General features: G+C 40.0%; 15 protein-coding genes and 1 non-coding gene across 32 annotated transcripts; 11 read left to right on the top strand and 5 right to left on the bottom strand.

Moving 5' to 3' along the window:
* The first annotated feature begins 2,641 nt into the window (after nucleotides 1-2,641).
* LOC109629784 (leukocyte elastase inhibitor-like) lies at nucleotides 2,642-11,395 on the top strand. Of its 2 annotated transcripts, XM_069512491.1 has the most exons (10): nucleotides 2,642-2,765; nucleotides 3,528-3,709; nucleotides 6,644-6,757; nucleotides 7,700-7,840; nucleotides 8,074-8,191; nucleotides 9,289-9,431; nucleotides 9,940-10,017; nucleotides 10,234-10,323; nucleotides 10,406-10,586; nucleotides 10,780-11,395. In XM_069512491.1, the coding sequence occupies exons 2-10, from the start codon at nucleotides 3,533-3,535 to the stop codon at nucleotides 11,007-11,009; spliced, it is 1,272 nt and encodes a 423-aa protein (XP_069368592.1). In that variant the 5' UTR covers nucleotides 2,642-2,765; nucleotides 3,528-3,532; the 3' UTR covers nucleotides 11,010-11,395. The 2 variants fall into 2 exon arrangements, with proteins under 2 accessions (XP_069368592.1, XP_069368593.1); XM_069512492.1 differs by lacking the exon at nucleotides 6,644-6,757.
* Nucleotides 11,396-13,249: 1,854 nt separating this feature from the next.
* pigm (phosphatidylinositol glycan anchor biosynthesis, class M) lies at nucleotides 13,250-18,380 on the top strand. 3 transcript variants are annotated; one of them, XM_020087238.2, is made up of 8 exons: nucleotides 13,250-13,619; nucleotides 14,674-14,847; nucleotides 14,991-15,111; nucleotides 15,214-15,454; nucleotides 15,672-15,775; nucleotides 16,313-16,467; nucleotides 16,850-16,951; nucleotides 17,095-18,380. In XM_020087238.2, the coding sequence occupies exons 1-8, from the start codon at nucleotides 13,449-13,451 to the stop codon at nucleotides 17,260-17,262; spliced, it is 1,236 nt and encodes a 411-aa protein (XP_019942797.2). In that variant the 5' UTR covers nucleotides 13,250-13,448; the 3' UTR covers nucleotides 17,263-18,380. The 3 variants fall into 3 exon arrangements, 2 of the variants coding, with proteins under 2 accessions (XP_019942797.2, XP_019942798.2); XR_011239030.1 differs by having other exon boundaries at nucleotides 13,256-13,619; nucleotides 16,609-16,951; XM_020087239.2 differs by having other exon boundaries at nucleotides 13,265-13,619; nucleotides 15,214-15,361.
* Nucleotides 18,381-25,920: 7,540 nt separating this feature from the next.
* ahrra (aryl-hydrocarbon receptor repressor a) lies at nucleotides 25,921-88,706 on the bottom strand. The gene is made up of 9 exons (XM_020087389.2): nucleotides 88,366-88,706; nucleotides 87,917-88,009; nucleotides 85,913-86,094; nucleotides 41,866-41,981; nucleotides 36,836-36,925; nucleotides 34,002-34,146; nucleotides 33,503-33,636; nucleotides 31,814-32,016; nucleotides 25,921-29,532 (listed from the first exon to the last, which is right to left on the bottom strand). The coding sequence occupies exons 2-9, from the start codon at nucleotides 87,982-87,984 to the stop codon at nucleotides 28,386-28,388; spliced, it is 2,085 nt and encodes a 694-aa protein (XP_019942948.2). The 5' UTR covers nucleotides 87,985-88,009; nucleotides 88,366-88,706; the 3' UTR covers nucleotides 25,921-28,385.
* A 7,760-nt stretch (nucleotides 88,707-96,466) lies between these two features.
* LOC109629804 (ankyrin repeat and SAM domain-containing protein 6) lies at nucleotides 96,467-108,572 on the bottom strand. Of its 2 annotated transcripts, none has more exons than XM_020087727.2 (19): nucleotides 108,437-108,572; nucleotides 105,186-105,846; nucleotides 104,370-104,582; nucleotides 104,072-104,273; nucleotides 103,718-103,868; nucleotides 102,843-102,887; nucleotides 102,379-102,583; nucleotides 102,111-102,217; nucleotides 101,435-101,586; nucleotides 101,064-101,301; nucleotides 100,861-100,910; nucleotides 99,973-100,167; nucleotides 99,713-99,875; nucleotides 99,398-99,618; nucleotides 99,099-99,291; nucleotides 98,469-98,536; nucleotides 98,105-98,221; nucleotides 97,757-97,853; nucleotides 96,467-97,645 (listed from the first exon to the last, which is right to left on the bottom strand). In XM_020087727.2, exons 2-19 carry the CDS (start codon nucleotides 105,515-105,517, stop codon nucleotides 97,596-97,598), a joined length of 2,799 nt encoding a protein of 932 aa, XP_019943286.1. In that variant the 5' UTR covers nucleotides 105,518-105,846; nucleotides 108,437-108,572; the 3' UTR covers nucleotides 96,467-97,595. The 2 variants fall into 2 exon arrangements, with proteins under 2 accessions (XP_019943286.1, XP_019943285.1); XM_020087726.2 differs by having other exon boundaries at nucleotides 97,769-97,853.
* rps20 (ribosomal protein S20) lies at nucleotides 106,520-108,716 on the top strand. The gene is made up of 4 exons (XM_020087729.2): nucleotides 106,520-106,680; nucleotides 107,521-107,620; nucleotides 107,809-107,882; nucleotides 108,497-108,716. Exons 1-4 carry the CDS (start codon nucleotides 106,678-106,680, stop codon nucleotides 108,677-108,679), a joined length of 360 nt encoding a protein of 119 aa, XP_019943288.1. The 5' UTR covers nucleotides 106,520-106,677; the 3' UTR covers nucleotides 108,680-108,716.
* Nucleotides 107,667-107,734, top strand: LOC138405349 (small nucleolar RNA U54). The gene has a single exon (XR_011239063.1). It is a non-coding gene; the product is annotated as a small nucleolar RNA U54 (small nucleolar RNA).
* Nucleotides 108,717-109,976: 1,260 nt separating the features above from the next.
* Nucleotides 109,977-117,697, top strand: LOC109629495 (kinesin-like protein KIF20A). 2 transcript variants are annotated; one of them, XM_020087234.2, is made up of 18 exons: nucleotides 109,977-110,315; nucleotides 110,464-110,559; nucleotides 111,324-111,443; nucleotides 112,031-112,169; nucleotides 112,566-112,750; nucleotides 112,866-112,959; nucleotides 113,101-113,277; nucleotides 113,418-113,529; nucleotides 113,607-113,669; nucleotides 114,267-114,413; nucleotides 115,013-115,178; nucleotides 115,285-115,464; nucleotides 115,609-115,748; nucleotides 115,899-116,064; nucleotides 116,322-116,418; nucleotides 116,855-116,925; nucleotides 117,029-117,148; nucleotides 117,335-117,697. In XM_020087234.2, the coding sequence occupies exons 1-18, from the start codon at nucleotides 110,226-110,228 to the stop codon at nucleotides 117,548-117,550; spliced, it is 2,379 nt and encodes a 792-aa protein (XP_019942793.1). In that variant the 5' UTR covers nucleotides 109,977-110,225; the 3' UTR covers nucleotides 117,551-117,697. The 2 variants fall into 2 exon arrangements, with proteins under 2 accessions (XP_019942793.1, XP_019942794.1); XM_020087235.2 differs by lacking the exons at nucleotides 109,977-110,315; nucleotides 110,464-110,559 and adding an exon at nucleotides 111,039-111,060.
* A 501-nt stretch (nucleotides 117,698-118,198) lies between these two features.
* rgs9bp (regulator of G protein signaling 9 binding protein) lies at nucleotides 118,199-122,696 on the top strand. The gene is made up of 3 exons (XM_020087411.2): nucleotides 118,199-118,732; nucleotides 119,941-120,247; nucleotides 121,744-122,696. Exons 1-3 carry the CDS (start codon nucleotides 118,637-118,639, stop codon nucleotides 122,118-122,120), a joined length of 780 nt encoding a protein of 259 aa, XP_019942970.2. The 5' UTR covers nucleotides 118,199-118,636; the 3' UTR covers nucleotides 122,121-122,696.
* A 325-nt stretch (nucleotides 122,697-123,021) lies between these two features.
* Nucleotides 123,022-128,929, top strand: mcur1 (mitochondrial calcium uniporter regulator 1). Of its 5 annotated transcripts, none has more exons than XM_069513078.1 (9): nucleotides 123,022-123,377; nucleotides 125,226-125,342; nucleotides 125,438-125,541; nucleotides 126,599-126,700; nucleotides 127,090-127,131; nucleotides 127,226-127,297; nucleotides 127,496-127,549; nucleotides 127,703-127,817; nucleotides 128,129-128,929. In XM_069513078.1, the coding sequence occupies exons 1-9, from the start codon at nucleotides 123,107-123,109 to the stop codon at nucleotides 128,182-128,184; spliced, it is 933 nt and encodes a 310-aa protein (XP_069369179.1). In that variant the 5' UTR covers nucleotides 123,022-123,106; the 3' UTR covers nucleotides 128,185-128,929. The 5 variants fall into 5 exon arrangements, with proteins under 5 accessions (XP_069369179.1, XP_069369180.1, XP_069369181.1 ...); XM_069513079.1 differs by having other exon boundaries at nucleotides 123,023-123,377; nucleotides 126,629-126,700; XM_069513080.1 differs by lacking the exon at nucleotides 127,496-127,549 and having other exon boundaries at nucleotides 123,023-123,377.
* A 148-nt stretch (nucleotides 128,930-129,077) lies between these two features.
* On the top strand, nucleotides 129,078-134,341 carry dph2 (diphthamide biosynthesis 2). The gene is made up of 7 exons (XM_020087840.2): nucleotides 129,078-129,350; nucleotides 129,927-130,103; nucleotides 130,732-130,844; nucleotides 131,808-132,028; nucleotides 132,116-132,805; nucleotides 133,245-133,427; nucleotides 133,574-134,341. The coding sequence occupies exons 2-7, from the start codon at nucleotides 129,954-129,956 to the stop codon at nucleotides 133,699-133,701; spliced, it is 1,485 nt and encodes a 494-aa protein (XP_019943399.2). The 5' UTR covers nucleotides 129,078-129,350; nucleotides 129,927-129,953; the 3' UTR covers nucleotides 133,702-134,341.
* A 2-nt stretch (nucleotides 134,342-134,343) lies between these two features.
* On the bottom strand, nucleotides 134,344-139,461 carry ncf2 (neutrophil cytosolic factor 2). 2 transcript variants are annotated; one of them, XR_002202744.2, is made up of 15 exons: nucleotides 139,195-139,443; nucleotides 138,895-138,977; nucleotides 138,619-138,727; nucleotides 138,251-138,385; nucleotides 137,852-137,959; nucleotides 137,637-137,696; nucleotides 137,301-137,344; nucleotides 136,760-136,901; nucleotides 136,569-136,634; nucleotides 136,107-136,161; nucleotides 135,879-135,922; nucleotides 135,604-135,752; nucleotides 135,393-135,514; nucleotides 134,615-134,738; nucleotides 134,344-134,503 (listed from the first exon to the last, which is right to left on the bottom strand). XR_002202744.2 is itself a non-coding variant. In XM_020087839.2 (15 exons), the coding sequence occupies exons 1-15, from the start codon at nucleotides 139,366-139,368 to the stop codon at nucleotides 134,412-134,414; spliced, it is 1,497 nt and encodes a 498-aa protein (XP_019943398.2). In that variant the 5' UTR covers nucleotides 139,369-139,461; the 3' UTR covers nucleotides 134,344-134,411. The 2 variants fall into 2 exon arrangements, 1 of the variants encoding a protein (XP_019943398.2); XM_020087839.2 differs by having other exon boundaries at nucleotides 135,403-135,514; nucleotides 139,195-139,461.
* Nucleotides 139,462-140,441: 980 nt separating this feature from the next.
* garem (GRB2 associated, regulator of MAPK1) lies at nucleotides 140,442-149,383 on the top strand. The gene is made up of 6 exons (XM_020087174.2): nucleotides 140,442-140,967; nucleotides 142,145-142,285; nucleotides 142,607-142,737; nucleotides 143,009-144,211; nucleotides 144,969-145,123; nucleotides 145,447-149,383. The coding sequence occupies exons 1-6, from the start codon at nucleotides 140,847-140,849 to the stop codon at nucleotides 146,306-146,308; spliced, it is 2,613 nt and encodes an 870-aa protein (XP_019942733.1). The 5' UTR covers nucleotides 140,442-140,846; the 3' UTR covers nucleotides 146,309-149,383.
* An 861-nt stretch (nucleotides 149,384-150,244) lies between these two features.
* On the bottom strand, nucleotides 150,245-187,991 carry prkdc (protein kinase, DNA-activated, catalytic subunit). Of its 3 annotated transcripts, none has more exons than XM_020087657.2 (86): nucleotides 186,805-187,948; nucleotides 184,977-185,053; nucleotides 184,787-184,891; nucleotides 184,221-184,295; nucleotides 183,949-184,057; nucleotides 183,743-183,855; nucleotides 183,190-183,289; nucleotides 182,924-182,979; nucleotides 182,700-182,730; nucleotides 182,458-182,615; nucleotides 181,459-181,605; nucleotides 181,083-181,247; nucleotides 180,784-180,952; nucleotides 180,497-180,546; nucleotides 180,259-180,381; nucleotides 179,926-180,075; nucleotides 179,530-179,639; nucleotides 178,900-179,059; nucleotides 178,481-178,567; nucleotides 178,257-178,376; nucleotides 177,991-178,150; nucleotides 177,806-177,906; nucleotides 177,322-177,409; nucleotides 177,019-177,182; nucleotides 176,720-176,872; nucleotides 176,247-176,354; nucleotides 175,498-175,724; nucleotides 175,246-175,340; nucleotides 174,835-174,937; nucleotides 174,520-174,653; nucleotides 174,154-174,384; nucleotides 173,453-173,679; nucleotides 173,166-173,374; nucleotides 172,852-172,984; nucleotides 172,478-172,636; nucleotides 171,531-171,734; nucleotides 171,202-171,390; nucleotides 170,909-171,013; nucleotides 170,632-170,799; nucleotides 170,324-170,451; nucleotides 169,931-170,138; nucleotides 169,520-169,698; nucleotides 169,262-169,430; nucleotides 169,034-169,099; nucleotides 168,890-168,953; nucleotides 168,497-168,645; nucleotides 168,197-168,337; nucleotides 167,910-168,029; nucleotides 167,662-167,805; nucleotides 167,302-167,453; nucleotides 166,604-166,735; nucleotides 166,245-166,356; nucleotides 165,871-165,995; nucleotides 165,621-165,770; nucleotides 165,001-165,174; nucleotides 164,656-164,754; nucleotides 164,276-164,486; nucleotides 163,999-164,173; nucleotides 163,618-163,821; nucleotides 162,418-162,533; nucleotides 162,169-162,300; nucleotides 161,893-162,069; nucleotides 161,042-161,250; nucleotides 160,396-160,534; nucleotides 160,098-160,286; nucleotides 159,179-159,403; nucleotides 158,920-159,028; nucleotides 158,655-158,757; nucleotides 158,393-158,555; nucleotides 158,130-158,304; nucleotides 157,613-157,806; nucleotides 157,228-157,411; nucleotides 156,326-156,486; nucleotides 155,709-155,920; nucleotides 155,532-155,619; nucleotides 155,302-155,445; nucleotides 154,132-154,339; nucleotides 153,951-154,018; nucleotides 153,639-153,859; nucleotides 152,948-153,040; nucleotides 152,503-152,583; nucleotides 152,262-152,333; nucleotides 151,971-152,172; nucleotides 151,374-151,562; nucleotides 150,943-151,082; nucleotides 150,245-150,699 (listed from the first exon to the last, which is right to left on the bottom strand). In XM_020087657.2, the coding sequence occupies exons 1-86, from the start codon at nucleotides 186,965-186,967 to the stop codon at nucleotides 150,495-150,497; spliced, it is 12,327 nt and encodes a 4,108-aa protein (XP_019943216.2). In that variant the 5' UTR covers nucleotides 186,968-187,948; the 3' UTR covers nucleotides 150,245-150,494. The 3 variants fall into 3 exon arrangements, 2 of the variants coding, with proteins under 2 accessions (XP_019943216.2, XP_069369172.1); XM_069513071.1 differs by lacking the exon at nucleotides 186,805-187,948 and adding an exon at nucleotides 186,702-186,748; XR_011239055.1 differs by lacking the exons at nucleotides 150,245-150,699; nucleotides 150,943-151,082; nucleotides 151,374-151,562; nucleotides 151,971-152,172; nucleotides 152,262-152,333 and having other exon boundaries at nucleotides 152,498-152,583; nucleotides 154,132-154,361; nucleotides 186,805-187,991.
* Nucleotides 187,992-189,300: 1,309 nt separating this feature from the next.
* On the top strand, nucleotides 189,301-222,438 carry arhgap29a (Rho GTPase activating protein 29a). Of its 4 annotated transcripts, XM_020087752.2 has the most exons (23): nucleotides 189,301-189,922; nucleotides 191,546-191,910; nucleotides 205,449-205,592; nucleotides 208,241-208,337; nucleotides 208,963-209,035; nucleotides 209,481-209,541; nucleotides 210,029-210,175; nucleotides 211,596-211,660; nucleotides 211,739-211,849; nucleotides 211,973-212,053; nucleotides 212,636-212,818; nucleotides 213,483-213,620; nucleotides 213,725-213,915; nucleotides 215,281-215,450; nucleotides 215,665-215,793; nucleotides 217,127-217,225; nucleotides 217,410-217,573; nucleotides 218,398-218,586; nucleotides 219,113-219,250; nucleotides 219,519-219,754; nucleotides 219,877-220,165; nucleotides 220,264-220,372; nucleotides 220,543-222,438. In XM_020087752.2, exons 2-23 carry the CDS (start codon nucleotides 191,646-191,648, stop codon nucleotides 221,493-221,495), a joined length of 4,032 nt encoding a protein of 1,343 aa, XP_019943311.2. In that variant the 5' UTR covers nucleotides 189,301-189,922; nucleotides 191,546-191,645; the 3' UTR covers nucleotides 221,496-222,438. The 4 variants fall into 4 exon arrangements, with proteins under 4 accessions (XP_019943311.2, XP_069369175.1, XP_069369177.1 ...); XM_069513074.1 differs by lacking the exons at nucleotides 189,301-189,922; nucleotides 191,546-191,910 and adding an exon at nucleotides 194,160-194,315; XM_069513076.1 differs by lacking the exons at nucleotides 189,301-189,922; nucleotides 191,546-191,910; nucleotides 205,449-205,592 and adding an exon at nucleotides 207,163-207,403.
* Nucleotides 222,439-223,281: 843 nt separating this feature from the next.
* LOC109629826 (retinal-specific phospholipid-transporting ATPase ABCA4-like) lies at nucleotides 223,282-254,807 on the top strand. 2 transcript variants are annotated; one of them, XM_020087780.2, is made up of 51 exons: nucleotides 223,282-223,436; nucleotides 223,876-223,987; nucleotides 224,568-224,661; nucleotides 224,773-224,914; nucleotides 225,185-225,324; nucleotides 228,122-228,249; nucleotides 228,680-228,877; nucleotides 231,174-231,263; nucleotides 232,048-232,282; nucleotides 232,434-232,573; nucleotides 235,353-235,469; nucleotides 236,139-236,336; nucleotides 238,014-238,219; nucleotides 238,305-238,481; nucleotides 238,657-238,879; nucleotides 240,444-240,665; nucleotides 240,793-240,997; nucleotides 241,147-241,224; nucleotides 241,354-241,551; nucleotides 242,405-242,582; nucleotides 242,701-242,832; nucleotides 243,014-243,153; nucleotides 243,273-243,410; nucleotides 243,724-243,902; nucleotides 244,438-244,540; nucleotides 244,968-245,173; nucleotides 245,345-245,399; nucleotides 245,505-245,585; nucleotides 245,967-246,142; nucleotides 246,278-246,402; nucleotides 246,575-246,673; nucleotides 246,771-246,960; nucleotides 247,098-247,192; nucleotides 247,453-247,485; nucleotides 247,672-247,777; nucleotides 247,879-247,953; nucleotides 248,072-248,241; nucleotides 248,487-248,664; nucleotides 248,766-248,881; nucleotides 249,357-249,504; nucleotides 249,603-249,726; nucleotides 250,332-250,461; nucleotides 250,983-251,103; nucleotides 251,199-251,261; nucleotides 251,353-251,459; nucleotides 251,566-251,707; nucleotides 251,960-252,094; nucleotides 252,263-252,366; nucleotides 253,101-253,193; nucleotides 253,331-253,580; nucleotides 253,926-254,807. In XM_020087780.2, exons 2-51 carry the CDS (start codon nucleotides 223,922-223,924, stop codon nucleotides 254,043-254,045), a joined length of 6,969 nt encoding a protein of 2,322 aa, XP_019943339.2. In that variant the 5' UTR covers nucleotides 223,282-223,436; nucleotides 223,876-223,921; the 3' UTR covers nucleotides 254,046-254,807. The 2 variants fall into 2 exon arrangements, with proteins under 2 accessions (XP_019943339.2, XP_069369174.1); XM_069513073.1 differs by lacking the exon at nucleotides 245,505-245,585.
* Nucleotides 254,792-263,769, bottom strand: tecrl2a (trans-2,3-enoyl-CoA reductase-like 2a). The gene is made up of 13 exons (XM_020087781.2): nucleotides 263,341-263,769; nucleotides 260,288-260,338; nucleotides 259,952-260,003; nucleotides 259,454-259,498; nucleotides 257,954-258,057; nucleotides 257,292-257,407; nucleotides 256,734-256,839; nucleotides 256,471-256,543; nucleotides 256,341-256,384; nucleotides 256,190-256,247; nucleotides 255,954-256,042; nucleotides 255,817-255,862; nucleotides 254,792-255,651 (listed from the first exon to the last, which is right to left on the bottom strand). Exons 1-13 carry the CDS (start codon nucleotides 263,362-263,364, stop codon nucleotides 255,524-255,526), a joined length of 936 nt encoding a protein of 311 aa, XP_019943340.1. The 5' UTR covers nucleotides 263,365-263,769; the 3' UTR covers nucleotides 254,792-255,523.
* Nucleotides 263,770-275,988: the final 12,219 nt, after the last annotated feature.

Below are 275,988 nucleotides of genomic sequence, written 5' to 3'. Positions count from 1 at the left end.
TTTAAGCATTTTAAGGCCATTTTTTCATGACAAACCTTTTGAAAATGTAATGTTAAGGACCAAAGAAGTCAGTGTGCAGGTCCATGGGGGTTTTCATTTCCTTGTTGGGCACAATAGAAAATTACTGCAGGTTCATTGACACAAAATTTTGACATGTGTTACTTTTCTGAGGCAATAATCCTGCCAGGGCAATCATGTGTTGCAGTAATAAAACTGTGTGTGCATTCTTATTGTGTAATTGCATGAGAAAAAAAAAACAGATATAATATTCTCATGTTTGTGCATGTTGCTGTGAAGATGAAAAAACAGCAGTTAGGCAATGTAATCTTGTGCTGGCAACATCTGCTCTATAATTACTGAAGTTGTTTGATGGGAATAAGAAATTAGAGCCAGGAGTGTGGTTACCTGAGTTAATTTAATATATTTGCATATGGCTGATCGCCCTCTGGCTGTTGCAATGGAGGGTGGAGGGCCAAATAAATGTCAAGATAGAAACTTTGATTACTGTTTTGTCAACTTACGTTTACTAGTTGACCCTTCCAACTACTAAGATGTGAGCTCATATCCAGTGACCTGATTTATCATAATTAACAAAACCCCTGCATATGTAATTCTATCATAAATAAATCTTACAGTACTTTTTTCTATGAGTGTTTGTTTCTGACTGGCTCAACATTTTTAAAGACCATCTCTTTGGCCAATGTTCAGTCGGGGGTCTGGCCTTGTTGCTCTGAGTTAGAAGCACTTAGTCAGAGTGTCTGCACACCCAGACACAAGCACCTCCACTCACCACCACACAGGAGGACATAGAGCCACAATAAATCCATGACTGAGGATGCCAATGTGATTTCTCTCACCAGTTTTCCAGTTAATACAATTTATCTCTGATCAGCTGTTTGAGCTGGCTCCATTTTTGATCCACCAACCCAGTCTAAATGTGTGTGGGCCCACAAAATACGACACAACCCAAACATCCCTATACTGCGATGTTATTGTAACTTCCAGTACACGACATCTGATGTCTCACTGAACAGTGAACATTACTAATTGTACCACTAGGTCCTCGGGTTGTGTGAGGCAAAGAAGCTGCAGCCTGAAGAAGCACAGCAGCAACAGCAACAACAGCAGCAACAGCGACAACAGCAGCAGGTGAAGTTCACAGTGCCACAGCAGAAACTAACAAACATACGCTCTGTGTGGTGTCTGCTAGTCTCCAAAATTTGATGTCTTGATATGAATTTTAGAAAAAACACAGACACACAAAGCAATGTGGGGCGTAGCTAGACTGAGGGGGGATAATGACCTAGGGTATATTCATTGAAGTTAGTGGATATGATCTGAAATACTCACAAAATCAAACACTTGATTATTGGTCATTACCTGTGCAAATGTTTTGGAGGGGTGGCATTTTGTGGCAGTTTGGAATGAAATAAAAGCTCAAAATCCCACAGAATTTATGGAAGCTCCGGGTTGCAGCGGGGGTGTATGTGCACTTGCAAGTTCTTACACGCAACAGATTCTGACAGGTGCATATGTAGCGGGCCCCAGCTTGGTCCCCGCTGAAAGATATATAGATAATCCTCTGGAAATATAAAACAGAAATTATAGAAGCAGGACAACTGTTGCTCATTCTCCATTCATCTGGATTATGTTTTATTCTCACATTCATTTTAACCTTTTCACTGCAACCATGAATTATTTCTGTTATTTTGTCTGCATTACAGCACCAGGATTAACCATTTTACGATAACATTCACATTAAATGTCTATTTTTACATATTTTCAAGAAATAAACTTAACCAAATTTGTATTTAACCAAAGATAAACATTTTCCCTTTTAATCATGTCATCTTTCTATCATCAATCATGTACTTCACCCTTACACACATCATCTTTATTCTCTCATTGAAAGAGTATTCTCTTTATATAACTGTACATAAAATACGTACATTAAGTGCTCACTTAAATTAACAGAATAAATCTACCTTGCAGTTAAACTATTTTACATTTACACCATATGAACACAGACTGCACATTAGCATTAGCTCCAACATTTCAAGCAATGCACTACACACACACAACTGATTTTCACACATACAGTAATAACGCCCAAATGCCCAGGAGCCCGAAAGAAACAAATGAAAGTAAACAATTGGCTACGGCGTTGGAGGACATTTTGTCCACTACAATCATCACTTTACTTTATTCACACACTTAACAAACTTTTAGTTTATGGAGCACAAATCACCAGGGATTCATATTAGCTTATAAACATCTTAGGTCACAGAAAAGGTGAGTAACTGAGCAGGAAATATGAGACAGAAATCAGAGAAGCAGGACAACTGTTGCTCATTCTCCATTCATCTGTATCATGAGCTCCACTTTTGCGATGCATTGCAAAGAGTCCCTGTGGCGCTGCCGGTAAGTGCTTCCACCCAGTGTCCATTTCACGCAACAGCATGTCATTGTGTATTTCTCTGCGTGACATCTTATTCTGAATTAGACAGAGATAAATTGGTTTAAATTCTTCTTTATGAGCAGAGATTAACAAACACTTGAAAACAAACTAACGGCAGAACTTTTACAGATCTGAGGTAGATAGGCTGTATTTGTGTCTCAGAAAAAAGCGAAGCAAAGCCGCTTTCGGCTTCCATACACAGACATGTGACATGTGAGAACGCGGAAGTACTTTGGTGTTTTCGGGGTGTGTCAGCTGAGGCTGTAAATAAAGAACCTGCCTGTTCACACCGAGAGACTCCTGAACTGTAAGTAGAGACCGAGATCATTGTAGACACATGATCTCTCTTCTAACTGGTTTTAAACCTTTCATGTTTTATTATTTTATTTTATTCTATTGTATTGTTTTTTATTCTATTCAAATATACCAGCTGCTATGACGACTTAATTTCCCTTCGGGATGAATAAAGTAATCTATCTATCTATTTATGTTAGAAATCAGGTCAATTCACGATCTGGCGTCATGGGCAGAATATAGTTTATACAAATGTTGTAAGTTATTGCAAGTGTAATGTCACATATAGCTGCATAAATAACAAGTCGTTTTCATTGCGATATTAACTTTAATTGTTTTCCACCATACTCCATTAGAAAATCTGTAGATAATACTGTCAGGATGTATTGTATGTATATTTACAGTAGAATCATAATTATCTAGTGGCAACACTCACCACTTCACTTAAATAAAAATCTTACTAACAACAGCTCTATTACAAGGTGCTTTACATGATTGTCAAAAGGATTATAATGAAGAAGTAGAAATTACACATCTAAAATAAAATATAATGTAACTCTGCTTGGAGTGTTTTATGTTTGCTGACTAAGTCTTAACAGTTAAGAAATTATTTTAATATATTGTCAATCTATTTATAATCAGAGACAATCCATGGAATTTCAAATGAACTTAACTTTCAGTGGAGTTTGGCACCACGACAGTGAGATAGAGAGATAATAGTATGATTTAAAATGAATCAGGTTATAAATATTGCTATGCTCTGCTTTCTTTGTAGAAACAATGGCATCATCAGCCCCTCTGTCCAAGGCCAACACCAGCTTCTGTCTGGATCTGTTCAAACAGCTGAGTGACAACGACAAGACTGCAAATGTCTTCTTCTCTCCTTTTAGCATCTCCTCAGCCCTGGCTATGGTGATGCTGGGGGCCAGAGGCAACACACATGCACAGATGTCAGAGGTACAGCACGCACACACACACACACTTGGTTTCTTTTCTTGTTGGCAAAATGATTTAAAATGCACCTCCACAACTTGCAGCTTCAGATGTTCTAATGATTTTAACTCAACACCTCACTGAGACAATTCTGAACCGAAATGAACTTTGACACTACAGAAACACTGTGTCAGAATAGATAGAGCAGAACACTGCAGCTGTGTCAGCCCACGTCCAACATGAATCACCAGCTCTGTCTTCCAGAGTCACTAACAATGACAAAGATCTTCTCTGTTCAGACTCTGACCAGGTTTTATGGTGGCAGCTCTATGATATGTTACTATAGAAACATGCTACATAATATGGAAGTGTAAAGGCAATAAAGTTCGAGGTTCAGTAAAGCAATATTTACACCTTCTCTGGTAGACCACTTCCTCACCAGCCCCTGAATTGAGACACAGCGTTTGTGTGCATACGTGCCATACATCAATATGTAGGGCGAACTGGATGGATCACATATTTTACAGTAGAATGAATTCCCTGATTATTAAAAAGTGAGAGATCTTTAGGGAAAAAGCCTTTTAAAAGCTTAATTTATTTTTATTGCTTAGTTTTGGGACATGAAAATAATCATTTATATACAGTAGTAATATAAAAAAAACTCTGTAATCCAGAATAAAAGACAGAAAATCTGGGTGATCCAGTAAAGGAGGCATTCAGCAGAGGTGATTAATTTGTATGTGGAAGTTCACACATTGCTAAACAGGAACATTTTGTGACATCATCATGATTGCTGAAGCATTGCGAAATTATAATTTGTTTGAGGGCGAGTCCCTCACCCTTAATCCATCACATCTCTGAGGTTACGCAACTTCACTCACTCAAAGGCTCAGTGTCTTTGAGAATAATGGATAAGTTAAAGATGGTGATAACAAGCGTATTCACAGAATGTGCCAATTTATTTTAAATACATCATGCAATATAATAGCTAGTAAATCCTTTCTGTATTTTGTCCCTTTCATGACCTTCTGTCGTCTGACACGGTAGCAGTAGGCTGTTAAACAGAATCAGGCCTTCTGTGCCAGAGTTCACTTTTCAAACCTGGTTGGAATTTATCTTGTGAAAAGGCTGGACTGCTTCAACTTTCATTCCAAAGTGATGACAGCAGTCTAACTTCTCCAGAGCTGCACCCAGGATCAATGGTGGGTGGGTCGAGAGTGGGAGAATATCAGTGTTGAGGTTTTAAAGCTGAATGTTCGTTTGAAAACATGTAGGTTGGGTAAACTACCTGTCAGCAGAAATGTGGTATACTTTATTTTTATGAAGTGGCTCTGATTGTGAGGCAGTGTGTGTATGCAGGACAGAGTGGGCGTGTGCTAGTGTAGTGGTTATACTTTATCCTATATAACCACTATGGTGGCCGATTAAAAATTATGTTTGACTCGACACATACCAAAAAAAATCCAATGTCCAAAGAAAAATGTTCAAACAATGAAAAAGTATTTATTATAAACAAAGAAGTATCACAACGATCAGAAGGCACATCTTTGTTCTAAATATGGATTCTGAAGATAAACTAAGGGTTCTAAAGTAGGGCCAGTCTCTGCAGCCTCGAGGTTGTGAGGTCGGAGACTTTACTTCCTGCTCTGGCCACACCCTCCACGCAGCTTCCTCTGGTTTTTATACCCATCGAGCCACAGACACTAAGTGAAAGAACAGAAATGAGTGCATGCTAACAATAATTATAAGTATAAGCATGGAATGAAGCAAACTTAACGGTAATATGTTTGAGCTGCTGCAGTGTTGATGTTTTAACAGTCAGTGACCAGAAATTCCAGAGTATGAACTGTTCTAATTTTGTAACTTGTTAATTAGCTAGCTGGCCAACAACAACTCTAGAATTATTGCAATCAGTTGATGGAAATAAGACATTTGTGTGTCAGCTTTTGTGTGTCAGCCAAACACCAACCAGTTTTGTTCATACAATTGTGCAACACTGGTACCTGTAGAAACACATTTAAATCAGTCAGTTTGATTCAGTAAACCAGCTTCTGTAATTGCGACACACAATAAGGTGAGATTATAAGACGGAAAACCAATGAAATTGTGTTTTAGGCAAACTAAGTCATGTGTTGGATGTTATTTAACTGTTTTAAACAGTTTTAAAGCCATGAAGTGCAGCAACAAAAATCCTTCATTAATAATTCTGTTGCATAAATCTGCAACTTGCAATACTTTTTATATGTCATCTTAAATAAAAAATTGAGCAATGCATTTGAGAAAACATTCCTAGTTTGAAAGTCACGCTTTGCTGCACTTACTTAGAAACTGTCAGGGTGCGGTCAGTACACCCTGAGACAACATTGAAGGGTGGTGTCACTTTTCAGCATCTTTTCTCACCATCACACAAGAAGACAGTGAAGCAATGACTGAAGTTGACAATGCAATTTATCTCAACAATTTTCCAGTTGAGTTCATTCAGGAAATTGATGTGAATAGTTTCCTTCACCAAGTAGTAGTATGTTTTCATCTGCATTTGTTTTGCAGGATTATGCAATAATTATGCAACTGATTTCCATGGAATTTTGTAAAGGGATGGGGCATGACCCAATGAAGAACCCGTTTTCCCATTTTTCTCTTTTTTTTTTTAACCTTTTAGAAATGGGAAATTTTTCAAAATTCTATTGGCATCTTTAGAGTAAGGATATTTATGAGTGTGTGCAAATTGGTTTAGATCCCAGTAAAATCAAGATCTAGTGAATTTTACCCAACAGCTGCATCAAAGTGTTTTTATTTTCCTCACTTCTCTCTATTGGACCTGGCTTATTTGTGATTCTCCTTCCTGGTCTAAATGTAGGTTCACAGAATGTGGCTCAACATACACATCATGATAATAATGTAGCTTCCTGTGCACAGCCATAGCTATTTGATGTCTTAATTTAACTACAATTCCACCAGGTCCTCAGCTTCACTGAGGCAGAGAAGCCGCGGCTTGCAGGAACACAGCAGGACCAGATGCAGATGCAGATGCAGCAGCACGTCCAGAACACATTGCCACTGCATTTGCAGAAGGTGGTAACAAAGCCAAGAGCAAAAGAACAATGAACTAACTGCCGGGTGTTTTACTAATAGATGGTCTGGTGATGAGGGGTCATGTGGTGAGGGGATTCTTGTTTCTCTACTAATCTCCTAATCTAATGAATTTAGAAAAACATAGCATGCAGGGAGTAGCTGTGCCTTGAATGGCAGATCAAAACCTCATAGTGTTGCATAACTCACTGGAATATATTACTGGCTTCTCTGTTAAAAGGCTTGTTTCTGATGTGGTATTTAACCCAGCTGCAGGAAACCACACAACTTTAGCTGTGTCCTCCTTACTCTGATATTGTTCTTGCAAATCGATACATTCAAATGTAGCAGGCATCACTATGAGAGTCTATGGAAGATCATATACCATGCTATATTTTTATGAAAAGGAAACTGGCTAAATAAAAACTCAATGGTGCATGGAGGGGTGTGTGTTGGTTCTGGGCACGCATTTCCATGGGTTTTCTTTTCTATGTTACCTCTTTATTGTATTTTTATGTCAGTGTTGACATGTTGTGCATCAATATTCACATGGAGATAGTTCTGAGGTTTTCACATACAGATACTCAAACAGATCAGGTTAAACCACTCAATAAAACCTTATCCATTAAGTCTTTATCATGGACCAGTCTATACATGGTGATGGTGCATTTCATAGATCTGACATTTTTCATTATGACCAATTGATTCATAAGAGAGAGATTTACAACCACCTACACCAGGTTTATTCTTGGAATCACAGTCTATAAATACAAACATAACTTATTGTGGATCAACAAGAAAAAATCAGTCAGGAAGAGTTTATGATTTGTCAATATTCTCATCACTCAACAGGCGAGTTGACCAGCAGACCAGATAGACTGTATATTAGGTCATTTACTGGCTCAGAGTGTCTCTCTAACATGCCTTTGTCTACTGTCTCAACAGAGTCTGAAGACCAAGAATTGTCAGGATGACGTCCATGCTGACTTCAGTAAACTGCTGAACGCACTCAACAAGGCAGATGCTCCGTACTCCCTCAGTGTTGCCAACAGACTGTACGGGGAGCAGTCCTACCAGTTTGTAGAGGTGTGTGTTCATGATGGGGAGTGGAGTGTTGTGAGAGGATCAGATAAGAATCTTTCCGCTTAAGTAGAAAGGAATAAAGACTGAGGGAGTGGACAGAAGGTCAGCAAACAAGCGAGCAGGGAAGTGATTGTGCAAATGTTCTCCTGGCTGTTACAACTTTAAATTCTACTAAGTCAAGTTAAGAAACAATTTTTTGATCTCTGAATCAGTACATTTGTTGCCTATGGTTTCAGGATTTTTTGGGAGAAACCAGGAAGCATTACAATGCAGAGCTGGAGTCTGTGGACTTCCAAACCAGCCATGAGGAGGCAAGACTTAACATCAACACCTGGGTGGAGAAGCAGACTCAAGGTGGGTCACACACATACGCCAGTATTTTAATAGACCTGCATGATCCCTCCATGTGATGCAATCCAATTAATGAACAAAATAATTGAGATGGACTTGAATGGGTGAATAATTACATTAGTGTTGCTAAATCACAGTTCTGCATCAGCCCTGTCTTCATGTGTAGAAGTAACTGAATTTCCAGACTGACAAAACTGCGCATGGCCTTATCATGCCATGAGTTTGAAAGTTGATGATCTAGAAGGGGCAGCCAGTGGACAGAATCATCATTGTTTTCACATTGTTTGGCCGTTTGTACATAGGTTGGTATGTCTGTCCATCTGTCCTTTCCATTCTTGTGAATATGAACTGGTTAGACTTTAGCAGTCGAAGGGCGAGGTCATTGTGACCTTACAAAACCTGTTTTTGGTCTTGTGAACACAACCACTCCAAATCTGATACAATCAGATGTGATTTTGATGGTTGAAGGTCAAATCTCAATGTGACCTTGTGTTTTTGTGAAAATGCTACATCAGGAACCTGAATAGGGTGTGTCAGTACACATGGCACAAACATTCACTTGGACTCCAGGATGAACTGATTTGATTTTAGTGGTCAAAGGTCAAGGGCACAGATGCTTTATTTTAAGAACACCTCAAGAGAATCGTTTCACATTTGGCACACATGTTCACTTGGATTCACAGGTCTTAGTGGTCAAAGGTCTGTGGCCTCACAAAACATGTTTTTGTCCTCTTGAGTAAGATATCTCAAGTTTGCTTCAGGGAATTTCTTTAAGAGTTTGACCAGTTGTCACTCGGACTCAAATATTAACTGATTAGATTTAATTCTAAGGTGAAGATCAAGATGACCTCATTATTGTGAACACCTGGAGGCACTAATACTGCACAAGTTGGTTGAGGCGTACAATCGCAGGGCAGTAATGCTGGTATTAATTAAGAGAAATTCTATATTAATGCAGAAATAATTGAATGTGGTAACCAGTCCTTTAAGATTGTTCTTTTGTTCAAATGAATATAATTTACCTTATTTCTCTATTGAGGGAACACAGTGACTGAGCTTGCATTTCTTCATCATTTCAAATGTGTCCTTCAAATTCCTAGGTAAAATTCAGGATGTGCTGGCCCAGGGTGTAGTGGACAACATGACCAGACTGGTGCTGGTGAATGCCATCTACTTTAAGGGCAACTGGAACAAGCAGTTTAAGGAGAGTGACACAAAAGATGCTCAGTTCAGACTCAACAAGGTAAAAAAAGATGGAGAATTAGACATTTTAGCAATTTAAGGAGAAAGATCTGCACAAATGTTTTGCAATCCAGTGCCTCAATAATGGTATTTTCCATTTTAGTAGCAGCAGTACCCTCTGAAACATGTTTCAGGGGGTGGCTTTGGCTCAGGAGTTAGAGTGGTTCATACATTAGAAGGTGGGCAGATTCCCATTCCACGTGCCCAAGTGTCCTTCAGCAAGATAGGCCAACTATTTCAGCAGTGATCTATGATAGAGAAAGTGTTGCACAAAGATGAAATGTTTGTGTGAATTTGAATCTGTAAAGCGCTTTGAGTGGTCATCAAGACTAGAAAAGCTCTATATAAATAAAAACATTTAACATATGACAGATGATAGATTATCCAGAACCCATGTTTTGTTCTCTCAGTAATGATGTCACAGTGTCATCACTATAGCTTGCTTTTCTGCATGACATGATAACAAAGTGATGTGAACAAGCTTTCAGCTACTTTTTTGTTGTTTTTAGAATGAGAGTAAGCCAGTGAAGATGATGCATCAGAAAACCAAGTTCCCTTTGACCTTTATCTCTGAAGTCAACTGTCAGGTAATCAAGACATTTAATGAGTCAGTGAAAACATTGTGTCATGTCAACCACCTGTAAATTGACCAGGCATCTAAATGGATGGCATTTTGGTCTGGAGTTTTTTGTGTTTGTTTTACTAACTAACTATGAAACTAACTACTGATTATTGTTTTTGATTTTTGCACATCAACTCTATTCAGTATTTATTTATCATTATGGAAACACACTGTTCTTCAGGTCTTGGAGATCCCTTACAAAGGGGAGGAGCTCAGCATGCTCATCTTTCTCCCCATGGATATAGACGATAGTTCAACTGGTCTGGAGAAGGTAGGACATGCACAAATAGGCACTTCCCCACATACAGAAACTCACAAGACAAACTAATAATTGATTTTGTTTACACCCCCAGCTGGACAAGGAGCTGACCTATGAGAAGTTTGTGGAGTGGACTCGTCCAGACATGATGGATAAAGTAGAGGTTCAACTGGGCCTGCCTCGGTTCAAGATGGAGGAGAGTTATGACCTGAAGAATGTCCTAATCAGCATGGGCATGGTGGATGCCTTCGATATAGCAATGAGTGACTTCTCAGGTAGGACATGCACCGTATATCAGATATGTTCATAATCATTTAGACTTCAGGAAACAGTAAAACTGTTCTGGCTACTGTCGACTAAAATAATTCTTAGTTTCTCCCAAATCAGCATGTCCTTCATTCTTGTCATGTAAGGTGAGATCATGCATTGTTTGTTTGAAATATACTCCATCCCTCTTTTCTGTCACAGGCATGTCTCCTTCCAATGACCTAGTACTGTCAAAGGTCGTCCACAAGGCTTTTGTTGAGGTCAATGAGGAGGGAACCGAGGCTGCTGCTGCCACTGCTGCCGTCATGATGCTGCGCTGTTTTCCAAGTCCTCCAGTCAGATTCTTTGCAGACCATCCCTTCCTCTTCTTTATTCGACATAACACCACAATGAGCGTTCTGTTTGCTGGCCGCTACTGCTCCCCTCAGTGAGCACTATCACTTCAATCACATCCCAAGTTCCCGTCCTATATTCTAGCTTCAGGATGATGAGGAGAAACTATTATTTTGGATTTTTTTGAACTGTTGTTATCCTGCACCTTACACTCTTTGGAGGAATGTGCCTTGATCACATATGATGGTTGAAAGAAAGTTGCACTTTCTATATAGAACATGCTATTTCATTATTTTTATTTTATATATTCAGCAAACCAAAGGAATATTGTGATGAAAGTATATTTGAAGATAGATGTGTGCCTTGGTTATTCCTAATTGCACTTCCATGCATATAATGACTTATGACCATATGCAGTTCTGACCAGTTAATTTTCTGTATCCTGATGCTTTTACACATGGAATAAAATCGTGTGATTCCAAAATATGGCATGTCACCTTTTTTTCTAAGAAATTAAATAACCCTTTTATTGACATTTTGTCAAGTTCAGTGTATAGTGTGTATAAGAAGGATATCATGCAGTTTAACCTTTTATTATAAAAAAGCTGAGAGACAATTCTGTAATATAATAAGCAGATCAGATAAAACAGCAATAACAAAGACAAGGCAGAAATAAGACCTTTGCGGAAATTCACAGTTCTGACAATCTGACACAGGAAAGGAAGCGAGGGAGGGAAGAAAGTAGACAAGCAAATTGAGGGATTATACAGAGAAGGGAAAGTAAAAATGGTGTGATGGATGCACCTTTTGCTTGACAGGAGATCAGCAGAGCCATAGGAAAAACTGGGTTAACATCTCCAAGGAAAGCCCAAATCTGTTATATACGTAATGTCAAAACATTGGGAAAGCAGATAGAAACCAAACTTTTAGGGATATGTAATTAAATATGGGAAGAGGGAAAATTACCCACTTGCTGGAAAGAAGCAGTCATCTTACCTATAATAAAACCACGAAAGGACCCGACAAATCCAACGAGCTACAGATCAATTGCACCTACATTGCAGCAAGAACTTTTAATTGGATAAAAAAAAATGTTTGATAGATATATCCAGGTGAAGAGACCATTTTGGGAAAGTGGGAAAGCAAAGACAGATAACACTCAGTCTTTGCTTTCCCAGCAAGTGAAACGGCAAAAATGTTAAGGTTGCATGGAAAAAGATACATCCTGTGACTCCGACATGATTATTTTCTCCAGTAACACTAAATTTCACATTCAAGAGGAAATGAAGAGAGGCAAATGAAAAGGAAATTGGGCAGACATAGAGGGAAGGTTAAGGAATACACACAATACTCCGTTCCCAATAAATCCAGATGGATCAAATGAGTCAAAGAATGGAAGGACTGGGTTTGCTTTTGTTGTCCCAGAGATAAATATAAATATAAAGGAAAGCAAACCAGATCACCTTACAGTTTATACAGTTGAGATGTAAGCAATAACAATGGCTTTACATTGGACAGAGCAAAACGAGATTAAAGTTTTTGTATGTTCAGACTTACTATCAGCATCAGTATCATTCCAGTCCATGTCATCCCAAGGCAGACCAGATTTGTGAATGAAATATAAGAAACATTATTCAGATTAAATCACACACAAACAGATGTCAGATTCAAGTGGATCCCACCTCGCTCGCTAAACAATCATTAATACATGAAAGAATTAAGGAGGTAGCTTTCAGTAAAACCGAAGCCAAAACAGTAATTATGGGTAACATCATGACTGACAAAAACAATGGGATGAGGGAGGTTAAGGACACCATCTATACCAAATTAAGCATTACTGACAAGAACTCCTCAATCCATTTACTTTCCACCATGCTACAAACTGTTTATTCTAATCAATGTTGTAAATGTTCTGATGTTCTCCTTTACACGTGGCATCTATTGCACTTCTGTTCGTGGCTCTCTCTGAGATCTCTACATTCTTTCTCCCTGTTAACAGGGTTTTTAAGTAGTTTTTTCTTACTGTTGTTGAGGGTTAAGAACAGATGATGTCCCACCTTGTTAAGCCCTAATTGTGATTTGGGAATATGGGCTATACAAATAAAATTTGATTGATTGATTGAAAAGAAACTGGATAGTGAAGAGGATTTAATTTTAAGTTATTTTTGTTTAGTTTTTTTATTTTCTATTATAATTATTTTTGATGTATTTTCGCACATAAACCACTCTGACCCACACTCCAGCATAGTAGGTGGCGCTAATGCAGCTTTGACGTTAGGTGCCACCCGCCATTAAACAAAAAGAAGAAGAATCTGTTCTCATCCACTTCAGACCTGCCGCTGGTCGCTTCCTCAACCCACGTGACACAAATACAGGAAGTGTGTTTGGAGTGTGTTCAGTGGAGCCTCTCGGTGATAATAATAATAATAATTACTATATTTCCACTCGTGTCTGGGACTTGAATGTGACCACGGAGGAAGGGACACTTTTGTTCTCTAGTTAGCTAGAGTTAGCTGATAACCTGGTTCCCCTGTGTGATGGAGCGGCTGATCTCCAGGCTCACCGACAAACACGTCCTGTTCTCGGTTTCCCTCGCTGTGCGACTGGCTTTGGTCGCCTATGGAGACCACCAGGACCGGACTATGGCGGTGAAGTACACGGACATTGACTACAATGTGTTCACGGATGCTGCAAGGTTCATCACTGAGGTGACAGCACCATGACTTCCCATGTAACAGCACATATCTACTGTATCTATTTGGAACGTTTGACATGTCAGAGTACAGCAGGTGTTGTGCTTGCATCTGCTCTGGTGTAAAAACAGTGATGATTGTGTTTTCACAAATACAATGAAGGTTTTGCAAATCTCAAGTCAGTAAGTAAGTAGTTAGATAAAGTGTATCCATAATAGGATCTTTCTCAGACCAAAGTCGCAATGTGCTGCACAGAAATGACACCAGAAAGTAGTAATACACTATATGCAATAGAAAACAGTGAAAACACGCCGAACAACAATACATTGTAACAGTTTTGAAACACTTTTACATCTTGTATCTTATATTTATAGATTTATATTTTACATTGTATAGACATGGTATTAGACCTAAATTCTCCCCCATGAACTGCTGAATTATAGGCTAACTTCTAACTTAAAGAAATAATTTAAAAAAGTGTTTTAAGTTAGTCCATCATGTGAAGCACATAAATTAAATTGAATATTTAATGTGCCACTTCCACGCTAGCTGCCTTTTTCAAATTCACTCTTATTTCACAGAGGGAACATTTCCTCCTCTGCACTTCATCAGCTAAAGTCAGGAGTTGCCTTTCAGATTAGGATTTTACAGACAAAACATGTGGGATTAGTATATAAAACAAGATCCTTATTATAGATAGTCCTTAAGAAGTTATGTGATGCATATAAAATGTGCCCCTTTTCACCAGACATCAATAATAATTATCATCAATAATAAAACCCAAATAACAATGATCAGATGATATTAACAAGACAGAGGCCATTTTGCATGACGAGATCTATTACTCTTGATACACTTTGCTGCTTTTGTACTCTACCTTTTATATCGATACGCATCTATTGCTCTTGTTGAAACATATTATATGTTGATGTTTAAAGATGTGCAGCTTAATCAAAATCAACATGTGATGTTGTCAATCAGATGAAAAACTCCAGAATTTGACTCAATCAGCAATTGTATCAGAAGAGGTACAGTACATGTTTTTAATTTTAACTTAACATATCTTCAGGGCGAGTCCCCATACAACAGATCAACCTACCGCTACACCCCTCTGCTGGCCTGGCTTCTCACCCCCAACATCTATCTCAGCATGGTGTTTGGCAAGATCCTGTTCATTGTGTGTGACGTGCTGTCGGGACTGCTCATCTACAGAATCCTCCGCCTGCGAGGTCTGACCTCTGAGGTTTGTCACTCCGATCTTTTTTGTCTTGAAATCTTTTGATCAGAAACACATTTTGTTTTGTGAAGATCACGTAGGGGGAGCCCAGAGGCTGTTTGCAAAGTGCAGTTAAAGCTGTGTGTTTTTTTTATGTGCTTTATATTCAGACTGCACGTCGTGTGTCTTATCTGTGGCTCCTCAACCCACTGCCCATGGGAGTGTCCACCCGAGGGAACGCTGAGTCCATCCTGGCAGCCTTGGTGCTGGGGACATTACTCTGTATGGAAAGTAAGTGGGTGGATGTTGTGTGTGTGTGCGTGCTGTCCTGCAAAATAATGCCAATAATGCTAATCAGCTCCTGTGCTGATACTTTTATCTTTTTTCTTTAAGGCCGACATCTCATATGCGCAGCCATCTTGTACGGCCTGTCGGTCCATATGAAGATCTACCCCGTGACATATGCTCTGCCCATCGCTCTGACCCTGCGCACACCAGAGAGCCGAGCAAAGGACAAACAGAAGTGGAGGAGAATTATCAGGTTCACTGGAAGCTTCCTCAATACTGAGCTGTTCCTCTTTGCAACTGTGGCCGGAGGAGTTTTCTGTTCACTCACAGCACTCTTCTATTACACGTGAGACGAACAAGATGCACACAAACACACAGGAGTTGATTTCCATAGTACTGTACAGAGTACAGTAAAGTATTAAGTGCTAAATACTTTATGTATTTATTGCTATTTCATGGTAAAAATATATGGATTTAACTTTCCTATCTGAACAAGTATACAAACTTTTCATAGGTTTGAATAGAGATGCTCAGACCATGTGACTCCTTTCCTGTCTCTTCAGGTATGGCTGGGAGTTCCTTCATCAGACCTACTTGTACCACCTGACCAGAAGAGACATCAGACACAACTTCTCTCCATACTTCTACATGCTCTACCTCACTGCAGGTATTCATCCATCCAACCTTTTTTATAGCTTCCTAGTGTGACACAGTGCATCATAAGGTGTTTTCAGATATATACACTATGGAGAATGTCCTCAGAATGTGGTCTGGACATTCTCTGGAGCTTGCCTTTTACATATGAAGAATGCAGCAGATTAACAACAGACACAACAGGTCATGTTTGAATACCGCTGCTGAAATCACCCTTTTTTGTTTACAGTACATCAACACTGGTGTCGGCCCTTATCAACAACAATTCTTTTGATTTTAATTGGTTTGCACTTATAACTTATACAAATTTATAAAGACAAAAATGTGATAGAGAAGTGCAAAAACCCTCGGAGTGGCTTGATCACAGCACTCTCCAAAGGAACTGCTTGTTTAGATCATTAAAATGAAAAACAAAAGAGGCTACACAGCGGCAGATGTATGCCAGTACACAAAATATATAAATACAAAGAGTCACTAGATAACATATAATGTGTGTTTGTAATGCAGCTTTTTAAGACTGGTCTGTTTTTTTTGTCTTATGTCTGAGCAGACAGCAGGTGGAGCCAGTGGATTGGCCTGGCCGCATTTCTCCCTCAGCTCATCCTGCTGCTGGCAGCATCGTGGGCATTTCGCGGCGACCTGGCTTTTTCCTGTTTCCTTCACACGGCCATCTTCGTCTCCTTCAACAAAGTCTGCACTTCACAGGTACATGAACCACCATCAACAAACAGAGTTTAGGCAGAGATCATATAGTGCCGATGTCCAGGTTACTTTCAGGGTTAACTTTTAAAAAAAATTATTTTAAAGTAGAAGTTTGTTGTTTTCATGTCTCCATGTTGGTGACAGAAGCAGCCCAAGGCATCGTGTTACCAGTCTGTCCATCCCACTCTTGTGAATGTCATATGTCAGGAACACCGGGAGGGAATTTCTTCAAATACCATCCAAACATCCACTTAGTCTCAAGGATGATCTGACTAGAATTTGGTCACTGTATCTTTTTGGCATGGATACTCTGTATTGGAGTTGTTTACATTGTTGATATATCTTCACACATACTTTAATAAAGCTCTGTGTTATCCTTTCGCAGTACTTCCTGTGGTACCTGTGCCTACTTCCTCTGGTTATCCCTCACCTGAGTCTGTCTCTGAAACAGGGGTCAGGACTGCTTCTCCTCTGGTTCGCTGGACAGGTAAAATTCACCTTGGCACATTTCCAGACCATCCATTGCTGCCTTCCAGATATTGCATAAATTAATTATTGAATTTGTGAGTGAAACAGCTAAAATTGATCTTAATATGAAAGAAAACCAAATTTTCTCCAATTTTCCACCAGGGTATTTGGTTGGGGCCGGCCTACTTCCTGGAGTTTGAAGGCCACAACACCTTCCTGTTGATCTGGCTCGCCGGACTGCTCTTCTTGATCATCAACTGTTTTGTTTTGAGTCAGATCATAGCCCACTATAAACCAGCACAAACTCCTCAGAGACTAAAGGTTGAATGATCTGAATGTGGAAGGAATTTTCACTCTGATCGCAGCTTAAATATGAAGATTCAAAGGATGTTCCACCTTTCAGTGGTTAAACCTGGAGTTGATGGACTATAGTTGGTTCAAGCTCAGTCTCCTCAGTGTTTTACTGGTAACTACTTTAGTTAGCCATTGATTAAATTCTTACTGCAGGTCAAAACCTTTGTGACCTCATGACAAAGCAGATGTTATCCATTCGCTGAAGTGGCCAAAATACCTGATGTAGATCAGAGATCACACACAGTTACTTCACAGTCTAAACAAAAAATACTTATGTTCATTGCTTCACCAGAACAAACACGTGTTGTTAGGGCTCTTTTAAACCAACCTTTACTGATACAAAGACATAAGAGGTGCTCTGTGGTGTGAATGGAGACACTAACACTCAGGGTAAAATAATGCACTATGCATATGATGTGAAATTGAAATGCTTACCTCTGTTACAAGGGGATGTTTTCTTGGCTGTTTGTTTGTCTGTTAGCAGGATTATGCAAAATAATACAATTGTAATACATATTATTAATATAATACAACCATAATATTTTATTGAAAGTTAGTGAAAGGGAGAGGTATAGGCCGAGGAAGAACCCATGAATTTTTGGAACTGATTTGAGCGATGGATCCAGGATTTAAGCAATGGATCCAGGATTTTTTTCCCTCCGCTTTCTTTAATATTGCAGATAGAACATTTCTGTAAAATTTTCAAGCAATATGGCAAAGATCTTTATGAAAAATTTTTCAATCTGACATGTGTAGAATGCTAATCTCTATGATACGGTATATCATTAAGTGCCGATCTGGATAATGATCTAGATTTTGTGATTTGTATTTTTAGAGGGGTGATCTTTATTCAGTTACTGTAGGGCAGGCCTATTTAAATGAATGTGATGACAGATTACACTGCAAGGTGGGAAGAGAATTTTGCTGCATGATGGATGGACTTGCTCTGCCCACAGAGGTGATGGGTTTTTTCACAAAAACTACAAAAAATGTATTTTATTTATTGGTAAGACAAAGTGGAGAGGGCACGGTGTCTCTTTGTGAATATGAAAATAATGTACATGTTGTAAATAAATAAAATACGTAGAATAATATCTACCTCTATTTCTTTCTGATTATAGATCATAGATTCATTGTTTAATCAATCATCATTACAATCTAATATATTATCATCTCTAAAATGTTGACTTTATGTTTCAATTAAACTTCTACATCTCTGTATTACAACAGAGTTCATATTACAATTATTTAGGGCTGGGGCGACACAGCGACGTAACCGATAACATTTAGAATAGGTGGCTTCTAAACAAAGCATAGATTCAACAGAGGAGCAAAGCTGATGCGACAAAAATTGCTTGCGATCACCTAGCACAGGTCGCCAATATGTGGACCCATGGCTGTTATTAGATTTTGAAGGAGCGACTTTTTAAACCCTGACAGCACACGGTAGACTAGGGTAACAAATATTCCTTTCAACTGTATTAGAGAATGGACATCTTGCCTGCATTTAATGTTCTATTGTTTACAGAACATTTCTTCGTACATGGTATATGTATCTCATCTTAATACATGTAAATGCAATATGGTGACAGAGTCGCCTTCTAGTTAATGTGAGTATACAGGAATATAATCTGAAATATTTTTTCATTGTCAAAAATTTAGCAAATGTGTTAAACACCAAATCATCAATATAAAGTTCAAAAGCCTGTAATGAGTTAAGAGTTTGGATTAAAATATGTTTTATTTTTTATACTTGTGATTCATCCCTCTGATCCAGTAATGAACTGTGAAATAAAAACTGAATTAGTGTGGAACCAATGAACCCAGGTGATCAAATGTGAACAGAGTCCACGTTTCTTTTTATCATAGATTTAATTTCAACTGATGTGACTGATTTGAATGAAGTGTTATCTTAAAAACACTCAGTGACCTGTAACAGAACTTGTTCTCGATGTAAATTTGAGCCACTGGTTTGAATGTCCACACGATAATGTGATATGCGTCAAAGGTTTCTCTTCACCTGCGGTTTGACATTGTGACCAGTAGGTGGGAGCACTTCCCAGCAGTAGAGGGACAGCGTCAGCGTCTATCCTTGTGTAACCTTCACAGATTAATCTGTCAACTAGAGCATGAACACAACCAAAACAAACACTGCTGGCAGTGGCTCTATAATCTCACTGTACATTCTCCCCCTAATCTCACATGGAGGTTATTGGAGCATTCATGTTTGCTGGCCCTGCCCCACAGGACTGATGGTGGAAGTGTGTAACAATAAGAAATATCCTGTGTGTGTGTGTGTGTGTGTGTTTGTGTGTGTGTGTGTGTGTGTGTGTGTGTGTGTGTGTATGTAAGAAAATTTGAGATGCTCCACAGTAGTAAGGCTTGAATTTGTGGTGTTCAGGGGACATTTTTGTGAAGCACTCTGGGTATCTGAGTGGAGGAGTTTGCCTTCCTGTGTGTTGCATATGTGCGTGCATGAGGATGACTCAGAGTCAGCTGCTGCCTGCATATCTAGTTTATGAATCACCAGGTTGCACTCGGTAACCTTTCAACCGGCCAGTCGTCCCTGGGCACATACTGTACATGAAGATTTCAATTTCACACAAAACACTGTCACATTCAGCAGATTATTTTTTTTCTAATCCTTAGGCCTCAGAATGGCTTTTTCTTTGTAGAATATTTTAGGGTTTTCAGAATCACACTGTGGGCATCCCCTCAGTAAAATGCACACCATTTTATTTATTCAGCATCACCAAATGTCTGGAAGCCTGTGTGATCATAATTATGTAATTTGATCACAGAGACATTAAACAATAGAAAGCCTACGATATTGCTGTTTAACATAACTTCACTCTGAACTAAATACATAAAAATATCTCTCCTGAGGCATCTATCAGTGTCTGACTGTAGGAAAGTAAGAAAGAAAATGCAAAATGACCCCCAAACTAGTGTTTTGGAATTTCTAACCAGATCACACACATTTAGGCAGTTCTACATAATCTATATGTTGTATTTAACCAAGAAGGTCCCATTCAAATACAATACCTCTTCTGACAGGAGTCCTATGGTCTAGATGTGCAGCAAGGAAATATGAAATAAAATTTTAAAAAAACAGGGACACACACACGAACGTATCCTTATTAGGACTCTGCATTGACTTCCAGTCATTGTGGATGGCTTAACCAAAACCTTATTCTTAACTTTAACCAGGAGGAGAAATATTGTTTTGCCTCATTAGGACCAGGCTTTAGTCCCCATGAGGTTGACTGGTCCTGACAAGGTCAGTGTTTATGCTGGAAAAGATAACGGAAGAGGCAACGAAAACAGGTACACACACAAACAATGGATATACATCGGATCATACCCAAAATAATTATGGAAAATAAAAAGCAATGACATTGTTCCATGAAAACCGATGTTAAAGGATATTAACTGCAAAAATCCTAAATTTAGGACATCTTGCAGTTCATTCAAAACATGTGGAGCATGAAATCAGAAGGCTGATTTATGCAGCTCTGTTCAGGTAGTTGGGACCTTGTGATATGAAACATGTTAAAACTGATATGTTTTTTTTTTTCACTTTAATTCAGAGAATGTCACTTTAAAAATGTTTGGGGCCCCTTGGAGCTGGGGAGGCCCCCTCTCCCACTTTGAAAGCCTTTGCTTTAGAGCACTGATTTCCAACCATGGGGTAAGAACAATTCTCAAAATGTTCTGTATACCAACATTTATAATCACGTCAAAGTCGGATGTATCATGTCTGAACATGTAGCATTGCTTGAAAGCTGTTAATCTCAACAGAGACGGCCGAACAGTAAACTGAAAGTAATTGTTAAAAAAGTCAATTTTTACATAATTTAAAATCATGTTCCAGTTTAAAATACAAGTTAGGCAAGGGGTCCTGTTTATTGTTTATCGGTTTATTGTTGTCAAGGCGTGACAAGGTTGTGGGGGTTATGGGGGGGGGGGGGTTTGCGTGACTGTCTCCCATATGCTTAGTAGGGTATGATGATGTGCATGCATATGTGTATGTACATGCGTGTTTGTGACATACCCTCAAGGAGTCCCCTTATTGTCACCGTGATATGGGGCAGAGGAGATGTGGACCTTGTTGTTTCTATATATGCATTGGTGCATCTGCCTGTATGAGTGTGTATTAACGTGTGTGTGTGTGTGTGTGTGCGAGAAAGACACCAAGAGTCGGCGTGACCAATTAGGGCAAATGGTGTGTGGAGCAGCAAAGAGTGGGGTATGAACGGTCACGCAACCTTGCATGGTATAGGATTATAGGTCTTGGTTCACACACACACACACACACACACACACACACACACAGATACAGCTGTCAACAAGAATCAAACACTTTGCTTACACTACAGTTGCCCTAAGCAGCCATTCCTCTCTCTTGATTGGATGTTTCATTTCATTGTTTTCACCCTCTTCCTGAGCCAACTTCTTTTCTCACCTCGCTGCTATTTCCCCATCTCTAACCCTCTCCCTCTCTTTTTTTATTTATCATTCCCACCCTCTCTCCTCCCCGTGCAGAACAAGTGTCATACAGATGGCGTGATGCAAGTTGCGTGCGTGCTGAAGAATATTAAACATTTAAAGTTCATTGTCATGTCATCAGCCATGAGACAAAGGAGGAGAGCACTCCTTTGGGGATGGAGAGAGGAAAACACTACACAGTGTTTCACACAAGTGAGATGTTAGTCACTTAGGATGAGAGCGACGTGTGAAAGAGAGACGCATGTTTGTAATTTATGTTAAAGACCTGGAACCATTTAAAGTCACAGGGAAGCTCCTGCTTAGCTCTGATAACTACATGGTTAGTTTAGCTGGTATGTTGCATTAACCTTTTTCATATCCATTGACCACAGCATGAGTCTAGTCTGGTTAAAAACTGCAATTCTTCCAATCAAAAAGTTATAAAGATCTTAAAATTACAAATAAATACATTTCTTTTCATTTGTAAATCTCTTTCTGTATGAAACGGAATACAATTTATCTACTTGGGGGCCATGAAGGGGCCACAATTTACACCGAGGGGCCAATTATATTTCCAACATCCATGCACAGTCCCTGAATTAGTAAAATGTACATTTAAGTCTTTCCTTGTTGTCTCTATAGCCTTTAGCAAATCCACACGTCGACAACATTTTGAAAATTGGTCCTTGTTTAAACACATTGTGTTATATTTGTTATAAGTATTGTGAATGAGGACACAACATTTTTTTAAAGACGACTGACCGGACAGGGGCACTTCAAGGGCCAATCAGTCTTATGCCCCCTGGCCCCACCTCTTGATCTTCCCCTGCCAGGCAAAATATGTATGTTTTAACACAAATCACAGTTTCAAAAATACTGTCACACTATTACAACAAACACATTGGATCCACATTTGAGGATCAACTCAGAACCTTTATTTGTAGTTGACTTGTATCATTCTTACACCATTATTCATATTGATATCCTGAGTGACTTATGTGGTTTGTATTATATAAAGCTAGAGACGCTATATGTCACTTTCCAGCAAGGAGAAACCAAATGCAGAGGATGCAGCAAAGGCAGATGAAGTTGGATTTAAAGAAAAATATAAACCAGTTGATGAAGGAAGGCAAAAAAATCACAAGGTTCAAAACTCAAACTAACATAATGGCATAGTAAAAACTGAAGCAACAAAACGCAGGTGGAGCAAACATGGCAATAACAAACAGGTCAGAACTGAACCAAACAGCCTGAAGGGAAACACAGAGACTATATAGACAAAGACGGAGGCTGGGATAATGAAACGCAGGTGAAACACATGAGGACAGGTGCAGGTGATCATGGGAAACGAGACAAAGACAGGAAGCAAAGCAAGAGAGACGCCAAATCAAAGAAATTTCAAAATAAAACAAGTAAATGAAGAAGAACTTCACGTGCAAACTAAATATATTTCCCAGACATAACATAAGTCAACAAGTCAAAAGTCTATACTTCAATAAGTTCATAACTGGGGCAGAATCACACACATTGTATTAAATCCAGTGACAGTCAAGGCTACTTCAGGCACAGACGCCTTATTCTGAGCTCTACAATCTTCTTTATTCAACAGTATAATACATTTGTTCTTTCACTGTATGAACCTGGTGCCATTTAAACACTGAGTGGTTCCTGCTGATGTTTGAGTGCAATTGGAACAGTAGTTAAGAACAGTGGAGGAAGTGGACATGGACATTTGAGAAAACTTTGTTCTCAGGGTTAAATACATATATAATCACATTCATATAATAAGAAGATTTCAATAAGATTGTTTTCGAAATATTAATTTGTATTCCTGTTGCAAACAGACACAAGATGCAAGCACACACAAACGCACACACACACACACACACACACATGCATGTACACACTGACAATCATCCGAATCAGGAAAATCCTTCCACTAACTCATTAGGTGTATCCTGTAATTCCCTGTAAGCTGCACTCTGACAATAGCTGAAGAATCAGTGGATAGGCTTGTTCCCTCACAGCAGAACATACCATTTACCTGCAGGTATATGCAGGTATATATATACATACAGTATGTATGTATATATATATATGCACTGCCCCTCATGTACCAATCACTGTAAAGTCAGAATTAGAGAAAAAAAAAGGTATTCACAGTTTCCATGTTGCACAGTTTTACATATTTCTCCTGTATAATCTAGGTCACTGCATTTCCTGTTTGTATCTCCATTATGTCTCCTAAACCATGAACCTGGGAGTTTTGTTTTTATCCACTTTACATAGATATAGGACTTCACATTCAGGTCATGTGAGTGGACCTATAATCACAAGGAGGGGACCGTGGTGTCATGCAATAAGATGTCAAACTACAATTTTATTACTGTATAGAAAGCGACAGTTATGAACTGTGATCATGTCCCCAGAGTATCTATAGTCCATATAGAAATTGTATCATAATCTCTTTAATAAAAGTTGTATTGCAACAGAGATTTGAATCTCTCTGTCACAATGCAAATTTTATTTAACACCCAAAATGTACAATTTAGAAATAGCCTGTTCAAGGAGAAGAACAATGGATAAATACTACAATGAATGTTCAGGATCAGCATCACAGGATTTGACGACAGCTTTTAGGGGGTTACATCCTTTTCTCTATCTGCCCCCTGCCTCAATGTCTCTGTGGGTGCAGGCGGTCCCCTGGCTCGAGCCCTTGTCCCAGACAGCAGCGAGAGACAAGTGTTAAGTTTCCCCAGATCGTGTGAAGGAGCTGTCACGCCAGCTTTACAGCACATTAATCATACAGGCAATGTGGCCAGAGATACTCTGTATCCTGTTCTGCTGAGTTATTAATTATTAATAGAGACACAAATCTGAAGGATGAAACCACATTTGCTGTACGTGAAAAATTTAGAAGCTACTTAAGAGACAAGCATGTTGAGTGAACAAAATAATTTGGCCATTTTTCAATTTATGAGAGAAGGAAATTATTTTATATTATTTGGTTTGATCTCTTTGGTGCTACTGTTAAATCCCTATACAATCAGCACATCCGCTTCAGTCAGGTGGTCCCTGTTCTGTTTCTTACATGTTACTCCCAAATTTATTACACATTTTAAATCATTAATAGAAAAGCTTGACATTTACAGCAGTGTAATATTTATGTTCTAAATAACTCATCATCTGTGATCTGTTCACATATGTTTTTTATACTAGTCCATCACATGTTCACATGTTACTCGCTTTGCATATCATTGACCTACTAATTTCACAAAGCTCTGCCTGTCTATGTGTATATATGAAACATATATCTTGTATATCGTTCATCAGCTTCACACCTGGCATGTGTGTTCTTAGTGGTCGATGGAAGTGCAGTGTCAAATGTTGCTTGATTTGGACATATGATACATTTAATATTAATAAAAACTGAATAAACAGGCGATAAGCGCTCTGTAGTGGGGGTGGGACAGTGGTCGCAGGACAGCGTGGTAACGGTCAGTTTGTGCAAAGAATTGAACAGTCTTCTTCTACGTCCAATAAAAATTACAGCAGTGGTTGACAACTAGGTCAAACCGCGGGTCACAGCCACGGGTCACGCCATATCATTTTGATTATCTAATTATCTAATTTAACCATATTGGACTAAGACACAGACATTCACAGATGTTGCAGGTTCCTCTTCAGCAATTTGTCTATTAAGCAAAATCACAATACTTGTTTTATCGTGGTAATGCTACACATAAAGTTGAATTGCAGCGCTTTTATTTTCAAAAGGGTTTGAAGATTCTGTTGACCTCTGAAATAGCCGACATGTAATGTGAATCATTCAAACTTATGTATAAACAACACACGTGAACAGTAATGAAGCAAATTCAATTTCATTTTATGAAAAACATTTACTATAAAATATTTACTGCAGATTAACAAACACAACGTTTTTAACTACACTCTGCACCATAGACTGTTTAAGAAACAGCTTCTTCACACAACGTCCGACACAAAAACAATAAAAAGTGACAGTATTGTAGAACTGTTTGAGGAGCATTACCACATGCCAAGAGAGGAGGCCACTCCAAACAGGGAGATTTAAAATGGGCACTGCACTCGTCTGATTAATGGCAAAAGAAAAACACTTCACCCAGATTTTCCATGTAAAGAAAAAGTATTTTAATCGATAAGTCCCATTTGCAAAAACACATAGAAACACTGGAAGACACTGAATATGTACACTGTGTTCGCTACCTTGCAGCTACCTCCTCCATGAGACAAGTCATTTTTTAACAAATATCAAAAAGAGGGCGAGAAAAAAAAGCCATTTCATTTACCTTATTGAAACAGAAAAAGTCTTCAAAACTGTAGTTTTCTTTTTAAAATTATACACATCTGCCTCTTACAATAAATACGAATTATCAAACACTTATTGAAATGAACACACACAAAGAGAAAAAAAGACAAATTCAAAACAGTCACACCACGACTGTGTGCGTTGACTCAAAAACCTGTCTGGGTCGGCTTGACCTTCAGCTGAACGGGTAGTGCAATTTAGAAACCACTACAGTAGCGTCACAGGAGCAAGACTCTCGACACTGAATCAATTTGGTGCTTTTCATTTAATTTGTGCAAAAAACACTGATTGTGAAGACGACGTCTGTGTATATTCATCTCAAAGGAAAACGTGTCTGTAGTGAGACAGCTTGTACAGAGACAAGATGCAGCCCCACACTGTACAATGTTAGCACATGACATAAAAATGACATAAATTAATATTAATTTGTACATTCAACTGGAGTTTGAAAAATGATGAAGAAATGAAATATTGTGCGCATTGAAAGAAATTTGAACCCTATAAAGACAGACTCTTTTCCTTCAATTCAGTCCAACACTTGTGCAAACAAACCTTTGACTGATATTTAATGAAGTCAATGAACTGGTGCAGAAGATTCTTGGGTCCACGTTGGATTTAAAGGTCAATTATAGCGTGATTTGATTTCTCGTTTCAAGTCAGTTTACTCCTGTTTAACGTTAAATGCGACTGACTTCAAATCAGTTTTGTCGTCAATTACCTTCCACAAGGAGATCAGAGTCATGGAGCAAGTACAGAGCGATTGGTTACCTGTGGGAATTTCAGTGCCTTGCTCTACAGCACTATAGCAGTACTCTCACTGAGCCCCCCTGCTGCTATTAGGTATGTATTCAGGTTGTTACTACTTTGGCCACACCAATAGTTTTAGATGTTTTGGTCCACTAACTACAAATTGCATACACTGCACCTTACGTCACTGTCGAGGATTCTGCAGCAAACCGTTTCAAAACTAAACTTAATGGTGCATTCAAACTCTCTGATAAAAGCAATGTTCTGTAAAGTGTGCTCTTGGAAAATTGGTTTCAGAACACTAACAGTTATTAAATATACAATGTGAATTTGGTTGTCATGCATTAAAAAATGCTTTTCAGCAGACACTCAATAATCTCATGGATGGTGGAAACGGACCCTAGATGCAGATGTATTGTTAACTCCATCAAGGAATTAATGTTTTCTTTTTCTTTTTTATATTTGTTTGATTGTTAGCAGGCTTACACAAAAACTACTCAATCGATTTCCATGAAAGGGGTGGACATTGCGAGATACAGCGTTATGCATCATGTTCCTTGATTTATCAGAGAATCATTCATGGTTGTTAACGGAAAAAAAAATCAATCATGTTTAGGGGACTGATATTTATGAGTGTGTGCTGTTTGGTGCAAATCCCAAAAAATAAAAATGTACCTAGTGAATGTAAATGCAGTCTCATAAGGGAACTGTTGGGCTGTCTTGGTTTGAAAATGAGCATAATTATGCAATTATTTCGTAACTAACCAAAATTTGTACTGCAGTGGATTTCAAGTAAGTTTCAAGTATTTGCATGTTTATAATAAAAATTTGTAAAATGTATTGAAACAAGTTGTTTCTGGCCATAATAATGAAAGTAGGTGTTGTATAGTTAAAGCACTAAAACATGCAAAACCACCAGTAAGCTCCTTTAAATCTTCAAGGCAGATGATGCTTCACGTTGTCAGAACTGACTCCTATGTGAGTTCTCATGATCAGCCTTGTCTCTTGCATAAGCCCAGTAGCAGGTGTTAAATCATCGCCTGTGTACAAAGTTTTAAAAAGTCTTTTTACAGCAAAAAATGTGTTCCTCCCACAAAAGCAAGGTGTGCACAACACATAAAACAAAAAATTAAACGGTGTTTCTCAACATAATCTGTCTCATTGTCACTAACTCCAAAAGTGCTTGGAACCAACTACAAAATGTATTCTTTAAAAACAAAAAGCATCTATCCATACACTGGATTTATTTTATTAAATTTCAGTTCTGATTGTCACGACACTAACACTGGAAACCTGAGCCTTGTTTCTGACCTCTTCATCAAACTGAAGAAGTACATGACATCCTGGGAATCCTCAAAACCAAAGATTGTCCAGTAATGCTGGTGCATGTGTATGAAAACAACAATAATACAAAGTACTATAACGCACACTGATTGTTTGTGTGTGTGAGAGTGTACTTGTGTGAGTGTGAGTGTGTCCATGTTGGGTTTTTGCATCGGTCATCCTCTACACACTCTTACGGCATGTAAATGTAAGGACTGGACTTGTGGTGCCCTGCGCTCATCACACATGGCATAACGTTCCTTGGACCGACCATCATGGACTGGTTCATATCATGGCCGCCGTCAGACCACGGCGGGGAGTCCATGGGTTCCCGCTTGATGGAGTGGATCAGGCCATGACCTTTGAACTCGTAGGAACCGTGCTTGTTGTAGTCTGGGTGCATGTAGGCTTTGTGCTGGTCCTGCGGGTAGACGTGCGAGTCCATGAGGTTGACAGACTGGTTGCTGCATAGAGAGTCAGAATGAGAGAGTCTCTGAGGACTAAACTGGTTGTTGTCATTGTTGCTTCCCAAGTCTTTGTCGCACTTCAGCAGACGTGCGTTGGTGTTCCCACCGTTGTTAACTGCATAGTTTTGATAGTTGCCGTTGTTGTATGGCGGGCTGATTCCTGCCTTCCCTCGCTGACAGGGCGAGAACTGTGGATCATAATAATCAGCCTCTGATTTGAGTGGCAGCCCAGAGCTCTGGTCGTACATCCCGTTACCATAGCGACGATCAATGGCCTCTGGGTCGCGGCAGGCCCAGGGTCGGCCATAGGCGTCACAGCCGTTTTCAGAGTCTGAGTCGTGCTCCACCTTGATGGGAGGCATCTCGGTCATCAGATGGCCATCGTAGCATTCTCCGTAGCCATTCTCGCTCTTCACCAGGTCCACGCAGTAAGCATCTGGGTCTGTCGGAATCTGGATGTTCCCATAGAGCTTGGACACGAAAACCTCACCACCTCTGTTGCTGTGGAAACTTGGGGAAAGGCGGTACGGCTTCCCGTAATGACCGGCTTTGTTTAAGCGGTTAGATGGGACATAGCCAACACCCTGGCCCCCTCTGATGGGGCCAGAGTTTGGCCGCAGGGGCCAGCCGGCACCCAGGCCCGGGCTGAGACCTTTGTGGGAGGCCATGGAGGACTTGCAGTAGTTGAGGGGCTCCTCCTGGTTGTAGTAGCCATCGGGGCGGTACTTGACATTGTCTTTGGAGAGCGGGGTCCAGGGAGTTTGGTGACCTCGCTGGGTGCCACCAGGAGTGGGACACGAGAGGAGGAGAGGGTCTGCAATGTCGCCCATCCCTCCACTGAAGGAGTGTCTGCGGAGGTGTTCCCCTCGCTCGCTGTTATGAGGGATGGCATGAAAAGAGGGGTGGGGTGGGATGAGAGGGGGGTCGTAAAAAAGAGAATGAAATGATTATTCACAGATCTTATGGACAAATCTGAAAGTTTTTCTGTTCTTTGAATACATTCAAAAAGAGGCAGTCTATTCAATGATTGTAGGTCCACACAGGAATTCACACAGGAACACCCACAAAGTTTTCAGGGTTTTTTTCTCTTTTCTACTGATTGATGAATGACTCAAAGCATAAATATCTTGGTTTGGTTCACTTCAGTTCAGGAGATATTTGTTCCAAAAGTGACTCATCTTTTCCATGATCTGTCTCATCCTTCCTGAGAACAGAGTCAACATCAGATCAATGACGACCAGATCTCCAGATTGATCTTTGTGTTTTCTTAAAACACTGCAGCAGGAAATGTTTCAGCTTTTTAAACTGTTTTTTCTCAACTCCCGCCATTGAATTGTTGCAGTGTGAACGTCACAATAAAACTGCACAAAATGACAAATTTAATTTTCCAGTCAGACTGATTAATATGTAAGTGGAAGCTTAAATAAGACTAACACCCGAGAAACTAGACATTGTTATATATTCAAAATATACTTTAAAAAAAAGATTTGTGTCCATTCTCACCTATTTGTCTTGAATTAAATAATTTGACTTTCACTGAAAAATGCAGAATATTTCATATTTTTATAGTAAGAGGAAAATTTCAACTACCTCAAAACAATTCTTTTCTAAAATGCATCTGAACCTTCTGCTTCAGTAATCAAGCTTCCCTCATGTTATTTATTCACAAATGCATTTTCATGGTACATTGTTTAACATCGTAAATATGATTTAAGGTGCTATTTCTAACTTTTACTTTAAAGCCTCTGCACACCTGTATATTTCATGCACAAAGGTCTTTTTTGATTTGACCTCTGGGTGGAGACAAATTGTTTGGACGGGGTGACTTGTTGACCTGTTGTCTTTCTTATTGGTACTTAAAGCTTTTTCACATCATAAATTATGACAAGATAATAACAAGAAATGTGGAGTTGTACTGCTCATGAGTTTATGTAAAGTAGTGTATGTTGTGTGGTTGTATGGTTATCCTCACTAACGTCATTTTTTAAAAAGATCTAAAGAGCTTCTATCATGTCACATTTTATCCAGGCAAAGACGGAGAAAGTAAGCAATAATATTTTTCCAGTGATCCTGACTCATGGGAGTTAATTTTTGTCTTTTCAACATCACATATGAAAATAAGCAACAAGTGCATTATAGAAAATATATGACTCCGTGTTAGATAATGTGTGACCCAACTAATGGGTTTAAATAATTTCTGATTGCCTTGCTCATTTTCATATCCCATGTATATGATGTGAGTCTGTCTGCTGGTGCTGAATCAAATTTCAGAATTCCCTGTGTTGACTCTGCTCTTTATTTAGCCGAAATTGCCACCATAATAGTCTTTATATAAGCAGATACCATGTATAGGCTTAGACTCACTCAAGAAAAAGCTTTTTTAATGATGCATGAAGCACAGACATGTATTTGCTCCTAATTGGCTGCAGGTAAGGCGGCCAGTGCTCGTTTGGGTTTGGAGCCTATAGGGTGAGGACAGGAGTCATGTTTGTGTTGGTGACCGGCTCTGACTGGGTAAACACTTGTGTGTTCATGGAGGTGTTGCAGGGTAATAAGCTCGTAACTAGAATATATATATATATAACTCAAATATGAATAAATAATATAATATAATATATAATAACACACAGGAACTGATGCACATGTTTTTTTAGAAGTCTCACACTATGTTGAATGTGTGTCCTTTACTGTTTGTCTCATTCATATTCGTCAGTCAGTAAGATTTTACATGCACATCATAGAAAACATTTCATCCTGTATGAATTATCGAAGCATCTCCAGGCTGACTGGTGACAAAGTGCATTACAACTTTACGCTTCAACAAAATATAAACTGATGATGTAGCAGCAGTGGCCTTTCGGGGTCTAAAATGTTGACCTTTAGTTCTAGCTCCCCCAATAGACCAATAATGTAATTTTCTACAGGCCATAACACGGTGCCAAAATGCATCAAACGCATCAACTCTGGACCAGCATGACCTGAGACATCAAGTTTGTGCTAAAAAGCTTGACCTTTAATGACAGTATAGCACCCCCATCATAACAAAATGAGCAGTATTACACTATAGGAAAAAGTGTGAATATACATCATCCCTCCAGTTTTGTTTTACAAAGTTTAAAGGTTGTTGGTCAATCAAGGCTTCTTTCCATCTTACCCATGCTCCATTGCAGAGATACCTCCTCCTCCCTTGTTCTTTCCCCGCATTAACATGTTCTTCATTTTCATCTCGGTGATGGAGGGCAGTAGCAGTGGTACACCAATGCAGAACAGAGCCAGCTGGGGAGGCATCAGGGCCCCGGAGGCTGACTTCTTTTTCTGCCCATGGAGAAACTTCAGTCGACCCTGGAACTGCATTGTCTGGGAGAGAAGAGGGGAAGAATTTATTGGATTGGAAGCAGCCAATGCTTCTCACTCCCAAACTGGTCTTTTCATCTTCCTTCATTCCATTTTTTCTTTTTAATTCAAACTGGTCTTCAATTCAAGAGAGAGTCAACTTTTCTTTAATAGACCATATTCACATGGTGGCCATTTTCCTCTGTACAGCTGTGATCCAGGTTTATAAGTCACATTAACACAGGGAATCTCTAACTGATCAGCAACTGAAGAGATAATGAATATGTTTCAAGATTAAACAACATAATTGATAGCTCATTGGCTAACATTAGACAATGGCTAATGTCAGCGCCCCAAACGTGTAGCCAAAGCATCTCGATCGTCACCTGATGGCTGGCTGCAATATAGGGCAGAAATCATGCCTTCTCCATGTTAGTGGATGGGACATGGACCAAACTAAAAAGTCAAAGTTAAATTAATTATTCTCAAAGATGGTTTCTGTTTATGTAGTTCTCATAATACTGTTGTATGTTCAAGTGTTCATTTTTCCAGTAAGTTAGGTTTTAATCAGTTATTTGATGCTATAAAAACAAGCTGAAACATCATGATTGACAGCTGAGATTGACTTGTGATTGGTCAAGCATGTGTATTAGCGGGACCACACTACCCCAGCTCCATCCCTGATCACTATTGCACATACTTTGGCTCCAAATATGCAAGAGGGATGCATTCGTATTAGGAGTATTTCAGTTTCTTTCCTGGTAAGTGGGAGGAATTGGAGACGTATCGGTCATCTTTATATACAGTCGATGATCTGGACCAAGTGGTGGACAAACTTGACTGACTTTTCCTATGCACAAGGCCGGGTTGCAACTCCATCTAAGTAGTTCATTTTAGTTTTCTAACAGGGAATGAAGATCCTTTGGTCTTTTTATTTGTTTCAGAGTGTGTACTGCATATTACACAACAATTTGTGTGTGTTGGCTGCAATTATGTTGACTGATGAGGAAAACATCTTACTTACTGCTCGGCTACAAAGTGCTTCCAGTTGACGTATGTCAGGAAATTACCATCTAGAGTTTCTGTCAAATGGCCAGCATGAGTGCAACCAGATCGGACTTGGTGACAGTGAACTCCACTCACCCTGACCAAATGGTTCAAACCCATATTCTCATTGCTCTGTCATCAGGGCCTCTTGCTTTTCCGCTGTTGGTCTCCAAACCGCCCTAGTCACAGCCACGAGGGACAAATCGTGCCCCTATCCTACTGCTGTCCAGGCACCCAATTATATTATAATGTCTTGCAATACAACTATGAAAAACCCTGCACATTAGGACAAAATATGAAGCTTTGCTGCACCACACATAATCTTTTTTATAGGCCTGGGTCTTCTCCCAGAGGGCAGGCAGCTTTTTCTTCATTGTATTCCAATTAATGTTTAATAACGTTAACTCACTGAAAACTCAAGTCACTGTTCAGCTTAGGTTTCAGTTTGGTCCAGACCACTTACCAAGAATCCAGAGGTGCTGTCCAAGAGGCATCGGACTCTGGCAATGAAACATCTGTTTAGGAAGCAGGAGAGCTCAGGAGGAATTCCCCCGGCCTCCAGAGAGTTAAACTGACTGCTGACCACAAAGTCCTCACCTAGAGATGAAAGGAAGAGGAGAAGAATATGTTAACCTGTAATGGCCTGCAGTCTACTCATACAGGACAATTGAATGCAAAAATACTCTTTATAGGTTAACCCAAGTAACCCAATGATATGAGTTTGTAGATGATGAAACTGATTGTACCACTGAATTTTAGAGATGGAAGTAATGTATATAGCTTTAATGAAATCCCTTCAATACACTATATAGAGAAGGGATTTCAGTGTGACCGTCATACTGTTGACATGCTGCAGATGTGGCTCAGAAATAACCAGCAGAAAACATAAAAAAAGGGAGATGACAATGAAAGTCACCACAACATCCCCAATTTGCCCCCACCCTTTGTAGTGAGCTACCCACCAGTCCCTGCACCCAGTTGGGTGTCCTGGTGTGCTGATGTCCCCTGGTGCTGCGGAGGACACATGGCCCAGTGGAGCTGGCGTCTAAACTCCTGACGGTCGTCAATGTGGATGTAGTCAAACACATTCTGGTGCATCACATCAGTCTGTGGGGGAAAACAAGTAGAACTTGAGTAGTTTTTTAAAACATGTGCAGTCACCGACAGCTTTACTTTTAGACTCGGATGTGTAATTTCCTCAAAGTCGTTATGCACATGAGATAGCGTGTTCACAGCACCATCTACTCAGTGACTTTGGACTAGCGTGCTCTGCTGCTCAGTGCCATCAGTGCAGCTGGTAGCTGTTGTTTGGAGGGAGGGGGTGTCCTGTCTGTGCTGCTCAGAAACAGTCAGTCTGCCTCAGGATTCCCCCCCACACACACAAGGACCATACTGTAAATACAAAGTCACTGGAAGACACATACATGCACACTTACTGTACATGCATACATATGGTTACACATGCACACAGGCAGTAAATTTAGCCAGTACAGTAAGAGTCTACGGACAGCTGCAGGCCAGTGAGGGCAGCTGTGTTTGTCAAACATCGCGTGACACCGGCTCCCGAACAGCAGTCCAGCCCAGCTTACCCTCCCCATCCACACACACTCACACACAGTGAGTCGGGTTCCAGCCTACTCTCATCATGCTTCTCTCTCTCTCTCTTTTCCAGCTCTAGCTGTACTTTCTGTCATTCCATGACAGATTCCTCACTAAAATGTTTAACCTTCTCCTCTTCCCCCTCTCCCCCCTCCCCGTGCTCTCTCCATAATTTCCACACTGGTGGCACGCGAGGGTTTTTGATCGCCTGCCTCTGAAAACACAATCTGTTCCCACCGTCTTCGCCGAGCGCCTCGTCCTGTGGTTTGGTTCCCTACCGGCAGTCAGGCAGACAGACGGATCAAGTGACTATTGTTTATGTTTCTCGTAAAAAACACATGGGAGGAAAAGAAGAGGAGAAAATGGAGAATAAGTGATATTTTCGCTGACCTTCAAAGGCTAACTGCCCCAGTAACAAACAGGATCAAAGGCCAGTGGAGGTTTTCTGCTCTTCTCTGGGGCTTTCTTGTGGTGCTACTTAGTGAGGCTCTCTCTTCTATTTTCTTTTCCTGCGGTATATTAGGGATAAGTGTCCTTCTGACTACAATTGTGGGTTTAAAATTACGTGACATGTTGTCAGGGCCTTAGTGGCAAACTATGCAACTTAAAAACAACCAATAGCTGCTTCGCCGAAACTGAACATGTGGGAAAGTCTAAGATTGTTTTGGTGACTCTGATCTCTGTGAAACACAACATGATGATCTGAGGCTATTTAAACTCTTTTTTTTTCATTCTGTGGGTTTAACATATAGATCTACGTGTAATGGATGGATAGCAGAAATAAACTGCCAGTTTGCAACATTTTAAAAGTTATTTTCACTAGAAACATATGGAAACATCAGACATGCAAAATTAAAAAGTGTTGATTGAGCCACAGATATATACACGTATCTTACAGAACACGCCTTACAGTTTTAATTTCCTTTGTTTGTCTGTACTGGCCTCCATGTCAACCTGCACACACACAGGCAGGATCTTTCAGACCACTTTGGTTTTCATGTAGATTTCATGGCGGTGGGTTAGTGCCCCGGTCTGCTTGTAAGCCAAGTGGGAGCGTTGTAACAGGAAAATTTCTACCTCAAAGTGTTGGTCTGTTGTAGGTGTGTGTGTAGCATGTGTGTGTGTCTGAGTCAACATGAGGGCAAAGGAGGAATTTTAACACCGAAAAGCACTTTATTCATGGTTTTGAAGCAAAGGGACGATTTCAGCATTGCAGGACAGGCGAGTCCGTGTTGATATCATCCATAATTAATGACTGGCTGGGCCTTGCCGCCGGAGAGGAAGGAAGCTAAATCGCCGTCGACTTATCAGTGCCCACACACATACACACACACGCATAGAGAGACACGTGTAGACACCTAAACAGTAATATCTCAGGGTGAAAGGGAGGGCTTCACCTTTCTGTGGCCTCTTGGCTCACTCTGCCCTCTAGACATAGTTATCAGGCGGCTGGGAGGTGGACTGAGAGATACTTTATTATAGCTCTTTAGACGTGGGGTGCACAGGAGAAGAAAGTGCACGGGATGGATTGAGAAGACCAGAAGGGATCAAGGATGATGGTGAATCACGGCAGAGCTCAGATCTCTGACACTTGTTGAGTCAAAACCTTGTGAGGGGACATGTGAGGGCTGCTTGGTTGGATTTACAAACTTACATGCAAAAAAGGGGCATCTATACATACGCATTGTTCACCTCCACGTTTTTATTTGTGAAGCCATTTTATGGTATAATTTGATGCTGGGTATCCACATGGGACCAAGTGCAAGATTTGGACTTTGACTTTGAGATAATAGCAGGTAAGGTATAGTGCGGAGCTTTGCAGGTGCAAGACTCAGGCTAGCAGTTTTGCAGTGTTTCCAGTATTAATGCTAAGCTAACTAGCTGTAGCCTACTGCATATTTAGGTATCATCCTATCTAGCTCTCAGCGAGAAAGCAAACATGAATATTTTCCAAGATTCAAATCTTATTCTTATTAGAATAAGTGAGCAGCAACAGAACAGAGATGGTGAAAAGACAACAGCAATGAAAAACACTGGAAACTGAATATTCACGAACAAATAAATAAATGTAAGAATATTTTTTCCCTTTCATATTGGCTCTGTTCGCTGTCAGGTCCATTTTACGGATTAAGGTTACCTCAGAGAGGATCATTTAAAGCATTGCACATTTTATGTATACTAACTCATATCAACTCACCTGATGAAATCCCAGATAATCCACAATGGTTGAGGAGGCGTAAAAGACCATCCCATCACTGCTCACCACCAAGGCGAACCCTGTCAGAGACTACACACACACACACGCGCGCACACACACACACACACACACATGCACACACACAGGCACACAGAGCGTGAGAGAGAGGGACAGAAATAAGCTGTGAGTCAGGGCAGCTCATGCAGATAATAAACTCAAGTGAAACAAATACATAATTGACAAACACAAACAACAAAATTTTACCTGAGCCATCTTTGAAAGCTAACTTCAGATTGTATGCTCCATATGTAACCGAGCAGTAACATGGGGCAACAGACTCCAGATGAATTTGTGACCCAACTAATTCTTTTCTTTTAAGCCCCCAACAATATGCAGCCAGAGCCGGACGTCTTTATAGCTCAATGTTCGATTTATATCATTCTTTCCACAATTCTCAGAACAGAAAATAACAATAAAAAAATGAAAGCAGAGATGGAATAATACAACACTGGAGAAGGAATGAAAGACAGATGGTTATGGGACTGATTGGGCCAAATAAAACTTTCTGATTTGTAATCCAAAGTATTGCCTTTGAAAGACTTTTCAGAGTGTTTTCTGGGGAAATTTACATTCATGGTATTTTGAAAGAGGTTAACTTAAAAATGACACACACACCAATTTGCTCCTCTTTAAACTAATATATTTCATAAGTTAGATACTTTGATAATTAAGTCTGTTTGACTGGTAACAGGCTTTGATTTGTGACGCTAAACACGCTGATTAAAAGCAGGGAAACTCCAGACACACACAGCACACAAGTGGGAATAATGTGTTTAGCCAGCACAGCTTACGCAGACAAGTGTTGATTAAAAAGAAAATTTTAAATAAACACATGACTGGCTTCGGTCAAATGAGGAGGGATGGATAGATGGAGAAGGAAGGAAGAGGGTGAGAGGAAAAAAATACAGCAGAGGAGGGAGATGTGGAAGAGGGAGAAAGGTCTTTCAATGTGTGTGTGTGCATGTGTGTGTGTGCACAGCTGCGATAGCGTGACAACTGCAAGGCTACTTGACTTGCGTGACTGCGGCTGCCAGAGTCTGTCACCTCTATTTTACTGCGAGACTATGCAGGTCTTCCCTGGTGAGCGTGTGTGTGTGTTGTGTGCGTATTTTTACATGGTGTATACCCCTGCGGCCTCTAAATTCACACTCATATTCTCTTTTCTTCTACGTCTCCCTCTCTCAGTTTCTCCCAGCAGTGATCTGATTGCCGTAGCAAATGGTGCAGCGGTCTGCTCACTGCACACGTTCCCCCTGACCACATGATGTGCTCTGATATCTGCAGCCGTGTGATGTCCTAAAACTCAAAACCTGGAGGTTATCTGAGTCATACTGTGACAATGCAACACTGTGACAGAAACATGTCTCGACTTAAATACAATATCTGAATAACATAATGCATGATGGGGGAGGGCAGAGTTTGGGCTGTGGGTGGCGTGGGAGCAGATTGTGTTTGACAAGTTTAACTGGCACATATTCGCCATGTCCAGGGGGAGAGTGAGACCCCCCAAAAGACATGCCCTCGACAAATACACACACACAAACACACACACACACACACACACACACACACAGAGTTGGGTCTCCATGATTTCAGAGGACATAACGGGTTAACCCCTAACCCTAACCCTGGAGACTTACTCTCACTTTAACCATTACTACTTGTATAATTTTAACTTTAACTGAACCTTTACCTAAACAAAATGTAATGAAGGAAGACAAGTCCCCATAATGTGACTGTGTGAACAGATTTATATCACCACACTATGAGTAATACCTGGACCACACACATACTCACGCACGCAAGTACACATGCGCGCATGCACACCTGATTGTGCACAGCTATCCTTATTAGGACTTTGAATTGACTTTCATTCATTGTGGACAGCTTGAACAAAACCTTATCCCTAACCTTAACCATGACCAAGTCCAGCCTAACAGGAACCTTAACCTAACTACAATTCACATTGTAACCCTGAACATTGAACGTCTTGCAGATTTTTTTTGTAATTCATTCATATCTATATGTGCTTCTACTGCCACAAATTGTGGGTAATTCAAACCTCCAATGAATCAGTGATTGGATATTTGTAGTCCAAACCCCCAGGCACAACAATGTCCTGAATATACTGGAGTGTGACGTTGGAATTATGAGGTCCTACGAGGCCATAAAAAGGCCACGATTTGCATGGTGAATTCATGTAGGTTCATTTAACCGCTTCACCTTTCTCTATTCTACTTCCTAGTCAGTAAAATGCCACAGAAATCTCCTGCAACACTTTGTCTTTTAAAGGGACTTTGACATTTTTATTCTCCTGGAACAAATAGGCTCTGGACCTCTGACCTGAAAGAGTATGTGCAGGCAAAAACAGTGTAGTTTGTATTTGCTTTCCAAAATGGAATACCAACTATACATTACAGATGAATACAGATGTCCATGATGGAATAGGACCATTTATTTTACAGATTAAGAGCTGCAATAGCAACTGCCAAAAAAAATTTATTCAGCTATAATACTTACTATTCTACTATATATATTTTTTTAAAAACAAGCAGGCCCATGTGAACAGCCCTTGTTCTTTTAAGTAGGAAACGAGTTCCAGACATACAGAAGGAGAGTGAGAACAAACTGATACTGGCTGCACTGTGCTGCATGCTGTTTTTGTATGTTTTCTCCATTCACATTTCCCTCAGTTCCGCACATACTGAAGCCTTTAGGTAATGGAAACAGGCACCTGCTGCTGGCCAGCTCTGCCACATATCTGCAACTACAACGCCCCCGGCTCTCATAACCACCCCTGGGAGACTAAAGGCTTTGACTTACAAATCTTAAGAGGCGCTTTGCACGCAGAGCCCAAAATAAAATATATGTTCACTGGATTTGGAAGCAGTGGAGATGGAGGGGGCGGGGGCGTAGAGGAGTGATGGCGGTGGGGCAGCCCTGTCTCGTGTTTCGACAGGGTTCCTTTGGTCTTCCTGCCGTCTCGCTGTCAGTGTAAGATGAAAGCAGCGTTGATGAGGTCATGACAAACACGACGGCCTGCTACCACCAGAGACACACCCACATCCTACACACATGTACTTGTAGGTTATAAGAGCATGGGATTCTGTTATATTGAGAGATGTTTTTTTAAATACATGTTGGATATCAGCCAGTGAGTTTCAGCATGCTTAGAATATGAATCCTACATGATATTGTTGATCCCTGACTTTTCCTCTAGCGCTACCATGGAATGCACAGTTTTTTTCTTGAGTTAACTGTCTCAGGTTATTGCTGTGAGTATTCATATACAACAATGCTAACATCCTGCTTAACATTGCCTTGTTATCTTTACCCAAGTTTTCATCCAGCTAATTGACAAAAGAGAATGAAATGGGAGTTGAAGGAAAATAGTGTCATATATTATTTTGTGCCTTCTTTTCAGTCCTAATCACTAATTTCCCCTTATTCGATATTTTAATACATGTTTTGACTTTCTTTAGTTTCTACTATTGTTTCTTTTACAGAAAATTGGAAATTTGCAAAACAGGTGCATTGGAATAGTCATAATGTCATTTTGAGCACCTCAGTGTTCTGTATTTTACACACTATTCTTTACATTTATTTTTATTATTTTATTAAATATATATTTTACTTATATAATATAATATAACATCAGTACAATATATGTTTATATATATGAATGTGTATGTATATATACACCTATAATGTACATATATAATAAAGATGCTATTATAATAATATGAATGTTAATATTATCTTTATATTAAATCATATTTAATAGATTGTACAAAATCAAATCATCTCAATAACATAGCAGTGCTTTGAGGTGCTCAATATGTACATACAACTACATACACAATAGAATATGCAATATGTACATATTGTGCATTGACGTATCGGTTAAACGTTTTTACTCAGACACGCACAAGCAGAAGCACCTGTCACAAGCAGACAGACAGGATACCCAAGCAAACACACAAAGACATGCAATGCTACCAAACACACGCACACAGATATCCGTCTCTTCCCTCTCTTAGGATCCCATCACCATAACAACTATAATGCACAGTTTGCTATGAGGCCCCAGCGCAGGTTGAGTCACGCAATGGGAGGCATCACATCACTACGGTCAATCTAGCCTTTTGTTTACCGTCCCATTGAGACAACCTGACACGTTAAGAGAAGCATCAGTGCATCAGCTCTGCCCTGCTCTCTGTGTGTGTGCACTCACAGTCATTGGTCAATGGTCAGTGTCATAATTTGTTGTTTGACAAATAGCCATTAGGGATATTGAGCGTGATACAATGATCTGATGCTTGAGCAATCCCCGTGTATCCTGATTATGACAACCTGTCTGTTCATATGCCTTCGGCAGAAACAAAGGCCTCTCGAAGAATGTAACTACAACTTAATATTGTTGTATGTTAAATATTTTCAAAACATTTTTTCATGCACATGTGTGTGTTCGTGTCCTGATATCAAGTCAAAGTATCAAGACGCAATATGTGCTTCAGAATGATGGGAAATATATGCACGTATAATTAAGATGCAGTTGCACTGATTACTTTTGACAGGCTTGGTGTGTTCTTCTCACTCTCTTCTGTTCACTTTCACACACGACCGCATGCATTCAGACAATGATTCACACACGCACATACGCACACCACTCATACACACTTCACGGGCTGCAAGTCCCCACCTCCTTCATCAGCTCTGACACTCCTGTCTCACCCCTATGTCACGCAACACCGCGGCTCCACAAAGGGGGTCAGGGCAGAGGGCGAAGGGCACACACACACACACACACACACACACACACACACACAAATGGCAACCTGACTGGCATGTTTGCAAGCCAGCGAGCGTTTTATTGTTTCATTCACAGTGACTTAATAATAAAAAACTGTTATTTAAGCACCTTTTGGACATATTTGCAAACACATGATACACACACACAGTGCACTTACTTCCAGGAGGAGGCTGCTTTCATTGATGTTGCCCAATGGAAGACTATCTTTCCTGGGTTCAGGGTTAGAGGATGCTGGGCTGATGATGTGCTTCCTGGAGGGCTTCTCTTGGTTTGCTATAAAAAAAAAAGAAGTAGAACATAAATAGACTGACAAAAGGGACTCAGAGATGGCAACCAGTGGGCTTAAGGATCCAAAATGATTACAAAAGTTTCCGTTATAAAACAAATACATCCCAAATGTTTGTATACAAGCTGGGATATGTGCAGGTATTTGCTGTGTAGTTCACTGCAAAGTAAAACCAGGCACACCTCATACAGGTCAAATTGAATATATTGCACTGCTGCACCCACAATACAAAGCACACATCAGTGTCAACACAGGAAACATTGAGAACGACAACAATAACCATTCTGTTTTCCAAAGCGTGCTCGCCAGTTCCTTCACAACCTCAAACAGCGATACAGCAGCAAGAGAGCTGGACCGACACTCAGACATGTGGCGGACACATTAACTGTATCAGTCTCCTTTTGCGCAGCACTAATTCCAGGTATTAGTCTGTGTGGTGGGCCTGTCTACAAGACCAAACATTGGAGGATTTCACGACTTTACAGGATTGCTCTCACACGATACAACCACATGGATGGCCCTGAGGTTCACAGTGAGGTAGAGGACAGCATCTAGTGTCAATGGGATGTTTCTGTTAGGTTTCAATTAAGTTTCAAGTTTTATTGCCATATGTGAGCTAACACAAGGTTGACGCTACAAAGAAAAGTGCTACATTTTAGTTTTATTCTAAAATCAATAAATTGTCCATATAAGACAAATACCATTAACAAAGTGAGAAGTGTATACTAGTAAACAAAGAGTGCTGTGCACTGTGAAAGTTGAGTAGTGAGAAGTGGTTGAACGAACATAGAAACATGTAGATGCTTATGCAGGATGGGCCTGTGCGCCTTGCAAGAAATTCTGTCTAATTAAATCTATCAATAGCTGTCTATCAAGCCTATAAATCCAATTTAATTTACAGACAAAACCAATTTATCTATAGATCCTAAATGAGGTGTCCTACAAGCAAAACTGTTTTACAACAAAATAAAAAAATATATTTTTTGTTGTTCTATTTGTTAAAACCTTATTAATTATGAATATTATTATTATGTTTAATACAACTTAATTTATTAAACATAATAATTTAAAAAACTTCCTAGATGGAGAGACATGTAATTATGAAAAAAATAAATGCTAATGTTGTTTATAGTGAAAACTGACAGGTTTCCAGTTCCGTGTTCCGTGTGACTCGATGTGATCGCGACTTGATCTCTTCAAACACTCAACTCCAATTTTGTCCTGCTCCTCAAAAGTAAGAATTTCAACCCAAGTCTTACAAATATCCCACCTAATTCGCTCAACAACCTCACCATATGCTGTTTGCCCCCTTGCTCCTTCTGAGAAGACGGCCTGCTTACTACCATGCCAGTGTGTGTATGCAATTAGCCTATAAAACTGTGGCGTGCAGAACTGTCACATGTGCATCGGTGATGTGTGTGTTGCGTGTTGGAGGCATGTTTGCGTGTTTCTCTTATGGGTGTGCTGTCAGGGGGCATGTGGCTCACTCCAAGAGATCAGCCCTTCGCTCCGTCACTCATTGTAGCAGGCACAGATTAGTCACGCAACGCACACACACACACACTCACATACATATATATTCACACACCATAGCCTCATTATAAAAAACCTAAGTATATATGTATGTATGAATCTTCCGATGCTTCATATAGACCCCACCCCCACCAAATAACCCCATTACGGCTTCCCTTCCTCCCCCTTTAACCTTCTACCATGTCCTGTCCTCTATCCCTCCATCCCCCCATCTACCCTTCCTCTACCCTCCTCCTCATCTCTCCAGCCTTTCTTTGTTCAACTCGGCATCGCAGGCGATCGGAAACCGATTTCGTGATGCTGGAAGAGTTTCCTCTACTCTTAACTCCACTCCGAGGCACGCAAAGCTAATGCGCCTATTTCTTTTCCCTTTCATCCATACATTTTGTTTGGATTAATTTTTTTCAAATTTAATCATTTATTTCCCCTGCAACAGCAATTTTATTCACGCTATAATATGTGGACGTAAAGGCTGCAATAATAAATCTGGTCAGTGGTTGATGAAAACACTGACAGGCAGCTTAATAAACTCATAAATGCCAGTAATAATGTTAAGTATTGTGTCATCACCTCTGCTAGGTGCATACACACACAAACAAACACACTCAGACAGCCATACACAAAGACACACATACACACAAAACCATTCTCTTCAATCACCGCAATATCATCACAGCAGTGGAAACCATTGCGGAGGGAAATTAATCTAATAAGCTTCTTTATTTTTCTTCTTCAACGCCTCGTGTATTTTTGTTTTCTCTCTTACGGCAGATTTTGGAGAGGATGCGGCGTCAGGAAAGACAAACACACGGCATGATTAATTATCGGCACCAGCACTTCCTCCGCCAACAATGCAGGCTTTATTCATCACTGCTCGCGTCTCGCACTTTGCTTTTCTATGCCTGTATTTTCTCCCTCTCTGGTCTAACAAGGAAAACAGAGTAGGTAATGGCGAGGCGTTTATGTGCTGTGTGTGAGGACGGGGTGTTAAGTAAAAAGTGAAAAGGAGAAGGATGTGGATGCTGCCAAAGGGCGAGGCTCAAAAGAGTCTAGCTCCGTTGGTCGGCCAGGTCTGTCTTTCCACTTCCACTGAGTACACAGAATATTAGGGACCACCCAGTAAATATACAGTTTGCCTCAATTTGCACAGGTTGAGTCATGAGTGTCTCAGGACTTCATCCTGCTCAAAGAACACCTGGGATCAGCTACGAGATGAGTCTGATTTGTTTGTGGAAAGAGATGAAGATTGAGGGCCAGGTCCTCTACTATGAAGCAAGTTCAATGTATCCAGGATAACTTCATTATCAGGCTTCACTTGACCGAACATAAACTATCCTGATATTCTGAAACTGGTTAACAAATGTCTCCGATAACCGGGTGTTCTGTCTATGAGTGTGTTCACGTAGAAAAGGCTGAACCTGCGATTACAAGCAACATCATAAAGTTCTTAGAATGATTAAGTAACACTGATATCTAAAGGAAAATGTTCTCATAGCGACAGACAAAAGTGACGTTCGTCTGCATGGGATTTCTTTGGGTTCTCAGGATTCCCCCCACAGTCCAAAAACATGCATGCAATGGGAGACTTTACATTGTCCGTAGTTGTGAATGTGGAGTGTGAGGTCTGTTGGCCGCATGCACTGGTGACCCGTCCAGGGTGCACCCTGCCTCTAGCCCAGTCAGCTGGGACTGGCTCCAGCTCCCCCGCTACCCTCAAAGGATGAGCAGTAATGGAGGGATGATCACACTCAGAATAATTTGGGATATTGGAAGTAATCTTAAGATACACTCTAAATAAGTGAGTGAAAATGTTTGCTTTTTTATCTGATGATAAACAAACTGTTTTGGCTAGAAGCTTAAGATGTCAGAGGGTTTCTGTTGCCATAGCAGCAAGAAGAGAAGTAATTAATGTGTAATGCAGTCAATCAAATGAAATGTTTATTTGTAATCATCACAAATGGGGATCATTTAATAGGCTTCAATTTTATTTTGTCCTCATGTTGTTCTGAGCTTATGAAATAAGAGAAAAACACTTTAAGGAATCCTGTAAAATTGAAAGAATCTTTTACGTTCACTTATAATTAGGTTGTGATAAAGTATTATAATCATAAATATACACTTAAAGTTTTAAACAGCAACACAAATATCGGCTGTTCTTTACTATTTCTCACTTTACTTTAAACTTCTGTCAGGCAACATGTCCTGTGGATCCATGAATCTGGTTATCCAGTGATTTGATTGGTCAGAACTTGGGCCACTGACAGGTTTTGATCTGTTATCTTGACCTTAACCTGCTCTGGGACAGGTTAGAGGTACAGCTCAAGTTACCATGGTGATGTGGTTACAGAGTGAACCAGCTTCGTAACACTGATAACCCAGTGTTAAATCTGAAGTTACCTTAATAACCAATAATCCTTCCTAGTTGTACAGGATCTGTAAAGACTGGTTATAAAATGTGATGAGATTTGTGAGTGATTGTTTCAGACTGCTGCGTGCTACAAGAATGATCTGTGCTGCTCCTGTTCAGGTGAAAAAGCAGGTGGTGTCCACAAATCTTTTACTCCAGTTTCTATGTGTGTGTGTGTGTGTGAGTGAATTGGGTACACAGTCCTTATTAATGACGCATTCATTTCTGCGGCCTCTAGGGGGTGAAGTGAGTTTTTCTATGAGGCCTATGGATGTGTACAGCACAGTCTGGGCGTGTTTGTCTGTTTTCAACACCCTCTCTTGAATCCACTTCCTCCCACACTATCAATAACAGCCCGAAAAAGAGACAACATACAAGGAGAAAACAGAGACCCTCCGTAAGAAGAGAGAGCGGGTGCTGAAAGAGGGAGTGAGGGGGCAGTTGTCCCTGCAGGCCTGTAGTGTCACTGACATGCTTTTATTCTGGGGATAATGGGCATAAAACACAAAGAGATGTCTCACAAAATGATGGGAGAAGCAGGGATGAATATTTCAATGCCATCCTGTACATTAGAGCATTAGGTTGCATGATGGTATGGCATGACATTATGTTGAAGCGTGCTCCTGAGGAGAGTCACATGACTCTAACCATTTTAAAAACTGCAAGTACAAGAGTATAGCATGCATACTGAGCTGAAGGAGTGGATAATACTCCAGGTCCATTCTTGAGCATTTGCAACTTGTCCAGTGTAAATGTGCAGTGAGGAGCAGGTTAAGTGCTCATACACGGCTGCGGCTCATCGACACAGCAGGAGCTGCAGCACAGTTTAAAGCAGGTCGGCACACAAACAGGTGGTCACTGTCGAAAGATTTATACTTGAAGCTGAAATTATTCCATATATATCTGAGGTCAACAAGTGAAAATCAAAAGATTACACAATTGATAACTTTAATTTGACTTAAATCAACTCTAAAACTATTTATTTTATTTTATTTACATTAGCAAAAAAATTTCAGTGAACATACTAGTTTTTATTCTAGAAAACAATGAGTCTGATACACTGATGTAGATTAAACTAAAAAACACTATATAAAATATACTGTGACTACTACAACAGTCATATGCTACATACACATCAATGGATAAATAATGATAATCCAATACTATAGTATAGATCAGTTAAATAAAACTTATAGGGGCCATTGCTATGTGCCTCTCATCCGACGTCTGCTCCTCTTACAAGGAGTACAGATTATTGGATGGATGGGGTCATTGTTCTGCCTTATGAGTGCTTTTGCTTCTCATACTTAAAGTTACTTAATATTTGTTTTCTAATACTAATACTATTTTGCATTGAATTTCTTCCTCTACTATCAAAAAAGCCCTGAGTTATTTTGTCCAAATTCATGTCCATAATATCTGATTTCACATGACTTCAGCAGTGTGGGTGCCATCTCTTGGCAGCTGATCCTCTGTTGTGTGTTTGCTTTTTTTAAAGAGGAGCTGCAGACCTGAACACGGCAGCACTGTGCAGCACAGCAGTCCTCCCTCCCTCCCCACCTCTCCCACAAGGCTTGCGTGAGTAGAGAAAACTGTGTGTGTGTGCATATGTGTGTGTTTGAGGTTGGGTTGGCTTACAGCCACCTCCTTTGCCTATTCCCGCCCCCTTCCCTCAGCTCCTCTTCTCTCTCTCTCCGCAGGCACAGGAAATCCACAGTGGAGAGAGAGCAACACCAACAGAGAGAGAGAGAGAGAGAGAGAGAGAAGCTGGCTGATCAAGGGCTGGTTGTCACGCGAGCGAGCCGTCTGTCAATCCTCCCCCCCTTCCTCCTGACATGCTGCTGGCGGACGGCCAAGGCCTTGCGTGCAAGCCGGCGAGCCACATTAGCCCATAAAGAATTTCATAATAGCAACAGCTGTTAAATATTGATGACTGCTGGCAAGAGCTCAATGGTGCTCCGCAAAAAGGTTAAGCCTGCACTGTAATGGAAGCTAATACTTCATTATGCCACCGATCAAAAATGTCCGGATCTCGCCCCGTCCAAATCCACGCCTCACTAGTTCTTCTTTTTCTCTTGTTTTTGAAATGTGGCAAACAGAACGCAAGAGTCCCTGAGAGAAAGTTTTTTTCATCTTCTGAAGACAAACAGGGGCAGGGGAGTTTTTTTTCCCACCGCACTGATTCGATCATCCATCATCCTTGATCACAATATTAACGTAGGATTGAGGGTTATAATCTTTCTGACATTGTTTTTGGTTGTGAATGTTTTTCTTTCCACTGTGACATATAAGATTACTTTTGAGGGGATGGACTGCCAGGATTTAGAGCAATTCCCTTTGTCTGTTAACAAACAAAAAGGGACTTTTCTTGGAATCACAAATATTCATTTTTCAGAGGAGATTATATGAGCAGAACATAAACAAAAGCTTTGTTTGTGCACCTCGACACTGGTGAGAAGAGGAAGTGATATTATGACAAAGCAAGTGGGATCACACAGACTGGAGGTCGAGATGTAAACTCGATTGTTTCCACTTCTCTGTTTTGGTTGGCAGGCAGACGCACTCGTCACCATGTTGTGCAGGAGGAACGTGTCTTCACACATGAAGCCCTGGGCAAAACAGACTTGTATGGCAACTTCTCACTGCTACTGTATGTGGCTCAACTACACGGTGCATCATAAAACCGGCGCCATACACTCTCCACATGCACACACACACACACACACACACACACACTGTTTTTTGTGTATTGGATGCTATTATAGCAATCATAATGTGAAAGTAATTTCGATGCTACTATAAATAGACAACATGACTGACTGCGGAGCACATGTTTTATGCGCAGCCTGATGTTTTGTCTTCTGGGAAAATGAACCCCGGAGAAGGAGCGACGCACAAGCGGAGCGAGCTAAAGAGCTGTCTAAACACTCCTAAATTCAGCTTGTCAAGCCTACGGAGAATTAACCCCAACATAAGGCCAACGTGGTGCAATATTTACACAGACAATTACAAAAACTAACAGAATGCAAATGGATGGAGGCCCAAGGAGAATGTGCTCTACACATGCACACAAACACACACACTCTCACACACACCCAGGCAGCATTCAGGCTTGTGTTGCGTGACATGAGCCAGTTATGCTGGGAATAATTTTTATTTCACTGTACCCAAATTAATGCAATAGTGTACTTTCTAACTGAAGACGATCCAGTTTTGTTTAGTTGCCAGAGATCTGTAATGTTTCACCAGACAAACATCGACGTTGGTCCTTAGTCAGCTCAGCTTGGGGGGGCACTATGCTACAAAATCCCTCATGACTCATATATCAACATATAATGTTGCCTGTAGGCAAAAAGAAAAACACACATGTACACACGCTGGTGCAGAAACAAACATACATGGGAATTTGATTTGTAGGAGTTCTACCACTTGTATCGTTCAAATAGTAAAATGATCCATGCAGGGGAACCTCAGTGTCCAGATGAGTTGTGGGAGAGAAAAAACTGTCAAATTGAATCAATTATAAAACCCGATCAATAAGAAAATAAATGCAGAGGTTCATATCTGAGATCCACTGCTTTACTTTCAGAAGCATTTGCTCCTGCATGTGTGTGCTTCTGTGTGTGTGTTTGCGTGGTAATGCCATAAATAACTTTTCCTTGTTTTGATGAGGTTGACTGTGGCCTGTTGCTTTCTTGAGGAGCTGGTGGTTAATAAAAGTCACATTCAGGATCCCCACCTGGCCACAATAAAGCATAAAGACTGCTATTTCTGCACTCGCACAATCTCTTTTTACACGAGCAGTCTGAGATTTAGACGCTGAAACTTAAAATAGCAAACTTTATGTGTGCATCGGCCAGTTGCTGTAAAAGCTCATCACGCTCATCTACTGTTTAATCAGAGATTAATTTAAAATGAAATGTATCGCGATTTAAAAAACAGACAGCAGGCTTGGACAAAGGCAGGGCTATGAGAGGTGTAAGTTTGGATAAATTATTTATGACAAATTCTAGAAATTCATGTGGAAATAAACAGATGAAAAGAACAAAAAGGCCTCAGACAATGTACAAGTCTTTTAACATTAAGCTCACAACAGGTTTTTCATCAAAGAAAAGCACCAGCTATACAGTATTTCTCACTCCCCTGCTCATTCACGCAGAAAAAAGAAACAAGTTCAACAACTCAGCTAACTAATTATTTGTTTTCTCCCCCTTTAGACTTGCGGCGGTGCTGCTCGAGAGCGGATGAGGGCAGAGGAAACACAGAGAGGAGAGCAGAGGGGTTATACAGTCCCACATGTTGCGTGACAACTAGTGTCACTCACATTATTCAAAATAACAGGGAGAGAGAGAAGTACAACAAGCCTCAGATTATCCCTCTCACATCCTCCTCCCCTGTCACAAGCAATCGTCACTTGTTTTGTGGTCACTCTAAACAGCACACTGCAAAAGTTTTTTCTGGAAAAGAACCACACCTATTAATGAAAGAATTTTTTTTTTAACCATTTTTCGTCATGCGTACAGCCTCTCCATAACAAGGAGGTAATCTGTTAAAAAGATTATGGTGCCGTTTCGGCCCATTGACGCAAATAATAATGGGCAGATGGTCCCTGAGGCTGAATCCATATGGGAGGGTAACTACACTAATGCCACTGTAGCACGCAATGCTAAACAAATGCTAACCACTGAGACGGCTATGGAAAGAGTTCTTTAGAACTTCAACAAGTGGGGCTGATTTGCTGAACTTTTACTCAGGAAAGCATCATATTCGTGGACGAAGAGGACTTAATGGTCTAATGAGTTAAGTTGTACTAGGGTGAAATGACCACAGCATGCAAGGCCAAGCAGAGAAGGGTGGAAAAAGCACAGAAATACTTTTATAAATCTGAAGTCCTGTGAAAACCAGTATTCAACTTTGTGACAATATATTTATTCTAATGGGGATTAAAATGCTTTATTTTCCCTAAGAAGAAGGAAACCACACTTAAACCATAACCTTTTAAATTACAGTCTGTTTACTGTACATTCTCACACACACAGGCACATAAATACACAAACATGTGCACACGGACACAAAAAGGCCCCACCAATGTGTAATTAAATGGGGGTGAGGTGGTAATGTGTCCAGGGTCGAGCAGGATCAAGTGATAGCCATGATGCTGCTCATGCTTTATGCATGAAAGCCATTAACTTGTCAGTCAGAACACACTGTAAGAGGTGTTACGTATCTATTGTGCTTGTGTGTGTGTGTGTGTGTGTGTGTGTGTGTCCAAGAGCAACCTGTGAAGCCAGTAACCTAGAGCAATAGCACAATGCAGTATTTAGGATCTCTGTCTGTATAGGCCTTCAGAATAATAGCATATTTTTGTCAAATCTATCCATTTATTATCTCATATTTTAAAATAATTAACTCCATCATGGTTACAATAAATAAAGTAATGTGTTCTCATTCTATACAGGTTTATTAAAAAGCAGGATCTCTGCACTGAACAAAAGAATGAATGACAGTTTTTTTGTTGTGTGCAGCCAAACAGCCCCAACCTGATTTTATTTTATTTAACGTTACCTGCCAGTTTTACTTTAACCTGAGTGACTCATCTCCCGCACTCCTCACCAACAATATGACACAACAATTTGGCCTCTGACAGAGCTAATTCATTAAGCGACACGCCAACCCAACAGTAATCTGATTATCTTGCTCCTAACACCTCCACCCTGTGCTGCAGGGTATTAGGAACCGGGGGTGGTGGATGTTTGCAGAAACATCACACAGGGAACTCATCTGCCTTGACATGAGGAATGCAAAAATTAGGTAGAATACAAATTCACGACCATGCGTGGCAAAAATGCATCATTGTTTTTAAAGCTATTTCACCGTAATAACATCAAAACTAGTAGAACTAGTATGGTTGTCAGCTGCCAGCATCAATCCAGCAACACTAGCTCAAGCTCTTGGAAACCTCTGGTATTTTCTCTGTGGGCAGGTGAAAATAAACGAGGTGAGTCCAGCCTGATAACTTCTGTCACTTCTGGACGTATCGTGACTGTCCACTTCACATTCTCCCATCTGTGCCCATTGCATGTCATCACAGTGCTGTAATCCAAGCCTGTTTATACTAACAGTATTTGCACCAATCATTTCATTTGGCACAGGGAGGGAGGACATGTACCCCCTGTGTTATCGCCCAGCAGGCGATATGTGTGTGTGTGTGTGTGTGTGTGTGTGAGTGAAGGATATAGGCGGGCGGATGGGCTTGATAGGGAGTGATGGTGGGATCACGCAAGCTTGCTAAAAGAGGCAAAGTCAGGGGAGAGTCACGCATGGTAGGGCTTTGCTGTAGATGCCACTCAGTCGCCACTCGACTTCCTGGCATCTGGTGTTAGCGTGATGCTACGAGTGTATATATGTATGTGTGTGTTTAATTCCCAACCAACTGAGGAGATTTTCAGAGTGTAAACAAACACTGACTTGTCTGCCCACTCCAAACAGGCTGTCACTCCGAACAGGAAGACTATTTTTTTACTCACAGAACATGCAAAGCCGCCAACTGTGGCGCACTCTACCATGATCCCTCTCGAGGAAATATTGAATTGACTGCATGGAGGGAAGTTTGATTGTTGATGTGGATGTGCACAAGGAAGATGAAAGATTAAAGTTTTAAAACAGAAAGTGTTGAAATATTTAAAACACCTGACTTTTGAGCCTGGCTTTGGAGTGTGGTTTTATTTGATTGCATCTATGTTTTAAAATGTATTTATTTATCTCTCTGTTAATATTTTAAGTATGTTTTTTTTTACACTTATTTCTTCTTTATTTAACTTTTTATTGTTTTTAATTTGTTTTTTATAACTTTTAAAATCAATTTTATGGTATGTAATTCTCAATATTTTAATATCTTTTTGCTATATTTGGATCACCAGTCAATTGTGAAGTACTTTGAACTGATATAACCTGGACAAGGGCTAATATAAAAATGAAGTTGGATTGATTGATTAATTAATTGATTCACCTGTTTTTCTTTAAATATATTTCCTGTAAGTTTTCCATTGATCACTGTAATGCCTGTGGATATTTCAAATTTCCATTAAAATAAAATATTTCCAGTACTGATTCCCTTTGAGCTGCAGATTGTCTTTACTTTACTAGACAACTTAATATAAATGTATCATATGTGTAAGTAAGCTATCTGAGAACTGTAGAGAGGTAAGATATTTAATAGAGGAGGCTAGTAAATGACTTGTTTCTTACAAAAATCCATCTACAAAAAACACAAATGTATCTGTGTGTGCATATTTGGATGTAGTTATTGTGTATTTGGATCAGAGAAGAGCAGGGGTTGTTTTGGACAGCAAGGCCCAGTGCAGCGAGGCACAGCAGGGTCAGCAGACACAGCTGAGCATCCCCATCCACTGACCCAAAAGCCTTTGTGCTGCTGAATCACACAGACACAAACACAGACCCTGAGCTGTATGTTGCACTACATAGAGCTTCATAATGGCCTCTAAACCATAGTGGTTCTTTGTGGTTAATTGCTGCAGAATGATGGCAGGTGACAAAAAACATCATCCAGTCCTTTTCACAGAGCCAACCCATATATTGATCAATTCAATATTAAAATTGTCATTTAGCAAACAGATTAATAAATTAATTTTGTTTTTTATTTGACTTTTGAAAAGAAAACCATAGATCTAAAATATTCAGTTGCTAAATCGTGCCCTGTACGAAGTAGGCATCTCCAGATGCTAAAGACAAGCACTGTCTTGCAGAGGCGGAGGAAAAATGTGGAAAAAGTTACAGAGAAAATATTGCAAGCTAATTTGATTTATGTAAAAAGTAGGTAACATCCAGTCATTACATAATTAGATTTGCGGAGATTTAAGTTACTTATGAAGGCAGCGGCTGGATGAAATGCAAGATGAGATTATGTGCATCTGATATTTGTTTTCAAGATGGATATAGAAATGTAATCAAACAGAAATGGATGCACGTTTCCATCAGTCTTCAAAAACCACCAGTGGTTGGAGCACGGAGTCCTCACATGACTTCTGGAAGTGTTGTATTTTTCTAAAATAGAGAGTGCCACTGATCCAAAGGTTCAGACGGAGAAAGCTGAAGCAGAAATCGTCACGTATACTGTATGTGTAACATCAGTATCTTAATGTGCGACACGCTTCTCAAACAACCCCTGCAATTATCGCCTGCACACTAATGATGCTCACATCTCTCTCTCTGTCAGTTAACCACCACTTGGCCTCAGCAGCTGGTAAACCTCCGCTCCGACTCTTTGGTGTTGCCCCACAGCTGGAACCTGTGGGCAACGCCGCTGGACCAGCGCCCGCATCCACTTATCTGTAACTGCAGTTTGGCTCTTTACATGATGGTTAGTGTACATAAGTCTCTGCTGCTCTATGGGTTTGAGGAATTCTCTTGAACCTCCTCGGCTGCTAAACTAAAACCAAGCTTTCTGCTCCTGATATGGTAAGATATGTTATAAATGTTTATTTAACAGTGCTACTCAACCCCATCTATTCATAGACATAATCAAAATGTGTTTTATGAGAAGCTGCACCTCATCAAGTCAATCTTCAAATTCTCTATTATTCTCATCTCAATGTTTCAAAAACCCAATTTTGTTGAGTTCAGGATTCTACATCATCATCTAATCAAATCTATTTGTGGCCCTGAGTGAGCTGTAAGACAGCAACATTTACAACTTTACAAACAATTTTGATCTTATTTGAAATCCTCTCTACGTAACAATAAATAAAAATAAAAAAGCCGGCATCTATTGCCCTCAGAGAACTGAAATAAACATGACCAATGATTGGCCTGAGTGATCTGAGGATCAAGAATATTTATTTGCTTCGGTACCAGACCTCTAACCACATAAGGTAGAAGTGACGAAATACAGCAGTTTATCTGGAGCTGCTGCGCTGCACTGTACCATGCACCGTCACACTGCAGGCCAGTCCTCCAGTGTTTTCACCCTGCAGGCTGAAGTCTGATTTATGAGCGGGACCGCAGAAATTCCTCTACAATAGCTTCAGGATGTCTCCGGAGCGAGAGCGATATCTCTGATTTGGGGAAAGTATTAGCAGTTCAAAACACTGTGGTGTCACTATGAGCGACTCACGCGATGCAGTGCAGTGCCAATGTGATTTTTTCTGCTTTTTAACTTGTTAAATTGTTTTCATGAAAACATCTGATTGGGCTGATTTCCACCAGTGTCAGCTGAATAAACCAGACAATAACCAGGAATTGAGAGATATTTACTGATTCTGATGTACAGTTCTGAACTAAAGGTTTAGTGTCCTGTGATCTCAGTGCTTTTTTTTCTTTCTTGTGAGGCTACAAATAATAGTTTTGCATACTCTCAAAAACCTCCAATATTATGTCTTATTCTGCAGTTGCTAAGGGGGCACATGAAAAAAAGAGTCTGATAATATTAACTTATTTTGAAAGGGCAAAGACCAATGGGGAAACTCAGTCACTCATGAACTATCTGTGTTTATATAAAGCTTTTCTTTACTACCAATTTCATTCACACACACAACTATACAGTCTTTTCTATACATTACACTTCCCTTTGACAATCTGACTCACTTTTTCAGGGGCAGAGTTGAGAAAATGGTTGATAGTTGACTTAACGTTATGGAGTTAAAATGGATCTATTAATAGCTGCAATGCTGTATACATCTCAAGTCACTTATTTTAACAAAGTGATGATAAATTAAAAAAGTTGTTTCTGGAAAAGACAGATTCTTGATTTCATCTGCTTTTTATCCCTTTCACACTGGAAGTACAGAGACAAAGCCAGAGAGAGAAAGTTATCGCACTGTCACATAACAGAAATGTTGTCACTCATTGCACACACACACATCACACACTCATACAAGTACACAAGCACACACACACAATAACATGGACATTTTACTGATGTGGTGTCTTGCTCACGGGTTCAACAGCTGCTACAGGGTTTGAAACATAGAGTTAGGGGCTAGTCTCCCATAACACACACACAATATAAACACACCAAATACCCACATCCTCCTCTCCCAATAACAGTGCTGCAACTGTTCCTCATGTGACAGAAGAAGGGAGAGCTGTTGAACTGAGGGAGTGACGGTGAATAGCGTGCGAAGAACTAATGCAAAGTTTCAGCCCAGATGGGTCACATCAGTGGCCTGCAATCAACAAATTTGGCCTTGCCAAGTTTTCACGCTTTACATGTCAAAAGGGAAAAAGAGAGAAACCTGTTTCTTCGCTCTTTTCCTTTTTTTTTTACCCCAATCCCTCCGAAGAGAAGAGAAGAGAAGAGAAGGTTGCAGACTACAAAGACAGTAAAATTAGAGTGGAGTTCAATAGGATGAATGTAGTAAATAACAGAGTGCTGGTTCCTGACATAAAAGCATTTAATAGAATAGATTAAATGCAACAGTTGCTCTGAGGTCAAGCTCCGCCTGCCCCCACCCTCCAACCCCCTACGATGCATTTTAGTCGAGCGGGAAGTGCTCAGCCCTGCGGTCGCCCGATCTCCAGCTGATTTCCCCACTAACACCAGTGATTATAACCAGCACCACAAAGCCATTTACGGCTGGCAAAACACCTTTCTGTCTGTCTAGAGCAGTTAGGATGAGACGAGAGGACACCTGGTGTGTAACTCTAGTTGGAACGCTGCCTAATGTGCTCACTGTAGGGATGTTTGGTGATATCATTGTGTCTAGAGACATAAAGGTCAAGATAAGAAAGAAAAATCAACAAGTGGCACCAAATTATCAGTGACGAATCCCATATACACACGCTGACATTTACACAAATACAAACAGGACTAGGCATACCATTTCATAAAAGGTTTTTGCCTCTCTCTCTCTCTTACACACACACAGAGAGACATCGCTCTACCATTCTCTTACCAGTGCAGTGTGTGGTCTTGTCATTCAAGCTTTGTCTCCACTGTGGCCTCTAATCTTTAAATAGCCTGCTATAATCTGTGCATTCAAGCACAGACACAACCAGTTTCAGACCAAACGGTCTAACGCCCTGTGCACTTTGAAATCCACCAAAGATGTGAGGCTAGATCTGTTCTCCTGGCTGACACACACACGATGACGGACACTCAGCATCAGTGGAAAAGGTGCACACTCCTGGAAAACATTTAATGAGCTTTGATTAAATAAAGTTTGATTATTGAGAGTGAAAGTCATTTAAATGTTCTTGCAAGTTTAAATGTTGCTTCCCTAAAACACAATCACAATGTTCCTCCTCCCGCTCTTCATTACATCGATGTCTTATCAATGCATGTTTGCTTTATCGTTGCAGAACCAGGATCGCAGCTGTGGCGATGGATCATGATCATAGAGAGTAGTGGCAGCTGATCATGGATTATTACAACTAGATTGCTTTGAATTACAATATGCTAGCTCACATGGCAATACCTCTATCATTACAATTGTCATAACTGGGCCCTTCATCTCAGTCAGTCATTTTCCTTTATATAAATAATGTTAATATGGGCTTGAGAATATGGGCTATACAAATAACATTTGATTGATTGATTGATTGACTGCTTGATTGGCAATTTACTCAAAGATCACAAAGTAATGGTAAAGGAAAACTGCCTGATGGCTTCCTGTTTTAAGCACAAAACAAAACGTGTTTAATTGACAACACTGAGTGAATGATTGGACAAACTGCTCAGGCGTTGGCTAATAATCATCACAAACTTGTTTATGGAAAAACAATTGAACTCAAAGGGGTGGTTCGATATTATGTGGCGATTCAGGCATCCATTCCCGTGCTACTGACTAAAACTCTGACTAACACACAAAAAGAAGGAAGAAGGGGAAAAAGAAAGAATTTAAAGAGGAAAAGATAAAAAGAATCTAGGGTGGGAACTGTCATAAAAATGAACACTGAATGAGATTCAAATTCTTTTCCCCACCAGACAATAAAACGTGAAGAAGTATGTGTTAGAGATGAAGTAGAAATCCTCCGTGGTTCCACTGCATTATGAAGGAGAGCTCCAGATGTGTCTCAAACATGCTTCGAGTTTCATTGTGCTACTTAGTAAGTCTTAGCGAGGCAGACCCAGGGTTTGTGTTAAACCCGATGCAGTCTGGCCCATGTTCACACAGAACCAGATGGTTGACATGTGAGAGATAGAGAGCGATCGTCTTTCTTTTTTACCCTAATTGTACAGTTATCTTTTTAAGGGTAATTGGACACACCACCAACCAAATGACTTGGTCGTTTTGATTCATTACATAGCCACCAACAAGATGATGAACCCATTTATTACATTTAACCGCCATCCCTGTCTAGACTGATCTATTTGCAACTTCAGATGCTCTGAGTCCTCATCATTACTGCTAATTTAGAGGTAGTAATTACATGCATTTTGTGCTATTTGTGTGAGCTTCATGTGTTCACTTTTTTGGGCTGGATGATGCATTCGCCTTTCAAATTACCTGTGCTTTTCAGGAAAGACACAGCTCCATTGTTTTACATTATGCTTTTTTAGAAAGAGTTTTATCTACTTTTTTTCAAATAAAACTGCCTTGCCTTGCCTTTCTCATATCAACACCTCTCTGATGTCAAAGTCAACACCTGACATCACCTCTTCTTTTACCTTCCATCTGTCCTCTTCACTCAGTGTCTACCTGTCTAAACATTTAGCCTCATTATATTTCAGTATAGTGAAATTCACCTCAAATCGCCAGTGGTGAACCACTGAGGCGGGAGAGAGGTCAAGACAGGATGGATACGAAAGAGCGACAACATGATTTTAATAGGCTAAATAACCTTAGCAATACATGTTGAGTTTAATTTCTGCAAATTTTTTCCTCCATTGCTCTGGTGAAAATCTAACCCACATAAAAGCAGAAAATACAATGATGCTGAAGAATTTAAACATGGTTTTGGATTTAAATGAAAGACAGAGAGTCCTGTCACGGAATGTCCATTTTTTTCCCATCTTTCTACAGCGTGCCCAAAATTTGGAGAAAAACATAATAACTTTCCCAGTACAAAGCAGGACTTTTTCTCTAATGTGTCGAAAGTTTGCTTAGAGGAGCTTGACAGCTGGATGGAAACACTGTTATAGTTAAGATGCCATAGTTGCCCTTTTTTCTTGACTCTAAGCTAAATGAGTTGGTTGACATGCCGCCAATTGGAACATACACTGTTGTGCTTCTGGAGCCTTTTTTTTAAACTCTTAATTAAATCACATCTGAGCCGAGTGTAAACTTTTCATCTGGCACAAAATCACACTGCATCATCAGCGTCAGTGTTTGTGTGTGGGTGTGTGTGATGACTGTGTTGTTATGTGTGATCTCATCTGATCGGTGTCAGGTATGACAGCCGAAGGCGTTTGGGACTGAGCGAGTGTGCACGAGTGCAGCATGTCAGGGTTTTGTATCCGAGTGGTGTGTTTGTATACAAGTGTCATCTTTGTGTGTGATTCCACCTGATCAGTGTTAACTATGTCAGCCCCAGATCTTAAAGGTGTGTGTGTGCATGTGTGTGTGTGTGTGTGTGTGTGTGTCTGTGGGGGGGGGGATTCCCTAAAGCGTGTTCAGTAAATCCTCAACCGGCACGGATTCCCAGGCATTGCGTGCAGCAGGGTGGGAATCTTGAGCTAAACCACGCCTACCCACACATACAAAAACAAACACATGCACACACATACACATACAGTAGACAACAGCTTGTAACAGAGGCCAGTGTAATGGCTAGGTGCAAGGTTTAAGCTGGTGTCGTGGGAGGGTTAATGGATTCCAACCATTTATTCACCTGTCATCCCCATTAAATCCATAGCTGGTCCTTCCGTGACCAAACGCGACCTCTTATCTCCATAACAGCCCTGATCTGGTTAACCTCAACCCTTGTCTCTCTCCATACTGTGTGTCAGTGGAAATGCATATCCCCTGTAAGCTTGCGGCGGCATTCCACGAAACACAGAACAACACTTACCTGAATCGCATGTAAATGTATAGGCAGTGATCCAATGAACCTGCCTTTAGAGAGAAATGCCTCTGAATTCTTCCTCGGCCTCTTTGTAATTTTGCCATGGGTGAGACACCTTAAGCCAAATGTGGTTTAGGAGTTAAAGAGCAGGTTGATGAATCTCATATGCTGGGGAGGTTTTTTGGTTGCAGTGTGGGTGGTCAGTCCACAATAGATCAGAGCACTGACAAGAAAATACCAGTCCAACTGTTTGGGTGTGTGTGTGCAAGATTGTGTCGTGGTGCTGGATGTGTTTGAGGGTGAGAGTCCAGCCTATTATGGTCGACTACGCCAAAACATGTCATTGCTGAGAAATGGTTGGTTCTCCACCTCCGAGCTATTTCCAGTGAAATGCTTGAACTGCATACCATAAAGGCATGGGTAAAGACAGACTGTCTTGTGCTTGGATTGTTGATTTTTTTATCTGCAAAAAAAGTTCCCAGTTTGAAAGTGCTGAAAACTAAATCCCAGTTGAGATTCAGTTTTTGGAAGATGATGATGCAGCTTTATGACAGGTAAATCATGGCAATGTAGTTTCCACATTAGTGTCCATTTGGCATTAAGGTGGCCTAAAGACCCCATGTTGTCCAAGTTAAATTTCAGACCAAGTTATATATTGGACCTTTTAATACCAATCCTGGCAGTAGTATAGATGATATAATAAATAATTGCATATTTATATTTGCCAAGTCTGAAATGGTATGGTTGAGTATTTTAAACACAGATAAACAAACATTGCATTTTCTGTTGATGGTGGTTCGGTCCTTATTTCACTAATGTGAGACAGCTTGTTAATCAATTTTGTGAAAACCTCCAGAAAATGCTCTCAGTATGTAAACAGCTCCATAATCTGGAAAAAAAACCTTTTAAACTACTAAGTAACAGGTAGTGTAGCTAAGGACAATTTTATAGCCCCCATCTCAGATCTGTTCAGTTACCAGGCTGATTCATTTGTTAAATGCTTTGTGTGCATGAGTGGAAATTAACTTAATTGAGCCATAATAAATGATGCCATTGAAAGAATACATCTAGCCAAGTGAAAGGTGCATGAGTGCTAATGCATGTCCATGTGTGCAGCCTTGATGTGTAAATCTGACACCGCTGAAACATGTGATGCATGCCACCTGTGTCAACAGCACAACAAAGACATCCCTGTTTTCAACGGACTGGCCCTTTAATTAGCCTTTAATTGAGCCATAGCTCCCACAGTGAGGACAGTGAGACCAGAGAGGAGAGGAGGACAGGGGAGGAGGGACCTTAACTATCTGAATGACTGGAAAATTACAATTCATTACATAAAACAGTCTTGTAAAATGGTGTGATCTGCATTTATGAGAATTACCTGCAAAGAAGGAATGAAAAAATATTTCCATGAAGATAAATAAACTAAAGCTGTTAGGTAAGGTGGCTGTCACACACACACACACACACCTCCATACCCCAAAACACTTCATGATTTACAAACCACATCTGAGAAGTTATGCAATCCTCAAACATGTGGCCAGTATTGAAAACAAACCGTGGCACGCAACGGCAGAGAGGTCATTCCAAACGGCTCTGCTCTCTCCGCTCTCTCTCCCTGAATCTCTCTCTACCTTCTCTCTTTCCCTCTTATTCCCCAGAGGAGCACATGAGCAGCTAACAGGGAAAGCGGTCAGACATTATTAGGTCAGCAACATGCCACCAAGTTTTTTTCCTGACATAAGTCCACGCCTTAAATAGACTTAACACTGCAGCAGGGACACGCAATGTTTTCTACTTTTAGAGCCATTGATGAAAATAGGAGGAAATCTTGGAAGTTGGACTGAATGGGGGGAACAGATGATAATGACAATGCAACAAAATGAAATGGCTCTGATCCGAATAATGAGGTGATGATCTGGAACCATGGGAGAGACCTGAGCTGAATGAAAGCATGTACTTAACGGTTGATAGGAAACATGTGACAGCTTCTTTGAGGTAACTTTCATGGAATCACTTCCACACTAGGGGCAGGAAGCCAGACACAACGCTTGTCTTGCAGATTCATAACCAATTTACTACACATCACTTTCAAATAGAGACAACAATTTCTCCTTATTCAAAGAATTCCTCTTTACAGTATGCTTAGATACCTCAAATTGCACAAAATGTGGCATAATGGAGAAATACGTTGCCAAACTTTTGCTCACTTCAGCTTATTTAGGCAGCGGTCAGCTTGTGTAAGGGTGGTGTGTGAGGAACCTGGCACAAAGAGATGTTTATAGTGGAAGTGTGTTCTCATTATTTGATTATACTAGAGTCAGTACTGCAGCATTATAATGCAATTGAGATTTTACAGGTATTGCGTCGTGAATTTGGCAGCACTGAATACTAAAATACATACAGTATTAAAATACCCAAAAGGTGGTAACCAAAAGAAATCACACATGACATTTGGGCCTAATTAGGAAGTAGAGGGGAAACACAACAGAAAGTCTTTTTACAGAGTTTAGTCCCCTTCATGGGCTGACATAAATCTTTATTGTATAAAATTCCAGAATTGCAATAAAGGAAAAATGATAATTCTATAAATGGTCTTCTAACTGCAGGGAGAGTAAAAATCTTTAGCAATAACATTGTTAAAACTATTGTAGATAATAATATTATACATAGCTGTGGACACGAGAGGAGTGAAGGCACAGTAAAAATGTAAGTGTCTTCCGTTTCCTTCTCCACATCCTCTTCTGTCTTTTAAGATGCATTTGATGGGAAACCTTAGAAGCGATTTCAGCAGGTGATCTGAATCTATGAACTAAATGTGAGGGGTTGTTTTATGAGAGAAGAGCGTGCAGCATCAGATTAAATAAAAGCAACATGTCTAGATCCATTGTTCTGACTTTGTGCATGCAGGTGCATGCATGTGTGTGTGTCTGTGTGTGTGTGTGTGTGTGTGTGTGTGTGTGTGTGTGTGTGTGTGTGTGTGTGTGTGTGTGTGTGTGTGTGTGTGCAAGCAGGCAGCTTCCTGTGGAGAAGCAGAGGGAAACCATAGCATTGTGTTGGTACATGTCCACATAAAGTATCCTTCCTACCTCCTGCCCAACCAACGATTCGAGTGAAACGGACGCAAAACAATAGAAAGTGTTTTCTTTTGAAGATCTGCGCCTTGTAGTGCTCCTAAGTTTGTGTTACTGTGTCACCAAAAAAGCTTCAGGGACACAAAAATAAGATGATTCCTTTCAGCAAACATTAAGGGGGGAGGGGCCTCTTTATTGCATTTCTAAACAGTTGAAAATTGAGAGAAATGCAGTGAAAAGTAAGTTAAAGAATAATGCAAAAACATCAACTTGCGTTAAATAAGATCAGTTAAAAAAAACTGTTGAAATAACGATGACGAGACATTATGCTCATTTGCTGAAATTAATAATATGTGTTGTTGCCTACGTTTACATTTTTGTCTTGTGAAATCTCGATTTTACACCACGCAGACCCATAAAACTGCAAGCTGCAACACTTTCACAACAGTGCAGGGATCCAAAAGCCAGGTGTTCCTCATGTTAAATCGGAAATATTTGACTTTGAACCCAAAATTTCCTCCTTCCTTTGATTTCAAGTGTGTTTTTCTGCAGCGTCCAATGAGTAAATCTACAAAAGGTCCCATTTTTTAGGTCTGGTCACCAGATCCACATGATACTGTGCAAGACACAGAACGCCTGGAATCCTCATTGGCAATGCATAAGTGGGGGTATCAAACATCCTCATAGTGCCCCGGGACAAGAGCGAAATGCTTTTATGACACACCATTAAATTCACATTTACCCACATTCCTACTGGATGCAGCAGCTGTGTGAAGAATGAATTACAACATGTAGTACTATAGCACGAGATGGATGGAAGGATATACACATATGGAGCAATGGATGGATTGGCATGAATTGCCAGTAATGTATTGCTTCCACAGGATGCCCCGCATGCTCAAAACAAGCCGTAATTGGCCTTGATCACGCTCAGCCATTGAGACGTACAGTAAATGTGACAAGCAGTGGTGAGAGAGGGAGAGAGAGGGGGAGAGGGGGAGAGGGGGAGGGATATTGAGGGAGAGAGAGACGGTAAGGCAGTGTGACAGAGTGATTTTGCAGGAGAGGATGAACTGTAAATATTGACCCTGCAGAGGAGGGCAAAACAGTCATGCCGCACCAGTGGGGGAAATTATATCACACACACACACACACGCACGCACACACCAATAAAGTTCTTCATGCATCTGTTGTAGAAGCCCTGAATCTTACTCAGAAATACGAAATAAAAATTACACTGGTTTGAGAATCATCTGAAGATTTTTCTCTGAACTTTTACAACACACAGGAGAGGAGTGTCATGAAAGCCCTAGTGATACCTCAACTGTCTGGTCTATAAAGCTGCTTTCAGACATGCACTAAACCTCGGATAATCTTCTGACATTTTCTAGAGAACAAAAATGTCCAAGCGAGAGGTTTCGGACTTTCTCCAGAGTTCCTGAAATAAAGTCTGGATAAGCTCATGGGAGAAAACAGCAGGGGATCTATGTAGGATTCACAGCGAGTGTTGATGACGTTTTAACACAACAAAGACACAAAAATGAAAATGAAAAAAGGGAATATAAATATCTCAGGATGAGAAAGCCATACACATAGACGACATCGACGAAGATGTCAAGAGAACTTTTTGTGATAAGAGCAACACGTTTACTCGTGATATCTGCAGCTGAATTGAAATGTAATCTCCTGCCTCCTGCATGCTATGCCATCCCTCACCTTAATGCTCTGGAGATTCAATGTTGTGAACATATCTGAGTGGAGAATCTCCTACTGCGTCGTGGAGAAAGTCCAGACACCTTTGTGCGAACATTCTCCGTAGTTCATGTTTGAAAACGGCTAAACTGATGCTATTCGTTACAAGGCAAAGGCCCTACTGTGTACTCCTGTTTGGATCTCAACCAGGAATCTCCACAAGCTCCAATATTTTATGATTTTTTTCTTTTTTTAAATCTTCCCCTGACGCATTAATGTCCACTATTTACAGAAACAGAAGCTCACAGCCAAAACTCGCAGACACCATGGGGCTTAAATCAGATGACTCCTTGACCCTTTGCGCCCCATGAATAATCCTAACACTTTGGACCGGGCCTTCGGCTCAGCTCATCCCCCAGCTCTGGAATGCACTCCCTCACCATCAACGACCATCACACAAAAAACACACCTCAGTATGTTTTAGTTAAGAATGCTACTTTTTAAATGTTCCCGCTGTTGCTTCATCATCATGACTGACCTTGATGTGTGTTTTCAATGGCTGCTGTCTTTTTTGCCTTTTTAAATAAAAAAGTGTAAAAAAACAAAATTCAGGATTATTAGTATACGCTGGAACAACTACTCTTAAACGCTAATCTTTTATCAGATTTTACTTTTTTATTTTGCCAAGATACTCACAGCTGCCCAGGATTTAACAAGTGTTAAGCTACTTTTCCTCTGCTCCCACCTCATTACTGAGCAATTTCTACACTATTAGTGTTTAATGAGAGGGTTCAAAAACAGGGTTTCCAATTTCAATAGATGGCTGGAGTGTGACTGTGGGCAAGAGTGACATTCTGGGTATATCTGTTTTTATTTATGCTTCTTTATATTTCCTGTTATGTCAGTTAAGCCATTATTGCCTTATTTCCACATTGTAGTAAGCTGGTTTTGATTGCTATCATTTCAAACTTTCACTGTAATCGTTACATATTATAATGTAATCCTTAGATCATTATAATACTATAGTATGTTAGCCCCATGGAGAAACTGAAGTTAACTCACAGTTAAGAGCTGATGTTGTCGCTGCTTTTTTTCCTGTATTCAACAAAATACTCAACAAGGTTTCTACTATAACAAAGTAACTACAAGGTATGCACTGTAAAATTTATGTTTTTATATTTTATACCAGCTTTGTTTTTGAGATAACTCTCCTTGGTGCAAGTCGTGGACCACGAGAGTGTGGGACTGAGCATTAAAGCGTGAGAGCTGGCAATCCCGCTTACAAAGATCACAATTGTCATGACACAGCCTTGTTCACCCGTCTTCCCTGTCCTCTCCAACTCTCTCTCAGCCCCTTGTCCTGGTATGCCCTCCCTCTCTCCGTCATGCCACTGTCCCTGTGGAGCGACTCATGCATGGATACAATGTGCTCCACTGTGCTCTCTGAAATCTAGCATTACTGTTCACACGCGATCCGCACTGAGCAGTGATATGCACCCCCCTTTCCCATTTTTTTCCTTTCCTCCATCTTTCGTCCCTTTTTAATTTTTTTTTCAAGACTGAGCTGCTCTACTTTTAGTAATATTGAAACTTCTCACCATATGCAACTTTTACACCAACAAATAAAAAGGAAATCCTTTGAAATTACATCCACCCTCTGTTGCACTTTTTTTGTATTAAGTTACTAAAATGGCTTTGTGGTAATAAAGAAATTTAACGCTATTCACAGATGCACATTTAAACTCCTCTGTCCTGAAAGCTTAATTAGACAAATATGCAGTATCTGTTGTGATAATGAAAATGAACAACACATTTTATATGATGACACAGTACCGGTCAACAGCCTGCCAGTCATACCACAATCACATAGAAGCCAACCTGATCTTCTTTAACTGTTTCAGAAGAAACAAAAAAGGCTGAACCTTTCATGTAATTGAAGGTAAAATCACTGTGGTCTTAAAGGAATTAGTCAAATGTATTTATTCATTAAATAGAATTTTATGAATTCCAGCATTAAACACTATATGCAAATATAGCCATATGCAATTTAGCACTATAGTGTGAGTCCTTCCTGTCCTCTATCCATCTGCAATTGTTTCCATGTGGTCAGCCTCAGGAATCTCTCCTGGATATTCAGAGCATGCCACTGCCACAGTAGGAATATGATACCTGACTTTCTTTCTCCATCTCCCTCCTGTTTTTTTTCTCCTCTGAGTCTAAGTGACGAAAATATTCCCTTCCTCTTTTTCTTTTTTTATATCACTGACTTTCTGCATCGCCTCCGTCAAAGCACGCTATCTACTCCCCTGTGTGAAGTGGCCTTCACTGTCGATCAAGCTGCTTCTAAAGTAAGGAGAAGACCTGAAAGTGTGTTTGCGTTTATGTGTGACAGTTAGTGTATGTACATATGCATTGAATACCTTAAGGAATGCCTGGTTGTGTGTGTGTGTGGAAGATCTCCAGTGTCATTCAGTGACAGTGCTCTAAGCTGCAAATTAATTTGTTAAGCTGCTCTCTCCCTCTCTCTCTCTCCCTCTCTCTCTCTCCCTTTCTCTCTCTCTCTCTCTACATTGCTTGCTCCATCGTTTCGTTTTCATTCACCCACTCTCTCACTCACTGTCTCTCCGCTCGGTTCGACAGATCGTTTTCATAACCACTTTTCTGAGGTCACAGCCTCGTCTGCAGTAGTCACGCAACCCCTCGCCTGCTCAGTCAGCTTTACATGCACATATGCACATACACACACACACACACACAATGACACACACAAGCACTCACTCATACCACAGCAATACTACACCACACAAAACCCTGTCTTAAAGAGACAGTGCGCGACTCTTTTCCCAGCAGCCACAACATGCTTACAGACTCCGCTTTTAAAGGGTCAGCATGTCTATTTTTGGCTCTCTGTGCTCAAAGCATTCCAATGCTGCTGGCAACACATGTGCAACCTGTGGATGCAGAGTGAGGGAGCAACACCAGATAAAGCTGATTCCTCATCACTTTTAACTATTTAATACTTTCTTTAGGATATTTTTATGTCTGCAAAAACACATACAGTGGATTTACAGTGATCCCAAAAGAGGAAGACATCACATTTTCTCCTGATCCCTAATCTTCTTCTTACGATGCCTGTGTGTGTGTGTGTGTGTGTGTGTAACACGGCGATTGGCAATGGCTGAATTCTTCCACTGTCCGGAACACACAGCATCACATTGTCCTCTCCTGACCAGGCCTATCCTAACACCCCCCCTTCCTCTTGTTCCTGTCTCTTTTCCTTCTCCCAACACCTCTCTATCCTCTCACCACCCTTCTACCACCAGGATAGCCCGAGGAGGAAAATGCAGTAACTGAAGATGACAGGGAGCTAAGAGGAAGAGGCAGTGGGCAGAGAAAAAGTGGGATGCCAGTGGTCTGAGGACTGAGACACAAAAAGACCATTCAAGTTGCTGGTCCTGTAAAATACTTTCCAATTCCTACAAAGCTCTAGTTTGTTGGACTTCTTCTATGCACCGTATGACAGATGTGTCTGAAATCTGACACTAGTATAAAATGACTTAAGTTGAAAAGATGCCAACAGAAAAAAAAACATTACCTGCATTCTGGCTGCTTGTTCCAACATATTTCAGGTTTCAGTACACACCTTCGAACTACGACTAGATTGAGGTGTTTCCCCAAGTGTTCATTAAGATGAATGCGCTTGTTTTTTCAAGCCTAAAGATTAATGCCAGTCATGTCAGTTGAATTGGCACAAACAGTCCATTCAACATCTTCATTGCCAAGGCCTGCTTGTCGATTGCAGTCATCCTTGCCTGTTATTGGATCCCATGTTGTTGCGATTAACAGTGACTGATTTATTGATACAGTGATCTACTGATTGTTGGCTGTTTATGACCATAACTGTGGCAGATTTACCAAAATGATTCAAAAACAATGGGTGACTGGCTTTTAGAATGACTAAGGAAACACCATCTCAAATAATATGTTTGATTGAGGCTGCTGGAGTTAAACCAATAAAAGTGGGACAGCACTAATATTGGTTTAAACTCTGATCCTGCACAGGAATGTTTTAGGTGTATTTTTAAGTAACCTTAAATAATGAAGAATGAAATGCCCCTCACTTTGGAGGCACCGGCTGGTTTGGTATCGATGGTTAGCCAGTTAGCAGTAGGTTTGAAGCTTACATTTGTGTTCCTTGAGTTTCTCACATTTCCCTAAATGTATGCTCATGTATTTTTAATTTTAGAGAAGGTTCAAAAAGAAACCAAAAGTTTTACACTTTATACACATATCATATCTCTTTTACTGCAGCCCCGCACACAATTCAAAACCAGTTTGAGAAATCCAAAGCTTGCAACTGTGCTTATGTCTGGAAAATCACTCATCTCCACTTTTAAAGGTTCATTTGTTGCACAGAAGGGTACTACAAAGTCCAAATGTGTAGATTTACTATATGCTTGGACACACAAACCTGGTTGATTTCATGCATTATTACCTGTGCCCAAGCTGTTTAATCACAGTTGACGTTTGGACATGTATTCTGCACAGAGTGGACAATAATTCTTTATACACAGGAATGAGATTTTCCAGCTCATCAAACCTCAGTTTGTGTTTTTTGTCATGACATCACCAGCAGGGGAGGGGAGGCCACAAAACAGGCTCAATATGGCCTGGAAATTGACTGAGAGTTTGGCCGGGGAGAGGTTGCATGAGAAGGAGAAGGACTTGAAGTAGCGGGGAGGAGCGGCTTGCCAAGAGAAAAGGATCAGGCCTGAAGGCTTTTGGCAGGTGTTTTGTTTCTGCTATCCATCCAGCTGCTGACTAAAAACATGGGATGTGTTACATGAGGATCTATCAGCTGTACAGACAGGCTGTAACCTCTGTAATCTTCTGCTTCTACTAATTTCCTCAGAATGACATTAAATTATTCTTTCCAGTAAGTCTTATTACAGAAAGTTGGACATGATCTTGTGTCTGTGTCACTTTAAGAGCCTAGATTGAGGTGCAATTTCAGCCTGAGAATCTTTGCCATAGATACAGCCGACCCGAAACAAATCTTCAAACGACTTAATGAACAGCTTGAACAGTAGTAATATTACCATTTAGAGTTAAGCACCCTACAAAAGCTTCAAAACATTTGACTGAAGAGTGAACAAAAAGAAAAAGAGTCAAACATTTGCAGTATTTCAACAAAATGACTGAGATCCGATTTCTGGAATATCTGAATCATAATTGTCCACCACAGCAGCTTTGGTCTCATCAGCGACCACGTGGTTCTGCCAATTAGGTCAAGCCTCTGAGTTTTCTACATGAGTTGGTCCATCTGACATTTTAATAAAGATGCTTCTCCAATGATGGATGAATGCAGACTTGGCATTGTGATGGCCAAATGAATTATGCAATAGGCTTTCTCTCTTCTCTTTCTATTTAATGTGTCCCTTCTCCCTTGCAGGCCACATCCACTTCATGTTAAAAAATAATCAGGGCAGAATAACATGAATGTAGTGGTAAAGCAAAGTAAGAAAAATAAAGAATTAGCAGCATGTATAAAGGTTAAAAAAAAAAGTGAGTTGAGAGAGAGAGTAGGAGGTAGGTTAAACCCATGTCAGTATGGAGTTGAGTTGAGGTTGTCCAGGCTTCAAGGCCAAGGAGTGGTGCCACCACTCGAGAGGAAGAATTAAATCGAAGATTAACCGGCTCAGAGATGGCAAAACAAATTCTGGGGAAAAAACCCACACTGAATACAATGAAAAAGAAAGTGATTGATAATGAAAGACGTGGTTGAATGGTAAAAGAAGAGCATGAATGATGTAACAAGAATTTTTAAACCATGAGAGAAAAGGTGACCACTGTGCAAGTGGAAAAAGGGGATCATAGTCAATTTGACAGCTGCTCCCACAAATCCAGGAGCTGGGGAAAAAAAACTCATACGGTCACAATATCCACACCTCTCACTGACTCAACTGCATCCATCAGTCAAACTGATGTCATTAATATTGATATTCCTGTACCCAGTCCTTCACAGAGGAAAGGTAAGAAAATTATAGGAGGCAAGAGGAAACAGCGAGTAGAAACACCAGGTCAAGAGTCCCCAGAAGAACTTTTCTTGTTTGTTTCGCCCCTCAGATTTGTCAGGCTTCAGTTCTGATCACTCTTGATATGACTTATACGTGACTCCTTATCTATAGATGTACAGGCAGGATTGTCGGAGGAGAAGGGATGCCATAACGTGTAAAAATACCATTCAACATAAGCAATGATAATGGACCAGATTTATGTGTCAGATGTTACAATGAGCCCTAGGAAACCCAGTGAAAGTGATTGAGATGAGCAGTTGGTGAAATTTAGTTTTTCCTCTCCTTGTGAATAAAGAAATTCAATGCTTGACTTATTAAGTCAATAAATGTATTAGTGGTGGTTCCTATGAGATTTCCCATGTGATTAAAGCTATAAAGTACTGAGGTCAGAGTCAGCTGACTGTCACCTTTAGCTCTCTTCAGACTGTCTGGAGGGATCCAATCACAAGTGGACAGCATGCACGGGTATTTACGGTAATTTATTTGTGGCCATCGCCACATTAGCCACCACGTTATTTTTTTCGAAATGAGTAAGATCTTATTTTACTGTAGAGCATTGATTCACTGAATTCCTCCTGAATATTCTTTATTGATTCACAACAATATCATCATTAAACTCAAGGGAGAACACCCTTTGCATTTATTCAGTTCAGCGTTTTTTGTGGCTAATTCTCTTCAGTTGTTTTCCACCAGAAGCTACAAATAACTCTATGGTTTAAGCCGACATGAAAGACAAAGGATTCAAATATGAACAGATGGTATAGATGAGCTGTTAGCCTTTAAAGAGATCCAACAGCAGCACCAGCTCAAGAGAGACACGCTGACAGATGCATCGAAACAATCAGTTTTTGCTGCTTCTGTGTGTGCATGAGAGTGGGTATTTATAAAGCTATCACCACATTATCATGCCTGAGACATGTGAGTGGGTGCGGCATCTTCATCCTTAACTTGTTTAGGACATATTGAGGTCATTTTCCCCGGGTTTACACAACATTGCGTGAGAAGGGAAGGGTATCCGGTGGATCCAATTGCCCTCTGTGAGGGCGGCAGCGCCTCCATGAATGTGGCCTTTGAGTGGCGAGAGGCCAGTAGACATGCAGACAGCCTGTACTTACTGTATCTGGGAAATAGGCCTGATGCGACTTCAAACAGCCACAATGATGTTATTATGGTGCCCCCCCTTCTTCTCATCCTCCCCCAAGCCTGTTTCTCTCTCTCTCTCTCTCGTTCTCTTTCTGAGAACTCGTTGCTCATGAGTCACAAGGAAGGAGTCTCTAGTGATCTGTTGTTTACCCTCAATTTTAGTCATGGTAGGGCTTTGACCAATCATTGCTTCAATTTCACTTTAAATCGGCAAAGATGTTTTATTTTGTTATCGTCCCCTTTAAGACAGATTTATGATGATCCAAAAGCTAGAATTAAAAGTTTATTTTCTCTTTTCTTGCAGAAAGGGCTTTTAGCTGGAATGACTGCGTCCATGGAGCAATAAGCAAAGGACTAATATAACTTTTGAAACGATAACATTACACAGACTCTGCTCTATACTCTGTGCAAAAAAAGCACTTCACACTCCCTCAGTCTGAACTGGGTTATCCATATCTTTAAGCCAAGATTTGCAGGTTCTTTTCTGCAAAAAAAATCAAATAAGGCCTCCTGGCAAACATTTGACAGGCAATAATGTGTGAGAGGTAGCAAAGTTCAACATCATTTTAAGCAAACCCAAAGTTTCTACAATGTGATGGTATGGCACAGAAAGAATATATGTGAAAACAACTTCTTTTGAACTGGTATCAAACAGGTAAAATGATGCAGGTGGCAGGCAGCAATGGACGACAAGTGGATGTGACTCACCTTTGATTTTGGAGCTATATTTACACAAGGTTTCAACGTTAGTGAAAACTGTCACTTCTACATCTTTTCAGTGTGAGAAAGCTGCTGGGCTAACTTTTCTGAACAACTTGGTTACGTTTAGGAAAGACAGATTTTATCACACAAAATTAAATATGTAAAAACACAGTTTTTACGTAAACAGTGATTCTGTTTAAAGTATGTGCTTTACAGTTCAAGGGCTTGAGCTTGAAAAGTTTTGTATTCCAGGCTGTACAGTCACTGCACAATCATGCCAGCACTCCACTGAATTTCCCCATTTTATCGCCCTGTACTCAAGCTAATTGTAAAAAGCCTGTGCACGTGTGAATCTGAAGACGCAGACAGGGAAAGCACTGCAGGCCATTATAGCTCAAAAAGCGCTGCATCAGAAAATCAATTGTGATTGAAAAATTATGGGAGTGGTGTATGAAAAATAAACATGGGTGGAAGTGACAGATGACACTGTATGAAAACAAGGATTAGACTGTCAGCGCTGTGACTGGATAAATGTGGATATATGTGTGAGTGTGTGTGCGTGCGCAAGTGTGTGTGATGCATTTTTAAAACATTTGCAATTTGATGATGAAAACAAACCCTGGCACATTAGCATGGAGAATTTCCCGGCTCCGCACGCAAACTTAGAGCAGGGGAGGGCCCCAGTGTGTGTGTGTGTGTGTGTGTGTGTTGCTGTGGGTGAAGCCGGCAGCTGTTTAAATTCGGTCTAACAGTGCTCTCTCTGCAACATGCCAATTTAAACACGATCCTCAGGGACAGAAACAGAGTCTGACACTTCTCTTCACCACCTCTTTCTGTCATTTTCTCTCCATGTCCTTGTTTTCCCTCTTCCTTATCCTCTCCCTCTTGTTTACCCTTTTTCTTATTGTTCATATATTGGTATATCTCTTGTGTTGCTTATGAGCTGACATCAAATGTGACTTCAAGTCCACGATATAAGCCATATAGCTCACTTATCTGGCAGGGAAGCAGCAGTAGTACCCGATATGATGATCTGACTCCAACTCTTTGCTCCCTGTCATATATCATCTTTAAGAGGTCACAACATTGCACCTGATGAATAAGTCATCAGCTGCTAAGTCGCTGGAAGGTCCAGAGGTTTCATGATGCCTGTGGCTCTTTATAATGAAAAACACAAAGAAACCTCTGTAACAGCTCATCCATGATCTTTGACGACAGAATAAAATTCTGTGGTGACAAAAAGGTCATATTTAAGTAGAAAACGTTTTATTTGCAATTTGAAATATCTGAAATAGGCTACTGTGACAGTTTAAGTAAAGACAGTGGTAGAGTAGAAAGTAGAAATGGACATGAAATCAGGTAAACAAAAACTGTGTCCAAAGTTCAGGGGCTGCTTCCTTTAGCTCTATGACCACCACTGCCAACTTAAAGGCAGAAAAAAAGTCCCTCCTTCATTCCGAGTTAGTACCTTATACAAAGGCATTACCGCCTTGAACAAGCTGGTGTAGTGTATATGAGGAAGAACATCATGAGCACAAAACCACAACTCAACTCAAGAAAGGACAGGAACTTTTAAAAATAGCTTTCTTCTCCTTTATTATTCACTCGCTACATATTTTACTGTTTTCTTTTTTGTGCAACTCAAAAAGCCTCAGAGAGCTTTTACCATGAACTCCCCCCAGTGGGTCTGTAATGCTGGTGGTGTTCGTGAAACCTCCAGTGGGGGCAAATGATCCAGTATGGAGACAAACACATGCACTCATGTCCGCACACGCGCACACACATGCCTCCAGTAAAATTCAATGGTTTCAATGCATAAATAAAGGAAACACTTTAAAATGAGTGTCTTGAGTGTTTAAGCCAACATTTATGTGTGTGTGTGTGTGCGTGGACAGTTGTGCGTGGACGGTTGCAAAATCGTCAAAACTCAGTAGAGTTTTTCTGATTGACTTTAACAATGTGATGAAATCTGAAACCAGGTTTACACAACAGGGATTCAAGATGAAATCCCTCGCCCCTGCTCATCATTTTTTTACAGTGCACACACACACATACACACGCACAACCAAAATAAATTCCAGTAAGCATTAGGGCCCCGTTGTCGCTCTGTTTACTGTTGAACACTTAAGATACATGTATACCTTCCTTTCTCCTGGCTAACAACTAACGCCTGGGGGGCTGAGGGACTGAGCCAAGCCCAAGTCACGCAACTCCCTCTCCCTCTCTCTCTCCTTCTCCCTGTTTGTCGGGCCCCTGTTCCCACACACACACTCTCCATCCTGACTGCCTTCATACCTGGCTGCCTGGCTTGAGACATTTGCCCCTGCAGAGCTGTCCCTCTTTAACAATGTGCCTGGACGCTGTCGGATCAGAGACTGTGCTGCTGTTTACTGATGTTCACCTTCACTTTGTTTCTCATTGCAGAGCCCGAGTGAATGTGTTTCTTGTGTGTTTGTGTGTGTTTGTGTGTGTGCAAAAGGGATGATTGTCTTTACCTACTGCCTCACTCGCTGTACCCTCTGCTTACGTCTCTTCCCACCCTAAAAATATTTTGTCAGGCTCACTCATTCGATGATAATTCAGCAGAGAGCAGGAGTTCACTCAGAGTTCAGGCTGCTCTGGATGCACCCAGCGCAGCAAAGGCCTGCCAGCTAATAAAATAAAAACCTCGCAAAACCCTTTTCAAAAAAAACCCTTGAATCACATTTTCAAGTCCCCTTTAATTAGCTCTTGTTATTAATTGGCCCGTTCTGACTGAAACGCACGCTTTTTACAGCAACAGTATTGGATTTAATATGAGAGAACTTATGTTCGGTGAATTTACACTTTGTTTGGCCAACCTCATCTAGGATTAAAAAAACAGAACCCAGGACATGATCTCAGGAACTATTTTTACACAGGCAGGTTACGTGCTCCTGTTTTCCCATATCAAATGCTGATGAAAGGGGACCTCATCTGGCTGATGGTAGTTAGTGTATCGAGCTGTATCGGGTCAGATGCCACCTTTGGTTAGTGATCTTTCCAACCGCATGGAAACATATCGATTTACATCAGAGAACAACAGCAGGGTCCGGGCCCGGCCACTGTAGTACACCGTAGCATGCTTCAATTAAGTTAAATGGAGGTGACAGGCAAAACAAACGGTCTGAAGTACAGTGTACCAGTTGTATACAGACACGACCTAATGTGCACGTGGTGATCATGCCATGCCTGTAACCTTGTTGAAAAAACAACATGGTCCAAATTGTTACCAGTGATATTGCTTACAAAGAGCATACACTCCAGTTCCTCGCCTTCATTCCATCACTCAGGTATCTGTACATTTAGAGCACCTTTCTGTTTAAAGTGTAAGTGTCCAGACTCATGATGCATTCAGCTGAGGTTATAGACTGTTTCCTAAATGGAAAAAAAAGTCCTACAAAATGTGGATAGACAGCTGTGGCAGTTTCTTAGATTTAGTTGGTTTCTTCCCCTCACACCCACTTTACTGGTTAGTGGTTTTACTTGGTAAGACGTTGGCCAGTATCGTGCCAGAGAAACAGTGTCACAGAGTTCATTCATCAGCCGCTATGAATAGCGGCTCCATTCGCTTGGTTTAGCCATCAACAGATCGCATTACTGACACCGCTGAGCTTTTTATGCTGGTGGCCATGTTAAATTGGTTGTGCAGTAGCTAATAGGGCCTGGGTGTTCACAGAGAGGAAACTGGTGGCCATTTGAGCCAGGATGACGGCCAGTGTTCTCAGGAGTGAATCTATGTCATACCATCAGTCAGTTGATTGTGGTTTGTGTCTAAGCCATGCAAAAAGGACAAGGGTCTTAGAGGTATGCAAATAGGGCAAGTTTGCCAATAAGAACGATTCCACTTATTTCTATTTACATTGTCGTACAATTTCAAAACAATTTATGGGACTTCTTCTTCGTTGCATTCTTGTACTATTGCTCAATGAATTCAGTTTTCTCAAATTTGCTGATTCCACAACAATTGTTTGAAAAAAAACTCAGGAAGCCATTTCTGTGCAGAAGAGCCTCCAGCACACCACAACAAATGAAGAAATTACTGTAATTACCCTAATGAGTTATCAAATGGGTTTTCAACATGTGGCTTTGGGCAGGAATAAATCTGTAAGCTATAGTGCATGTTTACATGGAGATAAACAAAGTCTATTTGTTTGTTGTGTGTATGTGTGTGTGGGGGGGTGAATATAAATTGGAAATGTGAAATTATTTAATCTCAGCCAAAAGGGGTGTAGTTTGGGGTTCAGCATGGTTAGAGTGGCGTGCTTGTAAAAATAGCACACTGCAAAGCAAAGCAGAACAAATATTTGTAATAAGAAATATGTCTGCCAAGAACATTATCGTTCAATAACTGTAGGTTAAAACAGACTCGACATCAGAGAGGGATGTGCTATTTCTAATTGAAATGACAAAATATGTAAAACAACAGCTGGGATTTGTCAGCAAGTTTGTAGCATCACTGCGTGCTTTAACTGCTTCCATAATATAATCATCATCTTAATCTCCAGGGGATTCAGTGCTTGTTGCTTCCCTCCTCGTCCCACTGTGCTTCCCCTGCTCAGGCAGAGCAGCGTGCTAGGCGGTAGCCATGACAATAATTACACAAGACAGCTTCCAACAATAGTGTTGGGCCAACAAAGGCTTCTGCTCCCTCTGCATGAGTCCTGGCTGTCTATTCACACTCACTCAAACTCAAACACACACTCTACCCGTCTGTTCACACACACACACTTGCACACAAACACACCTCCCATTGCCGCGCAGCCGCCACTAGCTGTTACAGTTAGCGTCTAAGGGGGCCCCCCTCGGCACTGATTTGAGTAATTCACTTATGGCCTTTTGTGATCCCAGGGGGCTCCACTGGCCCCCCAGGCCAACAGAGTCCAACTCCACTCAAGCGAGTTCAGTGTCTGTGGCACGAGAGGCCAGGCAGGGACAAAGCCAGTGTCATGCCTTTGATTCAAGCAACTAATGAGTTAGCTGTGAGGATCCTAAATGCATACGGCGGCTTCTCCATTCACAGTACTCGACACATACAAGGGATTAGCATGGCTGGCCTGTCGCGCTAGTTAACAGCTATTGTGTGGATGATTATTGCAGAGGGGGCAAACACACATGCTAGAGGGTGGGAGAGTGAGCCGACATGCAACTAATGCACAATTTAGCATGGAATCATAGGGCTGGTAATAGTTGGCTGCAACCAAGGAAATATAACATTTCAAGTGAAAATATGCATGGAGCTAATACTACTTAGGAAACATTTTTTAAGCATGGTCACATGCTAAATAGTTGCACAAAGTATTTTCTGTGGCTTAAAGTCAAGAAAAAAACATCCAAGTATCCATATCACTGTTGACAATCTTCTGTCTTCAGGAAAGGAAAGGAATGATAAAACCCTGAGCACTGGCATTAAGTTTGTCATAACAGTTAGAAAACATGACCATTTACCCTGGAATCATATAAATCTGCCATGCATCCACCTTTGTGTGTAGAGCTTGTAGCACGAAATCACAGACATTGCATGTGGAGGAAAAGAGGAAGGAGAAAAGCCTGAGCACTGGCATTTAGCTTGATCACGCACTCTCCATGTAACACATGGAGACGAGAGGTGATTTTCTTTCAAAGAGGTCAGCGAAACAAACAGAAGGGCAGAACCCCATCGAGAGGAAGAAGGGGGGGGGGGGGGGCAGAAATGTCACGGTCAAACTGTGTTTAAGAAGAAAGAAAAAAGAGAGTTAATAAGGTGACAGAAATGGTGTGACAGGGTGAGACTGTGAGTCCATTTCACAATGAAAAGCACATTTGCTTAAGCACACACCAACACTAATCTGGATGATGCTTTAGATCAAAACACAAAACTAAAGTTTTATAAGGGTAATATGATGTGTCTCATATGAAGAACCTTATAGGAAGACTAAGAACCATGGTAGCTACACTGGGATGTCCTTGGAATGGACTGCAGGACCGCAAACCAAAGACTGCTCTAAGATGGACACCAACTAGAAAACACAAACCCAAAGCAGCATGTCGGTGAACTGTGATGGCAGAGCTGAATGAGACAGGTCTCACACAGGGAGAGGCCCAACACAAAGCCCAGGATGGGTCCAGATGGAGGCAGATCATCCATGCCATATGATCAAAGGATGAAGAGGACTAATAAATTATAAAATAATTAGTGATGTGTGTTGCATCACCACAACTGACGAAATACATGAAAATATCTAATGTCAGTCTGTCTGCTCAGTCTGTGACATTAAACATTATTCGTAGCGTTACCTTTTTATTGCGTTTCAAAAGTCTAGTAAGAGCTAAGGGTAAACAGGGGATTTCGTGCCACCAACAGAAGTGCAGCTCTGACCAGTTGGCTTATATCTGTCTGCAGGCTTGTTGTGACATATGACATTTAACTGATATGATGGGCTGATGGGTGGAATTCCTTGCATCCCTCGGGCTTGCATGCACTGTGTGCTGGGAGGCCTCAAATGTGCAATCGTCAGGCGTGAATGAAGCATCTAGAAATCAGCGTGTGAACATTGATTCACAGCTCGTCGAGTTGATACTAATTACCCGTGATGTTTAACTGATTCCAAGTGATTCCTAGTCCCTTCTGTGACTGGGTCAAACAACAGGGGCGCATGAAAAGGTCTAAGGGTTTGACCTTCGCTACGTTTGAGTGTTCTCTTCAAAAAAGGTTTAGACAGATGTAACAAATGGGTTAATGAGGTGTGCAGCCAAGTACCTGGGAGCCTATGATAGTAGATTCCTTCAGCCATCAATTATCTATACTTATCCTTTGAGGGTTGCGAGGGAGCTGGACCCAATCCTCGCTGACATACAGAGACAAACAACCATTCACACTCTCATTCACACAATTTTAATTCTCCAATTAACCTAACCCTTTTCTGCGTGTCTTTGGCAGGAAGCCAGAGTACTTAGAGAAAACCCATGCTGCCACGGGAAGATCATGCAAACTCCACACAAAAATATGGGATTCAAACCTGGAATGTTCTTGCTATTAGGTGACAGTGCTAACCACTGTATCACCATGCTGCCCACTCGGTTCCTTCAAACAACCCAAATTATCCTGATTCTCAAAAGCCTAATAGAAGCTGCACCTGACCACAGCTGTGCTTTGAGGTAACTGCTTATGTCCGCATGCTAACACTGAGCAAACAAAGAAAGATTGATGAGTTTGGGGAGACGACAAACATACATGTGTAATAGCAAGTGCTTCAATGAGTCATAGACAAAGTGAACAAGCTGCTTATTCAATCACACTTTGAATATGAATGTGAAGAATGTGTGGGGTGTAGTGTATGGTTCACCTTAAATTCCAATAGCTCAGACATTTTACTTATAGACTTTAAAATTCAAAACAACAACAAAGTGACCATGTCTTGACCTTTCTGTTGCTAAGCCTTGTCACTTCATTTATAGTCTGTGCATGTTGTTGATTTATCTTGGCCTCTGCCCTAGCATCTCGTCTGCATTTGGGTTGCTGAGTTTAGGGAAGGAAAAAGTCCAGGGTCACCAAGAGTTTAGTAAACACAAAGACCATCTATAATCTGACCTGAGCACATTTTCACCCCTGAGCAAAGACCCCATTCAGGAACAGCTATCACACTACAGCACTTCCCTCTTTGGGAAATTAAATGGTCTGCACTTGTGTTGACTCGATTGGATACAGATTTGACATGAAAAAGATTGACCCACATATAGTGGTGAAAAGGGGGCTTAAATCCATGAAATTATCTTAAATTTGTAGATGTGAGAATTAGGACCTAGACTGATGGTTTTGTCTTGTTCTCCCCTTCCTCTATTGGTTACAAAATCACCTCCTGTCTGTCGGCTGACGTCACAAGTGGTATATGCGTGGTGCGGGTCTGCCTGTGGCCTTTCTCTTCCTCTTTTTCTATAGCTCACCCAGTATTTAGAAATAGACAGACAGCAAACATCCTGAATGTGGCTCATACTCATTCAGAGATTAGCAGATGAAGACCTGCACATTGATGGCTGCTGTATGGATTTTGTATAGCAGAGCGACTATCAGCATGTCAGGTTATCAAACTTGGAGGAGATGGGTACACTTGCACTCGAATCTCTCATCATATCTGTGTGTGTCTATATATGTGTGTTACCATCCCCTGTCAACACCCCGACTGGTCTGACAGCTAAGAGGGAAGGTGGGGCAATAATTGAGGACTTCTAGACACACATACACACGCACGCACACACACGCACGCACACAGGCACGCAGGCACGCACGCATGCACACACACAGTTATAAATAAACCTCGCTGTGATGTGGATATACTTACACGAGAGGCATTTATATTTGGGCATGAGATTTGTTATGGTGGTAATTTTAGGGGTTGTTTTGATATATTGCAAGACACTGGCAAATTTCAGAGCAGATCATTTACTAAAAGCCAAGCGGTACTGCACTGAATTCATCTAGATGGTTTGTGTGTCCATTCACAAAGAAAACAATGTGAATGTTTACCTCTGCAAAGGTTTTAGAACATTTTAGGTAGCAAAATAAAAAGAGTTTTCATGTTAATTATTATTATTAGTCATTCTGGTTAGATTAACCAGAATGACACTTCAGGCTGGAAATAATTATATTGCAACATATCAACTTTAGATACATTATATAGATAGATGCAGACATGTAATACTCCACATATGCAGCGCACAAACTAATTCGACCCAACTAACAGTGGTGTCACTGATAAAAATCCACACGAAAACGATAGAACAGAAACAGCTGGAAGAATGCAAATCAGCTTCTGCACAATTAAACATGAATATATTTTGATCATGTTTGATGATAGCTGGGTTAAACTAATAAATACAGGAATATTGATAACTATAACTGGTGTTAGTGAGATAATCCCACTTGCCTGGCAAGTAATTTTACATTCTCTTGAAATGATCAGCAATAAGGAAACAAGTGTTCGAACAGCTGTGAGAACAAGAAAACTGAAAAAAATTGAAAAGAGTTCAGAAGTTTAAGTGGGCTTCTTGTAAAATGTGACAACTATGGATTATTTTAATCGATTGAGGTGATAAATACCACTGAAGGTTGATGCTGGTCACAGATCATAAAAATAATCCTCTGTAAGCTTTTTTTTCAGTGTTGCTATTGTTGTAAAACTTGACTGAAATCCACCAATCATCTTTAATTGAACTTTCCTCTGTCATGTCCCTGTACTTTGAGCAGATGCTTTGAAAAGAAGCAGGAGAAGAAGGAAAACTATATGAATTAAATGTATAAATAGTTAATGAAAACATGCAAACAAGAGGTTAAAAGATAGACAAAACCAAGTCAATGAGCAGGTGGTACGCAAGAGGTGGTGGAGCAAACACTTCTAATATCTGATCCTAAGAGTGAAGATGACGACAGCGAGAGAGTGGAGAAAGACAGTCATGGTGCAATGAGAAATACATATGGATTAAAGATGTACCTCATCTTGCAAAGATATGACCACCTTACACACAAACAAGACCCACAAAAAGAAACTAACTATATTGACATACAAATCATGCCAGCAACTACTTTTAATGCATTACCGTAAATTACATCAACTGATATCAAGCCCATGGCAGAGCACTATAACAGCCTTATTTATAGGATGACAGGCAGCACATTAGGGAGGACAGTCTGTCCTTTATTACATGGTCCCCAGGATCTAGCTCTTAAAACTCCCATCTGATTCTCATCACAAGCTCTGCTGACTTCTCATCTTGTTAGAGCCAATCTCAATTCATATTAGTCCAACAGGCATCAGAGCTATGGATGAGGGGGAAAGGAGGACAGAAAGAAAGGAAACTTAGAAAGGATTAAGACACAAAAAATGCATGACAGATTTAGTCTCGGGACAGCAGCAACAACACCCTGTCAGTATAATAACACAAATGAATTACAAATTCCTTATAAAATGTGTTTTTAATAACCTCATCCTCTCTAAAAAAAAAATATGGTTGTAACCTAATTAAAGGTTCTCAACAAAGCCAAATTCTAGTTTGAATAATGAGATTTTTTAAAACGCAGTGAAACACGATCACTCAAAACTGACTTTAAAAACACGTACATCACCGGAGGAGAAATAAAGGCAATCGGGGCAGAAAGACAAAGGAGGGATAGTTAATCCTCAGGGTAAATATTTAACAAGCACAGCAATTACAGTGAGGGCAGAGAACTAACATGGAGGGAAAGAGAATTACAGCCTGCTGACTGTCAACACACATGTCCTCATGGACCTACATGGCTTGGGCATCTGACTAAAAATGCTAAAAATATTGATATGCTGACCTAAAAAAAGAAATTTAATAAAAAAGATTGGACTAACAGTTCCAAACAGCCTGTAAGCTATGAAATGATGGCTTTTTATTATTAGTATTGTTTTTTGTAGGACTGTTACCCTCTGGACTTGTGGTCCGTTCTGCAAGCTTCATCTGTGCCATGGATTACCTAAATGTAATTCACATGTATTTCTATTGTGTCCAGATAATTTGCAGCAGAAGCACTGAAAAAAGAAGAAGCAGTGTCTACTACTTTTACGTTTTAAGTCTGCATGTGTTTATGAATTAATAATTTAATATTTTGTTCATAATTGGGCACTAATGCCTACTGTTCTGCTCAGTAGGCATAAGGAGTATGATGTTGTATGATGATTAAGTGAATCTGTATGTTTGCTCTTTATAAACACACGCACACAAATAGCAGAAGGGATATATTTGCATGTAATGAATATAGGTGCACAACGTTTACTGTGCTCCACCCATGGGCAGTCACGCAACACAGAGAGGGGGAAACTCAGGTGCTTCCTAAACCACCTGCCACTCTCTTAACCCTCTCACACACTGTACACGAGATACCGATAAGTCAATAAACCAGAGTCTTAAAAGGACAAGGCAGGTGATACAACCCAACCCGAAGCCAAATCCTGTACTCACTTAATCACAACTAACTGAATTGGACATCAGTCATGACTCAGTAACAACTCCACACAGTCCCCCCAGTGGACAAACAGAAGAACTGCATCAGATACAAGCAGACAAATCTTCATTCTTCCTCTGAGAAACTGTTTATAAAGGCAAATGACACCTTCAAGTTGCAGTTTTTCATGGTTTCATGTCATGCTGTCCGAGCATTACTCACTGAAAAGTCACCAAAAAAAAAAGAAGAAAAGGAAGAAGATTGTGACTGTTGCTACAAACCACAGGATGGATGTGTTGCTCATCTTAGATTTATTAGGAAATGCTCTGGCTACACTTTTAAAGGTTTAAATACCAGTGGGGGAAACTAATTGAGAGAGTCAGTGAGTGGACCGAAGCGAGATGCATACAGAACCAAATCCCCCCCTCATGTTCCACTCTAATTAATCCCATTAGTGTAGCATCAAAAGACAGCTAAGCTGGTCACTTCTGCCACCGATAACAAGGCATCCAGCAGAGGCCGAGCGATCAAATACAAGCTTTGGCATCAATGCATGATAACAGAGTGGAAGATCCTGAAATATTTACAGACAAACGTGGCATTTACTTTACTGTTCTGACTACAACTTTGAGGAGAGCCATTAACACTTCCAAACAATATACAAGCAATATCACATCTCTCTCTCTTCCAACAGCTTCTACACACCTTTCAACACTTTTATCAGTTTCACACACACGCCTGAACTGTCTTCATTTTCCAGCTCTTCACTTTTCTGCTCTGACACCCGTCATCACTCTTCCCTGAGGCGGTGGTTGCAGTCTTTTCTCTCTATCTCTCTCTTTCCCAATCTCCCTATCTCACTGTGCGTGAGCCATTATCCAGGAAAGGCACCTTTAATAAGTCCGATTAGCACCTGTACTGCATCTTTGCGTGATGGCTAAGCTAAATGAGCATTTGTGGGTACAATAACTGAGTGTTATGTGAGTGTATGTGTGTGTTTGTGTGTGCGTGTGTGTGTGTGTGTGCCTAAAGTTGCATGACTCCAGCCAAACAGGATGCCAGTTGTTGAGTGCCATGCCAAACCGAGGGCAGCGGATGATGGAGATTAACGGTACTGTAAGGATCAGGAGAAGATAAGGTAGAAGAGGAGAGCCACGGAGATGCAGCTGCAAAATGCTCACAGCTGGCTAGAGAACCATCAAAAAAAAAAAATTCACCAAGAAAACAGGTTTACATAAGGAATTTCTTCCTGAAGGCAGTGAAGTTCCTCACATGCCCCCCTTCCCCCCCTCGACCTCAACTTTATCCTGCACATTTTCCAACAAGCCAGGGATGGAGGCAGGATGCTCATTTTCTTGAGCCATCACATCCAGCTGTCCAGTGGCCGCCGTGTTGATAAAGCAGCCACTAAGGCCACCAGCAACTTAATACGTTCACAAGATGCCCATGAATATTTGAAGGGGATTGTGGAGAATAAGGAGGGAGGCGTTCAGTGCATGGTGGGAGCGTGGGAAAACAAGTGTGTTTCCTCTGTGTACCCCTTAATTACATGTGACTGAAAGACATATAATACTTCATATGTGCTGCCACTGAGGTTTTCTTCAAATCATCTTAACAAAACTTCAATTATAAACCAAAGACAGGAAGCTTCACAAAAACACAACATCAGTTACACCATAAAACGAGAAGAGAGATTTGCGCTGTTTAATCTTTATATTATCTCTTGCTTTGAATCAGAGTCAGTTCATGACACAGAGCTCAGAGGATTTCTTTACTTAAATTCACAGGTTATTCCCAGATTCTAAGAGATGACCAGAATGTAACAGGCCACTATTATCAGTCCTCTTCCTCTTATTGTAAATTGCATTTTAAATGGATTTATAGGTCACACGCTATTGACAAATATTTGACAGAACATGAGTTGACCATCACACATACACCAGCCTGAATGAAAAAGGGTTTGATTGATAGAGTATGGTGGAAGCAAGATTAAACATCTTTAAAGTGACTATTTCTGTGTCAATATGATACAGGTGTTTTTTTCAACTGAAACCAGGATAAAACTCCCTATAAGGCTGTTACTATACTAATCATAGTAGAAACTTGAATATGTAATGTTATCAGTGTTTCCTTACATCAATTTACATAGTTTAATTGGTTTCCATGGCCAGGCAGCATATTCAAATTCCTTGTATCATATCTTCTATATATATCAACGATAAACTATTTTACTGTATGCCAGTTTCCAGACACTGATATTCTATTATCAACAACATATCAGTCAAACTTGTATCAACTCAAAGCCAAACACTTTCACATGCACAGATAAACCAGACACTCAAACCCCTACCCCTGCTCCCCCTACCTTGGAAGAAACTTTTGACGCGGAGGTAGGAAACTGCGAGGCGCAGCACAGACAGCTTGTCCAGCTTGGAGATGACATCCGGGGGAAACGGCAGCAGGCTGGCCAGCCGGTCCAGCTCGGCATTCAGCCTGTCCCGGTGCCGCTTGGACGGGTTGGTTTTCTCGTTGCTCGAGGACGGCTTCCTGAGGATGAGACGGACAGGAAGGGAGAGAGAGAAAGAGAGGGGTTCAGAGGGCACTAGGGAATGTGTGTGTGTGTGTGTGTGTGTGTGTGTGTCTGTGTGTGTGTGTTAATCATTAGTCACACCTTAAAATAAGCTGCAAATTATTATGGTTTTAGCTATATGGTGGAGAACCACCTCAACAAGAAGTAAGAAGAAGAAAAGTTGTTTGACTTCACTTGTTGGAGTTATTCTTCTGTTAACGGGAACATTGGTACATGACACAGGCCTTTTCATTAAGCTTACACAGTCTCCTTGCTATCATCAGTGATATATAAACAGTGGCCGAGACCCTGTATTTATGTGTCTTCAATTAAATCTTCCAAAAACTCTCTGTATATTTCACTCTTTGTACATGTTAAGTTCATTCAGTTTTATTCATTCATTTTATAGTTGTTCGTCATTGTTGGGAAACAAACTACAAGACTGATGAGGTACGGTAACCTCCCCACCTTGCCGGCAAGAGACACATTACCAAATAAACCACACAAGTCCTCCTTTCTTTAAACTGCAATTCCTTTTGACTCAGCTTTCCCCAATACATCATGCACCACGCTGTGTTTCCTTCAATCATCTTTTCTTGTTTCTTCACGAGACAAAACAAAAAATCAAGTGTTTTCAAGTCCTTGTAAAATATCTTTCCAGGTGCATGTGAATCTTAACGTTTCTGTAAAATATCTGTATTTAATCATACCCATTGTGGCTATCTCAGTCTTCTCAGTGATCCCTGATGTGCAGATATTGCACATACACGGTACTGTCCCTCTCAGTGCCACAGAGGACGTCAAAGCGTCCTTGGACACAGAGTTGTGTGTGTATTTTAATATGGAGTACACAGCTTTACCAGCAGAACTCAACATGATCCACATATGTAATGGTCAGCTCTGATTTCCGCAGCTGGACGTTTCTGTCTATCTCCACAGAGACGGAAAACTTTTACATGAATGCATGCACTTTCTTTCATGACCCAACTAATAATCCCATTTTTACGCTTATTATTATGAAAAAATATCGAAGGGAATAAATGTGAAGTTTGATCAGATCATAAATTTACTTCACTTGTAAGTTAAACAAATATGCACAGAGAACTGAAAAAAACTTGAATCCATAATTAAACAAGGAAACATCAGTGAATGGCACTGAATTATAATTCACAGTCCTACAACGTCCAGTGACATAAGAAGCAAACTAGAATTTCAAATGCATGTTTCAGTCGACATACAATAGTGATTTGATGTGGCAAACATTTCCTTTCAGATCAGCAGCGAAGGCGGTGCAAAACATGAAAACTTTATAAATGCCACAGGCCTTGTTAAATTACCACTTCCCTCTTCAAAATCTTATATAACCTACATTCACTATTCATGGCATCAGCTGACAAGTTTGTCCAAAAAAAAGTAGACCTCAATTTACCCACCAGTCACCCCCATTTCTACCTATTTGAATATAAATCTTTAAAAGTAAACCAAGGTGGGTGGTAAGTTGCTTATATTTAATTAACTTTAAAATAAATGGGATATTAATAATAATATATTTACAGATGCTGTGATTATTAATTTTAGATCTGAAAACCTGTTATTCAGTTCAGCATTTCATTCAATACCAACTAGAGCTCACGCCTTTGTCATCTAGTCTTTAAAAAAGCAAATCATTAGGTTGACACTTGTGTTTTCCCTGCAGGTGAAATGATTAGAAAAAGTGCAACAACAAAATGTGCATCCCTACAAACCACACAAAACTGATGTGACAAAAATAAAAACCCATTAAAGCATCAGCTCCTTAACTGTTTTTGGATGGGCTTCCTCCTCTTTCTGCCCGCGTACATGCAGTCTCCCGGAGGGATCATGGTCATGCGCTCCGTGGAGGTAACAGGTGCGCTGCGGAGGAGACAGAGGGGACGTTAAGTTCACGTGTAAAAGCCATGAGCACTGAAACAAGTCCACACACGTTGTCGAACATTAAAAGTCACACATTGAGGTTAAATATGCAGTTAGCTCTGGCATCTTTAAAATGAATTTTAAATAACCCTAATTAAGTAAAAGATCAAAACAAATCAACAAAATATCAAGAGTTGAGAATGGTGTCTTAAATAATTTACACATTTAGATTAAAGAATAACACACTGGTGCAACTTCTATTTAACATCTATAAGAGTGGAAAAGACACGCTGGACCCGTAATGAAAAAGCAATGAAATAGTTTGCAATAAAAAAAGAGAAATAAACTCCACTAACCCAATATCAGTGTGGATGTCAGTTAATTCCAGTATAGTGTTGTTGGCCGCTGAGCCACATTCACTTTAAGTAGAAAAAAAGGAGAGATGCGTCTCCCACAGGGTGCACCGGCTCGGTAATGCCAAATGATGATAAATCCAAGGGAAATCAAATAAAAGCGCAGAGGTCCTGTGTGCTCCGCTCCGAGCTGATGTTTTCATCAGCTGCAGTCTGCTCGGGGCAGATGTTGGCTGATGCTTTATACCCAATTGAGTCGCCTTCACTTCCTCGCGTTTCAGGTGGCGGATTCCTCTGAATGACATGTCGAGCTCTTCGCACGCAACTCCCTGCCTCACAAACACAACAGCGACACACACACACATACACACGAGGCTTATGCTGCATTCAGGAGCCCCCTGTAAATGAGAGACACAGACATTTTGAGGGGAGCTTGCCCTAATCTGAGAAAAAGACACACACCATGCTCGTGTGAAATAACACATTCATGCAGGCTTCAGTTTTCTAAGAGCTAGTTTTAGCAGCAATATGATTTTTCCGTCTTGAGCTTAAAGGTCCGGTGTGTGAGATTTGGGTGAAAGGGATCAATAGGCAGAAACTGAATATAAAAAAATACTAGTGATGTTTTCACTAGTGTGTTTTATCTGAATTATACAAATTGCTATTTCCTTTACTCTAGAATGTGCCCTTTATATTTAAATACTTTATAATTAAATCGGGAATGGGTCCCCTCTACGGACGCTGCCATGTTTTTTACAGTAGCCAAGACTGGACAAACTAAGCACCTTATGAGTTTTTATGATAACTAAAGTCTCCCACAGGTTCTCTTTCATGTTTGGAAGGAGAGGGTGATGTGAGGGGTATTCAGGTGCAACATGACACTTCACCACTAGATGTCACTAAATTCTACACACTGAACCTTTAACACGGTCAGCTGTCCAATTCACAAACTGCATTCTCTTTGAAAAGAGACTGTTAATAAGCGTGACATTGCTTTGCATGATATCAGACTTTAATGTGGTTCAACTATTGGGCTACTCATACTTATACAGCCACAATAATAATTTAACTTTCTCCAGAGGTGAAACTCAGTTAAAAGAGGGCAACCTGACAGTTACTCGGGCAACAAGTATTTTCACTCATAAAAAACACTTTCAATTATATTTATGTGCCACTTGTGTTAAACTGCGTGTGTTTCCCTATTGAGCTTCCTCTACGTATGCATATTTCCGAGGGATCGTTGAACGCAGCGTGAGACCTCAGCTCACAGCCGCACGCGGCGAATAACACAGAGTGAGCAGCGCGAGGAGGGATCACACGCGAGGGGCAGCGCGAGGATCCCACACCGACCTGCGGGACTCAGAGCGAGGCTGCCCGCGGTGGAAGCGGCTCGAGGAGCGGGGGCTGGAGCTGCAGGCGCCCGGTAAAGGAGGAGGAAGGACGGAGGGTGGACGGGGCCGGAGCAGACGAAGCTATCAGACACTGCGGGACATGTTTTTCTGTGTTTAAAACCAAAACAAAAGCATTAATGTGGCGCGGAGCTAAATCGAGGCGCTGGACAAAATGTGATACCGCCGTGAGTGTGACAGGAATAACTGAGCATCTAATATGATCGATACTCAAAATTAGTTTTTACGTTATGTGGAGAAATGAATGTTGATGGTTTTGAGTTTCTTGGTAATTTAAGGGCAAAATCTATACGTTTTTATTTTGTTATTACAACTGTTGTGTTCGTCAGGTTGAACTGACTGAGCTCAGTTTTAATTATTGGTCGATTCATTGTCACAAGTGACAGACGATGCTCAGTGTTTATAATACAAGGTGGGGTAATGTGCCCTGAAACCACTGCAGGACAAATTGAAATATTCAAGTCGTTTACCCGATTCACAGTAAAGAAATGCAACTTTAAGTTTATAATAAATGACACAGTAGTAAATGGTTGAAAACAAAGCATCAATGGGAGATTTTATCTTGAGGTATATGTTTTTGTTCTGCTGGAGAACGTCCTTGTTTTATTCAGTGCTGCTGCTTAGGAAATTACACATGCTAAAGACACTATAGCTGCAAATACACAGAGCTCTGATATCTGTTTGTTACACTATGCTCATATCATTTTGCACTGGATGTATGGAGTTGCAAATAAAGGACACACTTGTTAAATCACATGCTTTACAGATAAAAGACAAACCTAGCTCGGCTATTATAATTCCAACAGGTTTAGGGTGTTTTTATTTTGTAAAGAAATAAACAGTATCCTTTGACTTTAACTCAATAAAAAGGGCAAACGATACATTGGATCTGTTGTTTGTTGTCATGGATGAATATAGATAATCAGCCCTCCACATGCATGTGTGCAGTCTGCATGACAGTTCACTGTGCTGCACCCTGGTGGACAAATCTATGCACCACAAACAGCCAAGTGCACCCTTTGAGCGCACACAGCTTATTGTGTATTTATGTGCAGTAAATGATGCAAGACGATGGCACAGATACACTTTTCTTCTTTAAATAAAGATGACATAGTAGAGGAAAATCCCCTCGGTGGTGATGTGCCACATGTGATTACACCTTCACACACACACACACGCACACACACATTACGCACACGCACACAGGCGGTGGAGATCGGGTATGTGATGAGATACTTTGAATGACAAAAACAAAGCGGAGAACAAAGAGAAAACAGAAGCCAGTGGAAACAACACAGTAACTTATACTCACCACAATCAATTACAATTATTAAGGCGAATGTGATCATTCACTTCCATTATATTCAGTATCTAAACATACCATTGCAGGACACGCTCTCCCTGACAAACAAATAATAAAAACTAATTTACAGGATTGGATCATATTTTGTTTAGCCATGTGATATCTGCACCCTGACGCATCAATGATCTGCACTTAAAGACACAAGGATAGTCTGGAGTCACATGACCAATATGTGGCCATGTGATGTGGCTCCACCTCCCAAGATTATTTTGGGAGCACTCTGAGAAATGTTTTTCTAACTAAAGCTTTAATCTGTAAGATGTGGAGACCTCACAGATCCACAGAAGCCAGAGGGATTCAGAATAAATCACTGTTTAATCACCACTGGTCCTCAACAATGTCAGAACTAATGCTGTCAGTTCAGGACTCAACCCCTCCTCCCTGACGTTGATGTGACAATGAAACCTGGCACATCTGAAATTCAAAGCTCATTCTCCTTCTCTCCCGACTCTGCTTCAAAATGTAGAATTTCCTATACGCAACAGTGGGATTGCACCTTTGACAGAGCAGATGGCTGTATGTCATGGTGCTGTGTGATCAGGGGTGATGTTTCATTTGTTGTGACAGGTGGGGTTGGGGATCTGCAGAGGTCCTGAGGTCATGTTAACACTGTCAATGGCTGCCATTAAAGTTACAGGGGGGCTTTGGTATCAATGTAAATCCACCGGCAACACTATCCAAGCTGCCCTCCAGATTAGCCCAGGCTTAAAGCTCCACTAACGCTGCTGGGACAGACCTTTGCACGCAAACCACATGTGTGCGTGGGCACACAGCCGTGTCCACTGTTCCAACGCGCATGTCTGCATGCAAGTTTGAGCATGTGGCTTAAATCGCATTTCAGAATAATGACCACTGAGCAAAACAGCACTCAGTGAGGGCAATCTGCCAGGTGCAATAGTGTGGCTCTCATTGATTAAGATGTCTCCGTTAGTATCACCCTGGGATTTCAGGAGACATGCAGGGCCTTGACGTGACAAGTCTGATTCTAATGGACATTCATTATTTATGAGAGGGTCAATGCCAGAAAGCACCAAACATATTCTGTCACTGTCATTTAGGACGCGTCCTTTGTGGCATTGATTGATACGAGATTGCTCAGTGAGATAAAACAGTCAAACTCACGTATACAGTATTATATCTAGACTTTGTCCATAATTAAGCTCATGTGCGTCAGTAACCTTGTCTCGGGTCATTAGAGGTGATGACCTCAGTCACAGAGGACCCTGATCTCAGACAGTGGTAAAGAATGGTTCATAGAACAATGCAGTTGTGCAGTTGCAGAGCATGAATGCCATGGCCAGGATTTGTTGAGATGCAGTGTAATCCTTGTCAGCGTTGAGTTGTTAATGGACGAGACCAGCTCAAGTGGTACTGTTAGGTCAGGACCCCTGAGACCTGCAGGGAATACGGTACAGACATACGACACATGTATGCATGCATGCCTTCATGAATACAATAAACAATAGTGCTGTTTCAGCTGTTCTTGTTCGTCCACCGAGACACTGGGCCTTTAGTGTTTGATATCACAGCTCAGCAGACTAATGTTTTTCAGGGTGCAAGAATTAGAACAGCTTTGACTTCATACGACCCAAACCTTAAATCCAGGTCAAAATTAGACAAAGAGGCACAGAGCAAAATAGTGGCGCTGACATCATATAATTACTACAAAATGATACGTGACTGATCTTTAAGGCTTTGAGACTAAGTAGTATAATTGCAGTCCATGAAAAGGGCATAGCAAAATACTGAAAAAAATCAATATATACATTTGAGTGGGTCTTGATTAATTATGCCTGAGGGGTAATGTGACTTCTAAAGTGTGTACTTCTCTTGTGCAAGTATAATACAACCACCATGTATCACAAACACTATAGCATTTGTGTCTGCAAATAACATTTCCACCATAATGTTGAAATAATTTGTCAAAAAAACAAAAAAGCCAAAGAAAAAGAGAGAAAATGACACAACTGTACACAAAACATGTTATTTACAGATAAAAGGTGCCATTTTGTGTCAAGCTGGTAGGTTGACAAAGAAGTAATCCATTTATTGACTACTGCTACAAAGTTGACTGTGTGTATGTAAGTCTTTCAGGTTGTGCAGTTCAATCTATATCTGAGCTCCAAATGATTATTTTGTGTTTTGAATGTTGTATCACCCAGTGGAGCCAAATACTACACAATATACTGTATATCACACTTGTGCTTTGCTGTCACGGTTCTGTCAGTCCCATATATCAAGAGCTGTGTCAGTCGCTTTAAGAGGGAAAATCTTATGTTGGGCCTCTGTGGGGATAATCTTTTGCTGACATTTGGATTTGGGTTTTTCAATGGTTGTTTTTATGGTCTGTACCGGGGTCAGATCGAGGTTGTCTTCCTCCTCTGCTCTCCTCAACCTGCTCCATCCTATGTGTGTTGTTCTGTTTTCATGTGTGAAGTCCACAAAAAAGAGGGGCACATGGAGAGAGACATAAAAAGATTTTCAGTGTTGTGTAACACCAAGGAAGCTGGGAAACCCTGCAAGCAAATGAGTCACAAATGAATGTTGACAGCGGAAGGCAAATGTGAACTCAGGCAGCAACTCTTTGTTTGGACACAGTTTGCACCAACAAGTCCCAAGCTATGAGTCGAGCATGTTGACTATTGGATATACTGTAGCTGTCATCAACAACAGTTTAAAATGTTAGCAGTTTGATTGGTGTGTGAAAGCACAGGTAGTCAGACAGAAAGAAGCTAAAGCAGATGGGTAAAGTGAAAAATATGAGGTCTAGTGTGCTAAGAGTCAAAGCTCCAGAGGGTTCAGCTCAGTCCTCCAATCCCTGCACCCTATTAAATCACCCAGTTATCCTGTTTGGCTGGTTCACATTCATGTTCCCTACCACCAACATTCACAGACAGAAATGCACACATACACACACACACACACGTCATAGCCGGAGGTGATGTACATCTGAAAACCGCACTGGCTTGTACAGCCAGAGGCCAATGGCCACAAAGTGAATCTCATGGTAATGGCAGTGCAGCGTCTGGAGAAGACTCTGACAAAATGGGACAAACTAGGATTATAATTTTTTTTTTTTTTTATATTATTATTATCAATTACATTATGATCACAGTGAGGTTGACCTTTGTCCTTTTGAAAACAAAAAGCCACCAACTTATTTTATTGTATTAGACATGTTTGATTTAGTTTTTAGTGTATGAATTCTCGAGTTAACTCCAACAGTGTGCTTTTGTGAGGTCACAGTGACCTTGGACCTTCAAAATCTTATCAGTACATTCATGCAAATGTTTGTGCTAAATTTGGAGAAATTCCCTCAAGGTGTTCCAGATACATTGTGTTTACAGGTATGGGAGCAAAGCATCATCACATTTCATGAAGATTTAAATTGTATATTTCTTTTGAAACAATGATGGGGGTCCGGAGAGTAGCTGAGTGAGACACATTTTCTCACGACCATTACGTCATGACTAACTGCTCCAATCGAGACTTACTGTATGCTCCGTGAGCTCTCTTGAATTTAGAGTTTTGATTCAGACCGATTCAGTTCCTTTTATCAGCCGGTTTTACCACAGACAAGACCAGTTGCATCCTATGAGGCAGACACCATGCCTAATAGCAGAGGTGGTTCAAATCCACCTCCAATAAATGTAATATCCTCAACAAAGGAAAACAATATGGTTTGTATTTCTTTAATCCTAAATGAAGTGACTATCTTCTCTCTGAGTTATCACTAACATCACTGAGTCTGTGACTTCCATGCATCTGTGACCATAGTTTCTGACAACACGACTACTGTATTGACAGTTACAGTCATCGAGATTAATGTTATCCAATCAAAACCTCATGTGAGTGAAAACAATATGAGAGGAAATTGAATGAGTCACGCCATTTGCTGCCCACATGCCACAGTGATTCTAATAAATCCCAAATGTATTTCTCTCTTGTCTATTTTGTTACAGCTCACACATGGTACTGTACGTCTGAGCACTCAATCTGCCACAGTCCTGGAGAGGAAAACTTCCCTGCACGGAGCAATGCTTTTCATTAAACTCTGCAGGAACCCTGTCGCCTGCCTGTCGGGCCAGTCTATAACCAGGTCATCAATAATCATTTCAGCAACGGCAGTGTGTTGCGATTTGGTCTTGTTTGGGGTTGATCTGCTTTTCTGAATGTTGGTCAAAGTGGTTTGAGGCACTCGGAGTCAATGCAAACCAACACATTTTTCAGCTGCTCTTGCTCACATCAGTAGCTTCAACAAACAAAAAACAAACATGTTTGAAACGCCATTTGCTACTGAGAATCCTTAAAAGCATTGATCAGGTCCAGGTTCAAACTGTGTGTTTCATGCATAGACTTCACAGCGAACATGGACAGTCTAACACTAGGAGGCTGTTCTCACCTTCATCTGCTGAAGGGTGAAGGTTTCCCGGCACTCACTTTAAATCCAAGTTGAAGACGTGTTGGTACGAGCAGGATTTTGTGGCATCACAGCCAGTAATCATTTTACCAATTTGTGACATGCAGATTTAAAACTATCACCTGACATTTTTGAGTGAAGTACTAGACATTTTATCCTTAATAAAAAATGTAATGAGGGAGGAATGGATGAACTTTTAAGAAATAAATTAACTAAATGTTTTGGTGGAAAAATCTAATCAGACACAAATTACCATTTAGCACAATGTATTTTCGTGTCTTAATACATGTCTGGATGGGATCTTTAAGTTGTGTCAATGAAGAAAACTTATTTTGAGCTCCTATACGAGGGCTTTACACATTTGGCTACTAATTGATTGCACTGCTACAACCTTGTGGTATTTAAGAGAGCCTATTGACATTGTGGCTACAAGTGGCTTTTCAGCACAATGGCAATGCAAAGACGAAGTATCGCAGAGTCAACAAACAGGAAAAGTTGCTCAGATCCATATTAAAATTACAAACGTAATCTATATCACACCAGAACAATTGAGGCTTTTGCAGCAAAACCCGAGTGTATTGACAGGATTCAGACTAAGTTTTACTGCAAAAAAATTTAAATAAATATTTTACCAGAGCACAAAGTCATGTTTCACTTTAATGTGACTGCCACACTGAAGACGAGCCCTCAGTCTGAACAAATGCAGAGCAGGGTCTCGAAGCGTTCACTACAGCACGACAGTTTCACTGTGGTTATTTATTGCATCAATAGAAGGTCGCTGCCATCTTGTGGCATACAGATGGTTTTACATTATAGTTTTGTTTCTACGTACAGTATTGTTTTACTACAAGCATAGCTAGACCAACTATTCAAGCCCAGCAACAATACGTTGTTTCAGTTTAATTTCTTTCATTTTGCAGTTTTAACTTTGGACACACATTTCATTTCTGTTTAGTGATTCAAGTCATCATCGAGTCCCTTTAAAAAAAAAAACAGTGTGTTTATTCATGCTTTCCCGACACACTACATGACTAAACAGGATATGACGTCATCTGATATTTACTCGACCCATCCTGACCATCACAGCCCATCATTTAGATTTAAGACATGGATTGTATGTACCTGATATAGCGGCTCCATCTGTCTGAGTACAGATCAAACACTTTTTTAATGCTGGAGCCAGATGCACAAACATACAACAGGCTCATTGGAAACTTTCGCTTAATGTACCTCTTTCAAAAAAAATGTAATTGCTTGTGAAATGCTCCCAAAAATGTTTTTGCCAATATTTTCTCATCTCAAGTCCAACAGGATCTTAAACAGTAAAAAAACATTTACTTATTGAATAACAGCACAGTCTTGACCAAAAATCCTGTTTCCGCAGTGGTCTGTGAATTCAAGACGAAGAAAGAAAAAAGTCAAAGAGACTGGATAATTTTAAAAAATGTTTGGCTTATGTCCCTTTAATTTTCTCCATTTCTTTTCCTCATTCTGCATCTTTTCCATTATTTAAATTGGTCTACAGTCTAGGTCACATTATTACTAGGTAATAATATATATCAAACTCATAATCTCTCTTTCACCTGATTTACCATTTTCACAATACATATTCTGGATCTTTCACATTTGTTCAGATAAGCTCAAACAAACTCTCCAGGCTCACACTCACTGCTCTCTAACCTCGCCGTATAACTTGTGTGCTGCATTAGCACTCGATGAGACAACCGACTCATTATGACAAAAAAAAAATAATTATTTGCCACAAACCGCAACAGGGTGCTGGACTCAGTCAGTCTGCGTCAAACCGCTCCTTATTTAAGATCCAAGATGAAAACATTAAGGTAGTTTGGTTTCTGCAAGGTCCTGTAAAGGCAGAGTATCAGGGCCTGCTTGGCTTTTTGTTGTAGCGTCCTCTAGTGGTCTGGGACATTGGGGTCCAGGAAATTCCATTTTATTTGCCCCTTGGTTATGCATCAGCAGCAACATCCCTCTTATTTTAAGTACCTTTGGTGCACTCCCTGACGGGTATCAGGGCTGCCGGCTACCTCTTGCTGGAGGAACGAACTTGGTGCCTCATCCAACCTGTTGGAGCTGATCAAGACAAGCAGAGAAAGCGAGACGTAGAGATTATGATGCTGTCTTTACATGTGCTTGCTTCAGTGCGTCAGAGTGCAAAACTCAGTGTTAACATTTGACACTCACAGCGTGGTTCACCTGGTTGTCTCGGGTTACTAGCGCTGCTACCAAAGGATGACTGGAAGTTATGGATGGTCTCCTGAAGAATCTGCCTCTCTCGACCCTGGTGACAGCCAACAAATATACACCGGCATTTTGTTGGAAAATATGACATTCTTGCTGAAAGTGTCTGTCTATAAAGTATCCATGTAATTTGATAGCTTAAAATAACTTGAACTATCTCTGCTGGCTAAACAGTTTGTACAAGAAAATGTTGGATTAAAACCGAAGTGGAAAGACCATATATTAACTGGAAACACCACTGTAAGTAAAACACGTAGCATAGCAGTATATTCTATGTTGAACCAAATGAACCTTTCCAGCATTGAGCTCTGATATGGCTGCCAAGATCTGTTGTCTGGGTCCGTCTGTTTTAATGCCCAGCTCCTTAAGGTCGCCATCTGTTAGAGTCAAGAATGCCTCCATGTCCACCTAGAAGGAGGGAAAGAAAAACATGGGTCAAAAATCTTCATAGGAAACATGCTATGAATAAAACATACACAATTTTCTATAAGTAACATAGGTAAAACACTGTTATACTCTGTTGCATGCAGTACGATGGAAATTGTTCAGTAATGCAGTCAGGGGAAAACACTTCTTCGAACTGACAACTAATATCTCAAACTCCTCTATAACAAAGGAGGAAAACAGAAGGTTTTGGACACAAAATAAAGAATACCTCCTGTTCCTCAAATATGGGTTGGTATTTCTCCAGGGACAGTTTCTTCAAGATACTAGACAGCTCATCTGTTTTTCAAAAAAACAACAAAAAAACAAAGAGAAAATTAATCTATGATGTGTGGCAAGTGCCAAAAAATTTGGCACATGTCGCCGGTAGTTTTTTGTGTGTCTGGTCGAACTGAACCATATGGCTGACAAAATGCATCTCAGTATTTTGTCTTTTATCTATAGATAGAAGTGTAGATGTAAAGAGATAAGAATGAGGCTTTCTCATAATAAGAAAATAAAGTTGCATTAAAAGTCTAACAAACTAAGTTAGACTGTATTTTACATTGCTGTAACTTAAGGCAGCGACTGATGTAGCAATTATGTTTTCATTTTTCATTTGCATTTTGCTAGTATTCAAACCACAACTGAGCATTTGAAGAAAATAATATTGATAATACTAATATTGATGTATGACGAAGACGAAAATATTGTACAGTCAATGTCGTGGTGCACTATGACACCGTTGATGACTACAACACAGGTGTACCGTCCACCCATAGTGGATTACCAAGACCATCTATTGGTCTCCCTACTATGACGCAATAATTCCAGAGTAACCCTGAGTTCACAGTGTTGTTACCTTCATCAGTGATGGTCCCACTGCTGGAGCCTCCACTGCTCTTGGAGCGAGGATGGGAAGAGGCTGAGGACAGAGAGTCTCCCTGCCCAGTAGGAGCCTTTGGCGTTGGAGAAGGAGACGGAGTCAAGGTGGGGGACGTGCTCTTGGAGGTGGAGGAATTCCCTGACTGAGGTCTCTTCTTCAACTCCATCTTCTACAAAGTAACAAAGAAGGTCAGTAACATCCCTTCAATTACATGTCAATTTTGGCTTTCCTACACACTTGTCACAGTAATATCAGTAATGAAACACAACACCAACCCTTCTTGAGTGGATGTCGGAGGCGACCAGGCTTGTGTGAGTTTGGATGTCAGGGAGGCTGATATCAGGCAGCGGCAGTCCAGGTGCTGGGGCTGGCAGTGGGGGCTGGCTCTGTGATGAGCCATGCTGTTTCTCTGGAGCTTGGACTTTCACATCTACAAGGCCAGCTGCTCGCTTCCTTTGGGCTGCTATCTGGGAGAGAACACTGTCTGCACTGCCCCCTGGTGGATGGAGAGAGTCATAGAAAAGAATAGATTTCGTGCTTGCAGATAATGGCTGTGTTGTGTTTTGCAGTGGACTTGTGTTTGTGTGAACCTGAACGGTTGTGAGAGTCCCGGTTAAGCCCTGCCACTCCATTGGAGCCACCAGAGGAGTGGGGGGAGTGGTAGTGACCAGAGTTAGAAGGAGAGGAGGAGGAGGGCCCCTTTGGGATGCTGGGAAACTTCATGGACCTGCTAACCACACGACTGATAGATGTCTGACAAATAAAGGAAAGAGGAGGAGATGACAGCAAATGATGACAAAATGCAGAGATAAGTTTCACCAGCTCTAGTCCCTCACATACAAACACTCACGATATCTGAGTTTCCACTGCTGTTTAGTTTTCTCTGGGGCGGCATGGGCATGCGTGGCGCTTCACTCTTTCCCTCCCTGAGGAGACGTGAGCGATCCGAGTTCCACGGCTCAAAGTTAGACGGAGGCAGGAAGGGAGGGATCACAGCTTTCAGCTTGTCATTGGGCAGACGGGTCAAAGGCGCACCGCTTCTCAACTACAGGAGATAGAAAACACATTATAAGAATAATCTTTATTTATTTAACACTTACCTAAAATAATACACTATTTAAAAAAAGTGCAAATCCTAACTCTAACCCCATAATAAACCCCAAATATATATATACAGTGACTTCAGGAAGTATTCACACAGTATTTTTGCAAATCAGCCTACATTCAATAATAAAACATTCTTCCTAGAGCTGTCCGTCCAGTAAACCTGTAACTAGTAACTACACCAGAGGTGGGCCAGGCAGGGTCACCGGTCAGTACTTAGGGAAGGATGAGTGCAGCAAGATACAGAGAAGTCCTTGAAGAAAACATGCTCCAGAGAGAACCTGAGTAAAGTGCGGATACCCAATAAGAGCCAGGTCGGAAATCATGTTCAGGTTTGAATCAGGTTCTGTCATATAGGCTCGGCTGTCTACTTGATTTTTTTCACTTAATGTGCCTGTGATTAGGGGAAAACCTCAGGGGCGTGAAGGGGCCTGAATACCTCCTGAAGCTACAGTAAAACGGAAGAATATTACACAAACACCACAAAAACAGTTTGAAACAAGTCCAGCTAAGCTCTCTACCTTTCTGAGGTTCTATAAAGTAATTTATTTTGATCAAAAAAACACACAAGTTTGATGAAATCTACAATGAAACACTTAAATAAAGAAGACTTGTTTTAAATAAATAGTCCTACTAGTGTGGTTATAAGGAAGTCCTCCTTCTCTGAGGATGACCTGCAAAGACCTGGAAAAAGGATCACACAGCACATTAACACTTTCCCTCTTCCATGTCCTATTATGTACACTAGATGGATCATGTACATAAGCAAAACTACATTGACACTAAATATCTGGCATCATTATTGTTTTACAAATTGATGTTACCACTGAGGCTCACCAGTTTCTTTGCTCTTGACAGCCCAGGCATTGCTGACGTCGTTCCCTCCCAGGGCTGGAGTTGGTGCCAGCACCCCGTTAGTCACGGCACCAGGCTTTCTACTCGCCTTCATTGTGGCATCCAGTGAAGTTTCAGCATCGTCTGGGAATGGAGCCAGACGATTGGACGAGAGACCGTGCCTCAGGGTGTGAGTCAACTTGAGCCTCCGGAACCTATTTGACATCCTACTCCACCAGGACTGGAAGAGGGTGCAGTCAAACATGTAAGCATCATGTATGTATAGTTTCTCTGCCTTTTCATGATGATTTGTAATTTACAGCATTAACAAATACACAGAATATTTAAGTAACATGATGTTACTTGTCTTTTACCTTAAGGCCTCCCTTGTCATCAGGTGGCACAGGGACGTTGTTGAGGGACTGGCGACTTTTGGAGCGAGTCATTAAGGCTCTGCCGCGGTGTTTTGACTTGTCTTTATCGACCTGCATACACACTGATGCTAACAGACGCACCAGCTCTGTGTCTAAGAAAATCCAGAGTCAACACGGAGAAAAAGAATAAGTGAGGATTCAGTGTGTGATAATCAAACACCACAGAAAATACACAGCAGGGATTATGTTGCGTTTCCTTCCACATTTGTAAAAAAATAAATAAAATACAAATCAGTCAACACCGCATTAGAAAAGGATTTCAGCTTTCTGGTTGTCCTTTTCAGTGACTCTCGTAACATAAGAAATCTAATGCCACAACAGTGATGATTGAGTGAAGTATTAATGCTTTTAATAATTTGGTGTGAAAAAACCTCCATCACAATTTTCCATAGTCTAGGCTGAAATTATCAGTCAGAAATAATAATTTACAGTACTATTACAAAACAGAAATATAAAATAATAATATCACATTTGAAAAGGTATTTGGTATTTTTAATTTGAAAATTGTCTCAAATTCAAAAGCACATATCAGATATGAAATTCAGAAATACATTTTTTGGTTTAGTTTAACATCTTCCTGAAGCAGCAAAGAACAGAACAATGATAGTGTGGGTACCTGGGTCATTCAACAGCATAACCAAATCAAAGGCTGTGTATCCATTCTTAGCTCTTAGGTTGACGTCAGCACCTTGACTCAGCAGGTACTTGACTATGTCTTTGTTTCTAAAGGAAGGAAGGAGGAGAGAATGTATGTAGGTACATAATCAAATTACATATCCAATTAAATTCCCTGTTTTTATAAAATAAAGTGATCCATTAAATTATAAATTTACTATTTTAATTAGAATGTGGAAAACAGGTTATCACCATTTGCCTTGTCTTACCCGTGATAGGTGGCCTGCATTAGTGCAGTCCACCCATGGACACCGTCTTGTTTGTCTATGTCAGCACTTTTCTCAACCATCAGCTGAACTACTTCTAACTGGCCGCTCACCGCTGCCATCATCAGAGGTGACGCTCCCTCCTGGCTAGATGAATTCACTTGAGTAGGATCCTCCTCCAAGATCTCTTTAACCAGCTGGGAATTTCCTGAGTCAACATAGAACACACATATGATTAGTATCTATACAAATATATGAACTTGACTGTGTTTTCTTGTCAGTGCCTCAGCCAAAATGCTGTTTTCTTGAGATTTCTCCAGATCCAGCAGATTAAAATGTGGTTTCATAGGGGGTCATCTTCTTTCAGCCATTGTACATTTTGGCGCTAATCCAAATAAAGTCCAGGAATTTTTTATTATCACTTTCTTTACCAGTGCTAAATAGGGCATGAATTGGATTTAACTTACCCAACTTCAGGGCACTGAACACATCTGGTCTTCTTTTCTCATCATCTGTGAAGAAATGAGTGAAGACTGTGAGCAGAAGAGTGGCCTGACATCATTTAAAACAACAGTTCTTCTGGCCAAGACTCCACATAGCTTAGCACTATCAAAGTGTGCACGTGTGTGTGTGTGTGTGTGTGTTTATGGGGGAGGGATAAGTACAGAAATAATAATCCCTGCTTAAAACAGAGAGAGAGTAAACTGTCCTAAATCCTCTGCTGAGAAGAGCTTTTGAACATCAAAGACACAGAGGCTATTGGTTTTTCTCTCACTTTTGTGTTAACTGCAATGCAAGACTCCTAAACTCTAATTGTGGCAGCACACACAATAAGAGACAGAGACAGTGCAACACCTGTTAAACAACATTTATGTCTGTTCACAGTGAACCAGTACTGCTCCTAAGGTTCTCTGGTATGAGTCTGTTAGATGTTCCAAAGTGCAAAACAAAATCCTTTGTTGAGGCAGCTTTTAGCTTTTATGCTCTAAGCAGCTGGAACACTCTACCTGACAACCTGAGAGCAGCTGGAGGTGTTGAGATCTTTAAACTCAAGCTTAAAACCTCTCTCTTTAGCCTGGCTTTTGATAAAGTCTTATTTTATTGTATTAATGTTCTTAAATTTGATTCATTTTTTTTCTTTTAATTATTCATTCTATGATCATACATAAAACCATTTAGAATAATAATTCACCTGTATATTTATAGTATAGTCATTCATCAACACAATGCTGCCTTATTCATAAACTCTATATAATTATACTTACACCGTAAACCATGTACAGTCGCACGCTTTGACAATACTGTGTTTAATCATGAATATGCTGGGGACTCGAGTCCCTACCTGTCTGTGGTCGGACAGTGGTGATTGAGTCCAGATAGGCCTTGATGTCTCTCTGTTTCAGCTGCATGGCCAGTTCAAATGCCGTTTTAGACAGAACATTGAGTCGATCTGGGTCAGCGCCACGTTCCACCAGCTGCTGAGCTACAACCACCTTCAAAAATGACAGGATTTTAAGAGTTGTCCTTCTGCAGTAGATAGATTAATTTACAAAGTCAAGATATTACTCCATCTGCACTTTTGTAAGTAAAGTCAAAACTTACGGCAATTTTATTCTAAGTGGCACTCATAATTAAAAATGTAATATTTTGTCCATTTCCTCTTTTGCTTCTTCCAACCAACCGTCATTAGCCTCACCTTCCCACTGAGGGTTCCCACCATCAGTGGTCCCCAGCCAGTGGTCTTCTGGGAAAAGTTGACATCAGAGCCCCACTCTAGCAGCAGACGCACTGTGGCCTCGTGGCCATATTGACACGCCACCATCAAGGCTGTTATGTCCATGAATTCTCTGCAGCTTCCACCTTCAGGACAACCCTCCCCACCTCCAAAACCAGCCGCACTGTGGATAAAGGATACAGACCAGTGCAAGACTGAAGATGTAAAAATTATCTCTTAACTGAATTCTGCTTTATTCTAAGAAAAAAACAGTCCAAACCTGCAGCTGTTGTTGTTGTTGCCATTCGCCTCTGCAGCAACAGCCAGATGATCATAGTCGTCCACATAGGCCCCACTCTCCAGGAGTAGTTTTATTACGTGAGCGTGTCCCCCACGGGCAGCCATAGTCAGGACACTTGCACCCAGCCTGTTCCGTCCATTGATCTCAGCTCCGTTCTCCAGTAGGATGTGTGCAACAGTCAAGTGACCAAACCTGGCAGGAGAAAAGAGACACAGAGATAAGACATAAGAGAGGGAGGGGAACTAAAACTTTTCTGCATTGTTTAGTCAGCAAAATAAAAGTGTTCATATCAGCAAACTCAAATGCAGATGGTGTCATGTTTGTAAGAGGTTTTAATTGGCCGATATTATAGACCAACCGATATATCTGTCTGGCTCTAAATATTATATTCAAGTCCTGCAGATAGATGCTCCCAAATCCAACACACTGGACCTTTACATCTGAGGAAAATGATTCCACTGATCCCTGTGCACAGATTGTGTCAGAATGTGCCACTCATGTAACAGACAGGGATTTGACAAAATCATAATTCGACACTAACATAATTTGATTATTAAAGAAAAAACGTTAAAATGGTCTGATATAGGCCAGTAATTCTAGTACAGAGAAATGGTTTGTTGTACAAAGGGAAAAAACAAGTCTTCTTTATTAAATGTGATTTCTACTGACAGGTTCCGTACTGTGTAGTGATTGTAGTCCATCATTGAAGGTCAACAACTAAATTTAGCAGATTTTGAATGGAATTTGGTGTGAACCTCGCTTCAGAACACAATGTAGAGTTCCAGCCAAACCTACCTGGCAGCCTGCATCAGCGGGGTCCAGCCGTAGTTGTTGTGGCTGTCCACCGAGGCTCCCTTCCGTAGTAAGAACCGGACCAGGTTCTCGTGTCCGCTGGCCGAGGAGAACTGCAGGGCGGTGTTGCCCTCCTCGTCCGTGCAGTCCACCGGCACCAGAGACAACATGTCCGCGGAGCCGCAGCATTCCGAGCCCGCTTCGGACCGCAGCCTGCTCTGCCGCCCGGACTCTTTCGGGGCTCCGGGCTCCAAGATGCCGCGGGCCGTCTCGTAGTCACCCTCATCGCAGGCACGGAAAAGCAGTAGGGAATCGGCGGCAACGCCGAAATTCATCTCTTCATCTGCGGCGTTATTCCGTCTCCATTAAAAGTGCTTTGGGTTCCAGTAAAGTTTCTCCTGTCAGTCTGGAGCGGCCTGTGTTTAGAAATCATGACGCACGGTGAAATAAAGTTCGGTCTCCGGGTGGAGGACCGTCCTTCATCTTCTCCTTTTTCTTCCTCTTTTTCTTCCTTTACTTCTTCTCTGACACACTTTACTTTCACGACACTTTCGTCAAAAACTTGCTCCAACAAAACAAACTGTGACGACCTGTCGTACCGGCGCAGCCCCGGTTCCGTTACTTCTTTACAAATCACCACATCACACTCATCTTCCGCTGTCACCTTTCAAAACAAAAGCATCAGTGTTTTTAAACGCTTGCTACTGTAGTGCACATGTCATATAATACTACTAATAGTAATAAACTTTATTTGTATAGTTCTTGTCTAGGTTACAAAGTGCTTCACACAAAAAAACCCATGTCAAAATGAAGAATTAATTATTATGTATGTTTTAAAAGACTTACAGGCCTTTCAGGCTTTTATTATATTTATTTATTATAATTATGTGGGTATAGATCTGGTGGAGAGGGGGATGAATTGTACTCCCCACCTGTCAATTTTTTTGGGAAAGACGAGGACTTCCACTGTTCAGGTTTCTGTCAGTGTCCCGAATTTCAATGTCACCGATGAAGGAGAGGAGAATGGAGTTTAATTCGTGGAGTAGCACCAAAAAAAATATCACCAAAATCTTTTTCCAGAGATACTACGAAAGTAAATTTACACAGTGGAGATCGCATCACCCATACCCAACCCCACAAATTTATTTGACAAGTACCCTCCTCCTCACAACTTAGATTAAGCCCTGCTTGTGCTGATGTCTACGGTTTTCACATTTCTTACATTTTTATCGCAATAACCGGATGTGACATTATCATTGGATTTGAGGGTAATGAGAACCTACAGCGTGGCGTGGCCACCGATATGTGTCGCTGTGGATCACGGTTCATGTTAAACTAAAGAAGAAGACACAAGAACCCGGATGTACCGTACATATCAAGGCTCCGGCCTCTGCTCGCTCTTTTCTGAAGAGCTAACCACGCTGGTAGCACACGTTCCTGGCTCACCGCTGTTCGTTTCCAATTCTTCCGAATAAGTCGGTCAGGAATAATCACAATGGTACGTGATATTCATACACAGACGTGGTTGTGTCATGTAAACCCTTTATATGTCGATATTATTATTTTATCGTCGAAATTTCTACTAAGAATTCTACGGAGCGTCGAAGCTAACGTTAGCACCGGTAGTTACAGTCGCGGGAAGTATACGTCCCGCCACAACCCGTTCACAAAGCCTACTCTTGAGTAATGTAATGTTTAATGCTACTGTTACAGTTCCAGTCCAAACATGAAATTGTCTCATTTGATTCTTGAATGCAGACTATACTGCTCGGCGTACTAAACGATGCACCAGAAGTATTTTATTGAAGTTTAGACTTAAATTAACCGTCTTGTTCTCATGCCAATTGCTCATCTAAAACGATTGTCTTGTCAAAATCAGGTCTGTTTGACTGTTTGCAGTTGTCAGTGAGACGAACACAACTCGTCCTAATGTAACTCTGATTTTAAACCAGCATCTACGAAACGCTGGCTCGCTGAAATCGTGGGAATCGCCCTGATTTTAATCTAAGTAAATGTTTAATGGACAATTTAACATACAAAGCATTTTTTAACAGTTTTCAAAATGTGTAGCTCCACGTGTTCTACGTCAATATCAAATGGGTTTGAAAGTCGTTTTGCATCTGGAGCTAATTAAGTTTTTCATATAAACATTCAGGACAACTATTCACCTCTCTAAAGACAGTCAGGATTTAGAGAACAAGATAATTATTTAAACTGTCAACTTCACATTACCCCTGTTGTTCTAATCAGTTTAATTGTGTATACAGGATGCCTTTACTCACAGGGTTCGTCAGTGAGTGATTAACAGTTTTGATAACTCTTGTTTCTGCACAAACAGGCTTTCAAGGACACTGGTAAGGCACCTGTGGAGGCTGAGGTTGCCATCCACCGCATTCGTATCACCCTCACCAGCCGCAACGTCAAGTCTCTGGAGAAGGGTAATTAAGCTTAAAATATTAAATGTAGAGAATGAATAATGGACCTGAGCAATGAGGATAATAAATACCATCGTGATAATTTGTGACGACTGTATACGCTATTCTGAGCTGTGCCTTTATAGACATAATTTAGTGATTTGATGTTTTCTGGCATCCGCTAAAATTTGAATTCGTTTTGTCACCCTCAGTCTGTGCAGACTTGATCCGTGGCGCGAAGGAAAAGAACCTGAAGGTGAAGGGACCTGTCCGTATGCCAACCAAGGTACTGAAGGACACTGGCCAGACTGGACACCAGACACACTCTCTAGTGCATTGCTACTGCACATAGATCTTTTAGGTTTATGTTTTGACCATTCAGACTAAGTTTACAGTGTTCTGCACGCAACATAAGATAACCACTGGACACTTGTGCAGGGGAGTAAGAAATTACGTTGCTGTTTGAACAAATGAATGTCTCTTCCATTTTCTAATTGTTACTCAAAAGTTTTTATCCACCCTTAATGCTCTTCACATCCGTTTTAACATCCTCTTTGTTGCTCATTACAAATAACGACTGAGATCTGTCATATGTCAAAAATCAGGAATTTTTAATGCTAAAATTATATTAGATTCTGCACACTTGCTGTATTTAGCTCAGACTTAAACAGAGCAGAAAGGTGGAACTCTACAATTACCTAACCCTCATAGGGTAGTTAAACTTGTATTAATTGTGATGGGTTAGAAAAAATGCCAGTTACACAGTACATGCCCTTAATTTTAGAATATAGTGTTAATATGACTTCCGTGCCACACAGTGAGAGTGAGGTATACAACTACCTGTTTATTGAGGGTCTTCACTTTGGATCATGCTAAATTTTTGTCTTTCTGCTGTCCCAGACTCTGCGTATCACCACCAGAAAGACCCCCTGTGGTGAGGGATCCAAAACATGGGATCGCTTCCAGATGAGGATCCACAAGCGCCTGATTGATCTGCACAGCCCCTCTGAAATCGTCAAGCAGATCACCTCCATCAGCATCGAACCTGGTGTAGAGGTTGAAGTTACCATCGCAGACGCATAAACAATGCAGATGATTCATTAAAGAAATGAATAAGAAATGTTGTTGTTTTTTGGTTTGTTAACATTTTGATGTGTGCATATGAGACTGATAGAGTGACTCGTATAACCAGTAATCTGACATGGTCTTATGCTATTGCAATTATGGAAGTTATAAATTAACTGTTGAGCTTAATGTCACTGATATTTACTAAGTGGTGATTTGTGTTTGACATTTTATATTAAGTAATTAGCTGTCACACACTACATTATGTTCCTACAATCTAAACTATCAGGCATCCACAACAGTATGATAGGGGATGAGTAAAAGGGCAGCTGGTATTTTTATTGTTAGTGCTATTCTAGTCTTAGCGATCACCCAAAGAGCTTTCAACTGAAAGTGAGATCCACCTATTCACACACTGCTTTTATACTTTAAAAAAAAAAAAAAATTCCCAAACACTGCAAATTTGTGGGCTTGCTGTCTTGCCCATGGGCGCATCAGTATGCAGACTGGAGGAGCTGAGCCATCAACACACACTTCGCAATATGCCCCTTTAAGGGTACAGTGTGTGGAATTTTGTGATGTCTAGTGTTGAAATTGCACATTGCAGCTTAACACACCTCATCTCACCCTCCCCTTCTAAACATGAAAAAGAACCTGTGGACACCTTCAGTTGTCATAAAAATTCAAAAGGTGTTTGGTTTGTCCAATCTGGACTGATGCAAAAAACATGGTGGCCTCTGTAGAGAGGACCCCCTCGATGTGAATATAAAGTATCTGAATATAAAAGGCCTTTTCTGGGTAAAGAAAACTACAATTCATACAATTTAGGTGGAACGAATGAAAACATGATTATTCTACATTGCATTTCTGCCAATAGTTTCCTTTCACCTAAATATTACACACTGGAACTTTAATGCAAAGAGAGATACTGTTTTTTTTGTGCAAGCAAAATACACATCCTCCTCACACTTCTTTGAGTCCATATGGTTTTACATAATTCTACAAAGCGTGCTTTAATTTTGGAGATAATCAAAAACCATTAAAATGCAGGAATGTCCAGGAAACCATAAGCGTATTTTTCTGGCAATTCTTTAAGGATGACGGAGGAATTTGTATCTTCATTAACAAAATGAGTCAAAGTGTAACAGGTGATTTTTATCAATTGTAATCTTGTAACTCACGTGATAATTTTTTTCCCATCTTTACATTCATATCTCTACGCTTGCAAGTAGTTTCAGCTGTGGACATGAGGCTGCGGCAGCAGAATCCTTCATAACTTATTCCCTGGAGTCAGCAACAAGCCTCAGACTGTGAATGACTGAACTGAGTCAAGCACACCTCACTCCTTCACTTCACACCTGCCTTCAATTAAAAGTGATGAGCTGCTCCTGATCATCAGTCTGAGAACGTGAGCAGTGGAGTTCATCACACTTAACACTTCATTTTGAGACCTAAATATCTTGTGAATTGTCTCTTTTGGGGTCACAGGTTGTCGTAGCTTTTATTTGTTTAGTTTGTAGCGGATGAAGTCAGTGAATGAAACCAGTTAACAAACAGTTTCAGGATGAGTACAGTTATTGATCTGACCCTCCATCAGTCTGAAGACATGGACCTGACTTGTAACAGTCCTCCTGTCAGCACTTCACCCCAGAAGGTAAAGTTTTTTTTAACAAACTTCACTCATTGATCATTTTTACTAATGCTATGTGATTAACTGATCAACATGTCCAAAGTAAAGCTTTAAACATCATCTGTTCTGCTCTGAGGTGAGTTTCCAGTCTGACTCTTTTCTTTGTTCCCAGGGTGAAACGTCAGGTGGTGCCGAGCAGCAGACGATGAGAGTTTACCTCCGAGTCAGGCCCTTCTCTAAAGCAGAGCTGTCTGACAACGAAGACCAGGTCAAACATCTGATCAGCCAGTCCATGTTGTGTTCAGTATACTAACTACTGGTCATATAATACAACACAACTTTATCAATCCCGAAGGCAATTGAACTAAACGTGCAATAGAAGTGCAATGTGATTTACTTCCATCAATTTTATTTATTTTTATATATAGTAGGAGCAAACCCCCTGAAAGCTACTTTAAGTAATTTCAATATTATGGGTTTATTTGTAGTTGTAGTGCAGTATTTCTGTTTTTTCTGTCGGATTGAACTGTTTATATCCATTTATAATTGGAAAGAACAAATAGAACTAGTTACAGTATGTAGCCTAATGTGTTTGAGTGTGTCTGTCTCAATAAAACCAATTACATGACATCAGAGTTAGGAGAATTTAAGGAACTCGACCTGCAATCATGGGCTTTTCTATACAACACATTCTACTTTACTCTGTTTTCATTTGTTATGATCTAGAGTATATAAAAGAAGAATTTGAGGATGAACAAAGAAGGAAACGGTAAAGAACAAATGCTGCTCTTTCACTAATAACTACAGTATAAAGATCCAGGGCTGAACCACATGGTGCACACAACAGCCATTGATTTGATTGAAGTGTTTTAAAAAAAATTTCACATAAAATGATCATCTAGGATGAGGAGTAGAACAGTCTTTACATGTAGACAAAGCTTCACTTACTCATAGTTTGACTGGATGTGGTGTTACTTGCTTTTTCCTCATTGAGGCCTCAGTACAGATGTTCCCCTTTTGTTTTTCTCTCAGGATTGTGTGGTGATTGAAGACATCCAGACGGTGACTCTGAATGCACCGAAGGGTTCCGCCACCATGAAGAGCAGCGAGAAGGGCATCGGCTTGTCGGTCCACAAGTTCTCATTCTCACAGGTCAGCAGCACCGCAAACCTCAGCACTGCTGTCATGTTTCCTAAACAGTGTGTTCACTGAGCATCCATCCATATTCAAACATTGATGGAGAAAATGCTGAAACAATGTACTCAAGTAAAAGTACCATATACTCTTTTCTATTTGATTTAATATATTCAAAAATAACTACTTGAGTGTAGCCTTTTCCCTAATGCAACAGTCTACCACATCATTATGTCTGAGTCTTAGCGGTGCACTTCTAAATCCATTTTGGATGGATGGATGTATTTTATTGACTCCAAACTGGAAGATTTTCATTACCAGTGATGCTGCTGCAGGAGGCAATGACTCATTTTACCTGCCTGCTCTGAATGGATCAATCCCCTTCTGGTTATTGAGCATTTGATGCAATGTATTGTAAAAAATGTAATGGAGTAGAAAGTACAGATATTTGCTGATATCTGTAGTGGAGTAAAATTAAAATTAACCTGAAAATAAATCTTCTCAAGTAAAGTCCGATACATGAAACATGTACTTAAGTATATTGAAGTATTAGTACTTCTTTACATCTAACCACTAGATTTAAGTAGACACTTGTTGAATTTTAGATTTTTGGACCAGAGACGACACAGGCTGAGCTCTTTGAAGACACAGTCAAAAGCCAAATGTCTGATTTCTTGGATGGAAAGAATGCCCTGATATTCAGCTATGGTGTCACCAACGCTGGGAAAACCTTCACAATTCAAGGTAAAAAAAAAAACAGGAATGCAATTGCGATTTGGATATAAGATTTTTGGCAGAAATTGAATATAAAATAATCCTAGTGATGTTTTTACCGGTGTGTTTCATCTAAATTGTCTGAATTGTTTTCTTTACCATTGATTCGGCCCTTTATGTTTAGATTATTTATATTTACATGGAGGGGGGTGCTCTCTGTGGAGGCCCCCATGTTTCTTGCTGTCGGCCAAACTGGACAAACAACAAAACATTTTTGAGTTTTCACAACAACTGAAGTTCACCACAGGTTCTCTTTCATGTTCGTAAGGGGAGGGTGAGATGAGTATTCAGCTGCAACATGTAACTTCACCTCTAGATGTCGCTAATTTCTACACATTGAACCTTAAGTGCTTTTTGATGTTTCAGGGACCCCTAAAGATCCGGGGATACTCCCTCGTGTGCTGGACGCCACCTTCCACCACATCGGAGGCGACCAGTATGAGGACATGGACCTGAAACCCTACCTCAGGAATGATGCACAATATCTGGATCCTGACCAAGTCAAGCAGGAGAGAAGCACTAAAGCTGCCATCTTTGCTTCAGTCAAAGATGTGAGGACCTCATATGAGAAATGCCTCCTTAGCTCAGCAAAAAAAAAAAAAACTTGAATCACAGTTCTTTCTGCAAGAACGTCATAACATGTTTCTGTCTTTGCCACCATCTTAGGAGTGTGATCCCCACAGAGCCAGTGGTGGGTCAGTGTGTTTACCCAGTGCTTCCACCTCACATTCATCCTCCTCTCTGTCCTACAATCAAACAGGTAGCCTTAATTAAATCAACACAGTGAACATGTGATTTATCATACAATTTTAAGCTGTCCACAACAAAACTATAAAGGTGCCACTGCAGGACTCTTTGATTTGTGTTGTCCTCTGTGCTCTCTATGTTCTTCCTTCTTTAGTGTTGGCTAGCAAACCAGCTGAAGCAGGCAGCAGCCAGTTTGCTTTATGGGTGGCATTCTTTGAAATCTATAACGAGTGCGTGTATGATCTGCTCCAACCCTCCCTGTGCTCCAAGTCCAAGAAACGTGCTGCTCTTCGTGTGTGTGACGACGGTGCAGGAAATGCTTATGTTAAAGGTTGGACAAGGCCTCAATCTTGAGTTCTGAATGAGAAAGTAGTGTCTGTGTATGTGTGTGTGTATATATATATATATATGTATATATACTTTTTTTAATGCTGCACAAAGAGTTGCTAAAATGTGCTTCAACTTTTTAAGATCTCAGGTGGATCAACATCCAGAACCTGGGCGAAGCCAACAAACTACTGCAGTTTGGGAATAAAAACAGAAGTGCAGCAGCCACCAAGTTGAACCAGTCCTCAAGCAGAAGGCATCTCTCTTTTTTTCCACCTCATCTTTTCTATAAATGCTTTCATCCTTCAAAATTCATACCAATTTTCTTTACAGCCACAGCATATTTACCATGAAGTTACTTCAGATTGATGGCGATGCCGTTAAAAGGATCTCAGAGTAAGTACCTTGTCATGTTGTCATTTGAACATTTTTATAGTTCACATCCTGCGTACTGTAAAATGGTAGATTTTAATATAAATATTTCTAGTCTCAATGACCACTCAAAGTGCTTTACAGTACAGTTTTGCCATCCACCCATTTACACACACATTCAAATAGTGCATGTATATGTAATGCTTTTCATACATCACTCACACTGGTACAGCCGTCAGGGGCAGTTTGGGGTTCAGGCAAGATGCCTAAAGACACTTCGCCATGCAGAATGGAGGAGACAGATCGAACCGCATACTTCCTGTTTAGTGGAAGACCCACTCTATCTCCTGAGCCACAACCACCACTGTACATAGTAATAATTTCTCTTTTTCTCATTGTTTATCTAAGAACATTGCTGTCACTTTATTAACATATCTGAATATACATTAAATATGATAATCTAAAATGTTAGATCAGCCTACATGAGGGCTTGGAACAACTTTGAGTGAGAACAGTCACCAGGGGACTGTTGATGCATTTCTGGAAGCAATGGGTGTTACTACACTTGTGCATGATCAGAGTCTTAATACAGGGAATCAATTGATGTTTTTTATTTCACAGGTTTTCTCTATGTGACCTGGCTGGCTCCGAAAGATGCAACAAAACCAAAACTTTCGGAGAGAGGCTGAAAGAGGCGGGAAACATTAACAACTCCCTGCTCATTCTGGGGAAGTGCATCACTGCACTCCGCAACAATCAGGCGGACCGGTACAGTAAATTTATAAAAATGCCTGACATTTAAACTGTAAATGACTGAGCTCTGCTATAGCAGATTACTGGAGATGCTGATGGTGGAACTATGCATGACCTGGCAATAGTTTGGTAGGTTTGCACCATCGACTGCAAGTAAAGATGCAAGACACCTCTCCACTTCCTCCCATTGTACAAAATTGAAGCTAAAATATCCGGGTGTCGAAGTTGGCGCAGATCGTGTTGTAAATCTGTACCGACCCCCGATACACATGTTCCACCAATCAGGAGTCAGTCTTAGCTGTCAGTCATTATTGCATCAAATAACTAATTAAAACCAAATACTAGAAAAAATAAACACTTGATAGGAACTACCTAAAATGACATAAACCCTCTTGAGGAAAATTAATTCAAGGTGTATTTTGACTATTTTGGTATTTTGACTCATCCACTAACATGGATGAGGCAGGGTTTATGACCTTTATTGCAGCCAGCCACCAGGGGGCAATCAAGACGATAGGCTTCTCTGTTGTGGAGCAGTCATGTCGTCCATCTTTTATATACAGTCAATGGTTTGTATTATTAATCTGCTCTTACCCTCCTGTGGCTTTCACAAGAATGAAGAGCAGCAACATTCCCTTCCGAGAGAGCAAACTCACCAAGCTCTTCCAGGCTGTTTTCTGCGGCAAGGGAAGATCGTCTATGATCGTCAACATCAACCAGTGTGCTTCTACCTATGATGAGACTCTCCACGTTATGAAATTCTCTGCTGTGGCCAAACAGGTCAGTCTGACGAAATTATGGTGTGACAGGAATCAGACCTTGAAAGAATCTAAGTGAGCTGTAGGATGATCCAGTGCACCACTAACCTCTGCTCTTCTGGCTGCAGGTGGTGCAGGTGATCCCCGACAAACCTCTGGGATCTCTGGCTCCTTGTCTGGTTGGCCACGACGGCAAACCTCTGATGAGGAACGGGATGATTGACAACCAGGCCCTGGAGAGTTACCTGTCTGAAGAGGAGCTGCTTGATGAGGAGGAAGAGGCCGACATGTCTCTGCTGCCACAGAATGTAAACAATTACTACCCCACATCACATTCAAACACTGTTTCATACACATATCAGATGTATCAGAAGTTATTCAGTATATTGGAGATTGTAGAGTGATGTGCCCATTTCTTGAGTAAACTTTTTTTTTTTTAAACTTTCTCTCAGGAGCTTGTGAATGCGATTGAAAGCCTCAGAACAAAACTCCTGGCTGAAAGAAGAAGAAACCTGGTGCTGGAAATGGAGATTCGCAAGGAAATGGGAGATGCAATGATACAACAGCTCATGGAGAGTGAGGAACTCCGCACGTATGTCAAATTGATTTATTCTTGCAAGTGTGGTTTCAGTCTGTTTGGCTAATTTATCTGATTGTGCAGAATACATAAACCTTTCATACTTGCATTTATTTATTGTAAAGCCACAGACTTGAATTAATAGTTTTTTTTTTTAATGTTTAGTCGGCGGATTGAAGAGCTGAAGGAGAGCTACCAAGAAAAGCTGGAGAACACGTTTGAGATGTACAAGGATGCAATCAAAGAGCATGCTTACCAGAGTGCCATGAACAATCTGGAAGATGACTATGTGCCTCTGGATGAGTTCATCGCCGAACAGGAGAAAGTAGAGGTATGTTGTTTACAGGTTGACCTTAATATCAGATGAGCACATTCAAATCTCCAGGTTTTGTCAAGGATATAGATAGATATGTCATGCTGAATTGTCAGAAAATATATAATTTTATCAAATTGTAGTTAGATTGGATTTATAGCAGTAATGTCCAGCATTGTGTCATCAAACCAAGTTTTTGGAGTTGTTTAAGCATCAGATTCGGCACTTAACGTGTGCGTGTGTGCGCGCGTGTGTGCGCGTGTGTGTGTGCGTAGGCCCTAAGACGTGAAGTGTCAGAGATGGAGAGCAGAGTGTCAGCAGTTCCACTAGTACACCAGTCATGTCAGACATATAAAACGCCAGACACTGCAGGTGAGTGGAAATATCCTGGTGGAGTTTTTGCTTTTTTTTTTTTTGCTTCCATAACTTTTTTTGTCTTGTGTAGAGAGAAAACATTTCAAACGCCTTTTAACTATTTATTTTACTTAACGTTATTTGTCTGCATCTGTAAATATAGAAAACCTATATTTAAAGGCAGTTTTCTCTAAATGAATTTGTCCTCGATCTCTGGGTCCATAATGTCCACTTCATCCAATTTGAATTACTAGTTTGGAAAGTTTTGTTTATACATCATCCACAGCACAATTTAAATCATCTGTGTCTTTAAATACAAAATTTCAGAACATTTGTCGTAAAAATAACCATCTTAACTTGGGGAAGTTTCATGGGGATATCCGTACACACTTTTACCCTTCTCATCCATAATGCCTCACCATAATAACAGAGATCACTCTTTATATCCACACAGGAGATGATCGATACAATAGGCTTTACAAAGAAAAATGTGCCATTGAGAGGATGTGTGAGGATAAACAAGAGGTAAAAATCAAAAAATCTGAATGAGTTAATGACTCCTGGTCAATATTGTGCTCAATCTACATTTGTAGTTACTTTAATTGAACATAAAATATTTGGTCTTCAGTTGATTTTGTCTCTAGAGAAACGACTGATGGAGCTAAGTCAAACGCTTCAGAAGGTCAGGGATGGTTTCCTGGAGAAATCTGCTGATCTGGAGACTCTACAGAAGAAGTGTGATGATCAGGTGAACTCCTTTTAAAGTAGGAGTGTGCAAATTGGGGCAGGGATTTGAGGGCAGTAACATAAAAATAAAGAAAAACCATCAAGAATTTTTATTGCACTTAAAATGGCCTCAAGAATAATAGAGTTTCAGCAGCTTGACATGACCCAAGGATGGAAATCATTTTGTATGTGGATTGAATATTTGTAGACAAAATCAATGGAGGACTTCCTGCGGCAGAACGCTGAGAAGGACCGGGAGATTGCCTCACTGAAGATGGAAGTTGCCAAGCTCTCCCAGAAGTCTCCTGTGCAGCCCAAGGTGAAGCGAGGCCTGCTTGCCAACATTAGGGAGGTGGTGACCTCTCCACGGAAGGCTTCATCTGGCCGAACGCTCAGGAAAACTGCCCGGACTGCAAACCACTGAAAGGGTTATTTAGGATACTTTGAAAAGTATCCTAAACAACTCCAGAGAAACGACAAGAGGCTCTCATTTATTGTTTTTTATTCAAGTAGAATGAATGTTTTTATTGTATTTTTAATGTTTTAAATTTGTAATAAAAATTTAAACAGAGTCCTGAAACCCTTGATTAATTTAATCACATTATTTGATGCGTCAAGCCCCAGTGCATGATGTGGGTCATTTCACAGCCACAGCTCAGTAATGTATGATTTCTCTCTTTTTGAGGTGTGCTTTCTGCAGATAAAAAGCTTGTTATACATGCATACATTCACTGCTATAGAAACATCACGCAAGGGAGTTCTCGCTTGGTACACACTGAACTTTATATCCGCCTGATCAAACAAGGCTGTCCATTATCTGTGGGGCCTGAGGGGGAGTGAACCACAAAAGACCCTGACAGGAACAAAGATGCGATGTGAAACATTGATTTATTAATCTCTTTAAACTCAGTCAGTGAAAAATATTGAATTATTTGCCAATATAACAGAATATGAGCATAATGTATTCACCATGTTAATGAAATATGTTGCATATTGATCTGTCTGTAAGTGAATGAGGTGTATCCAGTGTGGTGTGCACGAGGTAAAGCTGCGCAGCCTCACTTCAGTGAGTGAGAGGGCCATTGTGGGGGACAGCCAGCTGCTCCTCTGTCTCTCTGCTCTGTGTTCATTAATGAGATTAGCTATTCGTCTTAGTCTGCCTCAGTGCAAAGGGGTCAGTCACAGGATTAGCACCTTGCTCAAAGCGTTGCATCACTTTGTTTCACTTTTTTCCCCCCCTCCTTACTTTCCCACTTCTTGCTCTTTGTGGGTCATTTTTTTCCCTCCAGCCTCCAAAGTATGTTTAGTACAGTTAAAAGTGAGTGGATATACTGCGACGCATTATGAGGCCTCAGGACTGAGTGCGTCTCGACCCTCTGCCACTGAATGAAGCATCTTCCAGGGGAAGGAGGACCGGAGCAGGGGCAGCCAGAGGAGTGAAGGGGCAGCTGGGCCAGCATCTCGCCTGCTGTGGCAGAGTCCGGTCCGAGACTCTGGACGAGTCATCCTCATGCCACTTGTAAATAACAAAGTGGGAGAGGATTGCACAGTCGGCTCGGACAAGGCTTTGGCTGATGGAGAGGCTCTGGTGGGGTCTTTAATAAAGGTAAATCCATACTTTTACAGTTTATGCTTTGGTGTTTTCCTACTTTGTTACTTTATTTATTGTAGTTTGTGTGCAGGTTACCATCAAATACATTTCTAAAGTATTAATCACACAAAGATGCTTTTACGTATACAGTTATTTGTGACCTATAGAAAGACAGTCAAGAGTTGCATGAGATTGGAGAAAGGAGTATTAAAAGTCGATTATGTTCAGCATTGTTAATTACACCCTTTTTTATTTTTTGTAACTCTAAAATGAGTATTTCACAGACTAAAGAAATTAAGGCAGGTTTTTTTCCCCTGTGGCTAAAAAGGCACTCTGAATGAAAAGACATTTTTGGTCCACTGCATCTTTGTGATCATTCAAGCGTCTGTGTTTGTGTGTTAGATAATGTCATGATCAAGTTTTCCCCCTGTTACAAGCAAATATTTAGTTAGTTACTAAAATGTACTTTCTTGTCTGTGGAATTTTTTCTGTACTGTAACATGGTCCATGTTTTTCTTGGTAGTATAGAGCATTGCTGTTTGCTGTGAAAACGAATGCATGTAATATTGTAATATGTAATTTATTGCTATTTTTGAATTGCAGCAGTGTATCGTATATGTAGAACAACAATAAGTAAATGACAAACTGATAATGTCAGCAATTGTAGAGTAGGTATGAGGTATTTTTAAAACATTTAACAAATAAAGTGAGAATAGATCTCTATTTTCCTAGTATTAAGCTTATAAATCTTATAAAATACAATTTTGAAAACTAAAAATGAACACAACAAAAAAATGTAGTAGTGTAATGTACTTGTTTTCTTCCCTCAGTTGTCCACGTCTTGAAAATGAGCCGCCGGTACTGCGAGCGCACAAGGTTGCTTTGGCTTATCTAGAAATAGATCAATGATAATGAGATTATTCATAATATTTTTCATTGAAACCAGAGCTGCTAATCCTGCAGGGCTAAGATGATGCTGCAAGATAATAAAACACTGTAACCGTATGATTGACATCATGAAGCTGTAACTGTTCCTTTCCCCCCATTTTCCAGTTCTTGTTTCTTGCAGCTCTTCTTGCAGCTTTAGACATTCAGTTTTTTTTCTGTTAACATGCACTGATTGGGTGATTACATTTGCCTTGGAGATATGTACAGTCGTGGGAAGCTCCTCAGAAGCTCTACATATAAATATAATAAAGTCTTTCTTTTTATTCCGAATACAGGTGGTGGCATGTTACCGGCACTTGGCATCATGCGTCGGTGGATGCACAGACAGCTTGCAGCTGCGGGACGAGCTCCGGCAAACGAGAGAAAAGGCCCAAAAGTTGGCTGTGTCCATCCGCTGCCACCTGACCTCACACCTACGGGACAAGAGCCTGCCTGAGGATCAGCGCAAGGAGATGGAGCTCCTCTGGGTGGCCTTCTCCTCCAGCTTGGAGCTCCTCCATGTTGACATGTGCAAAGTCTTCAGCATGGGCGACATTTTCTCTCTGGCCAACACTGCTACACTGGTGCAAACTGGCCTTCAAGGTGAATGGAAATCCTGTACATTTTATTGCAAATGCAAATTGAAAATTCAAGAGGTCACCAAAGAAAAGTAAAATAATTTTAAAAAAAATGTAATGAACTCTAATCCCATGACTGATAGAATAAATTATTCTGAAACTATAACCAACAAAATAATTGTAAACAGTATTTTTAGAGATTTTTTGGGTTCTGATTAATTTTTCTAATTCTTCTTCTTCTTTCTTAATCGAATAACACGATGGACATTGATGTGAAAATGTGTTGATTTCTTACCATGCCACTTTCAAACCATACATAGCTAAATTATCAGATATATGTTGAGCCCTGACTTCAAGTCAGTTTCTCTCCTGTCCTTTAATCGAGTGTTGTCTCTTTTCAAAGCTGCTCAGACACCACCAGTGGGGAATTGTATTGTGGAGATGCTGCCTCTCTCCTGCACTCTCTCTGCTTTTTAGCATGAATGACACTGATTACCCTGAGGGGCAACACGACATTTCTTTATTTACACCAGGGTGGTGCAGAAAGCCACCAATTCATTGTCTGCAAAACACCAGAAGACAAGAAGTAGGACATGATGTAGTGGAACATATTTCCATTGGAAAGAAATCACGGCTAACAGAGAGCAACTGTGTATATAAGTTAAATTAACTTTTAAAGTAATCACATCTTGCATTAGAATTAATCTCTGAGAGTGTCTTGCTGTTGCTTTCACTCATGTTTTCTCAGAAAGCTGGAGAATTTCCAGCTGTGGCCTCTCCCAAAACCACTGATGTCAGTATATCTCACTTGATTTATTTCTGTGGAAATGCGTGGAACAAGTTCTAGATCAGGCATCGGCACTGCATCAGTGGAGAATGTTTTTTTGTTTGTGCACATATCATATGGGATTTTGTAGTGCCACTCATCTGAGTAATGCATTTGTTATTTATTTATTTATTTATTTATACATGTCTCCTTTATTTAACCAGGAAGGTCAGATTGGGATACAGTTCTCTTCTGCCCTAATGGTCAACATAGGTAACAATGAAGAAGTTTCAAATATAAATACAAACAGGCAAAATTTACGCTCACACAAATAAAAAACATAGTAAAACGCTGCAAACTGATTAAAAATATACACAGTAAAAACATACAAGAAAATGCAAAGAAACAGATTGGATTCACTTTCAGTAATGAAGTATATGTGAACACCTGTAGTACATGAAAACACCTACAACTAAATCTATCAGGCTATCTATATAATGTGACAGCAGTGGGAAAATGATGAGTCATTATAAACAGCATATTGCAGTATGAGCAACTTGACAATTTGTGAATTTTTTTATTATTATTTTTATTATTATTATTATTATTATATTATTATATTATATGTATTATTATTTTATTATTTAGTTTTTAATAAGAGTTTCTCAGATTCATCAACTGTTTGTTCTGTGATGTTATGCAACAGTTGAACTAGGTACAGACTAAAGCACCAGATTTCATGTTGGCCATTTCAGGAGGAGGCAGTGAGGTGGCAGCTCGGGCCCTCAGTCTGCCAGACTTGAACCAGGCCCAGACTGCAGCCCCAGCTGCCGGCCTGGAGATCCAGGAGCGCGGTGCAATGGAGCAGGAGATCAGCCACATCGACCACATGATCGACGACATGGAGATGAAGGTCAACGTGCTGCGCTGGATGGTAGAGCCCCAAGGGCCGCAGTACGCAGACCCGCTCAGCAGCACCGACAGCGCCTCCCTGGCTCTGCTCTCCGTGGACGAGGAGCAGCCTGGACACCAACCCCTCTGCCAGCGCAGTCACATCTTTGTGCTCATACTGCTGATGGCAGTTGTTCTGTTGGCAGCCACTTTATCTGTCTGCATTGTCTTCTTCTCATGAGCAAAATGTCAACCTTTTCACCAACACTGTACAAAAATGGCAAGCTTTGCATTTTGTAATAGCAATCCAATTATTTACTACTGCATTAGATATTTATCAACAGAAACACACTGAAATAAATCTGGATGCAAACTACTTTTGCATTTTGTTACAATGAATGCAAAGCTGCAACATACTTTACATTATCTTTGTTGAACAAAGTAACCATAAAAACATGATGCTGCCAATTAGAAGTGTTTGATATTGTATTAAATTGAATTATAATAGGGCGATTGTTTATTTTACTTACTCAACTGTAAAAAGGTTTTTTTCCCCCTTTTTTCCCATGCAGTATGTTATTTTTGTGATAAAGGAAGGAACCATTTCTGAAATGTTACAAAGCCTCTTTTTGAACATTTAATTCCTTGTTGCCATCAAGATGATATATAGGTGCTGATGCTTGTAGTTGATTTCCTGTAATAAGATGAATATTCATTTCCAGTGATATTTTTAGGATTAAGTGTGTATATAATCTGTGCTGTAGAAACCTGACAACATGTAGATTTATGCTATATAAACGTTTCACCTTTGATAAAACATTGTGTTGCTTTTTATTTATGTTTATTGATGAGCAAATATGTTGGGCTTGTATTTCAGATGGTGTGTAACAAATACTTTGCTGAATTTAACAGTTTTAATTTGCTTTAGTGCAAAATTATTACATTAAAGGTTGAGTTGGTAGGATTTAGGGACATCTAACCTTGTAAACCTGTTTAGATAAGTGTTATAAACCTAAAGTAATCTAGTGGTGAAGCAGCAGATTACAAGTACCGTAATCGTACAGTAAATATATAGAGAGAGTTGTTATTGCACGTTATTTACCAGTTCAAAAACGTTTTACTTTGAAAGGGCAGCTTGTGGGACAAAAAGTTTGACAGCCGCTGTCACAACTTCTCAGGCGGAAGTGCTCCAGTAAAGTCATCTGTCTGCGGCGGCAGGTCGTGACCATGGTGCTGAAACAGTGTCATTCGCGACTTAAGCTCTTTGTCTTGAACCACCCGGATAAGAAGTGGCGTGAGCCCTCTGCTTTTAACCGGGACACAGCGGGCGGCTGTCCCGCCACCGTGTCGACTGTGACGGCCGTGAACACATCACGGAGTCTCCACGGTTTCGCTCCGGCAGCTCGGAGCGGCTGTGAGGAGGAGCCGCGGGGAGAGAGGGGAGCTGCAGGACCGAGGATCTCACATGTTTCTGCCGGGACACACATGTCTGTGAGAGGTAACTGATGTCTGATCAACACTGAACACAAAGACACTGCTGCAATTCTAATAACTGATATCATCAAATAAGCACTGTCGAATGAATGGCAAAATAAAAGTCCTCTACAGGTCAGAGAGGTCAAATGCATTACACCATAACTACACCTCATTATACTGGTCATAATAATAATGAAAGTAAGAACACAACTTATTTATATAGCACCTTTCAAATTGAAGTCAGACTAAGGAAACAATTAAAAAACTATGTTATACTGTACTATGAAGATCACACAGCAATTGTGCTCAGATACAGAAATAAAAATAATGTTACTCATGAGAAAAGAGTAGAAACAAGATCAAATGAAACATGAGATAAAAATTTGAATAGATGGTAAGGTAAGAAATGAGGAGAAAACAAACATATAAAATGTGTCTTTGAGAGACTTACAAGAGTTTGCAAGACGGATCTTCTCAGGGAGAGAGGGAGTCCTGACAGAAAAGGACTGGTCACCACTGGTCATTACACTTTTCACTGGTATTAATGCTCATCCACTCACAGTGACGAACTATGAACACACCACACCTGACATTCAGGTTAAATATATTGTATTATCTGGCAGTTCCTATAATTTATATGGGGAATATAGACACATTAAAGACATAAAATTATAGACCAATAAACAAAGTATTAAGTCCACAGATTACAAACTACACACTCCTATAGTTACAGCTCTTATATACAAGTAAGTGTAAAGCCAGACCCCGATGCTGCATGTTTTCATTAGAAACCTTTACCCGCATACACAGTGTTTATGCAATATGCACCAGTTCCCAGATGTGTCACCTTTACTGTGGTATTGTTGTGTGTGTGTGTGTGTGTGTGTGTGTGTGTGTGTGTGTGTGTGTGTGTGTGTGTGTGTGTGTGCATATGCATATGAACTGTTTACATTTGTAAATTTTGTTCAACCCGTCCAACCCTTACCCACTCACTGCTCATGGTTGCTCTGATTCTAATGGACATTATGTGGATAATGTGAGGAGTTTCAGACTTTGTTAAATCAATATAAAATGTTGTTGCTCATGTCAATGTTATTTTTGTTGCAACAGCAGAAAAAACACACCAGCAGAAAGCTTATACACTGCCAAAAATTCTTGTGTATTAATTTAAAATACTGAACAAAACTTATGGGTGACATATTATTACCAGAAAAGCCCTCCGAAGGCTCATACCTGTGCCAAGGCTGATTGGGACCTTAATCACCATATTACATGTAGATATATTGAGATCGGATACATATATACACAAATATGTATATGCTCCAAATTTCACCTGTTCATAAGCACCTTACATTTGCCTTTCATCTAGATCTCTGCATCATTTCTTGAGAAGTTCATAAATATCCTCTCTCACAATTTTAAAGAAAGTAAAAAGATCCTGGATGTATCCCCTTGAGTCACACCCCCCCACCCTTCCACTGAAATGTCTATAAAATCTGTTCTGTAGTATCTGCATAATCTCCTATCAGTCAGCAAATTAGAATATAAACTCCTTGGCAAAGGTGGCTCTGAAAAAACCACAACAACCCTGCTTTGAGTTACTACTTAATCCACTAAAATATAAACACTATGTCCAATATGAAATTGTTAAATCTGTGACAACCATTTAAAAAACACTTTTTACTCATGTCACACGTCCTGACAGAAGGTGAATAGCAATATGTAAACACAAGAACACATTTTGCTTTAAAGTATGCAGTGTCATACTGACTGCGATGGAAAAAAACAAGAGAAATGGGAAAATGACTGATGCTAAAAGTTGTGCAATAACTCTTCTGTGTAACCACCATCTCCTCTGTGTGGATTTCAGAGCTGAGCACCTCTGTCAGAACCTTTCAGTACGATCTGAAACCAGACGTACCTAACTCTGAAGGCCGGAAGCTGTTTTTTGACACACATGCGGTCGTACGACTCTTTGAAGAGAATGGTTTGGCTTCTTCTGTTGCTTCGTTTTCACTTGTTCTGAGTTCGGAACATTTGGTAATTTCTCTCATCCATATGTATTTTTTCAAACATCAACAGGTTTCACAACTCAGCAAGCTGAGGTGATGGTGAAAGTGCTGGTGAGGATGACCAACTCTAACATGGATGTCATCTATAACGACATGGTCACCAAAGTGCAGCAGGTTTGTACTGTAAATTGTACATATGAACTATGATCATCATGTTTCTAACACACCACATTATACGTATCTTAGTGAAAATGCACTGTTAACCTTTTAGTCAAGCACATGTTTAGTAATTATCTGGAACAGTATTTGTTTATAAAAAGAATTCAAATTTAAGGCAACATTTCATAACTTCACCATCTTCATTTGCTTTTATTAGAAGTTAAAATGTATTTAATATCAAATACATTTCACATGGATGTGGTGCTCCTCATCCATGTCACTGCAATAAAAGAAAAATATATGATCTGTATTTTAATATCAAAGGACCCTCAGTTACTTCCTGGAGAATTTTTTTATGCCCACCTTTATAAGCATTATATTCAATACTTAATACTTCTGCTGTAAATATAAATATGATGTTGTGCAGTTTGTAAAATATAGTGCCAGTAACAGGGACATCTTATACCACATCGTGGAAAAAGATTGTAGCTGTCTAACTATTAAACCATATTGACCATAGTGTAATGTCAGCTGAGGAAAGAAGAGAAATAATGTCAGTTGGAGCCATATATTTGATTTGTAATTTCCAGTGTATGTTCGTCCTGAGCAAAAGGGGATGTGTGTTGAAGACTGGGGTTTTCCAAAGGAAATTGTAGTTCAGGCCAGTAATCAGAGTGGCTGCTTACTGTTTTATGTTTTTTTGACTGTTTAATTTAATTTAAAAAATGTATTGAAAGTGATGGACGCTACAGCATACGAAAGTACTACATGCAATATATTCCTTATGTTATAAATGATCTGCAAAATTTAAATTTCATTTAATCATGAGTACGTGTCTAAACAAAGTTCAATCAGCAACCAGTAGAGAAGTAATTTATTGGACTCAGTCACTACAACGTCAGTCAAGGAGCTGATTATTTGATTATGCTGTTGAGTCAATTATTAACTTTTATTCCATATAATTAAATTGCTTCTAGAGTTTTTAGGCATATCCATTGGTTCTGCAGATGAATGTTTTGCAGTATTTAGTGTTTCTTTATTACTCCTGTATGCTTTGTGTGATTTTTGGAAGGAAATAATGCTGCAGCGTGTGATGTCTCAGATTGCATCTGTGAAGAAGGACATGATCATTCTTGAGAAAAGCGAGTTTTCCACTTTACTGGCAGAGAACGAGGTACATTTTATGTTATTGCTGTGCTGATGACAGACATGTTTGGTCACTGAATTCACATCCATGTTTATGCGTCGATCTATCCACTGTAAAGTTGAAGCAGAAACATGTTTAAGTTAATATTTAATCAAGGGCTATGACAAATGTTGTATACTATGTCTATTGACTATTAGATGGTAAAATTAAAAGCAAAATGAACAATTAAGGCAAATTAATATAAATATAAATCAGTCATGCCAGATAATAGTGGATGTGGAAGACTCTTATAATTTAGTTGCGTTATGTTTGACGTGTTTGCCTAAAGTGGGAACATGAATGACTGTGTACTGTACAGTATGTTTCTTTAAACATCTTGATTAATTTGTTTTTCATATTTTCAAAATTCCTCCCAGAAACTCAAGATCCAGTTACTGCAGCTGAAGGTCGGACTGGCTGTAAGTGGTTAGATTTACACACATCAGATTATGTTTTATAGTTTATGGTACAAACATTTCTTATGAATTTCTTCTGTGTGTCTTCACCTTGCAGGACGTCATGAATAAAGTTCGCTCAGATGCTATTTTGGACATGAATTTGGAGAAAAGCCGTGTTAAGGAACTGGTAAGTGTTCAAATTATGTTCAAATTAATGTTTGCAAATCTGTTGATAGCACTTTTAGCTATCTAGTAGTCATTTATGATAATCATTACCTCAACTTTAAGAATTAAAAGGATGATGGGCTTATAAATAAAATGTGAAGTTGACAGGTCATGTTCTTGTGTTCCTCCTCTAAATAAACATTTTTTTTATAATTTCCAGAAAGCACAGCATGAGAAGATGCTTCTGGAAATGCGAACTGAAATAATGGAAATGGTTTGTAAATATAGAGTGCACTTACATGTTTCCTAAATAACGTTATTCTGTAGTGTACAGTAGGCGCAGCCCTGGACAGAAGCATGTCTTATAGACATCTGGTTGATGTTTACTGGGGCTTATCTGTGATTCCCCTGTTTTGTTTTGTTATAGACTGCTGAGCAAGATCGTCATTTGACTCAGACCAACATGAAAATAGACACTGAAGTGGCCGGTTTGAAAACCATGTTGGAGTCACATAAACTGGATACAATAAAATACCTTGCAGGTGGGACTTGAATTGAATTGAATTGAATGGCACTTGTGCACTGTTGACTCAATGATCTAATCTGCTGATTAGGTTTAATGGTTATTGTTCAGTGATGTTACTGTAGAGGGGAATGAAGGGGGAATTTAAGTGGGGTCTTACAGTCTGGGACTTTTAACCCTCAAAGCCACAAAGTGCTGTATGTTTCCTACATACATATACATGTATGTAAGTTGCATATCGTATTCATATGGCACTGAGAATTAAAGCATGATTCGTTTGAAAAAGCTAATTTTGAAAGAATTAATGATCTATGCTTTTTTCTCCTTTAGGTTCTGTGTTCACCTGTCTCACAGTAGTCCTGGGTTTCTATCGCATTTGGATGTGAACTATTATCAGCAAACAGAAACTCTAGCATTCCTCTGGAAGCCCAGTATTCATTTCAACCTGTCGCTAGGCCCTGCACTGCGTATCAGGGTGTGCCATCTGAGGAGAACTTTACTCATCGCTAACCTGCTCTCACCCAAGCATAAGGACTGATTGATTATGACTTTCATATGACCTGTGGTAATACATGAACTTTCAGCATCTCCTCTGAATCTGTCAGCAGTCAGAGACCAATTCCCTCTGTTTTTGTTTCATTTCATTGGGCATTTCTATTTGTGCTGCAATCTTATTCCCTATCATCATTTTTTGATGGAATGAAACTGCTGAAATATTTCAGCTGCTGTTACTTTGTTGATTTATAAATTCTCAACACTGTATAATGATAAAGATGTTCCAGTCAGTCTAAATTTATGAATGATATATATAATACTGTTTGGAGCTAAAGTCAAACTTTTTCTGAGTATGTAAATATTTTATTTATGTATATAACATGCTGTAAAATAGCTGTCGGCCTGGAACTCAGAAGGGATTCATGTAACTTATGTAACCACTATATTATCAGATGTATTTTATTTTAATTTATCTTTCTAGCTGATATATTAACTGGATTTTGGGGCTGATTTTATTTGGACGAAATTAATTAATAGGTATACACTTAGCCAACAGGATTTTGATAGTGGTATTGTTGAAGTTTTGTAATACCTGATTCACTGAATTGAAAAAGATTGATAAATGGTTTGTATTTATATTGCGCTTTTCTAGTCTTGATTGTCTAAACATGAAGTCACATGACTTTCGACAACAAAATTTACAGCATGTGTGTTTCGATTGAATAACCTGAAAATGTTGTATTAGTGATAATAACAGTTTTGTTGATTGGTAATTGTGGCTGCCATGGATGCCACGCTACATATTTACGTTTCCTTTGACATTTATTTTGAAAAACCATTTGACCCGGAAGTGTTTTTCCTCCTCTCCTGTGTACTGTGGTTAGCACGTGTGTATGTGTCAGAGCAGGGTTCAGTAAACACACACGCACAGAGAAGTGTTAGGGAACATGTGTGTGTTTATGTGTGTAAAAAGCGACATGACTTCATTTAACAGTTTATGTTGACTCAAACCGAGGAGTCATGACAGCTAGCGGCTAAGCTAACCGACCGAGCTCAGGTAGGTGTTGTTTTTTTGAGAAAGTGGTGCAGCTTCCATCTGCCAACGTGTTCATGGCTGAAGGGAAACAACATGTTTAATACTGTTGGGTTCGTTTAGTACTTTAGAAATCTAAGGATGACCACATCAGCAGAGCAGTTTACCACAGGTAGACTTCAGATCACACCAGGTCTAGATCATCTGTCATATCTCGACCAAATGACCAGGGGGAGTTGAATTAGTGATTGAAACACATTTTTTAGAGAAAGGAAGAAGCAAATTTAGCTGTTTTGATCCTGTCTCGACCAAATCATACCAGGTCTACATTAAAAACTACTGTATATAGACGTATCAAGTCTGCAGTGAAATCACTCTTTTTTTATATTTTCAGAAATGTGAACATGGCTGTCAGAGAGAGTAAAGGCTTTAATTGTGACATCTGACTCATATTTTAAGTATATAAGTGCTCAGTATTGTAACTGAATTTTCCTTTAACTTTCCCTTTCTGCATCATTTCTAAATGTCAGTTATACTTTCATAATCTTGGTTACTCTGTCACCAGCTGGCCTGCTGATAACAACTGTTTTATTTTTACAGACACTTTTCACTGTTCCTGATGCAATAATGGCTGATGCATTCAGCAGCAGCTCGGAAACAGTGCTCCAGCGAGTTGTAGACTGTACAGTGAAGACAAATACTTCTCCAGAGAAACTTGAGGAGTTGTATCAGATAAAGAAAACCTGCAACTTTATCAGTCAGCATCAATTCCAAAAGGTGAGGATGTGAATTATTATATGTTTTTTGCGTTACACTCAATTGTTTCCAAAATATCTAACAAATAACGGATAGATTATTGAGACTGTTGACCAAAGAAATCTTGGTAAACTCAAATTGTACTCACTCTTTAAATAATCAAATAGTGGTGGGGGTTAGTGTTGATGGAAAGAATTAAATATGATTTATCTTATAAAAGGTTGTATAAAAGAGAGAGATAGACACACACACAGACACAAGTTATGTTTCAAACTGCTGTTTGCAAAGTTTACACTCAACTTTTTGGTCACATTTGGTTTAACGAAATGCACCCACACAGACCACTTCTTTGACATATTGTCATTTAGTTAGTGGTAAACTCAGAGTGAACATTCAGTAATCGTTCATAATGCAGTCTGTGTTTGGTTGGGACAATCCAAAGTTTTTACAGCTGGTCGGTCTCTTCCACCACCCAGTAATGTGTTTCTCCTTATCAATGTAACACTGGTGATTGTGTGACTACTAAGTGTATTTCGACCGACCAGTTGAACATCAGACTGCAGCCCATTTGATGACCTGTTAATCAGTGAAACAGCTTAAGTTGAGTTGGATACTTATTTGAGAAGTTAATTTGCCTAAATGCTTACAGGTTGCTCTGCAGTTTCCTGATGAGCTGTTGGTGGACTCCATCACAGTGGCAGCAGAGATCGAGAACCACAGTAATGCCAAGACGTTCATTTTAGGAGATACATCCTATGGCAGGTAATTCAGCAGGTTTCATACAGTCCAAAGTGCTTTGACTCTTGACAAGACAAGGCTTTTTACCCTTTTACAGTAATTTCATACTCTACATATGTGCCAATTTCCAGGGTTTGATCCTCCACAGCCATCTTGTATTTTAAACCTAAAATAGCTTTTGTAAGTGTTTTTTCCCATAAACGAGTGAATTAAAGGTACATAGTGTATAATTGTGTGATGTCTAGAGTTGAAATTGCATGTTGCAGCTGAATACCCCTCACCTCACCCTCTCCTTCCAAACATGAAAAGAACCTGTGGCAGCCCTCAGTTGTCATAAAAACTCAAAACTTGTTTAGTTTGTCCAGTCTGGACAAATGTAAAAAACATGGCGGCCTTCGTGGAGAGGGTCTCCTCAATGTTATTATAAAGTATCTAAATATAAAGGTTCCCTTCTGGGGTAAAGAAAACTACAATTTAGATGACACGAACTAGTGAAAACATCATGAGGATTATTCTACATTAAATTTCAATAGATCCCTTTCACATAAATCTTACACACTGGACCTTTAAGCTTTTGTCAGTGTAAGCTTATTTATTCATTAGCATGTAATACCTTAGCACTGGGAGTTGTTAAAGAACCAGCCATTGCCAACACACCATGATTTTGTTTTTTGATGTTTAAGCACATACATCTGTTTTCAAGGTTTTAATTAAAGGCTCATTTGTGCTCCCTTTATGCACGAAAAGAGATTCATTAATTTCAAATGATGTAGCCATCACTACCTACTGCCTCGCTCAATGTACTGTATTAGCTTTACTGCCCCTCCAGGATTTCCTGTAGTACTGCTCTGTTTTGTCAGTTTCTGTATACATATCTAAAGTTGAGCATAAATGAGCCTTAACCTGATTGTGAGTTGAAAGGTGTCTGTGGGTTGGCTGTCTGTTTAATGGAGATGTTGCTATACTTCATTGAACTCTCTTGAGCAGCTGCTGTGTGGATGAGGTGGCTGCAGAGCACGTAGGAGCAGACTGCATTGTGCACTATGGCAGAGCCTGCCTGAGCCCCTCTAAAAGGCTGCCCCTGATGTACGTGTTTGAGAGAAGACAGCTGGATGTGGAAAAGTGCGCCTCTGCCTTCAGAGAACTCTTCCCTGACACACAGAGTAACATCATCATCCTCTATGATGTCAACTATGTTCATGCGACTGGTAAGATCTCACACAAGATCTCTCCTGTAATAATAGATAATAATAATTCCCCTCTCAGTAACTAAATACCACCATCTTTTTTTCTAGGCGATCTTCTGGAACTTCTGTCTCCGGAGTATCCAAACCTTGTTGCTTCAGATCTCGTTGTCGAAGGGGAGCAGTGTTTCAGTCACAGCCAGATCAAAAGAAAACATTATGATAATTGTCTGTCAGAACAAGACAACAGTCAGGTGATTTGTCAGTTTGGGAGGCAATTCACCTTGAACAGTGGTTCAAACCTAACAGATCACAGTATATTCTACATTGGCCAGGAAGGAGCAACGCTGCGAAATTTCATGATGACCTGGAATCGCTGTTCATTTTGTTCTTTTGACCCAGTAACTATGATGGGTAGGAAGGAGTCAATGAGCATCAACCGTGCGCTAATGAAGCGCTATTACGCTATTGAAAGGGCCAAAGATGCCAGTGTGGTTGGTATCCTGGTCGGTACACTGGGGGTGGCCGACTACCTCACCATAATCCAGCAGCTGAAGGAGACCATCGGCAGGGCTGGCAAGAAGAGCTATATGTTTGCCATGGGTAAACTGAACGTGCCCAAACTTGCAAACTTTCTGGAAATTGACATTTTTGTGTTAATTGCTTGTCCGGAGAACTCACTGTTAGACTCAGGTGAGTTCTTTAAACCTGTAGTGACGCCGTTTGAGATGGAGGTGGCATGCAACAAGAACAGGGAGTGGTCAGAAGAATATGTCACAGACTTTCGACATCTCCTACCAGGTTAGTTTGAGATTTATTGATATCATAATACTCTTAATAACCTTTTTTTAATTTTATATTAAGGGTGTGTGTATTGTGACTTTTTTTGTGAAAATTGAGCCTTTCCATGTTCAGCATAAAATTACTGAAAAAGTCAAACAGTTGGAAATTCTGCTTTAGTTTGTGCAGTGGGTCATGGACAGTGATCTAACAGATACAACATAAAGTTAAATGTGTGTTATAAATGTGGCCAATATATTTACGTTTTCCCGCTTTTTTTAAAAATTAGTTGTACTATTTCTGTATCATATTTCAAGATGTTAGGGGAGGGAGTTCATTAAGTCTAGGAATAAAAAGGTTCATTAAGCTGGATGTTTTTTTTACACAGTCCCAGATAAGAGTTCTCCACATGTATTTATTAGCCAGTCCAAATGATGTCTAATTTTCCAACATGATCTAGGTGGACAGAGTCATGTGCCTTTGGCTGATCAGCAAGAGGAGGGCGACGAGACAGATGTGTCTTTAATCACTGGAGCTCTACGGAGTCGCTGCGTGTTGAACAGTGAGCCTGCAGAGTCCTCACATGGCTCATCGGTGGTCCTGAGGAACCATACGCTAATCGTAGCCAGCACAGACTCGGCTGGTATGGGACAGTTAGAAAGTACCATTAACTACATGCAGCGTTTGCTTTTTTTGTTTATTGCAGAATTGTGCAAAAGCTCAATAACTCTTACACTTTGCAGCTTAATGCATGATGTACAATTTCACATTTTTGCTTGATCTCTCCAGCATCATTTCTGGCAGGACGAAGCTGGCATGGCTTAGAGCAGAAGTTGGGAGAGACCCCTGTGGTGAAGGCAGTAGAGGGCAGGAGAGGCATAGCTATTGCCTATGAAGAGGAAGGAACGTCTTCATGATAATCAACCTTTAATCCCCAAGGTCCTTGATAGATTATTTAATCATCACTACCTGCAGCTACAAGTGTGCAGTATATGACTTGTAATTATATAAATCTGTAAGTAATTAATAAACTGATACAGGGAACACCTCTTGTTATTTTAGTTTTTACTTTAGATTTTTGTGGTTTTTTTGAACATTTTCTGCTTAGTACTGTGATAATACAGATAATTTGGTCACTATAATCATGATAGTAAATTTCACCTTGGTTTTATCTCTACTCTGTATTTATGTTTGTTTGATAGAGGCTGTTGAAGTTGACTTTATTATGATCGATTCGTAATTTTTGAGCAAAGGGGATCTACAAAGGACATTGGTTATGTAAAAGCTAATTTCACGAGTATTGCACAGATACAAAGTCGTAATAACCTAAAAAAAATAACATTAACAATTACATACATTTAACATACATTTCCTGTTGTGTTATCCAAGTGTTCATAAGATTACATCAACAGTTAGGCTGAAGCACTTGAGAATTGCACATATATGAGTAATACCACAAACCATAACTTATCTACTAACCAGTTATGACTATATTATGGATGCTGTGAAGCAGTGTTGCTTATACACATGAATAAATTAATTAATGAACTGAAAAAATATTTTTTTATTTTTTTAATATTTTTAATGGAGAAGCTGTACAACTGTCTTCAGTGCCTTTTGTGTTTGTTTACATCAGTTTCTGAGGAACTTCTTCCACAAAAGATGCAGGGAATATACCAGTGTTCCCATTGCATTGTCCTTCCAACCAATCCTGGTTAACTGAAGAAAAAGAAGATATGGATAATGATTGATATGATTCATATGTCTTGATCAAACTTAAATGATTTCTCAATATTCAGTATGTATATGGCCTAGATAACTGATTTTCACCTTTGGAGAGCAATGTGATTGTATCCCCTTGATGAAAATTGAGATCCTCTGGATTAGATGACTCATAGGAATGAAGTGCCACAAAGTGGATGTCATTGCTTGGCTTTCCATCAGTTTGCTGGAACTGAAACACACACACATACACACATTTGTCATCAGTCATTTCTGGTCAATTTAATCATAAACTCAAGATGAGACTAGTAATCTTAGTTTAAACTGGTTATACATTTTTTTTTCAATATGGTTCTACTTAAACTTCCTTCAGAAAGTGGCCAAAACATAAACATTAGTTCTCTGCTGTTCTCAGTGCAGAATGAATCAGGATCTTTTATAATAATAATACAACTTCATTTGTATAGCACTTCTAAACAAAATATGTGATTTGTAGGACTGAAACAAAACAAGACAAAACAGGAAACAAAGAAAGTCAATATTAAAAAACATTTTGTTAAAACCAAAAATTAAAGGCTTTCCGATAGAAATACACTTTTGTCACATCACAGGTAAAATGTTTATGTGTAGATGAAATCATGTGCGTTTCTCCTGTAGTGCTGTACCACAGTTTTAGAACTGAACTGCAGGACCGTTACATAGGATGAAACATCTGTTGTGAGGCTGCTCAGATGATAGTGCAGAATGAAGACTTCATTAGGAAAATTCTCAGGTAATGCTTGAAGACTCAGTAAATGTTAAAAGCAGGTTTGATTCATAAATATTGCTATTATCTTAATCCCCATTGCAGAAAACTGAAGTATCTCCCAGAACAACTGTACCTTACCATTTCTTACCTCCTTGTTGTGACACCACAAGGTGATGCGCCTACCATTGGCACGACTCCACAAACTTTCCATTTCTGTGTCGGCACTAATTAGACTTTGTTCATCGGCGTCGGAGGTCAAACTATGTCAAATAAAAGAATTGAATTTTGAACTTGGCAGTGACACAATACACTGGTTAAACTTGAATATGTTTTTTTATTTGCAGTGTACCTCAAGGAGACTGCAGTAGAGGGGAGATTCAGTTTCTTACAGATTTTCTCCATCAGTATGACAGAGTGAGACCCAGGGGGTACAGAGACTGCAAAGTTGAATTTAAAATGGACTTTGACAATGTATGAATCATCAGGAGACTGAGCATCCTGGAAAATATGAACAGACAAATTGTCAGATTGTGAAAAAGGAAAATCAATCTTTAACTGCTGTTGTTGGAACATTTTGTGGCTCATAGGTCGGACTGGACAAATCAGGTATTTGACTCAACATACCTTACATTGTCTGTCTCTGCTGCTGTTTTCACTTGCAGTAAGACCTGGAATATGGAGAGGAAAAATAAAAAGGTTTTTTTCATGTATTGGGTCAAATACAATTTGCGAATGTGTTTTGTGCTAACATGTTACCTATACTGATAGGGTTGGTCAAAGGCAATGTCATATAGTGTCAATTACAGAAGCTCAGTTATTGTATCACATTTAAGAAAGAAAAGCCTTATTTACCTTGTTTTCTTTCAGGTCTGGTTGGAGGTTCTCGACTTGGAGTTTTACGTATTCCCTGTCCATGGTTAATCCCGTCCAAACAATGCCATTCAAAAAGTAAATAAATAAAGATGCTATATTCAGAAAACATCCATTGTTTTAATTTGGACATGAGCTGGTAACCTGCACCATACTACAAAACTTAAACAAAAAACACACGTCCCCACACGCTGTTTGCCATTTCAGAAATCAGCACATTAGGATTAGAAATTAGGGAAACGACGACCAGTGATTTTTTACTTAACAGACATTTTAAAAGTCTCTGAGCTAAATGTTGGAAGATTAAATTGATTCTAAAAATACTAATAAGATACCATCAGAACATAAGATGTTTCATATTTCTGTAATGGCTGTAAAAAAGGTATTAACATTACTTTAGCAGTCAATGAACAGTCTACAAACAGTGGACAAGTTACTTCTCACCTCCTTCTGTTTAGAAGCCAATGAGATTTCCAAACGTTCCAGGTAATTGTAGGGAACAAGTCCCCTCTAGAATTGACAAAAATTGAGGCTTGGAATATGAATAATGTGTTTAATGCACTTTTCATAAAAAGAAAAACATGGTAAATGGATGGTTTCATGGTCCAAATAGGGTGCAGATGTGGTGGTCTTACTCTTTCATTGAAGATCACAGATGCCCAGTTATCAGCACCTTTGTGCAGCACAAACACAATATTGCCTGGCACGACAGCCAACTCGTCACTGGTCTCAGGAACAAACTCAAACAGGACAGTGTGGGGGACTCCTTCCAGAGCCCTGTGAAGACAGGAGATGTCAATCTGCTGATGAGAGAGAGTATGCACACCAAGCTGTCTTTTGGTCTCTTCCTAATATTCACTCAGTGGTTTGGCATTTTACACTGAATAAAGCCTTTTATTAATTGAATTGCCTATTTTTGAATAGTCAATTTTCTGTCATCATCCAATTTTAAATACATTTTGCACCTGTACAGTGTATAAGGGGGTAAAGTTCTTTACACTGCACTGCTCTGTCACAAATCTTGTCACGTAAATTTTTTTTGCTGTCAGTTGTAACTGATTACAGCAAGGCTAAATTACAACGACTAACTACTTTAGCTATGATGCATATTTAGTGAGCATCTTCTAGTCTGTATGGTGAGTCCTGTGAGATGTGGACTGCTAATTGTGGTTCTACCTGAGAACCTCGGGCTCCTTTGGACAAGTTGGTCCATCTTCAACCTGTTGAATTTAAACACCAACACAAAGCATCCAGTCAATATTCCTTTAGACAGTTTGAAATGCATTTGTCCCCAACGTGGTACAACAATGCCATTTTCCAAAAAAGATTTGTAGAACTGTATCTGAAATGGAAGATGCTTTAATTTATTATTTAAGTTACTAAAACAGGTTGAGCATAATTAAATGCCTCAGAATATTTGAAAAGAAGTATTGTATTTTCTGATATATTTAACATAACATGCTGCTGCAAGGCAGATTCATCATTATGGTGTTTACATTAGACCCATGTCACCTGAGGCTGTAGTGGAGCAAACCCAGAGAAGTCATCCTGAGGAACAACAGAGGCAACCACCTAAAGACAATGTAACATTTTAGATATCAAATATATTCATTAAGTAAAAAAGTAGAATATACAGACGGCTGTGTGATTCCACAAGACTGGATGACAGTTTAATAGAATTCATGTAGTAACATCTGTGCAATGCCTTTCTGAACGTCAAGTATTACCTTAGCTTTGCCCAGATAGTCCTTCTTCTCCAGCTCAGCGACATAGTGCTTATTTGGCTTGAACAGAACATTTGATGGGAACTCCACTAGTTTGAAAAGTTTCTGTTTCTGTTGGTAAAATGGCATCACATGTAAAAATCTAATGTAGTGACTGAGCACTGCACTTTACTTATCCTTAACCTGTTTTAGAGTAGAGTTAGGTTGACGAAAATATGTATAAATTAGCAAATGCTCTTGGTTAATGTAGCCCTTTGCCATTTTGATATATAAAATCAAATTTCTTGCAAAAACAGAATTTCTTGTTATGAATCTAATGACATTTAAAGATATTGACAAATTAAAATGTTTAAATTGGTGCGAGGATGATATCTTAATAATGTTGGCCACTTTGTGACTGACCAGTGTCGACTGAAGAGCTCTGTCGATGGCATTGAGCTTAGCCTCTGTTTTGTAATCGAGAGCCTTCACAAGGTTTTCCTGGGCCTTTTCCCAGTTGCCCAGCTGAGCCTCAGCCAGGGCCATATTGTGGAGAACCTGTGACAGGAAACATTGATATTGAATTAGTAGCTTGTCACTATTTTGATCCCTCATGCAGACCACAGAAGAAGAACAACTAGACCAAAATAAAAAATATGCAAACTACGAAATGTATTCCATGTCTGAACTATTTAACAGTGGTAAACAGAAAGTAGGAATAATAATAATTTGTGACATAATAAGGAGGCTTAACAAGAACATATAAAATGTTGCATCTATTAAATACTTACATCACATGCAAATAATTTGTATCTGAGTCCAAGTGCTTTGTAATCTATCAGCTGGTTCCCTCTTAGTTCTTTGAAGGCATAGTGGAAATCACCCAAACTCTCCTCATACCTTTGAGCAGAAATAATACAGTTTATTACTTTTACATTAAATGAAGCACAAAAATGGTAAAAGTGATTAGGAATCACTTCTTCTAATAATAAAACCACACTGTCATAAAATGTTTTAAAATCACTGTTAATTATGACAAGTTTTTTGAGATGAGTGGTGTTACATGCCTCTGCTTTTTGTAAAAGGCGATTCCTCTTTGAAAGAAGGCAACCGCCATATGCTCATCCCTGCGAATGCTGCAATCAAATGCCTGAGAAGAAATTGAGAAAACACTGTGACTTCCTCCTGAAGAGTAGAGAAACTGCAAACTCCACTTCTGCTTTCTAAATGACTTGCACTTTTTTGACAATAAAATACTTTTCGGTTATTATCTCCTACATGCAGACAAAATTTTCCTTTTTAATGAGGAATATTAAGAGAAAATGTTTTTGTTTTAGTGATCATTTTACCATCAATCTGAGACATACCTTTTCAGCAGCATCCAGGTCTTGGTTAAGAAGATGGAGACAGCCTATGTCAAAACAAATTTTGGAGTTGGGTTCTTGGATTGAAAGGAAAATCCTGAACGCTCCAGACAAATCATCTCTGTCAACACAGGTTACGGCCTCATCCCACTGACGAAGAGTGTCGACAAAAGACATAGTGGCTGGCTCAGAGTGCACAGCGCTTCAGAGCAGATTAAGGAAGCTCCATTGATTTGTAGCAGCAAATGAGGAAGTGTGATGACGTAAATGTTGGTACATTCAAATCCAAACCCAACACCAATGCAATGTGAGTGTGTATGTGTGTGTGCACGTGCGCATGTGTGTGTGGTTTTAGGGTTAGAGTTAGAATTAAGTTTAGGCGAAGGTAAGGGTTAAGCATTTTGTTTGGATGTTTAAGGTAGGGTAAGAGGCTGGGGAATGCATTATGCCAATGATTGTCCTCACTAAGATAGATTTATAAACATATATGTTTGTCTTTGTGTCGTCTAGGTAAAACTCATGTTGTGGGGACCTAAATATGTCCCAGTTACATAATGTCTTCTTTATGGGGACAAAAAGCAAGTCCCCATAAAATAAATCATTTGTTTGGCTTAGATTGAAGGGATAATAAAAATTAATTCATCATCTAATCACCACTATGCCGATGGAGGGGTGGGTGAAGTGTCTGAGTCCACAAGACACTTACAAACAAAACACTAGGAGTTTCAGGGATAAACTGTGTTACAGCCAAATGCAGAACTAACTGGGGATTGATTCTGCATTTAAATTAGACTTACAATATTATTTACACCATGTTTTTAGCCTAAATGTCCTGGACTCAATGGACTCAAACACTTCACCCACCCCTCCATTGGTATAATGGTGAGTAGATAATGAGTGAATTTTCACTTTTGGTTGAACCATCTCTTTAAGTGTAGGAATAATAAGGTTTTGTTTAGGCTGTCCACAGTGAATGGAAGTCAATGCAAAGTCCTTGGATAGGTGCACATCTGTGTGTGTGTTTGTTAAAATACAAATTACACCATGAAAACATATCCTTTTTAAATTAAAATGTAAGACAATATGAAGAGTTTAATAACAACGTACGTACACAGAGATAAGGATGAAGTTAATAGTTTTTTATAATCACTTAAAAGCCTTACAACTGCTCAGCAAGTGGTGTTTTATTTTGGAAGAGACTGTTGTTGTTCTGTATTTTGACAGTTTTCAGCATCAGTGCTAAACTTCACAAAGCAAAATGTCCGGTAAATATAAGAAATGTTATCCCATCTGCAAATACCACGCAAACACTGAGCAGTATTGTCTTTTCTCTTGTTTTTTAACTCTCAAAGTAAACAAAGATTTTACTTTAAAAGAACAAATTACGTATTTCCGCTGTCCGTGTTTCTAACTTTCCTAGATGCACCCGTCGCTAGCTAAACAAACATGGCTGTGCTACACTTTCGAACAACGCATCTTAATGATACTTAGGCAGACGACAATGCGACGGTAAACGAGACAGATGCCAAATGTGACGCTATAGATGGAGACTCGGTGCGTTGTGTAGCTGCTTAGCTTAGCCTAGCGTTTTGCGACCGTGTATACGCGCAGTGAGGCCAGTAGCTCCCCCGGTTGGCTAATGCAAGATAGCCAAAATGGACCTTGGAACAATGTTGTACAACAATTTAAAAGAAGTTACGTGGAGCACGACGTCCCTGCCATTAGATCAACTCGTCAGCGCATACAGGCTGCCACAAATTGCCAAGCTGGACAACGGTTAGTAACTTTCTGACACTGGCCAAGTTTCTAGGCTACAACTAGCAGCGGTGGCTAGCAGCTGGTTAGCAGCAAGGGTAAACTCAGCCGTCGTGAAGATTTTCTCTAGTTGTCTTGATGTTTGTCCATAAACATGGTCTAGTTTGTGTTAAATAAAGATAATGTTATTGTGTAGGTCTCATGTACATGTGTGCTGTAGTTATGGAATTAAAACCGATACGTTAGACTAAAAGAAGAATAAGTACATGTTAGGGAACAGCATATAAAGGCATCAGATGACTGTAATTACTGTTGTGAAGATAAATGTCCAGTGTAGTATAACATTTTGTTGCAGTTTGAGTTTCAACCCCCATCTGTTTATTCAATAGACGAGGCTTAAAGATCAAGATGTTTAACATGACAGTGACCCTGCAACCAAACAGACCACTGTAACTTGAGGTTATGGTCACGTTGAGTACAGCAATTGAGCCATTATGACACCAGCAGGGGGTTATCATGTTGGTCTTCATGATCCAGTCCTCTGTCACTCTCCTGAGCAGAACTGTGCTGATGCATTGTGCTTTTAATTGTAGTGCTTGTGTTTTAGAGAGGTATGGATTAGGGCATTAGTCACTGTCCATGGAGGAAAGTGAATTGAGTGCTGTGTAATCCAATGCCAATGATCTGAGTGGTGCATAAAGCGACACTAAGAAAGGAAACAGTCACCATGGCAGTCCTCATACACAATGTTTAATGTTTGGAGCAATCACCATGATCATTATGGTTCATCACCTCCGCCAGGGAGGTTATGTTTTAGTCCCTGTCAGAAACATAAAAAGTGTCAAAAGCATATCAAATTCCCACTGCATATACTGTACCTAAGTTTCATAATAACCTCTTGATATATACTGCCATTTTGCACAATTAAGGCTCACATTTAAAGTCATGAAGTCATGAAATATTGTAAATTTCAACTAATATTTGACACATCTAGTGAGAACAACATAACATTAAAAGAGCTGAAATTAATTAATTAAGTGTTGATGATAATTGATCTAAACAGCTGGTATGACATTTCAGGCAGATTGTATTAAATTGGGCAATGGTAATGGCAGGGGTAGACTTAGAATGGGACTCAGCAGAGTCTATATTTCTTTTATTGAGATGCACAAATGATTCCCTGTTTTCATTCCTGCAGGTCAGTTGGTGGAAGGGCTCAGAGACAATGACTACCTCTTGATTCATTCCTGCCGACAGTGGACGACGATCACCGCTCACAGTCTCGAGGAGGGCCACTATGTCATTGGGCCCAAAATAGAGATCCCAGTACACTATGAAGGTGAGACACATCTACACAGAATCTTCCTAGTTTTGCCCAGTATTGTCTTTTGTTAACATTTATCTGTTTATAAACTATCCTTTTGAAAACTTGTTAAAACTCATTAATATCTCAGAGGGTGTATTTAATTTCAGGGCATGTGAAAAAAGCTACATGAACTCACCTGTAATAATAAATAATTTGTAGAGGTCAATTCACAGCAAAGCCCTCAAACTCTGACGATGGACGATGTAGGTTGCATTGTACTACAGTCAAGTTAATGATGCTTCACTTCTTGCTTGACCCAGTTAGTTGCCATAATATGTATTTTCCTTCTTTCAGGCCAGTTTAAGCTACTGGAGCAGGACAGAGATGTCAAGGAGCCTGTACAGTACTTCAACAGTGTGGAGGAGGTGGCCAAAGCATTCCCTGAGAGAGTGTATGTCATGGAGGAAATCACTTTCAATGTTAAGGTACATTTGATATGTTAATGTGTCTCATTATGGTGGCTTTTGGAGTTTGTTGTATTACTTTACTTGATATTCTGACTATTAACTACTTGAACTCCCAACTCTGACATCAGAGGTATGCCATAAATTGAAATGTCCTGTTAGGACACCTTAAAATGTATTTTCGCTTAGTTTTTTGGGATACATTTTTAGTTTTAACTTCTTTTTTCACTCTTATACAAATTTTGATTTACCAGCCTTATGGTTTATTCTTTTCCATGTCATCTTTGCATAGATGGCTTCGGGGGAATGTAATGAAGACACAGAAGTTTACAACATCACACTGAGCACTGGCGATGAACTAACATTAATGGGCCAAGCTGAGATCCTCTACGCCAAGACCTCCAAAGAAAAATCAAGATTCAACACCATTTTCAAGAAGATCGGGAAGCTTAACTCCATTAGTAAGATTGGTCGAAGTAAGATGCCGTGTTTGATCTGCATGAACCATCGCACCAATGAGAGCATCAGCCTGCCTTTCCAGTGTAAAGGCAGATTCAGCACTTGTAGTCCTCTGGAGCTTCAGATGCAGGACGGTGAGCACATCATCAGGAACATTGTAGAGAAAACTCGTCTCCCAGTCAATGTCACGGTACCCAGCAGTCCACCTCGCAACCAGCATGACCTCCACCTCATCCGTGAGGGCCATCGCTATAAACTGGTCAACATTCAGACAAAGACTGTGGTTGTGTGCTGCATTCTGCGAAGCAACAAAATTATCCCCATCCATTTTCCCTTTCATATGGCCATGCCCAGATTTATTATTCCGGAAGAACTGCTGCAGGGAGAGTTGTGGCTAGATACTATGGTGCATCGCTGGTTCTCCTTCTGCCAGGAGCAGTTTGACATAGACGACTATTCCCGTGCCGTGCGGAATGTGCGGACAGACTGGAACGACGATGGTAAGAGTCCTAAGAAAAGCAGTGGGAATGGTAGTTGCAGTGGAAGTAGTGGAGGCAGCAGTAACTCCAATGGGTGTCCTGGTCACATGCAGATTCCCAGCTCTTTAACGTATGCCCGGGATGAGCTCACCCAGTCCTTCCACAGACTCTCTGTGTGCGTATATGGCAGCAACCTGCATGGAAACAGCGAGGTCAACTTACAGGGCTGTATGACACTATGTGGGGATTGGGCTCTTCTGCCCTCTGATAGTGTTCCTTCAGACTCTGGAGAAAATGAACATTTTTTCCCTGAGCTGCTGGACAGCACAAGCCAACAACCGCCCTTCAACAAGTCAGATGTTCCATATGAGGAGCTGTGGCTGGATCACCTGAGAGGTCAGATCCCAAAACCCTCTTTAAGTGAGGGAATCCGAGGCATCAACAATGGCTGCAGCACAACAGCAGCCCTGTCATACCCAGTCACTTGTCCTCTTGGAGCAATAACCAGTTTGGATGTTGCTCTTACTCCACCACCGGTCCCACCCAAATCTGAAGCTGTGAGTAATATTCTCGAAGTAAGGTTTAAGTCCTGGTTGATTTGTTTGCATCTGTGGTTAACGTGGTTGCAGCCAACGGAGCAACTTCGTCAGAAATATGACAGGGCCATGCGATTTGTCAGTTTACTGCACAATCAAATAAGCTCACATTGTTTTGAAATAGATTTCAGTCAGTAATAACTGCACATGCAATCTGATTTCCTACCACAGACAACAGCAGGCCACAGTAGAGTTGGTTTCTGCTGAAGATCATCTGTGGTGACAATGTTATGTTTTAACTGCATCGGCCTTTGGTCGGGTTTGAGCACAAAAAAGACTCCCTGTTGGGTTCTGGTCAGGCTCAGTTTGTTTTCTCATAGACTCGGTCAGGCTTGGACAGAAAAGTCTGGCTAGAGCTGCATTCTACTACATATGGCTCAGAACCAATAGAAGAAGAAAAGTATTGGGAGGTAACTCAAATCTATTGCGAAGGAACGCAAAAGTGATCCTCAAAAAATTCTCTCAGTGAGCCATTTAGGGCTCCGTACACTTCAGATGTTCAAACTGTAATTCCATACAGCTCTGATGTGTTTACAGTAAGACGTCATGAATAAGATGAAATTGGCAATCTCAATACAGTGCATGAATAGCAAACTTCACCTCTCCCAATATAACTTATATATAGAGAAAGTAAATATGTTGATTTGAGCTGTGTCTAACCCTAAAAAAACATGTTAGTTTTGCTGTCAGTTTCACAGTCAGGTCATTTCCTTTTTAGGTGAAGGAAGAATGTCGTCTTTTGAATGCCCCACCAATCCCTCCACGAAGTTTGAAACAGATGCCATCGGTGCCCATCCTGTCAAAGCCTCGGCAGCAAGAGACTCGATCTCCGAGTCCAACGCTCTCCTATTATTCCTCTGGCCTCCATAACATGTAAGAACTGGAGGCATTTCATAACACTCTGACTTCTGTATATTTCATTTGACTAAAGGCAGGTTACATAAACTCAGAACATTCACTGAATTATTCTAGATCCAGAGGCTGACATATGCTGACATTTCACAGTCAGAGACAACCACTTTCTCTGTTCAGCTTTCCAAATCCACCTCCATGCTTTTGAATTCTTTTCTGTATGGTTAGCTGTGTTGATTAAGTATTTTAATGAGACATTTCAGTGAGGTTCAGAAATAATTTGTCATTATGAAACCTACAGGAAGTTTCCTCTTATACTACTAAATACTATTTTTTACCATCAGAAGTGGAGCATGTGAAGAAGAAGCAGCTGACCCACAAGAGCAAAGCCACGTGTGCTACCCCTGTAACTGGGGTAAATCAAACAGCACTGAGCCAAATGATATGTTGCCCACTGGTAGCCTGTCACTAGATGGGATGTCCTCCAGGTTGTCTTGGCCAAACAATTTCAGTGGAGGAGAATCACACTGCATGGAGGAATTCCTACCAGCTAGCTGTCGGAGTTACTACAGTTACCCCAGGAAGAGATCCCCAAGCACCCCAAAAACCTGTACCTCAAGCCTTGTCGACTTTGATGGCAGAGATCACACACAAAGCAGTAAGGACTTCAGGTTGCAGAACACTTCTCTGAATCAGGTCTGCACAAAATCTTCGAGTTACAATTCAGAGGTGTACAGAGACAAGCCAATAGAAGAATCTAACACCAAGCAGAGCCTCTCTTGTCCCATCTTACCCCCGAGAACGCCAAAATCAAATGCCATAAAGAACTGCACAGACTTACTGCCAGTGTCAGCCTGTGACGCAAAGCAGGAAACTTCAGATTGTTCACTTACTCAACAGGAGCAGAGTACCAAAGAGATATATTCCATCTGTGACTCATTGACTCCCAACTGTTCGTCCATGTCTGCCAGTGCACAGTGGCAGCCTCCGTCCAGTCTGGCTGGCCTCTCCATTGAAGAGGTGTCCAAATCTTTGAGATTCATTGGCCTGCCAGATGACATTGTTTCTCTTTTTGTGTCTGAGAAGATAGATGGGAATTTACTCCTGCAGCTCACTGAGGAGATTTTGTCTGAGGACTTCAAGCTAAGCAAACTACAGGTGAAGAAACTCATGCAGTTCATCAATGGATGGAGACCCAAGATATAACTATAGTATGTGACACTAATGCCTGCTGTAAAGACATGCCTTCAGTATATATGCTATACACACCAAGCCACAAAGATTTTTTTTTGTATAATATGAATTTATTTACTTGTTACTATATTGTGGGGGAGATTGTTGGGTTCCTCTCAACCCACAAAAAAATATGTGACTGCTATTTAATAACTGTATGAAGTCATGTGGCACTTTCATGAAGACATTTTCATGTTTTTCACACACAGCCTACTAGTGTTTAAGTCAGTATGCAAACTCTAAATTTAAATCCAAACACAGATGAGGAGAGGACAGGAAAACATAATTCAGAATCTGCCTGATGACACTGAATGTCTACCAATTTAATGATTTTTAAAAGAGCACAAATCAGAGAATGGGCTGTAGTATGTGTATTTAACAAACTGAAAACTGTTAAACTGTTTATAGATACGTAGTTGCTAATTTGACTGGATTTGATAACATCCACAACATTATCATTTAAAAAAATTTAATTATTATAAGCTTACATCTTGAGCATGTAACTATACAGTTACAATTAGTGATTTTTGATGTATGCACTGTTTTTAGTTGTATGTATGGAATATAGTCTCACAGTTTTCACAACGTGATCAAAAGTTACTGAAAGTGCATTTTTGCATCATAAATCTAAACAGTTGATTTAGCCTATATGCTGCTAAAATGTATTTAAAATTAGAGCTTGACTGATATGAATTATTTTGGGGGGTTGATGCAGATAGTGATATTAGGGAGTAAAAGATTCGTCCAAAGAAATGTGACCTATGAAAAATATTGAATTGATATTTTACAGTTTAACCACATAACATTAGCATTAGTTAAAACTAACATTAGTTAAAATAACTACAAATAGAAAATATTTAGAAAATAAACATGTTTACACTGTACTTAAAAAATTGATGTGTGTATTATACTATTATTCTGTAAAAAAGGTTATGTCAGCAAACAAATGCAGACACTGATATCGATGAATGCCTTAAATTTGTCGGGCTCTAAACATTTACTTGTGCTCTTTTAAAAATCAACTCGTCTAAGCTGATCTTACACAGAATTGCGTCTGCATAAGTAAACTCTTGTTTTACTTATCTACATGGCAAGAAATAGAAAGTGCTGTAACTCAAGGGTTTCTGATTGATGCACAGTTCCTTTGGCAGTTAATTGGGAAAAGTGGGATCGGAGGGCGACCGTAGTAAATAAGAGTTTAATTTCTTATCTTAATAGATGTGTGTTGATTTCTGAAGATAAAACAACAAAGTCAATCAGTTTTAATGTAAGTGGAGCAGGAGCTGTCTGTACATCTCCTATCACTTTACAGTGTTGGTTATCTGTGGTTTTCTCATCTCATTTCAGAAGATTTGTTGCATGCATTTAAACCAACTGGGTTTTGTTTTGTCTATTCTTGGTCTAACATTCTCCACTACAGAACATGTTAAGAGTGAGCCAAATCAAATGATTGTCTCTGAAGAGAAGTTGTTTTTCAACTATTCTCATGCAAGGTCTTATTTGTATTTGATGCCTTTTTATATGAAATCTAATTCATCTACATAACTACTTATTTTTACCTAGAAAAAAAATCTCCAACTTGAGGTTATTAATAACTTAAAATTAATTGTGTCCTTACTCTAAAAACTAACATGCATCATGCACTTTGGTTCATTAATTACTTGCAGTTAGGTCATAAAATATAAACCTATAAAAGAAGAGTGTCTATGTGTCGAGGGAGAGTGAATGCACTACATACTTTTTCATAACTAAAATGGTACGTCTCCAGTGTCCTCATTGTATGTATTACAAGTGTCCTAATGGAAGAAACAAGTAAAAGCTTTTCTGCGCCTTAACCCAGAGACCTTTAAATATATATGTGATATTTCACTTTAGCTTAAAGGTTTTCATTTGACCAGTCTCTCGTCATGAGACTATGCTCTAACATCTCATTTTGAACTGAGGGAATGTTGTCAAGTGTGTATCACAACCCTCAGAGACATGTGAGCTATTAAATTTGATGTGCGATAATGAGAAATAATGGTTTTTATATTTGGTACTTTTTTTTTCTCCTTATAGCCTTGGTTTAGAGTTGATTTATTTATGCAGTTATTTAACATAATAGTAAATATGCACAACAGTTATTCTTCAAACATTTGTGTTAGTGATATATGAAGGTGCCTCAGCAACAGCTGCCCCCCCCCCTTACTATCTGAAGTGGGGTGTTACATATTTTACTTGATATTTTCTTTTTGTATGTAAATGCAAAGTTATTGTAAATTTTGTGATTACTAATGTTAATTATTTTTATTATGAAAAAAGCTTATGTTCAAATTGTGTCAGAATTTTATCCTGAAAAAAAAAAAACTTGGGTTCTACTTGGGTTTATAAATCCTTTGCATTAAAATAACGGTTATGAAGAAAAAAAACCTGCCAGCCTCAATCACATTACATGGACAGTGACCAAAAAAAGATGTTAATAAGCCATGTGTCCAGGTTATTTTTCCGCTTTCTTTGCAACTTAGCCACAGTATCCATATTTTTTCACAGGGAATGTCTCTTGACACTATTATTTTATGGCCGTTAATGTTCTATGCAAGAGCTGTGGTGCTCGAAAGGGACCATGCGGTGGACATTGAACAATGAAGAAACGTGTTAGTGACAGAAAAAGGCAGTGGAGTATTTACTTGTGTTGTAATAACCACAGTCTTAAATTTCAGGAGAAAAACATGCTGGACAAAGGAATTTTTTCATGTCAGTAATTTTACTTGAATAATTCTGAGATGCAAACTGGGAGCACACTAAGACAAAAAGCCTGGGTCGCATTGACACACACTGACACACGCACCACCACCATCCGCAGGCAGTCAATGCTAAAAGGTATTCCAAGTTGGTAATGTCTGACAGCTGTGGACTAAGGATTTGATGAATTATTGCCATTTTAGTGCAAAAAGGAGGGAGGAGGAGAGTATTGGTCAGAAATTTTGAGTTATGAACAGTTTTATCTTTCAACTTAACTCTTGTTTCCCTATAATTGATTGTATATTCTATTAAAAATGGATTAACTAATGTCCGTGTTTCATTTGATCAAATCTACATATGTCAGTGACATGAGACGAGGAATTAGTTTGAGATTGCTCACTTGCACTTTATGCACAATGGAGGGGATCTGACTAAGCGAAACAATGTGTGATGAAAATTTTAGATTAATCAGAACGCTTGTTTAAATCTGGCTTCATAATTGTATATGTAATCATTAAATACAAATTAAACAGGATGAGTTATTTGTGCACTCAGAATTAAACTGAGGGTGGATGATTATGTGGTCGGTCAATGGACAAATAATCTAAAGTTATTAAGTCAACTAAGCCATTTTTTCAACTGGTAATGTTAAACATGAAACAATTTTACTTCCTTGAATGTGACCCTCTGCTTATCGCTCATCTCTTTATTGGATAAACTGATGAACTATTGTAATGGACATTTTTAGATAATTGAAAGATTAATGATGAAAATAATTAAAGTTAATACCTTGCACTGCAGCCCTGCATAGCTCAGATATAAGGTGACATTTTTCTTTAAAGATTTATAGGTTTGTTGATTTGATACAGTCACATTATTAAGTGTTCAGCAAAGATTTGCTGGGATGTAGCAACGGATTGCAGATCAGATCAGAAGCTTTTCAGGAACCAGTAGGTGCTTCATCACTTCTGCTTTAGTGAAGACACACAGCCACTGTTTCCTTCCTGAAAAAAAGCAGAACTGAGGTTACCTTAAAACTGTGAGACACTAACCTGATACTCACAGTTTAATAGGTAACAACCATTTTGCTTTTTCCCTTCAAGTGGTTTAAACTGAAAAAATTAACTTAAAACAAGAGGAAACCACACGGCTTTCCTCTAATATGGCCAAAATGATGATGTCTACACCAACAATTACTCCGATTTATTTAAAAAATGTTTTTATTACAATTCCTAATTCCATCTTTCTTCTAATCTTTTGTTTGTTCAGTATGAGATAATATGTGAATCCTGCCTGACAAAATCTGTCATGACATGAAATCTAAGGTACAAAACAGGAATCATTTGAGATTACAAGAATCTTTAAACACCACAGATTTCCTTTTCTACACATTTTTAGACATTCTAGATATTTGTATGACTCATGTCTATTTAAACAATCAGAACCATGACTCCCAGCCCACCCAAACCCGGCCAAGCACATTTGGGTCCATGGCTTGGTCGAGCAGACAGTCCACCTGCTGCTCTGCTGACAGGCCTGCAGCTGGAAGTTTAGCACGGATGTTGTGCTCTTGAGATCCCAGGGCCACGGACTGCATCCCAGGAAAGGCCGGGTCCTTCTCAAAGCCCAGCTTCAGCTCCTCACTGACAAAATTAACCAACACACAAGTAAAATGCCTTTATCAAAGACCAATTGTGGTTATTGGTATAAGTGAGCATCTGAGGCAGAATTTATATCATGGAGAACAACCCCCTGACATTATAAAGCAATGGAGACGGTATATTGTATATTTTTTATCAGAATTGAGAGCATACTTTAATTGTAACTCATCTTAAACTAAAAAAAACCCATTAATGATGAATTAACATCATGATTTGACGACCTACCTGATTATAGCAGCTGGATTTGCTCCTTCTAGTTTTCCTCTAGCAAAGTTCACCTTCTGTAAGGGATACCAGTTGATTTCTTTGGTGTTTATGTCCTTTGTCCACGAGCCTCCTTTCTTCAGCTGTTTCAGCTCAAAGTTCTGTGTACAAGCGATGAGAAATGCTACTGGTACCACAATTGTTTACTGTATGAGGGAAGGAAAGGTTTAAAACTGAATTCATTTAACACACAGTTAAATGAATCCAACCTTTCTTACAAAATATGAAAATAGAAAAATATACAAATAGCTTGTTTGACTGTTACTTATTTAAAAAAACAACACATTATGAAATAAAATTTTCTTACTGAGACTTTGACATTTTTGTCTTTCCTACTCACTTGTCAAACACTGAAAATATAGTGGAATCTCTGTTGCAGGTGTGAGGGTTACCTTCCAGTCCAGCGATGGCTCCTTGACGAACACATCCATGGTGTTGAGCAGAAGGTCCGGCTCAGCCCTGAAGGCTCGCAGTGAGTGAACCATGACGTTCTGGATCAAGCCAGACTCCTTCAAGGGTTGCATCAGATTGACGAACTGTCTGGTTAGGCGGAAAGGCATGAGCTCCGGCACAGGGAGAAACTGTGAGGACAGAGATTTATTTATATATAGTGTCAATTCACATTTGCACAGCTGAACAGAAAAACATACTTTTGACTGTTGGGATTTATGTTAGATTGATCTGTGTTGGGAGCAGTCTGGATATTTTCCTGCATTGAATCTTAACAGATTTGTGCCTACTTTTTATGGATGGATATTACATGCTACATAGATCATAAAATGATATATTGTATTTATGGTTTGTATGGTGTGTTTCTTCACTGTCCCTTCATTTATAATTATAAAAACAGGTTTATTGCTGTGTGTCTTAACAAAGACTCATAACCGATCACATTGGGCAAGTCATATCCTATTGATTATCTTCCATTTGTTTATCTAAGTTTTTTTAAATAACCGCTCCTAGTTAAAGTAATGTATTATTCTAATGACCTGTGTGGCTGAACCAAATGCGTGACCAAAGTCAATGCCGATCATGCCTCCTGTCTCCATGTTGATCATGTAGTTGGAGAGATGTCGGTCTCCAATGCCCAAAATCCAGTGGCTCACACAAAGCAAAGCGTGAGAGCTGATAAAGTGAGATCGCAGGGAGAGAAAGGCCTCTGGACTGTTACACATCTTCAGAAAAGCTCTCCTAAAAAGTGCAAAAGATAAATAAGGTTTTCTTTCTGCCAATTGTAAACCGTAATGAGCACTTTCATTATCCAGAGAGTCTTGACGTACTTCAACAGATCACTGGGCACATGCTGCAACACTTTCAAAAAGTTGCTCACTGCATCTGCACGCTTTGCTTTCCTGGGAAAGAATAAATATTTTCATGCTCAGGACATATTTGGAAAAAAGTGGTTTCAGATGTGCATAGTAAACTATAATCAACAAAACTGTAATTAATATGTTAATTACGATGTAATTACTGGCTGTAACCAGTGCTTTAGGAAAAAAAACTCATCACTAAAAGACTTACTTGTAAGCGTGACCATACACTGCGATAGCACTCGCATTCGGAGCAAAGCTTGAGAGCCATCTATTGTAGACTTCAGGAGCCCTTAAGAAGAGATCATGCCACAGAATTTATATTAATGATCAGAAAATATAAATCCCATTTATATAGACATTCACATAGATCACACTGATTATTTTCATTAGATTGTTGTTGACATACTTCCAGTGATGGGAAAATATGCACCTTTTTTGGTTTTTAAACAAGTAAATATAAATGAAATAAGGAAAAAAAACACAAAAAAGGAAAAGATGAAATCCCCTGACAGCCGCACTGTATTTTAGTTTTTGTTGAGGCTTGAGGAGCTTTATTTTGAAAAACAAATTTAAAATATTATATGTATAATATATTATATGAATAATACATTTGAAAGTGTTCAAGTTATTAGAGTGTAACATCAATACATTACCTCCCTGCTTTTTGCTGTTCCTCCTCAGTCATTGTGCTTTGCAGGAACTCTTTCAAAGTACATGTATTCTCCATCCATTCAATCAGACCAATTCTGTGAACACATAAAATTCCTGTTGTATCTTATACAATAACAAGAGGAGTGACAGTGTCAGGGCGTGATGCCAATGACTGGCACAAATAAAAGAGACATAGTCAAAGAATAAATATATATATAAAAGTAATTTTGGAAAATCAGGAAACCATGTTGTGTTTTTCATATGGGTTTTTTCCCCACTCTTTATTTAACAGTGAGGTCTTTCAGTTTGAGAGCAGGACTTACTGATTTTACTTCCACAGCAAGTACTTCCCTCACTTCATTTACACACCCAAAACAAGGGCGGCAAACACTACATCTGACATTGTATTGGTTGGGGAATTTTGAAAGACTATTTGCAAAGAAAAAAACTGAGAGCAGAAGTAAAAATCGAAGAGCAGACGAGAACACTGAGTGCAGACGTTACAAACGTGCACAGAAGCAGGTTGAGCGTGAGAAGAGCTGAAGCAAGTCATACTAAACCTGAACTTGAAAATAATTCCTTCTCTCAAAGTCAAAGACCACGCTCATGATTAAAGATAGAAAAAAAATGTCTGTTGATTGTAAAAGTGAAATTGCAATGATAGGAAAATTAGTGTACAAACAAGCCCACTACCTTGTTGATATGGGAATGACTTGATAGGTGCGGAGCCGCAAGCCCCTGCGTGTGCAGGCAGCATCGTAACTCAACAAAATGTTCATGACGCCAAAAAGCTGCTCGATGCGTTGGTCCTGGCGGAGGTCCTCCCCACCCTTCACCAGAAAGGGGTGGTCCAGCTCGTCATCCCCACGGATGATCAGGCGTTTGGGGCGACGGATGGAGGACATCACCTTCACCTGCAGGATAAAAATACACGTGATTACATGCTATTGGACCATTAAAACATTTAAACTGGCTTAGTTTAAAATGAACAAAAAAAAAGCATACCCTTTCATCAAAGCCTGTTATTTTCGCATGATACTCTGGCAAAGGCTTTGTTCGGCCGTCATACTGTCCTAAAAAGAGAGGAAAACATTTTGGGATAAACCAAACACTAACAATTTGCAATATTTCCAGAGCTCAGATTACCATGATTTCAGTGATGTACGTTTTTAATTGAACTACTGACCTGGGATCTCCAGCTCATTGCTGAACAGGTCAGCTTTAAACCCACTGAGCCATGGCGAGTACTCTTTTAGGTTCCCAGGTTCTTTCTGAAATCCACGCATGGATGTCGCCAGCTCCTCCACCTTTTGCACAAAGGACTTGTCTTTCCTCTTCTCAAACAGCTTGATGCCTTTAGCTCCCAGTAGCTTCTCCACATCTTTGGTAAATCTCTTTGAAATCAAAGCAAAACAACTGCAATGAAAAACACAGAAACAAATGACTTGATGTCTCGTTTGCGTCTGTATAGTTAAAGCTTTTGTGTATTAGTTGTGTTACGAGGGGATCATCATTCCTTTCCCTTTATATTGGGGAGTCGATGTGGAGAGGTCCGTTTTGTGTTAGGACACTGCCACAGCTTCAGACACCATTTCTACCTATGAAGGTTGGTGGAACCAGCTTGTTTCATTTTTGAGGATCCAACCATCACCAACAAAACAATTTACTATGTGACACCACTCAGACAAAGGTCTTGGGGGTGAGCAAATCCTGCATGTTTGTCTTGACACGAAAACCAGTTCTAGGTTCCTCTTGTTGCCTTCCCTTGTATTGTTTTTCCTTATACTCACTCCAGGTTAGGAGGTATGATAATAAAACTACAAACACTCACACTAAGACATCCCTGGTCTGTAACAGTTGTGTGCTTTCAGAAATGTACACATAATTATTTGTATAAAAAACTCTTCCAAAGAAAGAACCACACAGGCTTGAATGAGGTTGACTCTTTTGTGGAGAAAGAAATATTTGGTTGTGGTCGACTATCTCTTTGATTACATCTGTGTGATGTTCATTTAGGTTTCATAGTTAAACAATAAGACTGTTTCAAGATTTCAGATCTAGAAGGATTGATACTCCAGGGAGCACGGGTTATTTTTTCCCCCTTTAATCTCGTAAAGTTACAACTGTATTTTAAAAAAATGACAACTGTATTTTTGTAATATTAAGACTTGACTGTTGGAATATTATAAGTTTCTGCTCAATTGCAGCTTTATCCTCTCTTTTCTTCAACATGCTTTAATACTCCTTCTTGTTATACTATTTGGTGAAGTAAAATTGCATATTTATGATAAATTGTCATTCTATCTGTTGTCATGTACGCTATCTATTCCATGTTGAACCATCACAGCAAACAAACCTTGATAAATCTCTTGCGAAACATGCCATGACCATCTATGTCACCATCTCCAAGCAAAGATTGCATCTCGTCATACAAATCGCCCATCTTCTTCTTGTCAAAGCTCGTTTTTTCCAGTTCGTTTTTCACGCAATCCCACCAATCCTGCGGGACCACATGAAAACAATTTTATGACAGGGTTGATAAACAAACTGCTGGAAGCTTGATTAACTCACAGGTGGACTTGTTACCTTAAAAATCATCTCAGGATTTGTGAGCTGCTGCAGTGCATCCACAAATTTCTTTACAGCTCCTCCCTTATCAAGCATGCTCCTGAGCCTGTAGGCACAGAAAAAATAACACTTTTACTATTAAACCTGCTGCAATATAGTTGTTCTCTACCCCTCAGACAGAACAATAGAAAATACCTGTTAACAAATTCCTGCTGCTGGTGTCCTGTGGCCGAGTCCTCAAACTGAAAACTCTCGCTGCTGATCATGAGAGCGTAAACCAGAGCTTGAGGGTAGCACTCTGCTAACTGCCCAACACAGTGTTGCACTGCCACAGCTTGTGGCTTGTCCAACAGGGCGACCATTTGACTTATCCAGCTGATCAGCATCCAGCAAGGAATTGACGTCATCTAAATAAAGAGAGTTTTGTCAACTGGAGCACACGTACATCATACAATACTATCAAATTAAAATCAAGGCTCCTCATGACAAAAGCGATGTAGAATTTAACTGACAAGGCTTTAAAATGCTCATTATTATTTGATGATTCATCAGCCTGGTTTCCACTGCAGATAAGATATTTGTCATTTACTGAGTGTTTTAGATTGTCTGTCTACAGTTACCTCCTTGAAATTCATATATTACTGATATGTTTCCTGCCAAAAGACCTTCACACATAGCAGAAAATACACTTAATGCATATACAAAGAACAACTGCTATGAATCAAAGTACATGTTTAGTAAAATGTGTGCATATATTGATAGAAGTGTGGGCTGTTTGTCCTCCTCTACATACCTAGTTTTAACACACTAACCTCTTTTGTCATGAGGTCCAGTGTCTCAGAAGGGTACAGCTCAATGATCTGCAGCAGACGTGGGAATTTGAGGCGAGCTTCCTCTGAGTTCATCTTCAGTGCTTTCAACATGCTATGCACTACATGAAGAGGCAGTGCCAGAAAGTCTGGAAACTCACTCTCTGTGACAAAACAGAACACATATATTTACATACATTATACTGTATAACCAGTGCAATACATTTTATCCATAACACCAATCTTTATTTCTTAAGTGTTTTATGGCATTTTTGCCTTTATGTGATTGCTCCTCAGAGGGTCCTATTACTTGAGTTGCAAAGTCCTCCCGAACTCGTTAATGTGCTTTGTGGATAAAACATGGACTCTATAAACAACTGTGATGTGTCTATACAACATCTTGACACCTTTTTCCAACATTTGCATAGCAACGAAAAAGGATCTGGTGGGTCAGACCCATTAATAAAATCAATCATAAAAACACAATCTGTATTGGTCAAAAAGTGGTGTTAGGTGCTTGTGAGAGATAAACATTTGACAAGTTCACATTAGAAGGTAATGTTTAACTGTTTATAAAATTATATAAATTGGTTCATAAGTGATGATGTTGGCAACTAGTGGACGAACATTTTCACAGACTTTTTGAGTTGCTGTTACCGACTTGACGTGACGTTTTTGTGAATTTTACCATTTGAAAAGTAATTTTTCAGAATATTCCGACACACATAAATGCAGAAAGACAGACAGAGATACAATGTAACAATATAGAAAGAGTGCCCTTTATAGCCAGTGTTCTATTACTAATGTGGAAAATACAATTGGCCAGAATGTGGTCATCAATAAAACTGTTCAACAAAAGCACATAACTAATATCTTATCACTTAAACACATAATTTATTACTCACCGGTGTCCCTCTGCTCTTCTTCTCGTAGTAGTTTGTCACTGAAGTTGGCCAAAGCCATGTATGTCTCTGTGATGCTGCTGCTTTCCACAAAGTCCTGACTATAAGACTGAAGCTCTTCATCAGCCTTTCTGGTGGCATCACACAGCAGCTTCAGTGCTCGTAACTGCAGCCCCTCCTCCACTTTCTGCAGGACAAACAGTCTTCAGCAACTAAAAGACCTCATCTAGTTCTCTTTTGCACATGGTGTGGTTATATCACTTTAAAACTACAAAGCAGGGTTAGCAGGACATAACTGAATGTGATTAAGCAATTCTAATTCATATACAGTACATGAATCAGAGTTTAGCTCTTGTAAATTATATTGTAAAAAATAAGAGTTGAATACCTTTGGATCTTCAACAGGCCAAGCAGCTCCAGAAAGCCTGACGACTCTCTCTGCTTTGTCAGGTTCAGTAGTTTCCAGGACTGAGGGGCTCTTGCTTATAGCTGTAGCCAGAATTTGGAAGGACGTACCCTGGAGCATCTTTTGGTTTCGGAATACTTTAGCTATGGCACTCTCACAGTCAGGCTGAAGGTCCTCTGCAGAGAGAAAAGAGCCGATGTGAAACACTGACTCTGAAACAGCAGGTGTGCACAGGAATACAAAAAAAGGGAAATGAGCTGGTGGTATGGGGGCACAAGTGTCTTGGAGGAGCAGAAAATGATTTGTATGATGAAGAAAACCAAGAAATCAACAACGTCAAGATATAGGCGCACATGTTTGCTCATCAACAAAAAAATAATCGTGAGTTGGATGTCAAATTTGATCAAGAGGGTTACAAATATAATAAAATGGTGTTTATAGACATCTGAAATTCTCTGTTATTTAATAAACTACAGTACAGTTATTTTCCCCTTCTTACCCAGGAGTTGGATAGTCCTCAACATGGTGATGATTTGCTCCATAGGACCCTGAGTCTGGCTGCGCTTATGGCTGTACTGGCTATAACTGTGGACCCACGGTATCAACAAGCTTCTCTTAGTTTTGGCTTCTCTGTGAAGTTCCTTCAGCAGCTTAGTAGCAACGGGGAAGTTATTCTGAAACAACATTAGTGATCCAAGATAAGCTAGTGGTTAAACAAGTAACTTTTGATAGTTTAAAAGAAATAAAAATATATTTCTTCACCTGTTTCCGTGCACTATTAGCCATGTGTAGCTTCATGTTGAACTTGCAGTCATTGACTAACGTGTTGATGTCCCCTGATGGGTCCTCTGAACCATCCACCTCCATGCTGTCGCTGAGTGCGTGGCCTGTCAACTTTTCCCTGATCTTGTCCAAGAAGAAGCAACTGAATTGTGGACATTAAACATAAGTCTGTGTCACGTTTGGTCATTCCTTAATATTAATCGATTTTTTAAACGAAATGTTAAAAACCTGTTCCTCTTACCGGGATGTAATGATATCGTCCCATACGTTCACTGGATCTACTTTAGGGTCAGGATACCGCTCAGTCCATAATCTGATGAGCCGTTTGAGGCCGCTCACAGACACTAATGAATGAAATACAATAATAGATTGAGAGTGGGACAAATATGTTTTCAATCAAAGTATAACTCCAAGAAAAATAATTCTGCATTCTAGTAAAAAAAAATGGAGAGATGAAGGGGTAGATAGGAATCTTCTGCTTCAACTGTTTTAAAGAATGCACACACCCTGTCCTGAAATGAAGAAAAGGAAGTCCTGGATCTCAGTTAAAGCCTGCACTGACTGAAGGATGGTCAGTCGGCTCTGAGTCAGCAGTGTGTCCACACTGGAGTAACTCTGTGTGAGGAAAAGAGAATGAATATACACTGTGGCACAGTTTCTGAACCAAAAAAAACAATGCACATCATCAACTTTCAGCCTTTAAAGTAAGAACGACTATAAAATGATTTTAGCAGGTGATGGACAAAAATACTGTCAACAGCTGACCTCGATAAAGAGCTGCATGGCGTAGTTTGTGTAATATTTGGCACGGTCAAAGTCCTCCTGCAGGATGTAGAGCAAGCTGAGCTCCTGGCTGTAATGGCTCTCCAGGAGCTTCTTGCGCTCCTCCACCCTCATGGCTTTATCCACAAAGCTGAGAAGAGTTTGGTCGCTCTCGCCCATCTGCAGCTGCTTGAGCATGCTGCGGATCATGTGCTGCAGGTACATGTCCTGGCACAAATCCAAAAAGATTGTTGTCAGGAATGCGTCACATTTCATGTGCACGTATACCCGACACAAACAGATGGACATAATTAAAAAACTAGAAAGGCACTCAGTAGCATGCATATCTCTGCCAAGGCTCAAAAGTTTCCTTATGAAACCACACTTAAATTCAGAAGATCCAGGTTTTTATTTGTAACTGCACCAAATTGCACACACTCAAATACCAGTCCCCTAAACAAGCTTAATTTTTTTTGGTCAAGATCCATGAATTATTCTCTGAGAAATCCATGTAAATGTTGAAAAACACTCTTGCAATGTCTCCCTGATAGATCTGTGCCAAAATTTCGTGGTTCCAAGTTTTGTCTAGTAATCCTGCTAAATATCAAATAATCATAAAACATATGATAAAAGGTAAAAAACGCCTGCAGCTTTCACTGCAGGTACTTGATACTAACTTTAAAGAAGTTATAGGACTTCTATACTTCCAATGCTTTTATATATTGTAGCTCATGATACAGAATTACAGATTTTTTTGTCATATTCAAGTTCAAATACCACACATCTCTAAAGATTCAATGCAAAGTAGAGCTGAGATAACAAGTGTATGTTTTCATTTCAAGCCATCACTGAATATTCAGCATAAAACCTGTGGGTTGTAAGGCCACCCTGCTACGTGACATAGAACTGTCACTTCTGTCACCTGGTAGAGGGGCTTGGACCACATCTTTTCGAGGTCAGGTGGGGAGCTTTCATCTATGTACACTGTGGAGCAGTACTGCAGAGACTTCCACTCAGTCAAATGACTGTACGCCTCCATCGCTGCGACTTCCCACAAGTCCTTCTCCGAATCGGTGGGCTCACCATCACTCCAGTCGTCGGTGTTGAGGGCCTGTCAGTGTACAGGACAGTTTTCACTCTTTTAAGCCTTTTATCCAGCTTGAATGACTGAAACTCAACACTCTTCATAGTTTACACACAGCTAGCAATGACTTGTGTACCTCATTGTAAAGCTTCACAGCTTCTGCAAAGTCAGTGTTGGCTTCAGCCTGAAGTGCAGCACAGGTGATTGACTTTGTCCCGACTTTACCACCAAAGATGCTGCGCACAACATCGTAATCCTCCAAAGACCTGTAAAGCCTAGAGAAACAAAGAGCGCACTTAAGTATTACATTTAACAAAATCAATTACAATTATCCACAGGTGACTGGCATGTATGTGTAATGTAGCTATTTACAGTGTGACAGAAAGTTGTAGGACCAGAGGCAACATACATGAGAGTTTTAAGTAAACCGTCTCGATAAGAAAAAGAAAGCTGACAAGATGAATCAGTATTAAAACAAATCGTAAGGAATCAATGCATTCATGAAATCAATTATATATATGTTATATCTCTACTAAGTTATTGACGAAACCTTCAAGACAAGTATGATGAACTGTCCAAGGACAAGATGTTCACCATATGATTTTATTTTATTGTACAATTGGTTTTTAAATGTGCTTTAGGAATAGACTTAATCTATGTGCACAAATGTGCAATATCAAGGTATTACACCCATAACACAGACAAACTGACCAATAAAATATATTGCTCAGTTTCTATTAACATTCACCTACAAGCCAACAGTAGAACTAGCACTGTCATACCTTGCAAGGTGGATCCATTTCTTGGTGTCTGGGGGGATTTCCTTGCATCCTCGTGACCGTTTGGCGGGAGGTCCATCGTGGACGCCGGCGTGCAGCAGGCTGTCCTCCAGCAGCAGGATGCCCGACGGCTGCTGGAGGCTCACCAGGCAAGTGGAGCTGATGGCTGCTGGGTCGAGCTGCTGCAACTCCTTATGCTGATAGCACATGTCCTATATAATCAAGAGGCAGAATATTATACATCTTTAGTTTTGAGGTTGATTTTAATAATCAAGCTATGATAAATAATCCAGGCTCTACAGGATATGGATCATTTAGATGGGAAATTTTAATTCTTGCTTCTTTGTTAGTGCCTGTAGAGGTAAATTATGTTGCATTACATTTAGCTGACGCTTTTATCCAAAGTGACTTACAATTACAATTAGTGCATCAAACATTTATAAGGGGCCATTTTTCGCGGTTCAGCATCTTGCCCAAGGACTCTTTGGCATGGGCTGGGATTCGGCCGACCTTTTTGTTGGAGGACAACTGCTCTAGCCCCTCAGCCAAAGCCGCCTCCGTAAATTGCCGGATTTCACTATAGCTGGACTAAATATTGTCATTATGAGTGTGCAAGGCCATTTGTTTTTCTATAAATGCAAAAAATACTAATTTAACTACTAATGTTATAATATAGAAGTATATATATACATAAGAGAGAATAGGGTATTGTAGAGGAAGTGTCATGAAACATTTAAATATCCTAAAAACATAGGCATAATCAACTTCTCTCATTTTTACACCATCAATAAATGCTATTGTAAATCCGTATTCAAGACTTTTGTAGCTTAATCAAACAATGCTCGGGTTCATACCTGCACACATCCTATAAACGGAGGGAAGCAGAGCGTACTATTGCTCAAGAAAGTGTTCATGTTGCAGCGTAGCTCTTCTTTAATCCTCCCACTTTCCCCTGGTTTGTGCTTCTCCATTTCTTGGAGGACACCAGCAAACAGGGAGCTGAAGAGCTGTTTGGCTAAAATTGGGTCTCTCTAAGGGGAACATGCAGAGAGAAATACATAAATCATATGTATTTGTACAACATGGGCCCTAGAAGGGAAGGATGCAGAAAGCAGAGGCGGTTGTCTTACCTGGGCGAGTGCTTGCAAGGGGGTGATGAGGCTGCTGTACGGGATCTGGATGTCTGGGAAGTCCCCCACTCTGTAGTTACGATAGAGAGTCACCTGAGCCTCTTTTCTCAGCCTTTGGTCAGCTTTTTGTTCCTGTGGGACACACAACCCTGATTGTTGATGCACTGGATTAGACGATTCAATAGAGACATATTTTTTAAGCTGCCCTCCAACAGGATCAGTACGGTATATTGTTTATCTGTGTGATACCTTTTTCTGCCTTTGTTGTTGGATCTCTTTATGCGCGTAACCGATGCTGACTTTCTCCTGATCCTTTAGGAATCTGCGTCTCAATCTTAGGATGTTATTGCGTTGCTCATTGTCTGCTGTTGACATAAAGACATAAAAGGTGTCCGCATTAACAAAGCATCAGTAATCTTTCTTAGAAATAGAGTCTTTAACACAGATTCAAATCATTACTGTGGTGAGAATACTTTCTGGAGTTTGTCTCTCACATATGAAGAATGACATGTTCACAACAAAAGTAAAAAGGTCTGAAACATTCAGACTAGGGGTGACACCAGGGTAGTGCATGCAGGTGGCAGGACATGATGTGTAAAGCTCTCAAATAACATTGTCTTTTAAAGTTGACATCTTTATCAACCTCCCCTAGTGGTATGGCTCTTATTTTTCATCTTGATAAATTTGTATTATTCCAGTTTCACATCTGTTGTGTTAAGAACATCATCAACACAATTTTCTGGGCATTTTGTCTGCTGTATTCCCAGACAGGCTCATTCTAATAGTTTACTAGGGTGTTGGCAGGAAAAGTTCCAGAAAACGTCCAGAGCAACTGATATATTTTCACACAGCATAGATTCTATCAATTCTACCTTAGTTTACCAGTTAAACCTAGAGGGGCACTCAAAGAGTAAACTTACCCTCACGCTACTCCTTATCTTGCCATAAAGAAAGAATGAAAAAAAATCTTGGATTCACCATTTTATTCTGATCTACTTTAAAATGTAATGGGCTCTTCCTTGGGTCATGTCCCACCACCTACAAAATTTCATAGATATGGGTTCTGTAGTTTTTCTTTAATCAAGCTGAAAAATGGACAAAGAAACACTAATGAAAACATAACCTCGTTTGGAAGGTTAATAAAGGATTTTGAGTGACAGTTAAAACAGGCCTCATAACTCGTCTGATCCATCATTGCTGAATTTCTACTGACTATTTGCACAGCCAACAAAATAAAGCTTCAAGCCCACAACCCGTTGTTTTTGGGTAAACTATTGAATTAGATAGTTTCACAAATCTTCAAACGTTTTCACTATTAAACAGTGGACTAGTTACAACTGTGTAATATCTGCAGAAAAGATCCTGTCAAATATTTCTCCCTTGAAACATGCTCATGAGTGTGAAGTGAAGAACATTAGAATATGTGTGGGCTGTTTCTCAGAGACTAACCTCTAGTGCGACTGTCGACCTCATCGCTTGGTGCAGCAAGGCGCTTCAGCCCGAATCCTTCCCCTACTGGTCGCCTTGCAGGAATTTGCCTCTTGGCTTTCTTATCAAACACCATCAGTGATGACAGAGATTCAGAGCCTGGTGTGTACTCTGCCAGAGTATCCACACTGCTGCCTGTCAGCCAATTATATGCTGTGCGGCGACCTGGAGGAGAAAAAGACAAAAGAATCTAGCAGTTAACATCAAATAGTTTACTCTCTCAAATGGAATAGGTTTATACAAGATACAAGAAAAGGTGTATGCACATAAATGTCCTGTGGAGTTCTCAATTAACGTTTTAACCTGCTGCTCTAATATTTGGATATTTAATTAGAGAGGTACCTGCTGTTTGGGTTTGGCTGAACTCCAGTGATGTCTGAGTGGCTCTGAGCTTCCCCTTCATGGCTCCGGCCTGCGACGCTGCCGCACTCTCTGGGCTTTGAGTGCTTTGGGTTGCAACAAACATGGGAGTCATCACCGTGCTCCTGAAGCGCCAGTTGGAATCAATCACATAGTCCTAAAGAAAAAAAGAATGGACAAACATGATCAACACACTAAGTTCATCATTTTGATAATTTAAACTGACCCAGAGAGGAAGGGAGGAATAAATGCTGCCTACCTGGAAGGTGCACTCTGACAAAGGATACTCAAACATATTTCGTTGGAAGTCAGGACTCTGGCTGGTCATTTCCAGCAGCAGATTGGTCACCAAGCTTAAGAAACACCTCTCTATTTGACATGAGTACAGGGAACGAAGCACCGTCAACATTCGGTCAAGGGTCGCAGTGGGAAGGCGCTTCTCCTGACTCCAAAAGTTACGAACATAAAGCCTGAAAATGAAACAGACAGGGATGGTCTTTTCGGTTAGAATGCTAAATATTATATTGTGACTTATGGGGATCACATTTCCCTGCACAATATAATAAAGGATGATATTAGGTAAAGACAGTGTAAGTGTAGGAAAAATAAAGCACAACACAAGGTGAAGTAGGTTCTTACTGAAGGCCTTGGTTTTCCTCAGACAGTCCCTGAAGTAGTGTTTCTTTGGCTGCATTCAAAACCTCGACTGAGATGTTGTCTTTCATGCTCTCTGCATCACTGGAAGAATAAAGATACAGAGCAACAAAGGGTAGACTTAAAGGTAGACTTTTAGCAACACAACTTCTATTACAAAATGCAGTTTTATGGCCATAAATAGCAATATATTAAAAAGCTGAAGCCAGATTATGATTCCATTTTGCAGGAGAATTTGCACCATTTCCTAGTCTTAAATGCTGGTTTACACTTTGACATCAATGTGTAAATGATGACATAACAGCAGCATGTGGAATATGAAGTCCCGACCTGTAGTTGTCCTGGATCCACATGAGGATATCGTACATCCTCTCTCTGCACACTGGTGACGGGTGAGAGACAAAAACCGTCACAGCTCCCAGGAGCTCCTGAAGCTGAACTGGAGTCAGCAGGCCAATAATCTTGTGGATGATATCTAGACACATTCTCTGTCTTGCTTCATCCCTGAGTGAACAACAGCCACACGCAGAAACACGATTCAGCACAAATTAATATTCATATTGTATTTTACATTTACATTTGTTTTATTGAAGAATAAAGAGAGAATGCTGCAAATGTCAATCTTTTTGTTGTTGTTATGCATTTGCTGTTTATGAAGATTTTGGACAATTGTTTTGTGTGGAAAAAAATGTATCTGATTGTGGGAGCTGTACCTATTTTTACCCAAATGACTGCATAGTGGGTGAGAGTGGAAAATCTAGGTGAATCATTGCTTTTAAAAACCAATCCCAATGCATCACATACCTGTTCAAAATCATTCAATCTTAGGCTTCAGAGTATAAACATGTTGGAAGTGACATCACCCTTTTGCACCACCTACAGTTACCAGGGAAGCCCTTAGCACTGTGGGCATCAAAGCATGTCGAGTGTGGTTGGGAGTCAGGACCTACCTGTGACCCATCACCTGAATGAAGCCTGTGGTCTTTAGCTGCAGAAAGATGTCTGGGATCACGTCAGCTCGGCTCAGCACACACTCCAAACAGTCTGTCTTTAAGATGCCGTGCAACTTTGGCAGCAGAAAGAACACATGGCTGACAAACCTGAAATGTAAATGACTGTTTAAGCCTCTGGCAGGGACCAAAGAAATATACATTAAATGACAATAATGATTCATATTATACAGACGAAATACAAACTCACCGATCCATAAATGGGGGAAAGTGCTTTGACACTTTGTTCAAGCAAATAATGAACTTGTCGTCCCTGTCTGTTTTTCTCAGATTTGTTATCTTACTCGAAGCAAGATTGATGATTTTTTGATGTTGCTGAAATGAGAATCAAAATAAATAGAAAATGTTGTAAGTTGGTGACATTCAATGAATTTAAAAAAACAACACTTGAAGAGAATTTTATCACCAAGATACATATCTGCTGAATATATTTAAGCTTTAAATTATGATTACAAATTAATTTCTATTCTATTCTTTTCTAGTACAAGATGCTTAAGAGTCCTCATCAGATAGAAAGAGTAATAAAAAGAAACTAATTCAGCAACACTGAGATGAAGCTCATACATTGTCCATTTCAGTCGTATTCTTTAGGATGAGGCCGATAATTTCAGCAGCAGCTGAGTAGACATCTTTGTACCGCACAAAGGACAAGTTGTTGGTGAGAGACTGGATGTACCTGTAGGAAAAAACACCAACCAAAAATTATTTAGAGTGCTCAACAAGATGGCAACATCTACAACAAACATGTAACACACATTTGTAAAGAAATCATATATGTGTGGATATACTGCTACTCTCCATTTCTCTTGATGGCCGTTACCTGAAACTGCAGCTTGCAACTTAAAAAAGTAACAAAATCATTCCTATTAACAAGTGAAATTAGTGGACTACATATTGCCATTTAGCTGCCCTGTGTATTTTACCTCTCATACTCAATTTCACACGAGGCATCGTAAGCAGGGAGGTTGTTGGCCAGGATGATTCCCAGCAGCTGAAGTCCCACTGAGTTGTCTTTGCTGTTTGGGTCGGTGCCGCAAAATCGCTTGAATATCAGACTAGAAAGAAGAGAGAGAGAGCCATGGGTTGGTTCATTTAAATTTTGTAGAGAAAACTGATTCATTATGAACGCTACCAAATGAAGAATCATCATCATTTTCCAACTCTGCCTCTTCCTTAGATTGACTTAAAGTAGGAGGCTGAAATGTCCAAAAACCTTTTTTCAAGACAGAACTATTGTTTTTCCTAAGGGATGACACACAATTAAAACTGAAAACAGACACACATTGAATTCTAGTTCTTCCATCAGATTATCTTGGGGATTAGTCAGAATGCCTGTTATTGTTTCATAAAAAAATTTAAACTTTTCAAACATGCATTTATATTTACATTATTTATCCATGTTTTAAATACTTTTAATTGAATGTAGTTGGCAACACTGGACTAAGCACAGGGCAATACAGGAGCAAGGAAATAGTGAGTAGACTGTGTGGACCAGCAAAGATGCATTCAATGTTGTTATTTTCCCTTTCAGAGTTACACAATGATAACACATTGCTATCATTCATATAATAACATTGCTTCTGTACCACTGCCACAATACATGTGTCATTGAGAGTATTACCCGTATGGCACATGCAGACAGTCCTTCCAGCACTCTACCAGAGTGCGAATGATCTCCAGATTGTGTCGGAAAACCGCCTTCTTGGAGTGGAAGCTGTGCTTCATCAGGAACTCTAACAGTCGGTTTGCGAGCACCTCATCTCTTGGGTTACCCTGAGACACACAGTACTCTTATAATCTTCCACTAATGATTATTGGTAATTTTATACGATAATGCCATGAATTATAATGCAAAATTATAGATTTTTCTATCAAAATTAACTGAATTGCAGTGGATTTGTTGGTATATGTTGATATGTGAGTGCAGGTGATGAAAAAAATGTTCTAGTGATTTACATTAGCTTTAAAACACTTTTACAACCTTGGGACTGGTCAGACTTGTCCAAGAGAGAACTGTGACCACAATATCCACCACCATGAAATGGATCCCCTCTCCTCCATTATTTTCAGAGACAACGAGCTGCAGAAGCGGCCCCAGCCAGTGCTTGGCATATGGTCGAAACACCTGAGAAGACGCAAAGTCCATAAAGTTAACGTACAGGGAGAAATGGTATAATAATATTTATTAAAATATTTGTATAGTTGAAGAGAGTAGATGAAATCATTCACCTCCTCTGTGTTGATGAGCAGCTTTGAGATGTAGAGTCTGATATTCAGAGGTGTTACTGGATTTGCAAGTTTTCCATGTAGAAATTTCATCCATGGAGGAAGCTCACTTAACATGTTTCCCTGTTTCATAAACAAGGAACAACCCACCCTCTGAACATAGAACAGTTGGCAGTCATATTTATAGATGGTTATTTTGATCACATGAAATATTTCATGTGATCTAATTTATCTGTTTAACTAAAAGAAAGTAAAAAAAACCTGCTTTGCCTTTTTTCAGTACCACTGACCTGTTCAACTTTTGGGGTGATGTTATTTCTTTGCATGTGTCCAATAAGAGCTGTCATAGTCGCCATGCATTCATGCTGATTCAGCTCATCCATTTCTAGATCCACCATTGCATCCTGGGAAGGATTTGTCTCCTCTGTCTCCTACATTTTTGGATTAGATTACCTTCAACTTCGTTGTCATTGCACAGTGGTTAGTGAAATGAATTCACTAAGATATACACATCATGTGCAGCACCTAGAGTAAGTAATTGCAGGTATTAAATGTGAGTGTAAATATGTAGTAGAACTCGTGTGACTAACTCTTTTTGCCACGGTTAGTCTTTGTCCTTCCGGGTTTTGGGAGCTGAGGGAAAAGCTTTGGACACCGGTGGAGAAATCAAACTGACTCATCTCCTCACTCAGGCTGCTGTCAGCCATGTAAGACTGGGAGGACAAGTAAACCGGTGCTTCTATGGAAACGACATTAAGGACACAAGGGCAAGTTATTAACTTTAAAAATGCTGGTGTGAGTCACTGCATTTCAAGCTTTGTCTCCTATTATCTAAGTCAGACCCATCACATCTTATTTCCTTGACACTGCACAATGTGGGGTTGAGTCAGGGTTAGGGTTAGTCAATTGAAAATGTTACGTTCTGTGTGCCAAAGATCACCAAACTCCAAAGGTTTCAAACCACTGCTGTTTTCAGTTCATACCTCCATTCTCATCGCTCACTTCTTTTCGAATCATGATGTATTTCCTTTTTCTCTCAAGTGGGACCTACATTGATGAAAAACAACAAATGAATAAACCACGTCTGGAACTCAAAGTCAACTGTTACGCAAACACATAGCACATACCTCAATTTCAGTTGGAAAGTTATAGGTCCTTTCAACATCAATAATATTTTCCAGAATGAACTGATTCTGTGCAAGACAAGAAAAGAAAAAAGAAAATGGTGAGGTCTGAATCCATCGCTCAGTTTCCACTTGTGAGAAAACATGAAACTCATTCTAAAGATGAGGGATGAGATTGATAGGACAGATTCAGACTGAAGTGAGTTCGAAACTAAAATTTAAGTTCTGTACCTTCTCCGGTTTCTCACTGAAGAGGAAGCCCTGGTAGAACTTGGCCTCACTGAAGCTGCAGCTGATGACAGCGATGGCACAGTTGTATGCAGCACAGTGATACTGTCGCCTGAGTTCAAGGAGCTGAGTCTCACCGGCCATGTTCTCAGTGAAAGCTTCAAAACATGACCTATTGTGAAATTAATGAAATACAAGAGACATTATTCATTTTACATCAGTCGTGTCACTTCTCATATTTCAAGGACCGGAGAGTCGTACTTGATCAGTGTCTTGGACAACTCATTCCCCTCGGTTTTGTCTGTGCAACAGTACGCTTGATTGATGCGGGATTCCTTGGAGTAAACCTCTTCTTTGGGAAGCCGACAATACAGTAGCTCCATCAGCTTGTAATAGCCGATCTTCTTCAGCAACTGGATCTCAAATGTTGATACAGTTGACTGAAATTGATAAATAAATTAGCTTATTATTGAATTCCAGGAGGCTCCTCTGATCTAAACAAGAAAAGATTAACAGCACAAATGTAGGAAACAGAAAGCAAGCTGCTATCAATAATTTCATAGTTACCAGAATAAAGGAAAGGATTAATATAGCTTAATATTCAATCTATTTGATATATTATTAATAATTATCTATATCTCTTTGAATAAATCCTAAAATGTGGGAGCCAACCTTGGTGAAGCGACTGAGCAGGAAAGCAATCATGTCACAGACATTGGCCACAAAGAAGTCAGTCAGGGCCTTGGTGCTGCAGTCAGAGGCCAGAGGCAGCACAACCCTCTCCATCATGGCCTGCAGCATGGAGCTCACCGACACATCCCCCTGCTGGACCACCTCATACACTGCACAGAGCAGCTGCAGCTGCCGCTCACTGCTGGATCTAATCACACATCGAAATACACCAGTCAATTTGTCCATCTTTATACAAAGTCTATATTGTAAATGGGCATCTACAACTGTATTTGATAACTGTGATAACTTTGTTATGCTCAACCCGTCAATTCCAAAAAGACCACCTAAACTCAAATGAATAAAGAAAAGCTGTAAGGTAAAAGCTTCACTTACCGCTTTGCAAGTCTCTGGAAACAGGTTTGGAATTGCTCCTCCATGATGTGTTTTCTGTCTCGACATAGAATCCCTGACATCAGTTTGAGCAGGAGTGGACTCTGAGAAAGCTCCAGGGCATCAAGCAACTACAAGGCAGAAACTTTAAGTTTGTTATCTTAATGCAAAATTATAAACCCAAAGCACCAAATTACTGTTGCAAAATGTTGAATCAAAAAGAGTCTTTACATATTATCTCTAATGCTGACTCTACACTTTGACTAAAATTGAATGGTGTCTGCCTGTGGGAAAGCTGTATCACACATCACCTTTCGAATACAGTCCATGTAGTTGTTGCGGTGAAGCGAGCCTTTAGCAAACTCATCGGACTGCATGGGGAAGTGCGACACCACTAGGGCGTCAAGGGCTTTCTGCAGCTCAGCCAGCGGCTCCTCTGGGAGGGTTATGAAGAAGGGCAACACCAACAGGGCCTGACTCTAATCAAATGAAGACATCCAAATAAAAAAACTTTAAGTTTCATATTTTCTACTTACTTAAAATTGGACAGCTAATGGAAGTAATCTAATATACTGTACGCTTAGTTACCTTGAGATTCAGTGGCAGATTCATGTCAACCAGTAGCACAGTGAAAGTGGTAAACACAGGTCTGAACGCTTCATGATTGATATTGGAGCACACAGATGAGTCAATCTGATGTATAAAAAAGGAAAAGAAAATCATTAAAACAAATTATGACAAACAGTGGGAAAGCTTACATTTTGTAGTTTTTTTTATTATGTTGATTGTTATGTTTATGACTCAAGTGTGTTAGTCCATTCCTTTACACAAGGCTAGGTTTTGCTCTGGAACAGACAGCAGTAACTTCAGGTTCATCATACCTGTAGGAGCTTGGAGAGCAGTAAGAGAGTAGCGGTTTTGCTTTCTGGAGTGGAAGAGTTTCCTTCCCACCAGGACTGCAGACTGCTCCATCTTCTCAGCACCTCTTCCACCAGCTGCTGTCCCTGAGTCTTCCTCACAGAGCGCTCTCTAAAGCTGTGGTCCAGCATGCCATTCAGCAACACACTCACCTGATGAAATACAGAAAAATCCTTCACAACACATATAAAAGAACAGTCTATTCCCTAACATTTGCATTTCTATTTAAGTTTTTGTTCAAAGATTGTCTGAAACTAATCAAAAAATATTAGATAAGATGAGGAAGAGCTACCATGCTGGGATTTTGGGAGGAAGCTTTCATGAGGCGTGGAACTGTGGCATCGCGGCTTCTCAGCAGCTCGGCGTTGATGGTCATTTGGAAGAGGCTGTAGAAGTACTCGCCATGTGAGAAGCTCAGGAAGTTACTGCTGTGGCCTCCAGATATTGGAACAGAGAGCATGATGGTGTTCAACAGCAAGTCCACCAGCTGCTCACTCTGCAGGGAATGAATAGTGTACAACAGGAGGCAGCAAAGAGTGAAACACTGGTGGGTTTTTGAATTTAAGTAGTTGTCTATGTAGATGTTACATTTTTGCAAACTATGCATTTGTATGACAGTATTAGGGCCACTTAAAGGAAAAAATCTGAGATTATGAGAATAAAGTCTTAATATTATGACAATAATTTAGGCTATGTGTACTTTCAGAGGATGAATGTGTGATGATCGGCCTGTTGCCTGTTAAAATAATTAATAATTATAATAATTAATGATGTGGAGCACCTCAATAAGTTATACTTTAGTAGAAGTTTCACAAAAAACAAAATACTAAATATTAAGTATCAGGAGGAGTGTGTGAAGTGTCACTTTTGTGAAGGGGGAAATATTTGGTAGTGGTCGACTGTGAAGTTATCGTTGGTTACATTCAAAGATGTATTTGTAATTACTCAAGACACAATGAGATTAGTTCAAGAGTTTGGATTCAAAAATTGTGGAACTCCGGTGAGCATGGGTCCTCCTTGCTACTTAATTACTTTTTTTTATTGTAATATTATATCTTCTTTCCTCATTAAATTTCATCTTTAAACTTGATACTCTCTCCTACATTGGTAATCTGTATTTTAAACTGGGAGTTTAATTATGTTTAATACATCCACTATCCATTTGCTACATTCCTATTGTAGCTTATCTGTTGCAGTCAGTCAACTTTTATCAAACCTATGCAGAGTGGAAGCACTGACCTGTTCACTGAGAGAGAAGCAGAGCTGAAGCAGACCATCTGCTACCCTCCTGGTGTTTATGTCCATGGATGGAAGGGCCCTCCTCTCGTCACCTGGTGCTATGCCTTTATACACCGTCATCAGAAGTCGGGACCCAAGAGACTTGGCATAGGCTGAATCCTTTAAGAATGACAAACAAATAAACGTGTGGTGGCTACGTAAACAGAAAACATGGAATAAATACTAATATATTCCACCAGTACACCAGTCCATAACAATAGCTAGATTAATACATTTTGATGGTCACTAGAACTGAACGACATGATACATTTGCACAGCAGAAGATTTATGAGGCAAATATTCAGCTTATTGTGGGGTTACTTAAGGACAAATACCTGACTATGCAGGAGGGAGCTGAGGAAGCCGGCTTTGTGGATTTGCTTACAGGAAGACAGAAGCATTTCCATCTGTCCATGGAGGCTATGAGTGCCTGAATGGTAGAGGTCTACAGTGCAGAACTCCTCCACACTATGGAGATCATTAAAGAAAGTTTGGAAGAGAGGAAAAACTGATGTGCTGTTAATAATAATACAAGTATCCATGAGGATGAGGGTTTCGGAGAATGTGATCAAGTGTTATGTCTCAGTGGACGACAACAAATATGTTTTTATTCACTCAAAGTGAGAGCAATAAAAGGCGATTTACAGACCTTGTACATGAGATCTTTGTCCGCAAGCTGCTTTCAAGACGAGCACGGTACGTAGAGTTCAGCAGGGCCTTCAGCAGAGGAACACACACTTCTGGTAGGTTCTTCATTACCTCCACATTGGCCATGTTAAAGCCAATAGTGGATGGCTCACACACCACCAGCGCAGTCAACTCAAAAAAAACTGCGCAAAAGAAATCTCGCTCCAGAAGCTGTGAATGAAAAAAGGAAATACTGAGCAAATAAACATTTTTTTTGTCTGAGCAAGTCTGAGCATCTTAAACAAACACCTTCCAAAACTCTTGGTCTCCTTTGACAAGAATCATTGTGGCAAATTCCAGCAGGCGAACAATGATGGTGCACTTGCTGTAGTTGTACTGGTCAACCTCTCTTGGGCTGAAATGATCGCTCCTTTTGCCAAGAGGGAAACAGCTCTCTGCTGCCGCTAGATCATGGGTTGCCAGCTCAGTCAAAAAGAAATGTGTCGCTTTCAGAAAACTCGACTGGTCTTTGGAGCCTTGGAAATGAGGTGAAAAAGAAACATTTATAGAGATCACAGCACGGCCAACATGGCATCAAAAGAACTTTCATGTTAGTAAGGCAAGGGAAGTTCATTTATAAAGCAACATTCAGACAAAGACAATTCAAATAAAGGCACAGAAACACATTCAAAACAAGACAATAAAACTAATACACTAAGAATACACTAACATTACATTTACAAGACAAGCAACAAAATAATTAGTCACAAATTAAAAAGTATGTAATTTATTGGTAGCAGCAAATATCATGGTTTAGTTCAGTTATTGCCTCCGAGGTTATACACAAAAACGGGACAGATTTCCACGAAACTTGGTGGGAGTATACGGTAAGGGTCAGGAAAGAACCCAATAAACTTTAATGTGGATCTGGATGAATTTTTAATCACTTTTAACATTTCTTTAACATTTATCATAGGAGGTTTTTCAACATTTCAACAAACAAGACTTACTAAGCATGTGTTGAGGCTTGATGGTGTGTAAGTTGATGAAGGTATTGTAGCAGTCCAGGGCAGCCAGCAGCAGATCCATCCATTGTAGCGTGGCTCTGACGCTGAAAGGGCCCGTCAGGTCCCTGAGGGTGGGCTGGGAGAGGAGCCCACCACCCTCGATCCGCGAGATCAGGAAGCTTAAGCCATGATCCTTTAACATGCCATCCAACCACTGAGGTGGAGACTGCTTTGCTGAGTTTGGACAAGCAAACATTAACAAAGTCAAATGTAAATTCAGAATAGCAGCATCTATGCTTTATCCTTTAATCACTTTAATGGTGATATTGGTTTTATTTCTTTGATGGAGCACTGTGCAGGGTTGCTCACCTGGGAGGAGAGGAACAAACTCATAAAAGAGCTCCATGCATTTGTGGCGACACTCGGTCTGAGGGCGGCCGCATTGTTCCAAAAGCCATAAAACCACATCTGACAGGAAAAGCTTTTCATCAGGAGGGAAGCCCCTGACATACGAGAGAAAAGACAAAGTAAACAATGGAAACATTTACATATCTATTTGTTATCATAAACATTACTATCTGAAAAGTAATGCTTCATTTAAAAGCTATTCTATCTTGTAATATAGCCTAAGTTATAATGTTAGTTAACAGATAAACTGATCATCCATGTACACAGAGGACCAACCTTGGGACACGTCTCTTAGCATTGTGCTGATTGAGACTGGGGGCCTTGTGTTTGATGATTCTTTTCATATGGTCGATGGCACTTCTACACTGCTGCAGTGTACCTGAGGATGAAGAAGTGACAGAAGCAGCTTCATAATTTCTTAATTTAAAATAAGCCGACAATTACTGCATAACTTTCCTTTTACTGCAATGGAAGCTCAATTAACCATATTTGAGAGATTCAAGAAAATGAATAAATGTAAACCAAATTTGAAATGCACAAATCATTGTCAAAGAAAGCTGTTTTTAAAGGTTAAATTACCTTGATAGAAATAATTCAAACATATAACATTAATCTATTTGTCTAAGACTTTGATAATATGAAAATTTGACTTCCTAGTCTACAAAGCTGAAGGGGAAGAAAAGTTACCCAGAGAGCGCTCATCTGAGTGTGCAAGAGCCAGACTTTCGATGAATATGATCAGAACTTCGAAGACAAACTGCTCCACCAAGGAATTTTCCTCCCTACAGAGACAGAGAGACAGCAGCTCTGAAGAATACATTAAAACCCCACATCTTCGTAAAATGGAGCCATTTCTCTAAAGATCCTGAGCCAAATGAACCAATCACTAAATATCAGCAGGAATTTCATTAATGGTCCATAAGTCTGGGCAAAAAAAACCTGAAAAGTCTGTAGATGCTGTTGAATGCTAAGGCAGCACCAAGTCTTTTGAATCCGTTGGGGTGGAGTGCCAGGCTGTAGATCCGCTTAAACAGGGACTTCATATTAGTGGGGCTCCTCTCCTGCTGCCTAGGGGTGGTTTGTTTGATTGACCATTTGACAAACTCTTCAATGCAGCAGCCGCAGAAGTCCCGCAGGGTGCTATCCATGGGGTCAACCACACCATCCTGCCCAGAAAACAAACAAACAAACAGGTGAAGCAGAAAATGTCAGAAATCTCAGTTAAACAACAAACAATTGTTACAATCATTGCCGTCACAGTTTGGAGTCCTTCGGTTCTTATTGTTGAGGAGGTTTTCAAATCTAGTAAAAACACTGAATAAAGAAGCTTCATGTTAAAAGTTGTGATTCTCTGATGCTGTTAGGCTGCGAACTGTGATGTCACTGATGTTTGCCCTGCTTGTTGAGAACTAAAATTCTTCATCTGGTTAAAATATGTAGTTAAAATCCACAAAGATATAAAATGTATTGTAAAAAATGTGAATTAGAATTGTATTAAAAAGTATGTTCATGCTTCTGGCACTTTTGAAAATTACTGGAAACATTGGGGATAATGTTCATACAGTACATAACTCAACAACATATAAACACTGGTCAGTTGTATTTAGACATCGTAATGAGAAAAGTTACAGATTTGACCTTTCATACATGTTTTAGAGTTGATCATACATGAATACATCCAGCCTTACCAGTATGGCATCCAGAACAGCGACTGTGTCTTCACTTTCAAACTTCTTGTTGTTGGTGAACCAGTGAATCAGCTGCATGACCAGAGGTTCAAAGAGCTGCCTGGTTACCTGGAAGAAATTCACAATCACAAAAATGGAGACATTACAAAGCTTCAGCCTGGGCTGAATCAGAACCTCCCCCTCTGTGTTTATTCATTTGCTTGTGCGGAACTAAGATGAGCACAAACCAACAAGAGGCACTGTAAATGACATGCACCAACTATTTACACATGTAGCTGCTATGTCGACAAATATTTCTAACTATTACTTCAGTTTATTTATAAATAAACATACAGCAGTACAAGTACTGCATTTAAATTAAAAACAGTGAGATCCAAAGTCGTTGTCATCTCAAAAAATTACTTCAAGTAACAACTTAAAGGCCCATGACATGTTCTGTCCTGTGTGAACTGAAGTTAATGTGAGGTACGTACCTGATCAACATCACAGGCCAGGCGCAGCAACACAGGAAACAGCCTCTTGTGGAGCTTGTACATTGGCGACAAACTATTCTTTCCCTCCACCATCTGAGCACTCTTCCCAACCATGTAGACCACCAAGCTGTGGAGCAGCTCACAGGCCGCTACCTGCATCACAGACCAGACCAGATCGACTGGATTACAATATTCACTTGCTTCTATTGCATGACATGTCAGTCTCTATCAGATGGTTGCATCAAATACATTTTGTAAACTGCCTGGCTGTGGAAACTGTCTAATTTTAGATGACATACTTTGGTTTGTCTGTCACTCGTGGACAGAGCCAGTTCGCTGATGCGAGGCAGAAATGGGTCGAGGTAGATGAGCGGCTTCATATCTGTGAATGGCACCGCAAAACTCAGCCGTTTCTCAGAGTCCCAAGCCACAAATGTCTTCATCATTTCCTCTGATGAGACCACTGAATGAGACATTCAAAGCAGAGACATTGGGTCAACAAAAACAGCCAGTGTTTCAAAGTGTTGTTGCAACATCATATACCCAACACACAAAACTTCATTGTACAATGTAATTAGGAGGTCGGCTGTGTGAGTCCTCACCAGTCACAAGGTTCCTGTTCAGCTTTCCTCCCAGGTGGCCGAGCAATTTCACCACCCGCAGCCTCACCATGACAAGAGGAGCATCTTCCTGCAGTCAGATATAAGTACCAAGTAAAATAAAGTGTTCTCACAAACACAAGGCTACTCCACTAAGATCAATTTCTGTCCTGAAGAACTGACACTTGCGGGAACCTCTCAGTCATTTCTGCTAGGTATAAATCCATGCACTCATTAGAAGTATCATACTCCTTGTGTCTTTATTGGTGTTTCTACTCTGCTTGATGGACTATGTGAATACAGTACATTATCCTTGTTACAGTATCTGCATACAAACTGATAAATTAATAGAATCCTTCATATTATTTTTAATTATTTTATTTCACGTTGAATAATCTGAAGCCCTTACTAAATTAACTTGAAATAACTTAAAGGAAAAAACCAAACGACTAGATTTTAACTTAAAAACAAGACTGTTTTCCGTTACCGTAGAGATCTGGTTGGATTGCTTGAGAAGCCTCTTCATCACTCTGCTGTATCCTCTGTCACTTCTTGAAGACATCACTTCCCAGCTGCTGTCGTCTTTGTCTGAAGTCAACAACATACAAATTAGAAATAAGACCCATGAACCTATCAAAGCGCTTGAGCTTCTGTGACATTGAAATGGCTTACTGTCACTGGAGGTGGTTTTCAGGTATCCGTCCAGAAGAGGGAGGATGTTGATGTAGCAGGGCTGCAGAGTCTCCAGAGGAATATGGGAGGACCAGTCCTCAAGAGCATCTAGGGCTGCGTTGGCCAGAGGAGGATGGCTCAGACCCATTTTCAGAGCCGCCTAGATGGCGAATTTACACACACACACACATTTATATTTTAGTCTGCATTCAACCATATTCAGCTCGGCTTGTAAACACACGATGAAACAAACTGGAGAATCCCACCTCGAGAGCAGGACAGTAGGCCTTGATGTCCAGAGCTACAATGTTGTGGTGCAGGGAGAGGACGAATGTCAAGCAGGATGACAGCAGCTCATCCTTGTACTGCTTCATTCTCACGCACACCTAGTAGGAAACCATGTCACTCACATCTTCTGCACATTCCCTGGTATGTCTCATCTCGCCTAGGTTTCTACGTTCACATGAAATGGGAGAGAGAAGCTTCCTACCTCTTTTCCAAACTTGGAGAAGAGTGCGAAACAAGCACTTTTCTCTCCATCACTCTGGGGGAAGGTAGAGCTTCTCAGGCCAACTCCCTGTTCAAAGGCAATTTTTCACTATTTTCATTTTACTGTATATTTAATGTGAGAAGTTGCACTGCAAGACATTCTATCTTTGGTTTAACTCTGCTTTACGTTACATGTCTGAGTGTTTACAGGTCTTTTATTCTTGTGTTTCTGACTGGTCAGAAACCCTCAGTCTTCATACAACATTTTTTTTCTAAAACTCTTCCTTGCTCTGATTCACATTAAATCCTCGAAAAACATAATGTAATGCACTGAATTTGTAAGAGTATTTGGGACACACCATTTAATATCCCTGCAAAGTGGATGATACACAAAAAGCTTTGCACTCGTAATAATATTACCTGGTAGTACTTGATTCTCATGGCAATTTTCATGGTGACAGAGAACAGCTTATAAAAGCCACTGACGAGTGGATTTCGTATGGAATGGAGGATAAGTTCATGGCTTAGGGGATACATCCAGGAGTGAAAATACTCCACATGTTTAGTCAGCAACAGCTCACTGCAAGGGGTAGAAAAGAGATATTGTTAATGATAAATAAAGTATGTGGAAGAATACATGAGAGTTCTAGTATGGCAATTAGAATGCTCATAGAACTACAAGGTTCAGTTTTACTCATGACTGTTTTAAATATTGTTATTTTCTTGATGTGCTCTGGGAGAGGGATTCCTCACTTTTGGTCACACATACATGAATGCTAAGCAAATATCGCAGGTTAAAGTTCTCCAAAAATAAACTCCAGGCAAATTCGTGCTGCAATTTGCTTCGCAAATGTTTCCTTCACCTCTTTGCTTACGCAGATCATATTGTAATGTGTGGTAGACCAAACTCCTTGTTGGACACCAATGAAAGAAATTAAAAACTAAGGGGTGAAAATGAAGTCAAGTGTAGTTCTGTCAGACCACTTCTTTACAAAAAGGACAAAGTGTCACAGATGTGAGGTTTCCTGTGTCATGTTGTGATTCCATCACCTGCAGAACTCAACCAGGTTGATAAAGGCTGTGAAGTCTTTGATTTTATTGGGCAACAAATGAGCTGTGGGGTCTGAAGACGGAAGGATGTGTGTCGTGTCATCCAGAGCCTGACAGATAAGGAAGCAAGCACAGACAGAAAGAAAGGATTGTGAGGATGTTGCAGATAGAAATTATACGTGTAATTAGCTTATTTATAGGCTTAAATTTCATTATCACAATAATAAAAAAAGAACAATTTTCCCTGATAATTATCATGCATTCCTACTGTTTACACTTTCAAGCAATCCAAAGTTATGTTGTTACTTACTTAGTGACGTAAACAATATCAACAGCAATTACATAACAGCTAATTAATAACCAATGTCAATGAACTATATCAGAGTGAGATTTCACCTCCTCGCTTGTTGCCACTTTCTGCACAGACAGGTCCAGTTTCTCAACAATTCTGAGAATCGACTTAACTAACTCGTCATAAAGGAGGCGGCTCAACGACACAAGAGCAGCATTCTGATTTTGAAAAGCTCCATCAAAATATCCTGAATCCTGCACAGGAAGACGTGAAGAAAAAAAGATAAAGGAATAAAAGTGCAGCTGATTTAAAACACCTGCATTTCAAAGTAGATTTACAGCAGGTGATCCATTCAAAAACAATGCTAGAACAGTATAATATATACAAGAGACTATGCCAAACAAATCCTTTATTCCCAAAGGTTTTACAAACTGTACCTTCAAATGATCACAGTCTAAAAGTCCTTTAAACAGACCAAGGTAGTTGTGACTAGATGGAACTTTCCACTTTCCGACTCGAACTTGGGAAGACTGAGATACATCATTTCCACCTTCTTTGTTCTGGGAAAACAAGGATAAAAAAATCATATTTCTTCTATTGATCACAAATGAATTTCACTTATAATAAAAAACTGATCTTTGCATGAATTATTTTATGCGAGAGGATGCTTCTGACCTCTGAGACCATGATGGGCTTCGAACAGACTCGAATTAAGCCCTGGTGAACTGCAAAAGAAGCAAAAGTTAATTTTATTAGCAAATGTTGTGTATCATGACAAAAACAGCAAACGGGAGGATTTAAGAGATAGATTTTAAAACAAATACATCTCTACAAATGCTGCAACTGCTGTTGCTGTTGTTTGCAACAATTGAAGATGTTAGACGCAGCTATTCCAGATGTTTCACCATCAAAAATCTTGGCCATTTGATTCAGGTATATTGTTGTCATCAAGATCACCGTACCCACTGAGCCAATGAAACTCAACAGCACAGGTCCTTTAGAGGCGATGGCCACCAGCACTTTCAGGATGGACCTGCAGCAAGTCGTCTGCATTCTCTCACTGAACTGGGGGAAGCTGTCGATCTGCACCACGAGGAGACGCTCTAGGAGGGGTGTGTACACCTCTGGGACCTTAGGCCAGAGACACAACGCAGGGGATCAAATGAGACAATCATTAGAGTGCAGTGTGTCTTTCTTCATCCTGGGTACTGATGCTGTCCGACACTTGGTCAAAGTAACTGACAGCCTGTGAATTTGTTACCTTGTCCAGGTGAATCAGGACACTGGCTATAGAGTCCAGGAAGCTGGGCAGCTGGTAGAAGCTGTCTTCCTCCCCATCAGACTCCATCAGGTACATCTGCTTACAGCGCTGAATCAGCTCGGTGTACATCAGGTCCACGTCTTGTGGGCAAACTTTCTTACATGGCTTCACAGAAAAAAGTTGCATTACGTATCTAGAGGTTTAGACTGAAACTGAACAAAAGAATTAGCTCAAAGACAAAACTTTCATTTGCTAGTGCAGGAAACAAAATGTGATACAATGCAGATACATGACATTATGTGAGAGCAACCAAGGGCATTATAAAGTACAACAATGAATTTATGTTACTGCTGCAGTAAGGAAGTAGGGAACATACAGCTGCAAAGAATCCATATCCTCGAATGGCAATGGACAGCTCTTTGTGTGTCGAGTCCATGGCCTTGATGATGCCGCAGAACTTCTGCATGAAGAACTTCAGCTTACTTTTATGCTCATCTGTGTTTTCGGCCACCAGCATTGCAACCTGAAAAATGATTGTAGAAGAAGTATGTTGCAGATGCGTCTGAATTCAGGAATACTTTTACTCAATTGGCTTCATGACAAACAGCTTGGAGCTGTGCCACTGATTAAAATGAAACGCATCAGAAGGGCCATGCATCTCCTGCACATGCTCTGGAAGAGTGATTATCTAAGATGTAAATCAAGTCTTTAATCTCATTAGTTTAAAAGTTTAAATTACACTATAAGTGGATTTCATTTTATGATCATATTGCAATATGAAACAGCTTTCTTTCTGCAAATGCAATAGTGAGCTGCAGGCATTGAGCCACAGTGAGTAAAGGCCGGCTGCTCCACTGCTGCTGCACCAAGAGCTGTTCACCTGTTTATTCTAAGTTCAGTGGAGCTCGACTCAGTACATAGAATCCCGAACTGGAGAATCAGTTGTCATTGTCATAACAGCTTGTTTTAATTTCAATTTTTGTCCAAACTGATGACAGCAAAGTGAACACTGCACTAAATTGGACACAGCATTTCCTTGATCCCTTAACAATACAAATTCTATGTTTCAGGTTGAGATATGCAAAATTAGTAGATGATATGATGGGGAATCATTTTCTGATCAATTTCAGGTTAAATAAATTGTATTTGTGGAATTGAAAATGTGTTTTTCTGACCATATTTGGGTTGACCTTGACCTTTGACTTATGAGCTCAAAAAGGTAATCATCTGGTTATATTGTCCAAAGTGATATTTGGGTGAAATCTGTCCATTGCAATAGCACCAAACACGGTAATGAGATTTATTTAAACACTTGTATGAACTGGTCAGTCTGATTGTCTATTGTGTCTGAGCCTGTGTAAACAAGCCTGTTTACCTGTTTGAGGAAGGCCTCAAGCGCAGAGTAACTGTTTTTCTTCATTTCAATGTTGATGTGTCCACAGAGCTTAGACATGACCTCGAACAATGCCCTGTAGTGATCCATCAGGCAGCTGCTGAACTGGGAGGAGTGTCTGGCAAATAACTTCAGCCCAGCTGTTTAAGACACAGATTGTTCCATCTTATTAGATCTCAAGGAGGTTTTTGTCTTTGTGTTGCTATGGAAATGGCGTGCCTTACCACATGTGACAGCATAGCGAGTCATTTCCATCTACAACAGAAATTGAAAAACAAGAATTCACAGTCACATTACATAACATTCCATGTAAAATGTTAAAGTAGTCACGAAACTTTAACAAATTAGGGCCAATAGGATGAGTCAGATGTAAACATAACCTCGCGTGGTCACAAGAGGAGAATACAAGACAGTATTGCAACTTTATTAAAGACTGGGAGACATTTACCTGTGGGCTGATTGCCTTCAGGGCAAACTGAAAAATCTCTTTCGACATTGCTGGATCTGCAAGAGACACAAACTAAGATACACGACTGAGAATGTGTCTTGTAAATGTGAGATTAAGATTTAGACTGGGGCGGTACATGCACAAAGTATAACTCATCTGCAGTTGATCACTTGGTATAAATTAAAAAATGTCACTTTAGAGAGGTATTGCCTAATTGCATGGTCATCTGTGTAATCATGCAAAGAGAGAGAGAGAGACACACACACCTTCTTCCATGGTTTTAGTGAAGTTTACCATCAGAGCGGTGATTCCTATCAAACATCCAGCAACAACAAAAAGTTTTGGTTCCTTTGTTGAAGACGTCATCTGGTAAAAGAAAGAAAAGAAATCCAAGAATTCTCATTTTTTCAATCTTTTTCCTCAACCTCAATGGAAAATGTGAAAAAGAACTCATGAGGACGGATGAAAAGAGAATCTGACTGCACTTAAACTGTGGATGGATGATGTGGGTCAATTAATGTTGCTACTGTAAGGAATTGTAGGACGACATTATCTCTTTTCCTTTCATAAAGGATGGTTCAGTGATTCTCACGTTAATGGAGATAAGAAAAGAAGGATTGAAGCTCCTTTTCTCAGGCTTTAGTGAAATGGAGCAGCTCTTATCATGGCTCACAAATCTTCCCAAGAAAAACCACAGCACAGTCAATCATCTGGCTGTTTAAGTTATATCTTAAAAAACACAAAACACTTGATCTTGCCACCGGCCCTGTACATTTCATTTGATCTTTGATTGACTGATTTATTGTTTGTGCTACAAACCTGCTCCTTCAGCTCCCCCAGGTAGGCTTTGTAGAGTTTGTCAGAGTTGTTGACCATCTCACTGGGGTGAACCTCTGCGAGAACTCCTAGCAACTCGTAGATTTTTCCGAGAACTATTCCAAAATTTAATAAAAACAAAAAGAAAATAATGATTCAGAGCCAGAAAATATGGTACTCTCCTCATGTATTATAAAACAAACGCTCACCCGAATCTGGCAGTTTGCTCTTCTGACAAAGCTCGCTGTAGAATCTGTTGAACATTTCGCAGATTTTGAAGTTGGCAGCGACGCTGGAAGACTTTGTGGTTTGGAGAACCTGCAGAGAGGATTGAACAAGAATAAGCTCCCACCATTCGCTTTTAATGTCATCTAAAACACAGCAGCAGCTATTACAATATGTTCAAAAGTATCAAAAAAATTCTCGTAGAGATTATAAAGTCAGCTTATATCATGATTCTCATTTTATAGGAAACACCAACCTTGATGAGGAGCTCCAGCACCAGATTCCTGGATTTGGCCACTTTATCCTTTATATACACGACCATGCATGTGTCCTGCATGATGGAGAGAACACAAATATTAGAGTGTGTGCACATGCAAACGTTTGTGGCTCAGGAGGTAGAGCAGGTTGTCCACTGAAGTTCAGTGGTTTGATCCCCGTCTCCTCCATTCTCAAAGTGTCCACGGGCAAGACCCTGACCCCCGCAGATTGCCCCCTGATGGCTGTGTATGAATGGTGCACCACTCATAGAAGCGCTCTATGAATGAGTGTGATTGTGACATATACTAGAACGAGCTTTGAGTTGACAAGACTAGAAAAGTGCTGTAGAAACAGTCCATTTATATCTTTACATGTGTTGACGTCTCCATCACAGTGAAGCTCTCCCTGTCTTAAGTTGTCGTACAGTCATTTGACACATAGACACATGCAAAACACTGATGAATCTGCTGCATGACGGAACTGTAGCTTAACTCTGAACAACAACAACAACAACAGGTGTTCATTTTGAAAAATATTTTCTCCTTGTAGAACCAGAGAACCTACTTTTATGTCTGTGGCGTAAGTCTTCTCCCAACCTTTGACTCTGTGTGAAACCTTGTCCAAGAACGTCCCCAAAAAACACAGGATCTTTTCTCTGGTGTCCCTGAACTGGAAAAAAGAAGGTTTGTGTCAAATATTAGGACTTTTCTTTTTTTTGTGTGTTATTGGTCTTCAGATGCTCCTCGATACTGACCTCATCTGACGACAGGGACTTCCTGAGGAAACTGAGCAGTCCGTAGTCTTTGGAGAACAACAGGGACATCTGTAAAACTGACAGATGGAATCATATGGGAATGTTAATATGTAGCTTCTTCATCACCTTAACAGCACAGCAACAATAAGTCCTTCTTTGTCATGTTATGGTAAAATTTTAATCTTTAGGTTTTAGAAACACAAATTAAAAACAAGCATACAAATCAAAGACATCATAATTGTATTTGATTTGTAAGATTATAAGCAGAAATACGCAAAAACTACTTGATGGATTACCATGAAACTTGGTGGTAAGATGCATTATGGGTCAAGAAGGAATCTATTCAACTTTGTTGGCTATCTGGGCGAATTCTGATATAATTTTGATCTTGGATCTTGATGAAAAAAAACTGACACATTAAGAGAACTGACTTGCTTGATAGGATTTAAGGGGACTGTTTGTGGAAGTATGCACCCTGCTAAGTGCCATTCTATTTGGTTTAATTGTTACCAGGATTTCTCAAAAACTACTTCTGATTTCCACCAAACTTCGTGGAGGGATGAGGCCTGAGTCTGGGAAGAACTCATGATTTGGTGCGATTGTAGATCCAGCAATTATTTTTCCACTTCCTTTTCTCTTTTATATTTCTACTCCTAAGAAATTGGATTGTTTGGCTTTGTCAGAGGTCTACTCTCTATTGAGTTTTTCTAAACTGACTGTTCGATTGATCGGGACAATAATCAATGGTTCAATTGTCACTCTTTCCTGTGTGAGCAGGACAAGACCAACAAAAACATCTGCACAATGAGAAAAACAGTTTCACATGTGTATGTGCAGTTTTAAAGATTCTCTTGTCATCATACTGGGACAAACTTTGTATTTTAATATCAGGATATTCTTCTTCTTTATTTCTATAATTATTATTATTATTATTATTACCATTAATGTTGCTGTGCAGCACTTTGTAGTTTATTATTTATAATTAATTGGGTCAAAGCAGGAGATCTGCATGAGTTGTGATGCTTTACTTTGCACATGTGAATCTTACTGAGGAACAAGATGTTATAGAGAGAATCTGAGGTCAGATTGTTATGCTGCAAAGTGCTTTTACAGCTGCATCACTTGTTTTACTAGTTGCAAAGTAGTTTTATAAACAGTCTATGGCTGCAGAGTAGTTTTATAAACAGTCTGTGGCTGCAGAGTAGTTTTATAAACAGTCTATGGCTGCAGAGTAGTTTTATAAACAGTCTGTGGCTGCAGAGTAGTTTTATAGACAGTCTGTGGCTGCAGAGTAGTTTTATAGACAGTCTGTGGCTGCAGAGTAGTTTTATAGACAGTCTGTGGCTGCAGAGTAGTTTTATAAACAGTCTGTGGCTGCAGAGTAGTTTTATAGACAGTCTGTGGCTGCAGAGTAGTTTTATAGACAGTCTGTGGCTGCAGAGTAGTTTTATAGACAGTCTGTGGCTGCAGAGTGCAGACCACCTGCAGAGGAGCCATGACAGTCATTGGCTGTTGGTGGTTTGTTTGTTTGTCAGAGTCACGTGGTTGTGCTTACACGTTCTGATTGAGCGTCCCGCCCACCAACTGATGGTTTTGGCGGAAAAAGCTGTTGAAGACTCATTTAACAGAAATCTTGAGTTCTTTATCTTTTGTAAGACGAACTAATGCGCAGCTCATACAAGTGAATACATCTTCACATCCTGCACCGTGTTCATCACTCATCACCTCCAGAGGCGTTCACCTGAAGACCGACAGATTGTCAATGAAGTTTGTTGCGGGTTCAGAATGTCCCAGTGAGGAGAGGAGAGCGTGTGATGAACCGTCTTACCGAGCTCATTCTCGGCTGTTGTCATCATGCACTCCTGCCCCAGGTCCCTCACGGTGTCGTGACATATCAGAGCCGCTGCTCGGCTGTCCTCCTCTGAAAGACCCTCATGAAGTTTGAGGAGGAGGCCGTGGATCCCCCCGGAGGCTCCGCAGAGGGAAGTCATCGCCACACTTCACCCAGCACAGCCAGAGACAACACCGAGGAGCTGGTCCTTCGTCACTCACATCAGGAAGTCCTGATCATGAGCAGGAACAGCGGAAGTGTCAAAGTAAAACTCCTCTATAGATAAGTCAAAATATGATTTCAGATTCAATGCATTCATTTTCTAGCAATAGTAGCATTTAGTGGTTAGTTGTACAGGACTTTAAAAACCATAACTCTTATGTTAAATAATATATTGTATAATCATTAAAAATCTGTGAATGATTCAGGAGATGCAATTTATAGTAACTATTTTGTACAATTTTACACCGGAAGTGTAACGCTACTATGTCTACATTTTGATAAGAACCACAAAAACAACAATGATGATGATAATAATCACAATAATAACAACAATAATAATAATTATAATAATAATTACACACACACACACAACCTTTTTCTTCGGTTGCGATGTGTCAGGACTCTACTATTATATCTGCAATAATGTTAGTTTGATTTAATTTAACATGCTGCAATTGGGGGGAGTTAACTCTCGTGATTTTACTGTTTTAAGACTCTTTTCATTCAGAATGTGATTGTTCAGAATCTGTTTTGTTAATAAAGCTTCAAGTTAATCACGAGTCTCTACCGCCCTCCCGTGGTCACAGTTGTGAAGTTCGACCACACGCTAAGCTAGACACAATTATAGCATAGTGATACATCCGGCAAAGACTTTCAAAATACAATATTTTAACCAAGTAAACCTATAATTACACCAAGTGGCCACTTGATGGCAGTGTATAGTCATTTATGTCAAGGCAGATATCACACACACTGAGGCTTCCGGTTAGTCTCTCAAAAATAAGACAAAATCAAATTCGAAAGGTTTAGACAGAAATCTTTTAATTTTAATAGACTCAAATAAGTGGCCAAATCCGCCTTTTTTATTTATTACTCCCGCTCATGGGGACAACATAGTTTTACACAGTAAAATACATTTTTATTGGTGCAATGTGTGAAGCTGTTTGTGGTTCACAAGAGACTTTGGTATTTATTGGCAACACTTATGTCTTTAGCTCTGACTGGTTATTTAAAAATGTCTGACATAGTAACGATAAAGTTCTTGTGAAATATAGAAATATGCAGTATGTGATTTATTGTATGGCCTGACGCACACTCACACACATACACACACACACTCACACACATGCACACACACACTCTCACGGACTCACACTCTCACAAGGACTTACACAGATACACAGAACCACAGACACACTCTCACACTCTCACACAAACACACACACACACACACACACACACACACACACACACACACACACACACACACACACGCGCGCTCTCACACACTCACAGGAACACGCGCACATACACACACACGGACCCATACACACAAACACAATCACAACTTTAACTTTTTTCTTGGGTTGCGGTGTGTCAGGACTCGGCTGCGAGAGAGGAATATTTTTTAAATGATATTATTTCGAAAGTTGTCACCGGAAGTGTTAATATACTATTATAGTCTGCAATAATGTTAGCTTGATTTAATTTAACATGTTGCAGTTCAACTTTGACCACTGGGGGGAGTTAACTCTCGTGAATTTACCGTCTCAAGACTCTTTTCATTCAGAATGTGATTGTTCAGAATCTGTTTTGTTAATAAAGCTTCAAGTCAATCACGAGTCTTTACCGCCCTCCCGTGGTCACAGTTGTGAAGTACAACCACACGCTAAGCTAGACACAATTAGCATAGTGATACATCCGGCAAAGACTTTCAAAATATAATATTTTAACCAAATAAACCTGTAATTACACCAAGTGGCCACGTGATGGCAGTGTATACTAATTTATATCAAGGCAGATATCACACACACTGAGGCTTCCGGTTAGTCTCTCAAAAATAAGACAAAATCAAATTCGAAAGGTTTAGACAGAAATCTTTTAATTTTTATAGAAAACAATTAAACTCACATAAGTTCATTCATTCATTCATTCAAGTTTTAATGAAATATAGAAATATGCAGCGTGTTATTTATTGTATGGCCTGACACACACACACACACACACACACGGGGACACACGCGCATACACACACAAACATGCACGCACACGCACACTCACAGGGACAAACACATTTATAGTGAAAATATTTGGGCATAAAATCAGAAAGTGTAGAAATCACAATGATAGCAGAACGCAATTTGCACAGCAGCCAGCTCCTCAGTCATTTATCACGAGCACATTCATGCAACATTTTCAATATTTCATTTATTTACAAACTGTGACTAGCGTTTGATTTATTTGGCTACACTACATACATTTCACCAGCAGATGGCAGTAATATCCACTGTGTCATCTGAGGTCTCCACCACTGGATCGATTTTTAGAGCCGCTCCAAACACCAGATAGAGTCGAGTTCTGTTCCTGTTCTAAAATAAAGGGTCAGATATGGAAAGTCACTATTTTACTGACATGTATGAAATGATGACTGTGGTGCATAAAGTTACAAATGTTGTCCTTGTTGACATTTGGCTGTAATAATAACAAGGAAATATATTTTGAAAGGGTATAACAGGAAGTTTATCGTTTCATTATGGAAAGCTTGAAACTTAAAAACTCCAGACACCTGTTGTGAACTCACAGACACACAAACACACACAGTGACACACAAACACACACAGTGACACACAAACACACTCATACACTCTCTGAGTCACGGACACATATTTACACACACAGACACGGAGACACTCTCTCTCTGTCTCTCTCTCTCACACACACACACACACACACTGAGCTCCCTCCACGCGCAGAGCGGAGGTGAGGGAGTGACTCTCCGGACATCATCAGCTGAGGAGCAGGAGACAGCTCCGGGTTTGGTGGATTCATTCTTCTTCTTCTTCTTCTGAGGCTCGTTCTTCTTCCGCTGCGATGTTCCAGGACTCCGCGCCAGGTGAGCGAGAGTCTGACATTTTGTTTCGTTAAAACCAAGCTAACTTTACCCAACAGTTTCTCAGAGAACGAGCTCCGCCTGAACTCCGCTCACATTAAAGTTTGCTCCGGCGCTGCCGCTTTGTTCAGTCGCAAATGTGTGTTGTTTTCACCACTGATCTGTTTCCGACTCTGATCACAGTCATTCGGCTCGTGTTGAATACACGTAAAGTTTCTGAATCTCTCCCCAGAGTCATCATCCCACACTTTTATTCGAGTTAAAGTCTAAACGCTCACTAGGACAACCACGTCCCTAAGGTAGAGATTTTAAATCAAAAGCTTGTAGCCTGGTGGATTAGATCGAAGCCGAATTAACGAAACGATTTTAATGATCTGAGGGATTAAAGGGGTTTTATCTTATCTCATTATTTTCAGTCGGCACGAAATCATCACATTATGGTGTTTTTTAATGAGTAGTGTGGTGTTGCTCTTTATTGACCTTTAAACAAGCAGGCGCAGAAATCAAAGATCCATTGTACTTTTCATTTTCTCATCTTTCGTCTGCAGATGTGGACAGTAAAGTTTTAAAGAAAATGTTTTCATTCAAGTGCAGAAAATGTGCATCGAGTGAGTTGTAACGTAAATGAAGACGTCTGAGTTGGAGCTTTTAACGTTATGTACCAAACTTGTATTCACGTTATAGAGGATGTTTAGCTTCTTGTTAAACTTTGCCAACAGATGACAGAGAGAGAAGCCATTTGTAATAAGGTAAGGTAAGGGAGTTTTTCCTCTCCACTGTCGCCAAAGTGCTGCTCAGTGTTGGAACTGTTGGGTTTCTCTACATTAATACGATTTTAAGGTCTTGACCTTCTGTGTAAAGTGCCTTGAGATAATGTATATTATGATTTGGCACTATACAAATTGTTTGAGCTGTGAACACCACGAGAAACCTCAAATTAATCCCTGATCAGGAATAGCCCAGGTCTGGTGCTGTGCATGTCTGTCATTAGTTATGAGGGTCCAATTTAGGTTCGATACCATAATTGTGAGGACATTTTGGCTGCTCCTCACAAATTCAATGAGCTGTTTGAGGATTCCTAGAACCTAGAATTAGGTTAGGGTTAGGCATTTAGTTGTGATGGTTAAAGTTAGGGTAAGGGGCTCAGGAGTGCATTAGATCAATAAGTGTCATCACAACTACATAGAGACGTGCATGTATTTGTGTGTTATACACCTGTCATACATATGAAACTAAAATGACACTCAGAAGGGTGCATACCTCAGCCAAGGTCCAACAGTTCCCTTTAATTGAATCAAGCTGCAACAGATTACACCCACAGATATCAGTCCTTAAGTGTGCAAAATATTTGATTGCATAATTTGTTCCCTGAGAAATAGATGTTAAATGTTAAAATGAAAATTCTGGATCCGCCTCAAAATTTAATGGGTTCTTCTCTGACCCAGATCACACTCTTCCACCAAGTTTCACTTAAATCCGTACAGTTGTTTTTGTGCAATCTTGCATACATACATACAAACAAACGAACAAACAGAGGTGAAAACATAACATCCAATTACACTCAGTCATGCCATTTTTTTGTGGGTGCATCTTCTCAGCACTAAGAGTCTTCTCTTTCCTTCGCAGCGTCCATCATCTCCTCTGTGGTGCAGTGCCAGCCCTGAGAACTGAGCCGAGCAGCGGCAAGAACACTCACCAGGCCTGAGGGCCAAGAGACCAATAAGACATGCTGGCTGCCATGCTGCGCCAGGGCACGGGAGGAGGATCGGGTGGAGGTGGCGGTGGAACCAAACTCCCTCTAGGCATCTCCCGCCTCTCCAGCTCCAGCCAGGGTTCATCAGGCCCCGCCAGGGTGTCCAAGAGTGGCTTAGAGAGCTCAGACAGCCCAGACATCCCTGTAACAGACCCAAACTACATCATGCAGCTGGTCAGCGATGTGCGCAAGTTTGCTGATCGGCTTCTGCAACTCAAAGAAGTTTTCAACTCCAAAGGTATGTGTGGAAAGAGTGAGCACTGTCTGTTTTGTGAATTTCTGCTGTGTGAGTTTCTGTTGATGGTAAAAAGTGGCGAGCACAAAGTGATCTTTAAACAGAATGGTATGTGTGCAGCTCTGAGGTCTCACACTTGATGAATCCTGTCAGTTATGTATATTCACATGAAAAAGATTCAATTACTTCCCGGAGCTGTGTTTTTCAGTGTTTGTGGAACCTGTTAATGATTTTCTTGCCACAACAATCGACCGTTGTGCATGTGGGTTTTTCAATAAGTTACACATGTGAGTGCTTCCACGTATTAGCAACATCATCTGGTTGCCCTGTTTCCCTTACTGACCTGAACACAGTGTTGTGGTTAAACTCTTTTCCTGCTTTGTATTTTTCTAAATTGTTAAGGCGCCGAAACAAGATGCACATTTAATTTTAAAGTCTGAACCTCTGGCACAGAAAACCTTTACGTGGAATGCTGTAAGCACAGACATATGCATTTTTAATGTAGCTGTTAGCTCTTGTGCACACACTGTTACTTTCCCCACAGTGTACACAGTGGCAGACCTGTCTATCTGTTTTGTCCTGCTGTGGCCTTGGCTGCTCGGTCAGTCACACAACCTTATCTCTCTATCTATAGTTTGGTTTTTGAACTCGCTGTTTCTTTCTGTGTAGCAGAAAAGTAATGTGCATTAATCTGTGTCTTTAGTTATTTTTGAGGTTTTTGAGAAATACACGCAAAGCCAACTAGAATTGCACTTGTAGAGCGCATACATTCACCAAGGCCGAACTGAACAAACCCAATGAAGCCACATTTAAATCTACTCAATTCATATTTTTTTTGAGGGGGGGTCTGCACTCTATTACACAGACTAATAAATATCAGACCCCTAAGCATGGCAAATTCTTATCATCAACATCCATGAATTTTTCCTTGGGAAAGCAGTGAAAATCACACATCTCCCCCACATTAAAGAAAGGTAGAAAAGATGAAAATCCTAGATCTGCTCCAAGATTGAATGGTTTCTCTTCAGACCCACTCTGCATCCTTCTACCAAGTTTCTTAGATATCCGTCCTGTAGTTTTTGTGGTACGCTGATAACTGACAGACAAACAAACATGATGAAAACATAACCTCCTTGGCGGAGGTAATAATCTGGTGAAAATAAAACATTCAGGTGTGTTACTGCTGCTGCATGATTCCAGCAGGAACAGTTGACCTTTTAGAGATAATAAAATACCCTCTAAGTCACAATATCATAGGCTTCACTTTGTCAGTGATGACATGAACAGTTCCAGCGAAGAGACGGGCTTAGACGTACAGCTTGTCTGTGCAAACTTGTATATTTATGTGGGTGGCTGTGAAATTCAGGATCTGGCTGGTACTTGGCGTGTTGGGAAAATTAGGCTAAATACGATGGAGAGCCGTTCAAGTAAGAGGCCATTGTGTCTTAAAGTGATTCCAAACTCCAGGAAAACATCTGACTGTTTTTTCTCACTGATGTGGGACTAACTGAAAAATGAGTTCCCTGCATGTCTATTTGTTACAAGTGCCCAACCCCATACTTTTCAGCCGATACAGATGTTTGGTTTTAAATTATTTATATGTCAGTTGCACCTCGGTGAAAATCTTCAGTGTCATTGTTGAGGTGTAGCCCTCTTTAGCAGACCATGCTAACAGATGGTTGGAAGACGCTGACTTGTGCTGGGATTGGATGGAATTTAAGTCCCCCAATAATTTATGGCCATATTGTCTCTGCAGTATAGTTCAGACCTCTCACTGCCCCAGCCTTTTTTTTTAAGCACACAGGGTCAATGATCAGGTGCAATATTCAGCTCAGGGCCCTGCGCCCCTCTCAGGATGGCCTGTATTCACAGTCAACGATGTGAGTCTGACATCCATTGTCCCGGGAGGCATCTCTGGATTTGCATGCTGCTGCTAACTTGCAGCTTTTACAGAGTTTTCTACTTTCCCAAGTTGAAAATAGCTGTGGTCTGCGGGATTAGTCCCAGTGGGGTAGGGATGGGGGGGTTCTTCAACCAATTCCTTGCTCTATTTATAACAAAAGAAGGGTATTTTTCAAGGGATGCCTTACATGGTAATTATTACGACATGTCCCTTCAGCTGTGGTCAGTGACGCATGAGTTATTTATTTTTTACTCATGTCTGAGAAAAAGCTGTTTATGTGCTATCATCGTCGTCAGGTCAATGTTGACGACCTGTCCCAGCATCTCCACAGTGGGACAGATAAATACACTCTTTCCTGAGGCTACAACCTTGGCCAGTGTCTGCTCGTGAGGGGCGTGAGAGTAATTGGAGGGGATTATTGTCTTGGAAGATTGGTCCTTACCTGAGGGTCACTGAGGACGTCTGGAGACCAGCTGAGCTGTGGAGGTGGCTTTTGTGTTTGATGGTGAGTGGGGCCTCAGAAGCTCTCCATCATAAGATTAGCGTAACAAACATTTGGCCCCGGCTTGCCATTTACTCAACAGGCTCTGCAGTTGATTGTTGTGTGTCTCCATGTCTATTTTAAGAGCGAGGGTGTATCATCGCGGCTGGCTGTCTGGCAAGAACAGGTGTGTCATCGGTTGTTTCATGCTGCGGCTCTGCCAAGCAGAATGATGTGAATTTTGTGTGTCAGCTGCTTAAGAGAAAAAATTGCACCAGCAAGCAGGTTTTTAATTTGAAAGCTGCACTCCATGTATACAGTGAACACTTATCAAAATCAAAATCTGTAACTACACAACACTGATGTTGTATTTAAGAAAGACAGGTGTATGGCATTCATTTTGGCTTTTTCAAAAGAATGCAATTGCTCAATGCTGTTTCCTTTAGGGACATGAACCTGCTAACCTGTTCATGTATCAGCTCCTTGTTAATTTGTATTTGCCAGACAGTCTGTTTTTTTCATGTGTGTTGATCGCTGTTGTGCTGACATACTGTATTGTCACTAGAGGCCTGTCGACCATTGTGGCGTTATTGGGGGTGGTACTGATATTGGGGAATAATATTAATCATAATGATATTAAAAAGATGATGTTACCAATCTCTTATGACAAAGAAATGTAATTTAGGCTTGATATTTCAGAAAACTAAAGGTTTTCACATCTGTGCAAACATAAACACAGATACCCATATATTGCTCATATTGTATGTATATTGATACCTTCCCATGTGATTCTGGGTTTGGTTCCTGCAGAACAACAGCCTTGTGAAATATACACTGACGATATCATCCATTCTCTTAGTCTTTTTTTTTTGCTTTTAATGACAACACAGCCTGATTAACTCTCATATATTGCATATTTTCAGTCAGTCTTTCTATGAAGGATTACTGTAGGGGGGAAAAGCAAGGTCACAGCTCGACTCTATCATCATTAGTCACAGCTTTAATTTGTCAGTGTTAATGTGTGACTTGTGTGTGCACTCAGCTCTTTAAGTCAGCTGTGTGTTTTATTTGAGTCATAAGTTTCCTCAGTTAGTAAGTGCTGGTATCGGAGGCCTCTCTTGTCACACTGAACGTGCGGTTCTAGGGTTTTAATGATTAACAGGTAGCTTCTAAAAATGTTCCACAGGTGTTTTGTAATGTACAATGATACACTGTAATGTACCTGACCACTGAGTGAGTAAGAGTTGAGTGGCAGGGAACCAAAAATGTTATGAAAGAAGTGAGTAATTCTTCCTATAAAAAATAGAGCATTTCTTATATTGATGTTAAGCTTGACTTTGTTTTTTTTTCCTTCTGTTTTTGTGCCTTTGCTGTAAAATGTGGGAAAATAAGTGTTTTTTTTCTTCTCTTTTTGGATGTCTGAATATGATGCTTAAGCTTTGTGGGAAAGTGATTTTGCTCTGGGTCCTCAGAGAAAAAGCCTAAATGCTATTTTAGTGATTTGCATTCTAAATCACCCCTTGTGAAATAGCAGCCTAAATTTAGCCCTACTTGGGCTTTTCACTAGCCATTCCAGACTTTCTTAATAGCTGTAACTGTGCTCTGTTTAGACAGTCTGTCCCGCCGGGTCTGGGATCCACTGTAAAGCACTGTGAGCTTCTTCTTGCCTCCAAAAAGTTCCTTTTATGGTTCTTTTGCTGAGCCCATATCTAAAGCCACTGTAAATTATCCCAAGAGCATACAACTACCCTTCCCTGCTTTAAAGTTGTCTCTTGAAGATCAAATTACACCAGTGCTCCCAAATTAAATTTTCCAAAGATCTTGATTTAATGCGGTATACTTATCTTGCCAACTAAGCTGTCTCACAGGATTTACTACATTACCTTAATTGTTTTGGGGAGATCCTTGTTTAATAGCACAGACATTGTTTTAGCATTAGCTGACATGGCTAGGGTTAGATCCTCGGATTGTTACCCACCAGGATTAAATTGCAAAGTATTGTGACATATGGCAGGTACATTTATATCCATCTGCCTGAGGAAACAAAAGTATAAATTCTACAGAGCACCATCAGCGGAAAATCTGCCCTTTGGCCAACCACAGTGTGTGCAATGAGTGCATGTTGTATACAGGTGGCAAAACGATGCTGACATGTCAAGTTTAATGGCCTAAATCCACTAGAAGATTTGTAAGTTGTTTTTAAGTTTGAGCTCTCTCTCTCTCTCTCTTCTTCCTTCCCTCTGCAGAGATTTATGGCTTTGGGCACTGTTTTTTTTTGCCGGGGCAGCTTTGTTACAGGAGGCTGCCGATGTCTGCCACACACTACGATGGAACTCCAGGATTCCCACAATACGCATGAAAAGCTAAGGATTGTGGGCAGAGGCTGGACTTGAGAAACTCAGAACTAGAGGCTGCTTATGTACACAGCTCAGGGTTTTTTACCCAACTATAAAGCAATTGGCATACTGAATATTGTCCTGTCTTGTCCACACACAGAAAAAATGGGGAACTTTGCAAACAATACTAATGATCTGTTGTTTTCCTAGATGCTAGATTTAACCAGTGCCCCCCTTTTCATGTGATCAGAGGGCCTCCCCTCACCCCTCTTGGATTAAAGCTTTGCAACAAAGATGGCAAATGTATCCCCTGTATAAGCTTAAGTGGCCCTTGAATCGGTGGCTTCTATTTCTGCACTGCATTAACATAATGTAGGATTAGGCAAGGCTGCATTTATTTTAAATCTTTTCCTTTTAAACAAATATTTGTTGCAAATTGTTAATCCACTTATACAATCATAATATGTGAATATAAAAGTAGAGCTGCAACATTTATGAAATTACCTTCAGTTAATTCTGTCCATGTATGTAATTAAATTGCATTTATTATCAATCATATATCTTTTTGGGGGGATGTAAATTCCTGATCCTGATTTTTGTGCTTTGTATTTATGAGCAAATCTAAACTGCAGGTGACAGGTGCTTATTCAGTTACAGAATAGCATCAAGGTCAGTGATGCCTTTTACAATGCTGTTCTTGTCTCCGAGAAAAGCTCACTTGGCCAGTTCTCTTATCACAAGAATTGATTGAGTCTACTCATGAAACAGCACAGGTATTCCAGCCTCATTGTTCATTCATCGTTTGGGGAAACAGGTTTTAAATGTTCTTTACTCACACCTGTAGTTTGTCTCCATTATTATTTGTTGTAAATCACATTTTTGTGAATTTGCTGTAATTGGCCTTGTTCTTCTGCCAGTGCCAACCTTGGGGCATACTCGCATGTGACCGGGTCAGCCCCATGCTGGGTACAGCTCATAACTTGTTAAAGGCCAAAGGAGTTGATGGCGGAGAGAGGAGGATAACCAGCCATTGTCTTAGTTTGAAACACCCTGAAAGTTTAGGAACTCAGTTGCTTTGCTCAGTGAAAGGAAGAGAGCCCCTGTTTGATGTTGAGGTAAACAGACTAAGCGTGAAGCATAGCCTGAACCAACTGGGGTCTGTCCTGTCTTGTGAGACTCAAATTAGGTCCCATTGAGGTGTAGAAAGGGTGACCGAGAAAAGTAGTAGTAATTGAGGTGGGATTGAACCTGCCAAAGAATATGGCACAACAGCAACAATGCCTGTATATCTGTTTTAAATCTATCTCTTGGATCTGATAATGGTGCCTACTAGACCAATGTTATCTTTACATATCATCAGTTGTTAGCACAGAAGTCAAGAGCCCCTGAATCTGCATATTTTGCAGAGGGGTTCCATTAATGCAGGAGTCTCCCTAGCAGTAATATATGAAGTATTTTGTGTTAATCAGCATGGCCTCTACAGCCCTGAATTGTTTAGATGTTTTTCTTACAGAAAAGTGCAACACCCTCAAACCCTCTGAGATACTTGATCCTATTCAGTACAATTGAGTCAATTAAATGCCTTGACAGTTATGAGAATATTGTTTTTAAGGTCTCTTAGCAAGCTCTAATGCACACAAAGCTCTTTTTGTTAGGATTCGGATGCTAGTAAAGCTGAACAGTGTCTTCTTGTTCTCAATGCTGTGGTTGCTCCCTAATCTCTGCCCCCTCAAATCCCAGTACTGCCCCTTGACAGGTGTACTAAAGGGGCCCGTCTTCAGATTTCCCCAACTCCCTGGCCTGCTGATGTTTCTTTGCTTGCATTACACAGGTTGTGGAGCAACTATAGTCTCTACAGGATAATGCCTGAGCAGTTTGGATGCCAACTATAGTTTGCAATGTGGGAGGATTGGCAGTTTGTCTTAAAGGTCCAGTGTGTAAGAGGAGGGAGTCCTCTCTGCGGAGGCCGCCATGTTTTTTACATTAGTCCAGACTGGACAAACTTTTGAGTTTTTATGACAACTAAAGGTGACCACAGGTTCTTTTTCATGTTTAGAAGGGGAGGGTGGGTGATGGGTATTCAGCTGCAACATGCAATTTCAACACTAGATGTCACACAATTCAACACACTGAACCTTTAAAGAAAGCATTGTTGAAATGCCAGCTTTCATAACTTTGCATCAAAAGTAGGCGGTGGTGGTGGTGGTGATGTGCAGCGATCTGGAGGGAAAGGTTGCCTGTCTTTCCTCAGTGTGACAGACAGCTCCAAAGAGAAATGAAAGAGGGGGAAAATTCTTCAATCTCCACTGGGTATCTCATTTATATGCAAATGACTGAAGAGAGAAATATCCATGGGTAGACTGGTCTGTTGACTAGAAAGAGATGTTGGAAAAGTTCACCCTCAGATTTAAGGGTAATTTTCAATGTTTTTGCATGTAATCTTTATTATTAATGCTGAATATGTGGTTATACCATGCAGTTCTTTCTATTATATCACCCCTTAGTATTCTGCATTTCCTGTGTTAAGCCTTCATTGCACATCATTTTCTATTGGCTTTTTGTTTTTCCTGAGCTAACACCTAACAAGCCTGACAAAGGCAATAGCCTGCAGAGTGGGAACATAAAAGCCCCCCACCTAGATGGAAGGTGCTGCGTGTCTAGCCTTGGGCTCTTTTTTAAACGGCAGGTCTTTGTGCGTGCAGTCATGGGAAAAAGAGCTTTTAAGATGAATCAACAGGGAATGCCTCGGTATGAGCACAGGATTCTGGGAAGGCAAAGTTCCACTGCCTTTTACCAGCTGTGTGTAATCTGCTAATCCGTGGAGTGGATCGCCGGTGGTCTGTCGACAGAGGTGTACCAGGGACACTGACCACAGGAATTATGTTGAGGAGGGAGATATCAAAGGCTGTATGGGCCACCCATTGCAGTGACCCTGCCCAAGTGTTAAAGGTTAAGTGGACCCATTTTGCAAGACCCCCTTATATTTGGGCAAATTGTTTGAATTTTGGTTTGAAACCTTAGGGTCACTTTTTGCTGTGAGATGTCATACTACTGAGAGGGAAATGTAAAAGAATTTGGCATTTCACCCTAGCCAATTAAAGAAGAATTCATTTGAACAAAACAAAGGTTACTGAGTCACACGGTGATTGATTATTAGATCCGCATTTGGTTGCTGGTCTTTTGAAGAGGGGGCAAGTCTCAAAGGAGCCCCTTGAAACTTACCCATACCATGGCTTTTGATGAATGCCCAATTTCTTTTAAACAACTAGAGAGTCCTGATTGGTTATTTCAGGGTTGAGTAGCTGGAATGTCCAGCTGTGGTCTGACTCAATAGGACACATGGAGAGATTTTGATTGACATTAGTCATGGCTAGCCTGTCCGACATCCTATTTAGCCCCCTCTGCCATGAGCTGCTTCCATTTGATCGGACCTCTGTGGACCCAGTTGTGACATGTTTAGTGATTTCACACTTGCTTTGTGGCAATAAGCACCCCTCCGTTCTCCCAAATGTTTTGAAGCATAAATAACACATTGCTCCCATGATTTGCAATGCATGACTGAGCAGAGTTAGGGTCACAGCAAAAGGAATGTTGCCAAGTCATATTGTGTCAGGCCCTAGTGGAAGGTTTGAACATCAGAGAGTCAAAGTGAGATACGTTCCCTGTTGGTGTACAAGATGAAAAAACATCAGCATCTCTTTAGCGCTGATGGAGTCATGAAACACTAACACATTATATTTTGTACATGGTAGTCAATAAAACATGGGCAAATGTTGCAGGAGTATTACAAATCTTTTCACATCAAATGCCGAAGTCTAAAAAAGTTTGACTCCTCGCAAATACCTGGCTCTTAATGTTTTGCAACTAAATATGACCCATTTAGAAGGCTAACCAAGAACATAAAAGATCCAATGCAAAACCCTAAAAATAAGGTATAGATGAGCATAGCTTCCCATTGGTAAGGAGAGTCTGTAGGTTCCAAATGTTGGTTTTATTTACTGTGCTATACTTTCCTTTTACTATATTTGTGTATATTGCAGGTCAGAACAGAACTCCATCTTTTTTATTCTGATGGATGACATCAGTAAATCCAACTATACTGTACAATCTGATTAAAACTGGTCAAGCTTAACCATTATGTCTGTGTAGACTGTGGAAATCAACAACAAATCAACATTTTCGATCTGTTTGAGTCCTTCAGGAAAAAGTGTTCGTAAATCACGTCTGTAGGTCTGTGACATGCCAGTGTTGGAGAGTCTCTGCTCCAGAGCGGCATCAGAATGCTTTGGTATTGAGGTGTCATCGCGATGGTGAATGATCTGACAATGTTTTCATTATGGATCCCCCTCCACCCCTCACTCCTTCAACTCCTGTCCCCGCTCCCAAACAAGAGGCTGGAATGTTGGGTTTCCATGACGCTAATGAAGTAAAAACCTGGCAATGTGTTGCTGGCAGCCTCTGAGCAGCTCCTGATCCGCTGCCTCCTCCTCATCAGGATCAGAGTCTGATCCCCCTGTAGCCCTCATTCACCAGGGCTTATTATGCCCAGGAATGTCTCTCACTCTCTCCTTCTCTCATAACCCGCGCTGAGGCAGGGATGTGGGGTGCAGGGGTAAATTTGGGACAAATCCCAAGGGAGAGTACTACCCCAAATAACACACAACCCCCTTCCTCCTCCCCTGTCACTCCTTACAATCCTCCCACCTCTAACCATCTCACATGGACAAAGACACACACACACACACACACACACACACACACACACACACACACACACACACACACACACACAATCCTTTCCCGTGAAAAGCTGCCGATGTGATTTATTGTTCAATAAATGCTTCATGTGGCAGGCCCATGAGGCGACCAGTCCTACTGTTTGCTAGTGGCCCCAGGGACAACGGTGAGTTCTCGGCAGTCCTCAATTAAACCTATGTGGTCTTCCCAAGAGAAAACACTATGATCTTCCCCAAATCTTGCTTGTTTTTGTCAGTTTTCACATGGCCTCAACTAATATTTTCACACCGAAACATGCTCTGTCATTACTGCTTTTTTCAAAAAAGAAGACCTCTCAGACCTTTCCCACCTTTAAAATGACTATACCCCTGCTGAAACAAATGTGCTATGCTTGAATGTTCCTTTAACCAGCTCTCTCTGGTGGGAACAAGTCTTCTTCTCTTTGTGTCTCGCCCAGAATGGCAGTTTAGGGGTTAAATAATCAGTCTCTGTACATTATCCTGTGTCCTGCTGGGCTGGTGGATGCATCATAATGTCTTGCTAATTAGCCTCCATTTACGATGGTCCAATAGGCCACACAGCCGCCATTGAAGACTGAAGCCTATGGAGCTTTTGCAAAGGAAGACCCTCTGTCTCGTGGGCATTCATGATTTGGGCTTGTCCTTAATAAACCTCTAGCTTGTGCAGGCCTGATGCCTGCAGGACTCAGGATTCAGTTACTCAGGTAGTGAATGGAGTGTATAGCCTGTGTGGGGATGATTTAGGCTATTGTGTGTATTTTGTCATTCAACACATAATGCCCATAAATGGGATCTAAACTGACCAGGACCAATTAAGAGCTTAAGGGGTGAAGCAGCTCGTTGTAAACTATGACCCTTATCAAATCATTGTGGGTTGGGGTCCCCATGAGAGATGAGGTCTTTGGGAAAACTGCGTTCCATGAACAGTAAAGGATAAACTTTGCAAAAAAGAGAATGATATTCAATGTTATATTTATTACATTGTTAAAAAGTATATATATATATATGTATGCATATGTATATTTGTTGTTTTATGCAGACCCTGTGAAAATCGTTCATCGTGCCACACCACTACAAAATCACAAATTTTTGCTTTTCCCTTTCACTCATTTCAGACACATTTTTTAAATGACGAAATATTTCAGGCTACCATCAATAAGAACGACCTTGTCTGTATACGCCCATGTGCATAGATTGTATAGAAGTATTGAGTTTGATGTGTGGTTGTGCCAGTAGCACACCACTGGCTCTTTTCCTGCCTCGTGGATAGTTGGGCAGCTGACACAAAAGCATGAGAGGCGTTCATCATCAAAACTCCACAGGGTCCTCGGCTCTGGAAAGAGCTGCGCATGACATCTGATTAAGATGGATGAAGGTGGTTACTACGGAGAGGGGTAGGACTCTCCAGGTCCTGTGGAGAAGCTTTTGGCAAGCTAGAAGCAGCAGGGCATATTGGCAAAGAGTATTTAAAGTAATTTGAAATTTGTGCTTCTCTTGTGTAATCATTTTGCTGCGTCTGTCTGCTAGGTTGATTCGTTTGTGTCAAGTACTTCTTCACCTGGAATTGTCTCTTGACCTCCTTGTGCTTTTATTTCCTGTAATTACCGCACATCATCCAATCACTCCAGGTCTTTGGGTTTGTTTTAAGTGGGCCATTGCTGATGTGAAGTTGTCAGTAAAGCAACAGCATGTATAGCCATTTGGCACAATTTGCTGTGTCTCATTCATTGAGGGGAAAAAAGAGGGTCTTTCAGAGTCCTGCAGGAAAGCTTGAATAATACATACATACAACACACAAATGCAGACTATTTTGGTGAATTGGGCTGCATATTTAGTCACTTTAATTTTGCATGCTTCATAATGTTTGATTATTGTGGTGTTGTTGTGAACTTGTCACCTGCTGGTCAGTTGGCTGGATTTCCGGGTCAGGCCTCAGCTAGCATTGTCATGGTGGCCACACAGACCAAGCATTATTAGTCTCACTGGCGGCACTATTTGTCCCACTCCAAAAAGAGGGCTGACGAATAAAAGAAAAAATGGGAGACAGCTAAAGTCTTTCTGATCCCCTCTTCCATGAAGGGGTAATCCAGGGGTGATCGTCAGCACAAACTGTGGCTTTGACTGCCTGTATCCATTATGTTTGTGTGCGTGTATTGTGTGTGTTTGTGCGTGTGTATGCATATATGTGTGTATTTTTTATATCACGCTTAAGAGAGAATTTGCAAGCAAAACATGTGACCTAGAAATGACTATTTAAATGTATTGTTTATACATGTGATAACACGTGTGCCACATTTTACAACAACAGAATGAGCAAGAACCTACCAGCCAGCCGACTGTGTATTTTGTGTGATTACAGTACTGGAACACGTGGAGGGAGCTCTGTGTGTGTGTGTGTGTGTGTGTGTGTGTGTGTGTGTGTGTGTGTGTGTGTGTGTGTGTGTGTGTGTGTGTGTGTGTGTGTGTGTGTGTGTGTGTGTGTGTGTGTGTGTGTGTGTGTGTGAGGGAGTACAGAGATGTGAGATCCTTTGTTTCATCATTTCCCTCTAGTATATTTTATCCTTGTGAAAGCCCCCTTGGCCAGCTGTCAGAAAGTAGTCATTATTCTCTGTGTCACTCTGTACATTTTGGTATAAGTAGTAAAAATACTTAGGTTAAACCTCAGTTCTTGTACTCATTTACTCACACATGACCTCACTCCTTGACCAAGGTAATTGATAGCAAACTGCATTTTGTGCTTTTGCAAATGGCAATGACTCATTGTTTGTAAAAGGCCTATCAAGTACACAGAGCCACATACCTGAGATGCCATATTCTCCTTGGTTAACTGACTAGCTAATTGCTAATTGCAGAAAGAGCAGACTAGGTCATGTTTGTCTATTTGTTCGGTGGTCAGGTTAGCACCATTTCAGTTGTCTGTGTAGGTTTGCTGAGTTGTGTGCAATGATCCCTCTGCTATCTGCTGGTATGGTCCAGTTGCCCGGGCAAACCATTAGCAGCCACAGTGTTGACTAGAGCTGCCGTGAATGGATGGCAGCAGTCTGACATGGCTGCCATGGTCACCTTTTCAACCAACAAAGCTGGAATGTCATGTAGTAATTCTGTTGCCAGTGAAGTTGCACCATTCATTTAAAGAAGGGAGATTTTTAAATAGTTGCCCTCTAGTCTGTTCAGGAATTATATCACACGATGAATTGTTAATTGTTTAGCCTCAGTTTTAAATACCGTAATTAAAGAATTATAAGAGTGATAACATGACTCATAAAATAGCAGCTTAATTGTGCAGTGACTTGTCATCATTGTGGCAGATCATACTGATCCATTATCATCTTATTGGTCAAAGGTTAACAAGGCTAATAGATAATGTAGAAGCTGTCAATGAGATCTCAGGGCTTGATAGTGAACTGTTTTAAAAGTGTCAACAAAGAGTGAAATATTATGTACTGACATGCAGATAGGAACACAGCACACATCAGCCATTAGATTTGGCTTGCATGATGTTTGTTCTATTTGTTTTCATTCTTTTATCAATGTTTAAAATTATTGTTTGTCTGTTGATGGGGATTAAATGTTTCCAAATCCCCAATATTACATGATTGATCAGAGTTTAATCTTTTAAAACTCCCTTCCTGATACCAGTTACAATATGGTGAACTTTGCGCATCGGCCGATATCAAATACTGATCCAACATCGGTACATTTAAAGAACAAACTATTTAATAAAATAATCAGAGCAATTTCAGTGCCCTAATAATGTTGTAACTGACAGCTGTATGCCACTAACCCTGTACGGAAGTAATGATTGCTCTTGTTTGACCTGGCTCAGCATAAACCCTTAGAAAAACAAATTCATATAGTGGATGAATACCACATAACTTTTATCTAGTTTGACTGTCAAAACTGAGAAAGAACCTAAATAAATAAATACAACATGATAAGTAAGGAAAAAATAATAATAACGAAAGGGGGGTTCTTCTGGATTAAAAAAAAAATATCTGTTAACACAAACTTTTCTCCAGTTATCTCTTACTCTCTCTTTTTCATGGTTTTCTGCATCTTTCCAGAGCACCAGGACTGTCTCCATCATGCGGTCCATGAGCGACTTGGGGAGCTGCTGCGAGTCCTAAAGGCCATTATCAGCAAACACCAGAGTCTCAACTCTGTGGACATCCTCAGTACAGCTGGAACCGTTATCGCCACGGTCAAAGGTGAGCTGTGATGACCAGTTCTCCGTCACACACACATCCATACACATACCTTATGGCTATCCTGCAAAAACAGCTACTCCTCCAATCTTCCTTTGGTCTGTTTTCTGTCTCTGCTTATCTAAACCCCCCTCCTCCTTTGACAGTTTTCTCTCCTGGACATTCACTATAACTGCGTCCTCGCTCTCACACTTTCTCAAAAAGAACTTCCCCTGGGAAGGTTTCTGAGGAGGTCTCTTTCAGCTTCAAAGCAATGCAGCCCTTCAGAAGTCACTCAAGTGCTTAGAATGCATCAGCATGTGTTTCAGACCCCATACAGAGAGCAAGAAAATAATATTTGGGAGTCAGATACCTGATTCAAGGGGGCAGAGGGAAGCGGGTGTCCTTTTGTGCTTCATCTGCCAGTCCAGAGGGAACTACACTGAGGAATCCTTTTCAATCTCTCATTCTGTGAGATTATGATCTGGCATGCAGGTCAATTCTTAACTTGGCCGCCACACAAGAATCCCCAGAGTATACCTCGTCTCCATTTGCATTGCAAAGAGGGGCATCGAGAGGCTGCAAAGCTTTTTAAGAAAAGCTTTTATTTAATAAGGAATAGAGTCACAGGGAGCTGAGCAGAGTCTAAGGAGTGTGTGCATATGAATGTAGTTTGGCTTCACTGAAATATTTAGGAGTCCACACACGGGTGTATGTGTCATAAACCATTATAAGCTGCGTGCAGGAATTTCACTATTGTGGTAGTGTTCAAACATGTTGAAGGCACATACAGAGGAGAAACTTTGATTTGACAGCTTAATAGGCATTTTATAGAGGTATTGAAGCATCAATGGTGAGAAGTTTTCTGGTCTGGTCTAGGGAAGCCATTTTTAGTGGTACCTATCAGCTAGAGCCTATGTTGAATAGAAATTAATTGCAACGTTAATCTGTGTTTATGTTGCCTTTTTTAAGCATATGCAGTAAAGCATGCTATAATGCCTGTCTACCACTAGGTGGCCAGAATTGCTCGCTTCATGACCTGTTGTGATCAACTATGCAAAACAAAATCTGAAAACTTTATTGTAGTGCAACAATAAATTGGACAATTGATTGTGCTTATATGGAAGTGAGTCATGTGAAGTTTTATTGTTTCTGATCTTAATTTTTCACTAAGAAAATTTTTTACAGATTCACTGCAAGAATGAGAAAAGACTCATATTTTCGTAGTGGGATTTGTGTTCTACTTCATCACTCTAAGCTGATGTATATCACAATTCTAGATTAAATAGTTGTTCATTTAGACTTTCTCCCTGTTTTATGATGCTTCATATCCAATCACATCCGTTGCTACACCTCCTTATTTCTTTGTATTAGGATAAAATTTCAACCTAGATCTAATTTTCGGGTAGGACTTTTACAGCTGACGAGGGTCTCAAGAGTGTTGTGCTTTTCCAGTGAAACAATACCATTTTTCCCTGATGATGTAACTTCCATGTTTGGACCACTGGTTGGGGCCTGAGCGAGTACTGGCATTGTATTCCAGCAAGCCTCAGGATGTCCTGTTGGGGGGTAGGGGGCTGGACAGCAGTGGAGATGTAACGGCACAAGAGATGCGTGTTTTAAATGGTGGTGGCTACAGGAGCTGGACTGGGGTTGACTAGAGGCTCAGAGGGCCCCATGGACTCTGGACCTACAAAAATACCCTTCTAACAAAACCTTAACGCTTCCTTTACCCAAGCCAGAAGATATTTTTTTGGGATTGAATTTTTCTTTATGTGTATCTTTTTTTTGTTTTGCTGGATAGAGATACAAATTGGCACTGCCCCTAAAAAGAGGTAACTTTTTTCGATGTCGAATTTCTGATGTTTTGACAGAAAATTAACTCTTCAACCTGAAGTCGTAATCATGATCAGGAAGTCTTATTTCAGTTTAGCAGGAGGAGAAGAGAAGCTTTATTGAGGTGGGTATTTTTTTTGTACAGTTTATTTCTCTAACATTGTGTAATAGCACCGAGGAAATATTGTAGTATTTGGTTGGCACTGGTGGGAGTTTGCTCTCCAATTTTCATTATGTGGCTGGAGTGTACATGAGGATGCTTCCTTTAAAATTTGAAAAGTCATTTACAATTAGCTCAACACCATTTGGACTCATCAGATTTTATTGCTCTGTGTTTGATCTATTTTTTTTTCCTGAGCATCTCTCTCTCCCCGTTTATTTTCTCTCTGCTCAGTTAGGACAGGAAGTTTATTGTGAAGACTGATTACAGCCATATTTACACTGGTGTTTTCCCCCCCTGCTCTGTCCTCAGTCATGTGCTCAGTGTTTAGACTCACAGCAGGAAACTACTGTTTTTTCCAGATTACAGCCAAATATACACACTTGCCGTCTTTGCTTATCTCTTCTGATTTATTGTACACAGTTGTTTTTGGACGCCTGTGAGGGACTTTTGAATTTTAAAAATGTCTGCACTTCTGTGATATGAACAATTCCTTTGCTCTCAGTGTGATTTGAGGAGTAAAGCATGACTCAGAGGAGACTTTTCTTTGACTCCGCATTTGACGTCATGCACAGGATGATGAATCATGCTGTAGGATTCTTGCCTCAATCACAGGATGTCTTCAGTGGTTTGCAACCAGAGCTTGACTCTATCCCTCTTCATCACAATTTGACAGGAGTGAACTTTAAGGAGGTGAACGAAGAGAACAAGCAGAAGCTTTTCAGGGAGATCTACAGTGCTATCGACACATTGGCATTCACGTTTGGCAATGTGTAAGTATCATGTCAAATTGCTTATGAGTTAATTTTATTATTATTGTTAACCAAGGACAATTTTTTAAGAGCACATAACTAATGTTAATCAATAAATCTGTTAATCTGAAAGCACAAATCAACAATTGGCTTTCATCACAAAAGCAAATTTGGCCTTCAAAATAAAGGAATTAAAAAGAATAATAGGTCCAGAAATAAATAATAACAATAATAACAATAATACAATAGATAGTACAAATTTTGTCTCAACTTAAATTTTGCTTTGAAACAACCCCCCCCCCCCTTTTAAAATCATCAGGTTTATCTTTAAACATATACTTTATACATGGAACTCTGGCATTATACACAGGAATTTGAAAGAAAGTGGGAATTTTAGAGGCAGAAGGAGAGTCACTACTGAGTTACATTATGAGAATTGTAGTTTCTGATGTTTTTGAAGCTTGAACCTGGCTAAAGTCAGGATATCTTGGTCGTTAATGTATCTGGTTGAACCATTTCTTGTGAGTGTCCCTTTTAAAACCCCTTAATATAAAACACAATCATGATTCCATTCCTCTTGCAAATGTTGTATCTGATGTGCTTCACCCTTTCTTAACATAGTGTATTGGCATGTGTTTTCCTCCAGAGTGTCTGACTTCCTTATGGGAGATGTAGAGAATGGATCAGTCTTGGGGCTCCCCCTGACTAAGAGAAGCAGGGTAAGAAAAGTGCAATATTTATTTTCTGTTCTAACATCCATAACAATCAAAGACGTCAATTTAACCCAGTGCAAATGAGATATCAAATCAATGCAGTAGGAATCAAAAAGAAAAGGCTGATATTGTTGTATTCATTCTTTTTAAACACATTCATCATTAGTTTATTAACTGTCCTGTTAGGATGTGGCCTACTGCCTGAGTTGTCAAACAACAAACGTACAAAATCACTCAGCAGCTTGCAGGTTGACGCATGATCCTGATATGATCTCTGCAGATAATAAATTAATTCTATGTGCTGTTGTTTTCTTGCTGCAGGTTTTATGATCGCTCTAAGGAGGAAGTCAAGGTTTTCACAACCCTTAGATGTTTGAAGAACGTATCGTGCTCTGAGTAGGAAATTCATTCACCCCCCTTGGTGTTTCTTTTTCATCTGTTTGTTTTTCAGTCTTCTGAGAATCTCTCTGTGGAAATTGGAGGATCCGGTCCCGAGAAAGATGATCCGCCAGGTAAGACAGATCTCTGTAACACACAGCTACTGTACTCTGGTGCTGCTATTTGCAAGTGTGTGGGATAACTAATCCTTCTAATTTGTTGGGGAAAAAAATCAGTCTTGAGCTGAGCTACTGTTGCTGCTTTATCATTCTGGGTAGTGGCCTTGTCTGTGCTGCTTCACTGCCATTGGAGCAGTGTCTGTCGATGGTTATGGCACTACTACGTCCTAAGTCATGAGCAGTCAACCACTTATTAATACATCCAGCAGTCAGTCCTATGTCAGCATTACTTACCTTCAAGTGGCATTAACCTATATCGCACTCAGGCAAGGTCAGTGTGCGCATTTCTCACTGACTCACTCAGTAACAGATGTTGTTAGCTGAGCACACATGCAACACCTCCAACAGTGGTGGGAGGCATGTTAGGTGGGGTCTGGTCGCAGCCGGCCATTTGTAAGTCCAACTTTATTAATCTCCACCTTGGGATTCCTGCCTGTCACAGGCCCGTGTCCACCGGTTCGGCCCGAAGAGGTGGATGCCACGCTGCAGCGGCAAGACAGTGGGGTGGAGTCGGCTCTGCTCTATGCAAAGGCCTGGTCCAAGTACACCAAAGAGCTGCTGGCATGGGTGGAAAAGCGTCTCAATATGGGTGAGTCAGGACACAGGTGGAAACATAAATACAAGAGTATGACATGTAGGGAGGCAGCAGTGAAGTAAAGTAGCATCTATCACGCTCAAGTATAAAAGTCAGCTGTAATGTGTTAGTGTCATGGACCATGTACTTAGGAGTTTAATTATAGTGTTTCTCTGTACTTTCTCTGTCACTAACAAATCCTGAATCTTTGATTATGCAAAACAGATTTACATCACACTTCCATAAGCTGAATGTTGGAGCTCAACTGGCTTCCAGACAAGATGTTGTGTCATAGAATCATGCTCCTATTCACACCTGGTAAACTCAGACTTAAAGTTTCGACAGAGAACATTAATGCCTCTTTTTCTACGTGAAACAATTGTCATCACTCTGCAAGGTGACTGTGACAAAATTTGAAAATAATAGTTACTAGAATAGCACGCAGGAGAGTGTTGCACAAGCATGCCTGTTTTTTTCCCATGCATGATTCCCTGGGAAATAGGTTGAAAAGTCCAATAAATCTCACAATGTTAAAGAAAGTGAGAGAAATAATCCTGGATCTGCCCCCTGATCCAGATCATTGTCAAAATGTAATGCCCTTTTCCCTGACCAGTACCCCATCCTTCCTTTAAATTCTGTGATAATCCATCCAGTAGTTTTTGTGTAATGCTGCTAAATAACAGAGAGACAGACAAGCATACGCAGAGACATCAAGAGACACAGTGAAATTAGACTGGCACTCGACAGTTGTACTTAATCTTCACTCATTTTTATCTACTTTTATTGAGGAAAATTCCATTGGGTCACACTGTTATAACTATTTTATAGTTTGTTTCATTTGCTGTTTAATGGGACATAGAGTATTTATTTGTTCACACATTGACAAAGTTGATCTTAAACATACTGTGGCTCCAGGCAGCACAGGGTGGATGAAAATGTTTTTAACTTGTCTACATGCATATCTTCTAGACAAGTAAAATGTGACGATTAATTAGGGGCCAATTTCTGATAAAATTTACTCAATCACCTGAAGTAAACTTAAAACAATGGGAGTCTTATCCAGACTCAAGGTTGTATATGCAGTGAGAGAGCTTTTGTTGGGTACAGTGCTTAATGATACTCAGTCAACAGAGTGACAGAGCACTGAGTCGGAACCATGCTGTACATGTGTTATCAAGCAAACCGACTGCATGTTTGTTTAACACATACACTTTTACTAATGCTGTATGTCAATTTGTCTGATGACTAAAGGACATTGTGTGATTCAATCAGAAATTGCTTGAATGATTTTCAGTCATTTGTGTATTTACTTAAGATCTAACAGTGAATAGAAATAGCTACTTCAGACAATACAAATATTTGCTAGCACAAATGACAATGTTCATGATGTATATTTCAAGTAATTGTATGTATTTTTGGTTGGGTCTATTTTTAGATATCGAGTGTGCAAAGAGTTACGCCAAAATGGCAGAATCTGCCAAGACGCTTGCTAGTCAGCAGGTGAGTAGATATTGTTGCTTTTAATTAGTTTTTCAGCTTTTAAGGGTCAGCTCTAAGACTTTCTCCTCTTCATTTAAGGAATTCATGCCTTTCCGTGACATCTACATGACTGCTTTCAAACATGACATTGAATACAGCCATCTGGTGCTCCACACTGCAGCTGTGCTCCAGAGCAACAAATTCATGCAGGTAATCCAGCAAAGAGACTAGTGCATTACAGAAATGGGACTTTGCCTTGGGTTGTTGTAATAGAAAGTAGAGAATTTATTGTGCGGTGTGTGTGTGCGTGCATGTTATTGTGTTTCTTTCCAGCCTCTCCTGGCCAGAAAGAATGAGCTGGACAAACTGCGAAAAGAGGTCAAGGATCAGTGGCAGAGAGAGCAAAAGAAGATGGTGAGTCAATGGTTATAGAGGTTGCACTCTGAAGAGGGCCCCACACAAATATATACAGAAGTATCTGTACTAGTGACTTGTTACCTCCACCAAGGAGGTTCTGTTTTTGTCAACATTTATTTGTTTGCATCTAAGATGGTTAGTAGGATTACTTTTTAACTGTTTTCCATGACATGTTGTGGAGGGGTGGCTTATGGCCCAAGTGCGAATCCAAAAAACTTTGGTGCATATTCGGATCAGAGGGTGGATCAAGGTTTTTTTTTCTCTTTACCTTTTTAATATTGTGAGATCAACATTTGCGCTGATTTCTCCCCCAAAAAATAATTAATGGATGATGTAGTTAATTACACTTTACTATATTTGATGGAAAATGAACTGTTTTTTAACATTTTGATGTTAACTACTACTAACATCCCTCAATCCTGAAACAACCATTAAAAATTAATTATTTGTGTAATATTTTACAAATTACTTTAAAAATCATATAAAGCTATAACATCACAAGCCAAATTTTTGTTTGGTTATAAATGTTAGAGTTCTAAACCTCACCTGGTATTATTTTTTATCTTTGTGTATCTCCAGCATGAGGCGGAGAGTGCACTAAGGAAGGCTCGGTTGCTGCAGGTTCAGCGGCAGGAGGAATATGAGAAGGCCAATGTGTCTACTAGTCGCCTGGAGGAGGAGCAGATTGGAGGAGGTGGAGGAGCAGCGGCAGCTAAACAGCTAGAAAAGAGGCGCAGGTTGGAAGAGGAGGCTCTGCAAAAGGTACAGCAGCTCCTCTGTTGGGTTGACGGCTCAGCAGAAAAGTGAACAAATGTGGTACACTTCATAGGGTTTTAAAAGTTTTAATTTGTCTACTTTTGTGCCAAAGATAAAAGGCATTGGGGGAAGACAAATGTGAAAATTACCCCATGAGCATCTTTGGTTGACCAACTGCAGACTAAGGCCATCTGCAGGCATGAATTCCAGATAATTTCCACACAATGAGGTCCAGAGTTTGCCTTTCACATATGAAGAATGAAGCAGGAGATTCTCCAGACACGCTCTCAATGATGTATTAATTGACATGAGCAACAGCCTTTATCACTAAAATTCTTCTAAGTTGACATATGGTCTGCGTCTTCTATGTGTGTGACACCTCTCTTCCATCCTGAGATGATTTTTTTTGTGTCCTTTTCGTGTCAGGAACATAATCAACTTGCCCACTGGCTTGCAAGCATTATCTGTAGCCTTTGACTGAAAAATGTGCATTTTCACATACAGCCTCTAGATAATTTCAAGAGATCATCTGGAGTTCAGTGCATGTCTGAAAGCACTTACAGCAGTTGAAGCTAAACTCAGTCTTGCCTGAAATCCATTGTACTCATCAACACTGATTCAGTTCAGAGAGTTTAGAGTTGTAATGATTGATCTTCCTTCTGCTTGGCAGGCGGAGGAGGCCAGGGAGCACTGCAAAGCTTGTCAGATCGATGTTGGAGTGAAGCGAGTGGATCTCGCCAAAACCAAGAGTTTGAACATCACTCAGATCAGAGAGATGGTCTCTCAGTGCGACCTCACCCTCAAAGCTGTGAGTTTAGACTAAGTTGAATAAAAAAAACAAAACCACATTTTACTACGGTGTCAGAAATTTGCAGAAGAATGATAATAATGTTTGTTTACTTTTTTTCTGAGGTGACGGTCAATTGGTTCCAGCTCCAACAAGCTCAGGTTGTCTCCCTCCCTGTCAACCACCAGACTCTGTGTGAAAATGCCAAGCTGTACGAGCCTGGCCAGCGCTACATCGACTTTGTCAGGAGTCTGCCCACTGACGGGCCTCGTCTGGAGTCGTTCTCGCTTGATTCTCCTGTTACACAAAGCATAGGGTGAGCCATCAAGATAGTGCTGTTGTCACCCTCTGATCTGATCACACCCTCTGCATGTTTCTTTTTATAGATGTACAGTTAACAAACCTTAATGGAATATTCCCCTTTGAATTGAATGGAAAAGTGATACTAAATGTTCTGTTGGACCAAAAACCTCTGTTATCAGTATTTGTTTACTCAGATTTTATCACTGACAGATAATGAGCTCCTGGGGGGTTAACAGTCACAACGAAAGTTTTTTTTCTTTCACTCTCATGTAGTTAAATTGAAATGTTAAGTCTCTGCATGTATTGACAATTATCGCCTATTTTCATACAGCATCAGAAGCTTAAATGTTGCGCCACAGGATTCTGTTGAAGGAACAACTTTTATTTATGGTAATCAAGTGGTTGTAAACCTCTGAGGTGGAGGGAGCTTGTTTTGGAAACCATAAAACAATTGGGTAGGCCGGGGCTTCCTGCGGAAATTACTGTAGTCACGGGAGAGAGGAGCTGCGGCAGTGGGCTCACCGTCGGTTTCACTGAACCTCTTTGAACGTTTTCAGTAGCTTTGAAATTATGCACATTGTCTCTATCTAAAAGGAAAAAAAACATGGATTGTTCTATATTTAGGAGGCCTTTTTTTTTTTTTTTATAAAAAGGAGTTTTGTTGACACAGGTCACACACACACATAGAGAGAGAGAGATGGAAATAAGAGAGTGTTTTTTCCCCCAACTCTGATCCCTCCTGATCAAAAGAATTCAACTTGGTCGAGGGGAAATGAAACAAACACAAACGTTCATATGCATCCTCAACACTAGTCTTCAAAGGTTAAATATAGACCACTGACCTACATACTGTATATTGAGAAATAAAGTGGGGAACTTTCATTGACAATGGTTCGCCCATCTGAGTCGTTTAATCATCATTACAATGTAATTAATTGCTGTCTGATGGGAAAGTGGGGCTACTCTCATGATATTATCATCATTCAAGGAACTTCTCAATACTGACATAATTACCATCTAATCTTGATAATTGGATCCAACACTTGAGGAATTACAGATATTGATCTGATTTGAACAAAAATTAGACTTATGTCACTCAAAAAATGTTAATAGCATTTTCACGTATCATGGACCAAAAAAAGGAGAAATTTAGATTTAATTCAATGAAAGGGCTTTGCTGACAGAGGGAACTGCATGTTGTATAGTTTGAGTTCACTGAGACCAATTTGTAATTTCTCAAAATTTACTAAAGTTAAAGAGTACAAAATTTAAATACATAAGTGTCAGCCTTCAAAAGTCCACGTTGCCTAAACCTCAGTAGCTTTTAGGCATTGCTATCATAAACAATATCTTTTTTTCCCACCATTTTCCTCCCCAGAATGCCTTTCAACAAGCGCTCACTAAGTGGCTGCCACTCGTCTCACAGTAACCTGTCGCAGGCATCTGTGACCTCTGACATCCTAAGTGGAGAGGAGGTAGACTGTCCCATCAATGCCCAGCATGCCAAGATTGCGGAAAGGCGCTCCAACAGTAGCACAGACATCCAAGGTGTGCAGGTTTACATTAAGCATATGAGCTTCTGCTTTTATATATCTCATAATATCTAAATAAGTACCTGTTGAAATGGTTAGACAAGTAGTCCAGTTACAGTGATACTGTATGTGCAATCTAAAAATAATTTAATGTAAAAGTTCAAATTTACAACACATGACTAAGAAGATAATCATCTTAGTCTTTTAATGCTGAATTATTTTTTTTCCAGCACTTCGGATTCAGGCTCCATTTCGTCCTTGGGCCTCAGCCAGCCAGGGTGGAGGAATGTGCAGTGATTCAGAAAGTGCTGGAGGCAGCAGTGAGTCTCGGTCCATGGACTCGCCCACTGCAAGCCCAGGTAGGGCCACAGAGACACACACTTCATTTAACAACCATTACCTCCAAATGTGCCTAAAGTAATTTCTATTTACCAGCTAAATTGAATTTGGTACACTGTACAAGTTTGAACATGGAGTACTGTGGTTGAGCTCACTCTGGTCTGCACCCAGAACTGTGTGCCTTTGCAAAGAAAGGATTAAAACAAACACATGTCTGCATAGTGATTTTTAGATTGCTTTAATTGTCAGGTTGCTAATAACTGGTGAGGAACTTTCCCCAACAGATCACTGGCTCTACTGCTTTATTTTCACACATCTGTCTGCATTAACTATACTGACATAAGTTCCATCTAAATCAATGCTAATTATCATTACAATAAGTATCCAACAGCTTGATGTAATCATATGATCTTCTGCATAAATCATTGCATACCGTCATATGTGCAATTTCAAAAACATTAGCTCCTCTGAGGCTATCATGTTTACTGCCAAATAAACCAGGTGTGCCCCACACCTAGCTTTAAATATCAGCTGGGTCTGTCTCATGTCATTGATAAAGCAGCAGTGCGGTGCAGATGATCGATAGGAGGGGCATTTCTCAGCACTGACTGTCTTAAACTCCCCTGGGGCCTTCACATTTTTTTTCCTATGAACTTGATGTTCATCCAACTTTGTTGGCATGTTATCTGGGAATCCAGGACCTTAGCAACCACTGACACTGGTGCCTCTTTGTTTAACATTATGCAACTGTATTAGACGACAACGTACACACACACACATATAATAGTAGGTTTGGTGGCCAGGTTACTCTGTGTTTCCTCAGTTGCTGAGGTTGCTGCAGATTAAAAAAAATATTGAAACTTGTGCCAGGTTATGTAAGACCTACAGCTATGTGTAACCTAAAGGTTAGGTGAGTTTCTTCAGCTTATTCAATAATTAGTAATAAGTCTGACAGGTCTGATCTCTAGATAAACTCATGTAGAATGTAGAAAACTGTCTCCTCTTTTCATCTCTCTGCTATGTGTTCTTGGCTGAAGGACCATGGTAGCTCGCCAGTCAAATGTTAATAAAATGGTGAAGTGTGTGATGCTGACTTCACCCACCAACCCCCAGAGTGTAAATGTTTTATCCCTGATAATGAGCCTCCTGATCAGCTCCATAGGAACCTGTTAATCAGTCAATGGGTGTACAAATCACCTGACAATCGGGGGTCACCAACATGCAAGTGGACGACACCCTTTCACCTGGTGCATTTCACTGGAAGTTCTCTCAGTGCATTACACTGGGAACAGACCAGGGAAGAAGTGGCTGTGAAGATGTGGACTTACTGGTGTGTTCTGCCTTACTGTTCAGGAGACTTCAAGAGGAGATTACCCAGAACCCCATCCACCGGCACCATGTCTTCTGCTGATGACCTGGATGAGAGAGAGCCTCCTTCACCTTCTGATAATGGTGATTCAGACTTAACACTGACAACTGTTTACCAGTGTCACCAATGTTTTAACTGTTGATTAGTTCCTATGGTTATATGTTATATTATATAACTTCTTTCAGTAATATTACTGTAGTTACTCTGTTACCGTATATTATCTATTTTCTTTTCTGTATGAGAATGGTTTCCCCTCTCACTCTGTAGGTTTAAGCGAGATTGTCATTGAGGCAGCCAGCTCCCCAGGTCCCTTCAGAAACACCCAGATGTCCAAGGCATCTCAAACCCACAAGCTGAGGAAGCTCAGAGCGCCCTCCAAGTGTCGAGAGTGTGACGGCCTGGTGGTCTTTCATGGAGCAGAGTGCGAGGAGGTAACCTTGGTTTCTTCTTTTTTTTTATTCAGAATTAATTGAATAAAATCCAACCCATCCACGATCCTCTGTTTGGACCTGTCAGTAAATGTGGTGAGCCCGCAGCGAACAGGGTCGAACATTGCCAAGTTTCACAACGGCTTCTTTATCAGTCATGGCATGCAAAAAAAAATCTAACTAAGACAGAAGAGAGAGAGACAACCTCTCCTCTCAGCAAATAAAGGGGAAAGTTGAATTTGGCCACAAGCTCTCCCCAGAGACCAAATCCACCAACTGGTCTCAGTTGGGTAACGGGCAATGGAAACCAAAGACCTTTTGTTTGTCTTCTGAGGAGTTCCCTCCATCAACCCTGTACCCCCCGCCCCTGTTTATTTTAGATCCTGTGTCTTTCCATATTTATAACATACAATGAACAAGACAATAACAACAGGGGAACTGGAAAAAAATATTTGGTTATGTAATAATGGGAAACATAGACTAGAAGCTGACATAAAAAAATAACTCTGCAGTGTGTTGAAATCATTCCATGTAGTCATTTAAAGGATGGTTAACCAAAAAAAAGGTACTTTATGCATATCTGTGTATCCACATTTCAAACCCAGTACCCACTGGATTTAATGGCTTGATAGAGATAGAGACAGGGAGTCTGTTGGTCCCATCATCATGCAGCTTCAGTTTAACTTCAGAAGGGGCACATGAGATGTTTCAAAAGTCAGTAAGTGTGTGTTTGTAGGATCACACGCTTTTTCACGATTGTTTTACTTTTTACATGTTGAAATGTTGCCTTTTTTGTGTGACTGAGATGCTTGTCAACTTGTGTGAAGTGTTCGCTGGCCTGTCACAAGAAGTGTCTGGAAACCCTGGCCATCCAGTGTGGCCACAAGAAGCTCCAGGGGAGACTCCACCTCTTTGGCATCGACTTCACGCAGGCGGCTAAGAACAGCCAGGACGGCATCCCCTTCATCATACGAAAGTGTACGTCGGAAATCGAGAACAGAGCTCTAAACATTAAGGTAATTTGATTTGACTACTATTAAATCCACTGTGGGTTTTACTGAATTAATTACTTAATAACAATATAATAATGCCTCACACCATTTGTTTTGTTCATGACAATATTCTTGCAATAAAAAACCTGTTGCCTCCAGTTGAGGATGTTGAAGTTTTCTCTTTGGCTTCATATCAAAGAATTCAGTTATGGTTAATAAATACCTGCGGTTAAACTCTTAGGCTGCTGCTGTTGTTAGCTTTAACTTTAACTGACTTTAATTGTTATAAAGTCTCAAATTGAACTTAATTTCTGAGAAATAATGATGATTTACTCGTTAACTGGCTATATATTGACATTTGTACCAAACTAATACTAATACCTTTTAATAATAGAGTAAAAAAAACCTGCTGAGGTAAATATAATATAGTAAAAAGTAATTTATTTTTCTTTGGAGTATCCTATTAATATTCAGTAAAGTTTATTACCCAGTGCCAGAAAATTGCATCATTTTTCTTGTGTTGAATGCATTTTGTTTTTGTGCCCTGAAGGGTATCTACCGTGTGAATGGTGCCAAGTCTCGGGTGGAGAAGTTGTGCCAGGCATTTGAGAATGGAAAGGACCTGGTGGAGCTCTCCGACCTTTATCCCCACGACATTAGCAATGTACTCAAACTTTACCTGAGACAGGTGGGCTGCTTATGAAACACTATTCTCAATATTGAGGTGTTGTACATTTACCTACATTGTCGCCCAAATATGGACACAAGCTGGTTTAAAGTGACTTCTGCAGAACACATTCACTGCAGATGTATTTATTTTTGGCACAGACCATATTTCCCACTTCTCATACCTTGATTCCCCTGCTGTTTTTCTTATATATTTTGGTTGTTTCTGTTTATTATTACCTTCCTTGTTTCATTTGTTGCTTTTCTTTCCTCCATGCTTTCTGTGGCAGCTTCCAGAGCCGCTCATCCTGTTCCGCTTCTATAACGACTTTATCGGTTTGGCCAAGGAAAGCCAGAGCATCATCGTGGAGGAACTGGAGGCACTGCGGCTCAGTCCCACCCCAGTGACCCTGGCACAGGTCAGCGTGGAGCTTAACCGGGTCCTCTTCAAGATCAAGGACCTGCTGAAGCAGCTGCCGCCAACTCATTACAAGACATTGCAGTTCCTGATCGAGCATCTGCACAGGTAGGCCTCAGTCACATCATCCATAACTCACATTTCTGCTGAGTGCATTATTAAATTGTTAACATGTTAATTTAACAATGAGGGATGTGATAAGCGATTATTTGATTAACCTTCTTTTTCAGGGTGACAGAGTGGTCAGAGGAAAATAAGATGACAGCCAGCAACCTGGGTATCATCTTTGGTCCAACACTGATCAAGCCGAGGCAAGCGGACGCTGAAGTCTCCCTTTCCTCTCTGGTGGATTACCCCTATCAGGCTCTAATTGTGGAGCTGCTGATCAGACACTATGAGATGGTCTTTGACACCCCTCTCAGTCCCCTGAGCGGCACCTCGCCCACAGAGGTTGATACCCACCCTCGCCCTGACACCCAACTGAGCAGGCACTCCAAGTCGCTGGGAGACATTAAGGAGGTAATTAGCTATCATGCTAAAAATTAGATGGGTATGTAATATTATTGAATGTGAAAATCACACACAGTGTTTTCCTCCATTTTTCTTTCTCATCACAGCAGTCCTCGAAGGTGTATAAGAGGCATCCCTCCGTTATTCCTTCTTCCCAATTACTGGTTGAGGTTCAGGAGACCACACCACGCCTCGATGGGAGTGACTTTGAACCTGGTCAGTGTTGTTACAAAGATAAAAAATCTTTAAAGAGCAATATAATGAGGCCAATATTACTCCATAATTAATTTGTTTCGTAAAGTAATCTGCAGGATATTGTCTATGAAGTCTACCTCATTTTACTTCCTTTGTTAATGTCTATTCTATTTTTAATTTCTCTGTTAAAGCTGATGAAGTGGATTCAGAAACCCTCAATGGGGTCCTATCATCAAGTGTCCCTGATGTCCCAAAACCTGGAGAGAGAGGGCTCTCTCACCCCCAGCATATCACTCTCGCCAGGGTCCAGCTTCGACACCCTCGCAACAAACTCTCCTCCCGGCCGGTCAGCATGCCGGTAGAACGGATACTCAGCCGAGGCCGAGTCGACGAGAACAACACTCGGAACAGTGCAGACCAAGAGGTCAGGAAAGGCAGCAGTTTTGACGAGTCCATTGAAGAGGTGGATGAAACCAAAAATGCAAAACTGCGTGTGGCCACACATTACCGGAGTACATTTATTGACACCCAGACATTACGCAGAACTTGGGACAAACAGTACAAACAGGATGCTGCTTCTCGGACTGTCAGAATCGTGGCCAGTTCGTCCACAGAGAGCACGGCAGAGGATACCAGCAACTTATCTGCTTCTGTGCCATCAGCCCTCTCCCTGGGGACTTCTGGGAGCACTATCAGCACCATGTTCCCTAATAGACCTTATACAGTCGCAGTGCGACCCAGCAGGACTTTAAGAAGAGAGGACAATGTAACCAAATACAGCCCCATTGCAACAGCTTTCAGAGCTCCCAGGACTCTCCAGCCTCCCCCAGGAACCTTCTACAAGCCCCCATCGGGGAGCAAAGCTATAGCACTTCCGAACTGTGCATCAGCCAACAGTGCCGAGGAAGAAGATGAGGAGGAGGAGGAGGAAGAGGATGATGATGAGGACGAGCTGGGGATTGAGATAGAAGTGTCCGTGGATGAGCCTCTTGGGGAGGACATTGAGGCCGAGCAGGTGCCCATGTCTGAGTCTCCAAGCTCTAGCCCAGAGGAACTGGGCCAAAACCAGGGAAAACCTGTGTACCAGAGACTACGGCCCAGACGCCTCCAGGAGGTCGAGCATCGAGAGGCTCATTTTGTCTAAGAGAAGGTGCCCGATTGGGAACAATGTGTGCTATATTCTGTTGGAGAAAGAATAACAAAAGACTTCATTAACTCTGCAAAGACAATTTCCAGGTGTACTAAGACTGTGGGCAACGTGTGGAGAATTAAATGTACCCTTTGGTCCTTAGAAGACAAACAGGATGCACTTAAGATGCTGTATATTTTTAATATGATTCACCAATATTTCATTTACTGATCACTTGCTCTGTACACTCTGGCACTTAGTCAGAATATTTATATATTTTTTTTAAACTGTGCAATTACAATTTATTTGAGCATTTTGTATAAAGTTCTTACACGCTCAATATCTCTGTATGTTTATAGACCAAAAACACTTTTTGATTTATTACTAAAGTGCAAAAATAGTTTGGTGCACTGACCTGAAATCAAAACTCTTCCACATGTTTCTATCCTCTGTGAGTCAGAATATTTTAAAGCGTTACTTTTAGGGTATAATTAACCATTTTGCTAATGACTTGTGTATAAACACTGTTTAATGACCCTTTTGCTCTACTAAATATTTGTACTGGCATTTGCTAAGAAGCACCAGTTGCAAAGGGTGTACATCCATTTTATACTGTTGAACTTGTACGGTATCAACTCTTATTGTCCTGAAAAGCATTTAGAAATTCCTAGGCATTGTCTTTCCTTTTTTTAATATAACGTCTACATTTTTTAATTGCCAAAGTTTTTCCATTTTCTTTTTTTTTTTTAAACTGAAGTAGTTTTATCAGTCACCTAAATCGTACAGGTTCTTTGTAATTAATAGTAAATGCATCATTTATTTAAATGTTATCTGTTTTTCATGGTAATGTTCAAGGTGGACAGAATGTTGAAAAGGTCAATGTAAAAAAGGAAAAAAGCAGGTACATGAAAACAAACACCCTTTTGTAACTTATTAAAATATATCTGACAACTTCCAAGGGATGGTGTGTATCTACTGTACCTGTCTGTCTGTCTGTCTGTCTGTCTGTCTGTCTGTATGTGGAACACATATCTCGTGAACCGTTCCTTTAATCTGCTTCACATATGGCATGTCAATGGTAAATTGCTCGAAAAAATGTAGTGCAGAGTTTTATGCCGTTTGGACTCGCGATATGTTCACTATTAATACAATTTGAACAGGCAACCAGTGCTGCTTAACATGGGGGGGGGGGCAGTGCTAGAAATCTTTCAAGTTAAAGCCCACGTTTGTTTGATTACTACAATGCTTTATATCTATACCTGAATTCCAGAGCTTCTGTTATGAAAAACTGTACAGTAAGTTCTGAAGAGTGTGTCAACAGACTTCTAAAATAACTGACATGCAATGAATGCAAAAAATACCATTCAAGTATAGCATTCACACCTATATATATAAGCCACACACATGAACAGTAATAAGGGAATTTCATTTTCATGGCAAACACAAAGTTTTCTAATTTCACTCTGCATCATTGACTGTTTATAAAAAAAATTGCACGCAACGTCCAGCACACACACACAAAAAAGTGACAGTATATTGTAGAACTGTTTGAGGAAGAATCACTAATGACAATGAATTATTATGAAGTAGCTCCAGAGCATTGCACTGAAAAAAAAATTCTAATTATTAAAATAATTACCAGTGTTAAAGCAGTGTTGTGGCTGTGAACAGATAATGAAAACAGAAATATTCTCCTTTAACAGTGATGGGATTATAACAGTGGCAGGATTATGCAGTATAATGAGGGCCAGGTGGTTAGGTCAGGTAGGCCTTTACGAATAGATGAGAGGCATTTTCAGTCTCCCAGCACTGAAAGAAGATTAAATCAATCTGCTTAACTATTCACAAGGTCTGGAAACAAGCTGTGTTAGCAACCTCGAGGAGCAACTCAGTAGAATACATAGTGTTATGCTTTATTTACTGGATATCTGTCTGCAGTGCAAGTGTTCTCCTGAGGTAAGTGATATGATCTGCTGCCTTATGCTTTAATATCAAGTCACAGGATACAGTATGCGATTAGCAATGTAGCCAAAACAATTACATAACAGTTGCAACTGACCTAGATTAAAGCTTATTTTGTCATATGCACCAGGAATGTGGAATATTCAATGTGTTCTGACAGTGAAATTATCCATGAACAGTAACCAGAGGGTATGTTTGTATAGCATGGAAAGTTCTGTAATTGGTAACCATGTGAAATGTGAAGCTTAATAGCCTCATTGTAGAGCTCCTTTCATGTGGGACATACTCTTTGGATAAATGAGTGGACAGTACAGTTCATCCACAAAATTACCTTTTTAATTTCAAATTACCCTGGTTACATATAATTTTGTAATATAGTACATAAGGTGGCTTCATGTAGATCATAGTAAAATAGCAGGCTTATTAAATGCAGGTTTGTCGGCTGTTGCCAGCCCCTGTGGGGGTGAAACGGAGGAGCCATGGGGGCAGGAGCACAGGTCAGACTCCTGTTGTGGAAGAACTGGACCATCCGCAGGAGGCAGAGGGTAAAATAATTCATCAACTACACACTGGATTTATCCCCTATGAGCTTTGCAGTTAGTTTAAATTCCTTCAGGTTTCATTCTTTGCTGATGATACCAGCAAATTACTGTCCAAAACAAGGACCCCTGATGTAATTCATACATATTCCATTCTGTGTAAAATACATCAAAATACATCTGTCATATAAGGTAACACATTGCTTGTAACATGCTAGAAAGTTGTTTAATTTTTTTCACTGGATTGCAAATCTCAAGTTTGCATCAGCGGGCTCCAGAGTCTGTACAACATATGACTGAACTGAAGAAGTAATATGATTTTTAAAGCATCTTTAGTGATTCCAAGTTTGCAGAATTTGCAAAGTTGAAATTTGACTATTGAAAAATGTGACCGTCAAATTTCAGATTTCACAAAAATATCTTAAAAGCCTCTAGTGTATTTTAGTAAAGTTGATCAGGGGTGTCAGTTTAGGTCAGTCAAGGTAATGTGTGTTCACACTTTAAATAAGTGTACTCCTTCAGACTTACTTCTGCCAAAGTTCATATTGTTCATTTTTATAAAATGAATGTGCTGCTGTTCAACCAGGTGCGATTCTTCATGGAGATCATGTGGCCTGTAATGCTGTTCATGGGACTGGTGTGGCTAAGGAGGGTGAATCCACTTTACCGTCAACATGAATGTAAGTGGACAGTTATTTTCCTATGTGGCCAATATGGCATCCTATTGATAAATGTTGATCCCAGACTTGTGCAAAGCCCTGAATGCCAACAAGAGTGTCCTCTCCCTTCAGGCCACTTTCCCAACAAGGCCATGCCCTCCACGGGGGTCCTGCCCTGGATCCAGGGAATCTTCTGCAATGCCAACAACCCTTGTTTCCAGTACCCCACCCGTGGTGAATCTCCTGGTCTTGTTTCCAACTACAACAACTCCATGTGAGCATCACACTGGGCTTATAGAGGGAGGTGAATTTAAGCCAGAGATGATGAATTCCTCATGAAACATTTGATCTTAGATGAAAAGGTAGACTTATGTAATGGACTCAAAGAGAACTTTTTTAAATGTCTCTGGATTATGCTTCACTCATTTTCTAAGCCTCAGTCTATGTGTGCACACAATCAGAAATTAATGTATTTGCCATCAGTGTGTGTGTTGTTAAACAGGACTAAATGTGTGTGATCTGTTAATAACCCTCGCTCCTGCAGATTGGCTCGCTTCTACTCAGATGCCCAGGAGCTTCTTGTCAGCGATCCACAGTTTCTAGAGCTTGGCCGCCTCTGGAGGGAACTGAACACCATGAGTAACTTCATGGATACTCTACGCTCACATCCTGAACAGATCTCAGGTCAGAGCTCCAGGCTTTTATCAACATGCTGCAAAAACATCAGTGTTTGTGGATGCAAGGTGAGGTTAGTTGTTCCAGTGGAGAAAGTGTGTTTGGAGAGGAAAAAAATGTAGTTGAGATTTTCTTGTATGAATTGTTTTGTTTTGAATCATACATACAAACAGCTTGACTACATATTCCAGATCACTTGTGCAGCTCACATTAGAGTCACAACTTTCTGTAAAACACATCTGCACATTTAATAGAAAGTGGATGCAAGAGCAGCAAGTAAACAAACCAAGCAAAAAGCTGCATTTTGGTTCTGAATGCATGCTGATAGATGAAAGCTTGGAGCCATCATCTGGAGAACCTTGTCACAGTCTGCGTCACACCTCACACCTTTCCCCCATCAGTCTGTGTGTCTATGCAGCATAACAGGATTACATCACATGGATTTAAGAAAGACCCGTAACATAAGCTGCTTACTTTCACCACCAGTACGCTGTTTGTTTGGTGGGAGAGCAAGTCACGTGTACCCTGTCCATGCTTCCCCCTCCCCCCATGACAGAACATACGGAAGAGAGTACTCCATGCTAACAACCCTCTGTCCATGTGTACTTATGCCACTTATGCATGACCCATACATGTAGTGACAGGTGCCTGAGTTTCAAAGCAAGTGGAGCAAGGGCATTCTCTTAATTCTATTTCAGTCAGACAACTCACATTCAACCGTTTGTTATTGTGGTAGTAGAACATAGTTTGTGTTTGGTGTCTAGGCTCCGACTCAGTCACTCCCCTGATATGATTACACAGATATGATGGAAGTGATGAGCAAATACTTGTAATCCCCCCCGGAGGCTACAGGTGGCTGATGGTGTGGTGGAGGGGCTGAAGCAACTGGTAGCGATACTGCAGCAGCAGTGCGAGCAAAGGGATTGATGGGAAATGTATCTCTGCTTAAATAGGCTGCCTAATGAGGTGGGTGTGTATAATAGATGATTGTGGAGAATGAGGTATGTCACATGATTGGAGCAGCTCGAGTTGGCTGCCTGAACTAGCTCGCAGGGTTTGCTCCATTAGTGGAAGTAAAGTTTTTTCAACTCCACTTTTATTATTTTACTGTGTTCAGCAGCTGACTAAGTGATAAAATTACACATTTTTGGACCACCTATTGACTTGGTTCAGTCCAATCGTTGCCGGTGGCTGTTGATCACAGACTGTCAAACCACTCAGGAGTCAGTTTATTATATGCCCTTTTCTCAGGCCCCTGCTTGCTAATGATATGCCTCCAATTAATATGTGCAACTACAGGGTCTATCTATCTAATCTAATCTAGCATCTATATAAAGATAACACTTGTGAGATATCTGCAGAGAATTATGCATTGGTATAGATTCTACTGGATCAGAGTAAATGACAGTAGAACCGAAAATAAATGAGAGATTTTATTTCCTCCTAACAGAAATTTACAAGATAGTGCTAATCTTTGTTTTATTCACAGGTTTGGTAACTAGGTTAATTAGGCCCATCAATAATGTGAATCTAAAACTGCTTTTCCAAATTTGGAAGTCAAATCATCATCACGCATTTATATATGCCCAAATTATAAACACAGTTTATATGCCCAAGTGTCGACTTGATCGACTTAATCAAAGAAAAATACGACAAATCCTGATGAAACATTTCAAAATGGAGCTGTGCATTAACATAGTTACTGATTTGAGATCAGGAAGGTTGGAAGATCTGGTGCTTATGAGTATTGACAAATATTCTCAAGGCATTCAGTTGCATTACCAGGTTTAATTATCCAATTCATGTGATGTGTTGGGACTTGGTCTATAGGAGTCATGTGTCTTTTGTTTGAAGATGACATATATGCCACCATATTTGTTACATAATATTTCTATGAATATAATTTCAAATTCGAAACATCCTTCCTTCTAATTCATACTTCCTTCTCCACCCTTTTATTTACTGTTGTAACAGAATTCTTGGTTTTCATAGCAGCCTAAGCCTAACTAGTCCCTGCTGACAAAGAAAATGACAGCAGGGAAATGTGAAAATGGGAGTGGATTGAGGCCAAGTGAATTCTTTCCTATGAATGATTTTGTGCAGCCACTCTCATGGAGAAATACGTAAATGGACCAACAGAGCTAAAAGAGATATACATCCACATTCCGCAAGTTCACAGGAGCCCAGAGAAAAAAAATAATCCTACCAGCATCAAGTTATGTAACTGATAGATTTGCCTCGTCATGACTGCAGAAATATTTGAGTGGACTTTATGTTTACATTTCAGTTGGGATATCTTTATTTCCACAGGTTACGGTTGGATGTATACTTAAAAACGTGTTGGTGTTGTGTGTTGTTTTACAAATATTTTTTTTCAGCAGCTGCATAGTAACAAACAGAGTCAGAAACCTGCAACTACCACTGATGTGTTATTGAGAAATGTAATGTGGCCTTAATAATAAGTCAAGTTTAAGTCAAGGGGACTGTTTGGCCTTGGCGGTGGTATGCACACTACTGAGTGCAGTTCAACTCTTCATACTGTAGCTAAGGAAACTTTTTTCATGCACAGACAGGCCACAGGAAACAATGACACAGTGCAGAGGTGGAGTGTCTTCATCCTGTATGTATCCCTTTTAAGGCTGCAGATATGTCACAACTTGATTTAAATATGTGCCACTAAGTCTCTAGAGTCTTTCCTGTTTCCAGTTTTTCTACTGCACAACTCCAAAGGACCTTTGATTCCAAACAGTCGTTAAAGAAATTAAAAACCAGTCATCCCACAATCTGCCTCTGTCTCCCTGTACAGGCCGAGGAGTTAAAGTGGAGATGATCCTGAAGGACGATGAAACTCTGACAGCGTTTCTGCTGAGAGACATTCCTCTGACGGAATCTGTGGTCTATCAGTTAGTCAATGCTCAAATCAGGCCTGAACAGGTACACACACACACATGCATAAACACACACCTACATGATAGGGATGAATCACCAAGGTACATGTTGAAACATTTTAATACCAACCTGTGCTGAAAACACAAACAGTGTCAACGTCTATCAGTGTTGTATGGTACTAGGTTGGATCCTGCAGCTGCTTCAGGGTGTTTCCCTTTGTTTTTAATCAAAGTCCTTTAGAGCTTTTGGCAATTTTTAAATGTAAAATTAAAACACAAGAAAGGAATTGACATTCAGTTTAGTTTTAATGCAAGACTTTATTGATCATCCCGGCACTGATTTAATTTAAGTTTGAGTTTTTCACTAGAATTAGATTAGATTGATTGATTTCGTTTGATAAAAGAGGAACTTTACCTGTAATTGTAAGCCTATATAGAAGACAATACCTTAACCTACATCTCCACACTTTTTCCAGTTTGCCTCTGGGGTCCCAGACTTGCATTTAAAAGATATCGCCTGCAGCATGAACCTGCTGGAGCGCTTCCTCATATTCCCCAGCAGCCGAGGACTCAACGCAGTTCGCAATGCCATGTGCATCCTGACCCCGCAGCGGCTACAGATAATAGAGGACAAGTTCTACGCCAATGTGGACTTTTTCAAGCTCTTCCGGCTGGTCAGTGCTTGTTTCTCCTGGGACTTAGATAGCTGATAAGATAAGAACATTAGTTTTATAGGATTGAAGCTGTTGATCTTGTCAAAGGTACACAGCTATGGATTAAGACAAAATGCTGTTTTTGAGCAACTTCCTCAGATGAATATAATCTTAAATAATTTACCTATCATCTAATGTTTGCATTTTTATTAACTTAACCCCTAAGTAATATCTACTCGATCAAAACTCTGCCATAATTAAGCTTGTGGTCCCATCTCTATATTTACACACTGCTCATAGGCACACCAAAATCTTTCTCTTGGCACTCTGAAGCTATTTACTGACAATATGAAGCTCATCCATGTGTTATATGCATACATATGGCATTGATAGAGTGATCCAGTTAGTTCTTGAATAGGGGAGGCCTGTAGGGCTGTATCAGGTCCAATTTGGGATGTTGCCATGTTTATTAACTTATTTTATTTCTGAAGGGGTCAGTTACATAAGGCTGATCCAAGTGCTGGCTGAATGCACTAAGGATATGCTGGCATGAGGCACTATAGGATTTGGCAGGATGGTTGCCTTTTTCAGCAGTGTTGTTTAGGTGTTAACCTTTTGGCACAGCGTGTGTCTGATAAATGCATTAATCTGGTTGTCAAGTTCATTAATGATGTAACTGTCCCGTAGAAGAAAAAATTAAGATGCCCTTTAATTTCGTTGCACACTCACAGTATAATCTTTGATTGCACCTTATGTAAGGGCTCAGATCACAGCAAGTTGACACAGGCCTGTTGTGTGACATGCAGCATCTTTAAATTCAGGAGACACAACGGATAAACAGCTGTTAGTGTTTTTATATGAGCCTTGACTCATAGGCTGGGACAAATATGTCTCTGGGAAATGCTAGTTGTCTTTTAAAGTTAAAATAAATTCCTTAACTTCCAGTGAACTAATAATACAACTACATTGTTCTTCGTCAAAGAAACTCACAAACACAATTTTTTTAAAGGCTGCAATATCTAAGATCACCCTTCAGAAACACATTGTGTTTTGTATTGTGGAGTGTAGAGAAATATTTTAAGTTAAATCTAATAGCAATATGCATCCATTATCTGTTACTACAAATAACAAAATATGTTAAAACTTGAACAACATCATTTTTGTGCAGATTCAGACTTATTAGTTTGAGGTTATTGAAATCTTTTACGTTTTTAAAACATCTATAAGTTGAGGAAATGCTCGTCTTTGTACAACTAAATTAAGACAGCGATCAGAGTCTGTCAACGTGCTTCTTCAAATAGTAGCAAGAACTTGAAGCAGCCAGTCAGCATTAGCTGGGCAGACAGACTTGGCCTCTTTATGTAATTTGATTAGCAAGGAGACACTCCTCTCACCAGTAATCACAGGGCAAAGAGAGTAAACAAAGGCCAAAGCCGGCAACAATGGCTGCCCTTTGCCTCATCTCTGTCCAGGCACAATCCCAGGCAAAATGTATTTAGTTGTGTGTTTCTGTCTATCTGTGCCGTAACAGGAAAACTACACACACCCACACTGTCCCTCTGTAGCTCTCTCACACACCCATTGGGATAAGAAGACAGGTCAAAGAGGAAGGATGTCTCCTCTGGCAGCTCTGTGTCTTGGCCGTGTGCTGCTTCCTGATTATTGTGCCTATTGTGTTGTGAGCAGCCTGGAAGATCCTTCAGCAGATCCTTAAGAGAAAGCAGTGCTCAGCAGATTTTAGGGAAACATGAATATAACATGTCACATAGTGCACTTCAACATAATAATAATTCAATCAGGCATTAGAAACTGATGTTTTGAGTGTGTGCCATTTAGTGCAGTTCCAAATACAAAAAATATGGATCTAGTGAATTTCATTTCACAAGGGGACTGTTGTTAGATGTATGAACTGAGTGCCAATCTAGTGTTTATAATAAAATAGACAACGATGACTATTAAATGTTTCAATAGCAAAAAACTAAGGAAACAAGACCATCACTAACAAAGTTGCCTTCAGAACAAATACTGTCGATGATGCTTTATGCCACAAAACTTAAAGACCAAAAACAACAGCAAACCTAAATTTGAGAATACTACTCATCAAAAATACCTTCAGCTTTATCATGTTACCTGCTCATGCTGCATATTGGCTGTTATGAATCGTCAGTATCAGCTCCTTGTCTCTGGTCAAAACAAAGCAACACCAGTGAGGGGAGGCATTAATACAGCCTTTGTGCCAGGAAGAAAGTGTAGAGATTTTCATCTAAAGCAAAATGTATGATGTGTTCACATTAAAATAATAAATGTCTCTCTTTAGCTTCCTCTTGTTCTGGACAACCATTCTGAAGGCATTGACATTCACTTCTGGGTGCGGGTCATCTCTGCTGTCTCAGACAAACTACACGAGGTAAGACGTGGCCCATCAAAAGTTCACTACCTGACTATTTTTAGCCATCAGGAAACAGTTGCTTCCTCTCGCCGGAGTTTTTACGCAAACACAGACAGTGGGGGGATATCATTCAGTGCGTATGAGGAAGGCTAAATCCAGCACAGGCCAATTTAGCCTCAAAAACAGATACATCATCATTGTGGGACCATCCCAATGGAAACAACAAGGAGGCCGCACGAACAGGTATTAAGGTTAATGAAAAAAACGCTAGCGATGATCGAATGATCTGTATAATTTTCAGTATGTCTCTTACTGATTGCTCATTATTTTGTTTGGATTGCCCACATCAGTGCAACCATATGTTCACTTGTGTGAAGTGTGTTACAGTGTAGGTTTGTATTTGTGCTGTTATCCATGTAATTTGTGGCTTACCTGCATTTAGTGGATGAGTAGAAATTCTGCTTTGTTTGTTATGGATGTTTCCATGGGATATTTAATGTCGCTGACAGTCTGACATCCTGTTGGCGAGACACTTGTCTCTGTCTCCATGATAAACTGTCTGTCGTCGAGACAGATGACGTAAAACCACCCAGTCATACCTCGCTGTTTTCTCTCATTTATAAATATCTAATGTCTGATAGGTCTAAAGGTTTCCCTCATTGTGCAGTGAAGGAGGTAAACACGGCAGCAGGTTCTGGAAGTGTAAATTCACACCAAGAACATGTCTCTTACATAACAGAACTGTGGCCTTTCATCTTAAAGATCCCCTTTAGGTTCACGAGCCCTGTTTTCCTCTCCACAGTTGTTCCAGAGGAGCAGCACCAGGGAGCTTTTCCAGGTCATGACTCCTCTCTTCCAGAACAATCTGTCCTTCAGGGAGGTGATGGCCGCTGCCTCCCGCCTGGTATGTGGCTACACCGAGGGGGCTTTCTCCAGAGTCACCTCCTTTAACTGGTATGAAGACAATAACTACAAGGCCTTCCTGGGTATCAGCAGCAGCAGGGCACAGGGCCACTACACATATGACAACAGCACCAGTGAGTACAGACAATTGAGATGGAAATTTATAGAAGCTTTTTAGGTTTATAATTCCCGAATTTGTTTCATGTCCAACACATTTCATCTAGTCTTATTTGGCATTTAGCATTTGTAAAAGCATAATGTAAAATATTCAATCTCTTCCTCCAGCTCCTTTCTGCAATGATCTGATGAGAGAACTGGAGTCCAACCCTACCACCAGGATTGTGTGGAACTCTGTAAAGCCCATGCTGATGGGACAGATACTGTACGCTCCTGACTCGCCCGCTGTCAGACAGATCATACGAAATGTAAGCATCGTTGAAAGAATTTACCTGCAACCTATGAAGTGTAGTAGCATGGTTTAATTTACATTTATGAAGTGGAAATCAACATATCTTAACCTTGTTAATACCACGTTCTGCAGCCCAACACAGGTTGAACCATTTTGCCAAGACTGCCAATTGTTGATTTATATAACACAATGAGGGCTTGTAGACAGTTATGTGGAAGAACTTGCCAGGTCTGGTAGGACTCTCTGGGGGAATGTTTTCTAAAGACATATGGTGTTTCTTTCTATTTTTTTTTTCTTTTGCATACTAGGATTGCAATTATATTATTATAAAAACACAATCTAAAGATGGAGAGATAATGAAAATAAAATAAATGAACAAGATTATATAGATGAACTATTCTCTACTACTCCATGACATCCTCATCGTTCGCTTTAGAACATGCTAGCCATACTGCATTGAACAAAGCATTTCCCCTCAAAAGAGTATCAGCTTTCCTCATGTCATGTCCAGCCCTTTGTATCTAGATGTAGATACGAGTCGGTCAAAGCCCTTCAGGGGGGCAGCAGTCATGGATGGCTTGGTTGCAATGGAAGACCACAAGCTGATTGACTGTGGTGACTACCCCACAGTCCAGTGGCGCCATGGCTTTTTCAGTGTTATGTAAGCAACGAGGGTCTGTCCTTATAGACGTGTGATCACGCACACAAAGGGACACACACATTTATACTTCCTACTTCCCGACCTTTAATGCCCTCTTTGTTTTCCTCTTCCCTTAGATTGGGATCTTAATTGCACTAAGAAAAGTATTGACCAAGGGGGTTAATCCATTACTTTACCAGTCCAAAAATATGACCTCAACAGGCCACTTGTCATCTTCTGCTTAACTCTGTCATGCATAGTGCATTATATGACAACCTCAAAGTGGCCTTAAACATATGTTGTCATGCCTTATGTGACCACTCTTGTGTAATGTAAAGTAGTATCTTATCTGCATCCTGCCTTTATACAGCTTTACAAACACTGGTAGGACACAGAGGTTACTTCAGGACATTCTATCAAGTTTTGCATTCAATCATCGAGCTTAATATTTCTTGTCATTTGAGTTTGATCAGTTTTAAGATTTTCAATAAGTGAAACCAGAGTCAATTTGTAGGTAATTTTACTGTAAGATACATTAGACTTTCTTGCTTTGCTGTTTTACACTTAAAATGAAATAAACCCAATAATAATAAACTAAATTTAAACTGATATATGAAAGGCGTTCTTTGGGAATCAAGACCTAGTCACTGATATTCATGACCAGGTTGAATCACAGATTATTTGCTCCACCAAAGAGGTTATGCGTCTGTTAGTTTGCAGGACTGCACAAAAACTACTGGATGGAGTATCACAAAACTTTGTGGATAGATGTGTTATGGAGGAGAGAAGAACTTATTAATTTTGCAGATCCAGATCAGGGGTCTGAGTCAGTATTTTTTCTTTCACTTTTTCTAAGATGCAGTTGTTGTAAGGGCATTGTTTGACGTCTTTTATTTCCTAGGGAATAATCCATGGATCTTGATGAAAAGAATCAAGCATTTTATAGGGACTAATATTTATGAGTGTTTGCAATTTGGTAAAGATCCAATTAAAAATCCAGATCTAGTGAATTTATATGTGGTTTCTTTAGGGGACTGTTGGGCCTTGGCATGAGGCCTGCGTGCGTTGAGTGCAATTCTAGTTTATAATGGACTTGTATTGTGTTTATGTAGAGAGTATCATGGAATTCACTGTGTTGTTGTACTGTTACAGCACTCACAGGGTATGAAACATTGGTATAACACAACAAGTGCAGCATCACAATCAGGCAGCAACCACTTGATGTGTTTACCACTGCCTCCGTTGAGGCTAAAAAGCTTTAGTGTGTGTCAGAGATGAACAGTATTAATATTTAGTTAGCAGATAAGTGTTGAAAGGACTCACTTTGTTGCAATGTTATTTTTTACTATTGTGTATGTGTGTGATGCAAAGAACATCCTACATTTTGGCTAAAGCCAGAAGATCCTTTGACGCCCAAACACTCCTCCTTCTTCTTTCCCCTGCTATTTTAAACTGCCCCGGGGGAATGAGGAAGTGCTCACTTGTGGGAACCTGACTGAGATTCACTGGGCTGGCTGAATGCGTTCGGCCAGTTGTCACCAACGGCCTCCATTATCACCCCGGCTCCATTGTCCCCATTGTCACCCAAAATCAGACACACACAAGAGGCGTTTAATTGGGTGTACTCTTGAGCGCTTTCATCCCCCAATGCACATGACTGAATACTGAACCAGCCAGTGATTGGTATTTGCCACACAAAGCACTGTACCCGCATACATCCAGGGTTTTAACGATAAGCGTGCAGTAAATATTTGACGATTTGGCACCGGGTGCATTTGTTGCACTGTTGCTGGTTATCTGAACAGGCCTGCGGGAATTCTTTGTGTGAGAATGTGTGTGTTGTCTTTTCAAAAGCCTGTTTTCACAGAGACTTTAATGTGGGAATGGTATGTAGCTGGAGATTAGAGGAACAGTGACAGTGTGTGCGGTTGAGTTTGAGAGTGTTGTGTACACATGTGCACGTGTACACATGTGTGGGTTTGATGTTCATTTTATCTATTTGACCAAAACGTTTGTATTTGCAACTGTTGTACATCCAAATGTGGACACTTGTGAGAACAGTTTTGTGTTAATGTTTATGTTTGATAATACTTTCCTGTTCTTTCCTGTCACACACACATATGCACACACACACATATTCCCATCTCTCCTGCAGGCTAACACTACATTTGAGGAGCTGGAAAGGCTCAGGACAATGGGGAAGGCCTGGGAGGAAGTCGCTCCTCAGATTTGGGCTTTTTTCCAAGATGGAGTCCAAGTCAAGATGATTCGGGTAGGACAATCTTCTAGTGTTATCGAAGAATTAAACAGTGCACCAGAGTACAGGGACAGTTTATCAATACATTTGTCTGCATTGTAGAAACTTTCTGTTCAATATTGGAATAGTTGGAATAGTCTTGAGAATAAACACAAGATTTTATGCTAAATCACAGCATTTAAATCACTTTCACTGAAGTTGTGGTTTAAAATTACATCTACATACCAGCCTTACTGTGCCAAATACAGCAGATATGATCAGGCTCTACCTCTGTGTTGCCATTCAGTTGATATCCAATGATTAACAACTGTCCTGATTATTTACTATTACTCACTGATGATTTTGATATATTTACTTTTATTATATTTTACTTATCTATGCAAATTTTGCCATATTTTCCCATTAAACTTCGCTATAAGCCCTTTTTATTTTTGTCCTGTTTGCTTATTTTTAATCTGAATTATTATAGGGGGAATCATTACTTGGAGGACTACTCATCCCTGAACAAACCTAGTGACATTATCATCACTTAAATTACTTTTTAAAATTAAATTATTCACTATTCTGTCTTCTTCTTTTTTTTTTACCACTTAGATTACCTTTTATGAAAAGTTATTGTGATCTTACAGGCATTACAGCACTTTTCCTTGATAAAGTTTATTCTCCTGCTTCCATTCGTTCCAGGACTCCATTTGTAATCCATCAGTAATGGATTTCATTGATAGAAGTCTTGAGGAGACACCCTTCTCCTCCAAGCACATACTCAACTTCCTGTACAATGGCTCACCAGAGGAACGTCCAGAGGACATGCCGAATTTTGACTGGAGACACATCTTCAACCTCACTGACCGTGTCATTCGGATGCTCAATCAATATGGGGATGTGAGTGGACAGTAAACACTGAGATTTTGTGTCTGTTTGTGCAAAATGTTTGTGCTGCTCAAATACAAGTTGAAAAATATACTGTGCACATTATTCGGAATATCTATTCACCTGATTATTCAGGCAATAATGGAACCAGGCAGGAATGTGTGGCAGCAGTGCAATAAATAAAATCATGCAAATACAGGTTAGCAGCTTTAGTTCAACATCAGTTCTTCAGACAAGAAAAGAGATATGAGGTTGCAGTGGAAACAGATTCACTAATGCTGGACAGTTCCTGGTCTAATGAGTCTGGATTCCTGTTGAGGCTGCAGAATGTTGGTTTAGAGTTTGGTGTCAACAGCAAGAATTCATGGGCCTAGCCTGCCTTGTGATGATAGTGTCATGGCGTGACATACATAATGGAGTATACAGTATGTACCAGCATGAGCATACCAAATTTTACTGACTTTTCAAAGAGGGCCCTACATGTCAAGGTGAAAATAAGGTGTCAGGATAATTCTTTTGGCCTTTTTTATCTTATCCCCTGTTGAACAGAAAGAATGTGGACTGTTTTTGCGCTTTTTCCTCTACCTAAAATGTCAAGCTCTGGGACAGGTCTATTCATCAAATAATCCAGTTACACACAGGTATTGTCACTTGTTGATTTCGATACCTCTGTGTGTGCAATACCACTATTGATGTAAGCTTTGCGCTCTGCAATTTGTCTCTCTGTCCGGAGACATGGAAATCCACCCAGGTGGGGAGAGCCAGAGAAACACACTAGCTGTCGAGCCACTTTTGTTTACTGCTGATGGAGTGGGGGGTTAAAAAAAACTAAAAAACACATCACATACCTTCTCCCGTGAAGACCCTCCACATTTAAAGTGGGCCAGTTCATTTGAAACAACAAGTTAAAATCACCCATTTCACTGTGGGGGCTAATGTGAATGAGAGGCCTATCGCTCTGGGAGGTGACACGGGGGGCACCTGGGGGCATGGCTGGGTGGATGGTTGGTGCTCTTTGTTTTTGTCCACGTTGAAGCTTACAGCACTTGAGTGTGACAGGGAGAGTGGGAACGATTGAGGCCGATTAGATACAGCTGCCACTCTTTCCACCATCCTTTATAGAGCAACAACAATGACCGTGGGCTTGACGGCTGGTTGGCTGCATGTTGGTGGTATGCATGAGCAGTGGGGCAGAAGTGAATGCTTTGGGTAAATTACGGCCTTTAAGATTTGAATCATTTGCTGTGTTTGATTAGACTATACTATGTCTTTAAAATGCATGCAGTATTTTGAATGCATGTCTCTGTTTGCATGGCAAGTTGTGTGTGTGTGCTTTGTGTGGATAGGTATCTGTGCGTGGGATCTCAGTGTGAAATTGTTGTTTTTGGACTGTTTCCTCTTGGATCAATGCCCTCCCTATTTGCATTAGCCTACAGTGAATGGTTGTATCAGACATGCTTCACAGGGAATAGACAACCACTGCTCAAATTCCACTGAAAATGTGCAAGTAGAGTCTTGTCCATAGTAATTTGACACCCTTTTATACTAATATAAGAATAAAATAAGATTTAACCAAACTTCTGAGAGCCACACCAGCAGCATGGCTCTCAGAAGTTTCACTTTAATCTTGTAGATTATCTCAACTCCTACAATATAACAGAAATTCCTTGTTCCCTCTCCCTCACCCAGTGTGTAATCCTGGATAAGTTTGTGGCTCTGCGTGATGAGGACGGTGTCACCCATCAGGCCTTGGACCTGTTAGAGGACAGAAAGTTCTGGGCAGGCCTCATCTTTGTAGATATGTACCCCTGGACCACCAGTGTCCCGCCCCATGTCAAGTTCAAGATCCGTATGGATATTGATGCAGTGGAGCGCACCAACAAGGTCAAAGACAGGTTAGAATCAAAGTCAAGTGGAAATAACTGATCAAGCATAATGGTGATAGACTTTGACACTAAACATGAATGTGTATGTGCTCAGATATTGGGACCCTGGTCCCAGAGCTGATCCTATGGAGGATCTCCGCTATGTGTGGGGCGGCTTTGCTTACCTCCAAGACATAATAGAGCATGGAATCATCAAGACTCACACAGGGAAGGAGTGGCCGCTGGGTGTTTACCTTCAACAGATGCCATACCCATGTTATGTGGATGATCTGTGAGTGGAATACTTGATCATTGGTCACACAGTTCGAGCACATTTAACACTCATAGCAGAATTCACAAGAATTTTATGGTAATGAAGCTGATGGTTGTCATTACATACATTCTGGTTGCATCAGTTCCTATGTTATTCTCATCCATCTTATTTCCTCTCCCCTTCCTTCATCCAGCTTCATGCTGACTCTGAACCGCTGCTTCCCCATCTTCATGGTACTGGCCTGGGTCTACTCGGTGTCCATGATAGTCAAGAGTATCGTCCTCGAGAAGGAACTCCGCCTGAAGGAGACCCTAAAGGCCACAGGGGTCACCAACGGCGTCATCTGGTCCACCTGGTTTATTGACAGCTTCATCATGATGAGCACTAGCACTGCTCTCCTTACTGCCATCATCATGGTGAGGAACATTTAACAAAATTATTCTCTCTATCTCATATTGAAATATTACATTTAGGAAAGTGTAATGATAATGTAGTGTGAATGTGTATCATCTCATATAATGAGTGTGGTGTTGCTCCCCAATTTTCCAGCACATTTCAAAATAACGTTATTTCAACATTTTTTCACTGAAATGGAATTTAGTTGCCATTTTCAAATTACAAACCATGATCAACTCAATCCACCTGCAATGCTAAGGCCCCTTAATGATTTATTCTGCATCTCTGTTAATGTAAACTACAGTATATAGTCTATAGTCTGGCTATGAACATCAAGAAATCACCCAGTTTTTCTGCAAATCTATCTTATCCCTTGAATGACATGATTAATGATGGTGACTCACTGACTTCATACTTACCCTATGAATCATTAATGAAAGAACTGTGAATACCATGACATCATGGGAGTTATGCTGGTGACCTTGCAGGACTGAGCTTGTCAGCTATCAACACTTCTACCTTGTAAAAGTCACAACTCCTCTCATTATGGTAAAGTGGGCTGCTCTGACCTCTAGTGGTGTATTTGTGTAAAGCAATGAGATTACCCCAATGATTACTCTAATAAAGTCTGTATTTAATGTCACTGATTTATTATCCTTATTTACAGTAACTGAATTTAAATGAAAAAAAAAATATAGAATTATTTTTACCCCAAATTTTATTTAAAAAAGCAACATGTAAATGTCTAAAAGCTATAATGTACAGTACAATTATTTTTGAACAGTGAAATAGAAACAGATTTAACCAAATAAGAAGTATATTACAAAATGTTCACATTTGTCACCAAATAATGATTAAAGCTAAATACAGATTTACAGATTTTATATGATATTGAAAAATAAATGACAAGTCACACTGACAGTACATTAAAGTATCAAGAGACATTAAATTAAAGCTTTGGAAGGTGCAGCTGATTATCATTTCAGTAAAGTCAGAAATCTGGCTAAATAATGTAAAAAACTCTGTTATAAACAATCCTGTGATTACTGTTGGTTCAAATTTACTCTGAAAACAATCAAATTGGAATTCAGTTAAGTATTCTTATCCAATATGTTCCTCAGGCAGTCACAACCAAAACATCTAGATTAGGGTATATCAGGGGCCTGGTGACATGTCACACTTAAGGTTAACATCATTATAATCCAGAGCTATATGACACAGTGTGGAAAAGATCATATAAATATGGGAACAAACCCTTTAAAGGTTCTGTTCAATATGGTTTATGGGAATTACTTTGTTGCAAAATTGGTTTCATAGAATATCAAATACCATATATATTACGTTTACATATAGTGTAGATCAAAATGCAGTTTCTTCGTTTAAGGACTTAAGGAAATGTTTCATAGGGAAAATCAATGTCAACAAGCTTAGCTGCTGTATCTACAACTTGCCCAAATCCAATCAACGACATTTCTGGGAAAATGTGTCTCTTTCAGTGATTTACAAAACCATTTATAAAAACAACTTATGTTTGGTTTTCTCCTGCAATTGAAAACATCAATTGTGTTTCTTTCTGAACTACAGGGAGGGAGGGTGCTGAACTACAGCAATCCCATCATCCTCTTCCTCTTTCTGCTCACCTTCACTATGGCAACCATCATGCAGTGCTTCCTCCTCAGTGTATTCTTTAACCACGCCAACCTGGCAGCGGCCTGCTGCGGCATCGTTTACTTCGCCCTTTACCTCCCACACATCTTCTTCTTTGCCTGGCAAGACCGCATCACCAAAGACATGAAGATCCTGGTGGTGGGTGTGATATAAAAAAGAGACTAAATGGCTTAAAAACAAGATATTATATTGAATTTTCAAAGTGATTTAAGTCCATCTGCAATTACTGTATCAGTTTCAAACCCTCTCATGCCCCCTCCTTCAGAGTCTGCTGTCACAAGTGGCGTTTGGCTTTGGGACAGAGTACCTGTCACGGTACGAAGAACAGGGTTTGGGTTTGCAGTGGGACAACATCCAGACAAGTCCTCTGGAAGGGGATGAGTTCTCCTTCCTCACTTCCATCTGCATGATGGGCCTGGACACTGTACTGTACGCTGTGCTGGCTTGGTACCTGGACAATGTCTTCCCTGGTCAGTGTATTAGAGAGAGATGAAGGCTTTGCTTACAACTTTTGCTGATATTTGCGATTATTACAGATCATTTCTCAGAAACAAGATACATGAGTTATTTACATGTTTAAAGTTGCTCAGGGATTAAATCCTTTTTCTTTCATTCACAGGACAGTATGGAATTGGCCGTCCATTTTACTTTCCCTTCCTGCCCTGTTACTGGCTCAATACTGTGGCTCCAGCTTCAAGTTAGTGCATCACTCACCATTTACCCTGAGGTTCATCCTGAAATCAAGGTGTAATACATGTGTAAAATACATAGCTCCCAGACTGCATGCACGTATTTCATTTTTTCCATTGTGATATTTTTGTCAAAGGCAACGAGCTTGATTTGGATAAAAAGGGCTTTGATAACCTTGTGAGCAAGAAGCAAGAAGAGCAGCAGAAAAAAGAGAAGGAAAACCAGGAACAGGAGAAACCAAAGGAGGAGGCCAACTCATGTGAACACCAGAATCAGCGGGAGAGGCTGGGGAAGGAAACTCAGTCTGAGGGAGAGGAGGACCAGGAAAAAGATGGTAGAATAACTTTTATATTTAAAAAATTATTGTAACTTTTGTGTCTGGGAATTTCTTCTTATTTAGCCGCTTTCGTTGTGTGGGAACTCAATGCCCTTGTGTGTATTTGCACTTGCTGGCATATGTGAATACACAAAGCACTAGCTTCTCAGTTTGCTTAGTTAATAAGTGATGGAAGCTGCTTTCTTTGCATTCCAATACCTCCACCTCATATCTGTCCTGCTCTTGCAAAAATGTTCAGGACATAAAAGGAGACCTTTGTTATATTCTGAAAACAAATGACGATATGAGATGTTGATAGTGTCACTATTGATAATTTAAGATTTTAAAAACGTTTTCATCCCTGAGCCTCTGGTTTAGGCCACTGCTCAAAAATGACATACCCAAAATGAATAGTCTAGATAATCTGCTACTACAAGGTCTAACTGAATAATCTTGGTGTTACAGTAAAGGTAACACTTGTGAGATATATGCAGATGTGAAAGAATCAGTACATTTGTTATGGGTCAGAGTAAATGGAGTTGGAACAGAGCATAAATTAAAGACTTTATTTCCTGCTTCTCACTCTCATGCCAGAAAGATCTCAGACTGAGGTAAATGTGAAAGAGCTACAGAGGCAGATTCAACACATCATTACTCATGTTTTTATGATGCTAATGGAAATATTTAAATGTCTAAATATGTAAAAAAAAAAAAAAATGCAGACATAAATAATGCATTTGTAAACATTAAAATGTAAATAACTCAACTGTAAAAATTGTGAACAATGTTGTGTAAATTAACAAACTCATGAATAAACCTTACTTTATTTTTATATACTATATATTAGTGGTATTTTCTTTGGTGTGTGCAGGCCAGCAGTTCTTTGAGGCAGAGCCAGCCGACCTGGTGAAGGGGGTTTGCATCGAGAACATGGTCAAGGTGTTTGGCAGTAGCTCCAGACCGGCAGTGGATGGCCTCAACATCAGTTTTTATGAGAGCCAGATTACTGCCTTTCTGGGCCACAATGGGGCTGGGAAGACCACCACCATGTATGTCACACAGGTGCTGTTACTAAACGCTAAACGCTGACCATGTTTAGAAAATCATCTATAATGTCTCTATTCTTCTCTCTGCCTGTCTCCCTTTGTGTTTCTCTCTCTTTCCCAGGTCTATTTTGACTGGCATGTTCCCTCCCACCTCTGGGACGGCCACCATCTATGGCAAGGATATCTGCACAGACATGGATACCATTCGCCTGTCTCTGGGAATGTGTCCCCAACACAACATCCTTTTTCAACAGTAAGTACCTTGCCTCAGGTTTCGTCAAAACATGTATAAAAGAGACAAAAAAGACTCAATGCTGCATTTTACATCACATCACAGTCATGTTTTCACCAATCACTGTGATAAGTAAGCATGTCATGTGTTGCTTTATAGCCATAACACGGCCACTGCTTACACCTTGTTCTCTCATTGTCAGTATGACAGTAGCAGAGCACATCCTGTTCTACTCCCTGTTGAAAGGCCGTCCAATAGCGGAGGCAGAGGAGGAGGTGGAGAACATGCTGCAGGATCTGGGTCTCCCCCACAAGAGAAATGAACTGACTCAGAACCTCTCAGGTCTGTCTAGATTCAAGTGTACGCATGAATGTATGGTGCAAACTGTTTACACACACACACACACACACACACACACACACACACACACCCCAACAGTACTGTATGATGTTCTGATTCAGGAGGCATGCAGAGGAAGCTGTCAGTCGCCTTGGCATTTGTTGGTGGGGCTAAAGTGGTGATCCTGGATGAGCCCACATCAGGGGTGGACCCCTACTCCAGGCGCTCCATTTGGGATTTGCTGCTGAAATACCGTGCAGGTAACAAAGACCCCTGCTGGCTAGTGGAGGTCCTCATGACATGATACTGCTGAGGTTTTACCAAGGTTGCAAAAATATGTCATCTACAAATAAAAACACATACCTAACACTGCACAATGTCATGCATTTACAATTATGTGAAATTTGGACACCACATATATTGATCCCTGTTTTTATTTTAGTTTTTGTTATTTCTTTAGTATTTCTTTGGTAACAACTGTTTTATTTTACAGTATCATCAAACATCTTTCCTTGTGTAACTTCTACCTCTTCCTCACTTTTTCATTGTGCCGCTCTGTCTCCTGATTTACAGGACGCACAGTGATAATGTCCACCCACCACATGGACGAGGCCGACCTGCTGAGTGACCGGGTGGCCATTATCTCACAGGGTCGCCTCTTCTGTTGTGGTTCCCCAATCTTCCTCAAGAATTGCTTTGGCGCCGGTTTCTACCTCACTCTTGTACGGCGAATTAAACATGATGCTCTAAAGGTGAGCAAAGTTTTTGAGTATTTGGGTTAAAATGACGAGAAAGTTGTCATTTAGAAATTTGTTTGAGCTGTAAGTGGACTAAAATGTAAGTTATATTAAAATCTGGTTAGGAAAGAATTTAAAACAAAGTATTTGAAAATCCACCCATTCATTATCTAGACCGCTGAGAGTCAAGGGGGTTGAAGCCAATCCCAGTATACAACATATGGTCAGGTAGCCATAGTCCTTTACAGGGCTAATATATAGAGACAAACCATTCACACTCACAATCACCAGTATGTGAAAATTCTGGCCTGAAACCTTTGTTATGAAAAATAAGTAAATAAGCAAACCAACTCTAATGAATCCCTACTGAAGTGGGTGTATCCACAAGGCAGAGGAAATAACATCACATTTTTTAGTTAAAGACATTTTACATCAGACGTTTACTATAGTTTTACCAATGTAGTTTTGTTTGTAAATGAATCCTTGTGATAAAGAGATTTTAAAGATATGAGATATGATGATACTAAAAAAGTAAAATGTTCTCCCCCAGGTTAGCTGCGACTGTACAGAGGACTGCTCCTGTAAATGCTCTAAATGCTCTGAGTTTAAAATGAACACTGAGGAGACGCAGGCTGCAGACAGACAGATGGACGGTAAGGTCACCGTATAATGCAAATGTCTTTCAGCAACCCTGTCTATTCATTTGCAAACATATTGATACAATGAGAAGAATAGTGGCTTTGCATTGGATTGTAGTCAATCCACTTTCTGTACCTGCTGTTCAACTTCACACACCTAGATACACCCAGTACACACTGTACTCTGTCACATGTGTGCTGTCTATGTTTCTATTAGAAACACAAACACATCTATTGTTACATTAGGCATAAAAAATAAGGCCTTGGAGGCAAGGCAAGAAAGACAATACAAGCCGAACCTTGAGATGTTGCCACCAACAATTATAATAAGATGCAGCAAAGACAGTAGAGTTAATTTCCACTGACAGAATTTCACAGATGCCATGTCAAGTAGGAACATATGAAAATGCATGAACAATTAGTAAATTAAATTCATCTCCAGGTAACATGGAAAGCATCACAGCCCTGATCCACCATCACGTGCCACAGGCTCGACTGATCGAGGCCATCGGACAGGAGCTGACCTACCTGCTCCCAAACCGTAACTTCCAGCCCAGGGCCTACGCCAGCCTCTTCAGGGAGCTGGAGGAAACCCTGGTGGACATCGGCCTCAGCAGCTTTGGCGTGTCGGACACATCGTTGGAGGAGGTGCATGAAGATAAATCAAAAATATTTACATTTACAAATTAACATTTTGGTCATAGAAAACAAAGGGAGTGAGGCAATTTGTCATACAGTCACTACATCACTTTGACCCTCACTGTTACTACGCAGTCTTTCATCAAGCTTTGTTAAGAAGAGCATCTGTTTTTCTTTTAGATCTTCCTAAAGGTCACTGCTGATGGGAATGCAACCAACAGGAAATGTTTACAAGGTAAAAAGAAAAGAATAATGGCGTCACGTTGATTTGTTGTGTAATGTTATCTCTAATACCACTGTTTTCTCCTCCTGTGAGTTATATCTTCTCTAACTCCCCCAGACAAGAAAACATTGCAGCAGATTTGTCGAACTAGTCTTTGTGGATTGAACAGAGTGACTGTTGATATGGAGCCACGGAAAGGTGACAGTGGCTTGCAGCCTAGAGCTTGGGACAAATGCTGCTGTTGTGAAAAAACATTGATTTCTAGAATTTATAGGTGTTTTACATGTTTTGAAAGATAAAAAACACTTTGTAGGATCATTTTTCTTTTTTATTATTTTGGCAAAAAGGGTTTTCAGTGCAATACAGAGAGCTTGAGCTTAAAAGGATTGTCTTGAACAAGCTGTCATTTGGGCACCAGTGACACGCAAAAGATGCTTAATTATATGCCCATAGGCAGGTAGAGCAATGCTTAAAATGCATACGCCGAACATGCTTGGCTCCCTGGCTGGCCTCCTCACTCCTGCTGACTTTGTCTGTGTAAGTCAGGCTATGCAACCTGACCCTAACTCTGTATTGCAGAGGCGGATGGAGCTTCGTACACCAATGGCCAGGGCCCGTGTGATGTCTCAGACGGTGGCGCAGGCAGGGGGTCGGACCAGGTTAGAGGCCTGTGTCTGACCATCAAACAGTTCTTCGCTCTGCTGATAAAGAGGCTGCATCACACCACACGCTCCTTCAAAGACTTCTTTGCCCAGGTACCCTATTTATAAACCTTTACACCTGCATTTTTTTGCATTTATTAGTTACAGTTACAGTATAAATCTAAATTTGGACCAAAGTTGTCTTTAGTTGTCTGACGTAAATCACACTTTTGTCTCTGTTTGTCTTAGATTGTGCTGCCAGCCAGTTTTGTTTTCCTGGCACTGACATTCACTCTGATCGTTCCACCTTTTGGAGAATATCCAAGTCTGACGCTCAGTCCCTGGATGTATGGACGGCAGTACACCTTCTTCAGGTGAGCAAAAAGGATATTAGATCACCTAATGGCCATTTAGTGGTAACGAGTCTGAGTGGGTTTAATAAGATCAGTACAATACTTATAATAATTTAGCTAAAGAGGCTAAATGTATTTATTGTTAAGATTTATCTGGTTTGGTGATCTTGTATTTTCTCAATTTTGTCTGCAGTAATGAGCGACCTATGGATGCTCAGATGAGATACTTTGGTGAGGTGTTGCTGGACAAGCCTGGCTTTGGGACTCGCTGCATGGTGGATGAACCACTGGAGTATGTAACCTCCACGGCTTCAGATGTATTTTACTTTCGTCAACCGTCCCCTGTGCTGTTTTGTTTGACAACATGGTTTGCTTTCTCTGTCTGGCAGAGATTTCCCATGTAACAACATCACCACAGAGTGGGAGATGACCCTGGTGAACCCTGCCCTGATAGAAATGCTGGCTGGTCCAGAGTGGGACTCCCTCACACCATCACCAGACTGTCAGTGCAGCACACCCAGAAAACTTACCATGCTGCCTGTGTGCCCAGAGGGAGCTGGAGGCCTGCCACCTCCACAGGTAGGTGGTTGGGTCACTGATACTGAACATGACCACAGTATTTTAATTTTTATATTCCTCCTATCGATTCAGATAGATGCATTCATAGGTCACCCGCTTCCGACTAGTATCTGATTAGTGCTCATTTTGTGCACTAGAGGATCCAGTCAACAGGAGACGTTCTCATGGACCTTACAGGCAGGAACATCTCTGACTACCTGGTGAAGACCTACCCCAGCCTCATCAGAACCAGGTATTTGTGCAGCAGTTTTAATGGAAAACTTACTTATGTAATTGTCAAAAATTGTATTCCATCACCTTATGGCTCAGTGTAGATACTTCATACATCTAAACATACATCTTTTGTGTTTACGATGCAATACAAGGTTGAAATGTAATATAGTGTAAATTTTGACATTTTAGTAAAAGATACACAAATGAATGCTTTAACTGAAATGTATTTCAACTTGAGAAAGGATTGTAATTGCATCTCTGTCCTTGATCTCTTTCCAGCTTGAAGAGCAAATATTGGGTGAATGAACAAAGGTAATTTAAATTTGCACTAAAATGCCAATTGTCCATGTAGGGATATACAGTACCTTACTTGCTTGTATGGATGTGTTTATGCAGTGGTGCAGTTCTCCATCCAGTGGTTGTTATGATGTACTACAACCTTAAGTTTTAAGTTACACATGCATGTATCTTGAGGCTGCTTTTGTCTGTGGTGTCCAGGTATGGAGGTATATCAGTCGGAGGGCAGCTTCCTGTTTTAGAGTTGCGGCCAAAGACCCTGCAAGATGTGGCCGCACAACTGGGACAATTGCTCAATGTTACTGGGGTATGGCTGTAAAACATTATGGCTTATCTTATTTTCTTGGTTTTTGTGTATGTTTACCACCTTCATCTGTGGTTTCTTTTGTAATGGATTGTTGGTCATAGGGCAAACACTCTAAGCAAACACTGAAGGACATAGGGACGTTCCTCAGGTACATGGAGACTCCTAACAATGTCAAGGTACGTCCAATACAAACTCATTGTATGACATAATATAATAGACACAGTAAGTGTAAGTAAGTAAAAAAAGATTAAAATCTGCAGTAGTCAAATTCTATCATCTATTGTCTTTCCACAGGTGTGGTATAGCAATAAGGGCTGGCACGCCATGGTATCTTTCATGAACGTAGCCAACAATGCCATCCTCCGTGCAAACCTGGCCAAAGGAGCGACCCTGGACGAATATGGAATCACGGCTATCAACCACCCCCTGAACCTCACCAAAGAGCATCTCTCTGAGATCACTGTGTGAGTGACCAGTAGCCACATAGTCCTCATCCAATTACAGCTCAAGGCCTGAAACCTGCCCTGGTGTTTAACAGGAAAAGTACAAAGGAGAAGGACCCTGGTGTGACACGTGTGCAGGAACAGTTTATTTGTGTTTGAGTCAGTCTCTCATAAACATTGCTCACTGTGGTTAGTAATGGAAAAGCATGATTTTTAAGTTACACTAGCTCTTGGAAACTCTGTCCTTCTCTGTCCTTTTTCCTCAGCCTGACCACCTCAGTGGATGCAGTGGTGGCAATCTGTGTCATCTTCGCCATGTCCTTTGTCCCGGCCAGCTTCGTCCTTTATCTCATCCAGGAAAGGGTCACCCAGGCCAAACACCTGCAGTTTGTCAGTGGTGTCAGTCCACTGGTTTACTGGATGGCCAACTTCCTCTGGGACATGGTATAGTGACCCTGTTACCTGCACAGATGTGCACCAATGGCTTGTGTTAGCTGTATCACTGAGATGTGATGAAAAGTACCGTGACTCTGGTCTTCCTCTAGGTGAATTACTCCATCAGTGCAGCAATGGTGGTGGAAGTTTTCCTTTTTTTTGATAAGAAGTGCTTCACCTCACCAACCAACCTCAAGCCGCTTGTTGCCCTGCTTTTGCTTTATGGGTAAGAAAATGGTTAAAAGTAGGTAAAACAAAATGAACAAAATTTCCATAAAGCTGTTGTATTTAGACTAATTGTTGGTGTTTTTAACTTTTGAAGTTTATTGAATAACGGCCAATAATCAATTATTTCACAATTGTTGTATCCACCTGATAAACGATTACAGTCACAATATCAGTATTGGAATATATCCTATTTAGATAATTTGACAGTATTTATGTACATTCATCAGTTTAATCAAGGTAGCAATTAATATTTTGTTAGCCTAAAAAAACAGTTTTAAAACAACACTCAGTTATAAATGACCCCCCCCCCCCCCTTATTTAAAATGGATTAAATATTTTGATTAGCAGGCAATGCCCCCAACTTCATGTGTCTATATATATGTGTATATATATAAATATATATTCAGTGTCTTGCATTAGATTGTGACATCAATAATCATTTTCTAATGCTTGTCCTGATCTCTCTCTTTCAGCTGGTCTGTGACACCTATGATGTACCCCATGTCCTACATGTTTAACATACCCAGCACAGCCTATGTCTCTCTGTCATGTATCAACCTCTTTATTGGCATTAACAGCAGCGCCATCACCTTCATTCTGGACCTTTTTGAGGGAACCACTGTAAGACCAGGCGTCTTCTGTCTTTAAATGTTCATCTATCTATTTATCTCCCATGTCATCCTCATTCATTCACAATGGATTGTTCTATTTTTTTCTAGGCTCTGTACAAGTTCAATCAGCTGTTAAAGGCCGTGCTACTCATCTTCCCCCATTACTGCCTGGGACGAGGTCTCATAGACATGGCTATGAACCAGGCCATTACTGATATCTACACTCGCTTTGGTAACAATAGAACACACAGACTTACACCCCCCACAGTCCAGCAAGCAAACACTTGTAGCAACAGGAACCACCAACTGTCAGCCACGAAAGCTGCTGTCGGACATGCGCTGAACTCTGTAGATCCATTTTCTCCGGAGGACGTGCATATGTGACTGCAGATTTCGATTGAGAAAGTCTGGATTATCTGCAGACATTCTCTGCCTGGCCCCCTGGTATAAAGTAATACATATATACAGATGACACAGAAACTAAATCAGCAGAGTGAATAGGTAAATTCCTGCCTCTGCCTGCACCACTGTATCCAATTCTGTGGACTTTACCCACAGGTCACGTCTGAAAATTGCTTATGTCATTACATGATTCCCCCTCCATTGACGTGCAAAAATATGTCTGGGTTTGAGTTGGCAAAATATGAAATATATGTTATCAGTGATAAAAAATAATCAAGATCAATGTTTGTGTTCTTCAGCATTTTTTCTACTTCTTTCTTAAGATTAAGAAACAAAATTAATTGCTTATTTTTTGAAAAATGGGGAATGCTCTTGAAAATTGAAATTATTTCAGAAAGTCACTGACAGATGTGTTACGTTTACATGTTTCCTCAGGTGAGGACTACAGTCCAGATCCATATCAATGGAACTTTATCGGGAAGAACCTGTTCTGCATGGCTGTAGAAGGATTTGTCTATTTCCTCCTTAACATTCTCTTCCAGTATCGCTTCTTCCTGGATCACTGGTGAGTGGGATCAAATTAGGATTTCACTAGTTGTACTCTATGTTCTGGTCTTTAAGTCAGTTAGCTTTATTTCAGATGCAGGTCAATATCAATATAACAATAAAATAAATAAATTACAAAATACAGTGCAAAAATATAGAATAAAATTATCACTGTACAAGTACACAGGGATCAAAAACCCATACTGACCTTTTTTTCTCAAAATCAAGAGGAGTACCTTGTCATCTTGGTTAAAGCCCTCATGATCATCAGCATCAACGTTGCACATCAACATTATCGTGTAAATCATCCCCAGTAATGTGACCCAGATATTTTACTTTGTTACATTTAGAACTTTGTCTGCCATAACTAATAAAAATGACGGCACTCTTAAATAAAAAAAAAGTCAAATTATAATTGGTAATTTTGGAACTGTACAATGTGTGAAATAAGATATAGAGAAACTCAAAGTAATTGTTCCAGATAACACAATGCAAATCCTGATAGAAAAGTTGATTTGCTGATTGTTTTTCCTTTGGCAGGATATCAGATTGCCCAAAGCCTAAAATTTTCGACGAAGATGTAGATGTGGCTGAGGAAAGAGAGCGAGTTTGCCAGAACAGAAATACAAATGATATTTTACGAACAAGAGACCTGTCGAAGGTAAGACATTTGTCTTTGTCAAATTACACAATCAATCACACACCATTGACAAAATACTTCAACATAATTTTTTTCTCCTCATGTTGCCTTGTCAGACGTACACAGGAACCATCATCCCTGCAGTGGACCGAATCTGTGTTGGAGTATCCCCTGGAGAGGTTTGTGAGGTGAAATCGATACAATTCACAGCATGGAGGGAATCCTCCTGGTCACATTATATTCCTTTTATCATGCTTGTTTTTCTGGCAGTGCTTTGGTCTCCTCGGAGTAAACGGTGCAGGCAAGACCACCATGTTTAAGATGCTGACAGGAGACATTGACGTTACCTCAGGAGAAGCCTCCATTGCTGGTCATAGGTTGGTAAAACAATGTTATTATGAATAAGAAATAAGAATCTTATAAATAACGATCTTATTGAGGGATTAATCACTGTTTTGCTGTTGTTTTATGTTGTCCCGGCAGCATTTTAACCAACATCCTGGACGTTCACCAGAACATGGGATACTGCCCACAGTTTGACGCCATAGATGAGTTGCTGACAGGCCGAGAACATCTGCACCTTTATGCCCGCCTCCGTGGAGTCCCAGAGTCTGAGATCAGCAGGGTGAGTTATGATCAAAAATAACAATATTATATATTAATATAGTAATATTCAGTAGCACACCCTTAACCTTCCTTTACTAATGTTTCATACTGAAGTTTGAAAGATTGAGAACACATTCAGTGTCTAGCCCTGTTTATCTGTAAACTACATAGTTCAACTGGTGTCACTTCAATCATAAGCCAGAGAAATGTTATTCCTGCACCAAAGATTTACTGCATTGTACCACAAGGCATTTTTCCTCCTCTCGCTCAGGTTGCAGAGTGGGCCATCCACAAGCTGGGTCTCACAGAGTGTGCAGGTCGAAGTGCTGGGACTTACAGCGGAGGTAACAGGAGGAAACTCTCAACAGCCATTGCCATGATTGGTTGCCCTGCTCTGGTGCTGCTGGTGAGGCCAACACGAGTGATATCATGGGTTTGAGTTGACAGTTTAGGACAGGGCCCAGAGTTGCTGGGCATTGGTGTATTAATGCATTTTTATTTTGATGTGAGGAGACAAGACGTGTGTGTATCTGTGTGTGTTGATGCATGTGTTGTTACTTTTACTGGACGTCAGGATGAGCCGACCACAGGTATGGACCCTCTTTCCAGACGCTTCCTCTGGAATTCCATTTTGAGCGTTATTCAGGACAGACGAGCTGTGGTTCTCACCTCACACAGGTAAATTGTGTGTGTGTGTTGTCATTTTTGGGGGGGGGGGCGTTGCATGTGCTTTACTTGAGTATTTACATGTTATGCTACCTTACTCCACTACATGCATTTGACTGATTTAGTTTACTGGTTACTAATGAGTTTTTAACATTTTTCATGAAAACATCCCAGAAGCGTTTTTGAAGATTCAAATATTGTCTCTGAACTTGTGACTGTTTAAAAACACAGTGTCTTGTTGGAGTCCCATGTTATCTCCATACAAGTTGCTAGCAGTTCCGCCAAATAATATAATATAAATTGAATAAAATCATATAATAATTTCTTTAACTTTTGACATGGTTTCTTAGTGTTTTAGGTCCAATGAGAAAAAACTATCCAAATCTCACAGTTATTAAAAAAGGAGAGAAAAATTCAGATCTTCTTTTTTCTTGTTTTGTCTCTCTCATTAATCTCACATCTTCTCAGACATATTGTATCTAGTCACCCTGGATCACTGTGTTGGAAACTAGTTTTATCTTGAGCAGCTATGACAATAAAATGCTGTCACACATTCATATCAAAAATTTGGTACAGGGGAAATGTTAATGAATGTAGAATGAGTAGTTTTAGTATTTAGCTGCAAATAATACTACTATAATTAAACCCGAGAGTTATTTTCAATGTAGGATTATTTAAAAGATAAATAAAGGATTATTGATGTGATCTTGATAATTTAATATAATGATTTGATTTCGTATTTACAGCATGGAGGAATGTGAGGCACTCTGTACCCGTTTGGCCATTATGGTCAATGGATCTTTCAAATGCTTGGGAACCATTCAGCATCTTAAATACAAGTTAGTCTTTTAACTTCATCACATGTTGCTGATCAATTATGTTTTTTACTTCTATATTAAATATGCTTGAATGCAATACATCAAGTCAAAATATCTGATTGTTGCCTTCACTTTACCGTACATCGATTTTAACAAAGATTTGGCGATGGCTACGTTGTGACCATGAAGATCAGGGCAGCGGAACCCGGTCTCGCCCCAGACCTAAATCCTGCTGAAGCTTTCATGGAGAGCACGTTCCCTGGCTGCATCCAGAGAGAGAAACACTACAACACGCTGCAGTACAAGATCTCCTCCTCCTCTCTGGCTCGCATCTTTCAGATGGTCCTGGCCAACAAAGACAAGCTAAACATAGAGGACTACACAGTATCACAGACAACTCTCGATCAGGTGCGTACACAGAGAAACAAACACAACATAAAACACCGTTAAATGGTAATTTCTTTCAGTTCAATTTTATTTACAAAGTGCATCTTGGCTTGAGACCCTTTACATTATAAGCTTGGGACCTTTCAATATTATAGTTATTTTATAATTACAATGACTATATAATAATAGTGAAACTTGTAATAATGGTTTTAATAATAGCAGCAGCAATAATACCAGCACCAACATTAATAATGTTGTTATAAATATAAAAAAATAATATCATCACCTGTGAATCTTTTTCTATATATTTTTTTGTCTGCTTCAAATAGACATTTCATTAGTTTCACTGTTTTGACATCCCTCTAGGTCTTTGTAAATTTTGCCAAGCAACAGTCAGGAGAGGATGACACCATAGTGTTACACCCAAAGGCTGCTGGTGCACAGCGATACATCGACGCCACACCCATCAAGTCTTTGGGGAAGTGAAAGTACTTCAACAAGCTCAACCCGGTGTCGTTGGTTTTCATTTCACTGGAGTGTCGTCTGGCCTCATAGAGACAAGCAACAGCATTAAACCAGGTTGGAAAAGTAAAGGTCATGGAGGGTACATTTGATGTTTCCCTCAAGGGAGGGACGAATAGGGCAAATGTCATTTTTGACTTAGCATTTGACATGTGACAACAGTGCACATGTCTTTTGCTCTGCCAGTACACAGGGTTAATGGGCTTTGAATCTGGAGAGTGTTGAGCATTTATGTGCCTGCTGTATGTTCCACTTCCTGCTCACCTTGTAGGCCTTTCAAATGTAACACAACAGAGCACTAGATTTACAACGAGGACCATGGACTTTGCGTGATGACACGATTGTTTGTAGCAGATTTCGATGTGAATTGTAAAGAAAGCATAGGTGCTGTTTTTCTTTTTGCTTCAGATGCCAAGCAAGATTAAATTGTTTTGCCTTCTTTAGATGAGTGAAAGAAACACTCAGAGAAGCATAGCATCCTGAGCACTTTATTTATGCAGCTTGGACTGAATGATGTTTGGCCATCTGCTAGTGTTGTATAGATAATCATTTCTACAAATTCTTCTTGCTGCTATGAAAATAATTTCGATACTATTTCATATTTTTGTCTTGTTTTATCTTTGCGCTTTATCATTTCACCAGTAACTGATGTCGTGAAGCACAATGTCAAGAAAGTGACATTTTCAAAAGAAGCATCATGTCAAATAAAATTGGATTTTTCCTTAAGATGTGGAGCTTTATTCAGAAACAGTTACCTTACATTCACTTAGAAAATAGTTGAATTAAAACCTGAGATTAGACAGAAAGAGCAAGAGAACCACAGCCGTTATCAATGACTACCTGATAAAGGAAGTTACACCTCTACAGTACCATAGCATTTTCTAATAACATTTTTTAAGAAAACTATTGTGCATATGCAGTGTAGGAGCTCACTATTAGCACAATGAAATGTCAGTTTTATCAGCATTCCTCCTGAGAGCTCAAAAGTGAAGTTGCACTCTTAAATGGATGGATGCCATGACATTTCAAATCCTATAGTTTTCTGCCACAGGCACTTCATTATGAGAGTACATTTCAATTCTCTTACTTTACCTGATCACTTTAGGCATTCAAAGAATAAAAAAAATAATTACTATGTGTAACCACTGAGACATGACCGCAATGACAATTCATCTAGTCTAATTTTTTATTTTATACCAAGAAACTAAAGCCCATTGTTGGAATTGAACAGGCAGTTCAAATGTTGCTAGCTGCTTTTAAATGCTCCACTATTTTGCTACAATAGTACTGCTCCCATTCCCACCCCTCTCACTTCATTCATTAGTAAAAATTAAAAAAAATGCAAAGTGCTGGACTCAGCAGCAACAGCTTCGTAGTTAGGTGGCACACCTGTAGGGAGAGAATATGCAGCCCTTATATGCTGCAGCATGTTTCAGCCACTGTCAGAGGATCAGGGGGATGATGGCCATCCGGAGGCTGGGGTAGTCCTTGAACTCCCTGCTGTAGGCTTTGTGCTTCCATTTGGCCCAGATGGTCATCTGAATGAAGCCCAATAATGTGTAAAAAGCCACTGGAAGAAAAGAGAAGAGTATATAACATATACATGTATGTTAAAAATATCAAAACTGCCAGAGGCATGAAACAGTATTTCTCATTGCCATTTTTGGTCCTGCAATCCAAAGTTGTGCACATACTATACTGGTGCCGAGGTGTGAAGATAGTTTAGTGTACATACCTGGTAGACACTGCGTCATGATGGAAAAGCTCACCCATGCTCCAACCTGCAGCATGTTTCAGATATGTAGGCAAACAAAGAGATAAATATACAACCTTTGTGATATTCACTAAATCAATGTAAATACTTTGTATTACCTCATATGTGTAATTGGGACAGGATACGAAGAAAAATAGCCATGTGAAGGGGTTCTTATTTGGACTCGGGTACCTTCTGCTCCTGGGTCCTGAGAAATGTTTTTGTTTTTCAGACCATTTAAATAAAGACACTTATCATCCATGTTTCCATCAGTAGTGTGAACATTGAATACTAAATGGTCTGCATGGATTAGTGGTATACTCCTCTTAAAACTACAGAATCAAGCTCAACTCACCATCTCCTCTGAGGTTATTCAGAGTCACGTGAATGGAAAAGTTTCCCAGTTCACACACCTGGAACAGAAATATATGCATTTCAGGTTTTACAGTCACCATGTGTCATATGCAGCATAATCACATGAATTCATAATTTCAAAATATACACACCACAAATATGACAAGTGCATAGTTGACCTGCAGTTCACCGTATGCTGTAAAGATAGTTGGTTAGTCTTGAATTAATATAGAGAAACAACAGTGTGTGTGTGTGTGTGTGTGGGTGCATAGGAGAACTTACATGGAGGTGTATAAAGAGGGTGGTTGATGTAGTAAGCCAACCAAGCTGAGAAACCCCAGTAATATGCACAATTCTGAGAGAAGGCACAAACAGTACAGAATGCAAACAATTAAAACGTTTACATTAAACATATAGCCTATACAGTGGATATGAGCAGCTTGGGCTAAAATCATTATCAGAGAGGGAGAAAACAAGGCCACACATTTTAAATTAGGTATAAGCACAAGCAATGCTCTTTTCTTCAAGGGTATTCATGTCCTCACTCTGACTATTATCCTGAGGGGCATTGTCCCGTGAGAGAAGCGGTGGACAAAGATAGTCTCTATCAACCTCTTCATGTAGTGGAAGGTGTGACAGGCACAGGCTTGTCTGAGAGACAGAGAGGAGGAGCGACGTCACAAATACATTTAAAAGTTTGTTATAGGTGCGCAACTTCATCACAATTTTTACAGCAGATTTAAAAGAGGAGACTTAAAACGATTACTGTTGGTCCAATGTGTCACTGCAGCAACAAAAAGTTTGTGATTCAGGAAAGACAGTGCAGTAAATAACAAAACAAACCAACAATAAGCAGATAAATGCAAGATCAGAATATCAAGACTAATTACATAGATTAAGTATAATTATGTTATTAAGTTATTATCGTGAAAGTGGATGATACCGTTAAATCAACATGAGTAAAATAGAATGGGTTATTCTTCTTGTAATCAATCCTCTGCCAGTAAACCTACTTAAACAGCCAGCAATGTTGAGCCATAGGGTATGTTATAGCAGTAATCTTACATAATCTGCACTGTAGTTCACTTTTTTCTCCCACTTACGTGACAACAGTGTGGGGACTGGAGGTGAAGGCATAACTGTGCGAGTAAATGTACGGTACTCGGAAATAGAAGAGGAGGTAGGTGAGAAGGGGCCCAATGAATTCTGCCAGAAACACCTGAGAACAAAAGCAGAGGAAAAGCGAAAGGTTCATCAATATATTACTGTATTTTCTATGGAAATCTCTGATGTAAAAAGTGATACGCAAACTAAAGGGCTAATGATTTCCCTAATCCAGGGGCCATTTGTCCAACATCCGTGCACAATTCCTGATTCAGTAAGGTGCACATTTAAGTCATTTCTTGGTTATTGTTAACTCTATTGTTTTGAGCAAAGCCTCATATCTTTAAATATATTTTGAAAAGTGTTCCTTATTCAAGCACATTGGGTTTTTGAAGTGCACATTGCACTAACAATGAATGAATATTGTGAGTATTGTTTGTGACTAGTTTATTAAAAGACGTGAACTAGAGGTAGGACACGGGCACTGCAGGGGCCAACAGATTTCAGCTAGGGCCATTGCCCTCCAGTGTTGACCCTAACACTAAGATCAGCCCCTGCAGGAAACTAATTGAGAATCCTACTTCAAAATCGTGTCAGCTAACATTAATTATATGTGAAAGGAAAGCAGAACACTGATTAATGATTCTCTTGCATTCCTCACCATTGTCCATCCTAACTGTGGACCCAGATCTCTGAAGTACATGGTGGCAGTGGTCCCGACAGGTAGATTCTGTAAGATTTCATCATCCCTCAGTAATTTTCCTTCTGAAAATGTAAAACAAATGTATGCAGATACATTCATCTGACATACTGCTATAAAATAATATGTTCTGCATGGTCTCTATATAATATCAAGCTTGTTGGCAGCCCTGCACAGTGTTTGAAACTGTTTCAGAAGGTTTTTAATGAATTCCTGATCAGATTTTCAGCACACGTTCTCTGTACGGGGAAGCGCTCATGGGGGCGCAGCCACAGATAATAGGCTGTACTAATTGGATGACATTTTTAGAGCATCCTAGGGGGAAACTGGCCCAGATAGCTTTTACCCAAAACTGTACTCTGTGCTTTTCAGTAACAAGATAGACCTCATTCAAAACAAAGCCTCATGACATTTTCTTCTTTTAGATGTTGCATTTGCCTGTTTTAATTTCATCTTAAATAAATGCAAATGCGATGCAAGTTAAATAGTTCTATGGTGAAAACAAAGACAGAACAGACAATGGTTTCCACAGTGATGCGGCTCTGTGAAGAGGTGCAGTGTGTTTTTATGGCGTATTCACATTCACAGCGAAGGTCAATGTAAATGTTAAGGAAAATGGGTCTCAATGTGATTTAATTACAAAATCCTCTATTAAATTTACCCATTGATTAGATCTGGTTTTGAAAGGATATTGCATATACTTTTTAAACATGAGTAAAACTCCAATTTGCTTCAATGTCAAATTATACCAGCAACCTTGAGGGACATGGACTGACTGAACATCTTCTGTGGAGAGGACTATTAATACACATATATCTAAAGCTATGGCTGACTGTATGGAAGTTTATTACCTCAAGAGTTTGGTTTTTCAGTTTGAGAGCAGAACACGTTGATTTGTACTTTTTGTAAAGTAAGCAAATCCAAGCACAAGCAGGGTCAAAATCTGAACATGAAATCAACCAAGTCCTGCTCTCAAACTGAAAGACCATACTCTTGAATAAGGATAGAAAAACATATAACCATTCCCATCCTATTTGAATTCTTAACAACTATAAACAGCTTCATGCCTAAATTGACCTCAGGTTCCCCATCTAATAATGATTCCGGCGAAATCACAACAAGCTCCTTCATTTAGAGCCAAAGAATAAACACACCATAGAACCAACACATGCCAAGTGTTTGAGTCTCCTACACCTCATACTGAGACTGTGACAGCATCTCATTCTCACACAGGCTGCTTTCATAGGTCAAATCATCAGCAGCTCAGAGACCAGTCAGCCCAAACCTCTGCACCTCTCTTTTATTTTGGATGGGAACATCAGAATTCTGTTTACACTTTACTGGTACCCCCCTCACAGTATTTGTGAGTAATGGTGTCCAGTTTTTGTTGGAGCCACACTGACTTGTGCAGCTGTATTGTTAATAAATAAATCACTACATAATCACAACCTGGCTACTTACTAGGATCGAGCTTCAGAGCCTGCCTTGCTGGATACAAGTGAGGATCTGCGGAGAAACAACACAAACACACACACACACACTGGGATTGGCTTGAAGCCTAATAATAATTGATCACAATGGAAAACAGCCAGAGACTTGGCAAATATTCATTAATGTCTCTGACACCTACTGATGGCAGAACCACTGCAGACTTCAGACTGAACATGAAAATGTTTCTATTAAAATTGCACAGTGTACAGTCAGAGGTTCCACTGAGTATTATCATTCATAGCTAAAAACACAAGAACTCCAACTTGTTTGTGGTAAATGTGTAATAAAAGATTAAACATAACATTTATAGTAAAACTGTGCTGTCTCTGAGCAAACAGATATCTCAATGAATGAGCTTAATGTATAGTTTTAAGTGATGAGAGTATTATATAAGAATTTTCTAAATGTCAAAATAGAAATAACACAATATAAAATCGATTAAAACTTACACAGGCTCACCAAACTCACATGATTTGTGAAAAAGGCTCTTGATTTCCCCTATTGTTGAGTGAGGCTCCACCTGAATACAATAGAAACATGAAGAACCTTGATTCATTTTCAGTGAAGCAGTTGATGGTGTGTGTTAAAACCAATTCAAATTTGCTATCATTACAATAAGTGTGCACTTCATGCTGTGCACCCAAATATTGTTTAAACCCATTAAACTTAATTTCAAATTCCAGAGGAATATAAAAGGTATCATAAAATGCTGCACAATGCTGTCCTTCCTATGTAATTGTGCCACTAGAAAACACAGAACATGCTAAACATAATGTTAATAAGGCCTCAGAGTTTTCAGCATACCTTATCTAAAAAACAAAGCTGTTCTCTTGTCTTGGCATCCAGGACCTCCACCTGAAGAAACACAACATGTCACATTTAGAAAGAATCTGGACCAAATCTGGACCTAATCAGATATTGATTAGTAGATATCAAATCCCAACACCATTGGAGAAAATATGAATAACTCACCTGGAAATGTGTTTTTGCAGCAAACACTTCTCTGACAAAATGTTTTGAAAAATATATGATTATTCAGTTTTTAAAGTCTAACCCCTTTCCCAGAGTGATGGCATACATAAATAAATAAATAAAACAATCTACAGATAATGATAAAACACAGCTGACATTTTCTTCAATTCTCTGTTGTCTCCAGTACAATAACCTCATTCTCAATCTGGCTGGTTGATAAAGAAACAGGAACCATGTTGTCCTGCAGCCATCTTGCACACATCTTTTTCATCTTAATTAGACTGTGTCAATAGTGATGTACAGCGTATGCACAGAGGATGGTGGGCGGCGGCCCACAATTTGCCCTGAAAGCCCTCCACACTGTGCTGCTCAGCAGAGCTGTCCCAGCTAAATTGGCTCCCTTATTGGACAGTGTAATAACCTGCTAATGGATACCTAAAGATTTGCTGAGTGCACTGCTGAGAGAGTGTGAGAGAGAGAGAGGGAGATAGAGAGAGCTATACACACATAACATCAGCTGTTTGCACTGCAGAAAATACGCATTTGTCATTTAATTTTTGTCCACACTTTGTTCTTTCTTAATTTGTGTTTGTAGCACCTTCATTATCATTATCCTCTACACAATCAAACAAATCATTAGCATTCCTTTTTTTTTAAAAAACATTTTTCCCCCTGAATTTATTACTATGGAATCCAGAAATGTCCCACTTCTAGATTTAAAATATGACAATTTAATCTTGTCACTCTCTGCAGTTTGTGTTCATGCTTCCATCAGAGGGCATCCAGGGAGATGCGTTTGTTTTGCTCTCCATCTGCTAACCTTCCCAGCTGCATTCTCAGGGCACATGTTGTTTTAGCAAGGAGCATCAAGGGTGTCATTACGGCTCCGTGTTGTGAAGCCCTGTGCACTCAGTTGTGCTGCGCCCTTGTAAATGTGATTATCAGGTGCCCCTGCCCTCTCGTGGGTACATGGAGCCCTGCTGACAACACAGGTCATACAGAGCATGTACAGAGTGTGCTTGGGAGGGCTTTGTGAATGTGAAGGGAATTATATAGTGTATTTTTCAAACATACACTTTCAATTCTTTGTATGCAGGGTGTATTTTTTTATATAATTAAGAGGCATGGCCATAGCAGCTCCTCTTTAATGTGGTCACTGACAAGTGTAATGGCTGATCTTGAACCACAGACTCAATACTTTAAACTTTGAGCATAATTCCATTGAAGCTTATTAACTGCATACGACTGGCCACTGTTTACCATCGTCCCCTTTGCTTTCACACTCGCTCACACTGGACAGAATTTCTCTTTCAATCAGGGAAAGTAATCAACTAAGCACTCAGCTGTCTCTCTGCACGCTGCCAATTGACAGCTGGCCCTAAATTTTCCACAAGCATCTGTTGCAGCACAAAAAAAACTGTACCCTCAGCGATTGTATTGCTCACAAATGGTCTTAACCTTGGTTTCTATCAGTGTCACTTTCACTGGGCTATACAAGTGTGTTGCATTATAGATAGATATTTTACCAATTATCTTCACTAAGTTTACAATCACTAGAATGGTGTAAACGTTCTCATCTAACTCTCAGCAAGCAAATGACAAAGGGTATTTCACAAAATGTAAATCTAATATTTTAAGGTTAATTGACAAAACCAATGGAAAAACCTTAACTACTTTCAAAATAAAATACATTTCTTTAGAAATAGGATGTAACTTGCCAATGAGACCATTGGCTTTCTCAGGAACCATGGATCTAACTAACACCGGACATTTCCTGTTGTCCTGTGGGTCATGGTGCAATGATCAGGAACAAGCAGGAAGTAGAATCCACACATCAGGTGCACATGCCAAAAATAACTTTGTCACATCTCTCAGTGATACACATAGCTACCATCCTGCTTCTCAATCCCTCTTAATAACATTTTTGTTCAGAAGACAAGTTGTACTGGTCAAAAGACGAGGAAAGGTGGAGCCACAGAATGAAAAAGAGAAAGGTGTCTGATACAGATGCAGCTAAATGCTGCAAAATCAGACACTTTATTCACCGGATAAGTCAAAAACACTAAACTGACTAAACTGTCGTTTCTGTGCAGGTTCAGTTATTGTATGCCTGAAACATTTTGATATTCATTGCTGTGTTTTTGTGTATGTGCTGTGATAGGCATTTTTCCAATACATTTTTTGAGGGTTCAACAGTCATTACAAACTACTTTAGAAACTAAATTTTTGGATGGTTATGTTAAACCACCATAAATTAAATTGGTCTTCTACATCAACAAAGTTAGCAGCCTGCTGGTTTCTGTGAACAGAACTAATTGATTGTTTCAATCTGAACCTACATACTTACCACAGGCCTGCTACACTTACAGAGAATTACCTCAGTGCTCAATGGGCCCTGACAGACAGGAAGTAAGTGTCAGATCATGAAAGGAGCTCTGGCTGAATTTTATTTACCTAAAAAATAACTTCTGTATCAGCCAGAAATGATTTTGTCTCTTTAACTCATCATTAGGTTAGTTTAACTAACTTAAGCTCTTGAAGTATCCGTCCATGTGTTTGGTGCTTGACAGATATTCACTTACAAACTTGACCAAAAGTTCATCCTGCTTGTTGTACATAAAAGATGCTCCAACTTTTACAATTGAGTGTTTATGCAAAGAATACAAGTTTCTGCAGAATGTTTCAGAGAATCAAAATAATTGAAAAATGAGGAGGAATAATCAACTTATTGTTGATTTCCCTATTTCTGCTTGATCTTTACTAAATATTATTTTAATGAGTGTCTTGCACAAGTGGACCTTGTGAAACAAAGTATACTATCACATCAATCTATCAGAACTGTCAGTTGACCTTTTCATTCTGCCGCCTAAATACAGTGGACTTACCTCAAAGAAGGTGGTCCGGCTCATGGCTGTGGGTGGCTTATTATTATTATTATATCCTCTGTGTGCACGATGACAAAGATTACATTCAAAATCAGTGCAAACAAACACAACACACACTCACAAACACACACACAATCATTCCTCACAGCACATAGTTCCTCTCCTTTCCTGGACAATCCCTGCACTGACCCCTTAATCTTCCCTGCCTCCTTTTCTCCTTCACTCTCTCTCTCTCTCACTCTCTCTCTCCCTCAAACACACATGCACACACACACACACACACACACACACACACACACACACACACACACACACACACACACACACACACACACACACACACACACACACACTTTCTCACTCTCTTGCTCTCTGTCTTCATCTGAGATAGTGCTGGGACACAGAATCACCAGAGGCACTCCAGAAACCATGCACATGCTCTCCCTCCTGCTTCTCTTCTTCCCTCCTATCTCCTTCATGTTTGTTGAGGTATCTTTGGTGGAGTCCACCTGAGAGTGAAACATCTGAAAAACAGATGAACACAGGAGAATATGGGGGATGATAAAATATACAAAATGACACAGAACATGGAAACCCTCTGTGGAGAAAGTGGACCAGCAAAGGTGCTCCCAGTAATAGGAACAGCAGAGGACGAAAATAATACAAACTGAAAATAAAATAAAAAGTGCTGAGACAACAAGCAGCAAAATGACATTCACTCTTGAAAAGTACTAAAAATACAGATACCCTTAACATGTAACAAAACACCTCTCTAAGGGATGTGTTTCACCAAATGCCAGCAGGAAAGTTTATGACTCTGACCAACTCCGTCTTCAGCTGTGGTTCTTAGTTGTGTCAGCAGAAGATGAACCCACCAAGGCTGGGCTGAGCACCAAAATATCTTAGGGGACAAAGTGTACTTCATTGATAAAGGTTAAACATACAGTTTACTTGAAGGTGACTGTTTTTAAGGGACAGTATGTAGTTACGAAGAAGGGGGTAAAAAATTCAGTGTGAAGTGATTCTCTCAGAGATGAACCCGTCAACCTTATAGCTTGTGTCCTTTCTTTAGTTCTTTGAATACACTCCCTCGAGCACAACTATAGATTTCTAAAGCTCCTACTTCAGGGTTTTCTTATCATTTAAAACTCACCTCATATACTTTCTAGTGATATCCCATGGATTGATTTTATTTCTGTGCCCATGAACTGTCTTGTTTTTTAAGCAGCTTTGACAGAATATTGATGATGTTTGAGGATAGCAGCTTATTATATATTCTGCTTCAGCCTATACTGTAGTTTTTAGTTTTTAACTCATACTGGATGACAGAAAAGGTGAGAATTGTTGTCTACAGCTGATCATGAACGATGACTACAACAAGACTTGATATACAATATACAATACTCACATACTCTACCATAATTGGCAATAACTCCCCCATTTCAAATGTCATTGCTGCTCCCTTCATTTTTAGGGTTAAGACACACCTTGTTCAGCCCTGTGAGACACATTGTGATTTATGAATATGGGCTGTACAAATAAAATGTGATTGATTAGATCTGAGTCACCACAAATATATTTATCTGTGGCCAACAGTTTTGGTCAGATATGTTTTGTGTTCTTTACACCTGCATTTTCTCTCTAGTCCTGCAAATGTTTTCTGTCTTTCTTGGCTCGTCATGCTCATAATGAAAATCAAACAGGAGGCTCCCAGATACAGAAGTGGGCCAGATCCTGAACACCTCAGGCAAATGTGAACCAGGCCAAATTTAGTGGAGGATGAGACAGAGAGACAGAAATGATAAAAATCTATAAAACTAATCTATAAAAATTTGAAAAAGTGGAATTTTGCTTTTAAATAAAGGACTGTGGAATGAATGACAATGTTAGCTAGTATATTGACTCCTTGGTTTCTAAATTGGTGGAGCTGTATTTTAAGCATTACCAGACAAGTTACCTTATCTGGAAACCATACAACCAGATTACCACCAAAGTCGCTGTGGGAATTCATATTCTAACAAAGACTTAACCATAACCTTTCCTCTTACGTCACCATCAAGCCAAAATTGTATTGAAGAAATAGAACATTTTGTTAGACTTTCATTACTGTCATGTCACAGTGCCTCTTTTTAGATATCCCATGAGGATGCATTGTATGGCTGCAAGAAATACACAGGTCTGACTCATGCACAGAACAAATGCAGAAGAGTGACAATTATATTTGTAATGGAGATAGGTAGGTATTCTCTTTAGTGTATATTGAATTATTTTTTAATTAATCATTTACTCAATATTAGATCAGTCATGAGTCATTAAGAAGAACAATCTCTTGGTGCCAGCTGTTCCCTTTGTATTTGGTACTAATACAATTATAGATGTTGGATACCCATTCATAACAGCTCATGAGTTTCACACTTTCGTCTCAGCTATTTGGGTCAGTTACAAAAGTTTAATTGATCAAGTTGTTATGTATAAATTATAGGCAAACTCTTTCTCAAGCATTACTGCTATAGTTAGAATGTATAACTGTAGTTTTAAATGGTGTCTTATTGTGTATGAGTGATGTGAGTTGGTCATAGAGCAACTGGTGATCTAAAGTTATCAACTGTTCAGTCATCCATAAGGGATGAAACTGTCCTTTGCTGGACATCATGGCCAGACCCTTTAGGTGAGATTAGTGCTGATTATTGTCAACTGTTTTATATATGTTTCTATACTGTGCTGACTTTACACCAGAATGCAAAGCTGCGGCCTAAGAATTGATTCTATGGTTCTTTCAAACACAAAATCATCTTTTACACCGTTCAGCTCTGGGAGGAAACATATTTAGATTTTCCTTGCAAACATGAAGCACTGCAAAAAATATATCTGATTTTCAATGTGATGTTACACCATTAAAAAACATAAGAAAAAAATGGGTGGAGAGTGCTCGCAGATTTTCTTTAATCTGTCCCGACATGCTCAGGTTTTTTTTGGTTGCTGTCTTATTGAACCTAATAAACTCCAGTGGCTTTTCTTTAAGTGCTTTTCTGACTCCAGGGAACTTGGACACAGTGTTGGAGCAAGACCCAGGCTTTTTCTGGCCCAGCCCTGGATCATTCTGACCCTCTAAGTACCCAAGATTGGGCCATTCCATTTGTTTGGTCTATATTTATTTCTAAACAAAGATTATCTTGAGTTACGGTGAAAAGATCTTTGGAACTCAACCACAATGTTGTTGCATTGAAGCTGTTCTTGGCATTTGCCGTCAATGATCAAAAGTCAGTCTGTTGCCTGCTGGTTATATAGAAGGCCAATCACTGACTTCTCCATCACCTTTTAACCTCTGAGGGTGCCAGCTCATTGTAGTTTGGGGGCTTTTATTTTATTTACTTGTATTTGCTACAAACTGCAGTCTGGTGTGAACATGTGGAGTTTAGATGGAAAGGGACTGGAGGTTGTAGCTAAATCCAATTGCCACACTGCAGGGTGAAGGCGTGTCACAGTGGTTGGCAGAAAGTGTCCTACTTTGTGACGATTGTATTGAGGTGGTGGAGACATTGTTGTGATGCTTGAGAAAAATGCACTGTGGGCGAGACACATGTACAATGATGTTTATGAAAGTGTGGGTAGCCTAAAGTGTTTTTCATTTGGAAGTCATTTACATCTACAAAGGAAACAACAAGGACTGACTAATTATTATTAAATTATTTGGAAAGAAAGGAAACCTTAATTTGAAAGGGCCTCCCAAAGGTTGTTAATGTAACATTTAAGCCCTTATCTTGACTATTTCAAAATAATATAACAATAGATGACAATATGTTTTATTTATCTTAATTTAACTCAAAATGTATGTCACCAATTGACACATCGATAAAGTACTGCTGTGCTCTCTGGGTTCAGCAATGTGCACCTTTACAAACCATGGCACAAGTAGGAGTTGTCTTTTTTATCTATTTATGTGACGGCTTAATATACAGCAAGGCAGGCTGAAATAAATTAAAAAAAATTCAGACCCTGCTCGTCCAAGAAAAGACCCCCCCCCCCAAAAAAAAAATCGGGGGGCAATGCATACCCTGCAAATGCACCCTATATACCCCATTCAGCCAATGCTAACTTTGTAATATTGCATATAATAATGTTGTTAATGATATTTGTTCAACTGACTAATGGTTAATGACTAAATGTGCTTGTGTTAAGACTCATTATGTTAAACAGGTAGGTCGTCTGGGTCCTGCTTTCAGACATGCAGACTTTCAGAGTCAAGGAGTGAATGGCTGTTGATACCTAAGTTGCAGACCCACCCTACTGTTGTGAGTCATTTGGTCACTGGAGTTGGGGTGTGTCTCTTGTAGTAGTCTGGGGAAAGAACAGCATTGTTGGTGGCTGAGATCCACAAACCTTCCAAACCACCTCCTCTGTTATGCACGCAGACAGGCAGGCAGACACACACACACACACACACACACACACACACACACACACACACACACACACACACAGGTAACAATACTCTGCTTGTGGGCCTCCTGAAGGGCTATGAACAAGAATACAAACAATCCTGGCAGTAATATGCCTGATGTAAAACAGTCTGCTTTGCATTAAAATGTACCATTAGAGTCTTACAGTTACATTCCTGTACCAACCTTGTTATACTCTGAAGTGCACCTGCTCCAAATTCCAGTCTATTAAGTAATATATATCGGCTATATAGGCTAATATGGTCTGCAGCACATTATCTAATTGGATGCTCCACCAGTCCAATTGTTGTATCTCCAGTAGGGGGAGATAGTGACCTGGCACTGGGGATCCAGGTATCCTGCAGAATATGTTACTGGACAAGGGATAAGACAAGGGATCTCTTACATTCTTAAACTGCTTTTTTCATGTTTCTCCATTTGATCAGCTTTCACAGAGTCGGCGTTGTCTTCAGGTCTATAGCTCATGAAGGAGACTAGTGAACTGATACCTAGCTATCTGCTGTGGGTGGAAGTGAATTAGATCTGATTTAAATAATGTGAAGGAAGGTGCTGTTTTGCTTAAGGATAATTAATGACAGTGGTGGATCTAGGATTTTTCTAAATCAGGTGATTCAGTAAGGTGCACAATCAAGTAATTCTTATTCGGCTCTAACTTTAAGTGAAGCCACACCTTACTGAATATATTTTGAAAATTGTTCCTTGTTCAAGCATATCATGTACAAAAAAAAAAACAGATTTAAGCTGGGGCCAGTGCCCCCTAGCCCTGCTCCTGGATCCTCCCCAGATTTATGAATGAGTTTGGGACATATGAGTTGTTGCTTCCTATGAATAACAGTTTAACATGGATTATGGGTTTGACTCTATTAACACATGGAAGAAATTTCAATCAAAAATGTTATCAAATGTAAATAGAAGTATTATAAATGTTTCCCTTATTTGTTCCACAGGATAGTGTAATAATTCTACTTGGAATTTTCCTCAGATACTTCCTTATCAGTGAAGAACAAATTAATTGAGGGGAAAACAGCCCTTCCAAGGTAACAACAACCTTTCACTTAAATTTTGAGAAAATATCTCTGAAATGACCTTAATCAAAATCCATTAGTGGGGATGAAAAATAGCTGACTCAAGATATTCAAGTAACTCATTCCCAAGCATTCAATGTCAGATGGATTGATTTTTGCTCTTGCTGCAGAATTGCTGATGAACATAGGTGAAGTGACTTGACACCATCTAACTCAGACCAAATCAATTCTAAATGAGCCAATATGGGGTATAAAATAAAACCTGGTAGAATATGAACATGAAGAATGTACCTGATCAATAATAACACTGAAGGATGATACAGGGCTCCAGGGGTGGCTCCAGGGTTGGCTCCAGGGGGTGGCTCCAGGGGGTGGCAACCAGGGGGTGGCGACCAGGGGTGGGACCAGGGGGGCACTGGCCCCTGCTAAAATCTGATTGGCCCCTGTCCTGTCAGTAGTCTTTTTTTTAAATAAACTAGTCACTTACCTACAATACTAACCTTAAATATATTGTTATGACATTTTTATTTTCTATGCTTTTCTGAAGTTCACAATGTGTTTGATCAACAATTTTCAATGATGTGTGGCTTTTTTTCTCAAAGCTATAGCTATAGCTTACAGTAAACAATAAATGACTTAAATTACTGAATCAGAAATTGTGCATTAGTGTTGGACATAGAATTGGCCCCACTTGTATTTTGCAACTCTAGGCACTAATAGCATTTCTTCTGATAATAGTAACCAAACCCTAAATGCAACAAAAATAACGTGTTTACCACAGTGTCTTTATTTACTCTATTTATTACCAAGTTTAAAAGTAACACGTACACAAAGTAAAAAGTCGCACTTTGATGCACACGATCATCAGCTGGCCTCATCAATGAGTTTGCAGCGTGTAAACAATTGAGACCATGACAACGTTGTCTGTTGCTAACAACACCGAGTTCTGCATCACTACAAAGATGAAGTAAATGTTTTTGCCACATTAACTGCAGATACGAGGCACTCATAAGGAGGGATGCTGCTCCTGCTTTGTGTTGTCCTCTCTGTCAGTGCTATGGGGAGAAGATATTACCATGGCTGCGGAAGAGATGCAGAGTAATCAGTCAAGATATTAAGAAATGTCACCGCAACCTCACACATCATTGTTTTCATGAATTTTACTTGTGTAATGCTATTGTCATTGTATAGACAGATGCTAAAGCAGTCAGTTGCCGTGGAAGCCATTGGGGAAGTTATATTGCAGCCGCCTGTGGAAACAACCACAAGCTAAACCCCCCCATCAGGAATCCTTTCCATCTTTTTCCCTTTCATCTATTGAATTTTTTGTAGATCATGCAGCAGTTTTTGGCCTATTTAACCTCACTTTTTTGCACTGTAAGCAGTTCTACAATATACTGTAAATTTTCTTATCATTTGTGTGCTGGACCTTGTGATTAGAGCTTTTTGGTGCAGAGGGAAGCTAGTTCATCCTACCTGGTTTATGTTTTTCATAAAATGAAACTTAATTTGCTCTATTACTGCTCACATATGTACATATATGTGTATAAATACTGAGTGCATCACATGACTAGATCACACCAATTTCGACACTGTACTTCCTGTATTAATAAGAATACACATACCAAGTGTGAAGTCAGTTAGTTGAACTGTTAGTGAACTATGCAATACACATAGAGACAGACATAAAGACAGGAAGATATTTTTGAAATTAGTAGGCAGATGTCTCAAATAGTTACCAGACCATTTAATAGTACATTTTGTTGACTGAAAATGTATGTCTTCCCTCCAGGTTTCATAAATTATTTCTGATAGTTTAGAAAGTAAAGTGTGACTTTGACTTACTTGTGTATAAGGTTTCGGTTTGACATAAGCACCAATGAGAAAATCTTTTGACTAATGTCTCTCAGGGTCTTTGGCCCCTCTCGTTTTTTGACGTCCCATGTTTTTAATTGACATCACTTTATTTATTGATTGGGTCATTGCTGAAAGATTTTGGACAAAGACGCAGACAGCCTGTGGTCCTTATTTTACCCCATGACCATGATTTTTAAATTTGGAAAGCAATTTCTCAGTTTATTGATGCCTACCTTGACGTGTCTTAAACTGAGTTCTGAACTCAGATAAAACGGGGCCTCATGACCTCCAGAATGGCTACATGCAGGGCCGTAGTCAGGGTTTTAAAAAATACTGAGGAAATGAGTCAGTACCCAGGAGACTCAAATCTAGAGTGAGAGCCAGTAATGTGACTGCATCAGTTTCAGCACTTCACATCAAACAGAAGCTACAATCTACACTCCTTCACACATTTATCCTTCAAATTCCCAAAAGTCCCATTTCAGAAAAGGTGCAGTAAAGATTTCTACGCACCAAAGTACAAACTGATCATATAATATCAGTGTAGGTTTGATAGAGTTGTCGATCAATAGCAGTGACTCAGTGATTACCTGGCAAAGGGCTTTTCTGACTTTCAAAACTCACTTTGTGACCTTTCCTCAGTGGGGATGGAAAAGGTAGAATTTTAACATTTTATTGAACAATTTTATCTGGTGCTACACTGTTCTGCAGTGATGCATTTGTGTTGTTAAGCATTTTAAGCCAAAAAAAGGTAAACGATTTTGTACACACACACACACACACTACACTACCTTTGTGAGGTGAGGACCACAGCTGGTCTGTCCTGAATAACAGTCATGCTGGAGTTCCAGCAGAGGAAATGTCTAGAAAGAGGGTCCATATGTGGTGGGCTCATCCTAATGTACAGTAAGAGTAACAACACATATAGTAACATACATACACACACACACACACACACACGCACACATACACATCGTGTCCTACACCTCTAACCAAAACCATTATTATCACTTGTGTTCTCTATGTCCTCCATACCACAGAGGACAGTACATTCAGTGACATCTCCTGTACTTACGCTAACTTTAACCATAACCACTATTTGGCTAAACCTTTATGAAACTTTTATGCAGATAAAGCACCTTTGAATTTAAATTAAATATGATGGCTGTTACATGAGCTGAGACTCAGCATCACCTGGAAGCAAATGTCCTCCATCAGATCACTGCTGACAGTAGCAGAATGAGGGAGCTGTGGAGCAGAACTTCTGATGCAGATCTGAGCCTCAGCTCTCTCCAGGTTAATGTGCTGGCGAATATGACCATTAATAAAGAAACACAACAAAAGATAAATGGCTATTGTTTTTTACTCACAACAGACAACATAATGCATAAACAGGCACACCCAGACTTCTGCCAAAAGAACAACACTCACACAGATGGCAGGGATGGATGCTCCCATTTTAAACAATAAAGCAGTATAATTAGTAACAGTACCATTATATTCTGTAGTATCAACAACATTTTGCCATAAAAATGTTTGACACGTTGAGAATTTGCAAGGATACGTGATTAAGCACCATAAGGGATGGATGGTGATGTTGAGATCAGGCTTGAATGTGAATAAACAAATTACTTTCATGTGCTTGTGAGGGGGAGAACCCTAAGCATAGTGAGCCCCCAGGTAGAGAGATCAACGGATGAGCAGTAACCTGCCATCAGATGGAGGGATTAACTCTATGTTTAGTTTAAACACTTTATTGATGTGAGTACATACAGTGTACAGGAGGTATCAAGTAAAATAGTAGTACAGGAGGTCAATATGACATGTCACGTATCGTCTCTAGACTAAGATCCACCTGAGCAGAAATCTAGGCATTAAACTGCAAGAGAAGAGCCTTGAGTCAAAAGCAAATAGAATTGACCTTCTGGACATTAAACAGCAGAGTATGTTAAAGGTCAGAGTCAGAAGAGCAGGAAAGTGGAACAGCAGACAGAGAAAAGTGAAAGCCACTGACACGGGATGTTCGGTTAGAAAGCAGAAACCGAAAACAGTGAGAGCGGTAACAGCTGAGAGAAGATGACAAGCCACCCATGGAAGAGACATCAGATAAGAGGCAGAAAGACAAGAGCACCTTAATGGATAGTCTCAGAATTCTATTAGAGGAGGAACACAATGATGAGATGGAACAAGGACAAAGCATTTGAAGAAAAAGACAAATTACAGATAAAAACCAATAATAGTGTGTGGGGGAGATTAAAGTGAGGGGTACAAAACAGCAGAGAGACAACTGGAGCATAACGTGGGTGAATTAAATATGTTGAAGGTGAAATGTTTTTAATTTCTCATGTCTATTTGCATTATTACTTGATGTTCACTGGTAATTATTTTATTTATAATAATAATAAATTATATCTTTTGGCAAGCCTCCCAGAAATAATGTCAGTAATTGGAAAGAAAACCAGGGGAGTATATAGAATAAATTACTACTACAACAACTAATCAGAATAATAATAATAATAATAATAATAATAATAATAATAATAATAATAATAATGCTTGTTATTATTGCGATGTTCCTCTCACTGTTTTGTGTTGTGATCCTAAAGTGCAGAAAAATTAAACAAGTGCCACGTATTGCTGTGTGTGAACAGATGGCTCCCTGCGACCTCACACTGGTGGTCTATTCAGTCCTGACATCTCTACTGCTGCGTTGAATATCTTTTCCGTAGTCATTTGATTTTAGTGAAATAAATCTTTTATTTGGTTCACAGCATGTGATGACCACAACACATGCCCTGTAGCCTCATCAACAGGGGTGAACCGAGCGCTCTGAAACAACCTACTTACATACAAAATTTAGTCTATCACCTCTTTCTCCATCTGATCTTTTGGCTCCGGAACAGTGAGTTCAGATTTTCCTCTTCTTTACTGATGCATCTCTTATAATAATGTGTAACAATATGCAGGATGGTGTGTGTGTGCGTGCAAAGACTTCCAATATTGTGCTGTGGTGCATTCATGTGTTGGGAAGATGTTTTGGGAAATGGGCTTATGCTGTTTCTTGCAGAAAGTTGAGAAATCTATAATGTCTCTACTAAGCCAACAGTCGCTTGGCTTAGCTTGAAATAAAGACCGGAAAATATTAAATATCTTAGTATAGCTCTGGATGTATAAGTGACATTCTCTGAAAATACAGAGTATATTTTCAAGAGATGCTAACAGCAACTTTATCTCCTTAGGGAACTAAGCTGTCATCAATATCCTTAACTCTACAAAGTGACCAATGAGATGTATCATGTGATCTTGTCCATGTGTTTGTTTCACCAATTTCTTTTCTTGTGTTTGGTGAGCCGAAGACACATTTCTACCTCAGTGGATAAAGATATATCCTATCCTAAACAGAGGAAGCAGTCAAACTAGTGTGAGGAGTAGAGTGGGATAATGCGTTGATAATCTTACACAGTGTCCGATATCATTCACTCGTTCACTAACCCCTATAGGGTCTTCTCCAGAGCTCTGACAGTGAGCTCTTTAGAAAAAGAAAAAATTCTTTCGGACACGACTCGCACATTTTCTCTGCACTGGTAATGATGTCATTGTCACAGGATTATGACGTACTACAACAATAATGTGGGCCGGTGGAGAATCCCACAATATATTTCAAATGTTTATTTTACACCTTAAGGTTAAAATAATGTTGAATAATCATCTTTAAATATGGAAATAAACTTGTTTGCCCCAGTTTGTGCTGCACTGCTGCTCTGCTCATATTTACATTTGTGCGACAGGTTGGGCTGTTCCTGCTGCCCTCGCTCTCTTCTCTTGAGATGATGGTACATATTGCTCGGTTAGTGACCATCGGTTGTTCACTATTTTTCATGATGCATTATGGGAAATGCGTGCACTATAGGGAATAAAAAATGTCCCTGAACATTTGAACACCACGACAAAATGGCGAACTATAGTGATTGGTGAGTGATTTGGAACCGAGAGTTAGTGTCTGATCATTCGCTCTCTGTTCTGGGCTGCTGGTGAGCTGCAAGGTGCAAACCCTACAGCTGTGGTGAATTGGGACAATTAGTGAACCATGGGGGTGTCTTGCATAAAAGGACTCTAGTGTTTCCAGTTGCGAGTGAGGTGGAGGCTACGTGACTCTACTGGTGGTCTTGTTATCTTGGGCAAACATTGTTTTTGTATGTGTAACGTGTTAATTTTTAGTAGCAGAGTTTTCTCCTGCACTTCGACAGTGTCCACACTTGTTCACTCTGGGACACCTCTTGATTTGTGTGCATGAATTTGAATATACTGTGGTAATTTTATTGCTGTGATTTTATTGTACCCTTGCCTCTAAACTTTTACTGTAATTTTGGTGCTGTTTTGGGGATTCATATGATGTCTACTTCACCCTTTTTTTTAAAGAAACATTTGGTAATTGATGCTGCTTTACTAGATCTCTATGTGATATGAAGACTTATTTTATTACTTGATTTTTTTGTTGCATGTTGTTTAAAGACCAAATTAGTATATTAGGATATCAGTTGTTTTTTATTGAATGTTTTCAGGATTTTTTTTTGTCTATGTTGTAATGTTCACTGAATGGGAGTAGACCTATGAAACAAAGCATTTGGTTCGTTGTTAGAATTGTAAAAATAAATTGTAAATATTCATCCTGGTTTGCGGTCTGCTGTTTCTCTTACTGAAGTACTTTTCCCAAGGTAAACATTGCATTTAAAGGGGCTTGCCCCTGTGAATTGTTCTAAAAAATCTGCCAAGTAGTCCAACACATAACCTTCTGTCTACCACCAAACCAATCATACCCCTGTGATGCAACCGGTCTTGTAATGCAGCTTCTGTAATGTTTTGATTAATGAGCTTTAGAGGTGCTGGAAGGTGAAGTTTGTTACTTGAACAATACCTGCATGACCTATCTTCCTCATAATTGGCTGTACATAGAGTAATGTCCATGGCAATACATGCAAAACTGTCCTTTTTTAAGTTATTTTAAAGTTCGGTTTATTTCATTCTAGGTTTGTAATTAATCCTTTAATAGATCAGAAAGAAAGATGGTGCAAAGATGCAGTCAGATATTTTAGGATCACCCAACTCATCTTTGACCATGTGATTTCCAAAACCACTTCATGCCACTGACTCACACAGTGTGCTTCTGTGGCTTCTGAGTCTACTGTGCTCTTTATGAACCCATCACTGCAGAAATGTGATATTTCTCATTGAGCTCATTTTTGTAGTGCCATTGCTGAAATCTATCCTCTCTGCCGCCTTTTAAATTTGTCCAAAAAAGAATCCTG

Source organism: Paralichthys olivaceus, chromosome 17 (genome assembly GCF_024713975.1).
Source record: "Paralichthys olivaceus isolate ysfri-2021 chromosome 17, ASM2471397v2, whole genome shotgun sequence".
In the NCBI taxonomy this organism is placed as follows: domain Eukaryota; kingdom Metazoa; phylum Chordata; class Actinopteri; order Pleuronectiformes; family Paralichthyidae; genus Paralichthys; species Paralichthys olivaceus.
The sequence above is the reverse complement of the archived record's forward strand: the minus strand, read 5'-3'. Positions and strand labels throughout refer to the sequence as shown.

Excerpts from the sequence above, each read along its gene's own strand:
- LOC109629784 (XM_069512491.1), top strand. The coding sequence starts at position 3,533 with ATGGCATCATCAGCCCCTCTGTCCAAGGCCAACACCAGCTTCTGTCTG. Across the intron at positions 8,192-9,288 it reads GGTGGAGAAGCAGACTCAAG|GTAAAATTCAGGATGTGCTG; the intron begins GTGGGTCACACA and ends TCAAATTCCTAG. Across the intron at positions 10,587-10,779 it reads AGCAATGAGTGACTTCTCAG|GCATGTCTCCTTCCAATGAC; the intron begins GTAGGACATGCA and ends TTTCTGTCACAG.
- pigm (XM_020087238.2), top strand. The coding sequence starts at position 13,449 with ATGGAGCGGCTGATCTCCAGGCTCACCGACAAACACGTCCTGTTCTCG. Across the intron at positions 15,112-15,213 it reads GACATTACTCTGTATGGAAA|GCCGACATCTCATATGCGCA; the intron begins GTAAGTGGGTGG and ends TTTTTCTTTAAG. Across the intron at positions 15,776-16,312 it reads CATGCTCTACCTCACTGCAG|ACAGCAGGTGGAGCCAGTGG; the intron begins GTATTCATCCAT and ends ATGTCTGAGCAG.
- ahrra (XM_020087389.2), bottom strand. The coding sequence starts at position 87,984 with ATGACCATGATCCCTCCGGGAGACTGCATGTACGCGGGCAGAAAGAGG. Across the intron at positions 86,095-87,916 it reads AGGAAGCCCATCCAAAAACA|GAAGCCGTCCTCGAGCAACG; the intron begins GTTAAGGAGCTG and ends TCTCATCCTCAG. Across the intron at positions 33,637-34,001 it reads CCAACTGGGTGCAGGGACTG|GTGAGGACTTTGTGGTCAGC; the intron begins GTGGGTAGCTCA and ends TTTCATCTCTAG.
- LOC109629804 (XM_020087727.2), bottom strand. The coding sequence starts at position 105,517 with ATGAATTTCGGCGTTGCCGCCGATTCCCTACTGCTTTTCCGTGCCTGC. Across the intron at positions 102,888-103,717 it reads CACTGTCCGACCACAGACAG|ATGATGAGAAAAGAAGACCA; the intron begins GTAGGGACTCGA and ends ATTTCTTCACAG. Across the intron at positions 99,292-99,397 it reads CCGACATCCACTCAAGAAGG|AAGATGGAGTTGAAGAAGAG; the intron begins GTTGGTGTTGTG and ends GTTACTTTGTAG.
- rps20 (XM_020087729.2), top strand. Across the intron at positions 107,621-107,808 it reads CGTCAAGTCTCTGGAGAAGG|TCTGTGCAGACTTGATCCGT; the intron begins GTAATTAAGCTT and ends TGTCACCCTCAG. Across the intron at positions 107,883-108,496 it reads CTGTCCGTATGCCAACCAAG|ACTCTGCGTATCACCACCAG; the intron begins GTACTGAAGGAC and ends CTGCTGTCCCAG.
- LOC109629495 (XM_020087234.2), top strand. The coding sequence starts at position 110,226 with ATGAGTACAGTTATTGATCTGACCCTCCATCAGTCTGAAGACATGGAC. Across the intron at positions 112,170-112,565 it reads GAAAACCTTCACAATTCAAG|GGACCCCTAAAGATCCGGGG; the intron begins GTAAAAAAAAAA and ends TTGATGTTTCAG. Across the intron at positions 116,419-116,854 it reads TAAAACGCCAGACACTGCAG|GAGATGATCGATACAATAGG; the intron begins GTGAGTGGAAAT and ends ATATCCACACAG.
- rgs9bp (XM_020087411.2), top strand. The coding sequence starts at position 118,637 with ATGCCACTTGTAAATAACAAAGTGGGAGAGGATTGCACAGTCGGCTCG. Across the intron at positions 118,733-119,940 it reads TGGTGGGGTCTTTAATAAAG|GTGGTGGCATGTTACCGGCA; the intron begins GTAAATCCATAC and ends TTCCGAATACAG. Across the intron at positions 120,248-121,743 it reads GGTGCAAACTGGCCTTCAAG|GAGGAGGCAGTGAGGTGGCA; the intron begins GTGAATGGAAAT and ends TGGCCATTTCAG.
- mcur1 (XM_069513078.1), top strand. The coding sequence starts at position 123,107 with ATGGTGCTGAAACAGTGTCATTCGCGACTTAAGCTCTTTGTCTTGAAC. Across the intron at positions 127,132-127,225 it reads AGCTGAAGGTCGGACTGGCT|GACGTCATGAATAAAGTTCG; the intron begins GTAAGTGGTTAG and ends TTCACCTTGCAG. Across the intron at positions 127,550-127,702 it reads GAACTGAAATAATGGAAATG|ACTGCTGAGCAAGATCGTCA; the intron begins GTTTGTAAATAT and ends GTTTTGTTATAG.
- dph2 (XM_020087840.2), top strand. The coding sequence starts at position 129,954 with ATGGCTGATGCATTCAGCAGCAGCTCGGAAACAGTGCTCCAGCGAGTT. Across the intron at positions 132,029-132,115 it reads CAACTATGTTCATGCGACTG|GCGATCTTCTGGAACTTCTG; the intron begins GTAAGATCTCAC and ends CTTTTTTTCTAG. Across the intron at positions 133,428-133,573 it reads AGCCAGCACAGACTCGGCTG|CATCATTTCTGGCAGGACGA; the intron begins GTATGGGACAGT and ends TGATCTCTCCAG.
- ncf2 (XM_020087839.2), bottom strand. The coding sequence starts at position 139,368 with ATGTCTTTTGTCGACACTCTTCGTCAGTGGGATGAGGCCGTAACCTGT. Across the intron at positions 137,697-137,851 it reads ACTATCTGGGCAAAGCTAAG|GTGGTTGCCTCTGTTGTTCC; the intron begins GTAATACTTGAC and ends CATTGTCTTTAG. Across the intron at positions 136,162-136,568 it reads TGGCTTCTAAACAGAAGGAG|GGAATACGTAAAACTCCAAG; the intron begins GTGAGAAGTAAC and ends AACCATGGACAG.
- garem (XM_020087174.2), top strand. The coding sequence starts at position 140,847 with ATGGACCTTGGAACAATGTTGTACAACAATTTAAAAGAAGTTACGTGG. Across the intron at positions 142,738-143,008 it reads AAATCACTTTCAATGTTAAG|ATGGCTTCGGGGGAATGTAA; the intron begins GTACATTTGATA and ends ATCTTTGCATAG. Across the intron at positions 144,212-144,968 it reads TCCCACCCAAATCTGAAGCT|GTGAAGGAAGAATGTCGTCT; the intron begins GTGAGTAATATT and ends TTTCCTTTTTAG.
- prkdc (XM_020087657.2), bottom strand. The coding sequence starts at position 186,967 with ATGACTTCCCTCTGCGGAGCCTCCGGGGGGATCCACGGCCTCCTCCTC. Across the intron at positions 175,725-176,246 it reads CTGTTCTGGATGCCATACTG|GATGGTGTGGTTGACCCCAT; the intron begins GTAAGGCTGGAT and ends TTTTCTGGGCAG. Across the intron at positions 153,860-153,950 it reads TAACAGGCTTTGATGAAAGG|GTGAAGGTGATGTCCTCCAT; the intron begins GTATGCTTTTTT and ends TTTATCCTGCAG.
- arhgap29a (XM_020087752.2), top strand. The coding sequence starts at position 191,646 with ATGCTGGCTGCCATGCTGCGCCAGGGCACGGGAGGAGGATCGGGTGGA. Across the intron at positions 208,338-208,962 it reads GCATTCACGTTTGGCAATGT|AGTGTCTGACTTCCTTATGG; the intron begins GTAAGTATCATG and ends GTTTTCCTCCAG. Across the intron at positions 220,373-220,542 it reads TGGGAGTGACTTTGAACCTG|CTGATGAAGTGGATTCAGAA; the intron begins GTCAGTGTTGTT and ends TCTCTGTTAAAG.
- LOC109629826 (XM_020087780.2), top strand. The coding sequence starts at position 223,922 with ATGGGGGCAGGAGCACAGGTCAGACTCCTGTTGTGGAAGAACTGGACC. Across the intron at positions 223,988-224,567 it reads CCATCCGCAGGAGGCAGAGG|GTGCGATTCTTCATGGAGAT; the intron begins GTAAAATAATTC and ends CTGTTCAACCAG. Across the intron at positions 251,262-251,352 it reads TTGGAGTATCCCCTGGAGAG|TGCTTTGGTCTCCTCGGAGT; the intron begins GTTTGTGAGGTG and ends TTTTTCTGGCAG.
- tecrl2a (XM_020087781.2), bottom strand. The coding sequence starts at position 263,364 with ATGAGCCGGACCACCTTCTTTGAG. Across the intron at positions 257,408-257,953 it reads CACAGTTAGGATGGACAATG|GTGTTTCTGGCAGAATTCAT; the intron begins GTGAGGAATGCA and ends TTTTGTTCTCAG. Across the intron at positions 255,863-255,953 it reads GTCCCAATTACACATATGAG|GTTGGAGCATGGGTGAGCTT; the intron begins GTAATACAAAGT and ends AACATGCTGCAG.